Genomic DNA, 264,360 nt, shown 5'->3' on the forward strand with positions numbered 1-264,360 from the left:
GACCGCCCCCCCCCCCCCGCCCCCAGTTCCATCTCCTGCTCTCCCCTTTGCTCTCTGCTCCAGCAGCACCTGCCTTCTCACTGGTACTCGCGTGCACAGAGAGTGTTCCCACGCCTTAGCGGGCCTTAGCCTTCCTGTTCTGGCTGCCTGTGTGCCCTCTCTCCACACCTCCCCACGGACTCCATTCCCTGCTCAAACACCTCCTTCAAAGACGCCCTCCCCAACCAGAGGGCTCTCCTGCCATACTGTGACCTTCACCAGAGCAAGGGTTGTGTGCCCTGTGCCAGACAGTGCTCAACACACAGTAGGTGTGTTGTTGAAGGCGAGCAGGCACCTTTTAGCAACACTGCCCCATCTTCCAAAATTCCGGTCACAAGGGGCATCAGAAGCAGAGCCAAGCCTGCAGATGCCCCATGGACTCAGGGGGTGGCCCCCAGTGGTCCAGCCATGAGAGGCCCTGCCAGGTGCGTGGGCTTCTAAACCCGGCACCTGTGTTCATTTGCCTCTTTCCCCATTCGTCTATCAATGATTCTTCCAGAGGCGCTGCCGTAGACTGAATGTGTCCACCGCAGGTTCATATGTTAGATCGTAACTCCCAATGTGATATAGGAGATAGGGCCTTTGAGATGTGATTAGCTCACGGAGGAGGAGCACTCATGAATAGGATTAGTGCCCTTATAAAAGAGACACTAGGGGCACCTGGGTGGCTAGGTTGGTTAAGCATCCAACTCTTGATTTCGGCTCAGGTCACGATCTGTTTTTCTCTGTCCCTCCCTGGCTTGTGCGTGCTCTTTCAGAATAAATAAATAAACTTAAAAAAAGAGAAAGATAGAGACACCAGAAAATGTCCTTGTCCCTTCTGCTCTGTGAAGGCACATTGAGAAGGCAGCCATGTATGAACTAGGAAGTAGGCTTTCACCAGACACCAAATCTTCCCAGCTTCCAGAACTAATGTCTGTTGTTCATAAGGCACATAGTCCATGGTATCCTGTTATAGCAGCCTGAGTGGACCAAGACAGGCTCTTTATTTGAAAGGGAGGCTGAATGGCCAAACAGGTAGGACTCAGGTTGAACCCCAGTCCCCTCTCTCTTGACCTGGGGTACCAGCTCCTTCCCCTGTGGGCTGGCAGTCTGGGAATGACTGGAACACAGGAAGGTTCAAGGACTGAGGGGACAGCCATCAGTCCACTAAGGTGTGCATGTGGGCTGACTCTGGCCCCAGGGCCCATACCTGTACCTAAACAGTACTTGGAAGGCTGGGAAACCATTGGGACTTCCTTTCATTGGGACATACTAAAGGTGAGGGGTGCTCTGGGTGTTTGCTCTTTTGTTTAGTCAATAAACACTCTCTTGAGGGGTGCCTGGGTAGCTCAGTTGGTTAAGCATCTGCCTCTTGATTTTGGCTCAGGTCATGATCTCATGGTTTGTGAGTTCAAGCCCACTTCTGGCTCTAAGCTGACATCATGGAGCCTGCTTGAGATTGTCTCTCACCCCCTTTCTCTGCCCCTCCCCCATCAAAATAAATAACTTTTAAAAATTAAAAAACATGATTAAGATGATTCCACACCCACTGGAATGGCTGAAATTTACGACTGACACCAAGAGATGACAAGGGCTGGGGCAATGGGAACTCTCCTACACGGCTGGAAGTCTATGTGTGTGTGAAATGGTGTGGCCCCTCTAAAAACCCACTCAGTAGTTTCTTAAAAAGTCAAAGTAGAACTTATGCAACCTAACACACATCCATACAAAAACCTGTACACAGGGGCGCCTGGGTGGCTCAGTCAGTTAAGCCTCTGACTTCAGCTCAGGTCATGATCTCATGGTTCACGAGTTTGATCTCTGTGCCGACGGCTCAGAGCCTGGAACCTGCCTCAGATTCTGTGTGTGCCTCTCTCTGTCCCTCCCCCACTCACACTGCCTCTCTCTCACACACCAAAATAAACATTTAAAAAAACCCAAAACCTGTACACAAATGTTTATAACAGCTCTATTAATAATTGCCCTCAACTGGAAGCCATCCAGATGCCCTGCAACTGGTGAACAGACAAACCAATGGAAGTATAAGCCCTACAATGGAATAAAAAGAAACACACTACTGATGGACGCAATAACATGGGGTGAATCTCAAACCCTGTTTCAAGTCTCCACGCTGTGTGATTCCAATTATATGACATTCTAGAGAAAGCAAAGCTGTAGGGACCGAAAAAAAAAAAGTATCAGTGGCTGCCAGGGTCTGGGGTTGGGGTCAGGGATTGACTGGGAAGGGGCACCAGGGAATTTTCTGGGAAGCTGGGAATGTTCTATCTTGTTCTGGGAGTTGGTTACAGGATATATACGTGTAAAAACTCATCAAACTTCACCTTTGAGATCTATTTCCCTCTGTATAAATTGTATCTTCATTTTAAAACAAAAGGGGTGGGTGAAAACCAGGCCTCCAGGCGGGCACCGCTGGGGGCGGAGTCGGGTCGCGGGTAGACCCCAGGACAACGCTGTGGGAGGGACCAAGGGCTCGTCCCAGGGGAGGGCACGGGCACCAGGCTCTCCGCTCCACACCAGAGCTCTGGCTCTCAGCCGGTCCGAGCCCGGGTAAGGGGAGGCCTGAAGCAGCGCCACCTCCGCGCCCCCCGCGCCCCGTCTGCGTCCCGCCCGCCCAGGCCGAGAAAGGCCGGACGCTGGCCGGCCAGGGTGGGCGGGGGTCCATTGTCCGCACGTCCGCTCCAGCTCGCCCTCTGCCATTGTCCCCGAGGTGGGACCGTCTGCACGAGCCGGGGTCTGGCCTGTGGACGCGGAAAGGAAGCGGGCTGGGGGTGGGGTGCTTAGGCTGCGCGCGAAGACTTCTCCAGCCCGCACGGACCTTCCTAGCTTGGAAGGGGACCCAGGCCAGGTTCTGCGGCCCGCCAGCCAGGGGTCGTCGCGAGCCCCGCCGCGCCCCTCGCTCCGCTCTTCCGGCTGCGCGCGATTAGTGCAGCACGCTCCCTAGAGGGCGGGGCCACCATTAGCTGCCCCCCCCCCACCTTGCCTACCCCCATTTCCCCGTTCGGGGGCCTTGAGCTCCTCAGAAACCACAGCTTCGGGAAAGGACACTCCCTCGCGGACGGTCACCTGGGAGCAAAGCTGGGACGAGGGATAAAGGAACCAGACCCAAACATTCCTGCCCTCGCCAAAGGCCCCGCTCTGTGCCAGGCACAGTGGACACATTGGGAAACCAGACAGACAGGTCCTGTCCACAGGAGCCCCCATTCCAGTGGGGGAGTGGGGTGCGCAGCCACAAGGCAACGACAAATAGATGAATGCAAACCTGGGGAGACTCGTGCGGGAGGACTCATGTTCTGGGGGTCTGGGCGGAGGGCCGCGTGGGCGAAAGACCCAAGATGAGAGAAGGCGCGCAGTGGGTTTGAGGCCAGCGGGCCGAGGCACGTGGGGAGTAGGAGGTGAGGTCAGCGCCTTGCGGGAACCCAGACTTTAGGGGCGTGGCCAGATTTGAGGGTCCAATCTAATGAGTGGACGGTGGGGCTTGAACCAGCCGCTTGCTGAGAAAAGCACCTTTTTTTCTAGTCGTGCTCTATCTCTTGCCCTCTCCGGGCTCAGTTTCTCTAGTTGTAGAAAGCATCTGATCTGGGTTGGAAGCTCTGAAATTCCGACTTCTTTCAAACCTCAAAGATTAATGTGACTTCACATTGTTTCTCACAAGAAATATGCATGCAGCTGTTCACAGAGGCAGACGGACTTAAACATGCTGAGAAATCAAACCGGCACAGCCAGGGACGCCCTAGGTGGGAGGCTGTCGCTGGCGTGTGGCTGGACCCAGGGACATTAGGAGCCACTGCCCGAGGCGGGGAGTTTAAAGGACTCGGACACGAAGGGTGCGTTCCCCGAAAAAACAACCAGGCGGCGACAGAGACCAGGCTTGCTGCATCAGTTTGTTTTGAAATCCTTTCAGTTACAGAGAAGTTGTGAGAATAGTATGGAGGACTCTTGGACTCCCTTCGTAACCCTGATTCACCAAATTTTAGCATTCTTACCCACTCTCTGAATATTCAAGTCCCGCTCCAAGCACCGGAGAGTAAGTTCCAGACGTGACGCCCTTGAACCCTATAACCTTCAGTGACTTCTTCCCAAGAACAAGGGCATTCGGTTACACAACAGTTTTCAAGATCAGGTGATTTAATCATGGTGCAATTCCATTACTTAACCTGCAAAACCTTATTCAAATCTTGCCAATTGTCTCAAAGGGGTCTTTTATAGCATGCTCCCTCTCCTTGCCCCAACCATGATCAGGATCCATTCTAGGACCACATTTAGTTGTTTGCTTTTATTTTAATTGAAATTTATCCACTAAGCTTTCCTGGGCTGAAGTAATTTGAGAAGATGAATATAGAGAGTTCCAGCCTCACCATTCTTAAGTGAATGACCCTAGGCATTGGAAGTGCCAGGTTCCAGGCAAAGCTCATGGGAGAGGCTGGAGGGGAGCAAAGAATGCATTCTGAGACGGAATCTTTCTTTTGTCCTTCTTGGCCTGACCCATTTTCCCAGGCCCTTGGCCATAGGGATCATCATCGTCACCCCAACACAGTCTTCAAATGGACCACTGACTCTTTGAGAATGCAGTTTGTTGCTTTGGGAAGGAAAGGCAAATGCCCCCAACCGAGGCCAACAAAAGGCCAGTTGGAAGTCCTGTTCTCTGTCTGGAGAGGACGAATGGCTCTAAGGGCTCCAAAGACTGGGAGAGAAAGGCTCTTGCCAGTCAAGTAGCCCCCATGTTTTGCTTGCAACAAAATTGCAGGAGGGCCCAATCCTCTAGTCGACAAATAGAGATTAAGCATAATTTCTTTTAGCTTTTACTATGGGAAAAGGGAAACACACACAAAAACAGAGGAACCAGTATAATGAATGCGTATTTACCTATCACCTGGTTGCAACAAAAAATAAGGCCTGATGATGGATTACTATTAATGTTGGCATAAAACGCAAAAGGAAGTTAAAATAATTTTAGAGTTACGTTACTCCAATACTACTCCTTCTTTTCTGTCGCCTATTTATGTGACAAGACCTCTGAGTGTTTATACCTGTAAAAATGAGAACACGAAGAGATGAAGCTGAACACTGTCTCATCATAGATACAAGGAATATTTATCCACTGGTACACAAAACCAGGGTGATCTAATCAGCTCATTAAAAATACATTCAAGTAACATTTTGCTTAATAAATATTTATCAACACATAGTGTTTTGATCAGCTGCATAGTAATAATATTTGTAATGTTAACTTTCTGAAATAACATGAAAAAAAATTTTTAATTTTATTTTAGAGAGGGAGAGAGAGGGTGAGTGGGGAAGAGGGGCAGAGGGAGGGAGGGAGAGAGAGAGAGAGAGAGAGAGAGAGAGAGAGAGAATCTTAAGCAGGTGTCACACTTAGCACAGAGCCCGATGCTGGTCTCAATCCCATGACTCTGGGATTATGACCTGAGCTGAAATCAAGAGTTGGACGCTCAACCAACTGATCCACCCTGGCACTCCCAAAATAACATTTGTTAAACACTTATGGCCACAGAACATTTTATTTAAAAATTTTTTAAAATATTTATTTATTTTTGAGAGAGAGAGACAGAACATGAGCAGGGGAGGGGCAGAGAGAGGGAGACAGAATCCGAAGCAGACTCTACGTTCTGAGCTGTTAGCCTAGAGCCTGACGCGAACCACGAGATCATGACCTGAGCCAAAGTTGGACGCTTAACCCACTGAGCCACCCAGGCACCCCCACAGAACATTTAAAATTTTTGAAACTTCACTTTACTTTACAAACTTTTGAAACTACTTTATTTTGTAGTTTTGGTACAGAGAAGTAGGATCATGTGATCAGGTATAAGACTATGTTACCCGAGGCTGAAACTTTGTGGGGACTGTGGAACTGAATTCAAGTTTCAAAATATTCATTATTTTGAATAGTCAACATATTCAAAAATAATGAGGTAAGGGACACCTGGCTGGCTCAGTGGGAAGAGCACACAACTCTTGATCTCAATGTCATGAGTTGGAGGCCCATGTTGGATGTAGAGATTACTAAAAAAAAAAAAAGGATAAGAAATTTAAAAAATGTTTAAAGAACAATGAAGTAAATAAAACTTCATAAATAAAGAAGAGCTTATTCATGTACTTTTTATGTGGGTGATTTTGGGTATCCAATCAGTATGCTCTTTAGATTCACTGGAAATATTACCAATAGTGATGAAACTATTTAATGCCAATATTTAATATATCCTGGGGCACCTGTGTATCTCAGTCGGTTGAGCATCCAACACTTGATTTGGGCTGAGGTCATGATCCCAGAGTCGTGGGATCGAGCCCCATGTCCAGCTCTGCACTGAGCGTGGAGCCTGCTTAAGATTCTCTCTCTCTCCCTCTGTCCCTCTCCCCTGCTCACACTCTCTAAAAATAAAATACATACATACATACTTAAAAATTAAATATCCTGGAAAGCACATTCTTTACATCTGATTAAACTTTAAAACATTGTAGATGTCAACTTTAAATTGTGTGAGAGGGTGCACAATGTTTCCAAATTCCTTTGGGGAGGCCACTGTAAGTCAGTTTGCAGTTCTCCGATGGATGGCACCAGGGAGCTGGGTCTGAAGTGTGGGAACCCATTGCATACTGGCCTCCCTCCAGACTCAATTTCCTCTCGTATTTGTGCCGTAACTGGGAGATTTCTAGTTCAATCACTGACCATTTCACCCTAGATACCTCCTTTTCCGGAGCTGGCAGCATCCTGAAGTGCCCTCATGGGTATGTGTTGTAGGATCCTGGGGCCCCAGCCATCATCTATCCATCGAAGGGCTGTGGGATCCCTGAGGAGAGGAACACAGCCCCTCCCTGTTCCCCTCATAGACTTGGGAGTGCTGACAGATGTGTAAATGCACCACCAAACTCACTGTGTAGCTGTTACAGAGGCCCAGCCTAGCTGGTGCTAGAATGGATACTTAGAAAAGGGACTGAAGACCACTTTGCTGGTCTGTATGGGGGAGGTGGTAAGAGGAGAAGCGTTGGTCAAGGAGGACTTCTGAGAAGAGGCACTCTTGAAGGAAGGCTAGAAATTTCCTAAGCGGACAGAGGGACAGAGAACCAGTGGGAACAACATGTGCAAAGGTGTGGAGGTGACAGCAGGTGGCTGTAGCAAGTGGGAGCAGGGCTTCCAAATAATAGCAACACTAGTTTACATGAATCGAGCCTGTACTATGTGTCAGATTCTGTTCTGTTTACTTTGATGCATTAACTCATGAACCCCTCATCACCTCATGAGCCTGGTGTATTATTATCTCCATTTTCCAGCTGCGTCAAAGAGGCAGTGAGAAATGAAGTGATTTGCCTGAGGTCACAGGGAGTCGGACTTGGGCCGAAGGCAGGCTGTGGGCTCTGCCCACACCAAGTGACTTCACAGAGACTTTTCCCCGGAGACCCTGCTTCTGTTCTCTGTGCTGACCACCAGGCTTTGCAGGATGAACCAGGCCTTGAGTGTGACCTGCTGCACACTCCCAGAGTGGCAGAGATGCTGTCACCAGTCTGGGCTGAACCTTGTGGAAAGCAGTGAGATGGCCCCGTGGTGCACCTGTGGCAATTCCTTGTGGCCCTGGTGTGTCTGTTGCACCTCAGGGCCCTTGGCCACCTCTGCTGTCAGCTGCCCACTGAGCAGAAGGCAGACAGGCAGGGACTGTGGCCCTGTTATGTGGCTCTCCTCTCCTGTTTCTCTTCTCCTCACTCCCTCCTGCTATCTAAAAATCAAGGCCTCACTTTGCCCATTGATTCCACCGTTTTCTACCTGGCTTATGTTGGGCAAGACTCCAAAATCTCCCTTGCTTCATTAGCAAGATACCTTATATATTAGATTGGGCCACATGAAATTGCTGAGTTTGTTGGGCAAAACTCAGTTGAGTATTGGAAATTTCACATAGTTCTGTCTACTTGCATCTAATAGGAATACTGGGAGGATTAAACAAGATGATACAAATAATAACTTAGCTCCTAGAATGGGATAGCACTGGACAAAGTCAGCTGTGTGTCCATGCAGGTGTCCTAGCAAAATGCTGTGCTGGTGTTAAGGGCACAGAAGGAAATGAGACGTGGTGTGTGTGTATGTGTGTAAGCTTATTTATTTTGAGAGAGAGAGCGTGAGTTGGAGGTGGGGTGGGCAGAGAGAGAGGGAAAGAGAGAAATCCTAAGCAGGTTCCACACTGTCAGCACAGAGCCCGATGCAGGGCTCAAACTCACGAAACTGAGATCATGACCTGAGCCAAAACCAAGAGTCAGACGTTTAACTGACTGACCCATTCAGATGCCCCAGAAGTGGTTTGTGTTTTAAGGGGCTTGTGGGAGACACATGAATAGACAGGTTAGATCAGGCCAAAAGGGGGGATTAGTTGGAATTATATTGGCACATCTGACATGTCAGACCATGGCGAGGATAGCGTGTGTTGACCACAGGAACAGCTGGGGCCCACACCCTCGGTGCGGTGGTGTGTGTTGTCTCCCCTGTCCTTGCTGGCCTGGGGTCTCCCTGCCAACAGCTCTCCCTTATGAACTTCACACTTACCTTCTTCTATGACACCAAAGCTAGGACTAACCCTCTCTCAGGTCCCAAGCCTGACAGTCCCAGACTCAGAATAATGGTGATTCTCATGCAGACTGCATGGCTGAATCAGGGAGGTGTGGTTCTGTAAAGGTATCAGCAGGCAATCCCTTCTGGGTCAACCATCACGTCTGTCTCCTGGCTGCAAGTAAGAAAACCCAACTCAAACAGCCTTAGCAATAAAGGAAATTTAGCGGCTCATGCCATTGTGAGGTTCAAGAGATGAAATGGCTTTAAGCATGGCTGCATCCAGGAGTCAAACTGGTTTCATAAGGAACTTATCTCCTGTCTTCATGTCTTGGCTTTGCCTTCCTCCCTCTTGACCTCATGTTTGTTAGACAGGCTGTGCTGGGGCAACTCTGGGCACACAGAACTTGTGTGGGTAGCAAAGCTGGGGGAAGAGTCCTTCTTTCCCAACACAGCCAGCAAGAGCCTCAGGGCCGACTCTGAACAGCCTGACTAGATCACTTGTCCATCTCTTGGGCCAGGGGTCATGTGGGGTTAGTCTACTCTAACTATGGGGAGCGAGAATGGGGTGAGTGTTTCATGAAAGCAGATTCAGTCACCAGGAGAAGGGGAGTGGTATGGTAAAACCACACATAAACCAAGAGAAGCCATTCAGTGACGCAGGTGCTGCAACAGAGACAGCCACAAAGGCAGGGACATCTGAATGTACGAGGGGGAGTCAGGACAGGCTTCACAGAGGAGTGGTGGCTTAAGACTTGGAAAAGTTACACACAGAATTACCATATGACCCAGGAATTCTACTCGTAGGTGTAGACACCAAAAGAACTGAAAACAGATACCCAAATAAGTACATGTACATACACGTTTATAGCAGGATTCTGAACAGCCAAAAGATGGAAAAAACCCAAGTGGTCATTGGCTGATGAATGGATAAACAAATTGTGGTCTATTCATACAGCAGAATGTTATTCAGGCATAAAAAGGAATGAAGTGATGACACATTCTACAACATGAACTTAAAAAAATTTTTTTTTTTTTTTTAATTTTAGAGGGAGAGTGAGCAGGGGAGGGACAGAGAGAGAGAGAGAGAGAGAGAGAGAGAGAGAGGAGAGGATACCAAGCAGGTTAGCAAGGAGCCCGACATGGAGCTCGACCCCATGACCCTGGGATCATGACCTGAGCCTAAATCAAAAGTTGGGATGCTCAACCAACTGAGCCACCCAAGTGCCTAGTGAATGAACTTTTTAAACATTATGCTAACTGAAAGTAGCCAGGCACAAAAAGTCACCTATTGGATGATTCTATTTCACCCCCACCCCACTCTGGTGGTTTATTCATTGTCCTGATGATTCCAGTTTATTTTTTTTGTTTTTTGTTTTTTTTTATTTATTTTTGGGACAGAGAGAGACAGAGCATGAACGGGGGAGGGGCAGAGAGAGAGGGAGACACAGAATTGGAAACAGGCTCCAGGCTCCGAGCCATCAGCCCAGAGCCTGACGCGGGGCTCGAACTCACGGACCGCGAGATCGTGACCTGGCTGAAGTCGGACGCTTAACCGACTGCGCCACCCAGGCGCCCCGTGATGATTCCAGTTTAAATGAAACATCCAGCATAGGTAAATCCATAGAGACAGAGCCCAGAATGTGATTAGCAGAGGGTGGAAGGGGAATGGAGAGCTAGTGCTGAATGGCTCTGGGCTTTCTTTTTGGGGTGGTGAAACTTTTCAAACCGGACAGAGACAGTGGTTCCACAATACTGCAAATGTACCAAATGACATTGAGTTGTTCCCTTTAAAACTCTGGTTAATTTTACTATGTGAATGTAATCTTAATAAAAAAGGAGCATTTGATCAGGAAAAAAAAGTCAAAATGGACAAATAACGCCTGCTCTCTTGTATTTACCTCAAATGGATCCAGTTTGAGGGCTTGGGGAGTGGAGGGCAAGTACAGGTGAGCAAGACTGACCGCAAGTCGGTGATTGTTGACTTGGGTTCATTGTACTATTCATTGTTTGCCTGTCTTTGAAAGTTGTCTTAATAAAGTTAAATAAAAGAATAAGAACTTGCTAGGTGACAAACAAGGACGGGGATGGTCACTCCAAGAAGAGGGAAAAGTGCATGCAAAGGTGCAGATGAGTGAAGAGGCACCAGGCATGGCCTGACGGGTGGGGCACCTGTGTGAGGACCTGGGACAACCAAGTCCCAGGTCACACAGCCAGTGAAAAGCCAAGCTGCCTGCCTGCTTCCTTTTTTCCTTTCTCTTTATCTCTCTCCCTTCCTTCCTTTCTCCTTTTTCCTTTTTAAGAATAAAGTCTTGGGGCACCTGGGTGGTTCAGTCAGTTGGGCATCCAATTTCAGCTCAGGTCATGACCTCACAGCTTGTGGGTTCAAGCCCAGTGTTGGGCTCTGTGCCAACAGCTCAGAGCCTGGAACCTGCTTCGGATTCTGTGTCTTCCCCTCTCTCTGCCCCTCCCCTGTTTATGCTTTGTCTCTCTCTTTTCAAAACTAAATAAAAACATAAAAAAAAAAAAGTCTTAGGGCGCCTGGGTGGCTTAGTCGGTTAAGTGTCCGACTTCGGCTCAGGTCACGATCTCACGGTTGGTGGGATTGAGCTCCACCCCACCAACCTCCCCTTCCGTAGTCTGCCTGGGATTCTCTTTTGCCCTTTCTCTCTGCCCCTCCCCTGCCAAATAAATAAATAAACATTAAAAAATAAAATAAAATCTTGGTTTTAAGCAGAAAGAGTCTCAAAGTTGCTAGGTCAGCAGTTGCAAAGCTCAAGCACATATCTTCTCTTATGGGTGGGGCCTCATTCAGAACCCATTTAATCATACTTTGGACATAATTTTGAGTTGGGATATATGGAATCCCACCCCATGGTAGATGAAAAGCAATTTTTCAGAGGGGAAATGGAAGTCTTTTCAGTAATGCAAGCACGTGGGAAATAATGAAATGTGATGGCGGCAGCCTGGGTTGGGAGGTTATAGATAGGAAAGCTAATGAAAAAAGGTTATTAGAATAAAAATAGTCATCAAGGAAATGTAAATCAAAACCACAATGAGATACCACTTTACACACAGAGGAGGGGTATAATTAAGAAGTCAGATAATAACAAGGGCTGGTGAGCATGTGGAGACTGCTCCTAGGGATGTAAAATGATTCAGCCACTTTGGAAACAATCTGATAGCTTCTCAAAAGGTTAAACATAGTTACTATATGACCCAGCAATTCCACTCCTAGGGAAATGAAAACATATGTTCATTCAAAAACTTAGGTCTGAATGTTCATAGAAGCACTACTGTCCACCAACTGATGAATAAGAATGTCGCATATTCATACAATGCAATATTTTTCAGCAATAAAAGGAATAAGGTAAAGAAGCATCTCAAAGGACAACACATTGTAGAATTCCATTTATATGAAATGTCCCGAGTAGGCAGATCTGTAGATAGAAAGTAGATTAGTGGTTGCTTTGTGCTGGGAAGAATGTGAGAAGAGGGTGACAGCTAAGGGGGGGCAGGGTTCCTTCTGGAGGTGATGAAACTGTTCTGGAATCAGTGATGCTGGCATGCAACTCTGTGAATATACTAAACACTATTGAATGGGTGTTTAAAACATGTTAAATGAGTGAATTGTATGGTGGTGTGAGTTCTATCTCAGTACATTAAAAGAAACTATTAAAAAAAGGTATAAAGGTAGTCTAGGATGTTTTAAGGCAGGAGCAAGAGTGTCACAAGTGTGCTCCTCTGGGCTGACAACCTGGTCATGGCGATAAAATGAATTTCAGCAAGAAGTGTGTCATATGTTTTGGAAGATACCTACTGAAAATGAGTAAGAGGAAAAAAAAAATTCCAGTGTTTAAAGCAGTGTGAGTCAGGGTCTCTATTAAAAGGAGGCTGTCAGGGACCGCCTGGGAGGCAGAATGATGCTTCAGGGAGTTATAACACTTGTGGGTTAAGTTTTAATATGCACAGATTACACATACTCTTTAATTGACTGAGAAAAAGATTCATTGGCAAATTCAAATTTTATGTAGAAATATTTTGGGAAGCAAATAAAGCAGTCTTGAAATGAAAAACTGGACTATATTATGATAGGGCATTTATTTATTTTAGGGTGTGTGAAATGGATTAAAACTTTGTTGATGTTTGAAATGCTTACATTTTGTGCTTGAAACATCAACTATTAGAAACACATGTTTTTTTTTTTTTTTAATTTTTTTTTTCAACGTTTATTTATTTTTGGGACAGAGAGAGACAGAGCATGAACGGGGGAGGGGCAGAGAGAGAGGGAGACACAGAATCGGAAACAGGCTCCAGGCTCCGAGCCATCAGCCCAGAGCCTGACGCGGGGCTCGAACTCACGGACCGCAAGATCGTGACCTGGCTGAAGTCGGACGCTTAACCGACTGCGCCACCCAGGCGCCCCTAGAAACACATGTTTTTTAGGGATGCCTGGGTGGCTCAGTCGGTTAAGCATCCGACATTTGATTTCGGTTCAGGTCGTGTTCTCATGGTTGTGATATTGGGCCCCATGTTGGGCTCTGCAATGAACATGGAGCCTGTTTAAGATTCTCTCTCTCTGCCCTTCTCCCCTGCTTGCTCTCTCTCCCTAAAATAAAAAAATACATTTTTTACAGGACATGAGAAAATTTTAAGCTGCCTGCAACGATTTCTCTCATAGCCCATTGTAGGTATGAACCTTTAATCATTACAATAAATGAAAAACTAAACGTGATAGAACAGATGTTCCTTCTGTTGAACGCTGGTTCTTGAGATGTCCTGATGCACTAAGAATTCTGACCAGTTGAACACAACTTGCAAATCTCATAAAGAGCAGCACGCTTTGAGCATTGGCCCAATTATCATTTTAACGCTCCCATCAGTGTGCTATAGGTCAACACCATGATACTTTACATTTAATGTTTCTTTTAGATCACAAAATGTTTCAAACAGTAAAAGAGAACAGAACACCCATGTACCCACTGTCATGCAGACATTTTGTTACATTTGCTTCAAACCCGTCCCCTGGCTTCCTGCTCCTACCCCTCCTCCCCTATGCACAATCCTATTAAGGTCATACCCAGATCTCAGCTACAAATCCGCACTTCATCCTGTCCCAATATTTAACCCTTTGAGTGATTACGGCCAATGCTCTCTAAGGAGATCGTGAGCTGGGCAAAAAGTGCTAAGAGTATCATTTTATTGACGAAAAGTAGGGTGACTTTATAGTAAGGACATGAGGGTCCAAAAAAAGTAAGTTATTTGCCTTCTCAAGGTTATACAAAGTCTGAAATCCACAAATCTTGACTCCTTGTCCAGTAAAATTGAATAGTAGAACTAGCATAGGCTTTTTTTTTTTAAATGCTTATTTTTGAGAGAGCGAGCACGAGTAGGGGAGGGGCAGAGAGGGAGACACAGAACCCCAAGCTGGCTCCAGGCTCCGAGCTGTCAGCACAGAGCCCAACAAGGGGCTCAAACTCCCAAACTGTGAGATCATGACCTGAACGAAGTTGGATGCTTAACTGATTGAGCCACCCAGGCGCCCTGAAATAGCATAGGCTTTAGAGAGGCAGAATCAGCTGAGTTCAAATCGTGACTTTGCCATCGATGAAATGACCTATTATTGAGGAAAAATCCAAGCTTCTTTGTCGGCAGCATGGAAATTATATCAGCTCCTCTTCAGAGCAGGTCTAAGAATTGAAAGTAAAACAAGCAGCACTGGGCCCGGCACGGGATAGGGATTCAATAGTGATTTTTGAATTCCTACTATTAGGGTGCTGGGTGGCTCAGTCAGTTAAGCATCTGACTCTTGATTTCAACTCCGGTCCTGATCTCATAGTTTGTGGGTTTGAGCCCTGCATTGAGCTCCGCACTGACAGTGTGGAGACTACTTGGGATTCTCTCTCCCTCTCTTTGCCCTGCTTGCACGCTCTCTCTGAAAATAAAAAAACTTAAAAAAAAAATTCCACCTTTTAATGAGCACCTGTTAAGTGTCAGGCATCATTCCTGGCATTGAGGATATAGCCATGAACATTACAATGTCCCTGCCACTGTACTGAATAAGAAATCACCAGTAAAATCATTAGCCAACTGTATGTGCATCCATTTGCAAGTTTTTGTTCCCTATGGCCATGTTCTCTTTTTTGTTTGGGTTTTCTTGACACATACGGACTTTTCTGTTTCCCAAACCAACTTCAGAGCAAGGGCTGGCCAGGGACAGCCCACCTTCTGGCTACTGGGCCCATCAGGTGAGGATGGGAGACAGGCTGTAAATATGATTATAAACATAAGTAAAATCTTAAGTAGGCTTCATGCCCAGTGCAGAGCCCAACGTGGGGCTTGAACTCATAACCCTGAGATCAAGACCTGAGCTGAGGATCAAGAGTTGGATGCTTAACTGACTGAGCCACCCAGGTACTCCATACTGAAGAGAGCCAGATGAAAGAGGTCCCTCTCTTCAAGGACTTCTTGGTCTATTAATGATATTAATAACTGAGACCATTTGTGGAGCACTGATTTTGAGGTCAGGTGCTGGGTGAGACATTTTAGTCTCACCCATCTAAGGAATAGTGTTTTTGTTTTTTTTAAAAAGTAATCTCTAAGCCCAATGTGGGGCTTGAACTCATGACCCCGAGATTGAGTCACATGTTCTACCAACCAAGCCAGCCAGGTGCTCCTGCTGTACCTTTTAATAGAGTCTCAATACCTGCTCAGATGTCATCTTCTAAAGGAAAATTCGACTGGACAGCTTAAACTCAAATTCATAAAGGCAGAAGGACTAGATTTTGCCAAGTCATCTTGCTCTAGGATGGAAGCATTCTAATTCCAAAGGTAACAAGGATTTTTTAAAAAATAATAATTGAGCTTCTCATACCCCCAATTCTCATACATCAACTAAAGTTTTAAAGCTCCTCCTATTAGAGGATCAAAAGGCAAACAACCAAACACCTCAGGCAGCATTTCTCAATCACTGACAGACTGGGACTGGTGTTATGAAAAGGAGCCACTTGTTCCCTTTGAAAGGACAAGGCTGGGTCCCATTTCTCAGGACCTTTGACGGCTTCTCTTGAAACTTTAGCAGGCAAGGCAGTCTGGATTTCTTACAACCAGGCCACTGCCCCAGCCCAGCCCCTGCTGTTTTTAACTTTGTTGCTGATTCACATTGTTCTAGGGAGCCTATACGTCCTGCAAGGCTCGCATTCATTGCTTGAACCACTCGCCTTGGCCTTTTTCACCTCCATGGTTTTAATGATGTTTCTTCAACTTGGAACACCCTTCTCACTCATCTCTACTCATCCAGAATCATCATCTGTCAGCCCAGATACCACTGCCTCTTCCACTGAACTTTTCCCAACTGCCCTGTCAGAACTGCTTCTTCCTCTCCACTCCCACACATGGCTTCTGACTCTATTACAACATGTATTTCATTCTACCATGTTCCTTTTCTCTTGATTTAGCACATCTCCTTAGTCCAGGCTTGCACACAGTGGCTCTCAAATGCTGTTGGATGAACGAAGGGCTGAGCTGAACAGGCTGTATCAGCTACTGAGGTCACATCCCCTCTGGCAGTGGGACATCCTTTTGACCACCAGACCTGGAAATCTAGGCTTCAGGAAAGCCCAGTAGGTGGTCCAAACTGGGTCCAGAGCTCCTTCTAGGACAATGCTAAAGCAGAAAATGATCTATTATAACCTGGTATCAGAAACATTATCAACTCTTCATTTCTCCACAATGGACCTATTATTTTCACTTTAAAAAGTTTTGATATTTTTAACTTAAAAATAGACAAATACATTTCACATTTAAGAGATTCACATTTTACAGAAGTCAAGCGTGAAAGCACCCCGTTCCCTCTCCCAGAAGGGACTATCTGGGGACAGCTTAGTGTTCAGTTTCTTCTGTACACTTACATACATACATTTACACAAACACGAATATTTTCACATAAACAGGAGACAGTATACTATCCCACAACTGGTTTTTTAATTTTTTTTTTTTCTTTGAGAGAGAGAGAGAGAGAGAGAGAGAGAGAGAAAGAAAATCTTAAGCAGGCTCCACGCTCAGTGTGGACCCTGGGATCACGACCTGAGCCAAAATCAAGAGTCGGATGCTCAACCAACTGAGCCACTGAGGCGGTCCTAAATTTTTCATTTTCATTTAATGCACTGATTTACATACTTAATTCTGAATGCTTACTGGCCATTCATTTTTCTGTGAACTACTTCATAACCTTTGCCTATTTTTCTACTGAGCTGTTTTCTTCTTGGTTCATATTAACTCTTATACTCACACGCTGTAAACATTCATCTTTTGTTAAATATGTTGCAGACTATTTTCCAACACAATCCTTTACCATTTCCTAACACTAGCTTTGGGCAAGCCATTTAACCCAGGTTTCAGTTTCCTTACCTAGACAATGAGGACACTGCCTGTGTAAGACTGTAGGGAGAAGTGAGAGCTGCATGCCCAGTGCTAAGCATTATGCCCGGCATTCAGTAAGTACTCCAACATGTGAGCTACTCTTCACTACCTAGACTTGAGGTCACAAGCTGATTAGGTGTTTAGCTTAGCCCATAGAGTTTAAAAATAGTACATTTGAATCCTTTAGGTGAGACATACATTTTCTAGTTGGCCACACCCTCACCTGTCTCCCCAGTTTGTTTTCACAACAGCTTCTCAGATTTGTTACCAGGCTTCCACTCTCCTAAGTTTTTAATGAAAATAAAACAGGCTTTGAAATTATGCATTGTACATTATATAATTATTATAATCAGGCTTGCTCTGTGTACCAGTTATGCACTGCACAACACTGATATGTTGTTCACAGTGTAACCCACAGTGGGCAATGTACAACGTGCACTTCTGTACATGGCAGCCCAGTCCACATTTCAAGAAGTTTAAGGCATTCTTGCAGCAATTTAAAAAGCTTTCACAAGAGGCACTCTTTACTTTTACAACACACACTAGGTAGGATCAAGGTGGGAATGATACCTCTAGCATTTAGATAGGATAGGCACAGAGCTAGTAAGCCGGAAACATGGGCCCAAATATCTTGACATTCAGATTGTGGCTATAAAGAACCAAGTCATCAGGTCCCTGCTTGATACCCTGTCAGAGGTAAGATGAGAGCTTCTCGATTTCCAGAGGCTTTTCAGTGATCAACAAGAAACCATATTAAAAATTACTACCTCCAGGGGCACCTGGCTGGCTTAGTTGGTAGAGCATGTGTCTATTGATCTCAGGGTGGTGAGTTCAAGCCCCATGCTGGGCACAGAAATTACTTAAAAAAAAAAAAAAATGCTACCCGTATAACAAAACCATAGATGGGATTTGGCTAGGTTATAACCCCTTACATATATATAAAACTTCAAATGTTACATGTTTCACAAAGTGTGTTTATACACCCATCACAACACTAACAGAGCCTACTGAAGAATGCACAGGGATTAGGGAAGACATTCAATGGTATTATAATAGTATTGTAGGGTGACAGTTGGTAGCTATACTTGTGAGCATAGCATAATGTATACAGGTGTCAAATCACAATGCACCTAAAGCTAATGTAACACTGTGTGTCAGCTATACACACAACTTTTTTTCAATTAAAAAAAAAATGGACAGGAATTATTATACCTATTTGGTCATCACATGAATTTGAGGGAGGGCATACTGCCTCTAAAAAACTACCTCCAAATAACTAAAAGGCAGTCTTACCTACCAGTTGAAAGGAACTGTGTCAAAGTGACAGTCTAAAATGTATGTAAAGTCCTGGGAGACAGTGACAGCCACCCAGCTATCAGTTATGGTCTCATAACGCATGCGTGCGTACACATAGCTTCTAACCCACAAACTGGTGGAAAGTTTTCAAACTGACAAACTTGTCAATGGAAACTGTAATAAATATGCAAAAATAAAGACCAAAATAAACCCGAGTCCAACCACCTCGTTAATAGCTGAGGTCTTTATTTCAATTTGTATGTACAGTAAAAGTGCTGCTGAGAATATGCAGCAACCAGACAAAACATAAATGTAATTCTCTCTCAACAATTAGCAGCTTAAGATCTATCAACTACAGTGTTAACGTTCACGCGTTCACAAGTGTCATTTCTGTACTTTTCAAATCGTGCAAGTGAGTTTTTATTCTTACACACTTTGATAAAACACACAGTCTAGTAGTCAATCCTACTGAGGGTATCACCTAGCATACACAACACACAGACAGAAATGTTAACTCTTAGAGCCACATTCAAAATCCCCAGTTTCATTTGGGGGTGGGAACCATAATTTTGCCTGTGTCAATTTGCTGATTATAATATTTGGTTTTGTTTTGGATGCATATTTTCCAAAGCTGAAAGGCAACTCCTTGCTGGAGCTCACTTGGAATTCAGCATTTCATCTGACTGTATCTCAAAGGAATAGGAAGTCAGAAACAAAACCAAATGCAGTGAAGACCACATAAAAATATGCTCATTATTAGGGCATGGCTAGCAAGGAAGGCTTGATCGCAGTGTTCTTCTTGGTTATCAGATTTTCAACTCAACTGGGTGAAGGGGGTACAGGGAAGAAAGAAGACCCGGTCAATGAAGTGTAAAATTTAACCTACTTTTGCTTCTTAAGGAGCCTGTGGAGTAGAAAGCCTTCCTTGCTAGGATGCACGGAGTATATACCAAGGAACTGAAATTGGAGCAGACAGAAGTGCCCTTCAATTGAACCATAAAAAAGGAAAAATGTTAGTTATTCTACAGCCTGAACAGAGTCACCCAGGCTACCACAGCCAGCCTCAAGCACCAGCACTAACAAGTAATCCAGGAATGCTTCATTTCAAAGGGAATGCGTGTAGTCTTTAAAAGAGAAGAAGTGTTAAAGCAAGGGGAAATTTCCACTCACAGAACAATTGTTAAACAACCATTGGAGTGAGGTTATAGAAGGGCTCGGAATAGATGAGAATCCGGGAACAGCCACAGTGCAAAGAAACACAAAGGCAACAGGTGTGGGCAGCGGGAAGTGGGGGAAGGCATAAAAACAGATGCATGGTTACAAATAGCATTAAATGCAGCTAACTGTTGGGCCTGGTGAAGAAATCAAGGGACAACACAGCTAGAAAGCTGTTACTGTGCCTGACCTAGCCTGTAGCTCCTTCCTAAGACAGTTTGAGAGGATCGTGGGCAGTTAGCACAGGCCTGCTTGGCTGGGAGCTCAGGAGTCTGTCCACAGGCAAAAACCTTCCTTTGATAGAAACTGTCCCAACACAAATGGGAGCAATATCAATCCATCTATCACAGTGTCTTCCAGTGCCCACAAAAAACTTAGTAGCCTCTACACAGTTTAGGGGACTCAAAGGTTCTTACAAAAACTGGAGGATTGTGGCTAAAGCCTCTTTTCGATAGCTTTGTGGGGCTCTCTTCCCTACTCTGAGTGATAAGCTAAAGCAGAAAGTTAGCAGAAACTATGCTAGTTCGACAAGGTCATGGTGTCCTTTGGCACTCCTGCCTGAAGTCACTGCAATATTTTTAGGCAAAGTTAACATTTAAAATACATAGGCATGGGAACAATTTGTTTTTGGCCTGAACATGAATTGGTTCCAATTATTTTTTAATAGAAAAATCATCCCTGTGGTCCCTGCTCTGGGCACTAATTTTGAGAGGTCAACAGAGCTAACAGGTTGTACTACAATCATCTGGGGATGGAGTGAAGATTGGGGTACCTGAGTTAAAATATCAAAATGGTTATGGAAACAACATGCTGACTCTGAGAAGGCCAGCCTGCCAAAGCCACAGGAGGCTGGAGCTGTCATGTAAACCATCCTCTCAGACAGAGAAGGCAATGCTAATCTAGTTCCAAAAGAATTTCCTCGTATGGGAAGAATAGGCAAAGCATGCTTTGCTACTCCTTTCAGGGCATATTATGTGCCCCTTGCTCATCACTTGGTTGCACAGAACTGAGGCCAAGAGGGAACAGCATTTGCGATTCAATACTATGAAGAGATTAACCAAGCTTTCCAGATATGTTCTAAAGGCCCAGTCCCATCCTGGTGGAACTGGTTATAGCATGGGGAAGAAGGCTCAGTTCTTTCTTCTAAATTGTCTATAAAAGTCCACTGAGCACAAGTACGTTAGTAAGTCAGTCTAGAGGACTAGGAAGCTGACAACATTTTACACCACAAACTTGGGTCCTTCAAACCTGACAGATCCTTTTCTGTTCTTTAGGGAGAATCACCTTCAGTTGATTCTCTCAGGCAGACAGAATAAAGCTTTGAAATTAAGGATGCTGGGGCCAAAATGCAGACAGAAGGTTCCACATCACTTTGGTTTCAGTAATTAGGGGGTGTTAAGAATAAATTAAGGAAACACGAGGAATTACGTATGACTCTCATAATACAGTCTCGATTTTTCCTAAAGATAACCCCAGCCCAAAGTCACTGGGTGAACATTTTCTTGGGGCAAAAAAATCTCTACCCTATCATGCTGGTTTGTGGAAACAGCCTCCTCCTCTCCCTGCACACCCTTTTCCTCTCCAACCAAGCCAAACCCATGAAGTGGTGGGGTGGGGGTGGCAGGACACCAAAAAGCAGCAGCCAGAGGAGGAAGTCTAAGCTGCATCTCAAATCAAGGGCATCAGAGGGGAGCATTTATAGCAAGTCTTCCTTTACTCAAACTGTTTCAAGACAAGAGGGAGCAGCACACTTAAATATCCACACATTTCTTCATTTAAAAACATCACTTCTTTATTTCAAAGGAAAAATAAAAGACCCTCCCAACCCTTTCCAAAAAAACCCAATAATAATAATAACAATAATAAAAAATCCTATTAGAAACCATAAGGAAGCACTGAGAGTTTGAGTATTACATTCTTCAAGTATGCTGTTCGGATTTTTTTTTAAAGTTGGTGACTATACACATATTTAAAAAAACCTTAAAAGTGCGGCCAAGGGATTTTGCTTAAAATTAAGTATTTAGAGGGCTACTTCAAAATACTGTAGTAGGGCTTTGCAGTGATCCTTTGGGGCATGATGCTCTCACTTTTGTATCCTAGTAAAGGTTAAGGGACCAGGTTCAAAAGTGATCATACTTCCAGGGTTAGCATGAGTGGCCAACTTGGGTGAGAAAGCCAGGGAGAGATCCATGTGTTCATCCACGGACAAGGACAATCCACCCTGAATCCAAAAATTCAGACATGGAATGTGGTAGGATTTCACAGTAAAGTTAGTCTGGGAGGGGGAGAGGTGATGAGCCCAGACGAGGCAGGGTGTTAGGTTTAACTGGTTTCCCTAATCAGGTTTTTGCATCTTTTTAGTGGGTTTTAGTGCAGTCCTTCAAGCCACAATTTAGAATGCCCTTCAGTGTGCTCCAGATTGTTGGTTCATATTAAAGGACTGTTTAAGATTTGCATCCCAAGGAAAATCATGCTACATAAAAATGATCCAAGATTTTTGCCCAAAAAACTTCTTGGATAAAATCTAAAAAATACTATTGCAATTGCGTCTCTTGAAGAAAAAAACATTATTCTAAATGTAAACAGATTCACTCAACTCTTTTGTTGTTGTAGAAAACTTCAGAGTAGGTAAGTTGCTGTCTAATTCTTCGCTGCATGCACTCGCCAGAGGGTAGGGGAGCACTGCCTTCTTGTGCCAGCATCATCTGGGGGAAGAAAAGAACCGTTCCACATAGCTGAAGAGGGCATCCCAGTGCTTCCAGAGAAAGGCAATGAAAACCACAAGGAATAAAGTGCTGAACGTCCTGTTGCGAGTCTTCATGAGAGGAACCACGCAGTTGGCTACCGTGGAGACAAAGACCAAAAGGACCGCCATGACTGCCAGAAGGATATTGATGAGTTTACCCAGAAGGTTCCGGGCAGTGGCATTCTCCAGCCCTTCCAGCTGTACCACCTGCTGCTGCTGCTGCTGCAGCTCCATCTTGGAGATGCGGGTCTGGCATGCCTCCAGGGCCTCCTGTGGGCCAGAACAGGGAATAGTTAAGCCTTCTGCTCATACGTACTCCGAGTAGCTGACATGCCCTTTGAGCAAGCCAGATGCTTCTTGAGCTATGCCGGTGATTTTAAATATGTAAGTCATTATTCAAGCAACTCTTATTCACCTGAACTGCTCTCCATTGCATTCTTTGTGGGATGGCTCACAGGAAGTAGTAGCGACACTTAGATTTGGTTTTAAACATTAAAAAAAATTTTTTTTAATATTTATTTTTGAGACACACACACACACACACACACACACACACACACACACACACAGAGTGCTAGTGGGGGAGGATCAGAGAGAGAGGGAGACACAGAATCTGAAGCAGGTTCCAGGCTCTGAGCTGTCAAGAGAGCCCGACGTGGGGTTCGAATTCACAAACCATGAGATCATGACCAAAGCCGAAGTTGGATGCTTAACTGACTGAGCCACCTGGGTGTCCCTGGTCTTAAACATTAAAAAAAAAAATTTTTTTTTAATGTCTATTTACTTTTGAGAGAGACAGAGACAGAATGCGAGTGGGTTAGGGGCAGAGAGAGAGGGAGACACAAATCTGAAGCAGGATCCAGGCTCTGAGCTGTCAGCACAGAGCCCAAATGCGGGGCTCGAACTCACGAGCTGTGAGATCATGACCTGAGCTAAAGTCGGCTGCTCAACTAGCTGAGCCACCCAGGCGCCCTAGTCTTAAACATTTTAATGACAAGACTTCAAATATACAATTGGCTTTTTTTTTTTCCATTTAAAAATCACAAATTTAAGTTGCATAGTTGTGCCACATAAAACATTTCAAATAGGATACATAGTTCCTCTTGATACTTTCCTCAAATCCAGGTCCTAGTCTTAAAGTAACACTGTCAATTTAATGTGTTCATCCTTTCACTTATATTTAAATGCATACGTATTTAAGCCTAGGGAAACGTATGGAATTATTTTTTGACTTTCTATCTTAATATAAATAGTATCACAGTATGGCAACTAATTCATAACTTGTTCTTTTACTCAACAGTGTGGGTCCTGGTGATCCTTTCCCTGTCAATGTGTAGAGATGTACCTCATTCTTTTTAACTGCTATGTAGCATTTTATAGTAGGGTAGGTATTTCATAGTTTATTCAGCCAGTTCCCAACTGGAGAGATTTAGGTTATTTCCAACTTTTCTACCGTAACAACTATAATGTGAACATCCTCTGAACATCCTTGTACACACTATCTGGTGTTTTCCAAGTTAAGCAAACCACAGACATCAGTGTAAAGGGCACTCTGATCCATCTCCCTAAAAAGAGTACACTTCCCCCCTTTTACGTTGATCTCTTTAAGAGAGGGCACTATGCTCAAGCAGTAGACCAAATATCTTAAGTAAAAGGTTCCTTTCAAGCATGAGTTTATATGAAATTTACCCACAACGTTCAGAGGACAGAACCTATCTCCTTAGCTAAGGTCAGGTATCCTGTAAAGTTCAGTAATGGTGGGAGCCCGAGGTTTTTCTGGTCTTGGTTTCAGTGCGTCCTGGTTTCCCAGGACTTGAGGTGAAGGCTAGGCAACTTCAGGCTGAAGCAAGCTAGTGAATGGACAGTCAATGAATACTACCCAGCCCAGAATGATCACGGGAAAAAAACTAAAACATGAACAGAATTCTGAAGTCTGGAGAAGTGGCAGCTGGGCAAATGATCTAGACATTCTCTTGATTCGTTTGGGCTGTAAAAAAGATTCCTGGACCACTTCCCTTCTCTAAGACGAGCTTATTTCAAGATGCTTTCATATGAAATCAGCAACTGTTCCCCTAGAAATACCTCCCAAGATAAGAAAAAGTTACATATTCTATTTCTTCACAGCATACACTAGAGGGCTAGTAACCTTAAACATTACTGCCTCATGTGTTATTCTCACAAACTGCTTGGCAATGTGCCTGTAAAAGGCTTGGGTTTGGCAACTAGGACAAAAGCCCTTTTTATAGAAGAAGACAGACAAGATGGCCATGAATCTTGTCAGAGCAGCTCCTGAAGCAGGAGCCAACAGATGTAATAATGCATGTAATCTTCTATATACTGAGACCTCAGAACATTTCCTAAGAACTCAAGCAAGCATACCACCCCTAAATGGTATAGACTTTTGAGAAATGTACCTCATTTCAAGAATAGGTAAATTACAGTTAATATAACCTCCTCCTGATATTCTATGTTCTGCATCTTTTTTCCTGAACTTTTCAAATACTATGGTAAAATACACCTAACATTAAATTTATCATTTAATTTTAATCATTTTAAAGTGTACAATTCAGGGTCATTTAGTAAATTGATAATGTTGTACAACCATCACTACTATCAAATTCTAGAACATTTTCATCACCCCCAAAAGAAATCCCCTATCCCTGTTACTCCCTTTCCCCACTCCCTGTAGCCCCTGTCAACCACTGATCTACTTTCTGTCTCCATAGCCTATTCTGGACATTTCATGTAAATGGAATCACGTAATATGTGGCCTTTTGTGACTGGCTTTTTTTCCCACTGAACTTAATGTTTTCTACATTTATCCATCAGTATTTCATTCCTTTTTCTTCTTTTTTTTTTTATTGTGGTAAAAGACATAGAACATAAAATCTACCACCTTAACCATTTTTAAGGGTACAGCTGAATGGTAGTAAATCCATTCATAATGTCATGCTGCCATCACCACCATCCACCTCCATAGCTCTTTTCATCTATACTCATTACACAAGCACCCCTCATTTCCTTCAATCCCAGCCCCTGCCAACCACCATTCTACTTTTTGTTAGTCTTATGCTTTTACATGTGATCCTTCATGCTAACCTGGATGTCCCGGGCCCGTTCATAGGACTGATATGCGATTTTCTCTTCCATGCTGGCCAATTCCTGCTTCAAGTTTAAGATTTCATTCTGGTGGAGCTCTGTTAGGTCATTTAGTTGTTCTTCTAATCGTTCACATCTAAGAATGGGGGAAAAGTTAGAATTTTATGCATTCTGTATTTTTCCTGGTATTACTCTCACATCCCATCCCCCAAATCCTTTCTGCAAAGGAAGAAAACAAAAGCACAGAAAAATTAAGTCAGTGGCCTGGGCTAACAAGGCATGCTAGTGGGTTCAGTTCTCAGTCCCTGGAATGGACAGCTTGTCACAAGGCCGTATCATAGCAGCAACATGGTTTTTCCACAATCTTCTCAACACACAGTATTTGCAGCGATGCCAGCAGCCCTGGTTAGCTTTGAGCATATTCATAATAAATGAGGCAGTTCTTACTCTGCTCTGAGCAGCAGAGGGGAGAGGCAAAAAATAGAGGACAATTAAGCAGGTCTCATCACAAGATAAACAGCACATAAATGGAAAATGACCTTCTAGCAGTCACCAGTAGCTTATTCTATACTGGGTAAGTCACTCACCTGGATATTCATGATTCAGGACCTATCATCCCCATGGCCAAGCACAGCGTCTAGGTCATCTTAGTCAACAAATACTTACTGAGAGTCTGATGTGTACCAGGTATACTGTGGTAAGCAACACAGAATGCCTACCTTCAGTAATTTACATGCTAAGGTGTGTGGTGGGGGAGGGAGGTGAGGCAGAAAAAACAAGACAATTGCAGGTATGGGTAAGTAAAACGTAGTCAGTAAGGGTATACGACAGAGTGCCTGATGGTAGGTTAAGCTGGAATGTCAGAGAAGAACTCTTTCCTGCTCGGCACTCTCCAGCAATGAGAGGTGAAACTTGAATGATGATATGAATGGACTTATAAAGATGTGGGGGGAGGAGTATCTCAAAGCAGAAGGAATAGTAGGTATCAAGTTCTCAAGATGGGAACTAGCTTGGCAGGTTTGGGGGACACAAAGCAGGCCTGTGTGGCTACAGCTGAGAAAAAAACAGAATGGAGGGAGATGAGGTTCCTTGGGAACAGGTCCTTTTCTTCATCTTGTATCTCTAGCACTTAGGACTACCTATGAGAAGGTTATTTATATAAAGATGGAACCTGGGCTGGGCACCTAAGGACCAGTAGGATTGAAACATGTTTAAAGGACAAGATCAAAGATTTTAGGTGGAAAAAGAACATGGGTAAAGGGCAGGAGGTAGAAATGTACAGGATAATTGGAATGATGGATCTATGTTGGAGAGAAAAGGGAAATCTGGCCGTAAAAGGTAGGCATGGGAGTTGGAATTCTGGAACAGATAGTAAATGGGCCCAAAGCAGATTGCTGATTGGGGAAGGGTGACATGAACACAGTGTTTTAGGAAAATGGGTTATGTAGAGGTGAACAGGACAGACTGGGGTAGGTTGTGTCTGAAAATCCCAGGAACCAAACAAAGAGCTACGTAGGTAGAAGGACAGTTGAAAACTAACCATTAAAAAAGACTTGAAAGGTAACAAGAAATACATTCTAGGTTATGGTGAATAAAATGTAAGCTTCTCTGATAGGCAGAGGGCTCAGCCCAACAGAATACACTACCCCTGAATGCTACTTGGGCAAGCACACACCCAACATTAGCATAGAAGCCTCAGAGGGCTTTGTATTAAAAAAATAAAAATGCCCGAACTCAGACGCTTAAAACTACCTTGCCCTTTCCTTATTTTTAACCCCATATATAGTACACAAACTTTTAAGGAATACACAGAAGTTTTCAGTTTAAGGTAACTCATGTTGCAGCATCACTGATATTCTCCCTTCCAATAATCTGTATCATACATAATTACATCCTAAACTCCATTCTTTCTCTAAGAAATGAGGATTTTTTTAAAAAAGGCACAGCCAACACTTTTTATTACTTATATTTTAATTTATTAGTTTTTCCCCTTTTTTACTTTTTTTTCACCCTTTATTACTTATTATTTTATTACCCTTTTTATTCAGTATTACTGAATCCTACTGAGTTCTCCTTTACCTTGGATAGGCATTTGTATTGCCTGCTTTCACACCAAAATTCTGTTACTAATGTGATGGGACAGATCAGAAAGTGTTTCCAACCTTTACCTGTAACTAGGGCCAACATTCTCTGTGACTGCCTTTTCACTTCATCTGCTGCCCAAGGCATGTTTTCAGAAACAGGCACCACCTCCAGAACTGATTTTCTACCATATTTTAAGTCCACCAAGGGCCATAAGATTACGTTGATATACTATTGCCTTTACAGGCTCATCTTATCTTAGCTCACTGCTCTGTAGTGTTTTTAGTGTTTGATTATTTCATCGTTCTCTTTCCTCACCAGAGATGGGAAAGAGACTTTATAAAAGGAGTGCTCCAGGGGCGTCTGGGTGGCTCAATCAGTTAAGCGTCCGACTTTGGCTCAGGTCATGATCTCACAGTTCATGGGTTCAAGCCCTGCCATTAGGCTCTGTGCTGACAGCTCAGAACCTAGAGCCTGCTTTGGAATCTGTGTCTCTCTCTCTCTGCCCCTCCCCTGCTTGCACTCTCTCTCTGTCTCTCAAAAATGAATGTAAATAAACAAAAAAAGGATTGCTGCAAAGTTACCAGTCCTTTGAGATTTAAGGGAAGGGCTGGGCCTAGCAGCAAATAACCCTCCTAAGCCAAAGAATGATGTTGGGCGGCAGGGAGGGGAGCATGGCCGTGGTGGCAACAAGTCTGCTGATAAAAACAGACCCATGTGACATCTTTTGGCATGTGTTTCGTAATTGTATAGTTCTTTAGGCCTTTCAGGAATGTTGGAGAATCTTATTTGATATTAAACATGGCTCACACATACCATTAGAACAGAATAAAAAGTAACAGCAGCAGCTGCCATTTATTCAGTGCCTACTATATATCCAAATTCATTTGTAAAACCCAAGAAGGCAGTAGGTATTATCTTCACTTTACAGATAAGGAAACAAAGCTCAGAGAGGTAAAGTGACTTGCCTAAGGGAATACAGAAATTAAGTAGGGAGCAAAGATTCGAATCCATGTTCTTTGATTTTAAACCCAAGTTCTTAACCTTTTACACTGTGATGCCACTTCGAAATGACTCAAGAAGCCCAGATGAGCTAAACTCCCTTTGTAGGTAAGAAATCTGAGTCAGGTCTATAGCTGATCCAAATTACATTGCCATACAGGAGCTAGACTCAGCTACAATGACATGATTGTTTGGAGCCTGATGTCAAGGTGGAGTCAATGGAAGGAGGAGTGTAATAAAAACGCTATAAACCCAGAGTCAAAAAGAGAATAACAACAAATGCTGGGGAGGATGTAGAGAAATCTGAACTCTCACAGAGCTGGTGGGAATGTAAATGGTGCATCAGCTTTGGAAAACAGTTTGGCAGTTCCTTAAAAAGTTAAACACAGAATTACCATAAGACCCAGCAATTCCACTCCAGGTATACACTGAAGAGAGATGAAAACCTATTTCTACCTTCTTAGGTATACACAAACATTCACAACAACATTATTCTTCATGGCCAAAAAGTAGAAAGAACAAAATGTCCATCAACTGAATGGATAAAATGTGGTGTAACCACACAATGGAGTATTATTTGGAAATAAAAATTAAGTAATGACACATGCTACAATATGGATGAGTCTTGAAAACATTATACTAAGTCAAAGATGCCAGTTATAATAAACACTGGGGAAAAGTGATTACAGGTATGACAGCCAGGAAAACTTGGGTTTGAGTCTTAGGTCTGCATCTCATAAGCTATATGGTCCTAGTTAGGTTAGCTCACTTTTCTGAGCAAGTTCCTTCACCTATAAAATGATGGTAATAATCTTAATCTTTTATACTCATTTGAGCATGGAGAGGTCATTAAAAAATGTCCAGTTTTCTCCTTTCTGTCTTCACAGTTTTACCAAGGAATATAATGGCCTTTTTGAAAATGTTTCTACTTATTTTTTTAATGTTTATTTACTTATTTTGGGAGAGAGAGAGAGAGTAGGCAAGCAGGGCAGGGGCACAGAGAGAGGAAGAGAGAGACAATCCCAAGCAGGCTCTGCGCAGTCAGTGTGGAGCTCAATGCGGGGCTTGAATCCATGAACCATGAGATTATGACCTGAGCTGAAATCAAAAGTCTGATGCCTAACCGACTGAGCCACCCAGGCATCCCTGAAAATGTTTCTACTTATTAAAGAAGGCATCACTTGAAAACATGCTCCCTGAAAGGAATTCATGCATAATTTGAAAACCTTTTTAGCCAGCCAAATATTTCCTGTGGTGACTGATTCATGGCCTTAATCTCATTTTAGGCTCATTGCAGTCCACATCAATAAATATCTCACACTCAATTTTACATGTCTCTAAGATTATCACTATTTCATGTACCTCCCTACCCCTCTAGAGTTGTTGAAAGATAAAAATAGGTTACCTTACTAGAAAGAATCTTAAACTCTGGGGGTTAGAAAAGATCTTAGAAATCTAGTTAAATCTCTTTCAATTGAGGAATTATTTCTATAACATCCCTGACAAGCAATCTCTCCTTGAATACCTCCAGTAGCAGGGTTTCATTAATCTTAAGGCATTTTTTCCCCATTAGAGAAGTTCTTTTTAAAACTGAGCCAAAACCCCTAGCTACTTGTAATTCTCACCCCACAGTCTTTAGAGTCGCAAAAAGCAAGCTACTCCCATACCTGTATTACCCCTGATACCTCCATTCAGCAAGAGGAAATAGTTCCCGATATACTTGTATAAAACAAATCCCTGGTAAAGTCTTGACTGCTCTTGTATCTGTCAGTATTATTTGGTGGTGGGGTGGCGGGGGGGGGGGGGGGAGGCGGTGTAAAAAAGGGCTAGTTTAATTAAATACAAGGAAGAGGCTAAACAGGGCAAGGAAAGTAGGGGCATCACACGGAAAGCACAAGTCACTCGTCAGTACTGTTTTTTTTTTTTAATTTTTTTAATGTTTATTTATTTTTGAGACAGAGAGAGACAGAGTGTGAAGGGGGAAAGGTCAGAGAGAGAGGGAGACACAGAATTTGAAGCAGGCTCCAGACTCTGAGCTGTCAGCACAGAGCCTGACGTGGGGCTCAAACTCATAAATGGTAAGATCAAACCTGAGCTGAAGTCAGATGCCTAACCGAATGAGCCACTCAGGCGCCCCAAGTATCATTTTTAATTCATTCCGCTGACAGTGGTTTCTGTCAGTGCTCTTTCTTTCCACATGCCATTTGTAAAGATATGCTTGTCTTCTACTATCTTAATTCTGGGTGAAGATACAGTGGCCAAGACAGGGCAAGGCCAAGCCAGAGCTCACAGACTGCTGCTAGAGAATATCCCAGCCCCAAACCTGGGAACTGTCCTTGCTAGGGCAACATACACTTTTTTGTACAATATAAAAGGTCAGGTGAGAAGATGAGGTAAGAATCATGAGAGCCTTCTGGCTCCTGTGAACAGTCGGCGGTAGGAAGGCCACGGTGGTGGATGAAGGTTTAAGTTAGCCTATTCAGTCATTTCATCTACTGTTTAGGAGCCCCATATCTACACACCTAGTTGAAAAGTAAAATGCATTCACATTTATGTTTTATTTATCCTAATGTTTCTGGGAGCACCCATCATTTTTTTTTCAATATATGAAATTTACTGTCAAATTGGTTTCCATACAACACCCAGTGCTCATCCCAAAAGGTGCCCTCCTCAATACCCATCACCCACCCTCCCCTCCCTCCCACCCCCCCATCAACCCTCAGTTTGTTCTCAGTTTTTAAGAGTCTCTTATGCTTTGGCTCTCTCCCACTCTAACCTCTTTTTTTTTTTTTTCCCTCCCCCTCCCCCATGGGTTTCTGTTAAGTTTCTCAGGATCCACATAAGAGTGAAAACATATGGTATCTGTCTTTCTCTGTATGGCTTATTTCACTTAGCATAACACTCTCCAGTTCCATCCACGTTGCTACAAAGGGCCATATTTCATTCTTTCTCATTGCCACGTAGTACTCCATTGTGTATATAAACCACAATTTCTTTATCTATTCATCAGTTGATGGACATTTAGGCTCTTTCCGTAATTTGGCTATTGTTGAGAGTGCTACTATAAACATTGGGGTACAAGTGCCCCTATGCATCAGTACTCCTGTATCCCTTGGGTAAATTCCTAGGAGTGGGAGCACCCATCATTGATTGAAGGGGACAAAGATAAAGTAAACAGAAATTTGCCAAGTGGCAAGTGACAGGCAGATTAGGGTACAAAATGTTTCTTCCTTCAAAGTTTTAATACTTTTTTTTAGCTTTTAAGTAATTTCTATACCCAATGTGGGGCTTGAACTCAACTCTGAGATCAAGAGTCGTGTGCTCCACAAACTGAGCCAGCCAGGCGCTCCAACACTCTTTAATATTCCTTTGAAATGCAACCCTTGCATCCCACATTCTTTTCCAGAATTTTAGATCCAAATTGATGTAAGAAATTTAGATTTTTTAGTGTATGTATGTATGTATGTATATACATATATATATATATATATATATAAATATAAATATATATATATATATTTTTAAAGTCTGTACTTAAATTAGTACATGCTTTACTGACGTCTTTCACCCATTGAGGTCCTTCCGCCCTTGAAGCATATCCTTTAGTATTTCTTTCAGCAAAGGTTTCTGTGAATGGTAATCTTTGTCTACACATGTCTGAAAGTGTCTTAATTTCACTTTCTTAAAAAATAAATTAGGTGGACAGCATTCTAAGATCACAGTTATTCTTCCCTAGCACTTTGAAGGTATTGTTGCATTGTTTTCTGCCAGTATAAGTCTCTTATTTGTTTGGTCCATTTCACACTGAGTTTCTTTCATAAACTGGATTTCCTTGTGCCATAAGCAACTTTCGTTTCAAAGTATTTTATGGAGTTCCCTCCTGCATGTATCTCTTTCAGGTTCCTCTTTGGGCTGTATGATTGATGGCTTGGGTTGTGATAAAATAGGTTTTGGATACTTTCACTTGTGAATTGCTAAGATGATTTATTAATAACACCTTAGGCTGCCCCTCACATTTTTATCTGTATGTAAGATAGAAATTCTGTAATTATATAACACTATATATAAATATGTAATACTGTATGTGAATCATAGAGTATATGCAAAAGTCCTTAGCACTTGTTCCCGACACTCTTTTTTTAAAAACATTTATTTCTTTATTTTGTGAGAGAGAGCCAGTGAGACAGCACCAGTGGGAAAGGGGCAGAGAGAGACGGAGGTAGAAAGAGAATCCTAAGCAGGCTCTGTGTTGTCAGCACAGAACCTGAGGCGGGATTCAATCCCACAAACTGTGAGATGATGACCTGAGCCGAAATCAGTAGTTGGATGCCAAACCAACTGAACTACCCAGGCGCCCCTACCAACACTCTTGAACATTATTATAAGCCAATGTTTATCATACAATGGTCACCAACATGTCAAAGGTTCTGGAAGCCATTTTCTGACTGGATTTGGTTCATCTCATATTATATCTGAAGGCTCTCTGTCTTCACTCCTCCCACTTTGTGCCCTCTTTGTACTTCTGTTTATATGCAATCTGTATGCAATTTGTACCAGCTGATGGATCTGCTCAGACTGGGTTTTGGATTCAAACCCCGGCTCTGCAACTCACCAGTGTGGAAGAGGCAACCTACCTACTCCAAAGGGCAACTGTGAAGACTGAACAAGAGTTAGAGGTCAAATGCCCTACACAAAAAAGGAGCTCTGTGGGAAAGATCACAGATATACATTTGGTTTCATTTTTGTCTTATAATCCTCCCAGCTCCCTCCAACAATTCCTAGTGAGGAAGTTCAACAGGACTGCTTGTTGATTGCCATGCAGTCTCTCTCAAGTGCTCTGTGGCTCTACTGTTCAAGGCTTCCTATTTCTGATTTTTTTCTCTCCTCTAACCCTCCATTTCTTCATCTATCAACACATTCTCAATTTACATTTTTAGAAGTTTTCACTGTTCCAGGATATTCAGAGTTTTTCCTATGACATCACACAAAAGGGTTTCTGGGTACACATTCTGTCCTTTTCAAGAAGAAGAAGAGAGGCACACGCCTCTCTTATTTCATCATCAGGAGGGCCAGCACAAACATACAAATGGGTTCCTGCTATCTCCCTGACTCAAGTTTGCCAGATAACCAAGTCCATTCACTGGACTATTCCAAGCTTTCCTTTAAATTGATGAAACTGTCCTACCTATCTTTCTTTCAAGACATCTGTTTTGTACGTGTGAGAGGGAAAGTATCTCAAGTAAGTTTCAACTGATCTTTGCAAATCCCTAAAAAGAGTCGAGTAGAAATGGTTAATCCTCACCATAACCTTGTAAAAAATAAAGTCCTTCAGAGATGGAACAATTTACTCATGGTTACATGAGAAATTAATAGCAAGATCTCCTCAAGCTGAGAGTCTTCCCAAGTATGAAAATATACTACTGTTCCCACAGACAGTACTTTATTAACAATTAGTTAAATAGCAAAGTAGCATTTGGGTAAGTAGAATGAGCTCCATGTCCCCACAGATGAAAACAGAACAACCAACAGGTTAGGAGACTTGCCAAGGTGACACAAAGCTGCAGAATTCAAGGGTGAAGCAAGACCCACAATGAGTCCACTTGAAACAGCTGCATTAATTCACCAACTAATAACTACTAGCAGTTGCTTCCCTCTTCAAGTCATAATAATTACCTGGAGAATGAGGACTTTCTGAAAGAACAGAAAAGTCACAGCTGTTAATATGTGGCTGAAATCCTATTTACACTTACAGTTTTTTCTAATTAAAATTTTTTCATGTTATTTATTTTTAATAAGAAACCTTTATTTATTTATTTACTTACTTATTTTTGAGAGAGAGAGCATGTGTGAGGAGTAGAGAGAGAGAATCCCACAAAATGCAGAAAGAGAGGGAGACAGAGTGTGGAGCCAGGAGTGGGACTCGAGCTCACCCGAAGGAGGTTCAAGCTCACCTGATGCAGGGCTGAAACTCACAAACTGTGAGATCATGACCTGAGCCAAAGTCAGATGCTTAACCGACAGGGCCACCCAGGCCCCCCTCATGTTTGTTTATTTTTTGAGGGAGAGAGAGAACACATGAGCAGGGGAGGGGCAGGGAGAGAGAGAGGGAAAGAGAGAATCCCAAGCAGGCTCTTCACTGTTAGTGCAGAGCCCATGATGGGGTTTGATCCCACAAACCATGAGATCATGACCTGAGCGGAAATCAAGAGTTGGATGCTTAACTGACTAAGCCACCCAGGCACCCTGCACAATTTTTTTTTTAAAGTAGGCTCTATCCTCAACGTGGGGCTCAAACTCATGACCCTGAGATCATGAGTCACATGCTCTATTAAGCCAGCCAGGTGCCTTTACACTCACACAGTTGTGTTTGGGTTACCATAGTTAAGCACCTCCGATCTGCAGGAAACATCAGGGAGGAAACCAAGAAAGCCATAAACTCTGGGGCTTTTGTAAAATGCTATGAACAAAGAGGTTGGCAAGATGCCCTGGGTGTCTTGGAATGCAGGTCTCCTAGGTTGCTTCAGCACCTTGAAAGAACTTTAATGGGCCTGTCACTGCTAAAACACTTTTGCTGATTTGTTCACCCAGGTCATGGAAGTTTGTTCCTCAGCTTTTTTCACAACCTCACAACCCACAATTTGAAAGCACAAACTTGATCAGGCATAGTAATTTGCAGTCAAACATTTTTCAGTGCCATCAGTCATTTTTATGTGGCTTACATAACCTATATGTGAAATTATGGTCTGAAATCAGGCTAACACAAAGAGCCCAGTAAAGATGATGTGGTGTCATTTTGGGTGGAGGAGTGCAAGCAGGGGAGGAATTTAGGGTTCAGTCTACATCTAGTTAATCACTGTAAGCATCAAAACATCAAAACACTAGCACCAGTAATAACAATAACTACACACCTCCACCTCCCCATGCCTTTTTATGTGTGGCATCTGCCTCTGATTCATGAAGACATTTCTACCTTAATCCTTACCTCCTTTGTCCCTAGGAGGTACTTTAATTTGTAATTAAGGAATGGGAGACTAAGATGCAGTAACTTCCCCTTGTTAGGTTAGTGAGTTGTACTGAGAATCTGAACCACTCAGTTCATGCTTCCTCTTTTTAGAGTTTACTGTTGCCTTTTAAAAAACTTATTGTTCCTATACGACTAATCAAATGCAAAATCTAAACAACAACAAAAGGAAGAAAACATCTATTACTACAGTTCCCACTACTCTCATTATTAATATTATAATCTCTTTTGCTTTACTTGCTAGTGTTTACTTCCTACCAAAATCCTAAAACAAGGAACTTGGATCTCTAGGGAATTCATAGAAAGAACACCTCTGTCCTTTAATTAAATATTAATATCAAAGACTGAGGTGGAGAGGGGAAGGGAAGGTAAACTGTGTACAGCCTTTTATAAATGTGATTTTTTAAAATCAAGAACTCTCTGTAAGGGATTTTAACCTCTTGATATGACACCAGTTAGAGCTCTCTGGACATGAAAGGAGAGGCAATTCTTGATCCAAGTGTATGATTTTGACTGGCCTGTGTTTTCCATGAGACTTCAGTTTAAACACAAAGAATGAGATTAATAATCTCATTTTGAGACTTTTTACTCAAAAGTTCTTCTGAAATCATGACTACAACTCAAAGAAAATTTCAATACGGTTTGAGTTCAACTATTAGCAAACAGAAAGCCTTAAGACTGTAAGATCTTTTTAAAATGTAGGTTATGTCATATTTTGGCAGATGAAATCCACCTCCCCCTGAAGTAAAATCTGCTCTATTTACAAAATATAAAAAACACATGTAGATTTTGTTGTAAACAATAAATAATATATAAATTGATAAAGTATTTCAGCCATTGGATTAGTACACACAGTAGTCATCTTCTTAGATCAAAGATAACCTGGTGCTCTTTTGGGTCAAATTCCTGATGAATGAGGAACTGGATGAGTGTCAGGCTGGGAATGCTTCACCTAGTGCATCACTCTTTGGGTGTGGCTCAAAAGTTCAGAGCCATCTCTGAGAGCTACTGGTGCTTCTCTAGTTGGGCAACAGGTCACTAGGACAGGATGGCTGAAAATCTTGTAGAGCAGGTATTAAGAGAAACAGGAAGAACGAGGTGCCGGTGCTAACACCAACAGGGATCTGAGGTAGCTGCTGCCAGTGTTTGACCAGAAAAAAGACACATAGGTAGGGTAAGGGTATGACCTGTAGTGGCAACTTGAATACATTCGTGGCTGAATTAGGGAAAGTAGATGTCTTGTCCTCACTTTTTGTTACCTCATTTGTGTTGAAGCCTGAAAAGAGGCTAGGGAACACTGAACTAGTCTTTAGTTGGAAAGTAAAAAGCATAGAATTAGTCCCCCAAACTTTCAGGGTAGGCAGTGCATTATCTTAAAGACAAGAAACAGCAGATGCCTAAGCATATAGGGAATAAATATAAAAGCTGGTGGGGCGGGGGCGGAGGTGGGTTTCTAGGCAATTTGGAAACTTGGTAATGACAGCTTTCCAACATCCTGGCACACCACAGACTATACTAGGTGCTTCCATATACATTATCTCCTTTAATAATCTCAACAACCATGTACAATAGATATCATTACCTTGTTTTTATAGAGAAAACTAAGTCTCAGATGAGTTACATACTGTCACACAGCTAACTAGTGTCAGAACTGGCAAGTGAATTCAGGCTTGTCCAACCTCAATTAATTACTGAAGTAAAATAATTTTTCCCTCCCTCTCTTCCTCTCTCCTTCCCTCCTATTCTTCCTCTATGACCTCTTCAGTGGCTAAACTGGGAAGAGCAGCACATCTGTAAATCTCTTTTATGGAAGGTCTTATTCTTCATAAGGACATATTTTAATTGGGCTTTTTTTCTTTATAATAGCTAATTTGATCCAATATTCTCAGTTTCAATTTCAACTTACTGTTCAAACCTAGTCTACATATACTCTGGAGACTCTCAGATCAATTTACAGTTGATATTGAGCTAACACTTGGAATACTGGAGCTAAAATCGGTGTCTCTGGTCATATCTTTCTCATGTCTAGTGATGGTAAAATGAAATTATATTTAACTGACCACTTGTTTAGTTAAAACTCCAATAGCCTGTGCTAATTGGGTTAGCCTAGCTACCCATGGTTCCACTGCATGTGATGACTGCTCACGGCGACTGCCTTCTTCTGTATTTTTGCTCTTATGATTCAGGGCAATTTAAAATGTCCCTGGGCTTAATACAAAGAGTCTGAGAAGCCAGTTTCCAAAGGACAGTAATCCTCTTAAAATAGAAGCTTTCAAAATGGTATTACTGCTTGTGAACACGAGAAGGGTTTTTAGCCTGCCCTACATGACACTGCCATATACTGGCAGTAGCTGAGTAGGGTTGCAGGCCAGATCTCCTAAGGAAAAAACTACAAAAGGAACCTGTAAAACTGTCAATGAATGGTTTCCTGGTTCTCCCCTATTTTCAATGCATTTTGCCACGGATCAACTTTTTCCTATGGTGGCTTATTAATATATTACATCCACCAGGGGAAGAGAGCTAGTCTTCCAGTTTTTAGCAGAGTAAAATATACGTTAAGCCATTTTAATGTGTGACCCGGCAAAAGTCACTTTATCTTTCTGGGTCTCAGTGTAGTCATGTGTAAAATGAGATTAAACTAGATATCTAAGGGTCCCTTCTGTTTCTGAAGTACTACATGAACCCAGGTTCCACTAACAAACCTGTGATAATACTTTAATGGGATGCACAGGCTATGTGGACAAGAAGAATCTGAAGTTAGTGTAATTCCATCACCAAAAAAAATGTCTAAACCTTGTATCCTACTTTCCCAAAATATATGCTCTCACTCATATCTGAGAGCCCAATGCAAAACTCAAAGACTAAACACCTAATTCCTGATCAAAGGTTGATGCGGAGTTCATATCTAAGCTTTGTTACAGTAGCTTCCTGGGCTGAGTGCATGTGGGTGCTGAAGACATACTCAGCATGGCATAGTTATGTGGGTGAAGAGAGAGAGACTGTACTCCACAGGCGTTTGAATGTTTTTGATTATTTCACAGTAAGTAGATGGCCTTGGGTAAAAATCTTAACTTGGCGCTATTCACAGGTAGAGAGCAATGGGAAGCAATTAAGTGAGTGACAATATTGAGAAGGGACTCTGCAAAGGAGGAAATAAGGATGGAAGTGAAAGTTTCCTTAGGCAGGTTTCCCCTATTACCTACACTGCTGTAGAAAACTTTGAAGAGCTTTTGTATTCACAGAATTTTATAAAATGTGTTAGAAACAGTGACTCAGCTTTTAGTGAAACACACACTTTGACCTGGAAAAGGCCCCCCATACCTGATGCAGTCAATGCTTCCAAGAGCTAGACTATAGGCTAGTCTTTTAATCATATAGGATTCAGGGTGAGCTTGGGGAAAAAAAGAAATTGTCCTGGAATGAAAACAAGCACTGGCTTTGGAGTCAAGTAAAACTGGGCATGATTCCTGGCTTTACCACTTAGTGAGTAACCTTTTGGCAAAATTTAAAACTCCACTGGGCCTCACTTTCCTCATCTATAAAATGAGGATAATACAACGCACCTGAAGGGCTATTGTGAAGATTAGCAAATATATATAAACCATCTGGCATTATGTACACCATAGGAATTCAGTAAATGCCGTCAGTGACAGTGTATTCCTCCTCATTTAAGTAACAAGCAACAACTGTACATGGCCTCCCTCCTGTCAACTCATATATGAATAAAATAAAATATAGAAAATAAACAGAAATGCATCTAGTGCAGCCATGTACACTTTAATTGGTCACAGAAGAGTCCCTTGGGGGGCAGGGAGGAAGAGTCCCTTACGTCCATCCCTAGATAGCCTACTTCCTTCCTAGATAAAAAGCCAAACCTACATACAACAGAGCTGAAGTAGAAATTAGTAAAGACAGGCTGTTGCAGGCAGCTCAGTAATAATGTAGAGATACGGAAAGGAAAAAAAAATTTTTTTTTATAAGAAGTAGACGAAAGAACTTTAAAGAGCAAGCTGTCTAGGACTACTTACTGCAGAGGCACATAACCCTACCACTCTCACTGACCTGAGAGTATCACAGAGCTAGAACACTACTGTTCTAGCTATTTCCAATCAAGTTAAGGTTCGGTGTGTTATTCTGTTAAAAGAAGGTAGAAAAATTCTCCCCAAATGCTTAAAACATGAAAAGTTTTGATGCTTAAGAATAAGCTTCAATGTGTGGGGAAAATTGACCTACCAGAAATAGTTCAAAGATCAACAAAATTAAGTGTACTTACTGGTTAAAAACATGTAACAGAGGAGAAAATTTTAACTGCTCTATACATGGAAATAGTGGTGCAACAAAATAGTTGAGTGAAACAGTTGTGACATTTCTGCTGCCTTTCCCTGGGGAAAAAAACAGGCTTTCTTTCTTCAAGATTCTGTTCTAAGGGATGCCTGGATGGCTCAGTTGGGTAAGCATCTGACTCTTGGTTTCAGCTCAGGTCATGATCTCACAGTTCATGAGTTCAAGCCCCACATCAGGCTCTGTGCTGACAGTGAGGAACCTGCTTTAGATTATCTCTCTCTCCCTCCTTCTCTGCCCCCCCTTCTGCTCATGATCTCTCAAAATAAATAAACTTTAAATTAAAAAAATTAATGAAACATACCATTCATTTGTTTATATTCATTTAATCTTCCCTTTATATATATATATACACACATATGTATATATATATACATACATACATATGCATATGTACATACATACATATGCATATATATACATACATACAGTATTTATGTATGTATATATATACATTGTGTGTGTGTGTGTGTGTGTATGGATTCTGTTTTAAGGAAAGACCATTCTAAAGCTGAAGTGATATGACAAAAGTCAGATTATACATTATACTATGTCTTCCCCTGGCCCTCCAAGTTTTACCTCTGGTTTTGAAAATTCTTAAGTTTTCTTTATGCTCTCTTTATTCCATAAAACTAATCACTTACTAACTACAGAGAACCCAAAGTGCAATGAAAGAAATGCACTTCTCATTACCTCACAAGTGGTTTGGACTTGATTCTTACAATGAGGTGATAATGACCAGGTAAAGTTTTGTCCTGTCTGAATTATTTATTTACTTTTTTAAAACATTTTTTTAAAAGTTTATTTATTTATTTTGAGAAAGATAGAGAACAAGCAGGGGAGGGGCAGAGAGAGAGGGAGACAGAGGATCTGAAGCAAGCTCTATGCTGACTGCAGAGAGCCTGATGTTGGGCTTGAAACCAAGAACTGTGAGATCATGACCTGAGCCACCCAGGTGCCCTTGAATTATTTTAAATGGATACAAAACTGGGCCTTGGGAGACCTGTTTTTCCTCTCTGATTTTCTCAAATTGGCCTACATCTGACTTGAAGACATAACAAGCTCTGTATGACTTTTAAGCTCTGAAAGAATTTAAAACCAGGAATGTTTAACCATCTGTTCAAAATAAAGGGATCAAAGCAGGCAACTGTGTTTTTGAGCAACTGACTGTGGGATGCCCAGGTCTCAATGTTCAGAGGGGTCTATTTTATTTTATTTAAAGTTTATTTATTTTGAGAGACAGAGACAGTGTGAGTGGGGGAGGGGCAGAGAGCAAGGGAGAGAGAGAGAGAGAGAGAGAGAGAGAGAGAGAGAGAGAGAGAGAGAGAGAGGGAGAGAATCCCAAGCAGGTTCTGCGCTGTCACAGCAGAGTCCAACTCGGGGCTCAGACTCACAAAACTATGAGATCATGACCTGAGCAGAAACCTAGATTTGGGGAGCCACCCAGGCGCCCCAGAGGGATCTATTTCAATAGCAGCAGTAGCAACTGCCACCTAACATCAATCAAGCACTCAGGGGACCAGGCACTGAGTTATGTGCTTTACAGAAATTTTTCCATTTAAATGTCACAATAAGCATATGAAAGGCTGTTATTATTCCTATGTTACAGATGAGGAAACCAAGACTGAGAACTTTAGAAACTTGCCCAGTTTTCAAGGTTAGCAAGTGGCAGACCTAGAATTTGAACTTGGAAGTTAGGTTTCACACTGTATAGGAGATCAGGTGTTTTATTTTTAGAGTATATTTGATTGTTAGACTGCTCACTTTAGATATTGTCTTTTAAGTATACAAAAGAATATATAAAACACAAATAATAGTAATATACTTGCTTTTAGAACTTTATTTCTCTCTCCCACACTCACCTTTCTTCTCCCTTAAAGTCTCAAGTTAGAAGTCAAGGACAGAAGAGCAAAGATAAGAGGCAGGACTGAATTACTGAATAGTATTTTTACCACCTGAAACCACCCTCAGCTGTAACTCCTCTCAGAGCTAAGTGATGCACATGAACAATTTATTACAAGCCTTAAAATTTTCTCATAAAAGCAAACTTAAAAAAGACAAAAAAAAAAACAACTTTTTTTTTTTTTTTTTTTTAAGAGGTGAAATGGACCTTAAGAGATCGTCTGTTCAACCCTTGGTATTAGAGTGGAAGAAATGAGGATTCTCTTGAGTTAGTATCTGGGATAGAACCAAAACTCAGGTCTTTCAAGACCTCCCCTGACCTGTGGCTTCTGTAAGACTGGCCCTTAATCTGTATCAATGAGGTGGCCTGTCTCTGCCTGAAAGACTTTGGATCTGAATGAGTACTCCATGGGGGATATTTCTCTTTGCATGTGATGGAAACAAGGGGGAAAAACACGTATTTAGAGAACTGAGAGTGGTCTAATATGAATATGGATTGCAATATGGAACAGAAGACCAGCTTTTACCTTTAGCACAGATTATGACTCGAAGCAGTTAGCCCTTTGAGAATTCGCTAACTACTGTAGAACCGTTTCATGTTTAAGTCCACACCCATTCAAACACTTGCCAATTCATAACAAAGGTAATGGACGTTGTTTATCTGGATATATTTTCAGTCTACTCTCTCCACACCAAATGCTTACATAAGTGCATTTAAGGCCAAATATCTACAATGTTCATTACATTTTAGGCAGGCTATATCTTAGATTTTTCTTAGATTTCTTAGAGTTCAGAGGGTTGTAGATCTTTTGAATTCAATGTAGTACAATTGTAGGTTGCAATGATTTGTGGTTCTGTGATTATAAATAGGTGAAATGTCTTAGAAAGTGCAGGCTTCATGTGAAAGTCCTAAACTGGAACAGAATACTAGAGAGCTACAGTAATTGTCATGCTCTGACCAAAATGCTTCATTGGTGTATGATCTTAGGAGTCATTTAACTTTGCTGTGTCTCTATTTTGCTCTCATAGGAACTATGTGGATGCCATAGGACATATCTAAAGTGCTCTGGACACTACAAAAAAAAAAAAAAAAAAAAGGACACCCTTCTCAGACCTTTTAAAGCCACTTCCCCATATCCAAAGGGAGGGGAACTGCAAACAGAAATAATTTAGGATTTTAATGCCATATAACTTACCTATATCGCTCCTCCTGTAAGGCCTGCATTATTAATGAATAGTCTCTCTGATAATGTTCCTTGAGGGTCTCAAAGGATTCCTCCAGTCTGGCCTGGGTTTCCCGGATCTCCTGGATCTCATGTAGTAGTGCATCAAATCCTGAGCTCTGCATGTCCAGAGTGTTTGTTTTGGAGCTGGATGCTCCTACAGCAATGCCTCCAGTGGTGCTATTGGCTCCCACTGAGCCTGAAGTGGCACTAGAACAATCTTCCTCACTACCATATTTTGGGCTTGATTGAAAGTTTGAAATCACCCCCAAAGCCTTCCCCCCATCATCCACTTGCCCTTCCTCTAAAGAGTCCTTCAGGTTAGGGATGTTGTCTGCACTGCCAAATTTATTCCGGATTAGTGAAGCAATCTCTCTGGGTTTTGAGACTACGGCCCCCGCTGCTGAATGGGTTGCCTGGGAGAAGCTAGAAAGTCCACCTTTGACACTGTCCACCACACCTTCACTGAAGCCAGTCACCTTTGCTCCCACATCCTTCAGACCTTGGTGCATGTCCCTGAAGACATCCTTCGGCTGCCGGGGAATCCCATTCTGCTCCACCTCTCGGAGCTTCCTGTGGTAGTGCTCAAGCTTCTTTTGTAGCTGGAGGATGGTTTGGGCAGATTTCTGGTTCTTCTTCTCAAAGACCTGCTTGATGCGGGCAGCCTGCTGCTTGTCTGCACTGTTGGCAAGCTTCAAGTACTCAGCAACGTTGTCATCCCGGGCTGTTTGTGCAATCTTGATCTGTTCTGTGAGCTTCAGGATCTTCTGCTGCAGATGAGCAATAGCAGCCTTTGTGCGCTGAGGGTCCGGTGTTCCATCCACAGAGTCTGTGTGGATACTGCCATCAGTGCTGGAGGCCACTGCACTGGAAGTCTGGGCGAGGCTGCTTACTTCCAAACGCTCAATCTAGTGTAAAAATAAGAAGTGGATGTTAGAAGGAGCCCAAGAGGACTACCTCTCCGGAATCAATGGGCCAAATGTATTGAAAATTTACATACTCCCAGATCTCAGCACAGATAGTTGACCAAAGTCCTCCTGTCCTATACAAGCCCCATCTCCCTCTTGGGTACTGTCCTTATACAAGTATACTTTGCTTTACACAAAACGGACATATGAAAAAAGATATGCACAAGATGTAAACTGGGGGTGTCTTCCTTTGTTAGAGAATTTATCACAATATTCAAAGCTCCCCTAGTGGATTTAAAGCATGATTTAATTTACATTCTCCACACATACTTTTGTGAAACAAGGTACATCTGCATTTCAATTTAATTATATGAAAAGTATTTTAGTATTCAGACATCACTAATTCCAATCCACGCTCTCAGATTATGGTCATCCAAAATGCTGGTGACAACAGGTATTTTACTGGCTAGATATAAAAGTCCTATTTATCACAGTGTCTTTTTATCCAAAGTATGTCAAGGTGATGGAATTATTCTCTCTATTCTGATAGGGACCCTCAATTGGTAGCTGGAAACAGGTGGTGGTAAGAAAGAGAAGTTACTACCGAAAGTGCCAAGGATAAATGTGGTATCCTGTTAGAGTTAATATCCCAGATCACAAGTAACTGTGATAAACTTGGGCAAGAGAAAGTGAATACTCAGGGAGAGGGACAGTGAGAGGTAAGAAATTAATCAAGTCAACAACTAAGTTCAGGTCTTCTGGAGTTCAAACTTTGTGAATTCTATCCAGTAAAAGGTTTTTTATTAGACAAGGGATTCCAAAACACACACAAAAACTATCCTTCATATGGGTGAGCAACCACTCAAAGGAGATAAAGAAGAAGGCAAGCTGCTCAGATTTGAGAACTGAAACTATCCAATTTCAAAGCTGTTAGCCAAAGCTGGGAGAGGTCAGGTTTCCCTAACTCAGGACATAAAAACAAAAACAAAACAAAACAAAAAACCTTGGGTGTGGCTTGTGGTACAGTAAAGTAGGGCTCATGCAAAAAGTCCTTAGAAATTGCTCTCTACTGAGCAGGAACAGAAATAAATAATAAAAGAACCATTTCAGGGTAATAAAATTCCCAGTATGAGTGTCAAATTACAAATTACCATCTTGGAGGTTAACATCATAACTCTTTACTTGGTCCCCAGCCCTAATCTGTAACCAGCCAACAATTTGATAGAAAGAACTGTAGGCTACCCTCTTATACCAAATGTTAAATATTCGTGAAATGCTGATAATTAGCTTGTCAGTCTTTGTTTTATCTTGGTTATTTCTCCTCAGTTTGCCATCTGAGCAGGAATTATGGTGCTCTAGAACTCTAAAAATATTAGTTCATTACTGGAAAGTTCATTACTGGAATTAATTTTTACTACTGATATGAATAAAAACTATTTCCTTTTTAGATGAACAAATGAGAAATAATGTGCATTTAAATAGAATCAAAAGATAATTTAAGGGGCGCCTGGGTGGCGCAGTCGGTTAAGCGTCCGACTTCAGCCAGGTCACGATCTTGCGGTCTGTGAGTTCGAGCCCCGCGTCGGGCTCTGGGCTGATGGCTCAGAGCCTGGAGCCTGTTTCCGATTCTGTGTCTCCCTCTCTCTCTGCCCCTCGCCCGTTCATGCTCTGTCTCTCTCTGTCCCAAAAATAAATAAACGTTGGAAAAAAAAATTAAAAAAAAAAAAAAAAAAAAAGATAATTTAAAACTGAAATGAATAGCAAAATGACATTATGTTCCCCTAATAACAAAAATGTCCAGAATAGTTAGGGACTAGCAAATAATTATTTTGTGTAACTTCCTCCATCGGCCCCATTCATTTTTAGGTGCAAGCTAACGAGCAGTGAAAGGGCCAGAGGGAAGCAGCAGAAAGGAGAATGAGCCAGAGTCCCAGATAACCACGTTGAAAAAAGTTGAAAATGGAGCTTAGAAACTCTCTCTTCAGTTGCACAGGGTTTCCAATGCATGATTTTCTTTCTGAATGGGATTTCAGATCCCATAACTATAGTACGTAATAGACTCTGATTGTGTACTTATGTTTAATAGCTTAAATCTACCACAGGAAAAGGAAAGCAAATATGAAATACCACTGACCCAAGACTACAAGCTTATGCATTGTCTAGTTTTCTTAGGTTCTTTGTTATCGGAATATCACCTCACATGTAGTCTCTTGTGTAAAGAAGTGCAGGTACAGAAAACAAGTTTAACTATTACTCAGGGAGGATAAATATTGATCATACTGGTGAAAATATGGCTTTGGGAATAAAATCAAGGTTTTATTATATCTCTAAATTTGAAAAAAAAACACAGTAACATTTCAATATAATTATTTATAAAATAGATCACAGTTTGGTTGTGATTTTATTTCCCTACACAATAACTAAAGAGGTAGACCAGACTCTTTAATCTGACTTCTGTCCTGAGCTGTCTGGGGCCACACTGTATCTTTCCAGTATATGACTCCCACTCAGAATCATCAATATGCCTGTAAGAGTGTATCTGACAGAACCTACTGTCCTCAGCCTTCAAAGAAAACTAACCCCACAGCTTCTGCAGGAGGGAAGCATAACAGTTGAAAGTATGAATCACTCAATTACTCAGTAACTCTTCCCAATATTGGCAGGCACTATCCTTAAAAAGGAAGGAGAGAGAAGAGGAAGAAATTGTGACAGGTGGAGAGGGGAAAAAAGAGGGGAGAAGAGAAGAGGAATGGAGAAGGAAAGAAAAAGATAAACTATAGATTTACAGGACAGGGGGTGTGAGTACTCTCTTAGTATCTTTTGAGCTATGAACAAAAGCCCTCAGAGGTAAGAGTACTTAGCTGGGAGTCACAAAGGCACCAACTGAAAAAGTGGTTCTCTTTTTCAAAAGCCTTTGCTGGCGTATCAGGTATCCATATATAACAACATAAAATTAGATTCCACCTCATTCCAGACAGACAATTAAAATGCAAATGTGAAAAGCAAATTCTATTTTTTAATTTTTATTTTTTTAATGTTTATTTATTTTGAGAGAGAGTGCATGTGGGAGCATGAGTGGGGGAGGGGCAGAGAGAGAGGGAGAGAAAGAAAATCCCAAGCAGGCTCCGCGCTGTCAGCACAGAGCCCAACATGGGCTCAATCTCACAAACTCTGAGATAATGACCTGAGCTGAAATCAAGAGTCAGATGCTTAACCAACTGAGCCACCCAGGTGTCTCTAAAAGCAAATTTTAAACCTTTGAGAAGGCGGTATTGGAAAATAGGGAAGGACTTTCTTAAACATACATGAAAAGACACAAATCAGAAAAACAAAGTTATTTAATTTGGCTACGTTTAGTATAGTAGTGAAGCATGGTTTCTGGCATAAAACTGCTTGGGTTCAAATCCAGCTTTGCTACTTACTACTCATGTGACCTGGGGCAAGTTGCTTAAACTCTGCATCCATTTCATCAACTGTAAAATGGGAATAATACTAAGGCCCACTTCAGAAGACTGTTTTGAGAATGAAATGGGTAAATAAACATAAAAGCGCTCAAAAACAGTCCTGGACACAGAGTAAACAGTTACTACTGGCTATTATTTTTTCTATCATTCTAAGTAGTTCTTTTAAAAAAATCAAGTATTAAAAGATTCTAGAATATACTTCCTTTTAAGATCTTTCACATTTCAGGCATGATCATGGAATATACAGAGTCTGAACCAAAGGAATAATGTAATTCAAGGTACTACAGTACAAGTAATAGTCATCTTTCTTGACTGTTGGTCTTGTGGCTAGGCAGCTGGCTACCTAATCTTGCAAAGCTCACAACAGGCCTATAAAGTAGACAACGTTATTACTAATTTACAAATGAAGTGACTGTGAGGTACTTCTTACTACCTTATCAAGTGGCAAGATTATTTATTCAATAGGGCTTCATGTGACCATAGGCTGAAGGGCTTTCATGAGTGATCATACCTACCAGTGTAGCAAGTCCTGGACACTTATGGCTGGGGACAGTATTAACCTGTACAGAGAAAATCTAGGAGCAAAAACCAGTCTGTTAAATTTATTTTGACTACTTATTGGAAGCTGGGCAAAGTGCTACACAGCTAGAGGTATGGTCAAAGGCTACAATTCATGATCTTACTGTTGCTATAACAAATAGATATGCTGCTTTGTTTGCACTTTGTTTCTTACTATTAATGCATTTGCCAGGGCGCCTGGGTTGGTTAAGCATCGGACTTAATTTTAGCTTAGGTCACAATCTAGCAATTCGTGGGATTGAGCCCTGCATTGGGATCTGTGCTGACAGTATGGAGCCTGCTTGAAATTCTCTCTTTCCCTCTCTCTCTGCCCCTGCCCTGCTCATGCTGTCTCTCTCTTAAAAATAAACATTAAAAAAAAAAAAAAAAAGAATTCATTTGCTAGGGGGTGCCTGGCTGGCCCAGTCAGTAAGCCATGTGACTCTTGATCCCAGGGCTGTGGGTGTGAGCCCATGCTGCGTGTAGAGATTACTTAAAAATAAAATCTTAAAAAAATTAATTTGCCACACTTAAATGATCTTTTAACAGATTTTAGTTAATTGATCCGAAAACAGTTCAAGAGAAAATTTAAACAGTGATGCCTCAAAAGACCAATTAGTCAGGGGCAGAGTAGAGCTATCTCGGGGAGAATATTTGATAAAAGTTTTATAATGGCTTGCAATATTCATTTGCAAATACATTACAGATCTATCTACTTTCTCTGAGTATATGGAAGTGTCAGAATATGGGAGCACCCAGCTTTGAGAACAATCATGTATAAAGGGACATGGTGGAAAGAGCAAGGAGTAGAAAGACCTAGGTTCACACCTGGCTTTGCCACCTTACTAGCTAGGTGTCTTTGGGCTACCTACTTGTTCTCTTTGAGTCTAAGTTTTCTTATCTATTCAATGGGGTTATCATTCTCTTGTGAGATTATCTGAAAAAATGTTAAATATATGTGAAATCAGATTATGCCTGCCAAACATCGTGAGCATTCAAAAAGTTACCTTTTTCTATTCCTTACCTGGTTCATTACTCAAAGGTACATATTTGTAACTAGAAAAGATTCAGAAATCCCTGACTTGACATCACTGCCTTCAATAAAAGCCAACAGCCCCATCCTGTCTACTTAGCGGAATGAAGTCTTTATAGACTTCATAGACTTTATATATCTGTGCTTTATAGAATACTGGCTCTCTTTCAGGAAATTTCTGCACACTACATAATCGACATCATTTCTGAGAAAATTAAGCAGGCATTTTAGAGTAAAAGAAGAAGGGTGGGAAGTGGAGAAGTCTTTGTAATTAATCTGAAAACAAATAGAATCTGGACTATTTTGGTTTTTCTGAAAGTGGATCTTTTCCAAGGCCGATTTCATCGAATGGGTTGTGCAGTGTAGCCTTTGCAAATTGAATACTTAGGCACCTGCAGATGCAGCTCCATTATTCTTCCAAAATTTTTCTCACAGGTATTGGGGCCACGGCTCTGACCCAAAACTGGAGTGTGTGGCTCAATTCAAGTGCACTTATATTTAGTGGGGGCAACAGGATAGAATATTGGATTGTTGAGAGACTACCCCGCACCCCAAATCCAATATAAACTGTAATCCCTAGAGATTCATAATCTTGGTCTTAAGAACCAGACAGAAATCGATCTTCTAATCAATGATAAACACAAAGATACTCTGGTTCATCATATAAATTTTTCTTTTTCTGCCAGGCAGGTTGTGTTGAGAAGGTACAACAGAGGAAAGAGTCCTGCCTTAGGAGCTATTGAATTCTGTATCATTATCTCCTGGAGGCTTGCCTTTGCCAACACCCCCAACACCTTATCCTTAACAAAAAGAAAAGAAACCTCAAGTCAATTAGCACTTTGTGCAGCAAGTATATATTTATTACGGGAAGACTTTTCACCTATCTCCAGTGTCTCACTGTAGAAATGACATGCCCTTCCCTTCTCACAGTAAGCACAACTCTGTTCAGCAATTCTGACTGACATTTAGTCTGCTATGCAATGAAGAGGAAATCTCAAGTGGGAGTAGTAGAAAATAAAAATGAACTAAAGTTCCACCAAACCCATAGCCAGCAAGCTTTTTCTCTAAGCGTTCCATTTTTACTTTGGAGCTAAAATCAAGATTCAACTTATAGCCTTAAAAACAGGCCTTTTTACCTGTCACAAAGTTTTTTTTCTCACTTGATAAATAATCCTTGTACACAATGGAGTTTTTCCTGTAAGTTCTAGGGATCACTTTTTCATATTTTTATACAGAACTTTGGTTATATGGAATAGTCCTAGGTTCTACAGAGATGTGTCTAGACTACCACAGAGGGGAATAGTGAAAGCAAGTGAGTAGGGTTCCTGGAACCCTGATTACCACTGCTTTCATCTATGTTATATGGGTATTCTGGGAAAAGTTTGCTTAGAAAAATAAAATAATGTTTTATTGCTTAATACTCATGATAATAATCCTGGCCACTTCTAAAGTTGGTACTGTAGTTTAGTTTGTCCCAAACTTCCTTTTTGTGCATTAAGAACCACTTAAGGCCCTATGTGCTTTTTTACAACCAGCACTTCTTAGATCCTTTTTCTATAAATAACGAAGTTTTAAAGTAACTTCATGGGGAATACCGTGTATGTGACAATGAGTAGAGGACATGCTCACTGAAATGTGAATTCTGGTGGAGTTTGCACACTAGTTTTGTGGCTAAGGATCCTACTACGTGCCTCAGCAAATGACAAAAAAAAAATGTATCATGGATCACTTGAAAACAATGGAAACCTTAAATTTAAATCCACATAGGCTTAGGATCACACCTGTATAATCTGGTTCTTCTGACATGGCATGCTGTTTCACACCTCTGGGCTTCTGGCCATATAGTCGAGGGCATGTTCTTTCCTTTTCTGGCTAACTTCTATTCATCCTTCAAGAACCACTTCAGATGTAACCTCTTCCAGGACATCTTTCCCAACAAACTCCCTCTCCCAGCTGGATTAATGGCTTTCTTCATATTCCCATGTACCTATACATATACTTCTCTCAATGTCCTTATCACATTATGTTGAAATGATCGGGTGGCTTGCTTCTACTGACCTAAGTTCCTGAGGCCAGGAAACAAGTTATATTCATCTTTGTACCCCAAGAAGCTAACACAATTTTTTGTGCAAAAAATCTAGGAAATGTTTAATATAAATGCTCACCAGCACTGCCTTAACGTGCTTCTATCTCTCATATGTCATACAGTGACTAAGCTTATGTTACTACAAATGGAACAAATGCCAGGATTTTTGTAAGAAAAATAGTTTCCAATAGATGATACTCATCCCTCCAAGGCTGCTGAGGAAAAATCAACTGTGTTGAATATCAATTTAGATTATTAACATCCTATCTGGTCTACCCTGCTCTAACCCAACTGCAAAATATCCATTACAGGATCTAGGATTGCTGCTCAGAATTGCTATGTCACAGGAGCACTGGTTTCCTGGCTTACGTGAAAGGCATCATTGAGGATTAGCACTGCCAGGCCTGATGTTTGGACTTAATAGATTCATGTAAGTCTGGTCAGATGATTTATTGTCATTTTAACAAAGCTTTGCAGAATGTTTCCTATGCACAGGGCCTATGTTAGGCAGTGGAAGTACCAAAAAAACAAAGAAAACACACTTAAGGAGCCTGCAATCCTAGTAGTCAATAGTATGCTCCTTTGTGATGGTTAAATGTTATTTTTGTAAGTACAGGTGCTTTGAGCTCAGAAGGAACCTGAGAGGTCAAACAGTTAAGAAAATTTATTTTACAGGTGAGTAACAGATTGTGAGAGAAAGCTCTCTCCCCGATAACTAAAAGAAAAAATAACATACACTGAAAGTGAGAGGTTCAACTTAACCAGGGGGTTTCAAGTTTCAGTTCATGTATGCCACTGGAAGTACCCAAACAGAGACTTCATGCCTGAATGTTAAAAATGTCACATGAGGATATACTGATTGACATTTGCTATAGATGATCCAAGTTTCCTTCTGAGATTATGATTTATTAAAAAGAAATAGTGACTTGGGCTATGGATTATTCAAAAACTATTGTCACAAGACTTCAGAATGATTAGTCTGAAGCACACAACTCGGCTAAGGCTAAAATTAGTTTCTATTTTCTGAGCATTCACTAGCCAGCGAAAGAAGAAGGTGACACAGAAATGTTTTCACTGCTGAGGATTTAAAAATACATGTAAAATCCATGTGTGGATTAGCCAATTTGTAAAACTTGCCACCAATGAGTTCCCCATTACAAGGTAATTCCCTACAAATACTTTTATAACACAAGTTTCCTTAAAACAAAAGATTTCTAAGTCTCAGCTTAATCCTATTTATTTCACTCAATTTTGATAAAATGCTAAAGCAATGGAAGAATGTGGAAAACCCCATAGGGTGTGTGATAACTGGGCTATCACTGAACTTTTCAGGCTTGTTCAGTAGCTTAAAGAATGGAGGCTCTAAGGAGGGGATGTCCAAACCACACATCCCCAATCCCATTTCAGGGCTTAAATACTCTTCTTTCTCTTAAAATGGTCTTAAATACCATTTATTTGTTGACGAGTTCCAAATGTATGCCTTCAGCCCATACTGTGCTTAACTCTAGATCCAACTACCTACTTAATATCTCTTCTTGGATGTCTAATGGTCATTTCAAATTTACTATGTACAAAACTGAATTCCTGATATCCCCAAAACCTGCTCTTCCTGCAGTCTTTCCCATCTCAGCCAATGGCTACTTCATTGATCCATATGCTCAGATCCAAAGCCTTGGAGTCAACTTTAAGTCCTCTTTCTCTCACATACTCTATCCAGTTAACAGCAACATTAATAATCATAGTTGCTAATACATAAAGTATTTACTATATGCCAGGCAAGGTTCTAAATCCTTTGTATGTTCAGTAAATTGTATAGTTCTTACAATGACACCACTATAGTTTAAAGCTAAGAAAACTAAAGCATAAAGCATAAATAATTTAAGTTGTTCAAGATCACAAAGTAAAGAAGGGGAAAAGCCAAATGTTTAAACCCAGACAGTCTGGTTCCAGAGTCTAAGTTGTTACCCCCTATGTATATTACATTTCTCCAGCAAATGTTTTGGGCTCTACTTGCTAAAGAGACATAAAATCTCACCACATCTCACTGAATCTCCACTGCCACCACTCTGGTATAAGCCACAATTAACTCTCACCTGGACTATTGCAGTAAGTCTCTTAACTATCACTAGATTAGTATTTTTATAATCAATAATCTGTACAGCAACTAGAGTGATCCTTTAAAAACATATCAGGTCATGGGACGCCTGGGTGGTTCAGTTGGGTACATGTCTGACTCTTGATTTCAGCTCAGGTCATGATCTCATGGTTCATGGAATTGAGCCCCGCATCAGGCTCTGCACTGAAAGATAGTATGGAGCTTGCTTGGGATTTTCTCCCTCTCTCTCTGTCTGCCCCTCTTCTGCTTACACACGTGCACACATACTCTCTCTAAAACAAACAAACAAAAAAACCACACATAAAAAAATATGAGGTCACAACAGTCTTTTACACCTAAAACTTTCCAGTGTTCCCTATGTGAGTCAGAGTTAAGGCCAAAGTCTTTACAATGGCCTGGACAACCATGACCTGGCACCTGCAGCACATCCATTACCTCCCTATCTGTATCTCCTACTATTCATCCCTTACTCCACTGCCACCAGCTACAATGGCCTCCTTGCTGTTTCTGGAATGTATCAGGCATGTACCTATTTCAAGGCTTTTCCATTTAGTGTTCCTCCTGCCTGTAATACTTTTCCCCACAAACCTGCACAGCTTATTCCATCATCTCCTTTAAGTCTTTCCTCCACTGTCACCTTAGTAACATCCCTTAGGTGTCTCTGACATCCTGTATGGATGCTGGTCCTTCCTACCTTGGCCAATTTTTTCACAGGTGATAAGCAATAGCAAGATTTCAGTTTTTCTGATAAAGTACAAATAAAGTAAAATTACATAATGAAAATGACTAGTTCAGGGACTTTGCATATGAATGGAAGACTAGTTCTCCGATGTATCTAGGTATCTGTAGGGTAAAATGTAGGGACAGCCTAGAGAAAATCAGGAGTACATAGATGGAGAAAGGATATCATGGTGCTATGATATTAAGGAAGCAAATTATACAAAAGATTGAGGTTTCCTACCATTTAATTCATTTTGCAACTATTCTTTGTTTTCCTTATGTAAAGCACTGAATAAAGGTGAATCCCTGCTCTCAAGAAACATATAATCCAGTCAGTGAGACATGAAAATGATCAACTAAAATACAGGTCCAATTAAGTAAATGATGTAGCAGATATGAAGGCAAAGTACTTCTTGAGCATAGGAAGGAGTCACGTATTCAGAAGGAAAAGGGAACAGAGGAGGATTCTTGGAGGAGGTAAAAAAAAAAAAAAATGAACCTTGAAGGAAGAAGTTAGAAGCTTTTGATATAAAGAGAAGTGATAAAGAAAGGCATTTCAAGATGACAATGCAGTATGAACAAAGGCCCAGAAGAAGGAAATATAGTAGCTTCTTTAAGATAATTGAGTAGTTTGTGAGGTTATATAAATAGGGCTCTGGCAGGAGATGAGATCCCAAGGTAGGTCTAAATCACTGTTTTGCACTTTATTCCAAAGGTACTTCCAAAGGCTTCTCAATGCTAATAGTAGCAAAATCTCCTTTGGAATCTAGACTTATAGATCCAAAAACCTACTTGACTATATTAAAATATGCATGTCCAAAACCAAACACCACAATTCCTCCTACAAACCTGGTTTTCTTATAGTGTTCTCTATCTCTATCTCTCACCTGGTTATAAAACAAGGCCAAGCTTGGGGCGCCTGGGTGGCGCAGTCGGTTAAGCATCCGACTTCAGCCAGGTCACGATCTCGCGGTCCGGGAGTTCGAGCCCCGCGTCGGGCTCTGGGCTGATGGCTCAGAGCCTGGAGCCTGTTTCCGATTCTGTGTCTCCCTCTCTCTCTGTCCCTCCCCCGTTCATGCTCTATCTCTCTCTGTCCCAAAAATAAATAAACGTTGAAAAAAAAAAATTAAACAAAAAAACAAAAAAAAAACAAGGCCAAGCCAAGGCCAAACTAAACCAAACCAAAGTCCAGGAACCATTCCTGACATCTTCTGCCTTCTACCTATATCCAATTCAACACCAAGTCCTATCTATTTTACTTTCCAAATTTCCATCAAATTATAATACTCTCCCATCTATCTCTACCACCACCACCTTAGGACAAACTCTTGTTATCTCTTTCCTGGATCACTGACTAATTTACCTGAATTCAATCAGGCTTTTCAGTTAAGCTGGAGAATTTTTTTTTTTTTTTTAAATGCTGAGGCGCCTGGCTGATTTAGTCTGTAGAACATGTGACTCTTAATCTCGGGGAAGTGAGTTTGAGCACCACATGACACAGATTTTTTTTTAAATAAGTTCTAAATCACCAAATGCTTAAATTCTTTTACGTAGCTTACCACAACTTTTTTGGGGGGAGGGGCAGAAAGAGAGGGAGAGAGAGAATCCTAAGCAGGCTCTGCACTATTAGCAGATAGTGGGGCTTGACGCTGGCTTGATCTCTTGAACCAGGAGATCATGACCTCATGAACCAGAAGATCATGACCTGAGCTGAAACCAAGATTCAAATGCTTAACTGACTGAGCCAGGCAACCCCCACCTGCAGCTGCCAACTCTTAAAAGAACAAGTATCTGAATGTGGTCTATCAAGTCAGTCCTACATGATTTAAGCCCTGGATCTATTTCTCTAGCTTCATCTTACAGCATGCTTCCCCCACTCTAGTCAAACTGGTCTTTTTCAACCCCTGCAACTCATCCTTTCTTCTCACCACAGGGCCTTTACATATAGAATACTGCTTACTTGTCCTTTCTTCAACTCTCAGCCAGGAAGTTTGCTAGATGTTTGGGTATGTACTAACGAACAAAACAAAGCATCTCTGTTTTCTATGAGGCTTAATGTCTGAGTGGATAAGAATGGTAGAGATGAAATAACCAGTAATCAAATAATATAAATTATTGAGAAGTACTACGAAGAAGAAAAAAAAAGGGTGCTATGAAAAAAGGAATAATGTAAGGGAGGGAAAACTACTTTAGATTGGGAAGTTATAGAAGAATTCTTTGAACAAGGGCATTTGATCTGAGGTCTCAAAGACAAAAAAGGAAGTTATTACTTTAACCAGGTCATAAATGAGGAAAGATATTATTACCGTTTCATGTGCCAAGAGAAAACAGAATTTGGAATTTTATCATAATCAAGGTAAAGAAACAGTTAAGAAAGCAATTCCAAAAAAGAGAGAGAGAGAAAAAAAAAGGATTTGTCCTTCACTTCTTAGAATTCACTTGGTTAATAGTTGAGACTATGTTACCAAAAAGTCTTAAGGAAGAAGAGGATGCTGAAGGAAGAAAAGATCAGTAAACAGGAAGGGGGCCACCTGCCCAGTAACCTAATGAAGTATATGGATAATTGTATTTACAAGGCTTATATAACCAATGAGTCAGCAAAAAGTCAGATGTCAATGGATCTCTTCTGTGCCCACTCTAAGCAGCTAGGAAACTTGGCTCTCTCTGCTGGAAAGAAGAGGGGCCCAAGAACAAGATCTCAGGTTAGGCTAATAAAACAATCAACATATCTTCCAGCAATACTTACCTAAGTTAGGATGAGGAAAAGTAAACCTTCAGACTTAGAAAAACCTAAGACATAGGATCCAACTTAAAGTAGATTAGAGCAAAGTGATTCTGGTAGGATTTCATAGATCTAATGCAACTCATTTCTTTAACTTGTCATGAAATGCTTGTTAAAGATTCCAAAATCAAGACCCCCAAATCTGTTTTAAAAAAAAACCTCGATTTTAAAAAGCAAATGTCTTTATCATTCTTGGGGTCCATAAATATTTAAGAGTTACTTTCTACAACTATCTTTTCTCTAACAAAGGCTAATATGTATGAATGATAACAGAAAAAGTTTTCATAATGACAGAATTGAGTCTGGCAAAGAAAAACATACAAAATAGAACATAAAGGGATTAAATTATAGTACAGAAGAGATACAGCACTAACCACCACTTGATATTGAACAGCAACGATAATGAACCAAGACAAACACCCACCAACGCACTGCTATGAAAATAGCAGACTCCTCATCCTGCCTTCCTCCACCTCCATACTTATGTTCTCAGGCTATTACTGTTCCAGAGGCAACAACTCAGTAAGACCAGGGAGCTTTTATTTTTTCTTTTCTACTTTAGGCCATAGGGAAAGCGGGGGGAAACAAAGGGGGGGGGTTAATTATAACTGTTCAAAGAAAAGAAAGGATATCTGTTAGTCAGCATTCTTTGCTCTGGAAGTTCCTGGCTTCTGCCTGTTCATAGACATCTGAGAAAACTTGATGATTATCTCTGAAGGTCACAAATGAATGATCAAAAATAATATTTTCCCTTCTGGCTTCTTGGATCACCCCTTTCCATCACATATGATTCTGCAAAATGCGTTAGTTATTGCTAAGAGGCAATTCTATGTAGTTGATATAGAAAAATAAAAATAATAATTAAAAAACCCCAAGAAACCCTCCCCCCCAAAACACAAGCAATACATTTATCTTACCAAAACCCCCCGTCAGGCAGTCTGCTGATTTTGCTTGCCACAAAGCTCATCCTTCATTTGGGTACTGCGAGAGCAAGCTTGGATAGTGAAAACAAATCACAACCTCTCTTGACTATGTGCTCTTTCCATTTGTCCCAGCTTCCAAACTGCAGAGGAGCTGTGGCATAGTCTGTCACGGCTGCACATACTTCGCTTCCGAGAATAACGCTGTAAATGAGGACAGCTACCACTGGGAATGCATTCCCCCACCAAAGAGCCAGCCGAAATGAAGCTTCTAGTGCATCCCTGGGCTTCTCACCTTCACAGCCTCAGAGAAGTGCCTTTCACAGAACAGGCAGGTAGAGCCGCACCACATCAACATCCTTGCATAGCCAATCCTCTGCAGTGCCCACCTCAGCCTATGTACAGTTCCGGTTCTGTCTTGTACATCAACTCTTGGAGCTTTCTACATCTGGGAGCCTGGGAGGGCTCTGTGCTGAATAAACAGAAAGCTTCTGCCAAACAAGCATCGTGTGTGTGTGTGTGTGTGTGTGTGTGTGTGTGTGTGTGTGTTTGTGAGTGTGTGTGTGTGTGCGCTTTGCTAGAGCTGCTAATGCAAATGAATAGTTTTACTCTGAGAATGGAGATCACACAGTATCTGCCTCTTTTCTGGAGCTGTGAGCATCTTTTATAAAAAACAAAAGCATCAAACTGGTTGAATTTAAAGCTACAGAGCAGTAATTCACCATTCACATTTGTCTTCTAGTTTAAAACCAGATTAAGGTTTAGAGAATAGCTTAAAGAAGGTTAAAAACATTCTAAATAAATGTTTAGGGAGCCTGGTTCAATAATCATAATCATCATCATCATCATCATCAAAACAAATCTACCCATGTTTAGATAAAGGACTAGAAGATTGCCAAAACAATTTCTATGCTTTCCTGAAGTTTCTTCTCTTATTTTTCATTTTAGGTTCACAAAATAATTAAAATGAAAATTGACCAATTATTCACTATGGAGGAAAGGAAAAAAACGCTTCTGAATGAAAAGCGCTGGAGTTGTCTGAAGTCTATGCAACAGATTAAAACACCACAATCTTAAGCCCTGCATCACATACCATTTACTGAATACCCATGATACTGCATGAAAGAACTGAACAACTGAAAGAGATTGTTCCTGCACTGAATAAGTCACTTTGGGAGTTAGACCATCAGATCTGAGCTTTTATTTTTTCATTTGTAAAACCAGTTCTGGGGAACGTGCACAGGAAGAATTTTAATGATTATGAAGTACAGTGTAGCATGTACAATGTATAATATGTGGAAACATTTCTCTGAGGTTACTACACAGAAAGGCATCATAAGAAGACAATTTGAGAGTTCGGTGCCTAAAGCTGTGATAATTTCTGTACTTGCATGTAAGTATGGGGCTGGAAGCTCAGGCCAGCACAGTACTAAGAGGTCAAAGAAGGGCTTTCCATCAGCATTCACCAGCTTCATGTAACATTAGACATAGAACTCTGACCCTGACTCTCCAGAACAAAGTAATAAAGAATTTAATGGCTTAATACAAGTTTTGTCTTTGCTTAAAAATTAGGTTGTAAGGTTTCAACAGAGTAAATTTTTGTTTCTACAAAAACAAAAGAAAAACCAATCCTGCACAGCTAGCATCAACACTAGCTAGTGTCTGCTTAATTCTGTTTATTACCATTCTTAATATATCTTCTTTTGAGACAATCAGGTTCATTATAGAAAACTTTGAAAACACAAGTGGGCATTAAAGAAAGCAAAAATTATCTGTAATCTCACCATTCAGAGAAAATCCAAACCAAACACTGACGTAAGGCCCTTCTAGTCTCTTTCCCTAACACTGAGATTTTTGAAACATATGTTGAAAACAAAGTGCTATAAGATGAAAGCTGTCTTGTTGGATGAGCCACCGCATGGAAGACAGTAGCCCTGAAGTTGCCCGTTGTATATTTGTAGGAGTCATGATTTTACCACCCCCCCCCAAAAAAAATCCCTAAACAGTTTTTGAGGACCCATGAAGACGCCAATAGATTCACCAGAGTTGCCAGAGAAGTATACCTCATTGGCTATGTTAGCCTGGGTACATCTCTTCTTGGCTCTCAAAGTAAATCCCAAGGGGCAACAGAACTTCAATTTTGCTGACTTTCTGGTTTTCTCAATTTTTTTTTCCCTCTTGCTGATTTTGTTTTTGTTTCTGGCTAATGCACAGTTGATAAGTTATTCATCATTGATGGATATACCTACTGAGAATTGGATTTTTATGGTCCCACCATTTGGTGGTCTATGTAGTAGAATGACAGAGATCTATTTTCTGTTGAGTGAAAAACCAAAAGAGAATTCAGTTTGTTAGACTTTTCTTTTTGTCCACTTGTCTATTTTGAGCTCAATTAAGAATGTTGCACATAATATTAAAGGAGAATAGCTCTTAGAGATCTGAACTGATGAGGTTTTATGTTTACTTTTGACCCATGACTAAAGCTGTAAAACTGAAGCCACAGCTCTGTATGTAATTCAGAAAGAACTTGACCTCTTAAGTATGAAATGTTTTCCAATTTTTAGAGGATATTGATTAATTTGATTATAATATCTCTTAAATTAAGAAGTTCTGTTCTCATTGGTTTTGTAGAGCTCAATAAGCACTTATTTATCAAATTTTTAGAATTTCCAAGAAAATAAAGTGAACCTATAATGCTCCAAATATGTTAGACAAAGAAAAAGAAATCCTATCTACAGAAACTACTAGTTCAGAAACATTTTAGGAGTCCAATTTCATATAATTAAGATAACTATTGTACAAATCAAGATGAGTTTTGTCAGTTAAGTGTAACACTGCATACATCTTAATTTACTTGGGTTTGTTTTCTCAGATAGAAGGTAATCTGAATTTCCTATAACAGACTTACTGATCAAATAAGCTAGTATTACTCTTCCTATATATTTGATATTTAAAAAATTGAAAATCTGTATTCATCTAAATTGAATAATAATGTTAACAAACTTTTTATATCAATGACAATGATGTGTTAGCTTAAATATCTCCAAGATCTACTGGGTATCTACCCAAAGAAAACAAAACCAGTAATGTGAAAAGGTAAGCACACTGCTATGTTCACTGTAGCATTATTTACAATAGCCAAAATACGGAAGCAACCTAAGTGTCTATCCATAGATGAATAGGATAAAGAAAATGTCGTGTGTGTATATACACACATATATGTGTGGGGGGAGGGGGAGAATACACACACACACACACACACACACACACACACACACACGGGGAGGGGGAGAATCCCAAGCAGGTTCCGTGATGCCAGTGTAGACACACACACACACATATACATAAAAAAGAATGAGATCTTGCCATCTGTGACCACATGGATACTCCCAGAAGATATATGCTAAGTGAAATAAGTCAGAAAGACAAGTATCCTATGATTTCACTAATATGTGAAATTCAATAATACAAAAAGCAGAAAAAGATCCATAAATACAGACAACAAACTGATAGCGGACAGAGGGGAGGGTGTGGGAGGGGGATGGGAAAAATGGGTGAAGGGAAGTGGGAGGTGGAGGCTTCCAATTATGGAATGAGTAAGCACAAGGAAGAAAGAGATAGCATAGGGAATATAGTCAATGGTACTGTAATAGCACTGTATGGGGACAGATGGTAGCTATACTGTGGTGAGCACAGCATAATACAGAGCTGTCAACTACTATGTTGTACACCTGAAACTAATGTAATATTGTATGTAAACAATATTTCAATAATAAATTTCTCCAAGATCTATGGTAATTTAAAATCTTGGACTAATGTTAAATCAAGCTAATTAATAAGTAATTCTTGGTGCCCAAATAATTTCCAAATAAAACAGAATACTAAATGTTATTAAGCATAATTCTAAGTTGATACATGTTTACTTCTTATTTGTATATGCTATTAGAATAGCTCTATCTTTGGGTCATGTTAATAAGCTGTTCATCTTGCCACTATAAGATAGTGTAAAAGAGAGGAGTGCAGCTATATAAAGTCTGCTATGTGTATTCATGAGTTTTACTACTCTACTAACATGCTTGTGTTTGACAGACAGTTCTAATTATCCCCCCCTTCTATCCAGTTTTCTCTCTGAAATGCAAGTTGTGTTGATATAGGTGGTTGGAACTAAATTAGCAACAATAGTGATAGAGAAATACAAGTCCTTTTGCTTTTCAAGGAAAAAGAGCATTTTTGTCCCAAAGTAAAGTGGCTGTCTGTTCCAGAATTTGAAAAAAGGATAAATCTTAGTGAATTTGACTTGCCATGGTTTATACTACTGGGATCTGAAAAAAAAGCCAGGAAATACGTTCAAATTTTGGCAAAATCTGATCACTTTTGATGAGCTCACTTCCTTGGCTTGGAGATTAAAGGCTTTATCTACAACATGAAAGATTATTTTTTATCTTCTATGTTATTTGCATTGATAGCAGAATAACTTTCTGGCTTTACATTTGATTATTATTTTTTTTAAAGTTATTTATTTATTTTGAGAGAAACAGAGACAGAGTGGGGGAGAGGGAGGAGGGAGAGGGAGGAGGGAGAGGGAGGAGGGAGGAGGGAGAGGGAGGAGGGAGGAGGGAGAGGGAGGAGGGAGGAGGGAGGAGGGAGGAGGGAGGAGGAGGAGGGAGGAGGGAGAGGGAGGGAGAGAATCCCAAGCAGGTTCTGTGATGCCAGTGCAGAGCCTGATGTGGGACTCCAACTCACAAACCATGAGATCATGACCTAAGCCGAAGTTGGAAGCTTAACAGACTAAGCCACCCAGGTGCCCCAACTGGCATAGATATTCAATACGAGTGACTAACTAGACAAGACAAAAGAGACTAAGGATTAAATCATCATTTTACCAGCAAAGTTATGTTCGGACCCTGACTGAGAAAACAGGCTCCTTAATTCAAATACTACCCAGAGATGTATCATGCATACTGTATATGAAGAAATTGTTTAATACTATTTTTTCATTGTTTTTCAGATTTCTCAATACTAATTAACGTTTACTTGAATATGCCCTTGATGAAAAGCAAAACTGAACACAACTTCATTAGAATGCAATATATGAAATAAATTTACATATTGCTGAATAAATAACAACATAATTTGGACAATAATAGACACAAAATAACATACTGAAGTTTAGAATTTACTGACAAGAAAGCATTTTTCCTTCAATAATACAAACCTATGATAGTACTTTTATTGTGTTCAACACTGTTGAGTATTGGGGGGATGCTGTAAATTTCATAGGGAAATAGATTTTATCCATCCAAAATTCCTGGGGAAAAGATGTCTTGTAAAAAGTTCTTTATTATTTCAAATAGTATTTCAACATTTCAAACATATATAAAAGTGAGGAAAATGAATCTTTTGCACTCTTCATCCAGCTTCAATTATTAACTCATGGCCCGCACTTTCCCTCCCCTGCAATTATTTGGAAGCAAATTCCAGACAAAAGATGTTCTTTATAAAAACCAAGGCTACTCATAAAAATGGAGAACAAACTGAGGGTTGCTGAAGGGGTTGTGGGAGGGGGGATGGGCTAAATAGGTAAGGGGCATTAAGGAATCTATTGACATCATTGCTTCACTATACTAATTTGGATGTAAATTTTAAAAAATAAAAAATAAAGTTAAATAAATTGCTTAACTGCAAAAACAAAAAACCAAACCAAAACAAAAACACCAAGGCTAATTCCAGAGGCTTTCCTATATTATTAAAGCTGTCAGATCTATAAATATTACTTTATTTTTTGGATAAAATGCCTAATGCTCTCTTTCTCTTTTACTCTTCACTATATTTTATTCATGAAGGATCTACTGGGGAATAACGTCCAAAGACCATGAAACTTGTTCTGCTCCTAGACTGATCTTGATGTTGACGCTTAATGACTGATTGGGTAAGTTTTTCCCTAAGTGGCAAAAGATGGGGAAAAGTAAAGTTGAGTCAAAGAAGAAAAATCATAAATCTAAGAAATCAATTATTAATTGTAGTCATAGATGGCAGAGAAGAGATTTGCAAGCAAGGCTCTGAAGTTAAAATGTGTTGCATCAAGGAGTCTCTTCTGCCCTCTTCCACCAGGCAACCAGTTCAGCTAGCATAAACTTCCTACTGGGATTCAATAAGAGGTAGATTTTTCTTAAACTCCAGCAGCTCTCCTTGTATAAAAGTAAACCTCTACAAACAGCAGTAGGTGGGGGAGCAATAAATGACAAAGCAAGAAACCGGAAAGGTGTTTAAAATCTCCTGAGATTAGTATGGTCATATGAACTTCTAAATAAGGCAGGTTACTTTCTTTTACTGCTTAGAATGAATTAGTTCAGAAAGGAAAGCAAGAGAGGCTTTTGCTGAATGTCCAAGCCAATATCAGAATTATGAGATTTTAGGAAGAATATAAGCACTGACCTTTAGAAACTAGCTAAATTACCTGTTTACTTGGGCTCTTCCTACCTCAAAGGAATCATGTACCATAATGTGATCTACCACATAAGGGGTTCAAAGTTGCTATGCTGTTTCACAACTGCAAAACATCATAAAGCCCTGATAGAGGTCAAGAAGGGCCAGGTAACCCCCAAGTACTGCTTGCAAAGAAACTGCAGAATCATACAGAAATTTATTTCGTAAAATGAAATAGTATAATGAAATAATATTTTTATGTCATGAGACACAGTATAGAATACTCCAACCTGAGGTCCACAAAAAGGTCAAGTTGTTTTCAGGATTTCCAAAGGACAAATGGAAAGTGTACATACACCCATGACAAAGTTATATGAGCAGATTACAATGAGAAACATTTAATTTTGTCTGGAATTATAACTACTTCAGGTAGTATCACTGCACTAGTGCTGTTCAGAAATGCTAACTGGCTCTACTTTTTTTTTTTTTAAGGGAAATAATATATGCTGTTTGTAAACAAATGTTTTAAAAATAGCAAGCTCACAAGGAGAACAAATATAAAGAGTCTTTGGTGGGACCAGGTTGATTTAAGTTTTAGTTCTAACCTGCAATGTTGAAAAACAAAACAAATCATTTAAATTAAAATTCATTCATTCATTTAAAATATAAAGTAAATCATTAGAATATACCCAAGCATATTCTATGTCTGGAAAACTACCATCTGGAGGCAATACATAGGTAATGTGTTGTTTTAGAAAATGCTTTACACCACAATGAATTTTCTTGCTATACTCCATGAATGTCAGAGGTGCCATAAGCCATCTCTTGAAAATCCTTACTTGATCTATTTTATACCTTCTAAATCCCAGGTGAACAACACATCATACTGAAGTCACAGGAATAAAAAAATTAAGCACATTTTACATATTCTCAAAAAATATGAAAATTGCTTGTAATGTAGAAAAATGGCATTCTACGGGCAATTTCAAGTCCATATAAGGAGAATCAATTGATTCTTTGTAAAATATTACTAGCCACAGATGGCAGAGTGGGGGTGGGGTGCGATGGGTGGGGAGGCAAATATGAAGCTATTACATTTTAAAGTAACCTGGTTCATTATTCTTTGCTATTTAATTTTCCACTACACTGCACAAAGCTCTAGTGGTTCCAAATATTCTTTAAGAATAGCCACATGATTCTAAATAAAGAGATATAACTGGGGCACCTGGGTGGCTCAGCTGGTTGAGCATCCAACTTAGGCTCAAGGTCATGATCTCACTGTTCATGAGTTCAAGCCCTGCATGGGGCTTTGTGCTGACAGCTCAGAGCCTGGAGCCTGCTTCAGATTTTGTGTCTCCCCCTCTCTCTGCCCTTCCCCTGCTCATGCTCACTTGCTCTCTCTCTCAAAAATAAATAAAAACATAAAAAAAAAAAAAAGGGAGAGGTAACCAAGAAAGAGTAAGAAGCAAGATGAAGACAGATACTATAAATATTAAATGACTACTTATGAAAACATAACTCTTTCCAAACTTCTTCAAGTTTTATTACCAAAAAACAGTCAAATGGCCAATTTCTCATTCCTTTACCCTTTCTCTTAATAAACCATTAGCCTATAGTATTCTATGGTTAACATCATGAAGCTTAGACAACAGACCTTATTATATTAGTAAGATGGTGTTGGAAGGTTGCTGGTCTGCAGAGGAGATGGAATTGAGTCCCTGCACTGCCACCCATCAGTTGTGGACTCGTGTGATTTATGGAGCTTAAATGATTCAAGGCCTACTACCTATGAAACAGGACTGGCACTTGCAGGGTTGAGGGATGGAGATGAAAAACTAGAGAAAGCATAAATAGGATAGTTGAAGAGAACAGATGAACTGTCAAGGGGGAATGAAAAGACTATAAGCATAATATTCAGCAGTTAACAGCTGAACCGAGCATATACTTGATACTGTTAAATGAAGGAATAAATAAGTAAATCTTTGAGATTAGTTGAAATTTAGGACAAAACAGAAAAATTTTACTCTGTTGTAGATTAGATGATCTCAGAGTTAATATTCACTTGCTTTCCATTTCTCTCTGAGATATTAAGTTGTAAAGCATTCTGCTGTCTTTTTCAGTAGTTTTAAATTGAGTGGTCACAAGCTTAAAGAAGAGAGGTGAGAGACCAGAAGGAAGAACACTGAAGCATGGTAAAGACTGGAGTAAAGTGGAGGCAGAGGTAATGCAAAAGAAAAGGCCTGGTGACTCTTCTGAAGAAGGAACCAATAGGATCTGTTGACTGTATATTAGAGATTAAAGAGAAGAATGAATCAAAGATGAGGCCCAAATTTCCAGCCTAAGAGAATGATGATGCATTTCCAACAGGGAAGATTAAAAGAATAGTTCTGGGGAAAGAAAATTATGAATCAAATTCAGATATTTTGAATTGCAATAAGGAAAAAACAGTCACTTATGTTTCCAAATGGTTGGAAAGAACGTAAAGCTGAAATTTTGATCCAAAAAAAGGAAAAAAAGATCTCCTAGAGATATTTCCATGACTGTCAATATTTAATAGAAGCCAAATATGAAACCAAATATTTATATGCTCTTCTATTCAAACGTATTTACATTAAATGTGAACAGCATGTTCAAGTGAACAAGTCTGCCGAGGTGAAAGCAAACAGACTTTTCTGAATTCCAAATTCATATCAGGCTTAGAGCAATCAAAATGGCTAAATGAGAATCTGTACCGTTTCTGAAAAATAGCACAAGCACAGGTTCACTACCAAAGTTAAAGCTAAGAAACAACTCACTCCTAGAGTTTCACTGAACTGGATCAATGTACACATAACAGATGTATACACAGTAGTAATAATGATTCTAATTATAAAGGAGAAAACGGAAGATAAGGAAGGTAACACAGCTTCTTCTACTGGGGTCAATAAATACGTCCTAATATAGAGTGTATAGAGAATTAATGTCCCTTCGTATCCTAATTTACATACTAATGTTTCCTCAAAAGAAATTCCTAGCTGTTAAAAAAAAAAAAAACAAAAACGGAATGGCACCAAATGAGAGCTGTGCAAACGGCATCAGTGTACTAAGGGCATATTACTACCCCTAATGTCTGTACAGCTGGGGTTCTCACTTTCTAATGAGGAAGGAAAAGGAGAAGAGGGAAGAGCAGAGGGAAATATGCCTGGGGACTGTGCTCCCAAGCAAGGTTACTCCTGACATTTTGGCCATCATGGCCTCCATGGGCTCTATGCACTAAACGCCAGCATCACTCATCCCCCCAAGTCTTTGTGTCAACGAAAATACCCTCTCATATTTCCAAAAGCTGGTGGGGAAGTGAGGGCTGGGGGGGGGGGGGGTGCGGTTGATAGGTTACTGGACATCTGAAATCTGACTATATTTTATAATTCAAGAGTTTTCACAAAAGATGGCTTATTTTTTAATTATCTGTAAGCCTTCAATCTTGATTTTACTTGTCAGAATCCAACAACAGATGCCATCATGTTCACTGGCCTGATTTCCTTGACTCAACCTATCTGCAATACTTTTTAAAAAATCTAATATAAAGATAAAATAAGTTGTTCCAAAGAAGAAAGAGGGAGCCCTGTTCTGAGGTTTCTGTATTCAGAATAATTAAGAGCACACAGACTTGTATAGTATTTGAATGGGTAAATTAACACAGGAGACCACTAAATTCTCAACAGTAAAATAAAGACCTATGGACACAGGTCAATAATCTTTAGTCCTAGTGAAACTACTCATAAAATAAAGCTCCCTAAAGACTATATAAGACCAATTCATTTATGATCATTTAAAAACAATAAGGGGGGGGCGCCTGGGTGGCGCAGTCGGTTAAGCGTCTGACTTCAGCCAGGTCACGATCTCACGGTCCGGGAGTTCGAGCCCCGCGTCAGGCTCTGGGCTGATGGCTCAGAGCCTGGAGCCTGTTTCCGATTCTGTGTTTCCCTCTCTCTCTGCCCCTCCCCCGTTCATGCTCTGTCTCTCTCTGTCCCAAAAATAAATAAACGTTGAAAAAAAAAAATAAAATAAAAACAATAAGGGGGGATTACATATGGAAGGCCCAATATTCACTTCTGGTTCTCCAGGGCAAGGCAGACAGTGTAGGCTCAATAAATGTCTGTTGAATGTACCACTAAAAACTAAAACCATAAATCATATCACCTCAAACACATGCTTATATTATTTAAGTCTATGGCTAGTTGTGGCTGATTTCTGAAATGGACTCTTCCATTTTTTGTATTCAATGTTTTTACAGAATTACTTGATTGCTAAGCAGTATTTGTTTACAAATTGATTTTAATTGTCTAAGGGTGAGTTAGTTTGAGATTCTACAACCACATAAAAAATAGATACAAAAAAAATAATAAAAAGCTCACAGAATCCTAAATTAGAGTTGCAAGAAACCTTAAAAGATAGTCTATCCCAGGATTAAGTGAATTTGTTAGAAATGTCTGAGGGACAAATTTCTCATATAAGACTAAAGCAGTAAAAATGGAAGACTTTTGTTTTCAAGCCATTATTTAGAAAATTAACATGGAACTGTCTCTAGTTTGTTCCTGACTTCAGTAGCCACTCAGGAAATAAATATTTTCTATCTTTCCACGATGTGTTCTGACAAAATTAGTTTTATCTCCTTATGGTTTAATGAAAATTAACTTGTATAATATTTAAAATTAAAAATGAGAAAAGGCTAAAGCTTTGTAAGGTATTATAAAATTTGCAGACCGCTAATCTAGGGGGTTGAAAAGTCCTACTAAATTCCAATTCCTAATAACTAGTGTTGTCTTAATAACCTTAAGGGGAAAACTTTAATAAGACAAATTTGCCCAGAGTCAATCGACCACAATGTTCTTTTAGTGTCTCTTTGTAAAAAAAAATTGAGATGGGGATATTGTTAGGCATTTCATTTATTCTTCTCAACTATTAGGAACTCTGTTTTCTCTCAGGGTGTTTCATGTTGTAATTATATTAACAATAATCTGAAACAATATCCTAATATTTAGATAATATTAATAATTTTTGCGTTCTAGAATTTTAATTTCAAAGAATGACTAAGACATCCTGATTCTTCCAAGGTATTGCAATGTAACAGGAACGTTGTATGATTTAGGTTAATTAAGATCCCATCAGGCAGACTCTTTTTGGTGCGGTGTCTAAATCACTTTAAGTGTTAACGAGATTTGCTAGAGAACCTAGTCATAGCATTTAATTTAGTTCCTGTTTGCTTTCTCTTTAACTGAAAATGGTGTTAAGAACAGTTGCCCTTTCCATAAATTACACAAATGTGGTACAGCTCATCACATAAAGTGATGACTTCTGCTTTTCATTTGAGAATACCAAAGGTTCCAATTCTATGGTTCAAAGTTTTAATTATTCTTTTCAGCTGCTTGACATCTTCAACTCTGATTAACCATAGCAATCTCTTTAAGCCAAGGATTTAATGAAGAGGTTGAACAGGACAGGAAGTATCCTGCAGCAAACCATCAGAGACCATGTTCCAGGCTGATATTTATCAGTGTTAGTACTCTTTTCATTCTTTCATTAACTTACTCAGTTATGAATAATCAGTTATAATTTCTCCCCAAAGATATCAAGAAAAACTCCGTTAAAGGCACTGCTGAAATCTACATATGCTGTCTTCAGAGTATCTCTGATCTACTAGTATAGTAATCCTATTAAAAAAGGAAATAAACTTACCCAGGGATAACATAAATTTTGAAAATCTGTTGAATACCATAGTAATTAGGGCTTCTTTTATAAGGTACTTATTTATGCACTTCTGGTCTTTAATGGTAACAATCTAGTGCTAAGTAGACTGAAAATTTGTTTTTAAAAGAATTTACACTACCTAGAAAATATCTTTTTACACCTAATTTTACCTTAAGACTCTTAATGGTTTAAAAATTTTTGATCATCAAGTAAATGTTAAAAGTATACATACACACCTATTTCACTATATTTTTTTTACAAATTTGAAATTCCAATTTATTAATTGGTTGATCACAGAGATTAATCTCATATAATAAAAAGATATGCTGCTCTCACTTAAGGCAGATTTTGTTTCTTCAAAACAATATGCAAATTAAAGATTTACATATAGGGTAATATTTATTACATTTACTATTACACTGGACTTAAAAATGGTTATTAAAAAAAATGGTTAAGGAAATTATAAAATGAATGCTTTTCAAAGCAAACAATCACCCTACCCAAAGTAATAAGGCTTAGTCTAAATCTAGATTTTCCTATATACTATTAGTTCCAGTTTAAGTAAGGTAAAATCCCTCATTTACTGTCTATAAGCAGCTTGTAATTAAAGAATCAGGGGCACCTGGGTGGTTAAATTGGTTAAGAGTCGGACTTCAGCTCAGGTCATGCTCTCATTGGTGAGTTCGAGCCCTACATGGGGCTCTGTGCTGACAGCTCAGACAGAGCCAGGAGCTTACTTCGGATTTTGTCTCTATCTGCCCCTCCCCCACTTGCAAGCGCGCGCGCGCGCGCGCGCGCGCGCGCGCGCTCTCTCTCTCTCTCTCTCTCTCTCTCTCTCAAAAGTAAATAAACATAAAAAAAAAAAAGAATAATCAGTTAAGAAATTGCTTTTTAGGGGCTCCTGGCTGGCTCTGTTGGCAGAGCTCATGACTCCTGATCTCAGGGTTGTGTGTTTGAGCCCTACATTGGGTGTAGAGACTACTTAAAAAAACAAACAAACAAAAAAAAAAAACCCCACCCCAACACCCCTGCTTTTTAAATCTAGTAACTGCCTATAACACAGAATCTATGCAAAATTTGAGGCCTAAGTCTGTATTTCTGAGAGCCAAAGGAAAATTTTATTTTTTAAAACAAATCTATACATGTGTATTCATGTACAAGACATTCATCTGAGCCTCCTAAAATCTAAAGATCTTGAGAGGTTATCTTGTGAAACAGGTTTATATTATAGATGAGAAATAAAAGCTTTGGCATGTTAACTGAATCCCCCAGTTCCTACTTAGATGTGGTAGGGCTGGGACTATAAACCAGGTCTCTTGAGCCTCAGTCTCTCGATAACATCATTCTCCATTTTAGAAACAACAATGCAGTCTAGTGCCCTTGCCTCCAAGGTGAAAATTTTCACACTGATCAAAACTACAACTACGTGGTCAGTGAGAACCAATAAGATTTTTGCCTTACTCTAATCCTGCTTTCATGCTCCAAAAGAAGATACTGGGTATAGTTCTTCAGAACTTGTTCATTGTATGGGGTATGAACAGTTGCCACCTGGATGTCCTGCACTTGGCTTTTCTCTCTTTATCCAGCTCCAAAACTCAGAGGTAAAGTGGCACATAATTAATTCAGTGGAGAATAACAGTGAGTCAAGAGGCAAGCAATTTACCACAGCTCATACAAGGGAAAACATAAACAGGCAAAACTTGGATTGTTTCATAAAATGACCTATATTTGATGAAATATGTATGATAAAATGTATGCATCATGAATGTAAACGTAATGATGTAGAATCTAAAAGCAGCTTTAGTTTAAGAAGAAGGATGTAATAAAAGTTCTCTCTTCCACTGCTGCTCTCTTAAATTTTGTAACCTCACTGGCAGTTTTGTTCTTCAAAATGAAAATGGAACGCTCAGAAATTAAAAGAATTATCTGAAGATGCAGAGTTGTGGTAAACTTCCTCTGGATTACCCACTCCCCCATTTCATTCTCACATTCTTATCTGTGTAGTCTGTCTTTCTTCCTCCCTTCATTTATATTCAAGTTAGTTAACATACAGTGTAGTATTGGTTTTAGGAGTAGAACCCAGTGATTCATCATTTACATATAACACCCAGTGCTCGTCCCTGTGATCTTTACTTCTTAAAGATTTGTTTTCTAGTTAACAGCTTCCTACTGTTGCCAGTTCTGTTCCTAATAGCTCTTTTATGAGAATCATCTTGGAGTATTTGATCTTTCATTTGAACACACCTCATCTACAGAATGATGGACATTAACAGAATAAATGAAAAGACTTTATTTCTAGAAAACTTAAAATTCCCTTGAATTCACCTGATAACTGTCAAATAGGGCAATATGGGATCCAGTTCCTTGATAAGAAAGAAGGCTGCACCATATTTGGGGGGAGGTGAGACATCAAAGATATTTAATGTTACTGAACTTCATGTGGGCATCAAAATGATTCCTTCCCATTTTAAAATGACAATACTGTAACACATTTACGTATATCTTGGTAATCTTCTCTGGGTATACTAATAACATAAATTCCATCAGTGTATCAGAGAGTGTATATATTTTACACTTTGGGAGAAATTACCAAATTACCCTTCAGAAAGATTGCAACCATTTGCACTACTACCAACAATATAGTTCTAGGTATCAAACTTTGGTATTTTGATTACTCTGGTAAGTGAAGATCTCATTTTAATTATCAATTGCATTCTTTGTATTAAGGATAAGCTTGACCGTTGTTTGATATGTAATTTGACCATACGTATTCCTTTTTCTATGAGTTCTTTTGAATCTCCAAGAGAATCTTTCCCTGCTTGCAATCAGGACATAATATGCCTAGATTTTTGAAAAATAGACTACAGAGGAACCACTGGAAATAAAAAGTCAACTTGAGTTAGGCTTTTGCACTCTACAGAAATGATTGTCTATAAACTTACCCTCACAAGTTTCCACTGAACATAAAATACTTTCTTTCAGCCAAGTATCAATCTAAATAGTTGGTATTCTTTACTTATTCTCAGACTTCCAACAACCACTACACTTTTCATTAAGGGCAAATGAGAATTAAAGGACATAGTCTAATTATATTTCCTGGGTTTATACATCTCAAACTTTCCTACTTGTCTGAAAAGTAATCTGGATTGTTTCCCCCAAACTATTTTAAAATCAAAAATAGGCTCCTAAATATATCTAACAGAGTCAAATAGAGGATTAACAGAGGATTCCTTGTACTTTAGGTACTGAAGATGCACGTGCATGCAGTTCATACATACACACTCCCACCCCCTTCCTCCTACATATGGGGATTAGAACTATAAATGTGAAGCTGACAATTATAGTGATAGAGAAGGGAGTATCTCTGAGGTTGGCTTTTCTGTTTTTTTGACCTCAAGACTATATACTGAAGAGAAAATGTTTTCCCTCCTACCTTGAACCCTGTCCCCAGTCCACCTTACAACACACACACTCCTATCTATGTTCAAGGTAAAATTATATGAATTTAAGCCCAATTGAGCCTACTTTTAAAGGCCCACTGTTATTTAACTGCAATCAAATTACTGACATTACTTATTCCCAGGCTAAACATAATTTCCCTTCTCTAAACTTGTAAGCTGTATAATTTTTCTACTTTATATTACCTTCCTATTTTTAGTTATTTTTGCAAGTTTTTATATTTTCTAATAGAGACCATGAGTCCTTAAGTCAGAGATTGTGTCCTACACTTTGCTGAACTCTTTAGAGCACCCACCACAGTACTTTATACTAAATGGCCAGTCACTGTTTCATTCTTTTATTAAAAGTGAGTTCATATTTATAAAGTGCTTTGAATACTGCCTGCACATGTAAGTTTACTAAATAAAATGAAAGAAATGAACCAATTTTCCCCCTCTACTGAATTTTTTCCGTCAACACGATTTTTCCCATCTCCTACCTTAAAGAAACTTTTGACCGCATTTCCTCTACCAGTTACTGCCCACTGCTCCCTATAGAAGTAAAACTATTAAAAAGGTCTAAAACTCAGTCTCCAAATTCCTCTCTTCCCATTCTCAAACTCACTTAATTGGTTTTATCTCATCATTCAACTAAAAACTTTTTGGCAAGATGACCAATCATCCCTACATTACTATATCCAAAGAGGATTTCTTAGTCCTCACCTTACTTCACCTATCAGCATCATTTGACAGAGCTGATGTTTCTCTTGTCCTGTGAAGAGTTTCTAAACTTGGATTCTAGGACACCATACTCTCTTGATTTTCCCCATCTATCATGAGCCAGTTTTCCTCCTCTGCCTCTTCTCTCCTTTATTTATATTCAATCTCTCTCTTAATAGCTTCATCTAGTCTCTTGACTTTAAATACCATCTATTGTGATACTTCCTTCAATTTTATTTTCAGCGCAGACCTCCTAAATTCTGGACTCATACAGTCGTTTATCTATTCAACATTCGCACTTGGATGTCTAACAGACATCTCAAACTGAACTCTTGCTCTTCCCACAAAACCTGTCCCACCAGCAGACTTTCATCTGTTAATGTATTCTTCTAGCTGTTCAAGTTAAATCCTCGTAGTCATCAATTTCTCTCTTACATACCTTATATCCAATCCATCAGAAAATCCTGTTTGATCATACATTCAAAATCTAACCAATTCACATTATCTTCTGCTATTTTATTTTAGTCTGACCCATGATCATATCTTGTCTGGATTACTACAATGGCCTCCTCCCTGGCCTTCCTTGGCACCATATAATCTATTCTCAGTACTAAGTCAGAATGATCCTTTAAAAATATAGGGCACCTAAGTGACTCAGTCGGTCAGGCATCTGACTCTTGGTCTTAGCTCAGGTCACGATCTCAGGGTCTGTGAGTTTGAGCCCTGCATCAGGCTCTGTGCTGTCAGTGTGGACAGTGCTTGGGATTCTTTCTCTCTCCCTCTTTCTCTGGTCCTCCCCTGCTTGTACTTTCTCTCTCTCAAAATAAATAAACTTAAAAAAAAAAAAGTCAAATCATGTCACTTCTCTGCTTAAAATTCTTCAATGTATTCTCTTTACATTCAAAGAGAAAGCCAGTCTTTAAAAATGGCTTCAAGGGCATTTCTGATCTGATCTCTGTGTGGGAGATTAATAGCCACAAATTCATCCAATCTAGTATGCCATTCTTTTACAATTTGACTTCCTCATTCCTTCCATCAAAAAGTGGAATCTAGGGGCGCCTGGGTGGCGCAGTCGGTTAAGCGTCCGACTTCAGCCAGGTCACGATCTCGCGCTCCGCGAGTTCGAGCCCCGCGTCAGGCTCTGGGCTGATGGCTCGGAGCCTGGAGCCTGTTTCCGATTCTGTGTCTCCCTCTCTCTCTGCCCCTCCCCCGTTCATGCTCTGTCTCTCTCTGTCTCAAAAATAGAAATAAACGTTGAAAAAAAAAATTTATAAAAAAAAAAAAAAAGTGGAATCTATTTCTCCATCCTGTGAAACTCAGTTTGGTCATGGACCTGCTTTGGCTAAATGAAACAACAAATGTGACAGAGCAGAGACTTGAAATGTGTTTGTACATTGGGACCTGCTCTCTCTTGCTGCACTGAGATCTCCAGTAGGCTTTACATTTCAGTTAATGACAATTCCATCCTCACAGCTGTTCAGGCTAAAATCTTTGTACCACATGAAGGCAGGCTCAACTGACATCCAGCACCAACTACAAGACATGTAAAGGAGGCCATCTTAGACCACCCAACCGTACTTGAGCTACCTAGTAACTTCCCAGCCAGATCCCACAAGAACGACCCAACTAATCCCAGCTGAAAGAGCTGACTCACAGAACTGTGAGCAAATAAAAAAGTTGTTTTAGGTCACTAAATTTTGGAATCATTTGTTATACAGCAATAGACAACTGAGAAGCTCTATTGCATCATTGACACCCCAATTCCTACCACTGCCCTCCCTTCTTGCTCTAGACATACCAACCTGTTTTCTATTCCTGATATATATCAGGAACACTCCTGCTTTTGTTTTGGCTGTACGCTGTACTGGGAATGCTCATTTCTCAGACAGATGTATGGCTAACCCGCTTACTTCTATGAAGTCTTTCCTCAAATATCTTTTTAAACGAGGCTTACAATTACTATCCTATTAAAAATAACAGTCTACCCCCAGCACTTTCGAGCTCACTTACCTTTATTGTCTTTATAGTCCATCCTCCTTCTCTCAGGTTTATTATTTGTTGTTATCTTCCCCAACTAGATTGTAAGGTTTAGATGTGAGGGGAGTTTTATTTTATCTTTTAAAAATTCACTGTTTAACATAGTGACAGCCCAATGTAAATAACACTTATTTAAAAGGTAAAGCATCTATATATGGCCAAGTGATTACACATGTATGTTCTGAATTGCCACTGTAAATTATGGGCATTTGCATAGAAAACTCAGGCAATGTCAACATTGCCAAGGAGTTGTCTGGAATGTTTGTATTACATATATGACTTAAACATACAGATGTGTGGTGTTGCAGGGTTATTAGGAAAGGAAAAAGGGAATTATTCATCTTTAGAACTGGTCAACGTCTTGAGATATTTTTATCTCATTAAAAAAACAGATGTAAGTTCAATACTGTCCAGCTTTCTAAAATTCTCCATTTATTTCCTAGAGTCAGATATATTAATCCCTCTTGAGTCTTCCTTCAAAATATTCATTCTGTAGTTTAGAATGAACTCTTCACAAAGCATGTTGCAGTCTCATGCAAGGAGAATATATATACGAACCTCAATCCATAGCAGTTTGATATATCCAGACAGTCAGAATTACAGAAACGAAGCAAATACCTCATTTCTGAATATTTTAATCATTGTTTCAATGAGACTACTTAGTTCCCATAGTCGACAAATAGTTTGGTAAGTGAGAGGGAGACATGGGTAGAGAAGATAAGAAAACAATTGCATCTACAATCATTTACTCAGGTACTCAATATATATATATATTTTTTTAGCAAGTTTTCTCTACTCATGAATTAATATAATAATGTAGAAAATTAACTAAAAATGTTTAAATTATGTTTTCTGTTCCCCTCCTCCCTTTTGATTATCAGTAAGTGGGGAAAGGAGTTAATTTCTGTTTTTACTATCAGTCTCTACCTCCTACCCTTTTAGGGCTCTAGTACGAATTCTATCTCACCACCCCATTCAACCTAGGCTAACATTCTTAATAACATAGATAAGTAAACTGACCTTTTATAACCCTAGAACAAACAGAGATGTGCCAGGGTTTTAAAACCCAAGATACAAAACAAACAGAAAAAAAGGGTAGAGAACAGAGCCACAAATCTCTTAATGAAGTCAGTATTTAAATTATTAACCATAAAGTGTAAGACAGTAATTTAATATCAAACCTCAGAGTGAAAAATCTGGATCTTAAATCCAATGGCTCAGGGCAAACAATATTAATGTACATTAACAACATTAACTATAAAAAATCTGTTTTGCTTTAGCATGAGCTCTTAGAAAATATCTATGTATCACTTATAAAACCAACTCAAATAATCATGGTAAAATCAAGCCATGGGCCAAGTTTTCTACTCAAGATTACAGATCAAATGTGAAAATGGTAGTTGTGTTGTATAAAGCTGGATAATCTTCCTATCCAGCTGTATCTCAGGGACCTGTTCTTCTGACCTGGAGACATAAACTTTAGCACTGAGATATGTGCACACTGCCTTACAATTCAGAAAACTGCCAAGTCTTTGGGAAAAAAATACACTGAAAACAAGTAGCTGAGGGATAAGAACCTTTGTTTCTAATGTTATATTTCAAATGGCTCTAATCCAAATTCTTATTTTTTATGCATGCCTAGCATCTTCAAATTTAACCCAAGTTTTTCCCAAGCTAAAACCCTGCCAAAGGCAAACAAAATTCTTTTGTTCATTGAAGGAAACACTTATTTTCTGATAACTATTTTGCCTGAGAGAGTGAGGATGACATTTACTCTGCACTGAACCAGCCCAGCACACGGGAGAGTCGGAATACTCCAGTACGATCTGAGCATGCCCACACAGCCAAAGAGTGCTCTGTGCATTCTGCCCAAATAGCTATGGGCAAAATGCACAACTAGGAAACACATAACATGCTTCTTGATTATTGCCATCTCACACAAGTCAGTCCAAAAATAGCAAATGCCCATGGCTGAGACCTACTGCTGAAAAATGCTGAGTTTTCAGCAGCTCAAAGCATTTCCTGTGTCTATTTAACCAGCCCCCACTTAAAGCTGTAGAATATAGGATTAAGGAAGAGGTTTAAAAAAAGAGACAGATACACACACATATACAACATACGGTTTCCGAGGAGACTGAGGGTTCCATGCTTGTAAGGGAGAAAGAGGAGGAATATGCCGAATAACCCTCGGGTTTCTCCCAGATTTGAACATGCTGTACTGTGGCATGAGGTCAGCAGAGACTGACTCCAGCCCTGTGAGGCTGAATTCTACCCTGACAAAGCAGTATCACTGTAATATGAAGCAAAAGGATCCAGGGCATGTTGGCAGCTGTACAGACTGGCTGTTCTAGAAAGTAATGGCAATTCCAAAACAAGAGATCTATGCTGTCACATGAGATAATCTTCAGCCCAGTTAAGCAATAAGCACCAAAAATACTTGAATCGCAAACACAGGCAGCTCAAAATATAAAAGGTAGGAAAGAACTTTTCTCCTTGAGCCTATTTTGCATCTGGAGGAAATGAACAGGAAGTGGGAAATTTGAAAAGCTACTGGTTAACTAGATTTGTATCACTAATAATACATTGATTTTGATCTGAGCTGAGGCACAGTCTTCTGGACACTGTGACCTAGCTGAGGAGCCCCAAAACTTCTCTGTGATTTTACAACAGAGCAGGGAAAATATCCTGAAAATATATTTTTGGTAATGGATAGATGCCAGAACTGAAGATATGGTAAATAACCTCATTTTTCACACATATCCAGAAGTCAAAGGTTGCTACAAACCTAATGCACATTTATTGTTTCTTTTTAGGTCACTAAGAATCTATACAAGTGTACTGTTAGAAATTCTTGCCTGAAGTAAGAGGAACACTAAAGAGTCTTACCAGGCAAAGGAGCCAGAACACGGAATTTCCGTCAAGAGAAAATATAAGGCAATGCACATGTAATCCTTTAAATTTTGTGGACTCCCTTACGTTATGAAAATTCTACTCTAGATCAGAAGTGACCCAATATTTTTAATAAATAAAATTTAGCCAGGAAACAGCAGTAAACACAGGACACAGAGATGAAAAAAATGGTATGAAAGAACTAACAGTAAAGTAAATTAAGTTCTTGAACAGTTCAGCATTAGAATAGAGTAAATGAAGTTAGAAGAATTTTTTTTTAAGTAGAGATCAAGAGTGAGATCAAGAATCACATGCCATACTGACTGAGCTAGCCAGGTGCCCCATCAAGTTAAAATTTTAAGTAAGTTGAAATTCACCTTATGCCATACTACTGCCTAAAAAAAAGTCTTTCAAAGCTCTCTGTTACTTATACGAAAAAGTCCAAACAACCAAGTATGTTACACAATGATCCTGATGATCATCAGATCCCTGCCTCCTTTTCCCGTTCTGTATCTTCTGTGTTCCATTCATAGAACCGCCCATTACTGCCATTTTTTGGGCATAGAAACGGAAAAGTAGGGAGGTTAATAACTTGCTCAGAGTCAAATGGCTAAATGGTAGGGCTGGGATTAAACTAGACTGTACAATTCTGACTCCACACTCTTACGTACTAAGTAGTGACGTTTACAGTAAGAACTCTATCTTTAAGGAATCAGTAGAGACAGAACATGAGCACCTACAAAGATGTTCAGAAAAAGAGAGAAAAGTGAATCACTACAGGATGGAGAAAAGCTTCAAAGGAAGGGGTAGAACTTGAGCTGGGCTGTTCATTCAATTATCTGAGGCACTGTTCTGGAGAAACATCAAAGAACAAACCGATTATGCCTACACCCTAGCTGAGGAAAACAGCTAATAAACAAATGTAATAAAATATATAATATGTCCGTTGGCAATAAGTGCTATGAAGAAAAATAAAGCAGAATAAAGAGGACAGAGGATGAGGGACCTTCTCTAATAATATCTGACCAGAGATCTGAATGAAATCACGTGAATACCTGGGGAAAGGTGTTCCAGGGAGATACCAAGTTCAAGGGCCTTCAGACAGGAATGGTTTTGGTGTGCACGATGAGTGAACAAGGGAGAAAAGACAGAAAATAAGGACAGAGAGGCCTGGTGGATAAAAGCAGGGTGAGACTGTGTTATGTATGACATTGTAAGGAAGTCAATGGGAGTCTTGAGCAGAGTAAGGAAAGGTTTCAGGTTTAACAGGATCACTCTAAGAACAGACAACGCTGGAGTGAGTGAGGGCCAGAGGACATGTACGAAGAGTGCTTAGGAAGCTATTACAATAGTCCATGCAAGACGACTGAAGTCAAGTGCCTATGACATGTTATCTGACATCCATTGAGGGAGCAAGAAACAGGTATTAACAAATACATAATGGAAGTGGGATGGGGAGGAATAAGGAAGAAAAAAGAAAGGAAAGGCTTTTCACTTACAAGATATATTAGCTTTAATTTTATAATTATTAGCTTACCAATATTAGATTTTAAAAGGACATATACATAATTTAATTATTTATAGATTTCCCAATTTTTGATCAAGTTTTTTTCTCTATATTTGTACCCAAATACATAATAGGTAATTTTACCATTTCTAATAGAGTTTTCTCATTCATTAAACATTTTACTTGGGGCACCTGGGTGGCTCAGTCAGTTAAACATCCAACTTCAGCTGAGGTCATGATCTCATGATTCATGAGTTTGAGCCCCATGTTGGGCTCTGTGCTGGCAGTGCGGGGCCTGCTTCAGATTCTCTGTCTTCCTCTCTCTATGCCCCTGCCCTGCTTGCACTCTCTGCCTCAAAAATAAATAAACATTAAAAAATATTAAAAACATTTTTTTACTTAAAGATGTAATCCAGTATCTTATTAAGTCTGGGAAACAAAAATATCATCAAATAGGGGAAAAACTGCTACTGGGTAGTTTCAAAATGGGTAGTTTTAAAATACTGGATATGTAGTTTCCCATACTAATAAGTTTTGCTTTAGGTCACTTTATAGAGACCTCTGAAAGAATAATTTACTTTGAACATGAGTTTTTGTTTTGGTGTCCAGACTGTCAAAGGAAATTTTGATTCCTATTGCAGGATATACAGGGAACAGTGCCCAGAGAGGTCATTATCAACTGAATAGGAATAATGGCATTTCTGAGTTCTGAGCTTCTTTATGATTTTAACACAAGGCCAACAGAAAATAAGTTTGTGAGGGCAATAAAACACTCCTTTGATCCATAGGTTTTAGTCTACTGCCGAAGCCAGGAGACATGAACTAATGTTTTTTATTTCCTCCTATGAACCAGAATAAGAATAGAAGGGGGCATCTGATAAATTATATAAACCTGTACAGATAAATACAGCACTATATAGCCACAGACTTTAGGCCAAAAGTGAATAGGCATTAGCAGGGGGACAAAAAGAGATCACCATTCATACCTCATCTACAGAGGAAATAGTGTGACTAACAAAGGGATGAAACTGTTACACCCCTTAATTACTCTCTCCAAAGTTCAAGACAAAATTTTCTAAGAGGAGGGATCCTGTATTAATTTATTCAGTAAGTATTACCATGTGCCAGGCCCTGTGTTTGGCATTTAGGGATGAAAAAAAATGAGTAAGATGAATAGGTCTTGCTTGCTACTGACTTTAGAGATCATTTATGTTTGTATTTTCTATTTCTCAACATTTTATAAAAACTCACACCCTGTTTAGTACCTTCTCATTCTATACTCAGTGTACTCTCCCCAGTCTGGAATCTTTCATTGTTTTGTTTCTATAATTTTATTTTGGACCTAAGAATCAATGCTGCTGTCCTCCTACCATCTTTTTTCCAGCTTATGCATTCATTTCATAACCATCTCATTTCTTGTGTTTACCACTGCTTAAAAACAAAAGAATAAAGAAATTAGCAAAAACCAAAAACACCCTCAATTTCTGTAGGATATTTCTGAGTTAGTATTCCTACCTTATATCTTCATTATATAAAAACTTCATTGGAGGCTTTTTTTTTTTTTTTTTGGACAAATTACTTCTTTGGATGCTGTCTGAATATATGTTCCAAAAGTTTCCTTTCTAGACCCCAAATTAATCCCACAGTTATCTGCAGTGCTACATGAGCTCTTTTGTATGTTTTTCAAAATTGAGATATAGTCAAAACATATAACATTGTATTAGTTTTAGGCATACAACACAATGATTTGATACATGTATACATGTATTGCACAATGATTACCACAATAAATTTAGTTAACATCCATAACCACACATGGTTACAAAAATTTTTTCCTTGTGATGAAAACTTTTGAGATCCACTCTTTCAGCATCTTTCATATGTGAGTGCTTTTGGATGGAAACCCATTCCATGCTGAGGGTCAATTAATGATAGAGTTATGGGGAAAAGTAATTGGGTACACAAAGAATGAATTCAAATCTCTGTCAAGATGTGGGTCTATAATTATCGATACTTATAGAAAAAGAACACATTTTCAACATGAGTGAAATAATCACAGTTTACGTTTTTTAAAAAAATGACAGGCAACTTGGGCGCACGTGGGTGGCTCAGTCAGTTAAGCATCTGACTTTGACTCAGGTCATAATCTTAGGGTTCATGAGTTCCAGACCTGTGTCAGGCTTTGTGCAGACTCGCACTCTCTTTCTCAAAAATAAACATTAAAATAATAATAATAATAATAACAGGCAATCTTCAATTACTCCAAGCACTCACCATCTGTGAGAGACAATAATTTGGAGGTTCCTAATGAGTCAACACTCCCGGTATTTATGCCCTGTGCAGTCCTCTTTCCACACGGACTCTGGGCTTGTCATGGGACGAAATGTAGCAAACGGTGCTTTAGCAAGCATGATGCAGAGACCTGCTTAGTGCTTGGAAATCGGAGACTATTATTCTGAACACTCCAAAGAACCCACTGGCCATGCTGCAAAAAAGCCCAATCAGCCACATACAGAGTAGTAAGAGTAGAAGAATCAAGGTCACTGGCCAAGAGCCACAGCTAAACTCTTGAGTCAGTGGCTAATACAGACTGCTAGCCACATGAGTGAAGCCATTTGGACGCTCTGGGCATCCCCAATATCCCAGCCAACACATGGAAAGCAGAACCACCTGGCTAGACCACAGAATCATGACATATAATAGTTACCACTATAACATGGACTTTTTAAACATGTGTACAGTTGTATGGATTTTAAAACATGCATAGATTTATGTAACTACCAGCACAATCAGGATAAAGAGCAGTTCCATCGTTGTAAAAGACTCCATTGTGAAAAATCCTCAACATCACTAGTCACTGGGGAAATGCAAATCAAAACTACAATGAGATACCACCTCACACCAGTCAGAAGGGCTAGTATGAAAAAGACAAGGAACAAGCGCTGGTGAGGATGTGGAGAAAAGGGAACCTTTGTGCACTATTGGGGGTGAAGGGGAAGGGATGTAAATTGATACAACCACTGTGGAAAATAGTATGGAGGTTCCTCAAAAAATGAAAAATAGAATTACCATATGATCTAGTAATTCCACTACTGGGTATTTACCCAAAGAAAACAAAAACACTAATTCAAACAGATATATGCAACCCTATGTTTACTGCAGCACTATTGACAACATTCAAGGTAGGGAAGCAACCCAAGTGTTCACTGATCAATAAACGAGTAAAGAAGATATGTATATATATATATATACATACATACACATACACACACAATGGAATATTACTCAGCCATAAAAAGAACAAAATCTTGCCATCTGTGACAACATGGATGGACCTAGAGGGTATTACGCTAAGTGAAATAAGTCAGACAAGGACAAATATCGTATGATTTCACTTACGTGTGGAATGTAAAAAACAAAATGAATAAACAAAAAAAAAAATGAACGGCCCCTTAAAATACTCTTAGAGAACAACGTGGTGGTTGCCAGAGGGGAGGTGGTAGTGGGGAATGGGTGAAATAAAGAGTATTAAGACGTACAAACTTCCAGCTATAAAATAAATCACGGAGATGAAAAGTATAGCATAAGAAATATAACGTCGTATGTCAATTATACTTCAAAACTAAATACATACGTAAATAAATGACTCCTTTGTGTAGTCACACCTAACCCCACCACTAATGCATAATCCATTCTTTTCACCACGGTTTGTCTTTTTGAGAAAGTGATATAAACAGAATCATATAGTATATAACCTTTAAGATGATTTCTTTTACTCAGCATAATGCCTTTGACACTCATGCATCCAGAATGTTGTATGTATCAATGGTTCATTTCTTTTTACTGCTGAGCAAGAGTCCACTGTATGGATGTACCACCATTTGTTTATCCATTCACTTGCTGAACTACATCTGGATGGTTTTCACTTCTTTGTAATTATGAATAGAGCTGCTCTAAAACCCCGGTGTGAAGGATTTTGCTGAGACAGAAGTTTATGTTACTACAGGTTAAAAACCTGGAATGAATTTGCTGGGTCACATGGTAAGTGTATATTTAACTTAAAAAGAAAACAAACTGTTTTCCAGAGTAGTAGTACCATTTTCCTTTCCTAAAACAAAGTATGAGGGTAATTGTCAGCATTCCTGTCAGTATCTGAAATTGTTAGTTTTTATTTTAGCCATTAGACTAATGGTATCTCATCATGGTTTAAATTTCCCTAATAGTTAATAATACTAAACATTTTTTTCATGTATTTATTTACCATTGTACATTCTCTTTGGTTTAAAAAAAAACAAACTAAGATATTCAACCATTTTTCAAATGGGTTGTTTGTTCTTTCCTGGTCATTTCTGGCAATTTTAAAAATATATTCTGAATATGTGGCCTGTGTCAGAAACGTGATTTACAAAATTTTCTCCTGGGCTGTAGCATGCCTTTTCATTCTCTTAATAGTGTTTTTCAACAATAAAAACAAAAAACAAAAACTTTTAATGTTGATGAATTCCTGTTTATCATTTTTTAATGTTATGAATTGGGCTTATGGTGTCATACCTAAGAACTTTTTGCCTCATCCCAGGTCAAAGATTTTATATGTATTCTAAAAGTTTTATGTTTTACATACAGATTTATGATCTATTTTGTGTTAATTTTTGCATAAGGCATGAGATCTAAGTACAGCTTCATATTTTTGTAGATGGATGCTGAATTTGTCCGTCTTTATTTAAAAAACACTATCCATTTTCCATTGAATTATCTTTGTATTTTAATGAAAAATGAATTGGAAGTATTTATGTGGTTTGATTTCTGGACTTTCTATTCTAATAATCTATGTATCTATCCTTTAGCCAATATGATACCATCTTGACTACTGTACCTTTATGAGAAGTTTTAAAAATGGGTAGGATAATTCACTCAACTTTATCCTTCTTTTCCAAAATTGGTTTGGCTATTTTAGTTTCTCTGCCTTTCCACATAAATTTGAGAATAAGTTTGTCTATAATTACAAAAAAAAACTTGCTGAGAGTTTTTACTGGAATTGTATTAAATCTATGGAACTAGAGAGAAATGACATTTTTAGGATGCTGAGTCTTCTAGTCCCTGAATATATCTATGTATTCTTTCATCAATGTTTTACAATTTCAGCAAATAGATCCTACTTGTAATATGATTTTTATATTTATACTTAAGTATTTTTCTCTTGCTGCTTTTATAATTAGTAAATCCTTCCCAATTGTTCATTGCAAATACATAAAAGCTCAGTTGGTTTGTGTGGGTTGGCACTGTATCTTTGGATCATACTGAACTCATTTATTAGTAATTCTAGGAGATTTTTTGTTTGTTTGTTTGTTTGTTTTTTGGTGTGTGTGGATTCCTTGGGATTGTCTATATAAGTAGTCATGCAGCTGTGAGTGGGGGCAGTTTTATTTCTCCCTTTTCTATCCATATGCCTTTTATTTCTTTTTCTTGTCTTATTGTACTGGCACCCACTTCAAGTACAATGTTAAACAGGGAGTGATCAGAGAGGACAACCTTGCCTTCTTCCCAATCTTAAAATTACAAGATTCAGGCTTATACCATAAAGTATAAAGTTAGCTGCAGTTTAAAAATTTTTTTGTTAGATGTCCTTTATCAGTTGAAGAAATTTCCTTCTACACCTAGTTTGCTGAGAGTGTTAAATAATGAATGCAGCGGGGCACCTAGGTGGCTCAGTCTGTTAAGTTTCCAACCCTTGGTTTCAGCTCAAATCATGATCTCATGGCTCATGAGGTTGAGCCCTACATCAGGCTCCATGCAGACAGCACAGAGCCTGCTTGGGATTCTCTCTTTCCCCCTCTGCCCCCCTCAAAATAAACAAATTTTAAAAAATAACGAACATTATTAAATTTTGTCAAATGCTTTTCTTGTATCAAGTGATAAAAGGTTTTGATTCTTTGGGTTGTCAACATTATGAATTACATTGTTTTGATTTTCAAATACTGAACTAGTATTGCATACCTGATATAAACCACACTTAGACATGGCATATTATTTTTTACGTACATTGCTATGTTCAATTTGTTAGTGCTTTATGGAGTATTTTCTCATCTATGTTCATGAGGGATACTGGTCTGCTATTTTGTTTTCTTGTATAGCTGTTTCTCTAGTTTTGACATCAGGGTAATGCTGGCCTCATAAAATAAGAGTCCCTTTCTCTTCCATTTCCTGTAAGAGATCACACAGAGGTGGTATATTTCTTAAGTTTGTGGTAGAATTTGCCAGTGAAACTATGTGATTTCTTTCTCAGAATGTTTTTGTTTTTGTTTTATTTGAGAGAGTGAGTGAGCAGGGGAGAGGGACAACGGGAGAGACAGAGAATCTTAAGCTGGCTCCACACTCCACACAGAGCCCAATGCAGGGGCTCTGAATCCTTGACCTTGGGATCATGACCTGAGTCAAAATCAAGAGTGGGACGCTCAACAGACTGTGTCATCCAGAAATGAAATTTGTAGCTTAACTACAAGGAGCACCTGGGTGGCTCAGTCAGTTGGGCATCCCACTCTTGATTTTTGGCTCAGGTAATGATGTTGCAGTTTGTGAGTTCAAGCCCCGCATCGGGCTATTATGCACTGACAGCTCAGAGCCTGCTTGGGATTCTCTCTCCCTCCCTCCCTCCCTCCCTCCCTCTCTCTCTCTCTCTCTCTCTCTCTCTCTCTCACACACACACACACACACACACACACACAAATAAACTATAAATTCCATTCTTTAATAGTCATACAACTATTCAGGCTATCTTTTCAACTTAGGTGACTTTTGGTAGCCCATTGTTTTCAGAATTTGGTCTCCTTCGTTAAGTTGTTGATTTATGTGTTCAGAGTTGTTTATAGTTCCTTATAATCATCTCTTTTTTTTTAATGTTTATTTTTGAGGGGGAGAGGGAGGAAACGGGGAGGGAGAGAGAGAGGGCAAGGGAGAAAGAGAGAGAAAGAGAGAGAGAGACTGTGCAAGTAGTGAAGGGGCAGAGGGGGGGTGGACAGAGGATCCTAAGTGGGCTCTGTGGTGATAGCAGAGAACCCATTGCAGGGCTTTAACTCCTGAACCCTGAGATTGTGACCTGAGCCGAAGTCACTTAACCAACTGAGCCACCCAGGCACCATAGACAATGTCTTTATTTTAACCCTCATTCCTGAAGGACACTTTTGCTTTTGCTAGATATAAAACCTTAAGCAGATAACCACCACAACCACCCCCGCCCCCGGCACTTTGAAAATATAATTCCACTTCTTTCTGTCATCCAAGATTTCTGATGAGAAATCTGTAGTCCTTTGGAGAGTTGTTACCCTATAAGGACTGCATCATTTTTCTCTGGTTGCTTTCAAAATCTTTTCTTGTCTTCTGTTTTGGTGTCATGATAGTTTTAGTTATGATGTGTCCGGGTGTGAGTTTGTCTTTATTCTTTTTAGGATTTCCTGAACCTAAAGGTTTGAACTTGAATCTACAGGATTAGGTTATTTGCCAAATTTGGAAAGTTTCTAGTCATTAGTTCTTCAAATATATTTTCTGTACCACTCCTTTACCTCTCCTGCTGGACTGTCAGACCTCTGTCATTGTCCCACAAGTCCCTAAGTTTCTCTTCCAGTTTTTCCTCAACACTCCCCCCCACCCCAATGGATAATTTCTACTTATCTATCTTCATGTTCATTGACTCTCTTCTCTATCATTTTCATTCTGCTATTGATCCCATCCAGTGAATTCTTTTTCATTTATTGTATTTTTCAGTTCTAAAATGTCCATTTGGTTCTTTACCTCCTTTATTTCTTTGTTGAGACTATCTTTCTGTTCATTCCAAGAATGTTTGCTCTTACTTGCTGGAACATTTTTATCATTGCTGCTTTAAAGTTTTTGTCATTGCTTAAGTCTGTGTTCTTGGTATGGCATCTTTTGACTGATTTTTTCCATGTGAACTGTTTTCCTATTTTTTTCAAATGCCAAGTATCCTGGACTTTTGGACATTATTATAAGATTCTAGGTCATCTTAAAATCCTATGGAGAATACGGATATTTTTCATTTAGTAGGCAATCAACCCAGTTTTCTTCAGGCGATAGTATCTGACCAGCCTTCTGTGTAGTTTCAATTCAGTTAAGTTTTCAGTCTTTGCAGGGCTATTTGGATCTGTCCCATATGTGTACTACCCTGTTCCCAATCTGGTACCTGAGCTGTGGTCTAACCCGCATTTCATTTATTAGAGAGCAGATATGCTGCTTGAGGTTGAATTTCTACATGTATAGCATATGTGTAAGGCCAGGAGTTCATAACAAAATTTAAAGAGTTTATTTCCCAAGCTTCTCCCTTTTACAATCTCCCCAGTAATTTTTGGTTCACTAGGGTTCCCCTTCCTGTCATATAGCCAGAAAGCTTGGGCTTTATTTACTTCACTGTCACACAATTTCCAGAGTGCCTATGTCTGGAGCCAAGCAACTGAAGGAAAAAAAAAAAAAAAAAAAAAAAAAGCAAATGGGGTCATTCTAACCTTCTTGGGACCAAAGCTCCACTGATCATAAGGGAAGATTCCCTACCCTCAGAGCTTTAGGCTCCTGCCAGACCCCAATCTGCTGCCACCACAGAACTGCTTGAGGCTCATGGCACAAGAGAACAGAGAAAAGAAAAAAGAAAAACAGAAGGCGTCTATACTTTCTCTGAGCATTAGAATATGCCTTTCTTATTCTCTGCACCAGAACTGATGGTTTCTCCTGGAGTTCTCTCTATTCACATTGATGCCCACTTCTGGGTTTTAGGCTGTGTTGGATTCAGGCATGGGAGAAATGATAAATTCACTCATACTTCCACAGTACTTCGGGATCTGCTTTTCTTTCCTAATCTGCCTGTTACAATCTACCTTTCAGTATCCTCAAACAGCAGCCCTATCCCAGGTTTTTAAAACTGCAGTCAGTGGGACAGACCAGGCAAAGTGTACTTGCTCCATCTTACCCAGTCCCTGGATCTTAAGCTACTAAGTTTGGAGGTCATTTGTTACATAGCAGTAGATCACTGGAACACAATCCAACTCAAGAAGAAATCATTTAAGTGCAATGCACATGAAATAACACATTCTTTACATTTTTCTTTAGAAAAGTCACCAGATCATTATCAGGTAGCTGCTACCAATTCAGTAGTGGAATATTCTAGGCTTTCTTAATTTGGTTCCTAAGAAACAGATTCAGTTTCATTACTGGAGTAATCAAAAATGATAGCAATGACAAGAGTGGAAGCTTGTTACTTAGTAGAAGTGGGTTTATTCTGCTGTCAGATGTACTTTGTCAATAAAGGTCCTGACATCTTTCTTTCATGCACTGGCTGATCAGCGGTCACAAGAGCTGAGAGAATCATGGGAGGAAACTGGAATGACAAGGATAAATCTGGAAAGTGAAAATGCCTTATGAGAAATTTTTTCCCTCAAAGTTATTCTTGTACAGAATTCCTAAAAGGTTTTTTTATGGTCTTAAAAACAAAAGTAGTTCACCAGCAAGCAGCATTTCATTTAGAACAGCCTAATAAACTGCATAATCAAGCAATGATATTTCCTGAGGGAAAAATCTAGGTTGTCAATCAGCTCCACTGCCTTTTCATAAGCTTTGCCCAACATAAGCAAATCACTATGAAGAAACCAAAACTAGCTGTATCAAATACCACTTCATATCCATAGACAGGCAAAAATTTCAAGTGTCTATAAAGATGAGGGATAATGGGAACTTCTGGACACTGTTGATTGGAGTTTAAATTGGTACAGTCACTCAGGGATGCCTGGGTGTCTCAGTCAGTTAAGCGTCTAACTTCAGCTCAGGTATGATCTCACAGTTTGTGAGTTCAAGCCTCTCATTGGGCTCTGCACTGACAGCTCAGAGCCTGGAGCCTACTTCAGATTCTGTGTCTCCCTCTCTCTCTCTCTCTCTCTGCCCCTTCCCCACTTGTGCTCATTTTCTCTCCCCGCCCCCCCCCACCAAATAAATAAACATTAAAAAAATTGGTACACTCTATATAGCAATTTGGCAATGTCTAGTTATATAAACATGAATACACCACACAACCCAGTAATTCCATTTCTAGGCATATATATACTAGAGAGATTCTCTTGTATGTGTGTGCAAGGAGACATTTTGAAGAACATTTATTGCAGCACTTATTTATGAAGCAATGAAATATTGGAAATTCCCAACAGAATACTGTGCAACAATTAAACAGAACAGAACTGTATTTACCCATGTGAGTAAATTTCAAAAGGATGACACTGAGTGAAAAAAGAAGTTACAGAATACTATATAGTATTTATGAATACATGCATATGTATGAAAAGTACATAAACATATGTTCATGAAAAATACTGAATTCAGAATAGTAGTTATGTTCAAAGAAGGGGCAATGGGGTGAAGAGTGGTATGCGCAAAATTAAACTTTATTTAATACAGCCAAACAGCAAGTTTGAAAAAGCCTAGTAATGGTCCTTGAGTGTTTATTACATTATTCTCTTTATTTTTCTGCTTGTTTGAGATATTTATAATACAACAAGCAAAAAAGAAAAAAATATGAGAACATATATACCAGTTACAATGTAACCAGTTACATGAACACTCATGTTTAGTGAAAAAATATTCTGATAATACATTAGCCAAATACATATACATACAATAAAAACTGTGTTTAACAAGGCTAAGAGAACTAGAGGCTATGAAGTACATTTCAAACTATGCAAATCACAGAGACCAAATGTGAACATGTTTAAGAAAACTGATGATCAGGCTAACTTCTGTTATATCCTAAGTAAGGATCTCATGAGTCAAGGTTCTAACAAAAGCTGAGCTGTTGCTGTCTGTGATCTCTCTGCTTTCCCTAGCATCATCTGTTACAATACTGCAAAGCAGGTTATTTGGCACATGTAGTAGCTTGGTACTGATTCTACCCAAAGCTGGGAACTAGTAGAAGCTGGTCTACTACCTGGGGGTGCTTTTGGAACCTCTGGGAAGGGGAAGACTAGACTGAGTAGGGGCAAAAGACTTGGCTCTTCCCAACAGAATTCAAGTGGTATATTACAGCCAGAGCAGAAATGGGAGTTTCTGCTAGCTTTAATAGGACTTGGTAGAGAAGGGAACAGGGAATCTGTCTTTCTAACCCCGTAAATGACCCAGAAGTCTGCCAGGTCACCTAGACTGAGAATGCAGATCTCTTACAACACAGAGTGGGCAGGTAACATGCTCCAGAATCACTGTGTTCACTTGGTACCTATGAGCACAAATGCCAAACTATTCTACAGACTCCTCTGCATCTATAACTGGCAAGATATGTCTATAATTCCTAGGAAGACTGCCAGGATGCTACATTGTAGTCATTCAGGATAGAAAAGACTGTAGCAGTAATTTTAGTTATCACACTTTAGTTAGTTATTCCCTTATGCTAGTAGTATAATGTTGGGCAAAAAATAAGTCTAGGCAGTTGAAACACTGTGATAAAATTTCTCCTCCTTTAAAAAAAATGAAGGTTGGATCAAGTACCAATAACCATTCTTTTGTGTGTTTTTTTGTTTTGTTTTGTTTCTAGCTGTGAAACACATGGCTTTTGCCATATGCTTTTATTTTTTTCTTCCAAGTTTTTATTTAAATTCTAGCTAGTTAACATACAGTGCAATATTAGTTTCAAATGTAGACTTCAGTGATTGATCACTTACCTACAACACCCAGGGCGCATCACAAGTGCCCTCCTTAGTACCCATCACCTGATTAACCCATTCCAACACCTGCAACTCCACCCCTCCTAGCTCCCCCCACCCTGCTCACCTCCCCTCCAGTAATGTTCTCTGTATGATAACCATCCTTTTGAAGTCCTAGCAGCCTTTCTCTTTTTTACTTTCAGTTGCAAAAAATTTCAAATATATAGAAAAAATAGAATGCTATAATGAACAGCCATATATCCACCACCTAGATCCAACAACTGTTAACTTTCTACCATATTTGCTTTGCCTTTACACACACATACACTGCTAAACTACTTAAATTGCATATGGTACTCCACATCAAAATACTTCAGCATTTCTATACAAAATTTAAGGTCATTTGCCCAAATACCTACAATATCTTTATCATGTCTACTAAATTTACCTTACCTAATATCATCTAATATCCAATGATATTACAAGGTTAAAAACTGTACAAACTTCCTAAGTGAAATAAGTCAGAGAAAGACAAATAAGACATGATTTCACTCGTATATATTTAAGAAACGAAACAAATGAACAAAGAAAAAGACAACAACAACAAAAAAACCAGACTCAACTATAGAAAACAAACTGGTGGTTACCAGAGGGGAGGCTGCTGGGGGCGGGGATGAGTGAAAGAAATCAAGGGGATTAAGAGTACACTTATTGTGATGAGCACTGAGTATTGTATAGAACTGCTGAACTGCTATACTGTACATCTGAAACTATTACAGATTACTACTAATCTGTACTAATTATTACTAATTGTACATTAATTATACTGGAGTTAAAAAATATCATTTCTAAGAATTAAAAAATGTACAAGCTTCCACATGATAGAAACTATAGTTTTAATGACACTTTTTGAAAAATACACATGGGACATTTGGACTACTCACAACAGTTCCACTGTCATGAAGGATCTAAGCCCATAGGCTGGAAACCATTGGTCTATGATTCCAAAGTCTTAGGGAAGGAAAAAAATAAATAAATCAACTTCACAACTGTACTTCTTTTTCAAAAGAAATAATTTTTAATTTTCACATTTGGCTCCTCATTTCTAATACTGTATGTTTCAAAACACATGTCCCTGCTTAGGTGCTACATTAATTAAGAATACTGAGGCCTTGGGGCACCTTGGTAGCTCAGCTAGCTAAGCGTCTGACTCTTGATTTCAGCTCAGGTCATGATAACATTCACAATGTGGGTTTGAGCCTCAGGTCAGAGCCTGCTTAGGATTCTCTTTTCCTCTCTCTCTGCCCCTACCCCCCCCCCCCCCCCCCCCCGCTTGGGCTCTCTTTCATAATAAAGGAACTTTAAACATTTTTTTTTAACTTTGTTTACTTTGAGAGAGAGAGAGAGAGAGAGAGAGAGAGAGAATATGAATGAATGAGAATGAATGAATCCCAAGCAGGCTCCAAAGCCCAATGGGAGGCTCGAGCTCACAAACTGTGAGATCATGACCTGAGCCAAAATCAAGAGTCAGACATTCAAGCGAGTGAGCCACCCAGGTACCCCAAAATAAATAAACATTAAAAAAAAAAAAGAATATTGAGGCCTGGAATGGATCTCTGTATTATTATTACATTCTGTTGCAGTACCAATTAGTAATTCAAAATCTACCTTCAAAAAAAATCTGAAATGACTTGTAAAATCTATGTATTTTTTTATAAACTCAATAAAAATTGTAATTAAAGAACAAAAAATACATTAGAAGACAGGGAGACAGATAAATGAATTAGATACACAAAAACTAAGGCTAGGGGTACCTGCGTGGCTCAGCTGTTTAAGTGTCAGACTCTTGATTTTGGCTCAGGTCATGATCCTAGGTTGTGGGATCAGGCTGAGTGGGGCTCCGACTATGCACTAGGCATGAAGCCTGCTTAAGATTCTCTCTCTGTCTCTCCCTGCTCTCCCTTCTGGTGTTCTCTCAAAAAAAAAAAAAAAAAAAAAAAAAAAGAAAAAGAAAAAAAAGGAAAAAGGCTAGTTACTGCAATTGAATACTTCTGAATTTTCAGGCAACCACAGCAAAAATGAAAATACATTGTACCTTTTTCATTTGCTGTTATAAAAGCACTTAAGAATTTATCAGTATATTTAATTGGAGGCGAAATATGTATGTGAATTTTTTTTAACGCTTATTTTTGAGAGAGAGAGAGCACAAGTGAGAGAGGGGCAGAAAGAGAGGGAGAGAGAATCATAAGCAGGTTCCAGGGCCTGAGCTGTCAGCACACAGCCTGATGCGGGGTTTGAACCCATGAACTATGAGGTCATGATCTGAGCCGAATATGGACGCTTAACCAACTGAGCCACCCAGGCACCCCGCATGTGAATTTGTATATAAGAAAACTGATTAACAAAATCTTTAACAATGATTTCTACAAAAAATGGAAAGGCATTCTTTGTATATGATTCTTATATCCACCTGTAACAAAAATCAAGGGCTTATTATAAAATCATAGTTCAGTGAGTGAGTTTCTATAAATTCAGGCCTGCAGCTTCCTAGTAATCTGACTCGATATTGGAAGAGGGCTGGGATAGTCTAAGGGACAGATGTGTGGCATTTCCCTTAGCATACTGTTGCCAAATATCAAGGATCTAATCTGGGTTTTTGACAGAAGTTGGTCAGCATACATTACGAGGTTGAGCTCACTGGTGAGTGGTCAGGCAATACACTTTATAACCTTCACGTATTAACAGCCTAAAAAAATTTTCCCCCTGATTCTGTTTCCTTCCACACCAAACAGGTTTAATGCCCTGTGTTCACAAGGTGTGAGAAGTCTGGCATCACCTTACTGCATAAATTAATGAATGGAGGAAAGAAGCCGGAAACCTAGGCAGTATAAGTTCAGATTCCATGCTCCTAAACACTACATAAGACCGGCAAGCTAGATTTTACAATCATATATTTACTTTCCTCTTCTACTCTCCATCATTTATTAAATGCACATGTGGTGACAAAATTAGCACACAGCATCAGCTTTTGCTAAAATAATGTTTCTCAACTCAACTGTCTTTTCTTCAGAATCCTAGCTTTGTCATTTCTGAGAAGCAAAGCAGTATAAATGAAAACTCAGGCCTTTGTGAACTCTGATACTCTTATTTCATCTTCAAGTGCTTCAGACTGTCTCACAGAGAGCATGGGCTCTGTATGTATTAGTTTTCTTCCCTATCCATACTTTCATCTCAAATCTATTCCCATAGACATCAATCACAATGAATTTCTACATAGAAATAAAAAGTTTGCAAATCAGAATTAGAGGTCAAAGTCCTTTGCTCCTTCCTGTGCTAGCTGATGATATCTCCAACAGCTCAACTCCATCAAAGAGAAGCATGTCTACTGCTCGCTAATTTAGTAGCAGCAGGATAACAACTAGAGCCTGAACTTTGTACTTGTTGTCAAGAAGATAATGGCACAGGATAAATCAAGGAACAAAAACTGTTCTGTTTTCTTGTACTCTTTTTATGGTCTATCTTATATTCGCAAATAATGTTTCTCATCTCAACCATGGGGAAAATAAGAAGTATGCAATGAGCTGAGAGATTAAAGCCACAAAGCACTTAAGAGTGCTTAGTTCCACAACATTTGGAGATTGGCCACAGACACTTTATTGGTAGGTGAGAAAAGTCTTCAAAGGGTATAAATAGGAGAATTAATTCTAAGAAGTAACCCCCTCATGGTTCAAAGCAGTCTATGCATCTCTATAAGCTGCAGTAGTATTGTAGCCTCTTGTACTTACCTCTTCCATCTTGATTTCATGACTTCACTAGTTGGTGTTCTGTCTTCCCTTTGTCTCCAGTTATATGTTATATAACTGTGCTTCACAATATCTAGCTCTCCTGGGATTTATATATTAGTCAAATGGAATACAGTATACCTTTGACCTTATTAACATATGGTGCTATTCCATCTTGCTTCTGAGATCACCTATCTGAGGACTCAACACCCCTTTGGAATTTTATCTTAACCTTCCGTATGCCTAATAATTTAAATCTCACTGGTCCTACTCTACTCCCTTCCCTTCCTCTACCCACCAGGACCTATAATCTTTCAAACTAAAATCAAGGTGGTATAAAGAAATCATGGATTAAATTAACTGTTCTGATTACTGACTGTACAACTTTCATAATCACTAAACATTAGTTTCTTCCTCATCAAGATAGGAATGTAGCACACCTTGAAGAACTATTTTGAGTACATACACACATACTATCAGCTACTACTTCTACTACGACATTGGATAATTTTCAAATTTCAAGCATAATCATCCCTTCTATGTATATGGCTCTTTACAAAAATTTACAAGGTAATTAATTTGACACAATCTCCATGTTACAAAAAAAAAGGCTGAGGCTTACACAAACTCCTGAACCTGGTAGGACCTCAGTACATATCAGCTACTATTCCGAAGGTTAAGTGACTTATTTAAGGTTACATACTTAATATAGGTTAGGATTATCTCCAAGAAATTCTGACTCTTCACTAACATTCTTTTCCCTACTTTGCCATTTAGTTAATTATCTCTACTTCTGTGCTTCTGTATTCATGTGGACGAAATAAAATTATAAATTGTATATCTCATGTTCTCTGTTTTAATGACTTTTATTATTTGTTCCATATTGGCTATCTTTATGATATAAATTTATAGCTGTTTTTAAACTTCTTTTAAAGTTTCTCTATACATTTATTCTAATAACTGAAAGTTTCATGACTTATTTCAACAGAAAAGGTTGAGACCATAAGCTCATTTCTTAATCTACCACTACAACTTCACCCTCTAAATTCCATATTCAAACTTCTTGAAAGATATCTATTACTTAGGATTTCTGTCAGCCACAGGCAACTGACTCTGTGATCTAAATCACCTGACCAAACACTCTTCACATAATTTACCTAGAAGCCAAATCAGAATGCTTTCATTTGTGCCATTTACATCTGTCCTTTGAAAGCAATGCTTAAGAATTATTTCCTTTGCCAAGACAACTCAATGGAGAAAAGAATAGTCTTTTTTAAGAAATGGTACCAGGATGAGTGACTATCAACAGGCAAAAGAATGAAGCTGGACCCTTCCTGACACCATATATAAAAATGAAATCAAAATGAATCAAAGATCTAAATAAAAGAACTAAAACTACAGAACTCTTAGAAGAAAATAGGAATATGAAGAAAATAAATCTTAGTGACCGTGGATTTAATCAATGATATCTTAGGACACCAAAATCATAAGGAACAAAAGAAAAAATACATAAAGTAGACATAGTCATAATTAGAAACTGCTGTGCTTCAAAGAACTCCACTAAGAAAGTGAAAAGACAACCCAGAGAATGAGAAAGAGACTTGTACACATATATCAGAGACTTGTACACATAATATATAAAGAACTATTACAACTCAATGTTAAAAAGCAAACCTAATTAAAAATAGACAAAGGACCTAAACAGACATTTCTCAAAAGAAGATACACAAATGGCCAATAAGCATCATTAGCCTTTAGGGAAATGTAAATCAAACCCAAAATAAGACATTATTACATACCCACTTAGCATGCCTATAATAAAGAAGATAATAACAAGAGTTGGTGAGAATGTGGAGAAATTAAAACTCACACATACTGTAAATGAATGAAAAATGATGCAGTACCTTTGGTAAACAGTCTGGCAGCTCCTCAAATGATTAAACATAAAGTTACCATATGATCTAGCAATTCTACTCCTAAGTATATTATTCCAAGAGAAATGAAGACATATGTCTACACAAAAACTTATATACAAATATTTATACCATTAGATATTCAGTATTATTCATAAAATCAAGAAAAACTCAAATGTCCATCAACTGATGAATGGATAAAATGTAATATGTCATATTACTTGATCTATACTACAACATAGATCAATCTTGAAAATAGTGTGTTAAATGAAAGAAGCTAGTCACAAAGGACCACATACTAAATTAACCCATTTAAAATCAAATGCCTTTTGGGGCACCTGGGGGCTCAGCTGGTTGGGCATCCAGCTTTGGCTCAGGTCATGATCCCATAGTTCGTGGATTCGAGCCCCATGTTGGGCTCTTGTGCTGACAGCTCAGAGCCTGAAGCATGCTTCGGATTCTGTCTCCCTCTCTCTCTGCCCCTACCCCACTTGCGCGTGCGCACGCGCTCTCAAAAATAAACATTCTAAAAAATAAAATGAAATAAAATAAGTCTATGCTTCTCCTTGACCAGCTCATGAGAGTAAAAATAAAATAATGTCTGTGTAAATCTATAGAGGCAGAAGCTAGATTAGTGGTTGCTTAGGGCTGGGGTAAATGGAGAAATTAGGCAGTGATGGCTAAGATAGGTATGTATGGTTTCTTTTGGGAGTAATAAAAATGTTCTAAAATTGATTATGGCAATAGTTGCAAAATTTTGTAACTATAGTAAAAGTCATGCAATTGTGCAGTTTCAATGGGTGAATTGTATGGTATGTGAATTATATTTTAAGAAGTTGTTAAAACCTGTTAAACTTATTTAAAAGCTGTTAAACCTTTAAAAATCACTCCTCCATGAAATATTTCTAACAGGACTTGTTCTCTCATCAACCACACCAACTCTTAAGATCCATACAAGTTTACTACATAGGTGTACTTGATTAGAGACAGAATGATATATACTAAAGAAAGTCGTAGCCAAGGAGAGAAGAAAATATAGATTGAATCCTGGTTTGGGCACCAATTACCCATGGAGAAAAGTTTCACTATGGCCCAGTGTCCTCACCTCTGAGGCCTCTTAGAAAAATTCTTGGCTGAATCAACTGAGAAAGATCTTCTTGTAATTTGTACAAATTTGAACTTAGGGAGCATTTAGGAATTCTAGGGGGCACCAGAATAAGGGATAAGGAATTATCTCCACTAAAAGACTCCAATAAAAGACTTCTGGAGACAAGTGTCACCTGTACTCTATGGTATTTGCTATAGTAAATCTGTGGAATAGACAGCTACTTCCCTATACATTTATATGAAGTATTCAGACAAAAAATTAAATCATAAAACGAGAAGCAAAACTGTAGTCACGTTACACAAATGAGCAGTATATGTGTGACTGATACCAGAATTAGAAATATTTATAAAGCTCAATTATTCTGCAATGCACCATGGATTCTTTTGGATAAAGAAACATCTCTTCACCATAAACAATGTATTACTATTTTCATTACAACTGCTACTATCAAAGCCACCAAAAGAATAGTGACCTTTTTTATGTATCAGGCTATTCATATACATTACTTCATTTAATCACTAAAATAACCTGCATTTTAGTTATTTATTGGCTTAATTTTTAAAGCTGAGGAAATTAAGGCTCAGAGAAGGTAAACCACTTGCTTATTACCTTTGCTATTCATCTGATCTTTGATGTTCTCATAGCCTGATCTACCTCAAATGACAAACCAAATCCCAAGGAAGATGCCTTTTTTTTTTTTTTTTTTAAATTCTACTTATCCTAAAGGAAAGCAAATACCTTGCTAGCTTCATTTTGGTTCCCATGTCTTTAGAGCCATATTGTGACAGTAGCTCAACAGAACTGGATGGCTTGTAAACTACATATAATACATGGTACCATCTCTGGGTACTGGGTCCTGCAGCTCTCTCACCTAGAATGCCCTCCTATGTTTCTCTATCCAAGATGACTGTTATCTTAAAGGCTCAAATGCCATTGCCCCCATGAAACTTTGAGTTCCCTTTGTGGAAATTCTCTTCCTCTTCCCAACTCTCACAGTATTTCATGAATGAATAATAAAGCACCTGCTCTGAGCCACATCCTTTGTTGGGCACTGAGTTAGTTAGAGAGACTTACTGTATTTTTCAGACCAAGGAAATTAATTATATGTATGTTTTGGTCAGTGTACAAACACTGGCAAACAGGTTAATCTGTCTGCAAAATGCCCTGTCCTGCTAAAGAAAAAATCCTGACTCATAGCTTCAAAAATAAAGATAACTGAAGGTGTGAGAAGCATTCTCGAGTTCAGCTTCTAAACTGTAAGAAAAATTTTAAAGGCACAATCTGGTTGTTATTTATTAACTTATTTTCCAATTCAAGTTTTAAAAATCACTGTTTCTTTTGTAAAACCCAAATCCAAGCTTTTGTGTTTTGATAGGTTTCAACTGCCAAGTTTCATTTGCTTAAAAAACAAAAACAATTACAGTCATAACAGCATGTAATGAAACCGATCACAGTATAACTTACTTCAGCTCAGGTCATGATCTCATGGTTCATGAGTTCAAGCCCCATGTTGGGGAGCTGGGAGCCTGGAGCCTGCTTCGGATTCTGTGTCTCCCTCTCTCTGCCCCTCTCCCACTTGTGCTCTGTTTCTCTGTCTCTCTCTCTCTCTCAAAAAAAAAAAGTAAATAAATAAACCTTAACAAATTTTTGTTAAATAAAAGAAAAGCGTTTCTTGCAAATTATCCAAGTTTCTAGATTAGTTAATTTGACTAATACTGTGTTCCATGTACCAAGTTAAATGCAGAATGGGTGATTACACTGCTGATATTTAAATCTTACAATTTCGGGGCGCCTGGGTGGCGCAGTCGGTTAAGCGTCCGACTTCAGCCAGGTCACGATCTCGCGGTCCGTGAGTTCGAGCCCCGCGTCAGGCTCTGGGCTGATGGCTCGGAGCCTGGAGCCTGTTTCCGATTCTGTGTCTCCCTCTCTCTCTGCCCCTCCCCCGTTCATGCTCTGTCTCTCTCTGTCCCAAAAATAAATAAAAAACGTTGAAAAAAAAAAAAAATTTAAATCTTACAATTTCACTTTGTAACTTTAACACTGGTAACAAGTAGGTGTCTGGTGGTCAGGGAAGATGTAGGAGGATGAAGAGCCTGGTTTATTGCAGGGAGTTTTTAGAAAATGAAGTACTCTTTTTATTTAATTTTTTTTTTAACACTTATTTATTTATTTATTTATTTATTTATTTATTTTTTTCAACGTTTATTTATTTTTGGGACAGAGAGAGACAGAGCATGAACGGGGGAGGGGCAGAGAGAGAGGGAGACACAGAATTGGAAACAGGCTCCAGGCTCTGAGCCATCAGCCCAGAGCCTGATGCGGGGCTCGAACTCACGGACCGCGAGATCGTGACCTGGCTGAAGTCGGACGCTTAACCGACTGCGCCACCCAGGCGCCCCACATTTATTTATTTTTGAGACACAGAGAGACAGAGCATGAACGGGGGAGGGTCCGAGAGAGGGAGACACAGAATCTGAAACAGGCTCCAGGCTCCGAGCTGCCAGCACAGAGCCCGACGCGGGGCTCGAACTCACGGACCGCGAGATCGTGACCTGAGCCGAAGTCCAACCGACTGAGCCACCCAGGCGCCCCGTGAAAATGAAGTACTCTTAAGTTGAGAGACAACTCAGTTATCTTTAATACTTTCTGAAGAAAGTTGAGGCGCATGGGTGGTTCAGTTGGTTGGGCGTCTGACTCTTGGTTTCAGCTCAGGTCATAATCTCACAGTTTGTGGGTTTGGGCCCCACATGGGGCTCCACGCTGATGGCTCAGAGCCTGCCTGGGATTCTCTCTCTCCCTCTCTGCTCTCTCAAAATAAACTAAAAAACAAACAAACAAACAAACAAACTTTCTAAAGAAAATAAAAATAGCATGTATATATCTCCTTCCTTATATCATTACCCAGATTTCCGTTTATCAAATATTTAATATATAATCTTAATATATTACCACATATAGAGTTTTACATATATTCAGTATAATCCTAGTAATAGCCCTAGGAGGAAGTTATTACTACTACTACCTCCAACTCAAAGATAAGCTGAGAGGATAAGAAACTTGTTCCAGGTAACAAATAGGTAATGAAGAAGGACTTTGAACCCAGCTTTTTAGCATATAATATCTGTGAACTACTTTCATGATAATTTTTGTTAATTATTTAGAGTGCAGCAAGAATCTTCAAGAGACTTCTCCACTATCACACAAAAATGAAGAAAACAAAACTTCTTAGAAAATATGCACTTCACTATCATGTGCTAAATCAAATTAAACTAGATTTCAAGGTACCAGCTACCGTTGTCAGAAGCACTATGCAATCTAGAAGGAAAATTCTTTTCTTGGAGTACCAAACAGCAAAGAGAAAAAAATTTCCCAACAGTTTTAAATATGCATTTAAGTTTTCTGAAACTCACTCTTCTCTTTGGCTTGTATGATGAAATTACAAAACATTTTGTTGTCATGTCCTGCACAAACTCCACACCTTCTCTTGTGGGCTCATATCAGAATAACACCAACAGAGTCCCAGCCATAGTGCTAAAGCAGAGAGCTTTACTCCGCAGCTCAACTTCTGCCAAGAGCAGTTTCACACTTCTCTAAGCCTAGTTGTTTCCACAAGAATCTTCCCCTTCAGAGCAAATGCCCCGATGGGAAACCTTGTATGTCTACCCCTGTGGTGTGTAGCCTCTAGGGCAGCGTTGCCAGACATTCTGGATCCTAAGGGTTTTAGGCTCTTTCTCTTTCTCCATTTCAGCAGCACAAAGCATGTCCTTGCTACCAAAGGAGAGAGAGACACTGCTGAATCTCTCTCCTTTTTGTCTATTTTTAAAGTCCCTGAAAAGGAGAAAAAGAAATTAAGTACTCTTAGAGAAGATTTTATAAATATACATGTAGCTTTAAAAACTTTTAATAATTTACAATATGCAGACTGATGATTACTGTGTGATATCAAGTACTAGACATCCTTGATCCTAAATTGATCCCACTAATAGACTCAATGATAAATAAGATAATCATATTTATATATATCCCAATAAAGATACTGGGAGGCTAAGGAAATTCAATGAAGTATTGCCAACCATCTTACAAGAGAAAATGGAAGAATATAGGGAATATATGAAATATATTCTCACTAGTTTTAAAATTAGAGGAAAGCACACCAGTTTTAATATTCTTACTTGTTTCCCTCACCTTCTTTTTGAGAATGAGGGAAGGAGAAGCAACAGTCTCTTGTGTTCAACATTACATCACCAGTACCCTGTGCAATGCCCGGTACAGAGCAGGCACTGGGTTGGAGATAATGGTAACGAAAGAGTAGAAAGAACACCTGCTTCTTTCTTACATGGTCTCTCACTTTGTAACCTAGGGCAAGCTTTTTAATCTGAGTCTCAATTTCCTCATCAGAATTATAAGAATAATCTTTACTTTGCATAAATGTAGTGAGAATGAAATGTATTAGTATTCCAGAGCTTTTTCTTGAAGGCACTCAATAAAATATTACTTCATATGTAAAACCTAATCTAAAACCTAAATTTAATTCTGTAATACATGCTCCATTAATGTTCCCTACAAAAGGATTCCTAAAATTGAATTTATAGAGGACCTTCAGATATCCATCCTTTTAAAAATATGATACAATGCTTCAACCTTTTTTGAATCACACAACCCCACTGAGGATGATGAAAACTATGCATTCTTTCTCCAGAAAAAAACATGCACACATACAGAGATTTACATATAACTCTAAGAAATTCATGAACCCAAGATAAAAATTCCCACATCTAACTTTTTGCTGTGGACACCAGGGAGCTCAGGACCTACAATGTAATCCAGCTTTATCAGGCAGACCATCTATGCTCTCCTTGTCCTTTCTTTAAAAACTTCTATTACATGCTCAAGGGAGTTTTTGTGTACATATCAGGTATATTTAAAAGATTTGATCTTAGACTTTGTAACATATAACATTCAATTTATAAAGCTGCAAATTCAGAAACTGAAGCTTTTCCTTAAGCTTTTAGGATTGGCTTATAAATCACATGGTTCTTTCTGAAGCTTAGCAAATTCTGTCAATCGCTTTTAAGAGGTACATAAATAATATCCAGTCCCATGTATAAGGTGAAGTATCTTTGTATTTAAGCTACAATCTAAGTTAGGTTTATAATTTATATTTCATTATTTTTAAATTAAAAATTTTTGAAATAACCACAATATTCCAATCCAACATCACAAGGTTCATAGTCTTCTTCCTTTCCAAATTTGGAGCTCTTTTCTCTTATAGTGAAAAACCTGGCTTCCATTATCCTCAATATATATTTACTTATTTAATAAAGTCCCTACCCTTCTGATCATACTGTTTTAAGTTTATTTATTTTTGAGACAGAGAGAGAGGGAGAGGGAGAGGGAGGGAGAGGGAGAGAGAGAGACAGAGAGGGAGGGAGGGGGAGGGGGAACGGGAGGGGGAGGGGGAGGGAGAAGAAGAATCCCAAGCAGGCTCCATGCTGTTAGTGAGGAGCCCAACACAGGCCTTGAACTCATAAACCATGAGATCATGACCTGAGCCAAATCAAGAGCCGGATGCTTAACCAACTGAGCAATCCAGGCCCCCCGAACCCCTACCCTTTTGTGTGTAACCCATCTCATATCTCTGCAATCACCTCCTCCCTGGGTGTGGGCACCCTCACCCCACTTGGGCTTGGACACCCTGTGCTAGGATACATCATTCCACCATGGATGCACTGTTCACCTTACTAGGACTCTGATATCTCCTGGGCTCTGAAGCACTGCAGTAACATCCTGATTCCCACCCAAACTCTGCAGTGGCTAGAACACTCTTTTCTCTTATAATAATAACTAGGAAGCAACCTTTAGACTGAATATTATCCTGGAAAGTCCTTGAAGGATCTGGGAAGAGGACTTGAAGAAAAATGAACTTTAAACAATTCTCACACGGCATGAGATTTGGAACTGTATTGTTTTGAATACTTAGGGAAATAGTCTTATGTGGCACTCCAAGCCAGTGAACAGGTCACATTAGATACACCTAAAGATATTCTGAGCATATTACCTAAAGAGACCCAGTACTTTGTGGTAAACCCAAAGCCAAATTCCTCTCGAATCTGTATTAAAATAAATGGCCACACCATTATGCCATTCCTCTGGTATTGTGATTCAGTTCTTGCCTCCTACACACAAATAAATGGATGAGATTTGTTTACAAAAACAAAAGTGCTGGGGTGCCTGGCTAGCTCAGTTGGAGGAGCTTTGCAACTCTTGATCTCATAGTCATGAGTTCAAGTCCCATGCTGGGTGTAGATATGACTTAAAAAATACATAAACTTAAAATTTTTTTTAAAAACAGAAGTGACAAACAGGAAGATATAATTTCATACAATGTTTTGTAAGTCACTATAACACCTAAGGTTTATTAAAATACCTACAATGGGGGCACATGGGCGGCTCAGTGGTTAAGCGTCTGACTTTGGCTCAGGTCATGATCTCACGGTCCGTGGATTTGAGACCCGCGTCAGGCTCTGTGCTGACAGCTCAGAGCCTGGAGCCTGTTTCAGATTCTGTGTCTCCCTCTCTCTCTGACCCTCCCCCGTTCATGCTGTCTCAAAAATAAATAAATGTTAAAAAAAAATTAAAAAAAATACTTACAATGTACCAAGACCTATATTCAAGGTGCTCTGTATGCCTAGCAAATTTGCATTTTTATAATAACCTAATTTGTTTCTTCTTGCCAATAAGGAAACTGACGTTTAGAGAAATCAAAAGTTGCACTAAAAAGAAAAAAGTTACTCTACTTGTTCAAAATATAATAGTAAGCAATTTGGGTAAAAATCAAGCAAATTTGTTCAAGAATAAAAGACCTCTGGGAAGAGGTTCTCAAATATCAAATATGAATAATTTAAGTGCTGGTGCTATATTAAAAAAATCCCAAAGAAGAGCCAGTCTACTACTTATAGTTAATGGTATTAATGAGAATAAACTATTGTAGTCATAGTATAGGCATTAAATACAAAATCGTTCTAGCCAAATATGAATACAGAAAGCAGAATGGGGAAAAAAAAAAGATTTGGGGCTCTGGGAACCTTAACACAGGTAGAACATGTTCAGTTTCATTTTGATCCTTCAAAAGAAAAAACAAGGTATCTTCACTGTCTGAGAGAAGAAAAACCATAAAATGCTTTAATATGAAGAGTTAGCTAATTTGGTTCTGGATCTCAGCTCATAACATAAAGCCATTTAGATTGATCCTGAATTTGGTTTGCCAAGGCTAAGTTTTAACTACCATTATAAAAGTTTTATTCTGGAGTAGTAAAACAAGATAATAGGGAGAAAGGAATATTTAATACGTAGCATGATCTATTTAATGTTTTTCTGCATAGATAGGACAAATACTTTATCTTAACGAGGCAAATTCATGTCCCAGAAACACACACACATACGCACACAGGGACAGATTGAATCCTGCTAAGACCATCTCAGCTTGCTTTTCTTCTTCTTTTTTTAAAGACCATCTCAACCCTCTAATATGACGATTCTGTGATTCAAATATTCTGAGAACCTGGGTACCTGGGTGGCTCAGTGGGTTGAGCATGCTACTTCAGCTCAGGTCATGATCTCGAAGTTAGTGAGTCTGAGCCATGAGTTGGGCTCTGTGCTGACGGCTCAGAGCCTGGACCCTGCTTCAGGTTCTGTGTCTTCCTCTCTCTCCACCTGCCCCCAACTCGTGCTCTGTCTCTCCCTCTCTCAAAAATAAACAAATATTAAAAAATTTAAAAAATATAATCTGAGTACCTACTGGGTGCCTGGTTTTGAATCTTGCAAATGTTAAGTGCCTCTCTGTGAAGTTACTTCTTCAGCAGGACACAAGTACTACATTATGATGAAGCTTTTGAAGAAAATAAACTCCCTGTTTCAACAGACAGCTTCACTGACCCGTAATAGGTGTAGTTTCTTGGACAAGTCGTCATTGACTTAGAGGACTGTTTTCTCTTGGATACATTTCACATGTCTCAAAATCTTTAAAAATATTCATATCCTTTGAATCAGGTGTCCATGTTTTTAGAAGCTATTTCTATGGATATAGACCTTTGTACCATACTTCAATTTTTTATGTAAGAAGTAGGAAAAGAAATCCCAAACATTGTAATATATTTTCCATTCTCAACATTCAAGCTGAATTCTAAGACTCAAGCTGCCTGTCCTCTATTTACCCTTTAGGAGGGTGAGGCCTTAGTACCCCTTGTTCTAAAACTGAACTGCATTTGCATGTATGGGAGGGGGCAGTAGAAGATATTTATTTAACATGCATAATTTAAAAGTTTGCACAAATGTAGACAGAAGTTACTACTGACACTGTAAGACTACCTGAATCTTGGTCTCACAACACAGCAACCCTCTATTACCCAGCTGTAAGCAATTAAACCATGCCAGTTCTCTAGGTAGCATTCTGAAAGGAGGAATGATTCTATCAGCAAGAATGCTTTTTCCATGCTCCTTTGAGCTGTGTGACCCTATCTCTTTCCTTCATACTTGGATTTGGGATGTTAAACCCATCAACCATTATATCAATATCCCCATATTCACTGGCACAGAACTGTCAGTGATTCATTACACATATCCCTGCAGAGGATTTAAAAAACAAAACAAAAACAAAAAAACAACCCAAAACAGTCATTCACCACCAGAGTCAATACCAGAACTATTATGTTCTCCTTGGGAGATTATTCTTTAAAGCTTTCATTCTGGATTGAATATATCCCAATTCTTCAGCCATTTTGAAATTATCAGTGAATGTTGACACGATAGATATGTTAATAAAGCTAATTTAATACACTACAACGATAAGCTCCAAATGTCAAAATGAGAAAAAAATCAATTTAAAAGAAAAAGTCACCTAAAACACACTATGAATTAGTAGCCAAAATTATCTCGTTAAAGAGGGAATGGTCTCACATTTTTTGTCAAATGATTACCTAAAAGTGTACAATTTTTCAAATAACTTAGATTTTTATCTAAAGTCCTAACGACATATAGCCAATCTTTCAAATTAGGACATGAAGAAAAAGTTATTTTAGGAAGGCAGGAACAAAGAAATCATGATCTCTGAGGCACTTGTTGTCTTTTATAATCCACATCAAAATGTGTATTCTAGAATTCAATTTTACTTTTAAAAAGCAACATACATTTGCAAAAGTGCTTAGCAAATTAAATCTAGCAATATATAAAAAAGATAATTAATACATTACAACTAAGTGGGATTCATTCCAGGAATGCTAGGCTGGCTCAACACATGAAAATCAGTAATTGTTGTAATTCACCATACTCGTAAGGCTATATAAGAAAAACCAGATGTCATATCAAGAGATGCAGAAAAAGCTTTCGTTAGAATTCAACATGTATTCATGGCCTCCCAGCACACTAAGAACACAAAGAAACTTCCTTAAACTAAGAGGGGTATCTATGAAAATCCTATAGGTGGCATCATACTTAATGGTGAGAGAATGAATGCTTCCCCCCTAAGACCTGGAACAAAGTAAGAACGTCTTTTTTCACAATTCTAATTCAGCACTGTACTAAAAAGCTAATACAATAAAGAAAAAAAAAAGAAAGAACAGGCATACAGATTGGAGGAAAAGTGACGTAAGTATCTAGAAAACCCCAAAGAATCTACCAAAAATCCCCCCCAAACCAACAAAAATATACAACTTCCTTGAACTAAAAAAAGTTAAGTTTAAGTTTAGCAAGGTCACAGGATATATAGAAAACAGAAAACATATAGAAAATATAGAAAAGTCAACTCACTATTACTATGTCCCAGCAAAGAACTACTGCAATCTCACATTTATAAAAACAGTAACATTTACGGTAACACCAAGAAAATAAATGGTGTCAGAAAAAAATTTTTTTTAAGAACGCTGATACATACTTTAGATCTTACACAAAAATTAATTCAAATGGCTCAGGGGCCTAAATATTAAATTCGATATAAAATATATATAGAAGGGGCGCCTGGGTGGCTCAGTCGGTTAAGTGTCCAACTTCGACTCAGATCATGATCTCGCAGTCTGTGAGTTTGAGCCCTGCATTGGGCTCTGTGCTGACAGCTCAGAGCCTAAGCCTGCCTTGGATTGTGTCTCCCTCTCTCTCTGCCTCTCCGCACTCATGCTCTGTCTCTCTCTCTCTCTCAAAAATACATAAACTTAAAAAAAATTAAAATACATATATACAGGAAAAAAATCTACAGGACCTAAGGTTTTACATGCAGCACCCAAAGCACAAACCATTAAACAAAAAAACTGATAAATTAGACTTCAAAGTTAAAACTTCTTGCTTTACAAAAAGCATCTTCCAGTTGACCCAGAATTCAAAAGAAAATAATGTCACAGTGTTAGAGAACCACAGGCCATGAGATCATCAGAATCCTAGGGGGTTTTGGGTTGCAGAGCTGAACTATCTTATTTGTGAATTTAGTCCACATCCAATGAATTATCCTAACCCAACTGTCTAAAAATAAGACTGAAAATGTTTGGGGGCCTCTTATTTCTACTCTGAAAGTGAAATATATACATGTAGGAATCATCACCTACGTACAAGATTTTTTAAAAAACAAGTTTTTAATGTTTTCTTTATTTATTTTTGAGACAGAGAGCATGAGCAGGGGAAGGGCAGAAAGAGAGGGAGACACAGAATCTGAAGCAGGCTCCAGGCTCTGAGCTGTCAGCACAGAGCCTGATGCAGGGCTCGAATTCACGAACTGCAAGACCATGACCTGAGCCAAGTCGGATGCTTAACCGACTGAGCCACCTGGGCGCCCCACCTATGTACAAGATTTTGAGAGGAATTTTCTTGGACTCTGATTCAGGCATATTCTAAACCAAATTTATTTGGAGTAATGTTCTCCTTAGATCTGCAGAAAGCTTAAACCTCTCCCACTAGAGTAAAGACTGAGAGCTAAAGATGGATTGCTGACTGCTTGAAATAAGGAGCAAAGGGAAAGACAGAAATGCAATAAATGTTCTCCTCATCCTTACTTACTTCTGTGTAAATGGCAAAACCAAGTCAAAATAAATCTTCTACTTGATAAAACCACTAATCCCTATGTAAGCTGGAACTGCTTGGTAGGTCTGAGAGTAGACTGATAGAAAGATAATGAGAAAGCAATGCTTTGATGTGTTGAGATTCCATGCCAGAGTGGTAACTAAATTCATTCATTCATTCATTCATTCATTCACATACACAGTCATCCATGCATACATTTTAACTTTATGGCATTCGCTAAGGCTCTGTGCTAGTATCCATGGAGTATATAAAGATGATTATGTTGCTGGAAAGCTTTATGTAAACTAAAGCCTCATATAAGAAAATGTACACTTTAAAATATTTAGCATAATACCTGGCATATAATAAGCAATCAACAAATGTTGGCCACTATTATAAAAAAAAAAAACCATGGTTACATGATATAACAACATTCACTAGACAATTCTTATGATAATTTTAAGTTTATTTGTCTTGAGAGAGAGAGAGAGAGAAAGTGAGAGAGGGGCAGAGAGAGAGGAGGGAGAGAAATCCCAAGCAGGCTCCATGCTAATGTGGTGCCTGACATGGGGCTTGTTCTCACAACTGTGAGATCATGACCTGAGCCAAAAGCAAAAGTTGGACGCTCAACCAACTGAGCCACCCAGGGGGCCCCATGATAAATGTTTTTTAACAACAACCTACAGAGATATAATTCACACATCATGCGGTTCATCTATTTAAAATGTACAATTCAACGGTTTTTAGCCGATTCACAGAAAAGTGCAACCATCACCACAATCAATTTTTGAACACTTTTATCACCTCAAAAATGAACCGTGCCTGAACCTTTAGCCATCACCTTCCTATTCTCCCAGACTTCCCCATCCTAAGTAATACACAGAAGTAGTACACAGTTCTGTAGTACACACAAGTATTTCAATTGGATGCTTTTTAAAAGTGAAGCCTTCTTTTGAAAAGCAAATAATCACTCCTTAGTTTTACAAATGCATAAATATTTTAATTTGCTTGAGGTATGTTATAATAGATGCCAGGACACAGCTCTCCTTCATAATCCAGTTTGAAGATACTTTGTAACAAAATGAAATTTTATTTATTTTTAATTTTTTTAACATTTATTTATTTTTGAGAGAGAGAGAGAGAACATGAAGAGGAGAGGGAGACACAGAATCCGAAGCAGGATCCAGGCTCTGAGCTGTCAGCATAGAGCCCGACGCGGGGCTTGAACTCACAAATTGCAAGATCATGACCTGAGCCAGTTGGTCACTTAACAGACTGAGCCACCCAGGCGTCCCCAAAATAAAATTTTAAAAGTCCAAAATCCAAACAACTTCAGAAAATGATTTTTAAATGCCTATATATTTAGACATATGGACCTTAATGTGTCCATGAGTTTATTATTAAAAAACAACAAAAACAAAAACCAAGCTTAGTGAGAAAAGTGCCTAATGAGAAATTACTTAAGCAACGAGATGTAGGTATTTTGTTATCATTTATTATAAATCCCACTGATTAAATGTTTCTTCCTCCCTCTTATTGTATCCTACCCTGAGAAACTTAACCACCCACATTTTTTCTAACTCAAGAATAAGATTTGAGGGCTAAATTGCAAAGAAAAACATGGATCTAATTTAAGACTATATACCATAGTTCTAAATGAAATTAATCTATCTCACATGAGAAGATCAGGATAAAATATAACACTGCTATTTATTTAGTTCAAAGTATTTCTATTGTCACATTTAGAAGAGTCAGGCAGGCAAGGTTTCTTCATCCGTACAATAAAGGAGTTGGATTATGTAATCTTTAAGGTCTCTTCCATATCGAAGAAACTATGATTTTCTCTTTCGTCCTTTTGAAAGAAGGCATAAAGAGCTGTACCATGACTTGCCTAAGGCTAAACAGAAGCTTGTCAGTATGGCTAGGGTTAGATCCCAGATTCATCCCTGTATTCACTAGTGATATACAGAGAAGTCAGACTCAGTTCTAACAGAGTTCACAGTCTAGTAGGGGAGGAAAGGCAAGTGAATGGTAATGGACGTGAAAGAGTTTTAGGTACAGAGCCAGGAGAAGGTAAAGGGGTAAAAGCTGGGAATTTTGTCTTTTCTTCTTTTAAAGCCTTCACATCTCTGCCAAATCTGATTATCTTATAAAGCAATGTAGGCTAGAACTCATGTACTTATGTTCTTAAGATTACACCTGGAAACGATGTAAAGTTTCACATTTACTCTTGACCAGAGATAAAAATGAACCAAAAATAATTAAACCACTTTTCTCTTTTTATAGCACATACATGATACTGATTTAAAGAGGGGGGAAATTGCAATTTTATTTATTTTTTTCAACTGTTTACTTGTTCTGAGAGAGGGAGACAGCACGTGTGAGCAGGAGAGGGGCAGAAAGAGAGGGAGAGAGAGAATCCCAAACAAGCTCTGCACTGCCAGCACAGAGATGTATGCAGGGTTCAATCTTAGCAACTGTGAGATCATGACCTGAGCCAAAATCAAGAGTCAGATGCTTTACCAGCAGAGCCACTCAGGCATCCCCCAATTTTTTTCAGTGCTCTTCATTATTGATCACAAACTTTCCCTGGATCAAAGCAATGAAGAATATCTTATCTACTTTTTCCCTTAGCAATTAAAGATCTTTTTATAAGGTGATGATTACCTAAGGATTATTTTAGCCAAAATACTCTTTCTCATTTTATTATGTTTGTCATGAACTCAAATGAGCCTATTCTACACTGCACTTCTGGTGCCAAATGGAACTTTATTTCCCTTATATTATTAAGGGGAACATTCTGTCCTTGGCAAGCAAATACTTTTGTCTGAGGTTGTTAACTATTTGGGGCTCCAAGGGATTCTGTAATTATCTCAGGCCCAACTAAATGAAAGAGCAAAAAGTTAAAACTGTGGATGTATTTTCTGACGCCTTAAGGATATCAGTTTTATACAATACTTTATTTTTGAGAGAGGGCAAGTGAGCAAGGGGGAGAGAGAGTGAGAGAGGAAAAGAGAGAGAGAATCCCACGCAGGCTCCACACTATCAGAGCAGAGCTGAACTCACAAACCATGAGATCATGACCTGAGCTGAAGTCGGATGCTTAACCGACCAAGCCACATTGATACAATACTTTAAACACTATCAAAACATTCCTTAGCTACAGATTTTAATTATAAAACTTCATCAATTTAGAAAATTTAGAGTGAAAATTTTCCCACACCCATAGGAATCACACTCTGAATTTGAGTTCAGTGATACCACACAGTAAAAGTGAATTTGCAAATGTAATTGTACACTTGAAGAAAAAAGTGGAGTATGGTTAGATTGAAACTAAAATTAAATTTTTGGTCCCCTAAGCAGTCATAATTATCACTCTAATAAAAATGAAGAGATGTGGACAACAGAAATATCACTGGCACCACCTTTAGGAGGTTATACGAATCAATTAAGAAAACATATGTACTATTAGTTTTCTGTCAATGTGATACAACCAGACTACCAGAATGTAATGTATCAAAATCTCTGGATATCTGACGATCTTCTCTTTAGTACCTCCTTAATTCTAATGGTTCCCAACTAGAATGCTCTCAGAAATCAACCTGATCATAGTGAGAATCGTGGGAATAGCAGAGGAGAGGTATTGTAAGGTAGTATCTGATCCTTGCTTAAAGAATAGGTAAGATTTGGCTAACACGATTAGGGTGGGCTGGGAAGGGAAAGGGAGGATAAAGTGATCCAGGCTGTAAGAAAAATCCAAGTGAAAAACAGAAGCCTGCAGAGTAAACAAAGAAAAATTCAATGAAGCTCAATATTAGACTCACTGGCTAATGAAGTTAAGCTAACTGGTGCTAACTCATGAAACGGCTTAAGCAATAAGCTGAGGAATATGAATTTCACTCTAAATACAAAGGGAGCAGTTAAAGGCCGTATAGCAAGAGAAAAATGGTAAGAGAGATAGTTTAGAAAGATTTATGTGATGTATGGGCAAAACATTTGGGAAAGGCAAAATTGGAGACAGAGGCAGGCAATTGTTAAAAAGCTATTATAATTGTCTTGCAAGTGATGTTAGCCTGAACTAGGTTACTGACAATGCAAACAGATAAGAAAGTACAGACATTAACAAGACGTTTTAATTACAGCAGTATAATAACTCAAGTGGAGAGACAAAGAACACAATATTAAGAATGCAAAAAATATTTACAATTTATTTAAAAGAAAAAAGGTTATTTTCTTTTCTATAAAAAGAGATCTACAAACATGTAGAAATTCACAGAAAAAAAATACAAACAGCCTATTAAACATATAAAAAGATACTCAACATTGTTCACAATAAAATAGATATAAATTAAAATGACACAAAGAAACCATTACTCACCTATCAGAGTAACACAAATTGGTAAGGTGAGGAAACAGGTATTCTCAGATAAAGCTGGTGAGAATGCAATATAATGCAATCTCTTTGGAAGGAAGTGTCATATAATTTAACAAAGTTAGGGGTGCCTGGGTGGCTCAGTTGGTTGAGCGTCCGACTTCGGCTCAGGTCATGATCTCACATCTTGTGAGTTCGAGCCCCGCATCAGGCTCTGTGCTGACAGCTCAGAGCCTGGAGCCTGCTTTGGATTCTGTGTCTCCCTCTCTGCCCCTAACCCACTCGCATTCTGTCTCTGTCTCTCTGAAAAATAAACATTAAAAAAAAATTTAATTTAGCAAAGTTATTCTCACTTCTAGCAACTAAACCCAAAGACACATTGGTAAAGAATATGAAAGATACATAAAAAAGTCTATTCACTGCAGCATTTGTTATAGCAAAGCCCAGAAATAACTCAAACGTCCAAAAAGACAAAGCTGGTTGAATAAACTATAGTCTAATTCTGTAAGAGAATACCATACAGCTTTACAAAGGAATGAGGATTATCTTCTTATCTTGTTACTATAACATCAAGTTAAAAAAAAGTGTGTAAGAATAGTATACTGACATTCTTCTAAGAAATGTGCATGTTTATGTGAGTATGTGTGTATGTGTGAATTTGGGGGTAAATATATATACACTCATGTTTATGCTTTTTTAAAAAGGAAGGCAAAACTTCCCCATCCCCCTGCAAAAGTTACCTGTTGAGGGAAGAAATGGATAAGTGGAAAGGACAAAGAAAAAAACTAAATTGCTCTGAGCGTATACTGTTTTGCAGATTTGAATTTGGAACCATGTATGTGCTTTATTTAAGTATAAAATCAAATTAAACTGCAACGAAAAAAAAAATCCCTAAATGTAAAAAGTGAATGAAACAAGCCCATGTCAAGTTGGTAAATTAATAACACAGAAAAGATAATTATTTCAAGTGACTTTAAAACATTTTTACCTTAAAGACAAAAAGAACTACAAAGAAATATTACATTTTCAGTTGTCATATTGGCATAACACAGAAGCAATGAGCATACTTAGTGCTCAAAATGGTACTATTTCCCACCAAAAGTAATGAGCTCATTGGAAGAGCATAACTGATTCTATGTCTGGAGAAGAAACATTTCTTGACTTTTTTTTTTTTTTTTGGTTACATGAGGACTACTGGGGTCATGTCAAAAAGTCGACACGCCACTTTCAAGAATAACATTAGGGCACTGATCAGTTTATTATTTAGCCAGAAATATCAGTTTATTATGATGTATATATATTGAATATTCTTTCCATAACAATGTCAGTAGGCTGAATAAATCCTCATACTAAAAATACCATGAATGTTCTATTAATACACTATCTTTCTTACCACAGATCACCTTCAACAAATGTACATTAAGGGGCACCCAGGTGGCTCAGTCGGTTAAGCATCAGACTTCAGCTCAGGTCATGATCTCGCAGTTAGTGGGTTTGAGCCCCCCATTGGGCTCTGTGCTGACAGCTCAGACCTTGGAGCCAGCTTCAGATTCTGTATCTCCCTCTCTTTCTGCCCCTCCCCACTCACTCTGTCTCTCAAAAATAAACATTTAAAAAAGTAAAAAAAAAAAACAAAAAACAAAAACAAAAACAAAAAACAACCATCTGAGGGCACGTGGGTAGTTCAGTCGGTTAAGTGCGTGGCTCTTGATTTCAGCTCAGGTCACGATCTCATGGTTCATGAGTTTGAGCCTTGTGTTGGGCTCTGTGCTGAAAGTGTGGAGCCTGCTTGGGATTCTCTCTCACCTTCTCTCTCTTACCCTGCCCTATTCTCTCTAAATAAATAAACTTAAGTTAAAAAAAAAACCAAACATTCTAGAGGGGCTCCTGGGTGGCTCACTCGGTTGAGCGTTGGGACTCTTGATTTCAACTCAGGTCATGATTTCACACTTGTGAGATGGAGCCCCATGTTGGGCTCCAGGCTCAGCATGGAGCCTACTTGGGATTCTCTCTCTGTCCCTCCCCTACTCACATGCACACACACTCTCTCAAAATATATAAATAAGCTTGAAAAAAAAGAACATAGAAGCTGTAAGCAAAATAAGTCAGAGAAAGACAAATACCAAATGATTCACTCATATGTGGAATTTAAGAAACAAAACAAACGAGCAAAGGTGGAAAGAAGAGAGAGAAAGAGGCAAACCAAGAAACAGACTCTTAACTATAGAGAACAAATGGATGGTTACAAGGGGGGAAGGTGGGTGGGGTAAAGTGTGAAATAGATGATGGGGATTAAAGAGTGCACTTGTGGAGCATCTGGGTGGCTCAGTTGGTTAAGCTTCTAACTCTTGATTTCAGCTCAGTTCATGATCTCATGGTCATGAAATCGAGCCCTGGGTCTGGCTCCTTGCCAAGCATGGAGCCTGCTTAATATCCTCTTCCACCCTCTCCCTCTACTGCTCCGTTTGTATTCTCTCTCTCAAAAAATATAAACAAACAAATAGTACACTTGTGATGAGCACCAGGTGATGTATAGAAATGCTGAATCACTATATTGCATACCTGAACTTATTTTTTTTAATTAAAAAAATTTTTTTTCTTTTATGTTTATTTATTTTTGAGAGAGAGAGAAACACAGAGAGTGAGTGGGGCAGGGGCAGAGAGAGGGAGACACAGAATCCAAAGCAGGCTCCAGGCTGTAAGCTGTCAGTACAGAGCCCGATGTGGGGCTTGAACTCACAAACCATGAGATCACGACCTGAGCCGAAGTAGGACGCTCAACTGACTGAGCCACCCAGGCACCCCAACCTGAACTTATATTACACCACATGTTAACTAAAATTTAAATAAAAACTAAAAAAAAAAAAAAAAAAGGGAATCTAGAACTGAAAATATAATGGTGAACATGGAAGATAGTGCCCCTACCTTTATGAAGCTTACCATCTAGTTAAACAATGGCAATTCAAAATATTGAGATTGTACCCTCGTAGTACTGACAGTACCCTGGAAGGTAGTAGAGGGTGCTAAGAGGATGTAAAACAGGGGAAACTAACTAAGAGCTGGTGGATCAGAAAGTCTCTCTGAAGAAATGACATCTAGGCTGATACCGAAAGGACATCCACAAGCTTTTGTATGTTGTTTGCTTGCTGTGGATGAATAATGGGGAGTGGGCAAAAAGAGGGTTAGGAAAAGAGAGTAAGCATAACAACCAGAGCATGACTCACTGAGGATCAAATAATAATTCAGTGTGGCTGGTGGATAGCAAGGGTGGGAAAGGTGAAAGATGAGGCTAAAGTGGCAAGGAGAGGACATGTCATAAGCAATCTCTCAACAGATCATGTTAAGAGAGTTTCAACCTTATCCTGAGGGAGCCAATGAAGAATTTTCAGGAAAGAAGTGCCTTAATTAAATCTGTCTGCAGCAAGAAATACAAATCAAAGCCACAATGAAATACTACCTCATACTTGTCAGAATGGCGAAAATCAACAACTGAGGAAAACAACAGATGTTGGGGAAGATGCAGAGAATGGGGAAACTTTTGCACTGTTGGTGGGAATGCAAACTGGTGCAACCACTCTGGAAAACAGTATGGTGGTTCCTCAAAAAATTAAAAAGATAACTATGCTATGACCCAGCAATTGTACTCCTAGGTATTTATCCAAAGGATACAAAAATGCTGATTTGAAGGGGCACATGAACCCCAATGTTTACAGCAGCATTATCAGCAATAGCCAAATTATGAAAAGAGCCCAAATGTCTATCAACTGATAACTGGATAAAGAAGATATGGTAGGGGCGCCTGGGTGGCGCAGTCGGTTAAGCGTCCGACTTCAGCCAGGTCACGATCTTGCGGTCCGTGAGTTCGAGCCCCGCGTCAGGCTCTGGGCTGATGGCTCGGAGCCTGGAGCCTGTTTCCGATTCTGTGTCTCCCTCTCTCTCTGCCCCTCCCCCGTTCATGCTCTGTCTCTCTCTGTCCCAAAAATAAATAAACGTTGAAAAAAAAAAATTAAAAAAAAAAAAAAAAGAAGATATGGTAGATATATAAAACACACACACACACACACACACACACACCACAATGGACTACTACTTGGTGATCAAAAAGAATGAAATCTGGCCATTTGCAACTACATGGATGGAACTAGAGTGTATTATGCTAAGTGAAATATCAGAGACAGACAAATATCGTATGATTTCACTTATATGTGGAATTTAAGAAACAAAACAGATGAACATAGAGGAAGGGAAGGGAAAATAAGATAAAAATAGAGAGGGAGGCAAACCGTAAGAGACTTTTGGCTATAATGAACAAAGTGAGGGTTGCTGGAGGGGAGGTGGATGGGGGGATGAGCTAAATCAGTGATGGGTATTAAGGAGGGCACTCAATGGGATGAGCACTAGGTGTTATATGTAAGTGATGAATTACTGGGTTCTACTCCTGAAACCAATATTATGCTGTATGTTAACTAACTTGAATTTAAACAAATAAATTAAATAAACAAAACAAAACACTGTCTGCAGCATCCAGAATGGATCAGATAAGCATAATGATACAGAAGGAGACCAGTGAAAAGACTGAGGTAGAAATCCAGGTGTGATACTATGGATAGAGACATGTACGTTCAAATACAGAATCAATGGCCTTTACTGGTTGAGGTGGGAGAGATATGCAGGGAAAAGGAATTACAAATGGAAGATAGTGACTAGGTTTCTGTCCTAAGCAAATGGGTTCATAGAGAACCACTTAAAAAGAAATACTGGAAAGGAAGTAGGTTTGGGAAAAGAAAGGGGAGGGGAAGAGGGGGATCAGTTTGGACCATGTTAAACACTGGGTGATTCTGAAACCAGAAGAGATGTCAAATAGGCAACTGGCTTTTTATCATTTCCCACATTCAATCCATTACCAAATCCTGTCAGGTCCACCTTCAAAAAATACAGCACAAATCTGTCCACCTCTCTTCAATACCACTGTTAACCACCCTACTGCAAAGCATCATTATCTCCTTCCATGGTCTCCATATATCCACTTCTATTTTCCAGTCTTCATATGGTAGCCAGAGTGGTGTTTTAAAAAATATAAATCAGGGGGCACCTAGGTGGCTCAGTTGGTTGGGCATCCAGCTGCAGCTCAGGTCATGATGATCTCACAGTTTGTGAGTTCGAGCCCTGCATGGATGGGGCTCTGTGGTGTCAGTTCAGAGCCTGGAACTTGCTTCAGATTCTGTGTCTCCCTCTCTCTCTGCCCCTCCCCCACTGATGCTCTGTCTCTCAAAAAATGAATAACCGTTAAAAAAAAATTTTTTTTAATATAAATCAGGGGCACCTAGGTGGCTCAGTCAGTTAAATGTCCGACTTTGGCTCAGGTCATGATCTCACGGCTCTTGAGTTCGAGTCCCGCGTCAGGCTCTGTGCTGATAGTTCAGAGCCTGGAGCCCACTTTGGATTCTGTGTCTCCCTCCCCCACTCTGTCTCTCTCCCTCCCCCCTGCTCATGCCCTGTCTGTCTCTCTCTCCTTCAAAATAAATAAACATTAAAAAAATTTGTTAAATATATAAATCAGATCATGTTAGTCTCTACTTTAACCCTTGAAGGGCTTCCTATGAATTTTAGAATAAAAACAAATGTACCACAGTCAAAAATTCTCTCCATGATATGTACCCTTTTTCATCTTTTATTAATTGCTCTCACTTAGCCTTACCTACACTGACCAAGTATTCCCCTGCTTTTAGGGGGGAAAAATTTTTTTATTTTTTTTTGGCATTAGGGAATTATCTCACTTTCCTTTATTCTCCTTTCCTCCTTTCAACAAACACACCAGTCTTGTTCCCTGCCTTAGGTCTCAAATATCACCTCCTCAGAGAATTCTTCCCTAACCATGCTCTATCACATTACCTTGATTTACTGTCTTCATTGCACTTACTAGAACTGTAATCTTGTTTACTCCCGATAACATAAGCTCCATGAGAATTGAAACCTGTTTAATCTTTTTCACTGCTATACTTTGTGTAGATGGAATACAGTTAATAACTGTTTGAATTAATTAACAAATATATGAATAAAATAAATGGAACTGAAGGTCAGCTCAGAAGAAAAATCTTAACTGGAGATACTGATTTGGGCATCTTCCACACATGAATAACAAATAATGCCAATGAAACAGATATTTTCCATGGGAAGTATAGAGAATATAAGAGGGCTTAAAACAGAGCCTGGAGGAACATCAACATTTAAAGGATGAGCAGAGGAACAGGGGCACCCCAAAAGAAGCAAAAAGCAAGGGCCAGAGAAAAAGGAGAAAAACCAGCTAATATTCCCAAAGTGCTGGAGGCTGTAGAACATTCTTTATTAGAAAGGGAACTTGGCTTTAAGATAAAGTACGTACGTATTCAATGGAGTCAGATACACAGTCAACAAACATTTCTTAAGCGCTTACCATGTGCCAGAACTATGCTAAGGAGTTAGGAAACAGATATAATAAAATTAAACAAGAGAGGTGCCTGGGTGGCTCAGTTGGTTAAGCGTCCGACTTCGGCTCAGGTCATGATCTCATGGTTTGTGAGCTGGAGCCCTGCATCAGGTTCTTTCACTGACAGCTCGGAGCCTAGAGCTTGCTTTGATTCTTTGCCTCTCTCTCTCTCTCTTCCTCTTCCCCCCCACCCCCCCACCCCCGCACTTGCACGCATGCAAGCACGCGTGCTTCTCTCTCAAAAATAGTAAATAAACATTTATAAATTAAATAAAATTAAACAAGAAAATAGATGTAACACTATTCAATGACTACTCAAGAACTGACACAATCTTCTCTAAGTGTGCTATGGACAAGTCTCAATCAAATCTTAATTATCACAACTGCTGAGAAGATTAAATAAGATCTTGTTCATAAAGTGCTGAGTATAATATTTGCAACACAACAGGCACCCAATAAATCACAGCTACCACTATTAAATGATCTTCCCTTCACTGATGAAAAAATGTACAAGAAAATGCCAGCACACTATAGCAATTTACAGTAATCTTCCTAGGGGAATAATCCAAATCTATTCTGAGAATACTAAATAAATAAGCAAAGGGATGGGAATTTTATGGGGAAACTACTGAGAGGAACCATCTCAAGGTTTTTTCCAAGGTTCCAGTTTGGTTTCAGCACAGACACAGAAGCATTTAAGTGACTTAAAAGTAGGTCAACAGACTCACAGACTTCAGTGAATAGCTATTTATTTAGCTTCTCACCCCCCACAGAAAGGACTCAGAGAAATACCACATACCTGCCTTCCCCCTCAAAACACAGGCTCCTTGGGCTTATCTTATTCTAGAACAAGACTTCTTGACTTTTCTAAAAGTCGACTGGTTAGAAGGAATAGTATCACAGTCCAATTGTATATCATTTTTTGTGATTTTATTTTGTCAGATTATATTCTTTAATTATCCCCATGAGAGTCAGAAGTTTGCCTGTTTTTAAATAAAGAATAAATGTACACTAAGCTGAAAGAACACAAATTCCTCTGAAACACTAAACAAGAAAATGCCAGAATACTTCTCACTTAAATTCCAATTGGGAACATGAGGCTGAAATACCACTGATCAATAGGAACCTTTATTTTGCGTACTATGCAATCCAACCCCCAACCCAAATGCCTCCTTCCTACCAGCACACACTACTTTCCATTGATTTCCCTCTACTTTAGTTGTTGCTTCAACTCTAGCAATCAAGGCTCCAGTGATATATTCTGGCCAAAGGAAAATTATTTTTGTTGTTTCTCTTTTGTTCTTCTCTAACAGACCACTAGTTATTTTGTCCAGACCATGTGGGCAGCAGGGCTACAAGGCCTTTTGCCAGTCATACATGCTTAGCAAGCAAAAAGTAAACAAGACACATTCTTCTAAGCTGAAATGTTCTAAAAGCAAACCACAGCCATTTAAGTTTCTTAATATTCTCAGGTAGTCTAGTTACTAGACAGAGTACATTAATAGACCTTGGTCTGGAATAAAAACTAACCAATTCAAAATTTAAACACAGATCTAAGTTTTCCTTTAATATTAAGGCCAAAAGAGCATGGAATTGTAAAGTAAGACACATCCTAATTATATCACTATACGTTTGTGCTTGGGCCTCTGTAATGCTAAAGATACTTTTCCATTTTTGGCCTTTGGTCTAGGTGGAATTTCATAATATCTGATCCCTTTGAAATACAGCATAATTGCTAGAGATATACTCCTTTCTCAAGATAATATATATGGTCCTTTAAAAAAAGAAAAAACACAACAGCCTAACTCCACCCTGGGGGTTATGTTGTTTGTGGGTATTTTTTTCTTCTGAGACTCCAGCATCAAACAACCGTTTTTTGATTTGGTAATTTATTCAGAATTCAATGACTTACAGTACATCGTTCATCGTAACATACAGAGACTACCCAGCAGCAATAAATCAACTAAGTGATTGGTCCTGTGCTCCCACAAATGAGTTGATAGTAGAAATTAAATGCCAAGATGTAGGGGCACCTGGGTGGCTCAGTCAGTTGAGCAACCAACTCTTGGTTTCGGCTCAGGTCATGATCTCCTAGTTTGTGAAATCTCGAGCCCTGTGTCGGGCTCTGCACTTACAACAGGAAGCCTGCTTGAGATTCTGTCTCTCTGCTCCTCCCCCATGCACTCAAGCTCCTGCATGCACTGGCACGTGTGCTTTCTCTCTCTCAAAATAAATAAACATTAAAAAAAAAAATTCCAAGATGTAATTTTCAGTTTTAAATTCCCTTGCTGACAAGGGAATTTTACTTTTAAGACATCACTGTGAAATTAAAAGATCTCATATTTTAACTTCATTTTCCACATAGTTGGCTAAAGCTAAGGAAGTCTCTTAAAATTATCTTTTCTATAAACAACCATCAAACAATCATTGGGTCCTTAACAATCTTAAATTCTTTCTCTTTCTCCAGGTTGCATTCTCATCACCTGTATTCACCATTTCACTAAAAATTCTCTTTCCAATACATTATCGTATTTTAAAGAGGTAAAAGGTGGGGTGCCTGGGTGGCGCAATCGGTTAAGCGTCCGACTTCAGCCAGGTCACGATCTCGCGGTCCGTGAGTTCGAGCCCCGCGTCGGGCTCTGGGCTGATGGCTCAGAGCCTGGAGCCTGTTTCCGATTCTGTGTCTCCCTCTCTCTCTGCCCCTCCCCCGTTCATGCTCTGTCTCTCTCTGTCCCAAAAATAAATAAACATTGAAAAAAAAAATTAAAAAAAAAAAAAAAGAGGTAAAAGGTATCATTTGTGGTACATTTTTGGTAGGGGGAGAAGGAATCAGGGAACCTTCTCCCCTCTAACCACCCCCTCCAGCTTTGAAATAGAATAAACATATTATGGTACATTTAACTTCCATAGTAGTTGGTTCTTTAATATCAAGGTAAATATCCTCAAATAGTGGTGGTTATGTAATTAAGTTATAAAACGAACATACTCAAAGTCTTCATGCTCAAAGATTTACCTCTCTGGGGGCGCCTGGGTGGCTCAGTCGGTTGAGCGTCCGACTTCAGCTCAGGTCACGATCTCACGGTCTGTGAGTTCGAGCCCCGCGTCAGGCTCCGGGCTGATGGCTCAGAGCCTGGAGCCTGCTTCAGATTCTGTGTCTCCCTGTCTCTCTGCCCCTCCCCCATTCATGCTCTGTCTCTGTCTCAAAAATAAATAAACATTAAAAAAAAAAAAAGATTTACCTCTCTGAATTCCTTTTAGACCTTAGAAGATCAAGCAGCCTCAAGAACAGGAAATATCATGAAGTCATATCTTTCCAAGTAAAATGCCAGTCATATCAACAATCTATATTTTCAACCAAAACAGAATAATGTGCAGTAAGGTAGGGCTCTTTCTGAAAAAAGAAGGTTTGATCACTTAATAGTTTCAGGAGATCTAAGGACTATTTCTGGCTCCAATGATGATATATCTTACAAGTCAATTACTTTATCTCCCCAACCAGCAATAAGAAGATAATACCACTTTGGTACTTTTATCCCTTGCCTGTCATGCCAGAATAGTTTATTCAATATTTCTAGAACCAAAAAAACTTTGGTCTGAGTTCACTGCCTCCTTCAATTGCATTTCATTTCAATCCCCTTTTTCACTGCCAGGTTTTTCAAAGAAGCTGCCCACACTCACTAATTCCATTTCTCCATCCCATATTCTACTTTCTTATCACTCTGTTATCTAGCTTCCATTATGTTCTAGTGAAATTTCTCAGTAAGATTCTGTTTTGCCAGCGTAATGGGAAAAGCACTGAAAGGGTCAGCAAAGAAGTTGGATTCAAGCCCTCAATTTGACATTTATAAGCTCTGTATATTTAAACATTTCATTTCACATCACTCACTGAGCATCACTTTCCTCATTTGTAAAATGAATGGATTGGATGAAAATCTCTAGAGTCTCTACCTCTACTATATCTACAGTTGTATGATTAAGTTCAGTCAATCTTCACTTTAATTTCTCTTTGGCATTTGACACTCAACATCACCTTCATTCCTTTAGTATCTATCTGCTCAAAAGCCTTCCACTTGTGACTTTGTTACCTGTAAACTAACATCATAATCATGACCACTATCTAACCCCCAATTCTCTATTTCCAAATGCAAAACTTCACTTAGCTATTCAGTCTTCACCAAAGACATAATATACACAAACTCAAACTTACACCCAAACCAACAAAGTAACATCAGCTTGACCCAAATCTTCTATTTTCTTAACAATTAAATTCCTCATTACCCAGGGTCTTGGCTTAAAATCTGTCTTCCTTCTTCCATCTCAGTTTCAATGAATTCTGTTGATCTTTCTTCTAAATAATGGACATTCTCCCTTTTTAAATTTCATCATTCATGCCTGATTAACAGGCTACTACTACCTGTTCTCTCAATCCTGGTCTGTTCACTCTCCATACTATCCAGTTTTCTTTTGCACTGTTCAACATGGTAACCACTTACTACAGGTGGTTATTTAAATCAAGAATTATATTAAATTTAAAATTCAGCTCCTCAGTCACAGTAGATGCAGTTACAGTGCTCAATAGCCACATGTGACTAGTGACTATTATACTGGACAGCACAGATATATTCTCATTCACACACAAAGTTCTATTGGAAGGAGCTATTATCTTAGACAAAATTTCTTAGCACACTATTTTACATCATAGGTTTCCTTCTACCTTAAGAACATGGGCTAGAGGGGCACCTGGGTAGCTCAGCTGGTTAAGCATCCGACACCTGATCTCAGGGTCATGAGTTCAAGCCCTTCATCAGGCTCTGTGCTGCATGTGAAGCCTACTTAAATTAAACAAACAAAAACAAACCTGGGCTAGATTTCTTTTTTTAAGCTTATTTATTTATTTTGAGAGAGAAAGAAAGAGTACAAGCAGGGGAGGGGCAGATAGAGAAGGAGAGAGAAAATCCCAAGCAGGCTCCAAGCTGTCAATGCAGAGCCTGACGCAGGACTCAATCCCATGAACCATAAGACCATGACCTAGGCTGAAATCAAGAATCAGAGGACTGGGGTGCCTGGGTGGCTCAGTCGGTTAAGCGGCCGACTTCAGCTCAGGTCACGATCTCACGGTCCGTGAGTTCGAGCCCCGCGTCGGGCTCTGGGCTGATGGCTCAGAGCCTGGAGCCTGCTTCCGATTCTGTGTCTCCCTCTCTCTCTGCCCCTCCCCCATTCATGCTCTGTCTCTCTCTGTCTCAAAAATAAATAAAACGTTAAAAAAAAAAATTAGAGGGGCGCCTGGGTGGCGCAGTCGGCTAAGCGTCCGACTTCAGCCAGGTCACGATCTCGCGGTCCGTGGGTTCGAGCCCCGCGTCAGGCTCTGGGCTGATGGCTCGGAGCCTGGAGCCTGTTTCCGATTCTGTGTCTCCCTCTCTCTCTGCCCCTCCCCCGTTCATGCTCTGTCTCTCTCTGTCCCAAAAATAAATAAACGTTGAAAAAAAAAAAATTTTTTTTAAAAAAATTAGAGAAAAAAAAAAGAATCAGAGGATTAACTGACTGAGCCACCCAGGTGTCCCCAAACTCTTTGATTTTAGTTGAATTCAAAAGACATTAACAAAGAAATATCTCTTGTTTTGGCAGTATAAGTGCCAAACTTGTTTGGGATTCTCTCTCTCCCGCTCTCTCTCTACCCCTCTCCTGCTCATGCCTGTGTGCGCGCTCTCTCTCCCTCCCTCAAAATAAACTTAAAAAAATAAAATCAAAGAATTTTAAGAAACACTGAAGTCTTAATATATCTACAAAGTGGGACAACAATATTTGTCCTATCTACTTTGTAGGATCAAACTGAGTAAGAGGTATGGATAACTTGGATATTTTAAAAAGATTTCATTTATTAAAAAAATTTTCTTAATGTTTATTTTTGAGAGAGAGAGAAAAGGGGACAGAAGAGAGTTAGGAGGTTAATGCAATAAATAGATGAGAAAGAGAATGGTAGGAGAGACCAGAAATATGCAAATTGTAGACATATTAAAAAGTGGAGCTAACAGGATCTGCTGATGCATTAGGAATGAGAATGAGGCATCAAATTAAAGATTTTAGACCTGAAGGATGGAGATGCCAATAAACAAGAAGGAGAAGACCAAGAAACCCAGGGAGGAGAGAGGAAACCAGGAGCTTAGTTTGGGACAGAGTAAGTTTGACATACCTATTAGATATCCTAATGGAGATCTGAATACAGAGTTCAAGGAAAAGATCAGGACCGGGAATGTACATTTGAGAACTGTCAACATTTAGATGGTATTCAGCACCATTAGACTAAATAAAATCCCCAAGAAAGCAGTAAATTGTACTGAACCTAGGGTACAGCAGTATTAATTAAAATCAGGAAAGGAGAAGCACCTCAGTGGCTCAATCAGTTAAGCATCTGACTTCAGCTCAGGTCATGATCTTGCCATTTTGAGTTCAAGCCTCTCCTTGGGCTTTGTGCTGACAGCTCAGAGCCTGGAACCTGCTTGGGATTCTGTGTCTCCCTGTCTCTCTGCCCCTCCCCGCTCCCACTCTGTCTCTCTGTCTCTTTCAAAATTAAATAAACATTAAAAAAAAAAATCTGAAATCAGGAAAGGGGACTAGGACTGAATGACTAGTGAGGTGGGGGAAAAACCCTGAGTGTGGTATCATGAAAGCCAACAGAAGAAAGTGTTTCACTGAGGATAGAGTCTCAAAGTGCCAAATATTGCTGAAAATCAAGATAATTAAGAATTGATCATTGGATTTAGTAACATAGGAGACCTTGACAAAGCACATGCACTGATGAAATTACAATGCCTATATTTTGAAGTCTTCAAAGCTGTAGAATTAGAGTGGTACTGATAGAGGTAACAGTCTCTCTCACTGCTTACTCCTCCTTTGACTCTTATGGGGAACTACTTTTACTGGTATAAAAGGAGTTGGAAAAAAAGGGAGAGGAACATCTCTAGGGAATGTGTGTCATTATCTTTTCTATACTCTTCTGGTGGTTGCTGAGTACCATTTGATTATCATATGAGTTGTGTATGTTATTTCTTTATTTGTTTTGAGGACAAAGGAAGCAGAAAACAACTCCCACTTATCAGCTAAAGCACTATTCCTAACAACTTTAATGATAAAAGCTAAAAAAATGTTTCAAAATCCCAACTTAGAAACCAGAATGGAAATTCCATTTACACTGTGTCCCTTAAACTATTTTACAGCAGCCTTTTTTGCCCTTGACTTGAGAAATAGGCAAGGTGGTCCTTGAAGCCACTATATTCACAACTGTACAAAGTCAGACACAAATATATTTTATTGTTAATGCAAACTAGGTTTGTCAAACCTAGTTATAGCTCAAATACTGTGTCACTAGTCTCTTCAGATGAATGAAGCATGAATCCTTTTTCTCAGCTTAAACTCTTAAAGGTGTCAGATACCTAACAGTCTCTATATTATCTAAATATCTAAATGTACTTGTTCACTTAATAACAGAGAAAGGGATTCTAAGTAGTGATGTTTATGCAGGAGTGTAAATGACAAAATCTGTAAGGGAAGAATTTTCTAAATCTCCAAGTCCAAGAAAAATGCAACCAGATCACAAAAAACTTTCCAAAAGTCAGTACAGCTCTAGCATTTATTTTGTGATAATTCTTTCACACAACATATAGCACTTATTAAAGGTGGTAGGTTATCACCCCTTGACACAGAGCTTTATTTATAAAGAGGAGGTGGGGAGAGAATCCTCTATTTTCCAATATGTGCCCAAACAGAAAAAAAGGAAAGCTACTTTCATGGCCCTATTTAAAAGTACCTACAGTTGTAAAATGTGGTCTGGAATATTACCTTATATTTAACAGTTTTAAGTACTATTCCAAACATATTCATATCCATTGTTCATTTGTTCCTATGAGGTAATAAGAGTAAACATAATGCCATTATAAGATTCAGGAACTAAAGCACAGAGAAATTAAGTGATTTGCCTGAAATCACAAAGTATGGAAGAACTTTGGGTTTCTACTTCTTGGCTCTTTCCATCACATCGAAAAGATGAATTCAGAAAAGTGGATACCTGTAATTAAAGAACCAGAGTAAGGTGCCAATTTATTGCCATTTCTGATTTTTTGACTTGTCTATCTGGGGAAGAAGATAATAGTCACAGATATTCAACAAATATTTATTTGGTATCTACTACACGGCAAGTCTTATCAGACATGAGATTACTTTGCAGCAGAGAGGAGGCTCGATTAGAAGTAGCCATGGGGTGCCTGGGTGGCTCAGTTGGTTAAGCATCTGACTCTTGATATTGGCTCAGGTTGTGATCTTGCAGTTGTGGGATCAAGCCCCATGATGGGCTCCAGGCAGGGCCTGCTTGGGATTCTTTCTCTTTCTCTGCCCCTCTCCAACTCACTCTCATGTTCTTGCTCTCAAAATAAATAAATAAACATTAAAAAAAAAAAAAAAAGAAGAAGAAGTAGCCTAGATGGTGATGGGTGGGGATGGTGGCAGTAAAATGGGAAGAGATGGAAGAAAATAGACAAGGAGACTAGTGACTTTTTTTTTTAACTGTTTTTCATAAATTTGCTCATGAAACAAATAATTATTTAGCACTTATCAGATATCAGATAGTATTCTATGTTTCTACACATAGAAGTGAACAAAATAGACAACCATCCTTATCATAAGGTTTATACCGGGGGTGGGGCACATAAAAGAAAAATATACAATGTATCATATGATACTAAATACAATGGAGGGAAAAAAGAAAAGAAACTGAAGAGATAAGGAGAGTTGGGGAAAAGGTGTGTGTTTGTAAGAAGCAGTTTCACTATTTTAAAGAGAACAGTAAAAACCTTGCTGAAAAGGTGACCTCTGAGCTGTGACCTCAAAGATGTACAAGAGAAATCTATACAGATACATATCTTCCTTGACCTATAATAGAGTTGCATCCCAATAAATCCCATCGTAAGTTGAAAATACTGTTAGGTGGAAAATGGATTTAATACACCTAAATTATCAAACTTCATAGCTTAGCTTAGCCTACCTTAACTGTGCTCTGAATGTTTACATTAGCCTACAGTTGGTCAAAATCATCTAACACCAAGCCTATTTGATAATGAAGTGTTGAAGAGCTCATGTAACTTACTGGATATTGTATTGAAAGTGAAAAACAGGGGTGCCTGGGTGGCGCAGTCGGTTAAGCGTCCGACTTCAGCCAGGTCACAATCTCGCGGTCCGTGAGTTCGAGCCCCGCGTCGGGCTCTGGGCTGATGGCTCAGAGCCTGGAGCCTGTTTCCGATTCTGTGTCTCCCTCTCTCTCTGCCCCTCCCCCGTTCATGCTCTGTCTCTCTCTGTCCCAAAAAATAAATAAATGTTGAAAAAAAAATTAAAAAAAAAAAAAAAGAAAGTGAAAAACAGAATGGCTTGTATGGGTACAGAATAGTTCTATCAGTTGTTTACCTTTGTGATTGTGTGACTGACTGGGAGCTACAACTGCTGCCACTACCTACCATCACAAGAGAGTGTCATAGTACGTATTGCTAACCTGGGAAAAGATCAAGATTAAAAATTCCAAGTATCACTCATACTGAATGCATATGGCTTTCATACATCATAAAGTTGAAAAATCATAAGCTGAACCACTGTAAGTCAGGGACCACCTGTATTTGGATGAACAGCTTTATAGGTACAAGGAAAAGCAAATGCAAAGGAATGGAGGCAGAACTGTGGTACATTTGAAAAATAGCAAAGGGGTGCCTGGGTGGTTCAGTCGGTTAAGCGTCCGACTTTGGCTCAGGTCACAATCTCACGGTTCGTGGGTTCGAGCCCCGCGTCGGGCTCTGTGCTGCCAGCTCAGAGCCTGGAGCCTGCTTTGGATTCTGTCTCTCTCTCCCTCTGCCCCTCCCCAGCGCACACACTGTCTCTCTCTCTCAAAAATAAATAAACATTAAAAAAAAAGTAGCAAAAAAGTAGCGGAGCTAGAGTGATATGTATACAGGAAATTAGTAGTAAGAAATGAAGTAGATGTTAATCTTTACATACAACCTACTATCTCCACTTACTAAGTTCCAAGGTCTAAGTTAGAATATACACAGAATGTACATTATATGCTCTAAAATTTCTTAAAGTCCTAATGGTTGGGGGTTATTGAATATGATGATCAATAACGTCATTTCATAAGACTCAAAATTCAAATAATCATTCACCACTAGCTACTGAGTAGAATGGATCAGATTTCCAACCATGTCCAAAGAGAATTTGTTGAGATCAAACTTTGTGGCTAGTTTCCTAAGTCTCAACACACATACATACTCTACATCAAAGAAAGAATGGGCAGTTATATTCAGGTGTTGTTTGTATCATTTCATTGTATATCTTCAAATGATTAAAAAACAGGGAAAAATATTAGACAAGTACATTAAGAGCTTGCAGTTAAAATTCCACACAATAAGCAATAATATTAAATGACCCACATATATCATCTCAAGGATAGTTTTCTAGATTTGCCTCTCTGTTCACTCCACAGAAGTTAAGCCATTTACGCTAGCAATCGCATTACCCTGGTTTAATTTCTCCAGAAGAAATATAAACTAAATCTTAGATTTTGAAAAGATGTTCATATTAGAATTCCCTTAAAGCTGATACTGTATTGAAGTTTCCAGTAAAGACAAAGTGATAAGCTTCTTTTGATAAAACAAATGGAAATTTAATGGAAATATCCTGTGTTACCACAAGGCAAGTTCCATTTGCACAGTCTTCTTTTTAACTGATGCATTTTGCAATGGGATTCTGTTACAGGTCTGTGTATAGAGCAAAAGTTAAGTTCTAACTAACCCCAGGGTGTCCAAAAGAGCAAATTTTCCTTTTAATTTTCTCATGTAAGCCAAAATGATTAAGAACAAATCTGAATATTTCATATTATTTTTACATGCATCTTGTAAATACATATAACAAAATGTGTTTCCTATCTTTATACAGCATTCCCAAAATATGCTTTCAGAATAGTATGATTAAATTAGCCCAAAGAGGTTCATTTAAAGAATTCTTAAAGGGTTAGGGATTCTATACTACAAACTTATGTGTTACACAGGGAGGTTATCTTCAATTTGCATGGATGGTTAGGAGAAAGCACCAAGCCTAGAAGAATACCATCTTTTAACCATTAACCTTTAAGTTAACTATTAGCAATTGTTTTCACTGAAAAATAATGAGCTTGAAATTCATGTCTACATTTTGAACTTTTAACATATTTAACTAGAGCTATTATCTAAGAAAGTTATGTATGTGACAAATAGTTTTAAAAAGCGAGTCTACCTCCTACTCCCAACCCAAGTGTTCCCAGGCAATCACTGTTATCTATCCAAAAGACATACAAAATTATGTACATACAAAAAGGGAGGTGGGTACATGTGTGTGTATTTTAAGTCACAGTTTTAAGGAACAGTCACTTCTTTTCAAAAATACTTATGGAATGGGGTGCTTGCCTGGCTCGGTCAGGGGAGCATGCAACTCTTGATCCCAGGCCCATGAGCTTGAGCACCATGGTGGATACAGAGATACCTTAAACATAAGTAATATAGCTTGAAATCTGGAATTGTGAAGTGTCTATTTTTACTTTTCTTTTTCAGGATCACTTTGGCTATTCAAGGACTTTTGTGGTTCCACACAAATTTTAGGACTGCGTGTTCTAGCTCTGGGAAAAATGCCGGTAGTATTTTCATAGGGATTGTATAAAATGTGTAGATTTGCTTTGGATACTATAGACATTTTAACAATGTTTGTTCTTCTAACCCACGAGCATGGAATTCTTTTTCCATTTCCTTGTGTACTCTTCAATGTCCTTCATAAGTGTTTTATAGTTTTCACAGGACAAATCATTTACCTCTTTAGTTACATGTCTCTTATTGCTCTTGGTGCAACTGCAAATGGGATCGATTCCTTGATTTCTTTTTCTGCTGCTCATTACTGGTGTAAAGAAATGCCAACAGCAATGTTTACAGCAACATTATCAACAATAGCCAAACTATGGAGAGAGCCCAAATGTCCATTGACTTATGAATGGATAAAGAAGATGTGGGGTGTGTGTGTGTGTGCGCCTGCGTGCGTGCTGGAATATTACTCAGCCATCAAAAAGAACGAGATCTTGGGGCGCCTGGGTGGCTCAGTCAGTTGAGCATCCGACTTCCGCTCAGGTCATGATCTCACAGCTTGTGAGTTCAAGCCCCGTGTTGGGCTCTGTGCTGATAGCTCAGAGCCTGGAGCCTGCTTCCTATTCTGCGTCTCCCTCTCTCTCTGCCCCTAACCCACTCACATTCTGTCTCTGTCTCTCAAAAATAAATAAACATTTAAAAAATTAAAAAAAAAAAAAAGAACGAGATCTTGACATTTACAATAACATGGATGGAGCTAGAATGTATTGTGCTAAACAAAGTAAGTCAATCAGAGAAAGACAAATACCATGATTTCACTCATATGTATAATTTAAGACACAAAACAGATGAACATATGGAGGAAGAGAGAAAAGAGGGAAACCAACCACAAGAGACTCTTAATGATAGAGAACAAACTATGAGCTGATGGAGGGAGGTGGTTGGGTGATGGGCTAGATGGGTGGTGAGTACTAAGGAGGGCACTTGTTGTGATGAGCTCTGGATGTTGTATGTAAGTGATCAATCACTGAATTCTACTCCTGAAAACAGTACTGTACTGTATGTTAACTAAAATTTAACTTAAAATAAATAATAAAACTTAAAAAATACTTATGGAATGACAGAATAATGAAAATACCATCACCTTAAATTCTTAAATTAATACAGTACTTTACAGTTTTCAAAGCACTTTCAAGTATATCAGCTCACTGATCTTCAAAACTAGGAACTCTTGGTAAACATTTCTACCTCAAAGAATCACTTAACTGAGTCATTTACTATATCCATCTTTCTCAGGAAAATAAAACTCAAATCAACACCAAATGATAGTTGTTGTATACTTAAAAAACAAAAAAAGTTGAGGCATCTGGGTGGCTCAGCCACCAAGCATACGACTCTTGGTTTCGGCTCAGGCCATGATTTTATGGTTTCATTGAGTTTGAGTCCCGCATCTGGCTCTGTCCTGACAGTGCAAAGCCTGCTTGGGATTCTCTCTCTCTCTCTCTCTCTCTCTCTCTCTCTCTCTCTGCCCCTCCCCTGCTCATGCTGCCTCTGTCTCTCTGAAAAACAAATAAACTTAACAAAATATATTTTTTAAAAAAAGCAACACACTTGCAAGGAGATTAACTCTCTTCTGTCAGTAGCATATTCCACTGTCCCACATCCACAGCCTATAATTTACCATAGTTTTTAAAATTTAAAGAGTTGCCATACATATATTTCTAAATTAGTTTCTCTGTTTTAGCTGATTATTGCCAATATATTTGAATAGGAGAGCCATTCTCTATACCTTACCTATTCCCACTGCAACCACAATATACAGAATTGATCTCACTAAAGATCTCACTTTACTAACAGAAAAGCAGTATCAGTCTTCCTAGTTTGGTTATGTAATGCATCAGAATGATCCTTCAATGCTGATGACACCACTACTTGATTTCAGTCTCCTAAAAGTGGGTTAATAATTCACAGGAAAATATAGCATTTAACTGCTGGCTAATAAAAAATACCAACATTGTATTTCCCAGTATGAAACCAGTTTGAAGTAACAGAGATAAAATTAAATAAAAATGGCCTAAAAAAAAAAAAAAGAGAGAGATGTTGTGCACATTTCCATGACTTAAAAACATCCATCCAGTACAGACTCCCCTGCCTATGTGTCTGGGGTTTCAAACTGCATATAGTACCACACTGTACTCATATAGTACTTAACATTAAAAGGGTTCTTTTAAAAGATAGTTTTTTAAAAAACTGGGTAAAATCTGTATAAAATTTACCACTTTAGCCTTCAAAATAGTTTTTAAATGTTTGAGAGAGAATGCACACAGGCACACAAGTGGGGAAAGGTCAGAGAAAGAGGGAGACACAGAATCTGAAGCAGGCTCCAAGCTGTCAGTGCAGAGCCTGACATGGGGCTCGAACCTGCAAACCATGAGATTATGAGCTAAACTGAAGTTGGACACTCAACCAACTGAGCCACCCAGGAGCCCCAGCCTTTAAAATACTTTTAAAAGACCCTAATTAATATGGAAATGGAAGATCGTTCTTCCTTTTGATAAGAATACATTCACAGAAAAATTATGTTGAGTCATATATAGTATCATCAAGTCCTAAACCCAAAAGAAATCAGATAGAAATTCAAAAGAAACTACTTTTGAAAAAAGAATGTTTTTATTAAGAATTCAAATTAGCATCAATACGTCCCGAAATCTTAGGTTTCTTATGTGGATACAAAACTGATATCAAGTAATAGAACACTACCAAATGTAGGAAAGAATAACAATTTTAGACAATAATATTTTCAAGTGCTCTGCAAGTCTGGATTAAATAATTTCAACAAATCTATGGGAGAACAGGAGGAAAAAACCCGTATTAATCTCTTCACAGGCCAAACCAAGATATAACGGTATGATTTTTTATCTTCTAAGTTTTTCACCATATAAGAAATTTTAATATAGAAAGAGAAAGCACTCAAACCAAGTAGGAAAATAAATGTGGTATGAATTGAAAAAAGAATCAAGTCATCATTAATTTGTTGTTATTTTAATTATCTTTGACATGGAAAGTACATCCTGTGTTGCTATACCTGTCCTAAAGAACTTAAGCCTCCCATAAAAATGTGAAAATAAATGTGAACCCCAAACTGAGATAACTATTTACATCCATATCTAGAAACGTAAAGCCCAAGTTATTATCTTAGAACAAAGTGTATAGCATTTATCTTTCATTTTAGAAGGGTCAGGAAACATATGTTCATATTTTCTTACGTATGCATAAACAAATAGGGGAAGGATAAATAAGAAACTGGTTGCCTAGGGTGGCAGGGATGTAAACCAGCCGAAAAGACACAGTTGGAAGCAGTATTTCACAGGTAAGTTTTAATTTTTGAACTTATGAAAATCATTACCATTCAAAAGTAAAATAAAAGGGGAGCCTGGATGACTCCGTCAGGTGAAGTATTCGACTACGGCTCAGGCCATGATCTTGTTCGTGAGTTCAAGCCCTGTGTCAGGCTTTGTGATGACAGCTCAGAGCCTGGAGCCTGCTTCAGGTTGTCTCCCTCTCTCTATGCCCCTCCCCCACTTGCACTCTGTCTCGCTCTCAAAAATAAGTGAACATTAAAAACTTTTTTTAAAAAAGTAAAATAAAAGGGTGTAAGATTTCACTAGAATAGTCTATCTTAAAACCATTTTTCAAAGCCTCCTCAGCTTTTATCATACCTTCTAAAAAACTGAAGCTTCTGGAAAAAAATAATTTTCTATTACCGATTTAGCACAGAGGCTGATACAGGGCTTGAACTCACTAGCTACGAGGTCATGATCTGAGCCAAGATCAAGAGTCTGATGCTTAACACACTGTGCCATCCAGCTGCCCATCTATTACTGATTTAAAAGATTGGAGAGCGGTGGTTAGAGCCAGAGTGACTTAAGACCTTCTGATTGTATAACTCATCGTATTTCATCTCTTAAACATTATTATAGAAACTCAGGAGTAACTTTTTCTTCTTAATAGAAGTTTTTTAAAAGGCAGTACAGTCTAAAGGTTCACATAAATGCATGCAGTTGAGCTACAAACTATATATAATTAATTATTAAATCAACTATCTTGTTCAAATCAATGTTTTTCTAGCCAAAGGAAAATACTTCAATTGCAGGAAACACTTACCAAGTTTGATAAATTTAAATCCCATCAGATACTAATTTCAACTGCAGGGGAAAGAGCTGCTCTAAGGAAGTTACCTAAGTTACTAACTATACTGTTTTCTATCACCATGTATAAACATATGGAGAAACATCAGTGACCATGACAGTAGACTGACTAAAACACCAGAAGTTTAGGGAGATAGTTGGTAGGTAGATACAGAATCGGTTTGGAATTAGACCTAAATTTGAACCTGACTCCACCTCCCGCTCATCTGGGCAAATGCTTTAGCTTCTCCAAACCGATTTCTTTAATGACAAAATGAAGTTGATACCACCTAACTTGAAGTTTCATTAGGAGAATTACATGGTTAAGTCCACATTGGCAGGTTCCAGACTATTTTGACTAGCTCATGTAGAGGACTTAGGGCAAAAAGAAAAAGCTTTCCTTAGTGAATATTTTTGAAGTCACATGTGAGAAAACTATGCAGAAAGAAAATAATCTAGGGTGCCTGGATGGCTCAGTTAAAGCATCCAAACTTCTGATTTCAGCTCAGGTCACGATCTCATGGTTTGTCAGTTTGAGCCCCGAGTAGGGCTCTGGGCTGACAGTGCTGATGGAGCCTGCTTGGGATTCTGTCTGTCTGTCTGTCTGTCTGTCTCTGTCTCTCCGCCCCTCCCCTAATCTTGTTCTCTCAAAATAAACTCAAAAAAATTATTAAAAAAAAAAAGAAAAGAGTCTAAAGGGTAAAGAAAAAACTTTTCTGGGAGTCAGGTAACTGGGATCTAGTCAAAAAGAGTAAGAGAGCATCCTTTTTAAAAATGAAGATTTTTACTTCATCTGTATCTTAGTTTACTTCCTCCTTTTACAAATTCAGATGTGAACATCCATTAGCCTAGAGGAATCATCTAGGGAAAATATCCAGTGTAAGTAAATATGGCTATCAAACTTAAGATAAAAAGAATCTAAATAGGTTTAAAATCACTGCAAATATTTATAAGTACTTTTTTTCAAAAATTTTCCAACAGAATTTATAGATGATCACATGAGTACTTCTTTTTGTTAAAATAGGAAATTGCTTTTTAAAATATGAGATCATCTTAAGACAACTGTATACCTGTGGAAGATTATTTCTTATTGGCAAAAATACTCATTACTAAAGTTGGAATCATATGAAATTGCCATTATTCAACTGTTTCTGACCTACAACAACCTAATTTCACTTTCAGTGTTCAATGTGCGCCAAAAATACCATACACTGGGTTAAGACAGGTCCTGTGATCGCAGGTAACATGGGTTTAACTGAAAAGACAGAACAGAGGTACAGTGCATTCACTGCAATTAAAAAAAAACACTATTGGGGCGCCTGGGTGGCTTGGTCGGTTAAGCGTCCGGCTTCGGCTCAGGTCATGATCTCATGCGTGAGTTCAAGCCCCGTGTCGGGCTCTGTGCTGACAGCTCAGAGCCTGGAGCCTGTTTCGGATTCTGTGTCTCCCTCTCTCTCTGCCCCTCCCCTGTTCATGCTCTGTCTCTCTCTGTCTCAAAAATAAATAAACGTTTAAAAAAAAAAAAAAGAACACTATTGACCTAAGTATTAATTTCTCTTTCGTATATCAGCACCCATGTAGACTGAAACGATTAAGAATATTTCTTCATATTCATTATTGAACATATACTATATATTAAAGGCATGTGATAGAAAACAAATTTCCTTAGATTTGATCTTAATCATTTAGTGTAGGGCCTAAAAACCACCTTAAAGTGGAGGAGCGGGGTGTTAAAAAAAAAAAAAAAAAGGAATTGAAAGAGGTAGTTACCTCTCTGAATGTTTTTTATATAATGTGCCTTTTATTTCTTCATGTTACAGAGAAGATGTGCTCCTAATTCTACCCAAAAAGTGTCTCTTCTATAAATCACAGCCAGGCATAAAGCGTATATTATATAGTATAGTGTGAGAAGAGTACGGTTCAAAAAGTAATTGGGAGAGAAATATTAGTAGCAAAATACCTAGAATGAATTTATTTTCTAATTAGAAAATTATCACCTGGCTCTGAACTATTTCAGACACTCTTGTGCAGAAAAATCACTGTCCTGAGAACCTACACATCTGTTTTTTATATGTAGTACAAAATTTGGAAATATACAAACTAAAGGTTGTTCAAAGAGAAACAAAAAGTGATTCTTTTTATTGTTTACAAGAAACCTGGAGGCTTTTTGGCCCACTACCCCCAACACACATACCTAGAAACCTAGAATTAGGGGAAGAGAAGCAAGGGAAATGTATTTTACTACTCATAAAAAGTCCCTTGTTAGGCTTGGCGATCCAAGAAAAGAGATGAAATTTGACATGCGGATGGACCCAAGAGCCTTGCTCATTTTTGCCTGAATGCACACATTCTACACTGAGGTCACCTGTGAGGAACTGAAAGGTTTTCCCTTAAGATAATAACACATCTCAGGATTTAACAATTCTAACAACCAAGAAAGTGAAGAATGTCTACTGATTTACTATTTGTTTAAGCTTCTGTCTGCAGGGAATGATCTGTGACACAATTCAACCACCAAGTGCTACATTTTAAAAACAGACTCAAGAACAGAATGATTTTTGAAATAAAGCTCAACTCTCAGCACACCTCTTTCCAAACTAGATTCTGCACTAGCTAAACAGAGAACTCCATGACTGACTGGTCCAGAGAGGGTTGACCACGGCCAGGGCTGATTCAGAAAATCGGCAGTCCCTCTTCCAAGAGAGCTTTGCCTGTTGTTGTTGTTGTTTTTTAAGTTTGTCTTCCTTAGGTTAATAGAACTTTTCCCTCAAAACGGCACAAATGAAACCTGCTTTTCAAGCAGAACTCTGTAAAAATTTGATTTGTGAGCCCACTGGTTACTGCTTTTCACACACTCCTTCATTAAGTATGTGGGTTTCTTAACTGCTCATTTTAGTATTTTCACACAGGTCTTGGCTTCCTGCACTGTTTTATGGAAGTTGTCCTCGTTTTACACTAAATTTCGTACAACCGGACGGATTCCACAGACCAATAAGGCTTTCTCATCTTGGTCAACAAGCTGCTAGATTAATTGCTAATTAAAGATGCATTTTTTTTTATCCACTATTCTCTTTCACGCACACCCTCTTGGAAACTGTACCTCAGAAGCAAACTGTAACTTCCTCCAAATTCAGGGAGGACAGCTCTGGTTTTAGGAGAACAAAATCTGGAGTTGCCAGCGCAGTCAGCCTGAAACCTTTGTGTCTGTCAGAGGAAAGAACAAAAGGCAGCGCTTCCTCCCCCTGCCCCTCCTTAGCTCTGGAGGAAGGCAGGCTTGACAGAACAGTTCTAGAGAAAAAGGAAACCACGCCGAACCTAGGGAGAGTTTCCCCTAAACAAACACACAAAGCTACCCAAGCTACCCACCTTGGATAGCTGCCTCCTGAGGCTAAAGCGTTGAACCATGGTCACCCTGAGTAATCTTCAGACAAAGCAATCCACGAAGGGAAGGGTTTGTTTTTTTTAAATAACAGCTTCCTGGAAAACTCGGTGGCGAAACATTCTGAAGACTGTCACAGAAGTCCAAAGATTTTCCCTGGGAGTCTTAGCAAACTTGGAACCACTTCATTGTTCCATCGGGAGATACCGCAAAGCCTACGTCGGAGAGGGCGGGCGGACGGCGGCAGGGAGGGGCGGAATCCTGGAGCTGCTTCGCCCAGTGCCAAGCTCGGCGAGCACACTTCCTGTGAGTCAGCCGTGAGGGGTCCAGACACAAGGACCACCCCTTCGCTTCCCACCAAACCCTTAGCCCGGGATGCCGCTGCGGTGCCACCTGAGACTCCGGCGGGGGCGGGGACGGCAAAGGTGGGGGGCGGGGGGGGGGGCGCGTGCGGACCTGATGTTCTGGTCTGTGTGGCGGGGAGGAGTGGCGCGCCGGGGTTAGGAAGCATCTGCCTCAAGCAGAAACCTGGCAACTGCGACAATTCCCCCCACCGTCCAGCCCTCCCGGCGGAGGAGGTACCCCGCAAAGAGCGACACCCCCTTCTCAACCTCCACCTCAGGTAACCTGCTGGGTGAACCAGTGGGATGAAAGGAGGTGGCAAAAAGCCCCGGACTGTAGCAGCGCTGCTCCGGAGACTCCTCCCAGCTGGGCTCGGCAGCTGTCCGGCTTTGTCTAAGGTAATTGGTCGAGCCTTTCCTCTTATTCACGGGGAGGAGTCCCGCCTCGGGAAGGAATGTCAGGTGCAGAAAGGCATACTTCGTGGGTGACTTCAACTTCATTACAGAGTGACTTCAACTTCCTTACGAGCAAAACAAACGAAGGCTGCCTCCTGAGGTAACTGCATTCTCCCATAAGAACAATGTAATTTTTTAAAATCTACACACATAACAAAACGAACAGCTCAGAGTGAATAAATGTAGGTAGAGGTATGAAAATGGCAATCCTGAGGGCAGATGCAAAGATAAAAAATATTTTGCTATCGTTCGCCAGTCTCTTCCTATTTGATTCTGCTTCCAGATAATCAACGTAAGGATAGATTCATTTTAGTGAAAATTTCTGCTCCTCTCTGAATTATTACTCTTGAATGATTTTAAAAATGGACCAGAACAGAACTTGTTGGCATATATTAATTTTCCCTGCTCCAGTGATTCTCAATTCCCTGTAAACGGCATAACACCTTATGCTACATGTAGCCTTTGTTGGAATGAACCTACTATGTGCAGTCCCTGGGTTAGGCATTTCAACTCTTCAGATAAGTAAAGCAGGAATATTCTAAAGCCTCAGTATTATCATGAGGAAACCATATAGTGTTACTACCTTTTTTTTCCCCTTTGGGCAAGAAAAGTAAAAAATGAATTTGAAAAGCCAGATCTTAATACAATGGTTATTCACAACTATGCCCTTGTCATAGACTACCAGTTTCCAAATATCACCAAATATAATGTACAATTTTTAAAACTTCACCTCAAATATCACATACATATTTCATAATACCTTAGGAAGAGTAGAAAAGATGTACCAGAGTCAAACAAGTAACAGGATGCCACAACTCCAAAAAAGTCACTGTAACCAAAATATATACATAAAAATTATATTCCAAAAACCTTAAATGGAAAAGGGTTGAACATATTTAAACTTTTTCTGAAATTCCAAAGCTAGGAAAACTTTGTGACTGAAAGCAAAGACTCCTTTATATGTAATGCTCAGAGTATGCAATGTAACCTAATATTTAAACTGACTGAAATTTAAGTACAAGTGGAAAGTAGGCTGATAGAAAACCTGAGTTCTGTGTCGTTTTTTGTGTGTTTTTAAATGGTGTGAGTACCAGTATCTCCATTTTTTTTCCCCCTATACAAAATGAAACTGAGTACTCAAAAAACTCCTGGGAACGCAGGAAGACCTAATGAGATACTGGGGTGGAAATAATGAAGTTCCTTACAGAAAGACATACTGTCTCAAAGATAAACATGAGGTGTTTCTGATATAATCAACTAGAATCCCAGATAATTGCTAGACTGCAAAGAATTGCAAGATTCTTTCTAACCCGCACCTCCAAGGGGAGGTGGAAAGGGGAAAAGTAATTACAGAAAACTGTCAAAAGTCTACGCATCCAGGTACACAAAAAATATCAATCATGAATTGAACAGGATATAAATCCTCAAAGGTCCCAGATACACCTAAAAAGACTTACAGACTAAAAGAATGGTGTCTTCATTCGACGAGGAACTTATTTTTTGCCTAATAAAATAAAGATAAACCTCTAATTAATTGTTCAAATGCAACAAGACCTGTTAAAAAACATTTGAGTGTATGAATGCAATCCAGTCCTTAATAAACAACAAAAAACTGAAAAGATCTTCAATAAACATAACTGTTCGGGGGAAAATCTCTGCATATGATCTATTTTGAGGTGTCTGGCAGCATTTTAGATGAAAATAGCAGACCAACATCAAAGATTATGAAAGAAGAGCTAGAAAGACAAAATGTATGACCTAGACAAAAACCAACAGCTCTGCAATAATTCTCTTATTACTCCAAGACCTGAATAAACAATGTAATTTTCAGTAAGCTGTGACTGAAAATCCCCATCTCCTATACTCTATGTGGAAACACACAGGAACTGTCCATGGGGTTCTTAATCAATCTTTTCTGGATCACACACTTTTTGTGGATCTCTTCAAAGCTATGAACTCAGTCACTGGAATGACATACATGAAATTCATGAATGAACAGACACAGTGTTTTTGACACAATTCCAAATGATCCATGGATTCCCCTAAAGCTTGTCCACACATCCATTTTAAGAACTCTTGTTTCCATCATAACTAAAAATGAGATGAACATCAATCACTAAGCAATCCTGTCTTCTACTTTCCACCATAGGGAAGAGTTCTAAGTAGGTTTCAGAAACAGAAAAAAAGTCTGCCTTTGACATGTTGGCCCCAGCTCTCATTCATTACATTTTCCATATGTGTTTGTCAAACAATAATAATCTACTTCCAAAGCCACAGTCTTTATGAAATGGTATTTTATTTTCGTTTTTAGCATCTTTATAGAAAAACCAAGAAAAATATTTTATTCTCCTTGTTTTATGTATCATATATAACCCCACAATTATCTTACTACTACACTTCAACCTGCTGTGTATGTATAAACCTACCTACACATGCTTGTTTTTACCAAACTAGGACTATACTGTTTTCTGATTTGCTTTATCACTAAAAAAAAAAAATCCAAAACAATCAGCAACCAAAAACATACAAAATACCTTGGATAAATACTTATAAAACTTAAATAATCATCCCAATTTAGTTGGTTTCCATATTCAAAACACTTGCCCCTCCTTTTGCAACTTCATTCTTAAAATTCTAAACCCATTTTTTAAATAAATTGATATTAAAGTTGTATACTACTGAATTCCATGTAATACAAACTACACTTTTGCAGAGAAGTAAACTAAAGTTCAAAGAGGTTTTCAAATTTGACCCTAAAATCAGAGTTGGTATTTGAGTCAGAACTAGAACCCCAATACAAATTTCATTGTGTTGCTTTTTTCCATTACATCATGCTTCCTCCTTTTTTTAATAAACTAAAACGCACTAAAAATGAACACTACTTAATATATTCATACGGTACACTTTTTTAAGAAACCGAATAATTATTCTATTTAAAAAATGTGAACCTTTATACTTTAAGTTAAATGAGTTTCCCTAAAGCCTGGCACAACTTAATATGCTTACAGTTTCTTTCCCTATCTCCTTAGTGTCCATTCTTATAATAGTGTTATATAAAATAAGTTATATTGTTCAAACATTGTGCGCTTTAACCAGCATCCTGTAATAACCCAGTAGAAGTAACAGTGCCAGCTACCAGTCAATAAAACTAAGCCTAAATTTAAGAGGCGAAATTTCAATATGCAACACCATGTCATTTCAGAAAGCCCCCTTTCATTCATGCACTAAACCAGTTATGACACCCTTTACTTTTATGGAGGTCTTAGCAAGCAAACAGAAAACCTAAACAATTGTCATAAACATGGCAAGTGCTATAATAGCAAGAACAGTAATGACACACGGAAGGAGTAATGAACCTGTATGGGACAAAAAAAGTCTTAAATCTGGAGTCTTTAAGGTTGGAGAGGAATTTTGCCAACAGACAAAAAAGGAGAAGGGCATCCCATGCAGAAAAACAAAACAAAACAAAAAACTCCACAAGTTAACACAGAGGTGTGATTCAAGTGGTTAGTAAAACTTAGTTTTTCGCATTAACAAGGCAACATGTTAGCCTACAGCATTCAGCATATTTTTTTTGTTTGCTTGGCCTAAAGTGTAGACTGTAACAAAATTAAGTTATTCCTCCTTTCTAAATTTCATGTTGGGGTTTACCATTTTTTCTATAAACTGCCCAAATGGGAATAGCCCATCATTAACAAATAATAATGTGATAGGTTCACTCTTTATGTAAAGTTATGACTCTTAGTTACTGTCTGCATTTAAGGCAAAGAGGAAGGAAATCTACTTCCAAAAAATTTAGTAAATCATGCTGCCAGTTTTGGACACACTGTGGTAATTCAACCCCCTTAAATGATACAAGATTTGTATCTTGCAAAAATTAATTTCACTTGGCAATCCCACACTAGATAACAATACAGATACCACATTTCATCTACACAGATTAAGTAACTTGTGTAGTTATTTATAAAAGCCCCAAGCCACTGTCATAACTCTGAAAGTGGTAATAAGTTAAAAGATGTTGATGATCAAAAAATTTGAATACCTCTTGTATTCAATTCCATTAACTACCTCATGGCGATGACTGAATTTAAAGAGCAGCCAACCACATCAAAAAGCATTTTTATTTTGATGAACTGAACATGGCTCTTTCAAATAGGCTAAATTAAGGTTGCCTCCTTTTCTATCAGCAATATTTTAGGGTTTGCATTTATTTCCTCCAAAAAAATTCATGCCATGCATCACCTGCAGTAAATATATACAAGGCAAAGGGAGAGAAGAAAAGGTAGAAGAGTGAGAAAGGAAAGAGTTTATTATGTGCCAAACAACTAACAACCAAGTGCCAAACAACTAACAGGGCTATTATTTACTATGTTGCAAAGAGCACTCAGTAAGATCATATGTACAGAATAATTAAACACTACAGAAACAAGTCCTTCAAACAGTTTACAAGGTGTTCCAACTGCTGGTCCCTGCTTTCCCTCTCCAGACATCTCACACTACTTTCAACTTGATAACTCCAAATCTCAACTTAGATGTCTTTCCTCTAGGAAAGCCTTCTCTTCAACCTTCACCAACCCTGTTATCCACCTCATCGGTTGATTCGTCCTTACTACACTGTAGAGTAATCCTCCCTTATCTGTGGAGGATACATCCAAGACCTTCAGTGGATGCCTAAAACCATGGATAAGTACTGAACCTTATACATGCTGTGTATTTTCCTAAACTACATACTTATGATAAAATTTAATGTATAAATTAGGCACAGCTAGAAATTAACAACAACAGGGGCACATGGATGGCTCAGTCAGTTAAGCATCTGCCTCGTGATTTCAGGTCAGGTCACAATCTTAAGATTCGTGAGATCAAGCCCTGTGTTGGGCTCTGCTCTGACAGTATGGAGCCTGCTTAGGATTCTCTCTCTCTCTCCCTCCCTGCCCCTACCCCACTGGTGCTTTTTCTCTCTCTCACACACACACAAAATAACAATAGCCAGTAATAAAATAGAATAATTATAACTATATACTGTAATAAAAATTATGTGAATGTGCTCTTTCAAAATATATTATTGTACCTTCCTTTTGTGATGATGTGAGATGATAAAATGTATACATGATGAGATGAAATGAAGTGAATGATGTAGACATTGCATTAAGCTACTACTGACCTTCTGACCATATGTCAGAAGGATCATCTGGTTCTGGGCTGCAGTAAAAAGCAAAGCCATGGATAAGGGGGACTGCTGTATTACAATCTGTTTGTCTGCATCTGCCTCATCAAAACAGAAGTTTCTTAGGGGCAAGGACCCTAATATGCTCATAGGGGTATTCTGGCAGCTATTAGGTCCTTAAATATTTATTGAATAAATGGCTTAAAAATATAAGGCAGTGTTCAATGGCTCTACACAACTTCAAAAGTTTCTAAGACATTCTGGGTCTCCCACTCTGTCCCTCAACCATCTCCCATACCCCCAAAGTCCCTGATATTTCCACCTAATTAAATTCTACTTACTCTTCTATTCCACTTTTGTAAGAATTTTATTAACCATTTGTCAATTGCTTATCTCCCATTTATGAAAGACTTTATAATTTAGTATTTTTGAATAAAATATTTCCTGTGAAAATTCAGAAAATAGAGTAAAATATAAAAAGTAGGAAAACTTTGTTCAAAATATCACCATACAGAAGTAACTACTACTAATGTTTTGATTGATTTTCATCTGGGATTTTTCTTGATCTTTAAATATGTAAGTAATTTATGAATGCTTAATTGTTGTAACCACTGTTATTCATTTATCCTTCCTTTACAATGAGGTTATATACTATTTACCTATAAAAAAAAAAGTATGCTCTATTGGGGTGCCTGGGTGGCTCAGTCAGTTAAACATCTGGTCATGATCTTATGGTTCATGAGATAAGAGCCCTGCATTGGGCTTTGTGCTGACAGTGCAGAGCCTGCTTGGATTCTTTCTCTCCTCTTCCCTCTACCTCTCTCCCCACCCTTGTGCTCATGCACGCACACTTGCTCTCTCTCAAAATAAATAAAAAACATTAAAAAAAATTATGCAGTATTATCTTCAGGTTAGCTTGGTTTCTTAACTAATATCATAGTACACATATTATTTAAAACTTCCTTTGCTATGGTCTGAATGTTTGCGTCCTCCCAGAATTTATAATGTTGAAATCCTAAAGCCCAATGTGATATTAAGAGGTGGTGCCTCTGGGAGGTACTACACTCATCGGATGGGGTTAATGTTCTTGTAAAAGAGATCCCATAGAGCCCCTAGCCCCTTCCAACATGTGAGGACACAACGAATAGTCTGCAACCTGGGAGAGGGTCCTCATGCTACACTAGCACCCTGATCTCAGACTTCCAGCTTCCAGAACAGTGAGAAATAAAATTTGATTGTTTATAAACTACCCAGGCTGGTATTTTGTCATAGTGGCCTAAACAAACTAAAATATCAGCTTTTAAAAGTTCAACAATTTACTCAGAAAATTTTGTTGGAATATATGGATCTCTACTATTGCTACATATTATTTCATAGTAGACACAGAATAGTTTAGTTTATTATTCTTTTTCTTGATGACCATTTAGATTATTTCTCATTTTTGCTAGTACAAACAATACTGCCTGTACATGCCCACTTCTGGACATGTGGTATGTTTTCTCCAAAACAGATACTAAGATATGATCCTACCCATTCAAGGTCCAGCCCAAACTCTATAGAAGCAAACCCTGTCCATTTTAGCTCACCGTCATTTCTGCTTCTGCAGAACTCATAGTGATAGTTCTTATACTTTTGTATTTGCTACTTAGGTCCTATACCGTTATTTAGTTTTTTAAGCATTAAGCATAGAATTATATCTTATATACATCTATATACATGTATTATATCTTATATACATTTTGTATGCCAACTACATAGTATCTTAGAGTAAACAATAAATATTTGTGGAGTGCCCTGAAAACCTTAAAAGAAACCTTAATCTTGTCTGGGAGGATAGATATGTAACTGTTCCATTACCTTATTTCTTTATTTCAATATAAAAGATCACATAAACTTTAATGTTTAAATATTACTGCTTTAGACCTCATTTTCTCCATCTGTAGACCTTACAAAGGAGAAAACCAAATGCCTTACCCAAGTCCAAAATACTGCAACTCCATTTTAATTTCATGTCTTATGAAGAGAACCATTATCTGGCAGAATTTATACTTCAAAAAGTGATACTAGGGAGAATGACAACAAATTGGCAGACTAGTAAATATAGGCCTTCCTTCTCCCGTAAAGGCACTGAGTTAACAATACATGGACCAAAATACTGGGATGAACTCTAGAGAATAGGTAAAAGCTATAGCACCCATACATGATAACATGATAAACAAGACATGATAATAGTAAAACGTGTAGGAAAACTTATAGTGTTTGGTGCACCCATTCATGCTACTTCCCCTGCACAGCATAGTGTGGAAGACCCAGGAAAAAACCCCCCATGCCAAGGTTTTTCCTTCAGGAACACAAACAGACTAAATGTCCTACATTCTGGCTTGCCTGAGGGCTGCCTGAAGGACTGGTTTCTGTTTTGCCTGACTCAAAGCACTGCAAAGACTGGAAACAGAGCTGGAAGATGCTGCAAATAACACGAAAGCAGCACCCTAGAGTTGCATTTCTGCAGGCAAATGCCAGGGTGGGCTAAAATCACAAAAGGTTTGGGAAGTCCTAGAACCTCCAGTCAGGCTAATTAGTGAAGATATTCCTATGCAGAAATCTGGTATACAAAGACTGGGATAGGCAGCTGTTTTTCAAATGCCTATATCCCAGCCAAAAACAAAACAAAGTACACACACACACACACACACACACACACACACACACACAGAAACAGATATACTTGGCCCAATTAAAGGAACGAAATAAAACTCCAGAAACAGACCTTACAGACCTACTTAAAGTACCACACATCTATAAGGTATCAGAGAAAAAATTTTAAATAAATCATAAAAATGCTCAAAGAACTAAAAGAGAACACAAACAACTAAAAGAAAACAGGAAAATGAGAATATCAGCAAAGAGACAGAAACTACAAAAAGACACATTCTGGAGCTGAAAAGTACAAAAAACTAAACGGGAAATTTCACTAGAAGGGCTCAACATCAGAACTGAACAGGCAGAAGAATCGGTGAACTTGAAGGCAGGTCATCTGAAATTGGAGTCAGAGGAGCAAAAAAAATATAGAAAAATGAAAAGAACCTAAGGAACTTATAAGAGGGAAACTACTAAGTTGACCAAGCTTTGCCATTATGGGAATGTCACAGATAGGAGAGAGAAGAAAGGGACAGAGAGCCTTATTTGAAAAAAAAGTAGCTGATAACTTCTTAAATCTGAGGAAAGAAATAGACTCACAGATTAAAGAAGCTCAAAATGCTCCAACTAGGATAACTCCAAAGAAAACTACACTGAGACACATTTTAATCAAACTTTATCTAAAGCCAAAGACAATCTTAAAAGCAGCAAAAGCAATTAAATTCATCACATACAAGGAAGTTTCCATAAGATTGTAAGATTACTCAGCAGACACTATACAGGCCAGAAGGAATGAGATGATATATTTAAAATGCTGAAAGAAAAAACCAAAACAAACAAAAAAAGCTTTCAACCAAGCATTCTGTATCAAGCAAAAAAAAAAGGGTGGGGCGGAGTTAAGACTTTCCCCAATAGGGGCGCAAGGGTGGCTCAGTCAGTTAAGGGACTGAGTCTTGATTTTGGCTCAGGTCATGATCTTGCAGCTCATGAGTTCAAGCCCGTGTCCTTTTCTTCTGTCCCTTTCTTCTCTCTGCACAGACAGTGCAAGAGTCTGCTTGGCTCTCTCTCTGCCCCTGCCCCACTCGTGCTTTCTCTCACTCAAAATAAATAAACTTAAAAAAAAAAAAAAAAAGACTTTCCCAAATAAATTATAGCTGAGAGACTAAACTAATAAACTAAAGCTGAGGAATTAAAATGATAAACTGAAGCTAGTGCATTGCAATTAGATCTGTTCTACAAGATATGCCAGAGAAAGTCCTTCAAGTTGAAATGAAAGGACAGTAGACAGCAACATAAAACCGCATAAAAATATAATGGTCTCTGGTAAAGGTAAATACATGAACAAATATAGTAACATGTACACTCTAAATCTGGTGCATAGAATTTTAATGACAAAAACATAAAATTGTGTAAGTCTATGTTAATGGGTATACAATATGTAAATATGTAATTTGTGACATTAATAACATGAAGCAGAGGGTGGAGTTGTAAAGTAGTTTCTGTATGTGATTTAAATAGTTTATGGGAATGTAAGCTGGTGCAGCCACTCTGGAAAACAGTATGGAGGTTCCTCAAAAAACTAAAAATAGAACTACCCTACGACCCAGCAAATGCACTACTAGGCATTTATCTAAGGGATACAGGTGTGCTGTTTCAAAGGGCACATGCACCCCCATGTTTATAGCACCACTATCAACAACAGCCAAAGTGTGGAAAGAGCCCAAATGTCCATCGATGGATGAATGGATAAAGAAGACGTATACACACACACACACACACACACACTGGACTATTACTTGGCAATCAAAAAGAATGAAATCTTGCCATTTGCAACTATGTGGATGGAACTAGAGGGTATTATGCTAAGTGAAATTAGTCAGAGGAAGACAAAAATCATATGACTTCACTCATATGAGGACTTTAAGAGATAAAACAGATGAACATGAGGGAAGGGAAACAAAAATAATATAAAAACAGGGAGGGGAACAAAACGTAAGAGACTCATAAATATGGAGAACAAACTGAGGGTTACAGCAGGGGTTGTGGGGGGGGGATGGGCTAAATGGGTAAGGGGCACTAAGGAATCTACTCCTGAAATCGCACTATATGCTAACTAATTTGGATGTAAATTTAAAATAATAAAAAATAAAATTAAAAAATAAAAAAAAATTAATAGTTAAAAAAACAGTGCTATCGGGGCACCTGGGTGGCTCAGTCAGTTGGGTGTCTGACTTTAGCTCAGGTCATGATCTCACAGCTCCTGAGTTTGAGCCCCACGTCAGGCTCTGTGCTGATGGCTCAGAGCCTGGAGACTGCTTTGGATTTTGTGTCTCCCTCTCTCTCTCTCCCCTCCTCCACTCATGCTCTGTCTCTGTCTCAAAAATAAATAATCATTAAAAAAATTTTTTAAATAAAAATAAAAAACAATGCTATCACTTTAAGATGTTTTTAATTAAGACGTAATTAAGATGTAATTGCAATGATCACTGCAAAGAAAGTACCTACAGATTATAAACTAAAGGAAATAAGAAAGATATCAAAGCATTCTGCTTTCTGTGGTTTCAGTTACCTGTGGTCAACTGCAGTATGGAAGCAAATGATCCTCCCTCATGTCAGAAGATCAACAGTAGCTTAATGCTATGTCTCAATGCCTATGTCATTCACCTCACTTCATTTCATGGCACAGGCATTTGATTATCTCACATTAGCATGAGAACAAGGGTGAGAGTACAATAACAATAAAGACTTTTTGAAAGACAGACCACATTCGCACAACTTTTATTATAGTATATTGTTATAATTGTTCTACTTTATTGTTGTTGTTAATCTCTTACTGTGCCTAATTTACAAATTAGTTTTTATCATAGGTATGTATGTATAGGAAAAAACATAGTATATACAGGGTTCAGTACTATGCACAGTATCAGGCATCCACCAGGGGTCTTGGAATGTATCCTCCACGGATAAGGATTGGGGGGAACAATATTTATAAAAAATAAAACACAAAGGAAAGCAGTGAGAAAGTAAGGGAGGGACAAAAAAAGCTGGAAGATATACAAAAAACAATTAACAAAACAATAATTTTAAGTCCTTCCCTATCGATAATTACTTTAAATGTAAATGGATCTACACAAAACCTGAACACAGATGTGCTTATATACCTGCATATGTGTATCGGTAAACAGATGTATACAGCAGCTTTATTCATAACTGCCAAAACTTGGAAGCAATCCAGATGTCCTTCATTAGGTAAATGGATAAACTGTGCTATATGCAAACAACAGAATATTATTCAGTGATAAAAAGAGATGAGCTACCAAGCCATGAAGACTCATGGAGAAATCTTAAAATGCATATTACTAAGTAAAAGAGGACAATCTGAAAAATTGCATACCATACAATTCCAACTATATTACATTCTGGCAAAGGCAAAATGATGAAGACAGTAAAAAAAAAAAAAATCAGTAGTTGCCAGAAGCTGGAGGTGGGGGGTGAGGGAAGGGATAAAGAGGCAGAATACAGGATTTTTAAGGCAGTGAAAATACTGATACTTTAATAGTGGATGCATGTCATTATACATTTGCCCAAACCTATAGAATATATAAGACCAAGAATGAGCCCTAATGCAAAAAATGGGCTTTGGGTGATTATGATATGTCTGTGTAAGTTCAACAATTGTAACAGATGTATGACTCCAGTGGGGGATGTTAATAATGGAGGCTATGCATGTGTAGGAGCTGGGGTCATCTGGGAAATCTCTGTAACTTCCTCTAAAATTTGCTGTGAACCTGAAACCGCTCTAAAAAAAATGAAATCTTTTTAAAAGATGCAAATGGATTAAGCTCCCCAATCAAAAGATCTGACTGAATTAAAACCACAGGATCTAACTATATGCTGTCTACAAGAGTCTCAATTTAGAGCTAAGAACAAACACAGGCTAAGAATGAAAGGTTGGAAAACAGCCCATAAAAATGGTAACCAAAAGACAGGAGAAATGGTTTTATGAATATCAGACAAAACAGACTTTAAATCAAAATCTGTTGCAAGAGACAAAAGAGGGCATGATAAACCAAAAACATCTAACAGTTATAAATATTTATGCACCAAACCTCAGAACTCCTAAATATATGAAGCAAATGGAAAGAATTGAAAGGAAAATAGCAACACAACAGACTTCGATACTCCATTTTCAAAAATGGATAAAATAATGAGACAGAAGATCAATAAGAAAATATGATTTCAATAACACTATAGACTAATTAAAACTAACAGACATATACAGAACACTCCACCCAACAACAGCAAAATATACATGCCTCTCAAGTGCACATGGAACATTCTTCAGGACAGACCACAGGTTAGGACACAAAACAAGTCTTAACAAATTAACAAAGTTATCTTTTCTGCTCACAATGGAATGAAATACAAGGAAAACCAGAAAGTCTACACTTGTGTGGAAATTAAACAACACACTCTTAAACAACCAATGGGTAAAAGAAGTCACAAAGTAAATTAGAAATACCTAAAGACAAATGGAAATGAAAATACAACATATCAAAACTTATGAAGTACTTATGAGCAAAGGCAATGCTAAGAAGGCACACTAGAGCAGTAAATGAGTACATTTAAAAAGAAGAAAGACCTCAAATCAATAATATAACCGTACACCTGAAGAAACTAGAAAAACTAAATGCAAAGCTATAAGAAAATAATAGATTTTAAATCAAAATCTGTTGTAAGAGACAAAGGAGGACATAATGATAAACCAAAAACATTAGAGCAGAAATAAAGAATAGAACAAAGGGAAAAAAATCAGTGAAACTAAGAGTTGCTTTTTTTGACAGGATCAACAAAGTTAACAAAGTTTTAAACTGGATTAACTACATGAGAGAGAGCAACAGCAAACGAGGGTGCACACACAAGCAAAAGAACTCAATGAAAATCAGAAACGAAATCAAGGACAGTATAACTAATGCCAGAGAAAAAAAAGGATTTTAAGAGAATACCATGAACAACTATTAGGCCAACAAAATGGTTAACTTAGGAAAATATGCATAAATTTCTACAAATACACAACATAACCAAGGCTGAATTATCTTGAAGAAATAGAAAATCTTAACAGATCAGTAACAGTAAAAGAGAATGAATCATTAATTTAAAAACTCTCAAGAAAGAAAAGCCCAGGACCAACCAGATGGCATCAATGGAGCATTCTACCAAATCTTAAAGAAAAATTACCACGAATCCTCCTGACACTCCTCAAAAAAAGTTTACAAAGAGGGAACACTTTCAAGTTCATTCTGTAAGTTCAGAATTACCCTTATCCAGGGGCTCCTGGGTGGCTTCAGTAGGTTAAGCTTACGACTTGGCTCATGTCACCATCTCACAATTCATGAGTGGTTTATGAGTTCCAGCCCCGCATCGGGCTCTGTGCTGGTAGTTCAGAGCCTAGAGCCTGCTTTGGATTCTGTGTTTCCCTCTCTCTCTGCTCTTCCCTCTCTCAGACTCTGTCTCTCTCTCTCTCTCTCTCTCAAAAACAAACATTAAAAAAAATTAAAAAAGAATTACCTTATCCCAAAGCTAGACAAAGACACTACACAAAAACTGCAACCCATACCAATATTCCTAATGAACATCAATGTAAAATTCCTCAGCAAAATACTAGCAAAGTGAATTCAACAGCACATTAAAAGGTATATACACTAAAACCAAGTGAGATTTAATCCTGGAAAGTCAAGATCAACATATGAAAAGTGATTAATGTAATATGCCACAGTAACAGAAAGAAGGAAAAAATCATGTATCATCTCAACTGATGCAGAAAAAGCATTTGACAAGACTCAATACACTTTCATGATAAAAATGCTCAAAAACTAGTATTAAAAGGAAACTACCTCAACATTTTAAAAAGCCATTAATGGAAAGCCCACAGCTGACATCATACCCAATGATGAAAGACTGAAAACTCTAAGATCAGAAATAAGGCAAGGATGCCTGCTCTTGCCACTTCTATTCAACATACTACTGGAAGTCCTAGCTGGAGAAATTAAGCAAGGAAAAGGAATGGAAATGAAGAATAGACACTCAAATTAGGAAGGTGAAAAGTAAAATTATGTCTGTTCACAGGTAACATGAACTTATATACAGAAAACCCTAATAAAAAGAAGTTGGGATTTTCACAGAGATGTTAACACTAATAAATGAATTCAGCAAAGTTGGAGAATACAAAAGCCACACACAAAAAATCAGTTGTGTTTCTATAACAATGAATAACCTGAAGAAATTAAGAAAATAATTCCATTTGAAATAGTATCAAAATATTTAGGAATAAGCCTAAACAAAAAGAAATGAGTATACACTGCAAAGTACAAAACACTGCAGAAGCAAACTTAAAAAGACACAAGTAAAAGGAAAGATATCCTATATTCATGAATTGGAACACTTAACACTGTCAAGGAGTACACACTACTCCAATCAGTATACAGACTCAACAAAATCACTACCAGTATCTCCATGGCATTTTTTTGCAGAAATAGAAAACTCCATCCTAAAATTCATATGTAATCTCAGAGGACATGAAATAGACAAAACAATTTTGAAAAAGAACAGAAAACTCATTCTTCCTGATTTCAAAACACTTTACAAAGCTACAGTAATCAGAACATGGTGAGACTGGAATAAAGACAAAGATCAATAGAAAAGAACAGAGAATACAGAAATAAACCTTTGCATATATGGTCAAATGATTTTTAATACAGGTGCTAAACCCACTCAATGGAATAAAGGATAGTCTCTTCAGCAAACTGTGCTGGGAAAACTAGATAATCACATGCAAGAGAGAAATTGTACCTTCATCTTATACCACATACAAAATTTAACTCAAAGGACACAAAAGGCAAAAATAGACTAATGAACTATATTAAACTTAAAAACCTTCATGTAAAGGAAACAATCAACAGAGCAAACAGGAAACCTCCAGAATGGGAGAAAATGTTTGCAAATCATGTATCTAATTAAGGAGTTAACTACCTAAAAAACTGCTACAACAACAAAAAGCAACTGATTAAGAAATAGACAAAGAAACATTTAGAGAAGAACTAATACCGATTCTTCTGAGACTGTTCCAAAAAAATAGAAATGGAAGGAAAACTTCCAAAATCATTCTGTGAGGCCATTGCCTTGATTCCAAAACAGACAAAGACCCCACTAAAAAGGAGAATTACAGACCAATATCCCTGATGAACATGGATGTAGAAATTCTCAACAAGATACTAACAAATCAAACCCAACACTATAGTAAAAGAATTATTCACCATGATCAAGAGGGATTTATTCCCGGGCTGCAGAAGTGGCTCAATATCCACAAATCAATCAATGTGATACACCATATTAATAAAAGAAAGGATAAGAACCATATGATCCTCTCAATAGATGCAGAAAAAGCATTTGATAAAAGACAGCATCCTTTCTTGATAAAAACCGACAAGAAAGTAGGGATAGAAGGATCATACCTCGAGATCATAAAGGACTTATAAGAAAGACCCACAGCTAATATAGTCCTCAATGGGGAAAAATAGAGAGCTTTTCCCCTAAGGTGAGGAACAGAACAGGGGTTGTCCACTCTCGCCACAGTTGTTCAACATAGTACTGGAAGTCCTAGCCTCAGCAAACAGACAACAAAAATAAATAAAGGGCATCCAAATCAGCAAATAAAAAGTAAAACTTTCACTCTTCACAGATGACATGATACTCTGTGGAAAACCGAAAGACTCTACCAAAAAACTGCTAAAACTGTACATGAATTCAGCAAAGTTACAGCATATAAAATCAATGTACAGAAATCGGTTGCATTTCTATTCAATGATGAAGCAGCAGAAAGAGAAATCAAGGAATTGATCCCATTTACAATGGCACCAAAAACCATAAAATACCTAAGAATAAACCTAACCAAAGAGGTAAAAGATGCGTATGCTGAAAACTATAGAAAGCTTATGAAAGAAATTGAAAAACATTCCACGCTCATGGATTGGAAGAAAAAATCGTTAAAATGTCTATACTACCCAAAGCAGTCTACACATTCAATGCAATCCCTATCAAAATAACACCAGCATTCTTCACAGAGCTAGAACAAATAATTCTAAAATTTGTATGGAACCAAAAAAGACCCTGAATAGTCAAAGTAATGTTGAAAAAGAAAAACAAAGTGGGAGGCATCACAATCCCGGACTTCAGGATGTATTGTAATACAGCTGTTGTAGTAATACAGCTGTAATACAGCTTTGTAAAGCTGTAATCATCAAGACAGGATGGTACTGGCACAAAAACAGACCCATAGATCAATGAAACAGAATATAGAATCCAAAATGGACCCACAACTATATGGTCAACAAATTTTCAACAGAGCAGGAAACAATATCCAATGGAAAAAAAGACAGTCTCTTCAACAAAGGGTGTTGGGAAAATTGGACAGCAACATACAGAAGAATGAAACTGGACCACTCTCTTACAGCATACACAAAAATAAACTCAAAATGTCAGACAGGAAACCACCAAAATCCTAGAGGAGAACACAGACAGCAACCTCTTTGACCTTGGCCAGAGCAAGTTCTCACTAGACACGTGGCCAGAGGCAAAGAAAACAAAAGCAAAAATGAAGTACTGGAACTTCATCAAGATAAAAAGATTCTGCACTGCAAAGGGGAAACAATCAACAATACTAAAAGGCAGCCTACAGAGTGGGAGAAGATATCTGCAAACGACATACTGGATAAAGGGCTAGTATTCAAAATCTATAAAGAACTTACCAAACTCAATACCCCCAAAAATAAATAATCCAGTTATGAAATGGGCAGAAGACATGAACAGACATTTCTCCAAAGAAGACCTACAAATGGCTAAAAGACACATGAAAAAAATGCTCCACATTACTCATCATCAGGGAAATACAAATCAAAACCACAATGAGACACACCTATCAGAAAGGCTAAAGTTAACAACTCAGGAAACAACAGACACTGGTGAGGATGCAGAGAAAGAGTAACCCTCTGACACTGTTGGTGTAAATGCAAACTGGTGCAGCCACTCAGGAAAACATGGAGGTTCCTCAAAAAGTTAAAAATAGAACTATCCTAGGATCCATCAATTGCACTACTAGATATTTATCCAAAGGATACAAAAATGCTGATTTGAAGGGGCACATGCACCCCAATATTTATAGTGGCACTATCAACAATAGCCAAATTATGCAAAGAGCCCAAATGTCCATCAATTGATGAATGGATAAAGATGTGGTATATATATACAATGGATTATTACCCCACAATCAAAAAGAATGAAATCTTGCCATTTGCAACAACGTGGATGGGACCACAGTGTATTATGCTAAACAAAATCAATCAGAGAAAGACAAATACCTTCTGATTTCATTCATACATACAATTTAAGAAACCAAACAGATGAACATAAGAGAAGGGAAAGAAAAATAAATTAAGATAAAAACAGAGGGAAGCAAACCAAAAGAGACTCTTAACTACAGAAAACAAACTAACAATTGCTGGAGTGGGTGTGGGGATTGGAAAAATGGATGATGGGCATTGAAGAGGGCACTTGTGATGAACACTGGGTGTTATATATAAGTAATGAATCATAAAATTCTACTCCTTAAACCAATATGACACTATATATTAACTAACTTAAATTTAAATTAAGTCTTCAATGGTGCACCTGGGTGGCTCAGTTGGTTAAGCATCTGATTTCAGCTCAGGTCATGATCTCATGGTTTGTGAGTTCCAGCCCCGGGTCCAGCTCTGTGCTGACAGCTCTCTTTCTCTCTCAAAAACAAATAAACATTAAAATAAAATTTTCTTAGGAGCATCTGGGTGGCCCATTCAGTTGAGTGTCCGATTTCGACTTGAGTCATGATTTCATGGTTCATGGGTTTGAGCCCCACATCAGGCTCTGTACTGACAGCTCAGAGCCTAGGGCCTGCTTCAGATTCTGTCTCCCTCTCTCTCTGCCCCTCCCCCACTCACACTCTGTCTCTGTGTCTCTTAAAAATGACTAAAACTGTTAAAAAATTAAAAAATTTTTTTTCTTAAATAAAATTTAAAAAAAAAGGGCAAAGGACTTAAATAATTATTTCTCCAAACATATAAATGGTCTGTAAGCATATGCAAAGATGATCAAAATCACTAATCAGAGAAATGCAAATCAAAACCACAATGAGGTATCACCTCCTACCCACTAGGATGATAACTTATAAAATAACAGAATATAAGTGTTACTAAGTATGTGGAGAAATTGGGACGTTTGTGTATTGTTGAGGGGATTATAAAATAGTAGAACTGCACCATTAGAATAATAGTGGAAAATGGTATGGCAGTTCCTCAAAAAATTAAAAATAGAAGTATCATAACCCAGCAATCCTACTTCTGATTATATGCCCAAAAGAACTGAAAGTCAGGTCTCTAAGAAATATTTGCACACCTGTGTTGATAACAGCATAATTCACGACAGCTAAGATGTGGAAGCAAACCAAATATCCATTAAAAAGATGAATGGAAAAACAAAAATGTGGTTATAAATCAAAAGAATATTACCGAGTATTTAAAAGGAAGGCTATCCTGTCACATGCTACAAGATAGAGAAACCTTGGGGACATTATGCTCAGTGAAATAAGCCAGTCAGAAAAAGAAAAAAATGCATGATTCTACTTATAGAGGCATCTAGAGTATTCAAATTCATAGAAAGAGAAAGTAAAATAGTGGTTACCAGTGGCTGGGGAAAGGAGGGAAAAAGGAGAGTTGTTTCATGGATACAGTTTCAGATTTGCAAGATGAAAGACTTCTGGAGATCTGTTTGGCAACAAGGCGAATATACTTAATACTACTAAATTATACACTTAGAGTTATGTGTTTTTTACAATTTTTTTTTTTAAAACACGAAGCTAATTGTATTTCTATTTCCAAATATGCCCCTTGATTCTGCACTTTTGTTTCCTTAAACTCCTCCTTCCTTTTCTTGCATTTAGTCATGGAGATCAACCAACAGATGTCTTTTTCCAGAAAAATGGGATCTTCTCTAAATAATAGGACATTCTCTCCAGATAGAAATGAAGAGTTTTGACAATAACACATCACTGCAGAGCTTTAAATACCCAGTACCAAAAAAAAAAAAAAAAACTTATTGTCAAGAATCCTTACAAATGAACAGCTCCTTTCTGGTTTGTTCTTTAGAATACCTTATTATTTATAATCACACAATATTAAAAAATTATTCTTTAAAAAATAATCAACTTCTTCAGTCCTCATTTAAATTTTATTGTTCATACTTGGCATTTTATAAAGAACAATTACATTAAAAATAACTGCAACATTAAATGAAATAATTCTGAGGTTTTTGTTCTCTCAAGTGGTACCCCACACAATTGTTTACAATGCCCAGAGCGTGTTGAATATGACAGTACCGCAGTCGGAGAGACAAAGGAACAACTCTTCCCTCAAGACTAAAGAAACCTCTCTAGCAGTGAAAAATGAGAACACAGGTTAAAAGAAAAGACCCAAGACCATAGATATGAATGGTGAGCAAACCAAGACACAAGAGAAGGTTGTTTAGGATTGTTATGTCTTTCCTTTTTCTTTTTCTTAAGTTTTATGTACGCAATCTCTACACACAATGTGGGCTCAAACTTACGACCCTGAGATTAAGTCACACGTTCTACCGACTGAGCCAGCCAAGCACCCCTTGTTATGTCTTTCTATTGAGAGGACCATTTTAGCATTATGAAATATCATTCTTTACCTTTAGTAATACTTCTTGCCTTAATATCTAACTTATTTGATATTAACATGGCTTAATCACCTTTCTTTCAGCTAGTGTTTGTATGGTATTATTAGTGTTTTCTGGCCTTTTTAGTTCCATCTTACTATTTATTTTGCATTATCTCCTATGTTCTTTATTCTTCTTTTCCTGCTTCTTTTCTATTAATCAACTATTTTTAATATTCCATTTTATTTCTTCTTTTAGTTTGTTTTACATCTTTGTGTTTTTCTTTTAGTGGTTACTGAGAAAATAATACACATTCTTGACTTGCTACAGTCTAGTTTAACCACATTCCAAACAATACAAGACCTTAACAACAATCTGACCCATTAACCCTCCTCCAACCTTTTTGCTATTGTTGTTGTAGATTTTATTTCTATAATCTTTTAAACCTTTCAACATCATATTATAATTTTTTTTATTTTTTTAATGTTTATTTACCTTTAAGAGAGAAGACAGAGTGCAAGCAGGCAAGGGGCAGAAAGAGAGGGAGACACAGAATCCAAAGTAGGGTCCAAGCTCTGAGCTGTCAGCACAGAATCCAACATGGAGCTCGAACCCATGAACCTGTGCTGAAGTTGGACATTTAACCAACTGAACCACCCAGGCGCCCCAACAGTAATTTTATAATTTTAAAGCTCAACTATTAACTAAGGAAATATAGATGCAAATTATATACAAGTAAACAAAATTAAGCAATACTATTCCAGCTATATTGATATTTGCTGAAATTCTCTACAGATATGTAGTTTGGCAGCCAGGTCTTCAGGGAATGTGTTAGTGTCCAAATTCATATGCACTGTGTATCAAATCAGCACACCATGGAATTTATAGCCTCTGGCCTCGGTAGTGTGAAATTTCTATAACACCAAAGGAACCCTGACGTAGCTCTTGAATCTAGAAGTTACACTAACTGGGGACCTCAAGTCTCCCTCTTACGTAATATTAGGCTGTCATTTTATTTCATCCTTTCCTCCTACCGGAATGTTTCCAAGAATGCTGTAAGATCAAATTCCTACACTGGACAGAAGGGGCTGTTAACCTGTTGAGATCCTTTAACGCTGTTACATTGAATTCCACAAAATTACAATTTTTGTAAGCCAAAACTTCTTTCTCAACTATTGGCAATATCATATGGTCCAAAGTAATATTTAAGTGTAAGACTTAATAAGACCCAGGGTTTAGTTTAACTTAATCAAGACTTCCTTCACCCAAATCAAGATTTGTAAGAATAGTTTTAATTTCTAAAATCAAATTTTAAGAAGATTATTCTGCCCATAACATTCTAGGCCAATGAAAAGAGAATAAAGTTCATATTTAGCTACTTAGTAAAGAGAATTTGAGGCAGAAGATAACTACAAAGGTGATTTTGCTATAGAAATGCTGTCCTTTTAGGGGCTACTAGGAAGAAACAGATGGATTCCAGTCTTTGTCTTTTCTATTTCACAATAGTGGCTCTCTATATTTTTCTTTTTTCTTTTGTAATTTAAAATATGTGTAAGCATGTCTATAGGATAAATTCCTAAAAGTGGAATTATTAGACAAAAGGAATTACACATTGTTAGTTTCAGGTGTATACCATGATTTGATATTTGCATGTATTACAAAATGATCATCACAGCAAGTCTAGTTAAACATGTTACCATAAATTTTTTTCTTTGTGATGACAGCTTTTAAAATCTACTCTTAGCAACTTTCAAATATGCAATACAGTATTTTTAATTATAGTAACCATGTTGTACATTACATCCCCATGATTTATTTGTATCTTTTGGTCCCCTTCACCAATCCCCAATCCCTTACCTCAGGGAACCATCAACTTGTTTGTTATCTATATTCATGAGCTTGGGGTGTTTTTTTGTTTGTTTTTTGCTGTTCCTGTTTTTTGAGTTTCTACATGTAAGTGAGATCATACAGTATTTGTCTTTCTCTGACTTATTTCACTTAGCATAATGCCCTCAAGGTCCATCCATGTTGGTGCAAATACCAAGATTTCATTATTTTTTATGGTTGAATAATATTCCATATATCATACATATTAAATACACAAGTACACATACCACATTTTCTTTATCCATTCAGTCACTGACGGACACTTAGACTGTTTCCGTATCTTGGCTTTTGTTAATTTCAAAAAAAAAAAAAAGATGAAACTTTTTGTGACTTGTAATTTGGGGACAAAGAAGACTTTAGAGGGCATATCTATATCAAAGTCCCTCAAATTTCTATCCTAATAAAAGTTTCTCCAGAGGGGAATTAATGGATTAAACATGAAAGAAACACTAACTCTGGCTTTATATTAAAATTAAATAATAAAAGGTAAACATTCACAAAGGCAGAGAGAACTAGAGAGGAGGCAGCAGTAGATAAGAGATGTCAATAAAAATTTGGAAGGTAAAAAAAAAACAGGTGGTCCGGTAATAAATGACTTAGCTTCCAGCTTTTTTCCAGTTAGGTAAAGGCTTGGCAGGGTAGTGGGTAGTATGGGGAAATCAACAAGAAGCAAGCCAATTTATGCTAAAACTACAGAAAGGTCAGAACTGAACAAAAGTATTAGGGGCTCCTTTAAAAGCCTGGGTGGCTCAGTTGGTTAAAAGTCCAACTTCGGCTCAGGTCATGATCTCACGGTTCATGGGTTTGAGCCCCACGTCGGGCTGTGTACTGACAGCTCAGAACCTGGAGCCTGCTTAGGATTCTGTGTCTCCCTCTGTCTGCACCCTCCCCTTCTCGCTCTCCCCCCCCCCAAAAAAAGGGCATAGAGTTGAACCTGGAAACAGAAGAATTGGTTAAAAGTATTTATAATGAGCAGTCAGATAAGCACATCACTCTTCTAACACACAGGTGATCAGCCCAGAGGTTTACTTTCTGGTGAAACTGAAACAAGGGACCAGAAGGATTCCAGAATGACAGACTCTAGACAGAACTGAGGACTGGGGTGAGGGACCATTCTGAGGACAGAAGGATTCAAACTGATAGATGACAATTTCAGTCCTCTTCCCTGTCTCCCAAAACACACGTAGCCAGGTATATTGCCACTGCCATCATCCACTCACCCTCAAAGGCAAGAGTTTGAACAATTCCTCTGGAAAAACCAACTGAAGACAAGACCCAAGACACTGACAACTAGAAGAGCTTACAATAAAGTGGGTCTCTGCCAAATTACTGTATAGTAAAAACCATCAACCCAAGAAAGCCTTCACAAAGGAGAGCTTCCCAGAGCATTTTATTGCCTCTCTCAAATAAGGAAAAACCATGAATGACTAGACTTTTAAGAAAAGCCTCTATTAAAGAAGACAGAGACTAAAACACCCAGAAAAAAAGAAAACTCCAAAGAGAGGCAATATAGGAAGCAAAAGAAATTATCCTCAGAGACAAAGAAATCTATAAAAGAAGAACAAGATGTAATGGGGGAAAAAGTATTCGGGGTGCCTGGGTGGCTCAGTTGGTTGAGCACCCAACATCAGCTCAGGTCATGATTTTACAGTTTGTGAGTTTGAGCCCCACATTGGGCTTGCTGTTGTCAGTGCAGAGCCCATTTCGGATCTCCTGTTCCCTTCTCTGTCTCTCCCCTGCTCCTGCTTACACTGGCTCTCTCAAAAATAAATGTTTAAAAATAAATAAATATTAAAAATGTTTTTAATAAAGAAAAAAGAAAAAGTATTCACAGAAGAGGAAAAAATACTTAGAAAATAAGATGGGGAAAAAAATACTTAATAGAAGGATTAGGAAATAAGTTTTAAGGAAATTTCCCAGAAATCAGAATGTGACAGAAAATAAAGAAAGAAAAATGCAAACAAAACCAAGGAATGTAACAGGAGATCCAATTTTCGACCAACAAAAAGAATACAAACTTAAGTTGGGAAAAAGATTAAACAGTGTAAGTGAACTACAGCTATATGCAATACATGGATCAACCGCAGACACATTATTTTTGCAAAAAAGCAAGTCATACAAGACTCTCTAAACTAATACCATTTTAAAAACCCCAACAAGTACCACTAAACAATAGTTTTGTTTAGTGTCACATACATACATAATTAACTACCTTTTAAAACGTAAAAGTGAATGAAATACAAGATTTTGGACAGTGGGAGAATCACATATAGTTTCAAGAGCATAGTGATGGTAACATTCCCATTTTTAAGTTGTGTAGTCAGTTCATAGGTCATTTGTTTATTATTAGTTTTTTTTTTTTATGTAAGAAAGCAGCACCTTTTTTTTTTAATTTATTTATTTATTTTGAGAAAGAGAGCAGGAAAGGCAGAGAGAGAGGAAAAAAGAGAGAATCCCAAGCAGGCTCTGCACTGTCAGCACAGAGTCTGAGACGGGGCTTGAACTCATGAACCATGAGATCATGACCTGAGCAGAAACCAAGAGTTGGCCACTTAACTGACTGAGCCACCCAGGCACCCCTTAAGTTTTTTTTAGGTATGAATAAAATATTACATAATAATTTTTTAATACAATAAAAATTTTTAAACAAAATCAAGTTTTCCAGTCAGATAAGTGTGTGGCAAGTTAGTGGGAGATATGGGGAAAATACATTTTTGGTTAAGATGGAACAAAAATTAATACAAGATAGTTTTCTAAAACAAGTACTTTCAGATCTTTTTTTGAGTTCTCCAGATCAAAAGGACCCACAACTATCTAGCCCAACAAAAACCAACAAAACTCACACCAAGAACATCTTTGTAAAACCCAGGACAATAAAGGCTTTTTAAAATTCTAGAGAAAAAAAAAAAAAGATGTTATGCAAAGGATCAAGAATCAGTATGGCATCAGATTTTTCAGAGCAATACTAACAACTAAGACACAATGCTTAAAAATTCTATGGGGAAATTATATACAACATAAAATCCCACACCAAGTCAATGAAGTATCATAGTAAATGAAGGATTAAATAAAGGAATTTTGAAATGGGCACAACTTCTAAAAAATGATCTCTTATGCATCCTTTTTCACAAGGTTCCTGGAGAATATGCTCCATGAAAAATAATAAGCCAATCAAGAAGACAACATTAAATCAGAGAAACAGGGAATCTGTTATTGATTAACAGATGAAGGAGTCCCAGGACAAAAGGTGTGCAACAGTCTTTGAAAGCAATCCATTCAAACTGGAGAAGTAAGGGCATCAAGAAAAAGATGAAAACTAGGAAGAATACACAACGTTTCTGAAAGTATCGAGAGGACTTGTAGTTCTTTCAGAATTTGGAAATGACCCAATTACAGCTAGAAAGAACAATCAAAATGGAAGCAATTAACTCCAGGGACAACAAAAAAATTATATAGAAAGGAAAAAAATGTAACCATGTTCTACTTATAAGGTTCAAGCTGTTGGAAGGGAGCAAAATGTGCCACCCTGCAATATGTCTCTTTGGCATGTGGATGATTCTAGGTTGATTATTTTTAAGAATAAGAAGGCTCACAAAGAAATTTTGACTTTCCACCTAAATGCCTGAAAGTATTTAGAGGGCCTGCTCCAGGAAGGAAGCTATCACCTTAGATAACTACAGTATAATCTGAACTTGGCATGGTAGACAGGGAGGAATTTAGCAAAGTCTGTTAATATTCCTCTCTATACCCCATTGTTTCTGTATGATCCAGCAAACATTTGTTTACCATTTAATGTTTTTCATTTTCCTGTGAACTGTCTTCTCCCTTGAAGTCTCAGCCCCTACCCACTTCTTAGCTCTACAGGACATACAAGCCTCAACTGCCTAACTGCCCATGAGTCTCATTCTTATGGAGCCCATATACATATGTAATTAAATATGATTTTCTGTTAATCTGACTCACGTCAATTTAATTATTTATTTATTTATTTATTTTTAAAGTTTATTTATTTTCAGAGAGACAGAGGAAGCTTGAGCAGAGGAGGAGGAGGAGGAGGAGGAGGAGGAGAGAGAGAGAGAGAGAGAGAGAGAGAGAGCGCGCGCGCGCAAATCCCAAGCAGGCTCTGCACTGTCAGGACAGACAGAGCCTGATGCGGGGCTCAAACCCACAAAACTGTGAGATCATCACCTGAGCCGAAATCAAGAGTCAGATGCTTAACTGACTGAGCCACCCAGGTGCCCCTCAATTTAATTCTTATTAACTCCAAAAGAACATTGAAAGAGAAAGGAAAAACGTCCCATCCCCTATAGTTTTGGTATAGTTGGCAGGATCTTCACTAGCTGGAAAACTTCTTCCTCCTGAGACTGCTGCAGATGAAGAATCCTGGGATCTCTGACAAAAGCCCGCAGAAGGTTAAGATTTCTTACCAGTCAGCCTCCTAGACCTCTGTCCGTGGGGTCTGGCAGAAGTGAAAACAGTGAAAGCCCTTTGTTTCTTTCCTTTCTAAATTTACATTAGGAGAAAATATTTCTGGAAAATACTTGGGCATAATAACTCTAGTACAGTTGGTAATGAATATTCTTGATTTCTTGAAGGATTCTTGAAGGATCCTTGACTGATCCTTCAACTCCCAGAGATGGTCACTGTTTTTGTCTCAGTGGTGCCATTTGTCATAAGGAGTAAAAACCATAGGATAGAACACAGGCATATATCCTATAGGGCTGTTCAAGCCGGCCTCAGAGACTGGTGAGTTGACAGTTCTCGCCAGACCATCATCTGTTTAAACAAACTTTGCTGTGGGTCCCCTAAGTAAAAACTAGATGAGGTTTTTCATTTCATCTTGTTATATAAATGTCCTGAGGAGCGCCTGGGTGGCACAGTCGGTTAAGCGTCCGACTTCAGCCAGGTCACGATCTCGCGGTCCGGGAGTTCGAGCCCCGCGTCGGGCTCTGGACTGATGGCTCAGAGCCTGGAGCCTGTTTCCGATTCTGTGTCTCCCTCTCTCTCTGCCCCTCCCCCGTTCATGCTCTGTCTCTCTCTGTCCCAAAAATAAATAAACGTTGAAAAAAAAATTTTTTTAAATAAAAATAAAAATAAATAAATGTCCTGAAAGTCTGGCTTTGTGACCAATGAGAATATTCTCTCTGGTCTCCTCCATCTGGAAGGTGTACTTGGTGGGGTACACCTTGGGGGCCAACTAGACCAGGGTTCCCAGACTTGAAGTCACAAACAGCACTTTGTCCGGCCATGACAGTTTTCAGGGAAGTTGATCATAAAGAGTCCCAGACCATAAGGAGCCTTTGTCATCTCAACCTTCATTGCTTCATTAGTGCTGGAAAAGTCCTATTCCAGTATTACCTGTCTGGTGTTACAGATTAGGGGGTTTTTGACTAGAAGCATCTCATGTTCCTGTGAGAGACGGGAGATACCGTTTTCACTACACCATCCTTACTGCCTGTGCAAAGAAGGCCTCTGCTCTCTTAGACTATCTTTGAGAGTGAACTTTCTGGACCTTGTGAGCGCTGCATATTTTAAACTCTCTTCAGAGATGCTTCTTGCATATTTGGTTGAGTCATAAGAAGGCTTACTGGTTTGAGTCACTAATAAAATTAATAGATCCTATTCAGCAATGGCCAGATGATCAATCTTTTGAATAGGAAAAAATTTATATTTAACAACTTTTAGAGAGCTCTCATCCTAAACAGCTGTCCTACTGGCACCTGTGGAAAGATCAAATTAAAAACTGCATACAAAGATATACAACAGCTTAGCGTTAGGGACTCCTTTTTATAAGATAAATGAATAGAAATTACACCAAAAACCAAAATCTACATCCAGGGGTGCCTGGGTGGCTCAGTTAGTTAAGCATCTGACTTCGGCCCAGGTCATGATCTCATGGTTCATGGGTTCTAGCCCTGCCCCCCACCTCCATGCCAGTCAGGCTTCTGTGCTGACAGACAGCTGGAGCCTGGAGCCTGCTTCCGATTCTGTGTCTCCCTCTCTCTCTGCCCCTTCCCTGCTTGTGCTCTGTCTCTCTCTCAAAAATAAACAAAGATTTAAAAAAAAATTTTTTTTAATTGACATCCAACATAAATTCCCCCCCTTAAAATCCAAAGAATTAAACGTGGCACCTTCTGGCACACTTGGTAATTTTATGTCTGAGAACTACAGACCCAGAAACTGTAGGTATGTTAAAAAAGGAAAAAAAAAAAAAGAAAAAAAGGCAGCAAAATCTTACTAAGATGGTTTTGAGTCCTAACAGCATGGCTTGGCTTTCTGCCTACCCAGGACAGGCCAGGCTATGGATTCTTTCTTTTGGCTATCTGTGGGAGTGACTAGATCTCAAGAAGGTAGTAACCTTTGCATGCTCTTTGAAGATGCCTGCCCCTTAAGTCCATGAAGTTGTTCAGTACTACCAGAAATATTTAGTTTGTCTCAGCTAAAAACTGACAAGATATTTAAAAAGATTTTAAGTAGCTCTATGGTTAAAGTTGCTCAGAAATTAGAAGCTTATATTCAAAGCCTGACAGGAACTTTTTTTTCATTCACCTCCACTAAGCTAAAATAAAACTATGCACCCAAAGGGAAAAGAGCAATTTGTAGATAATGTAATTGGATGTGCAGATCAGCCCCTTGATATCATTTAGGCTGCAACCCAATTCTTTGGGAAAAAAAAAAAAAATGAGAGCAGCTGTCCTAATCTTACAAATATTTCCAAACCTAAAAAAAGCTCTACAGGCGAACCAAAATCCATCAATTCCTTTTTACCAATTCTAAAACCTCCCTTCCCTACTTATCTCAAACTTGTAAATTACTAGCCTCAGTAAACCAAAGTCCTTCTAGGAGGAATTCACCACCTTTCTCCAACTCTTAAAGGTGTAACTCTTGCCCTGTCTTTGAAATGTAAACAATCCAGGAGATATCTAAAACAATGCCCATACTCTCCGAAGAATAAGGGGGGAGAAAACAAAGAGGTAAAGATGACTTTTAAAAAATACAAACTGCAAAAAGGGCTCTTTTGTCCAAACTTTAGACCACAGACTCCTTAAGATTACTTCCAGGGACAGGGGCGCCTGGGTGGCGCAGTCGGTTAAGCGTCCGACTTCAGCCAGGTCACGATCTCGCGGTCCGTGAGTTCGAGCCCCGCGTCGGGCTCTGGGCTGATGGCTCGGAGCCTGGAACCTGTTTCCGATTCTGTGTCTCCCTCTCTCTCTGCCCCTCCCCTGTTCATGCTCTGTCTCTCTCTGTCCCAAAAATAAATAAAAAACGTTGAAAAAAAAATTAAAAAAAAAAAAGATTACTTCCAGGGACAAATACAAATCTTAAACGTATTCTCCACAACTTCAGCTCAGGTCATGATTTCACAGTTCATGGGTTCAACCCCCGCCCCACCCACCCCACCCCGTCAGGCTCTGTGCTGACATCTCAGAGCCTGTGTCTCAGATTCTGTGTCTCCCTCTCCACCCCTCCCCACTCACATGCTTCTCTTTCTCTAAAATAAGTAAACATTTAAAATAAAAATTTTTAAGTCTTCTCCACAAACACTAAAAGACTTTACCCATCTGAGCAAGTAAACTTTATTCCAACTGTTACTTATAAACTAGTGAGTTTTATATAGTCTAAAATAAAATCTCTGTGTTTGTCCATATATATATCTATGTAAGTACATTATAGATAGGATATACAGATATTTCCCTACCTCTGGAAGGTATTCCCAAAATTAATTTGCAAAAGAGCTCCATGTAACTGACTTAAAAATAAGCGCTTATATAAATTCACTCTAAACTCTCAGAAGTATAGAAACTAACCCAAATGCTTTCTTTCTAAGTTCATATGATCTGAGAAAACTCTTTGGTTAAAAAAAAAAAAAAAAAAAAAGGTAGTTTAATTTTCTTGGTTTAATTAATGCAGACATGTCTTTAGGGTTATCAACATTAAGTGTAATATTTTTACTCTACCTAGGTTCACTAATCAAGTTCATGTTATATCTCTTGAAAAAATATGTCAATAAGAAAAATGCTTGGGATGATAGCTGCCTTTGTCTAATGTCTCAAGAAGTTTTTGTGAATAATGTAACCATCATTACTGGAGCCCCTTGGTGGCTCAGTCAGTCAAGCGTCTGACTTCTGTTCAGGTCATGATCTCACGGTTTGTGAGTCCAAGCCCTGAGCCCTGCGTCAGGCTCTGTGCTGACAGCTCAGAGACTGGAGCCTGCTTCAGATTCTGTGTCTCACTCTCTCTCTCTCTCTCTCTCTCTCTCTGCCCCTCCCCTACTTGTGCTCTGTCCCTGTCTCTCTCTCTCTCAAGAATAAACATTTAAAAAAATTTAACAAAACTTAAAATATATTTTAAAAACTCATTGTTGAAAGCAAATAATTTAGATAGATATATGTGAGATAGGAATTTTTAGGCAAGCTTCTTAGCAACAACTATATTTTATGGTATATGTACTTAAAAACAGTTTCCAAAATATTTTTGGTAACCTGAAACTTTAGAGTTTTGCTAAGTTAAATGATAGAAATTCACTGAATATCTAGATTATCTCCAAATAAAATTAAATAATGGAACATTAATTACTGAACATAGGTTTATCTTCTTTTACCTTCCTTATTACAGAGAAACTAAAAGATAAATTTGGGTCTGTTAGTATACATTTTGTGCTTTATTGACAATGCAGTATGAAGAAGCATTAAGTTCCTAGAAATTGTGAAATGTATTCATAAATTTGCCAATCTAAAGAATGCTGGTATAACAGTTCATAATTGCTCACTACAGGCATACCCAGAGATACTGTAATCTCAATTCCAGACCATGAATAAAGTGAACACCTCAATAAAGTGAATCAAAGGAATTTTCTGGTTTCCCAGATATAAAATTTATGTTTACACATATTGTAACTTATTGAGGCACCTGGGTGGCTCAGTTGATTAAGCGGCCAACTCTTGATCCCAGCTCAGGTTGTGATCTCGTGGTTTGTGGGATTAAGCCCTGCGTCAAGCTCTGCACTGACAGTGCAGAGTCTGCTTGGGATTCTTTTCCTCTCTCAAAAGTAAACAAGCAAGCTTAAAAAAAGGCTTTTTTGAGGGGAGGGTGCCAAGGTGGCTCAAAACGCGATCTTGCAGATCTTGAGTGTTAGCCCCACATTGGGCTCTGTGCTGGTGGTGCAGAGCTTGCTTCGGATTCTTTCTCTCTGCCCCTTCCCCACTTGCCCCCCCCCTCTCTGAGAATAAATACACTTAAAAAAAAAAAAGTTAAAAAAAATACTACAGCTTATTAAGTGTTCAAAAGCATTTTATCTTAAAAAAAACAATGTACATAACTTAATTTAAAAATACTTTATTGCTAAACTCTGCTAACCATCATCTGAACTTGCAGTGAGTTGTAATCTTTTTGCTGCTAGAGGCTCTTGTCTCAATGTTGATGGCTGCTGACTGATCTTGGTGGCTGTGGCAATTTCTTAAAAGTAGACAACAGTGAAGTTTGTCACAACTGACTCTTCCTTTCATGAACCATTTCTCTGTAGCATGTGACACTATTTGATAGCATTTTACCCACAGCAGAACTTCTGTCTTTGATTGTCATTTCAACAATCTTCACAGCATCTCCACCAAGAAACTACTTTCTTTGCTCATCCATAAGAAGCAATTCCTCATCTGTTCAAGTTTGATCATGAGATTCCAGCAATTCCGTCACATCTTCAGGCTCCACTTCTAATTCTGGTTCTCTTGCTACTTCCACCACAGCTGCAGTTACTTCCTCCCCTCAAGTCTTGAATCCCTCAGAGTCACCAATGAGGGTTGTATTCAATTTCTTCCAAACTCCTGTTCATGTTAATGTTTTGACCTCTTCCCATGAATCACGAATGTCCTTAATGGCATCTAGAATGGTGAATCTTTTCCAGAAGGCTTTCAATTTACTTTGCCTAGATCCATCAGAGGATGGATCTCTATGGCAGCTACAGCCTTATGAAATGTATTTCTTAAACAGTAAGTCTTGAAATCAAAATGACTGATCCGTGGACTGCAGAATGGATGGATGCCGTGTTACCAGGCAAAAAAAACAATATTAATCTTGCTGTACATCTCCATCAGAGTTCTTGAGTGACCAGGTACACTGTCAATGAGCAGTAATATTTTAAAAGAAATCTTCTTTTCTGAGCAGTAGGTCTCAACAGTGGGCTTAAAATATTCAGTAAACCATGTTATAAACAGATGTGCTGTCATCCAGGCTTTGTTGTTCCATTTCTAAAGCACAGGAAGGATAGACATAGTATTCTTAAGGGCCCTAGAATTTTCAAATAGGAAAGGAGCACTGGCTTCAACTTAAAAGTCACCAACTGCATTAGGTCCTACCAAGAAAGTCAGTCTTTGAAGCACTTTTGATGCTTTGAAGCCAGGCACTGACTTCTCTCTAGTTACGAGAGTCCTAGATGGCATCTTCTTCCAATATAAGGCTGTTTCATGTACACTGGAAATTTATAGTTTAGTGCAGCCATCTTCATTAACTATCTGAGCTAGAACTCCTGGATAACTTGTTGTAGCTTGGACTTGGTACTTAACACTTTAATATTATAGAGACAGCTTCTTTCTTTAACCCTCATGAACCAACCTTTGCTAGCTTCAAACTTTTCTTCTGCAGCTTCTTCATTTCTCACAGCCTTCACAGAATTGAAGAGAGACAGGGCCATGATCTGGACTAGGTCCTGCCTTACAGGAATGATCTTCTACCTAGACCACTAAAATTTTCTCCATATCAGCAATAAGACGGTTTCATTTTCTTACCATTTGTGTGTTTGCTGTAGTAGTACTTTTAATTTCCTTCAAGAACTCCTCCTTTGCATTCACAACTTGGCTAATTGGTGCAAGAGACCTAGCTTTCATTCTACCTTGACTCTTGACAAACCTTCCTCACTAAGCTGAGTCATTTCTAGCTTCGGATTTCAAGTGAGAGATGTGTGACTCCCTCTTTAGCTTCAACACTTAGAGGCCATTGAAGGGTCATTAATTGGCCTCATTTCATTAATGTTGTGTCTCAGAGAATAGGAAGGCCCGAGGAGAGGGAGAAAGACCAGGGATCTGCTGGTCAATGGAGGAATTAGAACACCCACATTACTCTGGCTTATATGAGCATGATTTATGGTGCTTCAAAACATCAAAGATCACTAATCACAGATCACCATAACAAATATAGTAATAATTAAAAAGTTTGAAATATTGTGAGAATTACCAAAACATGACACAGAGACATGAAGTGAGCAAATGTTGGAGAAATGGGGTTGATAGATTTGCTGAACACAATTCAATTCATTTAAAAAAAAAAAAAAGCAGTATCTGCAAAGTATAATAAAGCAAAGCACAAAAAAATGAGGTATGCCTATACTTATTTTACTGGAAATTAAAATTTCTAAGGGCTAAGAATTCTAACTAATGTATGTAGTTAAAGCTACTAAAAATAATAAAGGAAACAAGTCTATATACAAGGAAAGTAGCATGTGTTTTCAAGAAAAGGTATGAAATATGGAGGTACTTTTAAGGGAAAGAAAGAAAATTTGTCCTACAGTAAAACTAGTTATGAGACAGGAAATTATAAAATATGAATGTAAAAAACAAAGTTGTAGGTTTGTAGAAAAGGAATATTTGAAGAGAAATTTTAATGAGAGGTCAAGCTGGTTAAAATTAAAATGAATTTATTTAACAATGAGTTTTATATCAAAAGTATACTGGTGTGAAATCAGAATTTGATTTTTCTCTTATAAAAGGACAAAGTTGGGGTGCCAGGGTGGCTCAGTCGATTAAGTGTCCAACTCTTGATTTCAGCTCAGGTCATGATCTCATGGGCTCAAGCCCTGCATGGGGCCCTGCAATGACAGCATGGAACCTGCTTGGAATTCTCCCTCTCCCTCTCTCTCTGCCCCTCCCCCGACTTGCACACACACATGCACCTGTGCTCTCTCTCAAAAATAAATAAAAAAATTTTAAAAAGGGCGAAGTTTTCTTGGTCTGCTCTCAATAACAAGAAATTATAAAGGGATTTTCTTTACCCTTAAAGTAATCTGCCCACTAGAAAACAGAATTCCTGTGTTTTATCAAAATATTGCCCTATGCTTCATGTTGCTTAATCAGTTTTTGATTACTTAAGAAAACTGAATATTATACATTCTCAATATTAAAAGGGTTAAGTGTTTCCTTTATGCAGCCAGTGAACTTTCTATATTTGCCTGCTAAGTCTTAATTGCCACTTGGATAAATAGATAACTATGTACTGTTCCATAGTGACCCATTTTTAAAGTTTTTTGATATCTTTTGACAAAGTTCCCCCAAATCAAGGAACCTCAAAATAGCTTTGGAAGAGCTCAAAATAGCTTTGGAATTTTTCAAAAGGCCCCTGAAAAACAAATGCAAAAAAATAGCATCTTTTTTTATAAGGAGACAGAGAACAAATTAGGCTTATTTGAGGGTGCCTCTATAGCACAGTCAATTGAGCATCTGACTCTTCAGTTCAGTTCAGGTCATGATCTCACAGTCATGAGATCGAAACCCCACCCCTACCCCTACCCCACTCTGAGCATGGAGGCTGCTTGCGATTCTCTTCCTGCCCCTTCCTCCCCCACTTGAATGTGTGCAGGCGTGCACACTCTCTGTCAAAAAATAGAAATTAAAAAAATTTTAATTAAAAAAATTTTTTAATAAACTAGGCTTATTTGATGTTATTACATGGGAAGCAGTTGTCAAGTAAGTGATGATAAATCTTATATTGTATGGGTAAATATTATTAATAGAAGTGTTCTAAAAACTATGTAAAATTTCTAAAATCCTGATATGTCCTGGTATACTATTATCAATCATAATTCTAGTTATTATCTTAAAATGTTGTTTGTCACAGAAATAACCAATTTCCTTGTCAACTCCATTGTAATAAACTCTAATCAGGTCGTTAACCACTGACATTTTTAAGTCTTTTATCATTTACATAGTTATGTTTTTACTCAGATACTTTTACAAAAGTGTTCCTGAAAAATGCTTTATATTCAAGGAGATTCATGGAAAAGACTCTAGAACACAGGTTTCTGATAACTTGAAGATCATACAATTGGACTGAGTAAAAATTTCCAGAACTATCAGGAAAACTGGATTCAAGCAAAAGAATTAGTTATATGGGACTAAATAAACGGAGGAGAATAACTATAATTTTTATAACTTTTTGTTTGAATATTGTTGGCTCTTTATTCTTGTTTCCCAGATATAAGGAAACCTTTCCTCTGAAGCCAAATATAAACTTACAGCAATTAGGTAAATTATATCTTTATAAGCATGTTTGAGACATTTATATATTTCTCTGTACCTGATCCCTCCAGAATTTAGAAACTCTCAGTGAATATTCTTATTTTTATGGCAATATATTTATTTGCTTAATTTCAAGAAGAATCTGTTCTCCTTATAACAAAAGACAATTGTAAACACTGGTTATATTACCAAAACTTTGATTGGAATGTCGTATTTGAGAGAAAGATGCAGACTCAGATATGACCAGACAGCTTTAAGGAACCAAGGAGGACTATAGACACAATAAAGCCCCTTGGAAAAACTGGCCTGGTACCTTGCTTACAAGGTTCTTAGCAGCCTTCCCAGGTGAATAAAAAAAGGTCACTTCCTGGAAGGTACAGGAACCTCAACATGTTTTGGGGACATTGAAAAGCGAGGAATTATATTGTAGGCAAGGTCTAATGGCAAGTATTTGGCTTGGTTTCTTAGCCTTTGGACGCTGTTAAAAGTCCAATCTGAAGTTCCCTTTATACACAGTTTCACCAAAGCAGATTTAAAAGAGTCTATGGGGGGGGGGGTGGCAGGGAAGGGGGCGCAGCGCCTGGGTGGCTCAGTCGGTTGGACAGCCGACTTCAGCTTAGGTCATGATCTCGTGGTCCATGAGCTCAAGCCCCGTGTCAGGCTCTGTGCTGACAGCTGAGAGCCTGGAGCCTGCTTCGGATTCTGTGTACCCCGTCTCTATCTCTCCCCCACTCATGCTCTGTGTCACTCTGTCTCTCAAAAATAAATGTTAATTTTTTTTTTTTTTTAAAGAAAAAAAGAGTCTATATGGGGTACCTGGGTGGCTCAGTTGGTTAAGCATCCAACTTTTGATACTGGTTCAGGTCCTGATCTTGCAGTCATAAGATCCAGCCCTGTGTCAGGCTCCACACTCTGATTCCCTCTCCCTCTGCCCCTCCCCGCTCTCTCAAACATTTAAAAAATTAGTAATAAAATATAAGAGCCTATATGATCAATTGCTATTCTTGCTGCATTTATGCAAATAACCAGGCCAATTTACTAAAACTAGACTTATTTCGCAAACAAATTACTTTTAACTTGGCTATCTTTGGTAGAAATGAGAGTGGTTATAGAGAGAAAAAAAATGTTTCAATAGCACACCGTTGTGGATATTAGATTCTAATACTGTTCATTCTAAATTGACTAGATCTTGAATTCTTCTAGTTTCTCCAATGTCTGGCTACAACTCTCCAAACTAATGTTTTTAATTTTTCTCCGACCCTTCTGAGTTAGAATCATTGAAAACTAAAACTGCCCTTCCTAAAGTCTTCCAGACTGAACAACTTGATGTAAACCTCAGAGAATTCACCCTAATAATTCATGTTTAGACAATCTTTGTACATGTTGCTATACCAGCCACTGACAAAGTTTGCCTGAAGACACAATGACATAATTAGAGACATTTAAAAGATGCTTCAACCCTGACATCTAGAAATCTTCTCAACTGATTATCCTCAAAACTTACAAATTGGCTGATAATTGTTCCAATCATTAACTATTGTTCTTCTTTTCTTCCTATAGAAATGTCTTATTAAGTACCTGATTGCAGGTATAACACAAGCCTACCTCTGGAAGTCTACCTGCATTACTACCTCCTGAAATGAGTTTAACTGAACTTACCTATTGTCAAGACTGTGACTGATCCACTGAGATGAAACTATCTACCAAGTCAATTTCAGGACTGTAGGGGAGCACAATCTGCTACACCAAAATGTGTCTCTCTAGCATGTGAATGATTCTAGGCTGATTATTTTTAAGAATCAGAAGGCTCATGGGCTCAGTCAGTTAAGCATCCAACTCTTGGTGTTGGCTCAGGTCATGATCTCACAGTTCTTGAGATCAAGCCCCACAACGGGTTCTGTGCTACAGCGTGGAGCCTGCGTGGGATTTCTCTCTCCCTCTCTCTCTGCCCCTCACCAGGGCTTGCTCTCTCTTTCTTTAAAAAAATACACAAACAAAAAAAAAGGAATCAGAAGGGTTACAAAGAAACTTTGACCTTCCCCCTAAATGCCTAAAAGAATTTAGATAGAGAACCTGCTCCAAGAAGGGAGCTATCACCACAGCTAACTATAGTATAACCTGAACTTGGGAGTGGCAGACAGAAAAGAACTTCGCAAAGTCTGTTAAAATTCCTCTCTATGCAAAAAAAAAAAAAAAAAAAAAAAAAAAAAAGAAAAGGGGGCGCCTGGGTGGCTCAGTCAGTTAAGCGGCCGACTTCGGCTCAGGTCACGATCTCGCGGTCCGTGAGTTCGAGCCCCGCGTCAGGCTCTGTGCTGACTGCTCAGAGCCTGGAGCCTGTTTCAGATTCTGTGTCTCCCTCTCTCTCTGACCCTCCCCTGTTCATGCTCTGTCTCTGTCTCAAAAATAAATAAACGTTAAAAAAAAAAATTCCTCTCTATGCCCCACTGTTTCTGTATGATCCAGCAAACATTTGTTTACCAAACATTCACTCTTTTTCATCTTCCTAGGAAGATTCCTTTCATCTTTCCTTTGAAGTCTCAGCCCCTACCCAACTTCTCTTTAACTCTGGATAGCATATAAGCCTTAACTGCCTGACTTCCTGTGGGTCTCATATTCTTACGGAGCCCCATAGTTAGGTAATCAAATATGATTTTCTCCTGTTAATCTGCCTTATACCAAAAGGACCTCAAAGGACAGAGGAAAAATTTCCATCCCCCAACCTTGTAAAAATATTTACATTGGCATATGTAAACAGTATCAAAATTTAACTAAAATTTTAATAAAATGTGGGCAGAGAGAAAAGAACTTAATCATCATCTTCTTATAGGCAATCAACAGATACTATCTACAAGAGAAAAAAAAGACATAAGCATGCTATTTAGAAAATACTGAAATAAATTCCAGGATAAAAATGATTGCCTGAGGAAAAAAAAGAAATAGAATATAGAGTTCTGGTTATTAGAACCCTGTAGTGGTTTCTTTTTTTTTTTTAATGTTTTATGTGATAAACATAAAGGTTAAAATAAAGTTTCCCTGTGCTACATACGGTGAAGAAAACATTTGTTTTTGAGAACTCTGAAAATCTGAAAAATGGTAGTATATCAGTCTACGGAAACTCCTTCACAAAAAATTTAAGCAGATTTATAAGCAGGTAGAATGTTTTATAGTTCTAATTACATTGAAAAGCAAAGAGATGACTTTTAAATTCTTGGTTTCAACAATTCTCTGAAAGACTAAGGACAAAGAAACATATCTGAAATAATATTAATTTCTTAATTTCATTTGTTCCTGTAGCTTACTGTTGGTCTAAGGTCACAATTCAGTCTTCCTTTCTGAAAATGCTTTTCAGAGTTTCCAGCTGTAATTTCAAAAGCAGTACTAGGACAATACAGAATTGTAAAGCTACAGACAATGAATGATAAGAGAAATAAACTAATGGGAAGAAAAAAATCACAAGGGTTCCAATCTTTAAGGAGAGAGAAAGTCTCTCTTTTTCCTTAAGAAAAATAGACTTAAAACATTCAATCAAAAAGAATGGCTTTGACATTTTCACACTTAGCATATGATATTGTGATCTGTAATATTTTGTGGTCTTCTATCCACAGTTCTTGGCTAATAGATCCCAAAACTCTTGGAATTTCCTGCATATTAACAGCAAAGGGAGCATCTTTTGTTATAATATTCGGTCTTTTGTCCTTAGATCCTGAAATAGCTTCAGAGCATAAAGGTGAAATGAGTGTTGTATTACTCATAACAACCTCCTCACCCTGTTCAACCACACCTGATTTTTTTTTTAGGTTTATTTTTGAGAGAGAGAGAGAGAGAGAGAGAGAGAGAGAGAGAGAGAACGAACTCAGGAGGGGCAGAGAGAGAGGGGAGAGAGAATCCCAAGCAGGCTCTGCGCTGTCAGCGTGGAGCCCAACATGGGACTCGAACCCATAGCGAGATGATGACCTGAGCCGAAATCAAGAGTCAGATGCGTAACCAACTGAGCCAGCCAGGCGCCCATCAACCATACCTGATTTTATGTCAAGGAGGTGTCTTGTGGAATGCCTCCACTTAACTTAGGATGGGAGCTGGTTGCCAGAGGAACCAACCATGTGCTCAGACTTGGAACTTTCAGCCCCACACTCCCTCATCTGTAAGGAGGGCTTGGAGATTGTGATCTGATCAACCATATCTATATAATCAAGCTTCCACAAAAATCCCTAACCCATGGGGTTCTGAGAATTTCTAGGTTGGTGAACACATGGGAAGTCCTGGGAGAGTGACACACCCAGAAGGCACGGAAGCTCTGCCCCTCTTCACACATAACTGCCCTTTGCATCTCTTGGCCATTCTGGAGTTATACCCTTTTATAATAAACCTCTAATACAGTAAGTAAAATATTTTCATGAGTTCTCCGAGCCACTCTAGCAAATTTATGGAACCCAAGGAGCAGGTGGTGGGATCATTTGATCTGTAGTCAGCTGGTCAAAACCTGGACTTGCCAGTGGCAGCTAAACAGGGAGGGGAAGCAGTCTTGTGGGTCTATGCCCTTAAACTGTGGGATATGAAGCTATCTTCTCAGATAGGGTCATTATTGCATTAAACTGTAGGACACCCAGCAGATACTGCAGAGAAGTGCTTGGTGTGGGGGGAAAAAACCCACACATCTGTTAATCAGAAGTGAAGTGTACTGTGTACTATAGTAAAGAAGAGACATACAGGAGTGTCTTTTCTTTATATAAAACATCAATTGCTTTTGCAAAGATTTTTTTTCTTTTTGCCAGTTTCAATGGCAGCTATTTTTTTTAAACCTAATTATTAGGTAAATCCCACTAAAAAAGGAAAAAATAACTATTTGGTTAAACCGCATATTTGGTAAACTTAGTCTGTATGTGACAAAGTGTGACTCATCTAAATAAGAAAACTGTTTGTTCAATTGATTTTATTTAGTAAAATACTAGAACTACAAATCCTTATAATGATGAAAACAAGAAGCAAAAGTCAAGCTTGTCTTGGATTTCTGTACCAATCCAAAAATCTCTGCACCCAAATGCAACAAAAGATGACATAGAAGTAGGAGCAAAAAAAATTTTTAAAAAAAGGATATACATCCCAAACCAGTATGTAGACCGAAGGCAGGTAATTTATACTATGGCCTAAATTCTCCTGAGCTATAATCAGATCATAAAACCTTTATTCCCATTCTCACAAAGCTAAACTTCTAACAACAGAAAATAGCCTGGATTCCATCTTTCTACCAAGAAACTCAAGCAAGATCACCTTATTTGCAAAGGCCCTCTGGAGGAACATTCCTAAAAAGAATATATTAACCTCACGAGTATTTATCTGTTTAAACTTAATTTGATTCAATGTTTGGTATAACTCATCACAAATCTTCTAAAGACAATTTGTGACACCCAAGGAATATGGAAAATGGAAAGAAATTTATCAAAGAAATATTTCCACTAATAAACAATCAGTTGCAATAACAAAATGGGTAGATTGTTTTCTTCAGCTGTTCTGCATTTTTGTAGCAGACAACAGTTCCAAGCAGTATAAAACGTAGACACTGTTCTTTAACCCAGAAGAATGTATAGTTGTGTCCTTCACAATCTACAATCGTTTGAAAACAAGTTAAATGTTGTTGGAAAACCTCCAGTGAGCTAAAGCCAGAAAACAATGTTTAAGATATTCTACTTCTACACTAAAAGATGGTGGTTATTTGTGTATTTGCATAGCTGCTCAACATATGAGGCTTTTATTAATAAACCAAGTGTATGCTCCCTAAGATTGTATCATATTCTAATAAGCTTTTATTTCACTAAAATTGTAGAAAACATCTCCCAAAGAACATCCCACAGGCCATCCAATGGCCTTTCATTTTGTGTCTTTTATACTTTAAAAAAAAAAGTGCTACTAAGATGGAAATCTGCTCAACAAATGCAGGATTAGAAATTTAAAAAAAAAAATCTCAAGTTCTAATGATGCTAGACACTCTTAGATGCATTGAAGCACAAGGGCTTCTGCCTCTCTGTGAGCAATGACACAGAACAGGGTATTACATCAACCAGGAAAGAAGAAAATCACCACCACAACAAAGAAACTTAAGTAGGTGCTCTGTAGCACTATAGTCACATCCACAATACTCAAATCAAGTACAGTGAAAAAGCTGTAAGCTTATTGCTGGCTTATCTTTGCTAGCTGGATTTCACAAAACCATCCCCTCACCATAAAGAAAAAAGAAAAAGGGCAGATGGATGCTAAAGTTTTGTTTTGAAGGCAATACAATTTTGAGCTTAAAAAAGTGAAGCTACTCAATTACATCGCAGAATAAATTATTCTTTAAAAAAAATTTTTTTTTTAATGTTTACTTATTTTTGAGAGAGAGACAGAGCACAGTGGGGAAGGGTCAGAGGAAGAGGGAGACACAGAATCCAAAGCAGGCTCCAGGCTCCAAGCTGTCAGCCCAGAGCCAGACACAGGGCTCAAACTCACAAACTGTGAGATCATGACCTGAGCTGAATTTGGATGCCTAACCAACTGAGCCACCCAGGCGCCCCCAAATTACTTATTCTTAGTGAAACAGTACTTATAGATTTATTTTAGTAACCTACAGATTTTAGAGGGACTGTGATACTATACACTTTAAAATAATGGTTCATCCTTAACTTGCTTTCATGTTTTCTCCCTGCCTCTCTCCTTTTATTTGGTATACTAAAGCAGAGTAAAACTCTGTTGATAAAGTTCATTGTTGGAATTCCTTACTTACAGATTTATTCTCCTATATAGTCAGGATATTACAAAAACTTACAACTTTTTCCTATGTGGAGATAGCTTGTGAAGCAGAAACCATAAAAAAATTTTTTTTTAAGTTTATTTATTTCGAGAGAGAGAAAGAGAGAGAGAGAAATGGAGACAGCACGAGCGGGGTAGGGGCAGAGAGAGGGAGAAAGAGAATCTCAAGCAGGCTCCAGGCTCCAAGCTATCAGGACAGAGCTTGGCACTCATAAATCATGAGATCAAGACCTGAGCCAAAATCAAGAGTTGGAAGCTTAACTGAGTGAGCCACCCAAGCACCCCAGAAATCATCAAATTAAAAAAAAAATTTTAATGTTTATTTATTTTTGAGAGAGAGATAGAGCGTGAGCAGGGGAGGGACAGAGAGAGAGGGAGACACAGAATCCGAAGCAGGCTCCAGGCTCTGAGCTGTCAGCACAGAGCCCAACATGGGGCTCAAATCCACAAACTGTGAGATCAAGACCTGAGCCAAAGTCAGACACTCAACCGACTGAGTCACCCAGGCACCCCATCAAATTTCTAAAGACAGCAGAAGTTCTGAGCAGGTTTGGGTGAAGAAGTTGAACAATTTCCTGTTTAGTCCTGTTCCAGATTCACAGCCTAAGTTTCCTACAGTGTTTTAAATGTAAGTGCTCCACCTATGAATTCCTATCTATAGTCATAGAATTCAGGAGTATCAGAGGTTGTTTAGTCCAACTCTCAACTGGAGTCATGGATACGTCCTACAACATGCATGATGTGTGTGTGGTTCTCCAGCTTTTGCCTGATCTTCCCCAGGCAACCTACCTCAAAACTGACAGTTCTGTTGTAAAATCTGTTCTTATATTATGGTTAGCATCACATTCCTAAGGTATATATAAATGCTTTTCATATACATGCACCTGAGTATGTATGCAAGACAATCCAATGGACTGTGGTAAGAAAACATTGTAACTTCCGTTTGTACTTTTATCTCATCATTTTTTAAAAAAATTTTGTTAATATTTATTTATTTTTGACACAGAGAGAGACAGAGCATGAGTGGGGGAGGGGCAAAGAGAGAGGGAGACCCAGAATTCAAAGCAGGCGCCAGGCCCTGAGCTGTCAGCACAGAGCCTGACACAGGGCCCGAACTCACGGACTGCGAGATCATGACCTGAGCCAAAGTAGGACGCTCAACCGACTGAGCCACCCAGGCGCCCCTATCTCATCCTTTTAATTTAATTTTTATATTATATGATGTATGTAATTTATAGAAACAATTTTATTTGTACAATTTAAAACATAAAAATACTGGAGACATGCTAAAGGTGTGGGTGGGCAAAATAATTTGGAAGCCACTCACTACTCTTGACAGTTAATGGCCTTTCTTTTATTATTTTAACATTAGGTCGTGGAATTACCATTTGCACCAATACGAATAGACCCAGTGGATATTATGCTAAGTGAAATAAGACTGACAGAAAGACAAATACCATATGATTTTAATTCTATGTAGAATCTAAAAAACAAAACAAACAAAACAGCAACTGGTTCACAGATACAGAAAACAAACTATAGGCTACCAGAGGGGAAGGGGTTGAGGGTAGGCAAACCAGATGAAGGGGATTAAGAGGTACAATCCCCTCTATAGGGCTATAGGGAATATAGCCAATAATATTATATATATATATATATATATATATATATATAATAGTAACTCTGCATGATGACAGATGGTAACTAGACTTATTATAGGGATCATTTCATTATGTATGAAAATATCAAACCTCTATGATGTGCATCTAAAACTAATAGGATATCATATGTCAATTATACTTCAATAAAAACAAAAGAATTAGTCCCATAACCTGGCTGGTAATTAAAAATAAGACGGTGGAATTATATTAGGAATAACCAAGAAAACCGTGTTTAAAACACACTGCAGGCAGTAAGAAGCATTGGTGTAATGCAGAACAATTGGCATGTTATTTCAACTAACATACTTTCAGCAATACCAGAAGGTATCAGCAGAGGGCCTTTAGAAATCATAAATAAAGCTTTCTAGTGACATCTTTCTCAAGTAAGCCAGGAAATTAATTAATTCCCTGCTACTGATACTTGCTAAAAAGACTTATGTTCAAATTAAATTGTCAACATCTGATTAAGACTCTGGCTCAGAAATCAAATATGAGAATTTCTCTCCAACTAAAAAAATTCACATCCAAACCAGGAAAGCAATATCCAAATGTCAAATATTGCTTTCAAGATTGCAACTCTGCACTGTAGAATGAAATTTTTCTAACAGCCTCAATGAAAGTGCTAATACTACTTTTAAAAAATATAGGGGCACATGGGTGGCTCAGTCGGTTAAGTGCCTACTTCAGCTCAGGTCATGATCTTGCAGTCTGTGGGATCAAGCCCTGTGGCAAGCTCTGGAGCCTTCTGTGTTTCCCTCTCTCTCTGTCCCTCCCCTGCTCGCCTTGTCCCTCTCTCTCAAAAATAAATACAAAAAAAAAAATTTTTTTAGGGGCACCTCGGTGGCTCAGTCAGTTGAGCATCCGTCCAACTTCGGCTCAGGTCATGACCTCACAGTTAGTGGGTTTGAGCTCTGTGTCAGGCTCCGTGCTGACAGCTCAGAGCCTGGAGCCTGCTTCAGATTCTGTGTCTCCCTCTCTCTGTCTGCCCCTCCCCTGTTTGCACTCTCTCTCTCTCTCTAAAATAAACAAACATTGGGGCGCCTGGGTGGCGCAGTCGGTTAAGCGTCCGACTTCAGCCAGGTCACGATCTCGCGGTCCGTGAGTTCGAGCCCCGCGTCGGGCTCTGGGCTGATGGCTCAGAGCCTGGAGCCTGTTTCCGATTCTGTGTCTCCCTCTCTCTCTGCCCCTCCCCCGTTCATGCTCTGTCTCTCTCTGTCCCAAAAATAAATAAACGTTGAAAAAAAAAAATTAAAAAAAAAAAAAATAAACAAACATTAAAAAAAATTTTAATTTTTTTAATCTATGTGAAGTATAGAAACATCATAACACAAATATGCTAGAGAAACAACATTTTCTATCTTACCATCCTAAAAAGAAATAAATGGCTAACAACAACTACAATAACTTTTTTTTCTTAGGCCCCTACAGACCCAGACCACTCCTCTGTCATCACATCTGATTTCCTGGGAGATAATTTATTGCAATCCCAGAGACTTCTTTTACCTTAGTAAGCTGAATTTCGAGCTAGAAATTTTTTTTTTTTTTAAGACAAAACCTCTTTGGATTTCAAGTATCACCAGACATTAAAGAAAACACCTTATGAAAAAGAACTGAGCACTGATTAAAAAACAAATGTACCTGAAGATCTAAGTATAATAAATGACTGCATTTTTAAAAATGTCACAAAAATACAGCCATACATTAAATAATACTACAAATATAAAATAAGACAAATTAGGTGCTGAAGGTAGGAAATATTAAGTGACATTCTCCACCCTTAATACTGTATTAAAAGAAGATATAATTTGAAAGCATTTTACTCTTAAAAGCAAATATTTTAGAAACAGATAAGTTTTTCAAGAAAGTGTTCTTTTCTAACATTCTCAAAATTACTAAGCATCTGTATTTTTAAAGCACTATCTATAAAAATTTCAATTGTGCTGAATTAAATTCTACGAATTTCACCAAATGAAAATTAAAGTTATGAAAAAAAGTCACATTGTAAAAAGGAAAAACAATTTCAAAATGGAGTTGTGTACATTGAAAGAACAGAACAGCACCTTAGAATTAGGAAGTGATAGCTCAGCTCTAGTCCCTGCTAAATACATATCTGGATATTGTGTTCTGCACACCACCATTTAAGAAGAATACAGAAGAACTGGAATAATCAAGAGCTGATGGACCAATATGACTAAATATTCCAAATTATGATGTGCAAGAACAGCCCCATGCTTGCTTCAGCAGCATATATACAAAAGTGGAACAATACAAGTGATTAGCATGGCCCATGCACAAGGATGACATTGAAATTTGTGAAGCATTCCCTATTTGTCATGGACCTCTGAGGTCCTTAGTGAATTGCTGAAACCACAAATTTAGATCTGTGACTGTCAAGAATTTACTTGATGTGTAGTTTTCCAATGGAGCCCAGGAAGACTCCAAATTCATCTAGCATCCCAAGAATCCCCATAATCTCATACCTAGGAAGTACTTTTAAGCCATTCTTTTAGGCCAACCTTCTTCTTGAACTTATCTACTCTAGGCTTATATGTGATTATTCTTGGCAAGACCCACAACAACAGAGTAGTGGTCAAAGCATGACTTTTGGAGCTATGCATGGTTCTGACATCCAGTAAATTTCTAACCAATTGTGTGAACTTGGTAAGTCACTTCAACCTCAATCTTCTGTTTTCCTCACTTATAAAACAGAGACAGTAATATTTCACAGTACAGTGTTTATAGTAAACATTATTGCATTCTAGCATTTAGAATGCCTGGATCAATAAATATTTGTTGAATTAAGAAATAGAAAGAGAGCCTGCATGGCTCATTAGGTTAAGAGTCCGACTCTTGATTTCGGCTCAGGTCATGATCTCTGGGTTCATGAGTTTGAGTCCCATGTTGGGCTCTGCACTGACAGCATGGAGCCTGCTCAGGATTCTTGCCACCCCCCCCGCCCCCCCCCCCAAAATAAATAAGCATTTAAAAAAGAAAGAAAGAAAAAAAATATCCTAAAGACTAGAGATTATTAGCCTAGAGAAGGGATTATTCAGAAACACACATTATGAAAGAAATTCATGCCTGCAGAGGCATTACATACTGTGACTGGCCCTAACTGAAGCAATGCAATTTAATACAGATTCCAGTTTAATATGTTAGATTTGTCTAACAGAGGCATGCCTGGTAGAATGGGCTTCTTTGGGAGATTTTGAGAAGCCAGATAACCACTTGGGAAGAATGTTACAGAGACGAGTAAAATGACTATAGAAGTCCCTTCCAACCTAAGATATTGTGTTAATGAAAGGTTCAAAAAGATAAGTGGAACTTTCTTTCGTACAATGCTCCAGAATTCTTGTCTTACCCCTCAGATAGTTGTAGCAACTTGGCAGGAGAAGCAACACCAAAAACACAGAATTAAAAAGAATCATTGCTACTGTCACATTATCTGCCAATTAGATTACCTGAAGCAAAGATAAATAAATAACCTTGCAGTTCCTACTTTCAGGTACTGTTCAGAGGTTAGACTCTGGAGGTGGTGACTTCTGGAATTACAACAATTTCACTGTGGCCTTTTGATAGTGGATATGGAAAGTAATGGGAAACTTCTATTCTTCTATCTAAATTTCTACTTTATTCATTTCTACTATAAGAGTTAATTATCAAGCTTCAAATATTACTTTAGATTTCTAAGACCAATTGATTTTTTGTTTTTTTTTTTTTTTCCCTTAGGTGTTTTAGGAAAATTAGTCTCCTTAGATGGATCTTCCAAAGACTTGGAAGGTTAACCAACTTTTTGGCAGTCTAGGTCCTTCTAAGATCTTCTATACCCTCTGCCTTTATATTACACTGCTCACATTAAGTACATGATAAAAATGTACACTATTGAGCCATATGTGCTATAATCAAATGAACAAAAAAATTAGACTTAGCCATGTACTAGCTCTCTGGTCTTAGACAAGTTTGAAATTTTGCCTAGCCCTAATTACTTTATTTGTGAAAAAAACAAAACAAAACAAAACCAGGAGATCAGACCTACTTCAAAAAGCTGACATGCAATATAAATTACAGTATATACATGAAAAAGGTCTTGTACAGATACTTGATAAGCTGAGTACAATCCTAAATAATACTATTAAAACAAATTCATTTCCACAAAACATTCTTGCAAATATCATGGACAACCATGTGGAAAAGATTCTCAATCACTGAATGAGTCACTGAAATTCAGTATTCTCAGGGCAGGTTTCTTGGTATTTTAAAGCAATAAGAAAGATGATGGAGGGATGGTTCTTACCTTCATCCCCCTTTCTTAGCTATAATTCTCCAACATTATTTTGTGGTTAACGTGAGACTACAATCATGAGTTCTCTTTTCTACCCTACCCCCAACCTCACAATGCAGAAATAGCTCCATAGAGACTGTATGGTTAACTGGTTATCTCAGTAAATAGAAAAGGCCTTATTTTAGGGTCCTGTAAATAATTAATTACTCTACTTTCTTATTTTTTTTTAGATATATGAGAATCCAGAATGTCACTGCTCGTATTTTAACGATGAACAGTATTAAGATACTCTAAGGAATCATTATAATTTTATTTCTATTGCTACTCATCTGAAAAAGAAAACAAGAATTATTTAAAAGTGATAACATAAGAAATCCAACAGGTAGGGGGTGCTTGGGTGGTTCAGTTGGTTAAGCATCAGACTCTTAATTTCAGCTCAGGTAAACATCTCCCAGGTTCCTGAGATCGAGGCTGTGTGAGTCAGGCTCCGCAATGACAGAACGGAGCCTGCTTGGGAGTCTATCTCTCTTCTCTCTCTGCCCCTCCCCCTGTTCACACTCTCTTTCTCAAAATAAATAAATAAGCATTAAAAAAAAAAAAAAAAGAAACTGAAAAGGTAGTAATGAAATCAGTTTTTGTCACTGCTCTTAGATTTCTGCCCTCATTCAAACAAGCTGATCTAGTCACCAATATCTTGAAAAAGAAAAAACTTTCTTTTCACCTTTTCCTTTCTCCTGCTTGACAGAACTGTTATTCTTCAATTTTCTGACATGATCAACAGGATAAAAAGGCAAAAACCCTAAACACAGAATCAGAAGGAATCCAGGGATCTGGAGCTGGTATCACTCATTAGCTGTATAACCTCAAGCAAGTTTTAAGATCTTCAGACCTGTAAAAATGAACTGTAAAATGAGGAGTTTGATTAGGACTGTCCCTAAAGCTTAGCAGTCTATGAGTCTTGCTAATCACTTAGCAACAGAGAGAGGGATCTAATGGCTGGAAATTAATGTGTCACAAGTGGCTCATTTTGTAACCCAAAGTTTCTGAATTCTTAACTTCCTCAGTATTACAATTGTGCAATCTGAGTCAGGGCTCCTTACCCCAGTAAGATGTTACTATGACAAAATAAAATATATTTGTCAGATCTTAATAAATATTTTACTTGAAGAATGCCTGGCTGGCTCAGCTGGTTGAGTGTCCAACTCCTGATTTCAACTCCGGTCATGGTCCCAGGATTGTGAGATTGAGCCCTGTGTCAGGCTCTGTGCTGAGCTTGGAGCCTGCTTGGGATTCCCCCTCTCTCTCCCTCGGCTCCTCTCCCCCACTCATGCACATGTACTCTCTCCCTCCCCTCCTCCCTCTCTCAAATTAATTAAATATTTGACTTGATCTTTGGCAGCAGGTATAAATATTTTTATAATATCTAAACCAATAAATCCTTGCTAATTCTTTTTGCAAAGAGACTTGTCATAAGATTAATTTTTAAAATCAAATATCTTTTATATATCTAAAATGATTCTACTTAGGAAAAGGGTATTTTCAAAGTCCATCTATATATAAAATGAGAGACACAAATCAATGCAAATATAAAGTATGAAAACTCCAAAGTGAAATATAGTCTGCTCCCGCTGACTCACAAGATCACAGGTCAGAACAATGTAACATCAAAATAAGTCAATTGCTATGACTTCTGAAAAAAACCTCCCATCTGTTCTAGTGATTACCTTATATAATTCATGATCCTGGTCTGTCCTTCTATCTACTTACCTACCTATGAGTCTTTGAGAGCTAATAGTCACAAGGGAAGACAGTTCAACAATTCAAACAAAAAGAGTAGTGGATTTTAGATGCCAAATTTCTGTTCCCTCACAACTAACATTCAAGGCTATATTGCCTCGTGAATATAAAGGAAAAGCAGAAGTGAGGTCACATATTCCTTTAAAGGTCTAATTATTTTGTAATGTAAAGGCAAAAGAGGTTAGATTTAACTTAAAGAGTGAACACAACTTTGTATTATGTAGAGCCTTCATCACAAAAGCTGCTGTTCCAAACATAGGAATGTAACTCAGATTAAAACAAATGAACAAAAAAACTTTTAGAAGGGACCCTATGATGATAACTTTGCAAAATCAAATTTACTAAGTTCAAGAACACCTTACCTGTACCTTCATTCTTATGACAACCATATTAAATGTCAACCTAAGATCACTATGGATAATCAAAACATCTTTTGGGCCACTACATAAAATACTATAATAAAGGAAACATACACATTTTGAACCTCTAAATGAGGGTTAATAAATCTAAAAGTTCTTTATTTTGGCAACTAAGTTATGCTCTGTAAAGTACCTTTAACAGAAAACAACTCAAAAGCCAAATACATCTCCATCTCTGATTTAACCCCACTTTTCCAAGCTCATAGTATTCCCTTGACAGGAAATAAAATATTCCCTTTGCCTGATACTAAATACATAGAAAACAGCAATATCAATTGGTGTTCAGCAAAAACTGTAGTTTTCCGGAATCACTGAATTCTACCCCTGAAACCAATGCTAAACTATATGTTAACTAATAACTTGAATTTAAATAAAATCTTGGACAAAAAAAGATTAAGAAAGAAAAAAATTATAATTTTTCAGCTGCTTTGTGGGAAAATGGGCACTGTCTTACAACTTCTCCCAAACAAATCTTCAGGTTTTAAATTTTGTTTGCCATTAATTTTTTTCTAGCCGTCATTAAATCCTACCTACTCTTCTATTATCTATTTCATTTCCACAATTATCATTTCAGTTCAATATTTACAAAGAGCACCTACTACTATATCACAGTCACTGTACTCAATCTAGCTCATATTGTAATGATCTCCTGTTACTTCTCAAGTCATGCTGTATTTATTAACATCCTGTCAGTAGGACAGTTATCCCCTCATCTCCACCTACTGATCCTGGCCTAGGGGCACCACCTGGTGGTCAGTAACAAGAACTACTCCTCCCACCACCTCATTCCTTCCCCTCTGGGAGAATAATATTCCTTTCAGGTTTTACTCAACTAATTCAATCTTAGAAATCTCCCTTTCATATGAACACAGCTGGATGCTATCCTGCTGTGATTTACCAAGGAGGCAGAATCCCTTACTTATATACCCTGCTCTAAATCCACAAGCTCTAAATCTATATTAATATTTTAATAACTTTAAGAATGAGATTGGGAATGAGAAAGAATGGGTGAGCTAATTCAAAGATGAACTCCAGACAGTAGCAGGCACTGAGCTCTCTGTGCCTCTTCCAGAGATGGCCTTGGTTGGGAAGTCCTTTGGGCAGTCTCTGTCCCCATTCCACCTGTGGAAATATGGGCCAAGAGGGACAGCATTCTAAAGCTCTTTCTGCTCCTGAGGTGCCAGCCTGGAGACAAAGAAAGCAGCTGGGGCAGTGCTACATGGGGCCTCCAGTACAGAGGAAAGGTGGCAATGCCTTTCCCTTGTCCTTTGCCCACAGCGATCCAATTCTGTTGCATGGAAAATCCATACGTAAACCTGGAAACCATGATTCTATCAAGTTGGCTTAGCCTTTTCAGTGTGAAATCCTCCCAATACTTGGGCTCTTAGCCACCAAAGAGAGGGAATTACCAGGAAGAGTAACCCTACTTCCCCCTTCTATGCTGCCTGCTTGCCCAACCCTTTCCTCTTTTCTCTATTTCCCAGATCGAGCCAGGCATTACAAAAAAATTCTCCTCTCTGCCCATACAATACTGTAAATAACCCACAAAACTTCCCTAACAGCAGCCTAATAAAGGTATTTTTTTTTAAATTTTTTTTAACGTTTATTTTTGACGGAGAGAGAGAGAGAGAGAGAGAGAGAGAGCGAGCGAGCGAGCGCACGCGCGCTAGGGAGGGGCAGAGAGAGAGAGAGGGAGACACAGAATCTGGAGCAGGCTCCAGGCTCTGAGCTGTCAGCCCAGAGCCTGACGCGGGGCTGGAACTCACGAACCATGAGATCATGACCTGGGCCGAAGTCGGACACTTAACTGAGCCACCCAGGTGCCCTAGGTATACGCTTTTTCTAAATTCACCCATAAACAGGAAAATGATACAGTGAGCTCTGAAGTGATATTAACCTTAACAGAGTAACCTTAACAGAGAACTGGGATGCTAGCTTCAGACTTTCCCTTCATAAGCTTCCTAAGTTTGCATCTACCTTCTCATTCCTCTTTAATTAAGCTTACTCTTTTCTCATAATTATATATATAATTTATTATATATTTATTAATAATTTATATTATCATTTATTGTTACTGTTTTATAAAATAAAGTGTATTTAAATAGCACTGATTAGTATTTTTTCACTATTTAGTTACCACTGTAATTGTGAAATAGGGTATAATATTTCACCTAGATTTTGTAGGAATGGAATTTTGGGGCCAGTCTGGGAATCTACAAACCATTTCTAACAATGAAACTCAAAATGACTTTTCCCATAGAAATAAATCATTAAATGTTGTTGGTAAATGGTTACGCTACATGACAGTAGCTCAGCTCCACTGAGTTCTGATACCTTAGCTATTTTTTTTCCTCTTTTATTCCATCTTGAACATAACTATTAAAAAATATACATTTTCGGGGTGGCTGGGTGGCTCAGTCGGTTAAGCATCCTACTTCAGCTCAGGTCATGATCTCATGGTTCGTGGGTTCGAGCCCCGTGTTGGGTTCTGTGCTGACAGCTCGGAGCCTGAAGCTTACTTCGAATTCTGTGTCTCCCTCTCTCTCTGCCCCTCCCCTGCTTGCGCTGTCTCTGTCTCTCAAAAATAATAAATGTAAAAAAAAAAAAAAATTTTTTTTTAAATATACATTTTCAACATGCAAACCTCCTTTCAAAAATCTATAGTGAGGGCTTCCTGCTTCTAATCACATCATTAGAATTATTTAGTTTCACATTTATAATGCTAAATCAAAGCTCTCTCCCCCCCCAAACTGACATTTTAAAAATCAGCTACACATAATCGTGCACTCTTCCAATCTTATCTCTCATTACTTCCTCTAAATGTTTTACCAGTCCTCATACTGGTTAGGCCCTAGGGTTCTATGTGGGAAATAAAGATAACTAATACATGGTCCTAGCTCTCTAGAGACTCACAATTGGGGTTTGGTTTTATTCTTTTCCCCTTCTTCTTTAAAGCACATCTGAGCTATTTTGAAACTTGAAATCTGCATGTATCGTGTTGTCCTAGGATGAAGATTTACCCTTACTGTGCCTCATACTCCTAAGACATCCTCCAAGGAGCACACGCTCTATAAAGCCCCTGTCAATAACAGGACCCCATACTTAGCTCTCCCTTCTCTGAACTTCTACCGCCCTTAACTCAGTAACAACTGATTATATTTTGTTCTCTTATTAACGATTTTAGCCACAAAGATGAGTTGTAAGTATGCTGTAGATATTGATCACCCTCAGACCTCCAGGTGGGCAAGCAGAACCTAGAGTAACTAGATCAACTACCCTGGCTATGAACATGTCATCACTTTACCCCGGTGTGCTGGACAGATGTTTAAATTTTCTATGTGTGTCATGAAAAAGACTGGGAAGCCCAAGTTTAACTTGTGGCATTTTCAAATTAGAAGTAACAATAAATATTACTCAGTACAATGACCTCATGTGCAAAATGAAGAAAATGAAACCTATGGAGTTTAATTTGTTTAAGGTCACACTGATATTTAATAAGAGCAATAAGACATTCTTAGAATCTAAAACCACAGGCCTCTGACTTCTGGACTTGATTACACCACATCACCCTGCTTCTTTAATTGCCACTTATGTAAATCTTGCCACCCCAAGACTGTAAGGTCTTTGAGAATAAGGCTATAACACAATTTATAACTCGTTTCTCTCAAAGTGCTAATCTCCAAGTCAGGGGTACTTAAGAGATAGCTGTACTGGTGAAATAAAAAGGCTTTATTACAAAGAAATGGCCCACTTAATGAAAAATAACTTCAATTTTCATATTCAGAAATTTGTCTGAGTCATGTACGTACATAAGTTGAATTTGAGAAAGTGGACAAATACACTTGGGGAGAAAAGGTTACCTGAAACTATACCTTAGACTAGGCAATTGACAAGACTATTCTAAAAGCCACATACAAGCATCTAAGTTTATTAAAAACAAGATAACTGGCCCAAAAGGGAGTCACTTATGCTAAGCCCCACATTACCCAACTGAGAATCTAATTACAGTTTTACCTCTCCCAGAAAGGGACTCATAAACCAACCAATCAGGAATTACCTGATCAGTATTAGTCAGGTAATCTGCCTGATGACCCCCTGCCACCCCCTAAGGAAAAGTAATGTAGTCAATTTGCTTTTTTGCCTAGTATAACTTCCTTGTTTCTGTTCCTTTCTGTCTATAAATATAAAATCTTTCACTTTGTACAGCTCTTTAGAGCTCCTTTCTATTTGTCACACACTAGATGTTGCCCAAATCACTGAATTGTTGAATAAAGGCAGAAAGAACTTTAATTTTACTCTGTTGAATTTTTTAACAATGCAAAAAGTATTAACATTTAAATCATACAACATAAATTTAATCCACGTAAATCAAATTCTAGGAATTGTTCCAAGTATTGTTCCTCACCCATCTGGCACACACAGACAAGAGGTTATGACTTATGGCTTTGATGTGCATCGATCATCTCCCATTAAAATGCCAAGAAAGAAAACAATTTCAGTACAATTTCTTTAACTATAGGCTTTAGGGACCTTTTCTTTTGCTCTTCCCTCTGCCAGGCCTATTCTTTCCCCAGATATCTCTTGGCTTCCTCCTATCCTTCAGGTCTGTGCCCATGTATCAATGAGGTCTTCCTTGACCACTCTGCTTAAAATTTCCTGCCCTAGAATTCACTTCCTTTCACAACTGTCCTATTGTGTACAGATTTCTCACACTATCCAAAATACAGCATTCATATGAAAATTTCTGTAAGTTGAAATGGCATAAAGCAAAGAAGCAATTACCATTAATTTATATGAAAAAAGTTTTGATCATTCGCAGAAAAAAAATAACCTTAGGCTTTTCTGATACCCTAGGACACATCTTGCTAACAGATGCACAAAATAAATTGAGATAAAGCACAGTTGCTCACAGATCCAGTTCAAGGCTATGACAGCTTGATGCTGAGATGCTAAATGTAGTTCCCAAGAAAGGAGCTTGGCAGTGCTACTTTTGCTGCTAGAGTTGTGCCCTCTGTAACTGCTCACTCCAAAACAAATGCTGAGTGCCACTGTCACTTTTTGCCTTTTTTCATAAAAGCAAAAATCCTCTTCAAATTTTTTTCAGTTAGTCAAAATAAACACTAACACAAAAGCAAAAGCTTAATGTTAACTTTTGAGAAGTGGGAGATAACTGTATTTTATTTGCACATTTTATTTACCTCCTCTTACTATATAGTAAACTTGACAAGGGAAAATATTCTTTACTTGTTTTATTCACTCATATATTCTCAGCACCTAAATCTGGAGTGGGCAAAGTATGGGCCATGGCCTGATACTGTCCACTACAGCCAAACCCAGGTATGCAGATTGGTTTACATATTGTGGGAGGCTGCTTTCATGCTACAATGCATTGTTGAGTAGTGACAAAGACCAGATGGTCAAAAATATTTACTACCACTATTTACAGAAAAAGTTTGTAGAGCACTGGCCAAAAACAACATTAGGTCAAACACTCAATAAACATTTACTGAACACAAATGTATGAAAAACAAACAATGGCAAAAAATATTTCTGATCCCTCAGTATTTTAATAAGATATAAAAGAAGAGAAAATAAACTGAGACATCATCATGGAAGCTCTCAGTGCCCTCGCCAGCTCTGTACTTTCATCTGTACAATTTTTCATATTCTATATCATAGATTCAAAGAACAAAGTTGGCAAGAGCACTAAAAATCAGACAGTTGAGTAACTTGCCTAAAATACCTCAGCTAGTAAATGGCAAATCCAGGACAGAAGCCTTTTTCTTTTTAAACTGTTCTCCACTATAATCAAGCAAACTTTAAGGTGACAATTATTTTCCACTCTTCTATTTGAGGATGAGATATAAAATCTGACAATTAATATTACAAGTAATCTGAGTGTTTAAAAGTTTGACTCACCACAAAACAATGATTATAGTAGATAAAAACTTGAGGGAACCCAACTAAATGAGCCTATTCTGAATCTGAAGGCCTCCTTTCTCCCCCCTAATTCTACTATTTCCCCCCTTGATGTTATCACTCTATTTTTAAACATTAACAGTAACCTAATACCATGGCACATTTATATACTACATTGAAATTTCAAAGCATTTACTTAATGATAATCTCAATTTATACCATAAACTGTACACTTGACTTCTGGACCACTATGAATCTCACCATTGCTTTGAAACACAGCCTATCTCTAGCCTATAGTGAAAACACACATTCAATAGCCATCTTCTCAAGTCTCATTCTTTCACTGGGTCTTCTATTGCAATAACCTAATAGTTTTTCGAAGATATTTTATGCTGTTGTATAACATTTACCTCATGGCTCATTATTCCTTTCTTCATAGAGAAGCCCTTTCTTAATAATCAACTCCGTTTGCCTTCTAGGGAAACTCTACTTGGGACCTTCAAAGTGACCACTGTTATTTTCTTGCTTTGAGTTCTCTCACTGCTCTATTTAAGACTGCTAAGACCCTGGTTTCAGCCATCATCATTTCTTGCCTAGATTCTACAGCAGACTCCTAACTTGCACCCTAGATTCCCTGTAGTCTATTCACATGGCAGCCAAAGTGATTCTTTAAAAAATAAGATTATAACTCTTATGCTTGAAATACCAATGGCTCCCCATCTTGTTCAATCTTTACAATGTCTATGAAGCTCTACCTGATCTGACCATCTGTGACCTCTCTGACCTCATCTCTTACTACTGTCCTGCGCTCACTCACTGGCCTCTTTACTATTCCTTTAACATTCAGGCAGACTCTCACCCTGAGGTTACTTCATCTGCCTTGAATATTTATCACCCCCCAGGTAGCCCACCACATGAGTAACTCCTTCATCTCAAATCTTCACTCAAATGTCACCTCCTCAATGAGGCTTACTCTTATCATCCCACTTTACACCTCCCCTTCATACAGTCTTGATCTCTGTTATCTCATTTTAATTTTTTTGCACAATACTTCCTCATCTCACAACATAACATGTAATTCATTTGTTGTATTTATTGTATTCAATCTCTTTCAATCAAAGTAAACTCCAAAATGGTAGAAATCTCTGACTGTTTTGTTTTCTGATGTATCCAAACTACCTAGGACACTGTCTGGTACATAGTAGGTATTTAATAAATACCGATGAATGACTGAATAAAAGCTTACTCTGTTTCAAAGATTTAGCCATGTGCATTTTCTTTTTTTTTATTATTATTTTTTTTTTAACGTTTATTTATTTCTGAGACAAAGAGAAACAGCATGAATGGGGGAGGGTCAGAGAGAAAGAGGGAGACACAGAATCCAAAACAGGATCCAGGCTCTGAGCGGTCAGCACAGAGCCCGACGCAGGGCTCGAACTCACGACCGTGAGATCATGACCCGAGCTGAAGTCGGATGCTCAACCGACTGAGCCACCCAGGCTCCCCAACCATGTGCATTTTCAAACTCACTAATTAGACTTCCTTTCTTGCTCCCCATGTCTATTTACTACTCACTAATTCACTGAACACATAAACCAAGGACAGAAGTATTGGGCACAGGGAATTCAAATGTGAATAAGATACCTTGTCCTCAGGGCACCTGGGTGGCTCAGTCAGTTAAGCGTCTGACTTCTGCTCTGGTCATGATCTCATAGTTCATGGGTTTGAGCCTGTTTGGGATTCTCTCCCTCTATCTCTCTCTCTGCCCCTCCCCCACTTGTGCCCACACACACACACACACACACACACACACACACACTCTCTCTCTCTCTCTCTCTCTCTCTCTCTAAATAAAATAAATAAACTTAAGGAAAAAAAAAAAAAAGATACCCTTCCCTCAGGTAACTCTTGTCTTCACTTCTACCATCAATTCCTTGATCTAAACTACTGTCCTCTCTCACTTGGACTGCTATGATAGCCCTCTGGCTCACCTACCTGTATTCAGTCTGAACCTACTCCAATCCATTCTATAAGCACAGTCGTATTCTCTAATCACAAAGTTGATATAGTGCTCCCCCCCCACACACACCTTGTTTAAATGCTTTGATGCTACTCATCCCTCTTAAGTGGGAGAAAAACACCTTAATATTATCTGCAAACATTTGTATGAACTGCACCTATCCATCTCTCCAGCCTTATCCAGTATGCACTTGCATATGTACATACACAAGTATATATACCTGCCATTCTATCATTCATACTCAGCAAACCTCCCCGCCTTCTTAGGGCCTTTGTACCTGCACTTCAGCTATCTCAAATAAACCTCAGCTTATCCTTACAAGCTCTGTTACCTCCTCAGGAAAGCCATACCCTGACTTCCTTGACTAGGTCAAATTTCTCTATGATAGACTCTAGTAGCACATGTCACAGTTGAAAACTTAATTTGTTTGAATGACTGTTTAATATGCGTCCCCATCTGATTATAAACTCCATGAGAGTAAGAATCACATCTGCTTTTGCTCATCATAATATCTGCAGTGCCTAGCACATATTAGATAATATATATTTGCTGAATAAATGATTAAAACATAAACCAAAATTTGGAAATATGAAAACTTTAAAGGAAGAATAAAAAGGGTGGGAAACAAATGCTAGGTTCTGTATGTGACAGGGAATGGCATGAGGTAAAGAAGTCCACATGGGCTAGAAGGCCTTGCATGCAATTTTAAGGAAATTTCTTTACTCCTCATGTAATCGTGGAGCCAGTGAAGGACTTTTAAGCAGTGGAAATGGCACCATTTGCTTTGTTTTAGATAGCCCTCACAAGCTACATGCAGCATGAAAAAAGAATTTGAAAGAGCAATGAGACAGTTGAAGGCCCAAACCAGGGCACTGACTTAGGAATGGACAATAGGGACAAACTTGAGGATCATGTGATTGAGGAGTAAAAGAGATCAGAATAACGCTAAGGTTGACAACATGGGTGACTGGTGGCTCCAGAAAGTCAGATCTAGTGATTCTCAAACTCATGGGACTTACTGCACTAGAATCATCTGAGGCCTTGATTAAAAACAGGGTTTTGGAGGGGCACCTGGGTGGCTTGGTCGGTTAAGCGTCCGACTTCAGGACTTCGGCTCAGGTCATGATCTCACGGCCCGTGAGTTCGAGCCCTGCGTTGGGCTCCGTGCTGACCGCTCAGAGCCTGCAGCCTGTTTCAGATTCTGTGTCTCCCTCTGTCTCTGCCTCTCCCCTGTTCATGCTCTGTTTCTCTCTGTCTCAAAAATAAATAAACGTTGAAAAAAAAAATTAAAAAAAACAAAACAAAACACAGGGTTTTGGGGGCACCTGGGTGGCTCAGTCAGTTCAACATCCGACTTTTGGTCTCGGCTTAGGTCATGGTCTCAAAGTTTATGAGTTCAAGCCCCACATCAGGCTCTGCACTAACATGTGGAGCCTGCTTGGGATTCTCTCTCCCCTCCACCTCTCTACCCTCCCCTGCTTTCTCTCTCTCTGAAAATACATAAAAACATTAAAAAAACAAACAAAAACAAAAACACGGTTTTCTAAGCTCCATATCAGACCTTCTAAATCAGAAATTCTGAGAATAGGGCATAAAAATTGTATTTTCAACTAGTGTCCTAAATGATTTCTTTTGCATTCATACAAGTTTGGAAACAACAGAGACAGGAAACATACTAGAAGATAAAAAGGTTTATGAGAGATTATGATGAATTTAATTTTGGAAATGATGAGTTTGAATTACCTATGCAGATAACCAACAGAGAGTGAGATAACTAATTCCGAAGATCACAGGACTGGCCCAGTTGGAGACCAATATTTGGTAGAAACTGAAAGTATGACAGCATTTAAGTTCACAGAAGAGTGAAAAGAGTGGTATGGCTATGGTTAAAACTCCAAAGGACACAACATTTAAGATGCAGAGAAAAGGATTTGCTCATTATTCAAAAAATACCTTAAAATGCTATTTCTGCAGGAGATATTTGTATGCAAAATGTTGTCCTACTAGGTGTTGGGAGGGATATCAAAACTAAGATGTGGCACCTCTTGCAAGCCCTGTGGACAGTTCTAGGCCTTCTCTCAATACATCAGCCAAAATGTCAGAGGTCTTATTCAAGTCCATAAGATTCCTTGTAAGAGTGTATGTTTACTAGAAAACACTAATTTGTTTCATTCCCAAAAGTCTTTAACTTAGAGGAGATCCTCAGTCTTCATTACCCACATCAACAACCTAATGTCCTTCTTCCTTCAAAGCTTTCCCAGATCCTCTGGACAGAATTAATTACTCCTTCCCTAAATACACATTTTTATATTGCTTGTGGCACTTATCACATTGTATCCTGTATTACATGTGGAGGCGGCAGAGTATTACAGAAAGGGGACCAGCCTACAGAAATCAAAAGCTTCACTCCTTATTTACAAGTTGTGTGACCCTGAAATCATTTATGTTTCCTACTTTGTGAATTAATGACAATAAGGACCTTCATTACCATCTCATAGAATTACTAAGAAGATCAAGTGAGATACTTCATGTCAAAGTGCTTTATTAAAATTCCTAAGTTACTTTTTTCTTCTATGGGTACATATTCTCTTTCCTGCTAGTTCTAAAAATCTTAAGAGCTGGGATCAAGTGTTATGTACCTATATATCCACTACAGCATTTTTCAGAACATCTTACATGTAACAGACACTCAGAAGTTTGGTCAAATATGTTGAACAGATGATATGAAAGAAAAAAAGAGAGACAAGTTATACCCTACCTCATTCCAAAAAAGACCTGAGGCAGCTGACACGATGTTTCTTTGACCACTCTCCTAACTATCCTGCCAGTAAATGCATTTGTCTTGTTTGTATCATTCCGCTTTCTGAAATAATCCTTTCTCCTACACCCACACACACACACATCTAAATCTTATTTCTCTTACAAGACCCAAATCAAAGCGCCCACCTCCACTTCCTCCGCTAAGCTTTGTATTCACTCCAAACTAGAAGGATCTTTCATCTTCTCAACTTATCCATACCATTTATCATACAGATAACTTTTATACTGTTTGCTGTATCTCCAACTAGACTGTAAGTTCACTGAGTCTAGGATCTGAAAGTTTTCAAATCCTCGGGAGAACTTTAAAGGTGAATAGTAGGTGTAATAGAAAAAGTCTTTAGTAGCCATTTTTAAAAATCTAAAGGATTTCAGAAAGATCTAAAATAAGACCATCTTATGTATGAAATGCTACCCTGACTTTTCATAAATTGAGTGCCAATTACTGATTGTTTCTGTATTATACATACAAATGAAGCTAATATTTTAAAGTACAGAAGGAAAAAGTACATCATTTGTATCTCCCAAATACTCAGACCAATGTCCAGCACATTAAAATGGAGAGACCATCTGGTATGGTAGGTAAAAGCAGTTTTTGAATGAAATAATGCCTAGAATACAGATGTTATTAAAACATATCTAATCAAAATGTAAATGCCTGCATTTAGTATTTAAGTTCTGAAACACTCTAGTTGTGCAACATGCTGGCAGTGAAACCATGGGCCTACTTAACTTCTCTATGCCTCTGCTGCTTCATGCAGAAAAAAATAGGGCTGTTTTAGAATTAATGAGAAAACTATATAATGTGTTTAAATATATTGCCTGCTACATAATAAGCACACAATGAATGTAGCTATCATTATCACCACTCCCAAATATTTCTTGATTAATAAATATTTCAGGGGTGCCTGGGTGACTTAGTTGAGTGTTTAACTCTTGATTTCGGCTCAGGTCACAATCTCACAGTTGTGGGATTGAGCCCTGCGCTGGGACACATGGAGCCTGCTTAAGATTCTCTCTCTCTCTCCCTCTGCACCTCTCTCCCACACTCATATGTATGCACTCTCTCTCTCAAATTAAAATTTAAAAAATAAAAATAAATATTTCATATATTCTACATAAAGGAAATTTAAATATTTTGATTTCTCTATCTCCAACTCAATATAAAAAAGTTACCATAAATTATGGTATTACAACAAAATATGTTGTAATATTACTCAATCAGTAAAAATCTAAAAAAGAATATTTATGGATATCTAAAAATGCTCAAGGCAGAATTTTAATAAAAAAGGATACAAAATTGTCCATTTAGTAAGATTCTAGTTTTATTTTTAAATGTTAATCTTAAAAGAACTAAATTTAAATGTTCTATGTATTTTGCATATTTAAGTAAGTAGTATATAGAGAAAACATGCCAAAATATTCACAATACTTATTTTTGTTTTTTCCTTCTTTTACTCTGTATGTTCAATGTTTTCTACATTAAGCATGCTTCTTTCAAATTCAAAACATTTAACTTTATGACTTTCAAATCACAAAGCACTTACAGAAAAAAACTGCTTTTGTGGATTTGAAGATGACCCTTTAAATGATGTAACTGCAGGACACTGGATATGTCAACAAAATTTTTATGTGGGAAAAAGACAGACACTGGTAAATCCAAAAAGGAAGGGAACAAGAACCTTTGTGTTCAACATGTCATGATTGTTCCAACCAGGTCTCATTTCCATCATTAGGTCAAAGCCATGCTTTGTACATATTAGGCACAAATAAATACCTGCCAAATCTGAATTTAAAAAAGGAATCTAGCTTAAAGGCCAAGAACCTACTTTTAAAACTAGACTTGTTAAGTGGCAGATGGCTAAGGCAGAAGCAGCTGGCTTTCAAAACACAATGGCTACATTGGAAAATCAACTCAACATTTGTCTTAGGGTTATGTTTGTACATGCATACATGTACATGCAAGTCTGTAATAATGCTGTTAACTTAAATGGGACACAGATATCAATGTACTCAAACAATTACCACCAGTATTAAAACATTTCATCCTCAACACAAAAATAGAGGCACCCATATTTGGAATTTGAAACAATCTCTCATACTAAGATAAAATAAAATAGAAGCTCTCCAAACTAATTTCCACTTAATTAACCAACCTGCCATATCATTCTCAAACTTCATTTTCTCTGAAAGCCACGCAGATTTTATCCTCACAGGATAATCAGTGTTCATGGCTGGTACACTATGGTACACTCCCATATACACTTAAGCTGCTACATCAGTTTGTTAAGTTATATTCATTTATAACTAAATAATTTAATTAAATACTACATAAACCAATCAGATGAGCATAAAAGGGTTTGTTATTTCTATGAAAACACAGGTGCTTTGGAAAGACTCAAGAAAAGCACATTGCTTTTTTAAAAACGAATTTAAGGGGCGCCTGGGTGGCTCAGTCGGTTGGGCGGCCGACTTCGGCTCAGGTCATGATCTCACGGTCCGTGAGTTCGAGCCCCGCATCGGGCTCTGTGCTGACAGCTCAGAGCCTGGAGCCTGTTTCGGATTCTGTGTCTCCCTCTCTCTGACCCTCCCCCGTTCATGCTCTGTCTCTCTCTGCCTCAAAAATAAATAAACGTTAAAAAAAAAAAAAAAACGAATTTAAAGTGGGCAAAGCCTTTCAAGAGATTAAAATCTAAGAGGCTGTCCCACACTGCTTCACAAGTGTCACCAGGTTATCACTCCACTTTATAAAAACTTAAAAACTAGAAATTATAATCCATGCAATGAGTGCAAGAAAGGTACAAAACTCCAATCAGTAGGTTTATATTTTAAAATTTTAAGGCCTTGGTTTTAAGTTAAAGTAAAATACTCAAAATACATACATACCATGTTTTGATAATAAAAACTTCAACTGACTTTTGATTAAGTGACAAACTATTATATTGGCTAATATAATATAAACCCAATTATATTGGCTAAGAAGGTAAGTAGAGTACTTTAGGTTCCACCAATTTGTTGTTCACAAAGAGAATGTAGCCTAAACTTCTAAGAAGCAAATAAAAAATCTAGTCAAATTTTATAAATCACAACTAATTTTACTGCATTCTGATTTTACACATGAATAACATGAGCTTTATCTCCCAGACTGGTGATTATAAATAAAATTATTAAAACTATAAGAAGTCCATTCTTCAGCAAGTGTTAACTAAGCAAATAGCAAACTGTCTGAATGAATGACTATTCTGCTAATTCTGAACAATTGTCAGATCACTTAAATGTCTAGAAATAATTAACATCAATTTTTAGAAATAATCTTCTTTTTAAAATCACCAGCCAGGGGAGCCTGGGTGGCGCAGTCGGTTAAGCGTCCGACTTCAGCCAGGTCACGATCTCGCGGTCCGTGAGTTCGAGCCCCGCGTCAGGCTCTGGGCTGATGGCTCAGAGCCTGGAGCCTGTTTCCGATTCTGTGTCTCCCTCTCTCTCTGCCCCTCCCCCGTTCATGCTCTGTCTCTCTCTGTCCCAAAAATAAATAAACGTTGAAAAAAAAAAAAAATTTTAAAATCACCAGCCAATCTTTACCAACTGCATAAAAAATAAATATTACCAATCTTTTCATGCCATTAGAGAAATACAAATTAAAAACCCCAATGCAATACCACTCACAAACTAGAATGGCTAAATTTAAAAATGATGACAATACCAAATATTGATGAGGATGTGAAGAAACTAAAATTTTCATACACTGCTGACAGAAATGCAAAATGGCACAGTCACTTTGTAAGTTAAACATGCATCGTGATAAATATATACGTGGTCTTCATTTCAGGTTCCTGGCACAGAGCTCCTGAAACCCTTGGATTTCTGGAGTGTGTGCTAATTGGATGACTTGTAGCCCCAGGATAGCTTTAGGATAGATGCAGAGTGCCAGAAAGACCAAGGCTCAATTAGAGGAGTGGAACTTTCATCCCCACCTCTCAACCTCCTGGAAAGGGAGAGGTTTTGGAAATGAGGTAATCACCAATGGCCAGTGATTTAACCAACTGTACATGCATAATGAAGCTGCCACAAAACTCCCTAAATGACATGGTTCAGAGAGCTTCCACGTTGGTGGACGCTATGTGTTGGGAGGGTGGTGTACCTAGAGAGACACAAAAGCTGTGCATCACCAAACCTCCCCATCTACCTTGCCCTAGGCAGCTGTTGTACTTTGGTGGTCCTGAATTGTATCCTTTATAATAAACCAATAAATGTAAGTAAAGTGCCTTTCTGGGTTCTGTGAGCCATTCTAGTAAATAACCAAACCTGAACAGGGAGTTGTAGAATAAATAGTTGGTTGGTCAGAAGCACAGGTGGGAACCTGAGACTTCCAACTGACATCTGAAGTGGAACCAAGTCCTTTAACAGTGAGATCTACATTAACTCTAACGAGTTACTGTCAGAATTTAATTGAATTGTAGGACACCCAGTTGGTGTCAGAACTGGTTGTCAGCATGGGGAAAAAAAAAACATACATTGGGCGTCAAAAGTGTTTTTGAGTTAAAACAAGGCAGACACATTTACCATATGAATCAGAGAAATGAAAACATTAAGTCCTACATACAAAAGTTTATAGCAGTTTTATTAATAGCGAGAAAATGGAAATAATCCAAATGTCCATCAACCAGGGAACAAATAAACAAATAGATACACATCAGAATACTACTCAGCAAGGAAAAGGAATGATGCAACAACTGATTCTCCAAAGCACTATGCTAAATGAAAGAAGCCAAACACAAAAGACTACATACTGTATAATACCACTTATAATAAATTCTAGAAAAGGCAAAACAATAGTAATAGAAAGTAGATCAGTGGTAGCCAGAGGCCAAGGATTAGAGAAAATAGGACAGACTACAGCAAAGGGGCATAAGAAATCAGTGCAGGGTGATGGAAATGTTCCACATCATGACTACTGTTTTATGACCACACCTTTTTAAAACTAATCAACTGTATATTTAAAATTGGTGGGTTTGCATGGACACCTCACTGGCTCAGTCAGAAGAGTGTGCAACTCTTCATCTCAGGGTCGTGAGTTCGAGCCCCACATTGGGTATAGAGAATACTTAAATAAGTAAAAACAAAACAAAACTTAAAAAAAATAATTGGTGGGTTTTCATAAAAATCCTAGAAGGTAGTAATTTCTCTGACATCAGTGGGAGTAACATTTTTTTAGGTATGTCTCCTGAGGCAAGGGAAACAAAAGCAAAAACAAACTATTGGGACACTTCATCAAAACAAAAAACTTCTGCATAGCAAAGGAAACAATCAACAAAAAACTAAAAGACAATCTACTGAATGGGAAATGACATATCCAGTAAAGGGTTAGTATCCAAAATATCTGTAAAGAACTTATATAACCAAAAATACAAATAATCCAATTAACAATGCAAAGACATGAACAGACATTTCTCTAAAGAAGACATATAGATGGCCAATAAACACAGGGAAAGATGCTCAACATCATTCATCATCAGGGAAATGCAAATCAAAGCCACAATGAGATATCACCTCACACCTGTCAGAATGTCTAAAATCAAAAACACTAAAGAATTGGTGAGAATGTGGAGAAAAAGGAACTCTTGTTTACTGTTGGTAGAAATACAAACTGGTGCAGCCACTGTGGAAAACAGTAGAGGTTCCTCAAGAAATTAATAATAGAACCACAACGGCATCCAGTAATTGCACTACTGGGTATTTACCCAAAGAATACAAAAAACACTAATTTGAATACATATATGCACCTGTATATTTACTGCATTATTTACAATAGCCACATTATGAAAGCAATCCAAGTAACCAATGACAGATGAATGGACAAAGAAAATATGGTACATATACACAATGGAATACTATTCAGTCATTAAAAAGAATGAAATCTTGCCATTTGCAACAACATGGATTGATCTAGAGAATACAATGCTAAGTGAAATAAGTCAGAGAAAGACAAATATTGTATCATTTCATTCACATGTGGAATTTAAGAAACAAGATGAATGATTAAAGGAAAAAAAAAGGACAAACCAAAAGAACACTCGTAACCATAGACAACAAACAGATGGTTACCAGAGGGGAGGTGGGTAGGGGGGGTTGAATGAAACAGATGAAGGGGATTAAGAGTACATTTATCTTGATGAGTAGTATTAATATATGGAATTGTTGAAATGACTATATTGTACACCTGAAACTAACACTATACTGTTAACTACACAGGGATTAAAATAAAACAATGAAGTAAAATCGGTGGATTTTTCTGTAAATACATGTATTAAAGAAACAATTATTAAAAATGTTCCCCCCCTGGCTCTCTATGAAGTTTTCTAAAGCAATATAAACACACACAATATGCTTTACTTACAATTTTTTTCTTTTTTTTTTTGAGAGTGGGGGGAGGGTGCACATGAAAGGGCAGAGGGGCATGGCGGGGTAGAGAGAGAGATCCACACCCAATGCAGGTCTCAATCTTGACCCTGAGCTAAGATCATGACCTGAGCCAAAATCAAGAGTCAGATGCTTAAGTGACTGAGCCACCCAGGCGCCCCTAATTTTTAACATAAAAGTCTATAATCACAGAATCACGAGTAAAAAAAAAAAATTCTTAGTGTTCTCTGGTACAGATTAAGACAAATTATATAGTTGCACTGTTAGTTATTGTCAACTAGATTGTATAATCAATGACCAAATGTCCTTTTTATTTCAAAGATAACTATTATGGGGGCGCCTGGGTGGCTAAGTAGGTTAAGTGTCTGACTTGGGCTAAGGCCATGATCTCATGGTTCAGTTCATGAATTCGAGCCCCGCTTCAGATTCTATGTCTCCCTCACTCTCTGACCCTCCCCCGCTCACACTCTCTCTCAAAAATAAACATTTAAAAAAAAAAAAAGGTAACTTTATGCACATAAATTTATATTATTTTCCTCATTTATACCTTTAATTTTAATGATGTGAATCATTATTCTGATGATTGCTATTCTGGTGAATATGTTATTCAGACAGGCTTAACTTCTTAAAATGATCTACTGTCTATTTACTCATTTGTTTCTAATGTCACATTTAGATGGAGAGGTTTAAAGGTTCTAGATTCAATATTTATATTTCCAGGCTAAATATTCAGTAAAATAAATTTGCCTGTGCCAGAAGCAGACACAGTATAAAAGTGAGACTGATTAATCATTAAAACTTAGGGAATACATAAAAATAAATCCAAAACACAACAAGATGGTGACTTATAGGGCAGACCTGGCCCACAAATATGTTCAGTTTGGCTTCTATACTAACAGGTTAAAAATCAGGAAATGACTAAACTCATTTTCAAATTTCTCAAATCAGAAGACCTGGCAAGACTGGGCTCACAGTCCCAAATCACAACCATCAGCTAAAGCTAAGAAGACATTGCCCCTTTAGACAGGACTTGTACTCTCCACTTTGTCCTAGCCCCATAACATGACTTCACTCATTGTTACTACCTGCCTGGCTACATGTACCTAAGTTTTCAAACCTTACCAGAACTATTTCTACTATGTGCCTTAACTAAGTTATTTTCATAAAACTAAGTTTTATGAAAAGAGCTCCCCTTAAATTTGTTAAGCCTAGTTCTCCCATCCAGGCAAACCTAAAAAACCTGTTTATTAAGAGTAAATTATAAGAATGCATGCACTTTATGACAGAATGCAAAATGTATACTGAATGCTGATGATGTGGCACAGTATATGAAAATTATAACCAATTTGGTATATTCCCATGCTAAGCAGACAAACCCAGATTCTAGAACTTTCTTGCCTTCATTAATGTAAGAAAGTCAATTCATGTGCAAAACCAAAACAAGAATCATCTTTGCTCCTCTACCATAAAACTGAGCCCTTAACACACAAAAGGCACATGAAAGATACTGAAGGTTTTAGCAAAAGGGTAAAATAAACAGAACATAGCAATATGTTAGGAAGCAAATAGGAATATAATTATAGGGATCCATTCATTAGCTAGAATGAGTATTATTCATCCCATGTATTTAATGGGAAAAAAACCTATTTTTTGCCACAACTTTGAGGTCCTTGCTATCTCTTTTTAGCTACCAAAAAGAAGTTTGGAGAGTCTTAGATATAAAGAACAGTAAGTTAACAGAAAAAGGAAATCTGGCAGACTTACCCGCTCTATAGTTGCCTCATCCCCTGGCAGACATGCAGCAGCAGCAGCACAAGCTATTTCCATCATAGCAGAGCTGGTTGGAGCATCAGTTGTAGATGAAGACCTGGGTCGGCCCGACTGCATAACAGTTGCCATCTCCTGGCCAGATTTCCTGTTGATTTGGGGGCTTCCCTTTGGGGCCTCTGGCTTGCCCCGCCTACTATGTAAGCTTGTCCCTCTCTTCATCTTGGGTGGCACTCGAATCTGCTGCAGGACACGATTCAGAGCTGTGGGGTGGGTGGGGACACCATCAATCTCAGCACATGCGTTCTGGCTTTCCAGATCCATTTCAGGTTCTGGATCTGCCTGAATTTGTTGCACATCGTGTGGAGACACTGATGACCTCCTGCGCTGGTGCTGGAAGAGATGCTTCAAGCCTTGGCCAATCACATTAATGTTCTCCAAAGCATTGTGGGTCATTTTAGACAGCTTCTGTTCTGATTCTGTCTGCTTTCTGGCCTCGGCATCTTGGGATTTGCCTCCAGGATCAGGGTCCTCATATAACTGTTCACTGCCCGAAGGCTCCATCAGTAGATTTAATATGCTTATTTGCAAACTCAAAAAATTTTAAACACACCAAGACTGTCAAATTAGGTAGGCATTTGCTTCAACAGTAACTACACATGCAGCTGTGAGACGGAGGCTTCATGCCTATCTAATGCTTAAAAAAAAAAGAAGAAAAGCAAAGAAAGAAAGAAAAGAGCATCTTATTATAAGTCCATGCAGAATTTTCAGTGTTAAAGAAAAAAACATGCCACTAGCCAAACAAACAGGCAATATCATTAAGCAATCTTTAATCAGAAGATTAAAAGACAGTTTTCTAGATAATGGGTAATGATTATTTTCTAGAATAGGAAAAAAGCTAAAAATAAGTACACAGCAAATGAAAATAGCAATGTTAAAAAAAAAAATCCCTACAGGTTTCAACATATGAAGAACTGAATACCAGAGGAGTCATCTTGGAATGGAAACCATAATAATAGTTTACAGAACAGCCATTACTTGGGAAATCAAGAAGGAACAGACCATTCATACGTACAGTCTAGATAAGGCAATTTAATTCCTTTCAGTCACAACCACAGTTAATTGTCCATATGCTGAAACTCAGCAAAGTAAATTCAAAGAATAATAGTGAGAAGTGGACATCCCAATCTAACTGTGGATTTTAATGGAAAAGAGAAATTTCTTGTTACCAATCATATTCATCAGTCACTGGTAAACAGGGGTGTTTATTGAGAAGAAAATGGAAACAAAAATCTTGCAAGTTGAATTCTCCGCTGAACACAAAGGACCATCTGGCACCATATGAGCAAATGATCCAGGCAGAATCTGTCTCTACAGAAACTAGAGCCTTGCCCTGTACCAACTATCAAGAAGAGAGCTTCAGAGTCACTCCAGAGGTGGGGAACAAGAAGCAAGACAGTTTACATTTCAAATGGACAAGTGTTGAACAGCTGGGAGTTGGTCCCCACCCCCACCCTACCCTATGAAAAAGAGATTCAAAGAAATCCCTTTCTTTGAATAGTGTCATCTCTGACAGAAGCTTCTCACATATCCACACAAATTAAAAGCAACGAAGTAACACAGTAACTGGGTAGACGGAAGAGTAGAGAAAAAGAAAGGTTAAAATGCAATCACACACCAATATTAAATGCAGGAAATTAAAAGGAAGCTGAAACTAAGAGATGTAAAGTCAGCAAAACTGCCATGGTTATGGAAATCACATGCAAAAAAAAAAAAGGAAAGGAGATGGTAGGGATGAGATTTAATGGAAAGAAACAGTACTTTTGTATTGAGGTTCTGCAAATATATAAGTTTGTATTAATGCACAGAACCTGAGGACAAAATATGATATAGGATGTTCTTTATTTCCCTATTTTCCCTCAATTTTTTGTTCAATGAGCTTTGAAACTCCCTACACTACCAAGTACTTTGAACAGCCTAAGTCACTACTAGTAAGGCCCTATGGGGGTCATGTTCTGGGGATATGGAGACTCCTTGCCACCAAGTAGCAATCTAGAAGGCATAAACTAGTTGGAATGTAAGAGTGAACTGTGAACTAAAGGATACTAGAGTTCAGAGGGGTAGGAATGCAAACCCTCTAGTTTTCTTCTTGGTAACTACTCTCAGAAGGAAGACCTTCTTACCGTGTATATGGCACTGTCATTGTGGCTCTGCTGTCCATATTCTTTCATACTTATTTACTCATCTCCTGACCTCTTCATGACTCAGAGGCATAAACATCACGACAGACTTAAAGACATTTATCTCTCACCAGTACCTTCCCACTTTCTAAATACCACAAAATTCTTTGCTCCTAAATTAGGCAAATGAGTAGCAGTCATGAGAACAGGAAATTTCACTGCTTTTTGCTTAAACTCTTTGTGGTCATGCTGAAATCCTGCCATACCACCGGGGCCTCTTGCCCTTTTCCTGATTGCACATTGCTTTTGTTTTTCCTCTTCCCATTGAGGGAGCTCAGAATGAAACCCTTAATCCTTATTAGTTAATGACAGTCTTGGCCTTTACTGGAGTTTTCTGGGGCTCCTTGAGGACAAAAATATTGCCAATATTGCCAGTAGTACATATATTTAATTATACTCACCTTCACTCATGAGTTTGTGGAGCACACTAATAGTTATTGAATTATTTCCACCCTACAAAGCATTGAGCCCCTCAGAGAAGAAGGGCTATGTAACCAAGATACTCCAGTAACTAATCTGGGCAATTGAGACCCTGAGAAGATGGGAAGATGTGAAAGCAACAGACTAATAAGGTAGTAATTTACCTTTCTCCTTATTTGTATTCCATTAGCTAAATAATACAACTGATTTTTTTGTTGTATCTGGAAGCAAAAGATAGAAGTTTCTCCCATGAGAGTAAAAGATACCACAATAAAGGAATGGTGTCAAAGTTAGCTGGAAAACCAAATAAATAACGTACTTTACTTGTCCTATATATAAAGATGTTACCTGTAAACCTGTTTCTTTGGGCAGTGTTATAAGCTAATCAAATGGCCATCTGATAATTAAAAAAAAAAGGGGGGGAAACATAATACATTTTTAACATAACTTCATTTGAGATTTCACTAGCATCTGTACATCATCTTTATTTTCAAACAACTGGAAATGATGACTGATTACAAATAAAAAAAATAACAGCATTCCTAAGAAAACCTAGAAACAGAGTGTCAATTTCCAAGCCAAAGCTTGCACAGGCTATCTATACAGCTGCAAAGGTTATATACTACAACAGTAATAAGTTCTGGGATTTCTAAAGGCAAGACATACCTTAATCATACTAAGCAGAGGCCTATTTAGCATGGAACCCTAAAAAACCAAAATTAAGCTTTAAACATCAAGTTCTAATATAAGAATTTTTAAAAACAACCTGTTGCACTGACTCTAAAATGTACTAGTATTTATACTTGTATCTATTATCTGCATTACTGCTGTGATAACAATACAAACAAAAAATATGGTCAAAATTTTGAAGCTTGTTAAAATTTTCTGTAGGTCAACAGACAATCTTTAAGGCTACCTTTTGATATACACCAAATATGATGGAAGGTCAAATACTGTGTCCAAAATACCAAAGACAGTGATGGTATACTGCTGACAGTAAGAATGCAAGCACTAAACAAATTCAATAATGTCAAAATTTTTTAGGACTCCCTTATTTTCTCCTTTAAGACAGCAAATTCAAATGAGTAACCCTGCTCAGTTTATAAAACTCTCCAAACAATATATTGAGATGCCTGGTTTAACACAAGTTCAATCATAAAGTATCATAAGATAGAAATGTTGGCTTCACTTTTATTCACTCAGCTTCTCTGAAAAGTAAAGTTTTTATAAGTAAACCAGAAGAAGTAAAGAAAGAGAAAAAGGAGTAGAAGGATGTAAGGAAAAAGAGGGGAAAGAATACAAAGTAAGGAAAAGAGAAGGAAAAGGTAGCTATCTACAGACCAGGTATTTCAGAGAACTTTGTTAAATTCTCCGAAATTTTAACAATTTTTCTAGAAAGACATAATACACCATTACTTCACATTCAAGAAACAATCTACTCTGAATTAAAATCAGAAATAAGTTTAAAAGTTATGTTTTAAAACTCTGGCAAATGTTTAGGAGGGTGCTCTGGAAAACCATTCAAATTATATATAAATTATCTTTATTTCTTTTTTTCTTTACTTTTTTTTTCTTTTCTGATAGATATGGTGACCAAAGCCTTTTGGCTTGGCTATCAACCAAGTTATTTCACTAACCATAAAGAGTTGTATACTTGCCTTTATCACTCTTCTTCAAGCACTTCTAAGGTGTACAGGAATCCTTTCAGGAAAAGCTGAAAGTGAACATTAAGAATTACAAAGTGAAAAACTTAGATGGGTAGCTTATCTATTACATACACACAGAAAAAAACTGAGTTTATATGTTTATGTTAATATTTATCTTTCACTGGTAGGAGTAGGGTAATTTTTTCTAATATTTTTCAGTGTCTTCTAATTTTTCACAAATGTTATGAAGAAAAATTATAATCAACAAAGAAGATATTTTTGAAAAAAGTGCTAACTTGTTAGTACTTAAGGAAGTGCACATGTAATAAATAGCAATGAATATTTTTACACTCTCATACTGAATTAGGAATGGCTATTAATTTTAAACTTAAAATGAAATGCAAAGCAAGCACATAAAGACAATATTATAAGCAAATATTTTTTCAAGTAGTTCGCAATTCTAGATCTGTAATATTGCATTCAAAGCTAACTCTTAAAAACTGTATCTACCATGTACAATTGAGAATCAAGATGCACGAAAATCGAAATTTTTGTCGAAAACGACCTTCTGACAGCCATTACCAGAGAAACTATTTAATTAAACAAGTACTGGGGGAGCATTTGTTTTATGCTCAGCATTATACAGACCAAGTGAAAGCATATTACCCTGCCCTTGAGGAACTCACAATCTGGGACGGAAAGTCAGATTCATGTACTTAAAACGAAAGGAAACTAGCACAAAACCATATTATTAAGCTAAAATGTGTGAAGAAAACTGCAATTAATATTAGAAGATCAGTTAAGAACAGATTTGTTCAGAAAAGCTTCATGAAACTTTTAACTGAGCTTTGAAGGATGAGAAAATGGATGAATAAGCAGGAAGATATGGACCAAGATTTCCATCTAGAAGAGCAGTAAACACAATATGTTTGGGGGCCAGTAAAGATGCTAGATGACTCTACTGGTCTATATACATTCCTAAGGCAACTGAAGAATGGGGTGGCTCGTGGGTAGATGTGAGAGAGGACTTCCTATCACATAGTCTTTTGTACCTTTTGAATTGTGCCTTACGACTATTATTACATATTGAAAAATAAACATATTTTTAAAAAGGAAGGAATCACATGTTTTAATCTCTGGGGTAAACATTTAAAAAGTAGTAAAACAATACATAATTACTATGATAATAGAAAGGAAATACAAATTAAAATGCCCAAATGAATGCAAAAAGGAGGGTAGATCACAGAACAAGTAGAACTTAATATAAAAGCAAAACATAAGGTGTCAAATAGAAGCTCAAATATTCCAGTAACTACACTAATATAATCAGACCAAAAGACAAAAATTATTGCACTAATAAAGAACAAAACTCAACTATTATGGTGTTCACAAAAATCACTCCTAAAATAAAAAGAAAACAGTTAAAAATAGGGGCGCCTGGGTGGCTCAGTCAATTGAGCATCAGACTTCGGCTCAGGTCATAATTTCACGGCTCGTGAGTTCAAGCCCTGCACTGGGCTCTGTGCTAACAGCTCAGAGGCTGGAGCCTGTTTTGGATTCTGTGCCTCCCCCTCTCTCTGCCCCTCCTCCGCTCCCACTCCGTCTCTGTCTCTCTCAAAAATAAACAAACATTAAAAAAAAAGGCGGGGAGGCACCTGGTTGGCTCAGTTGGTTAAGCGCCTGACTCTTGGTTTCAGCTCAAGTCACAATCTCACAGTTTCATGAGTTTGAGTCCCACTTCGGTCTTGGGATTCTTTCTCCCTCCCTCCCTCCCTCTCTCTTTCTCTCTCTGCCCCTCCCCTGCTCACACTGTCTTGGTCTCTCTCAAAAATAAATAAACTTAAAAAAAAAAAAAAAGAAAAAACAGTTAAAAAGTATAGGACGGTCATACAGACATAAACTAAAAGAAAGCCTCTCTAGCCATATTAATAGTACTCAAAGTAGACTTTAATGCAAAAAGCATTTATAGGTGTATAATTCATAGAATTCAAGTATAACTCATGAGTAAGATATAACACTTTAAGATTCGTACACACGTAATAACATAGCCTTCAAATATATAAAGTTAAAGTTGGAAAAATTACAAATAGTGAAAAATATCCATAATCATAATGGGGAAACTTTTAACAACTCTGAGTAGCTGACCAATGACTCAGAAAGAGATTAGAAAAGGATAAAAATATAGATTTAAATAGCATGATTAACCAGACCTACACTACCCAATAACTGAAGAATAAATATCAAGCACAGAGATCTTTTACCAAAATTGATCATATGCTGAGCCCTAAGGTAAGTCTCACAAGTTACTCTGTGACCACAGTGTGGATTCCTAATGTTCAGAGAGTGAAAAGAATCACACTCTTCCTACCCGAACCCCATTTTCTCTTGATCTAACCTCTAGCAATACAGCAGAGACGGGAAGTTGGGCCACACGGGTGAAGGCGGGAAGGAAATACAGGCTTCCAGTTATGGAATAAGTCATGGAAATAAAAGGCACAGCATAAGGATACAGTCAATGTAACAAAGGAACATCGATGTAAAGACACAGATCGTAGTTATACTTGAGGTGAATGGACATAGCATAATACATAAGCTTGTCATATCACTAAGCTGTATACCTGAAACTAATGTAACACTGTTATGTCAACTATACTCAAAAAAACATACATACATAAATTTTTAACATACAGCAGGGATAGAGCAACACAGTGGCTGGACAAATACCCAAAACCCGGAAAAAGGGAAAGCTTTCTCTCCAACTAAAGGAAATATAGTCCCAAGAGCATGGGAGAATTCCATTGCAGTTAGGAGGATTTAAAATATAATTTTGACAAACTGCTTAAGACTGAATGTGGGCTAACATGAGGCTGGAAAGCCCCTGGGGGCTACAATCATAAGAGTTCTCACCCTGATGTACGCTTTTTTCCAGGAACTTCAAAACAATCTCTAATGCAGGGGCGTGGATCTGAGAATATGCAGAAAAAGCTCCTCATCCTTGCCCTCACCCATACCTATGAAGCTTGAAGAGTAGAATAGCCAATGCCAATCAGCCGAGATCTATTTCCCCCATCTCCCTATGGAACAAAAGGCTTAATCTGCAAAGAAAAATTCATCAAATACCCAGAGGACACTGGTAGAATCCCACTAGAGCTGAAGGAAAGAAAAAGAGACTGAGGATACTGACACACAATTTTCACTCTCTGTAAAGTAACAATAACCTTAATGCAGGGTGAGAGAGGTTTGAAAAACCTTAACTTTAAAAACCTTATGTTTTAGGGGTAACTGGGTGGCTCAATCAGTTAAGCAAATGACTTTGGCTCAGGTCATGATCTCCTGGTTGGTGACTTAAAGCCCCAAGTCAGGATCTGTGCTGATAGCTCAGAGCCTGGAGACTGCTTCAGATTCTGTGTCTCCCTCTCTCTCGCCCTCCCCCACTCACACTCTCTTTCTCTCAAAAATAAACATGAAAAAATTTTTTTAATTAAAAAAATTTTAATAAAAAAATAAGTAAAATCCTTAGGTTTTAAAAATTAATCTAGACACTGCAGGTGGGTAAAAAGAAAGAAGAGGAGAAACTCTACCCAAGGAAGTGGAATGTAAAGTTTTGTGAAGCCCACATCTACAAGACCCAGATTCTAACATCTGCCTAAATCTGAGGCTTAACAGACCATCAAGAATTCCTCTTATCCTCCATTACCACACTAACAAGCTCCAAATAAAAATAACAGTGGAATATAGCTGCAAGAGACAGACTCTGAGAAACAGTATAGAGGGAAAATCCAAAGCTAAGCATGGAGATAAGGGATGCTAGGAGACAAAGGACACTAGAAAAACTTGGAAGTCTCTGGGTTCCCATGGCAAGAACAAATATCAACTCTGGTAACCATGGCAATAATAAACTTCAAATATAGCCCAACCCCTAACAAATTAACACAAATTCCACCTTAAATGAGAGCAGAAAAAGGGATGCCTGGGTGGCTTAAGTGAGCATCTGGACTCTTGATTTTGGCTCAGGCCATGATGCCAGGGTCTAGCAGAAATTTGCAGTCTTCTTCAAGCATATAAAATATTTACTTCAGTATCTCCTATCCTATACAATATGTTCAGCTTTCAACAAAAAAATTATGAAGTATGCCAAAAACACAGCTTGAAGAAACAACGCAATCATCAGAACTAGATTCAGATATGACAGATTTTGGACTTAGAAGGGAATTTATAGGGGCGCCTGGGTGGCACAGTCGGTTAAGCGTCCGACTTCAGCCAGGTCACGATCTTGCGGTCCGTGAGTTCGAGCCCCGCGTCGGGCTCTGGGCTGATGGCTCGGAGCCTGGAGCCTGTTTCCGATTCTGTGTCTCCCTCTCTCTCTGCCCCTCCCCCGTTCATGCTCTGTCTCTCTCTGTCCCAAAAATAAATAAACGTTGAAAAAAAATTTAAAAAAATTAAAAAAAAAAAAGAAGGGAATTTATAAATTCAGAGACATGGAAATTATAAGAAAGGATCAAGTGGAAATTCTAGAAATAAAAACAGTAACAAAGAACAAAAGTTTATTAGTAGACTTGAAACAGCTGAAAAAAGAATCAGTGAACTTGAAAATAAGCTAACAGAAATTACCCAAACTGAAAAGTAAAGAAGAAAAAACAGTAGGAAAATAAAACAGGAGAGAACATCTGAGAACTGTGGGAAAATCAAACAATGTAACATACACATACTTAGAATGGCAGGAGACAGAAAGAATGGAGAAGAAGTATTAGAATGCCCAAGAACTAAGCAAAATTAGTGACAAGGCACCAAACTACAGACTTAAGAAGCTCCAAAAACAAATAAGATAAATATATCCTCCCCCACCAAAATACACATGCCTGGGCCTATCATATTTAAATTGCTGAAAGGCAAAGAGAAAATCTTGAAGATAGCAAGAGAGGGGAAAACATATTGCATACAGAGGAACAAAAATAAGGATTATAATAAACTTTGTCAGAAACGTTGCCAAGTAAGACAATGGAGTGACAACTTAAAAATGCTGAAAGAAAAAAACTGCCCAGCCAGTACTCTATATCAAGTAAAAATATTCTTCATAAGGAGAAATAAAGACTCTCTCAGACAAACAAAAACAAAGAATTCATTGCCAGCAGACCCACCATACAAGAAATATTAAAGGAAATTCTTCAGGCAGAATGGATACAGGTGAAAAGCTTGGATCTACCCAAAAAAATGAATAAACGAAAGTACAATAAAGTCTTTCCTCTTTCAGATTTTTAAAAAAAATTTTTTAACGTTTATTCATTTTTGAGAGATGGAGAGAGAGCATGAGTGGTGGAGGGGCAGAGAGAGAGGGAGACACAGAATCGGTAGCAGGCTCCAGGCTCTGAGCTGTCAGCAAAGAGCCTGATGTGAGGCTTGAACCCACAGGCCACGAGATCATGATCTGAGCTGAAGTCAGACGCTTAACTGACTGAGCCACCCTGGCACCCCTCTCTTTCAGATTTTTAATTACTCTAAAATACAATTGTTTGAAGCAGTGAACAACGTACTGGTTATTTATAGCATATGTAATAAAATATATTAACAACAGTGACAGTGAAAGGAAGAATTAGGAACATAAAATATTAAGATACATGCACTACATGTGAAGTGGTATAATTTGAAGGTATACTAAAATTATTTTAAAACATATACTGTAAATCCAAAGACAACAACTAAAAACCATTTTAGGTGAGTACAAATAAGTCAACAGGGAGGATATAATACTAATAAAAAGCTCAATTCACACTACAGAAGGCAAAGGAAAAAAGAAATGCAACAAATATAAACAGCTAGCAAGATGGTAAGTTTTAATCTAACTAATTATTACTAAATAGTTATTAATAATAACTAATTAATAATTAAATAATTACCTTAATAATATGGTCTAAAAAAACACCAGTTAAAAGACAAATTGTTAGACTGGATAAAAAAGCATGATCAAGCTAAAAGCCATCTACAAAAAGTCCACTAAATATAAAGATTAAGGAGCACCTGGGTGGCCAGTCGGTTAAGCATCCAACTTTGGATCTCATGGTTCATGAGTTCGAGCCCCATGTCAGGCTCTGTGCTGACAGCTCAGAACCTGGAGCCTGCTTCAGATTCTGTGTCTCCTTCTCTCTCTGCCCTCCCCCACTCACACTCTGTCTCTCTCTCTCTCTCAAAAATAGACATTAAAAAAAACCTTTTTTTTAATATATAAAGATTTAGATAGGAAAAGGTAAAACAATAGAAAGATACCATACACTCACCAAAAGAAAGTACAGCCAAATCAATTTCAAAGCAGACTTCAGAATCAGAAAGACTGTCTAGGATAAGAAGGCCACTACATAATGATAAATGGGTCAATTCTCCAAGAAGAATGTAACAATCATAAATACACATGCACTCTAAAATAAGAGCTTTAGGGGCGCCTTGGTGACTCAGTCAGTTGAGCATCCATCCGACTCTTGATTTCAGCTCAGGTCATGGTCCTGGGGTGGTGGGATTGTGCGCCAAATTGAATTCCATGCTAAGCATGGAGCCTGTTTGCATTGGTCTCTCTCTCTCTCTCTCCCCCCCCCCCTCCTGCCTTCTGCCCATTTCCCTCACTTGTGCTCTCTCTCTGGAATTTAAAAAAAAAAAAAAAAAACTATTAAAATAAGAACTTTAAAATACATGAGGCAAAAACTGATGGATCTAACAAGAGAAACAGACAAATCTACAATTATAGTTAAAGAGTTTTGGGGTGCCTGATGGCTCAGTCAGGTGAACGTCTGACTCCTGATTTTGTCTCAGGGTCATGAGGTCATAAAGTCAAGCCCTGCATTGGGCTCCACACTAAGCTTGAAGCCTACTTGGGATTCTTTCTCTCTTCTCCTCTCCCCTCTCTCTCTAAATAAAATTAAATAAATAAATAAATAAATAAATAAATAAATAAATAAATAAATAAATAAAAAGACTTTCAACTCAGTAACTGTTAAAACAAGTAGGCAGAAAATCAGGAAGGAGACCTCAATAGTACTACCACCTAACTTACAAGACATTTGCAAAACACTTTACCCAATAACTGGTAAATATACATTCTTTTCAAGTGCACTTGGAACACTCACAAAGACATATTATATTCTGGGCCATAAAATAAATCTCAACACTATTTTTTTGTGCTCGCTTCAGAAGCACATATACTAAAATTGGAACAATACAGAGATTATCATGGCCCCTGTGCGAGGGTGACACGCAAATTCGTAAAGCATTCAGTATTTTTACAAAACAGAAGAGACTCATAAATATGGAGAACAAACTGAGGGTTACTGGAGGGGTTGCGGGAGGGGGGATGGGCTAAATGGGTAAGGGGTACTAAGGAATCTACTCCAGAAGTCATGGTTGCACTATATGCTAACTAATTTGGATGTAAATTTTAAAAAATAAAAAATAAAATTTAAAAAAATAAATAAAATATTGTTTTTTATGATGTAAAGTACATTCTCAGATCCCAATGAAATTACATTAAAATCAATTAGCAAAAGATCTGGGAAAGTTGCCCCAAATACTTGGATATTAAACAATATACTCCTAAATAACCCATGGGTAAAAGAGGAAGCCTAGAAAAAAACAGAAATATTTTCAAATAAGTGAAAATGGAACATCAAAACTTGTGGGATGTTAAAACAGTGCCCAGAGAAAAATTTATAGTTTTAAATGCATATACAGTAAAACCTTGGATTGCGAGTAACTTGCTCTGTGAGTGTTCTGCAAGACGAGCAAACATTTCTAATAAATTTTAACTTAATGAGTGATGTCTTGTAATACAAGTAGTATGTGACACCGAACATCACATGATTACATGATCACAACTGAGCCAATGGTTCTTCTCTCTCCCGCTGTCTCTCTCTGCAGGATTGTGGATGATTGTCTCCCATGCTCAGATGCTCCGTCTCAGGCCACAGCGTTTGGCAGAAATCAGGGTTTTTCAGAAGGTTGGAAGGTACCCACAACTGGCACTAGTGTATTTTTTTGTCACTTCAAAGCACCTATGGACAGTCCTTTGCTTTTCCATACAAGAGTAAGCTTAGGAATGCTTTGCTTCATTCTAGGTCAGGCTGCCTGCAGACATAGACCCTTTCCTCTGCTGCCTTGTTGCCAGTTACATTAAATACAGCATCTGACAGCAGTTTATTAATACTGTACTGTAGTCAACATCTTTGTGAGTGTATACAATGGCCCCCATGCAGAAAAAGATTCCAGTGGGCCAAAAGATAGCAGTGATTCCATTAGTGATAATGAACCCTCCTCCTCTCACACCAGTCAGGAAGGTTTTCAAAGGTAAGTGCAGGCTAATTTATTTTTCTTTATATTTTGTATTTTCCCTACTATTTTATATTATATTACAGTATTGTAATCATTTTTATATGAATATTTTTGGGTTGTAGAATGAATCATCTGAGTTTCCATTATTTCTTATGGGGAAATTCACTTTGATACACAAGAGCTCTGGATTACAAGCATGTCTCCGTGATGAATTATGTTCACAAACCAAGGTTTTACTGTATTAAAAAAGACCTAAAATCAATAATTTAAGCTTCTACTTTAAGAAACTTAGAAGATCAAATTAAATCTAAATCAAAGTGAAAGTGAAAGAAAAAAATAATAAAAATTAGGGCAGAAATCAATGAAACTGAGAAGAGAAACACAGTGGAGAAAAATAAATGAAAGCAAAAGCTGGTTCTTTGAAAAGATCAATAAAATTAATGAACTAGTTGTAGCCAGGCTAACCAAGAAATGGGAAAGACACAAATTACCACTAACTGGAATAAAAGAGAGGGGACATTAACACTGACACAACAGATATTAAAAGGGTAATAAATACAACAAACCCCTCTATGCCCATAATTTTGATAGCTTAGATGAAATGAACCAATTCCTTCAAAGGTGACACAAACTACAAAACCTATACAAGGAGAAATAGATAACCTGGATAACTCTGTATCTAAATAAAGTGAATTTGTAGTAGTAACCCCTCAAAAAAAGGGAAACTCCAGACCCAGATGGTTTTACTGATTAATTCTACCAACTATTTCAGGAAGAAATAATGATTCTGCAAAATCTCATAGAAGAGGGAACATTTCATTTCATGAGGCCAACATTACTCTAATACTAAAATAAAACAAAGACATTACCAAAAAAAAAAAAAATTACAGATCAATACTCTTAAGTGAACATATATATACGAAAACCAAAAAAAAATATTAGCCCCAGGGATGCAAAGCTGACTCAACAGTAAAAAAAGCAATCAATGTTAATTCACAGTATCAGACTAAGTAAGAAAGCCGTATGATCATAACAGATACAGAAAAGGCATTCAAGTAAATTCAACATTTATGACAAATACTCTCAAAAAAATTAAGAGAAGGGAAATCCCTTAGCCTAATACAGACTATCTATGAAAAATCTACAAAAATTTAGAAAAATAACATAGGTGGGAATAACATTGCCATGAATTTTAGGAGTGAATGAAGATACAGGAATATACATGCAGAATGTGGACTACTTGTCATTTAGCATCCACACAGAGCTTATATTAGGCATGAATATATATACAGAAAATGTTTGAAACCTACAAATCCTATAATGCAGATGGAGGAATAAATTCACTAGGTTTTGGGTTTATTTTTTAAACTTCATTTTCAGGAACGTACAAATCAAATCCAGGGTTTGCATTGGTAGTTTTTACCTTGTCTTTCTGCCTCTCCCCTCTTCTCTTACCATTCCTGAAAGGTATCCACAAGAACACCCTTGGTTCATTCTGCCTTAGTTCTAATACAACTTGTGAACTTATAACCACCTGCATCTTTTGATCTGCATCCCAAAATCTGGTCTAAGAAGGAAACTGATGAAGAAGTGAATCCTCTACTTTAGCATTCTGACTTAACGCATGAACTAATAAAAATGAAAGCTCTTAACCATCAAAATACTCCCTCTTTGATGACACCTATGATCTGAAAATTAGACCCCTTTTTATTCTGAAGACATAGCCTGGTCCCGGCAGAAAAGAAAAATGGAGAGAGGGGAGGATATATATGAGGCTAGTTATTCAGCATACGTAAAGGATAGCTGTTTTAAAAACAAGCCTAGGGGCGCCTGGGTGGCGCAGTCGGTTAAGCGTCCGACATCAGCCAGGTCACGATCTCGCGGTCTGTGAGTTCGAGCCCCGCGTCGGGCTCTGGGCTGATGGCTCGGAGCCTGGAGCCTGTTTCCGATTCTGTGTCTCCCTCTCTCTCTGCCCCTCCCCCGTTCATGCTCTGTCTCTCTCTGTCCCAAAAATAAATAAAAAACGTTGAAAAAAAAATTAAAAAAAAAAAAAAAAAACAAGCCTAGATTATGAATCACAGTGCATTAAGAATGCTCTAGAACTCCTATATGGGTCAGGTCTTAAATCCCATTTTGTGTTGTGTGTGGGTTAAAGATGTACAAATAAGCAAGTACGAAACATAGAAAAACCATATTAATAGAAGAAAAAAGGGAGAGAGAATATCTTGATGAAAAAGTATAGATAATCTATAATTAACCTGTCTACAGATATTCCCACCAACTCCCAAAAAGATTACTCTTTACTCCCATGGGTAATTACAATCTCAAGAAGAAGGGGAGGAAAGGAAAGCTATCTGGGTTTTCTAAGAAGCCTATAATCCTCAAATACTTTTTGAAATAAAGATGCACAAGTAAATACTATAAACTATAAACCAGGTATCTATTATCAAAAGTGAATAGTTAATAACCAATAAAGGGAATGAGGCAAATCCTTCCAAATGAAGCTGAAAGAGGGAGCATTTAATCACCTAGTTAAGCAGTTTTGACAAGAGTTCTCAGAAGAGGCCAGAGAAATGTCCCCGAAGAGTCTAAGAATGTACAATGGCAAGAGTCCTGAAATAGCAGGGAAAATATCTTGAAAAACCTTCAAAAGAAAAACATCATGTGACCTGTGAGGAAAGGTGGGGGCGGGAAGGTCGGTGTCTCCCAAATACTTCAGTGTAAGGGCAGGCAAAAAGGGGGAAAAAGTTTTCTCATGTATGTTCTTTTCAAACTAAGAATAAAATTCTTTAAGTTTCCTCCTATGGCAACTCTTTCTCTCTCCAAACATATTCAAAAGAAACTTAAATATCATATACTTCAAGCTATTTTTCATTTTTCATCACATACAACAACTAATGCTTTGAATGCTGTCAGCTACATCATACTTGGTTTTACAAGGGACTTCCTTCTGAGACCCAAGCATAGAAAGGACTATCAAAATAAAATTCCAGACTTTGAACAGCAGAGGAATAAGTAACAGAATAAATGAACCAACTGAAGACAATTCCTATTAAGATCATTGAAAATCAAGAAAGAGCCAAAATAGATTCTACAAACCTTCTGGTATAATACATTTATACATTAAATCTTGAAAAAGTTTATCTTTTTTAAAAAAATCCTAATTTCAAATTTCTTACATCAAGTATTCATAATTTGTCATTTGAAAGAAACAGGAAAAAACACGATAATCATATAACATGTTACATTTCAATACACCCTGAGTATGTCAAATTTTGTTCACCTGCCCCAAAGCTAATCCTAAATCTCTCCAGAATAAATAAATGAACACAAAGTTTAGAAATAAAATCTAATCATGTTTTTCAGATTTTAAAAACGTCTCCAATTTATGCTCTTTCTCCTTCACTGTAGGTCATTTGAGATGGTTTCAATGGTAACACATACCTTATGCATTGCTACACTGAAAATTTATTCAACCGTTCTATTCTTGAAGTCATTATTTCTTCCCATGCTTCTATTTTGTAAGGGGCAACATTTTTCAGCCACCTCCTAAGGGAATTCGTGATTCAGCAACATCTTTTCCCAACCCAGTCATTCACACTCAAAACAAAATTTTCTGTTGACCTCCACGTTTCATACAGCATTACTGACCAAATGAATAGGTAAGAAACTCAAGAGTTAATAAAGAAATGAGAAAGACACATTAAGTTCAATAGACATTTATCACTTTGAATAATGCCTTCTCCTCAGTCATAAATACAGTTTTATCAAACTTGCTTGTGTATACTCTGTAAATATGGCCAAAGAAAGAGGACCTTACTAAAAGCATGGTGACTACAAAGAACAGGTAGGTACAGTGACTTCTTAAGCTGTTTAGTCAATGAATGAACATACAAACATGAAAACGTAAAATACTAAGAAACAGTGTCACATTAAAGCAAGAAGCAGGGTCAATGAAAGAATGTCTGGTGATTCAGGGATTCCTTTCAGAGACTGTATTTTATCTCAGCTTTCTTCTTACTGCCTGACTTTAAAAAACTATTATACGCTTACAAAAATGTTTACAAATCTCTAGCACTTTCAATTCTAAGAAACTGTTTCTCCTAATGAAGAATACTTCCAAAAGAATGATTTTCCTAAAAGGGGTCACATGTGTTTATGTATCTGTATGTTATTAAACAGATTCTCCAGGGCTAATGGACATTCAAAGGGATGTTTCTTTTTTAAATCCTGGACAAGACTGTCTTATTAACAATGAGAGAAATTCAGCAGTGTTAAGACGCTGATCTTTGGAGTGAGCCAGTTATTTAAAGACACTTACTAGCTGTTTATCTTTCTGTAAAATTTTAGATGTTAAGTCTCAGTTCCCTCATTGGTAAAATGGCAATGAGACCTACTTCCTAGAGTTGTGAGAATTACATAAAATAATGCACAGAACATATTTTTCACAGTCCCTGGAATTAATTGTTCCCTAATGATATCTACCAATAACAATAGAAAGAATAAAAGAAAAAAAATAAAAACACAGAGCTCTCTCCTTTTCCTGTAATAATTACATTACCCTCACTCCCTCCCCAGCATTTCTCCTTGCCCTCAACCCAACAATAAGAAACTACACAAGTAAATTAGAAATACCTAAATATGATAACCAAAAAGTTACAAATTAAGAATTATAAGTTTCTGATTCACCACATACCAATTATATTTCCATAATCTTTATTCTATTTCACATCTCACTAATACCTTAACCAGATAAAATTCAACTCTGGCAATTCAATTCTCTTTTTAATCTAAAAAGTATTTATATATTCAGTGAACTACAGAAGTCAGTCTTCAAGAATGTTCAGGAAAACAGGAATAGTATTTTCAGTAGTGAGTGTAGAACATTCTAAATGCTCAAAACATTAGTTAAGTTTATTTAGTTATTTTGGAGAGAGAGAGAGAGAGATTGATTGATTGAGCGAGCAGGTGAGGGGCAGACAGAGAGGGAGAGAATCCCAAGCAGGCTCCGCACTGTCAGTGAGGAGCCCGACTCGGGGTTCAAATTCACAAAACATGAGATCATGACCTGAGCCGAAATCAAGAGTTGGACACTTAACAGACTGAGCCACCCATGCGCCCCTAGGCGCTTCTATTCCGTTAGGTTTTAGCAACATCATCAAAAAGTACCAAGTTCTTAAAAAAAAAAAAAAAAAAAAAAAAAAAAAAAGGGCGCCTGGGTGGCGCAGTCGGTTAAGCGTCCGACTTCAGCCAGGTCACGATCTCGCGGTCCGTGAGTTCGAGCCCCGCGTCAGGCTCTGGGCTGATGGCTCGGAGCCTGGAGCCTGTTTCCGATTCTGTGTCTCCCTCTCTCTCTGCCCCTCCCCCGTTCATGCTCTGTCTCTCTCTGTCCCAAAAATAAATAAAAAACGTTGAAAAAAAAAATTAAAAAAAAAAAAAAAAGTACCAAGTTCTTACCAAGTGTGCCAGGACTCGTAAAGTCCAGTAAAACACAGCACAGAAACTAAAAAAACCTAACATGAAAAGAACAATGTTATAATAAGAACAAAAATAATTGACAGGCCTCAAATGATTTATCTGCTAAGCATTATATTTGAAAGCATGGAAGAAATGAATATCATGTTACTAACTCCACCATTCTGCTAGTCCATTACAGCTTTAGGGTATAACAGATATAAAATAAACTGCACCTATTTAACATGTACAATTTGATAAATTAACAAAACATTTATATCCATAAAACCGTCAACATAATCAAGATAACAGACATTTCCATCAGTCCCAAAAGTTTGTTCATGCCCACTGTGTAATCTTGTCACTCCTACCCTCCTCTCCTGTCAACTATCTTCTGTGATTACAGAGTAGTTTTCTAGAACTTAAATATAGTATATCTGCTTTATTTTATTTATAAGTCTGACTTCTTTCATTTAGCCTAATTATTTGAAGAGCCATCCACGTTGTTAAGTATCAGTAATTCTTTCCTTTTAACTGCTCAGCAGTTAAAAGAGAGGGAGACATACAACCCAAAGCAGGCTCCAGGCTCTGAGATGTCAGCACAGAGCCCAACAAGGGGCTTGAACTCATGAACCACGAGGTCATGACCTTAGCCAAAGTCAGACACTTAACCAACTGAGTCAACCAGTGCCCCTATATTTTTTTATTTGAGAGAGAGAGAGCATATATGAGAGCAGAGGGAGGCACAGAGAGAGAGACAGAAAACCTCAAGCAGGCTCCACATTCAGCACAGAGCCCAACATGGGGCTTGATCCCACAACCCTGGGATCATGACCTGAGCCAAAACCAAGAGTTGGATGCTCAACTGCTTGAGCCACCCAGGTGCCACCATATTGCTTTCATTTCTCTTGGATAAATACTTAAGAAGTGAAATGGGTGGGTCATATGGCAAGTTTACACTTAAATTTTAGAGTAACTGCCCAGCTGTTCCAGTTCACATTCCCAACAGCATATGAGAATTCTACTTGGTCTGCATTCTTACTAACACCGGACCAATCTTTATAATTATAGCCATTCTAGTATAACAGTACATTATTATGGTTTTAGTTAACACTTTTCTAATGATTTATGAAGTTAAGCACCTTTGCACATGCATATTAGGCATCCATTTATCTTCTTTGATGAACTTTCTATTCAAGTTTTTGTGAGGTTTTTTGCCCTTTTTTTTACAAGGCTGTTTGTCTTACTGGGTTGCAAGAGTTCTTTATATACTCTGGATACATATCCTCTGTCAAATACGTTTTGCAAATATTTTCTCCCAGTCTGAGGGCATGCCTTTTCATTTTGTTTTTTATTTATTTTTTAGTGAGCTATATCCGACAAACAACATTATATTAGGTTCAGGTATACAACATAATGATTTGATGTAAGTATATTTTGCAAAATGATAACCATATCACCTCACACAGTTACAAATGTCTTTTTCATTTCCTTAACAGTGAATTTCAAAGACAAAAAGATTAGGGGCGCCTGGGTGGCTCAGTTGGTTGAGGGGCCAACTCTTGGTTTCTGCTCAGGCAATGATCTCACAGTTTGTGGGTTTGAGCCCTGCATCAGGCTCTGCGCTAGCAGAGCAAAGCCTGCTTGGGATTCTGTCTCCCTCTCTCTCTCTCAAAATAAATAAATATTTTTTTTATTTTTTTTTCAACGTTTATTTATTTTTTTTGGGACAGAGAGAGACAGAGCATGAACGGGGGAGGGGCAGAGAGAGAGGGAGACACAGAATCGGAAACAGGCTCCAGGCTCTGAGCCATCAGCCCAGAGCCCGACGCGGGGCTCGAACTCGCGGACCGCGAGATCGTGACCTGGCTGAAGTCGGACGCTTAACCGACTGCGCCACCCAGGCGCCCCATAAATAAATATTTTTTTAAAAAATACTCAAAAAGATTTTAAATTTGAGGACATCCAATTTAGTAATTTTCCCCCTTCATGCTTTTTGTGTCTTAAAAAACCCTTGCTAGCCCAAGTTCATTAAGATTTTCTCTGGTACTGAAAGACAAATACCATATGTTTTCACTCTTATGTGGATCTGGAGAAACTTAACAGAAGACCATGGGGGAGGGGAAGGGAAAAAAAAAAAAAAGAGAGGGAGAGAGCCAAACCATAAGAGACTCTTAAAAACTGAGAATAAACTGAGGGTTGATGGGGGGTGGGTGATGGGCACTGAGGAGGGCACCTGTTGGGATGAGCCCTGGGTGTTGTATGGAAACCAATTTGACAATAAATTTCATTTAAAAAAAAAAAAAGATTTTCTCTGGTACTTCTAGAAGTTTTATGATTTCAGGTCATACATTTAGGTCTACAGTCCATTTGAAGTTAATTTTTACATGAGTGAATATTCACAGAATTAAAATGACTCCACTTCCATTCTATACAACCCTTTCCCCTAAAACAAGTCCCTGGCTTAGATTCCATAGTCCATCATTATTAACATTCCCTTATACACATATTCAATTTCTTAGGCCTTCTTCTCCTTCCCTCAACCAGCAACACCCCAATCTTGGATAATTTACCTATTTCACATACAAAGTGACAAGAAAAGTCATGTTTCCATGCTGACCCAATGACACTGTAAATTCATGTCCACTAATCTCAAATGGGCATTTGATTCTGTAATTCTCTAGTATATTCACTCCCGCATTCTTACAGAGGACTGTTTCACACTTCTTAACTCTCTTCAAATCTAACATCCCTTCTTCTATCCTTAGTCCCTTAATGGCCTACCTTCCTGTGTCATTGAAAAAAATAAGCACTTAGACAAACCTAAACCACATCTACTTCTCCACCAGCGTCTGAATCCATACCATCAGCACTCCCTACTGCTAGTAAGGATTAAATGGTGGTATTCCCACCATGGTCAACTTCTCTACTTATATGCGTATTCAAACATAAACTATAAGCAACTCTTTCTTCACTCTAATCAATTTCTCCCTATCTATACTGGATTATTCCCATCAGCATACAAACGTTATACAATTTTTCCCACTTTAAGAAAACATCTCTTGACCCTATATCCACCTTCCAGCTAAAGCCCCATTTCTCCCCAAACTAATCCCCTCCAAAACCCCTGCCCCCTGCCCCTCCCCAAAAAACAATATAGTGACTTGGATTATCTGATGCTGCACTAGGATATGATGAGTAGGAGTCAGTAAACCGGGATTAAGTCTCATCTCGGCCATTAGTTTGCAACATATCCTTAAGCAAAGCAATTAATCTGAGCTTCAATTTCCTCTTGTATAAAACGGAGATACTGGACAAAAATTCATCTCTAAATATCCCTAGAAAACCAATTTGACAATAAACTTCATATATAAAAAAAAAATAAAAAAATAAAAACATTTTTAATAATTAAAAAAAAATAAATAAATATCCCTAGAATATTCTGTATATATCAGCATCTGAAACATCTTTAATGAAAAGGAAAATACATCAGTTGTGCAGCTGAAAAGCTATGAAAAAGATACTCCCTAGCCTAAAGAGGAAGAAACCATGAAAAAGTTAACCAAATAACTCAAAGTACAAACTTTACCATAAGAAAGAATACAAATCATTATTGATCACAGGAAAGTGAAACAACTGACCTCCCAAATTATCATCTGCTAGTTCTTCAAAGTATTTTACTTCTTCCAAGGGAACCAAAAGAATTGATGTGGATAAGAACATCCAGCAAAGCAAGTAACTACAGGAACTTTTTCAGAACGACATTAGAAAAATGCAGTTATCCTACCTGTTGTAAAAAAAATTTCTGTTCAAAACAAGGAATAAAAGTCCTAACAGATCTCACCATCAAACTTACCAACAATTAGAACAGCCATGTGTTTTCCTAAAAAGTCAAACCTACAGTTTTCTTAGGCACTCCAAAGAGGAACATCAAACTGGAGAAAAGAAGAAGCTCCAAAAAAAATAAATTGCACATACAATTTAAATATTCTGGGTAGGGGCGCCTGGGTGGCGCAGTCGGTTAAGCGTCCGACTTCAGCCAGGTCACGATCTCGCGGTCCGCGAGTTCGAGCCCCGCGTCGGGCTCTGGGCTGATGGCTCAGAGCCTGGAGCCTGTTTCCGATTCTGTGTCTCCCTCTCTCTCTGCCCCTCCCCCATTCATGCTCTGTCTCTCTCTGTCCCAAAAATAAATAAACGTTGAAAAAAAAAATTTTATAAATATTCTGGGTAAACAGAAATGTTCAAACATTGAGAAGTTTTTTGCCCTTTTTTTACAGGGCAAAACGTGAACTAAAAGAACTAAAAAATGAACTCCAAAATTGAAGAAAATTACATGCATAATTTTACAAAATCATGTATTTTAGGGTAAGAGAGTCTTAATAATTACCAGTTTAAATGCTTTCCCTACAAGCTCATACTTCCCTAAAGCCCAAAGAACTTAAGTGATTTGCCTGAGGTCATACTACTAAGTGTCTCCTGCCACATCAAAAACCCAGGTCTCGGGACACGTGGGTGGCTCAGTCGGTTAAGTGTCCGTCCGACTTTGGCTCAGGTCATGATCTCACAGTTCATGGGTTCAAGCCCTGCATTGGGCTCTGTGCTGATGGCTCAGAGCCTGGAGCCTGCTTCAGATTCTGTCTCTCCCTCTCTCTCTGTCCCTCCCACACTTGCACTCTGTCTCCCTCTCTCAAAAAAAAAATATACATTAACAACAACAACAACCCCGGTCTCAAGAGAGGATTCTGGGAAGATGGCAGAGTAGGAAGCACCAGGAATGGCTACCCACCTAGATGACAACTGCAAGAGCAGAATCTGTCTGATGTAACTATTTTGGAATTCTGGAGTCTATTTACGGCTTGCAAATCCAGGGGAAGGCTTACACGATAAATCCAATCAGTTTCAACTCAGCACAGTAGTAGTAGCTACCCAGCCCCTACCCAGCCACATGAAGGGCAGCTGTGCAAAGTTCCTACAGCAGCCTGCACAAACCTTGTGGGAGCTAGGGTGGGAGGCGGAAATAAACAAACAAACAAACTCTGTCCTCCAAATATCAGAGGTCTGTGCCCTGGTCACTGACTATTGTTTCTGATCACAGAGGTGGCAAAGAAGCAGGTGCCATTGTTGTTGCACTTCCCCCACCCCCAAGCTATCACAAGGCCCTCCCCTCTTCAGCAATAGTGACTTCCAGGGCATTTAAAAAGCTAGCATCCTCTTCCCTCCTCTTTCATTTTTCTATTTTTCCTCTACTGGGAAACAGACTCTAAAACCTAAGACATTCAAAATCAACTGCATACACAGGTAAAATCAGAAAGTGACTGCACATTCCTAGGGAAAAGCACAGGATCAGAAAAGACCTGAGAAGACCTTAAGTTTACACCTCAGACTGACCCTCGGCATGGAGGCAGCCTGCAAAGAGAAAAAAATAATAACAAAAACAGCAAACTCTAGGGAGGCAGGAGAACTTGATATCCAGAATTACCACACTATTTGATTCAAATGTCCAGTCTTCAGGGCACCACTCAGGGCACCGAGTAACCGGTTAACTTTTGATTTCGGCTCAGGTCATGATCTCAAAGTTCATGGGATCAAGCCCCAAGTTAGGCTCTGCACGAGAGTGCAGACTCTGTTTGGGATTCTCTTTCTCCCTCGCTCAGGCTATCAAAATGAATACATTTTTTAAAAAATAATAAAAATAAAAATAAAATAAAATGATTAACACTTAAAGAATTAAAATCTCTAGACAAATGCTCAGTGAGAAATGTGAAATCAGGGCGTTTGGATGAAAAACCCTTTTCCACCACACAAAACAAGAAGACAGACATCTTCCCCATGAATTCTGGCAAGGTCAATTCCCACCCTTATTCACAAAATTCTTGGAGAGCTTCCTTGGCCTAAAAGAAACCCACGCTATTTCACAGTGACTGAGTAAAGCCTGGGTATGGATACGGTTACTTAGGGGACTTGCCTATTTTGATGGTAAGCAAACAGTTCCTTATGGTGTTTCAACAATTCTTAGTCATAAAAAACAGTGGGTATTATAATTCATGACAAAACAAAAGAAGCAAGTAAAGACATCTTGTTATAAACAGAGGCTAAAGTATCAGAAATTATTAACAATTTAGGAAAAGATAAATATTTATAAAGAAATTATGAGAGCTAAAGAGGAAGAAACTCATTATTCAGTTTCCAAAATGGCCAAGTGACTTAGCATGAAAATTTAGTAACAAACCTAATTCATTTTTCAAAATTATTAATCTTTTCAACCAAGTTCAACAAAAGACTGCCAAAGCAAAGAATCTAGAACTAAAATTTTATTCTCCTGAGAAACTGTATATTCTGCTAAAACAACTACATCAATCAACCTTTCACTTTATGATTTTTCTCACATAATTTTTTCTTAAATTTTGGCATCTATGACCGAAAAAGGCTCAACAAGCAATAAAAAACGATTAGTAGTCTCATTACATTGCGGGTACAACCATTACGGATAAGTTTGGCAGTTTCTCATAAATGTAAATATTCAGGGGCACTTGGGTGGCTCAAATGGGTTAAGCAGACAACTCTTGATTTCAGCTCAAGTCATGATCTCACAGTTCATGAGATAGAGCCCTGTGTCTGGCTCCACGATGACAGCACAAAGCCTGCTTGGGGTTCTCTCTCTCCTCTCTCTCTCTGCCCCTCCCCCCACTCACATGCACTTTCTCTCAAAAATAAACATTAAAAAAATTTTTTTAATTAAACATGCAGTTTTCGTATCTTCCAGCAGTCTCACTCCCTGGCATTTATCCCAGAGAATGAAAACATATGTTCACATAAAAACTTATGCATGAAATGTTCATGGCAATATTATTGATAATACACCAAACTGGTAACATGAATGCCCCTCTCCATAGACAAATGTTTAAACAAACTGTGGTACATCCATACTACGGAATAGTCATCAGTAATAAAAAGGGAGGAGCAATTGATATTGATACATGTAACAACTTAGATAGATCTCAAGGTCATTATATGTTTAGTAAATAAAAAAAGCCAATCTCAAAAAGTTATATACCAAATGACTCCATTTATACAATATCCTCAAAATAACAAAACTACAGAGATGGAGAACTGATTACTGGTTGTCAGAGGACAGGGACAAGGACCAGATGGAGGTAGTTTCTCAAAATAATGTTCTGAATTTATGCAATAAACATTAACTGCCCTTGGACTTTCAAGTTTTTAACTCCAGCCCTGTCTCCAGTGAAATTATCTGCTAACTTTCCCCCCTCAACTAGCTGATTCACTAAATTAGCAACAGCTAGTAAGGCAAAACATGCCAATAAGGTACTTCCATCTCTCAGTCATTAAGACATCCTTGCAGAAAGTTTAAGAAGAGTAAGAAACGAAGTTAAGATTCAGAACCCACAGCAACTCCAATGTTAGCTGGTTAACAGAAAATCTAGCTATCAGTACTGAACATGCAAAGGCTATGTACAGGAGCCCAAGAATGGCACAGTGATAATGTGTGTTAGCTAAAAAATAAAGTCAAATGGACTAAACATTACTGCATTTTGATTCTAAACCTTGTTAACTGATTAAAAGGCACAACTTACTTGAATAACTTTTGAAGGAGAAATACTACCATATTAAATGCACACAATTTCAAAAACTTAAAATGCAAAAAAGCATTCCTTTTAAAACTGAGAAACCAGGGGATTTAGAAAACACCACCAGTGTGCCTAACCAATGCCTTTCATTTGTTCCAATTTTTCTAAATCCAATTTGTTCTGATTTTTCTAAATCAGAATTGGGACTAAAATAGTACTCCTGGACCTTTACTTATCCCAAAATTTATCAGGTGTTTCTAGAGGTAATTAAAGATAAAGTATAGTAATCTATTGCTGAAAGCTTACAGAAGTAATTATTTTTTGCAAAAATGTGGTAAGAATATAAGCCTGAGCTCTACCCAAAAGGAAAAGTTTCAAAGTACTGCAGCACCAACCATCATTAAGTAATTTTCTAACCTTCAATTTCCTCATGTATTACCATAGTACTTATCCTCAAAGAATCATTGTGAAGATTAAATGTAAAATACTTAGGGGTGCCTGGGTGGCTCAGCCAGTTAAGCGTCCAACTTCTCAGGTCATCATCTCATGGCTCGTGAGTTTGAGCCCTGTACCAGGGTCAGTGCTGACAGCTCAGAGACTGCTTCAGATTCTCTCTGCCCATTCCCCACTCATGCTTGCGGGCATGCACGCACCCTCTCTCAAAAATAAACATTTTTTAATAAAAAAAATAAGTGTAAAACTTAGAACAGGGTCTGATATGTATGAACACACTAAAATGGAGTCAGGAGACCAGCAGGAGAAGCTCTCATCCCCAAACACTGCTAGTCAATTGCAGACCCAATAGGAAGAAAGTTACTATGCAAATCCATACTATTTTAGCCACTGCTTTACTTTCCCAGCAGAATGAAGAAAGGTTTTCCTCCTCCCATCAATAGCCCAGCCAATGAGACTCAGCCAATGAAAAGCCACTACACTCTGAACTCCCAATGGACTTTTTTTTTTTTCCTGAGACCGGGGGGGGGGGGGGGGGGGGGGGGGGGGTGCCTGAAGTGGAGGGGCAGGGGCAGGGGGAGAGGGAGAGAATCCTAAGCAGGTTCTACCCTCATCTCACCACCAAGAGATCATGGCCTGAGCTGTAATCAAGAGTTGAACGCTTAACAGACTCAACCACCCAGGTGCTCCAGAACTTTGTTTATAACAGCCCTCCCAATTTCCCCCTTTCCTCTAAAAGGGCAGTTGCAATTCTCTATTCTCAAATAAACCTATTTTTGCTGGTAAAGTAACTGAATTTTCTTTTTAAGGTTAACATACAGAATAAGCATAACTAAGTATTAGATTCAATTTTTTTTTTTTTATTTTAGGAAATGCCAGGCACCTATATAGGCAGTGAGAGCAGCAACCTGGCTCCTGCTAGGAATGCTACAGCAGGTGTTGCTCATTTCCCTTGGCACAACAACCTTAACTTCTTTCTTGCTACCCACATTTTTTTTTCTTAATCTGAGAAGAAAAGGAAATCACCAGTCTAACCTAATCAGAAACTAATAGGAAGCTGGAAGAATCAGTAAATTGAAGACAAAAGACAATAGGAAACTACTGTTTTTTATAGATTTAGAGATCTCTTTTTATGACATCACCTCATATTTGTATATCACATTGTAGTTTCAAACTCCTTCTTAACACTATCTCATTTGATCCTCACAACAATCCTGTGAGGCACTTGCTGTTACTTCACATTTTACAGATAAGGAAAATGAGGCTTAAGTGACATGCTGAAGGTCACAGAGCCAGCAAGTGGAAGAGCTGGAAATCGAACCTCTCAACTGCTTTACCACAGCTCTCTCTCTAAATGGGGATAAGTTCTACAATGCTAACATTACAGCTTTTTGAACAGTATCCTCCATGATAATCTCAGCAAATCATAATGAAAATTTAGAATAAATCAAAGAATCATAGGACCTTAAGGATTATTTTAATGTAATCTCTCATTCTACACATGCTTTTACAAAAAGAAAATGTTTTTTAGTACTCAAGATCAAAAAAAAATTTTGTTTAATGTTCTCATGTTTCAAAACCTGCAACATTTGTGGAGATTAAGGGGCTGAGAAAAAGAATAAAAGGATTAAAACATACAAATCCCAAGTTACCCTCCGTTTCCCTGACTACCTCTTGGTTTCCAACATATTTGTTGGGGGGGGGGACTCTTCTTGACAGGCACAGTTCAAATTTAAGATTTCTTTCTGAGAGTCCACATAAAAACTTGTATACAAATGCTTACAGCAGCATTATTCATAACAGCAAAAAAGAGAATCAATCAAAATGTCCACTATTAAACAAATGTCCATGCATCAAATGGACTATTATTTGGTAATGAAAAAGAACTGAAACATGCTACAGAATGGATAAACTATGAAAACACTCTAAGTGAAAGAAGCTAGTCAGAAAAGACATTTTGTAGAAGTTCATTTATATGAAATGTTCAGAATAGGCAAATCCATAGAGACAGAGCTGCCTAGGACAGGCAGAGAAAATGCAAATACCCTGGAATTAGTTGTACAATTCTATGAATATACTAAAAATCACTGAGGTGTACACTTTAAATGGGTGAATTCTAAAGTATGTGAAATATACCTCAATGAAGCTAATAAAACAAAATGTTATGAAAGGAAAAATGGGTCAGGCTATGTGCTGACAGCTCAGAGCCTGGAGCCTGCTACAGACTCTGTGTCTCCCTCTCTCTCTGCCCCTCCCCAGCTCATGCTCTGTCTCTGTCTCTCAAAAATAAAAATAAGCGTTCAAAGAAAAATTAAAGAAAAAAAAGCCATCTGACTGGGTGGCTCAGTCATTTATTAAGTGTCCAACTTTGGTCAGGTCATGATCTTACTGTTCATGGATTCGAGCCCCACTTCAGGCTATGTGCTGACAGCTCAGAGCCTGGAGCCTGCTTTGGATTCTGTGTCTCCCTCTCTCTGTGCCTCTCCCTAGCTAATGCTCTGTATCTCTCAAAAATAAAAATAAACGTTAAAAAATTTTTTTTAATTTAAAAAAAAAAAAGGAAAAATGGGTACCTGGTATACAGAAACTCTCTATTATCTTTGCTTAACTTTTCCACAAATCTAAAACTTCTAAAATAAAATATAGATATATAAATTAATAAACAAGATTACATAATAAATAGCTACAGTACCAGGTGCAGGCTAAGGTAGCACCACAAAACTTCAGAAAGATTCACACACAGTGCCTCAGATAAAAAAGTACTGAATAAATATTAGATGTAAAAAATGAGGCTAGGCCTTGTTCACAGAGTTACACAATAGCACAGGTAGAAGAAGAACAGAGCAGACCTAGAACAAGCTCATCACTCATCTGGCCAAACACATTCCTTTTCCCACCTACACAGAACTTTCCAAATAAATTTCCTTTCAGACAACCCAAAAACTTACAGGAAAAAATCTACACAGAAAAGAAAATGCCGGTAAACAACACTGTCACCTTATCAATGTGAAACTACTCCCTCTTCACCCTGGATTAGGTTTTTTTAGAAAAACATTTTAACATAATCATGCCTTATCTATTTCTAAAGGTTAAAGACCTTATCCTCTACAGATCAGACCTTACTATAGAGTTCAAGACTCAAATTACTGATGAAACATAAAGTATGTCAAGATTTGTTCTTACTGGCTTCTTAAAATCAATAATAAAGCAAAGTGTTCAAAAAAAGGATACTGACTGGAAAGGGGCATAAAGAAACTTTCTAAAGGGAGGAAAATATTCTACAACTTAATCAGATTGGTATTTATAATTATATGTATATATAATTAATGTAAAGATATATATTTATATATATTATATATAAAACATACATTATATGATGTAAAATTCACTGAGCTATGTATACCTCTTAGATTTGTGCATTAACTAGAAATTATGCATTTTTAAAAATGGAATTAAAAAAATAGTATTCCAAAGAATTATCTCATTATCCCAAAGCATATGATATAGTAAGAGTCAAATTTTTGTCTTCTTTTAGTAAAAATAATCAAGCACACAGAAGTAAAACAATCTTCCTTGGTATCTCAAAATCAAGAAGAAAAACAGGTCTTCCAACTCTGTTATATCATCAATCTAACCTTTGTGCCTCAAAGACAATGAGATTGAATCTTGAGATTCTTCTGAGAGTGAGAAAAGAGAAGAGGGTAGATAGAACCAATTCTAATTACATCAACATACTCACCATCCCCAAATGCCATATCCTTATTCTTCAATGAGAAAATTATTTTAATTTTTTTAAACGTTTATTTATTTTTGAAAGAGACAGACAGAGAGTGGGAGAGGGGCAGACGGAATCTGAAGCAGGCTCTAGGCTCTGAGCTCTCAGCACAGAGCCTGATGCAAGGAGCAAACCCATGAACAATGAGATCATGATCTGAGCCGAAGTCAGATGCTTAACTGACTGAGCCACCCAAGAGCCCCAGAAAATTATTTGTAATTGTTTTTTAAGTTTATTTATTCATTTTGAGAGAGACAGGGTGAGTGGGGGAGGGGCAGAGAGAGACAAAGACAATCCCAAGCAAGCTTCACACTGCCAGCATGGAGCCCAATGCAGGGTGTGAACACACAAAACATGAGATCATGACCAGAGCCAAAACCAAGAGTCAGACACTCAACCAACTGAGCCACCCAGGAGCCCTGAAAAAAAATTTTTTTAAGTAAATTCTACATCCAAGGTGGGGCTCGAACTCATGACCCTGAGATCAAGTATCACAAGTTCTACCAAGTGAGCTAGCCAGGCACTCCAAGATAAAATTATTTTTATCCAGAATTGGTTGTGAAATAATGCAAAGAACGCAAAAGAAGTTCTCAGGTTCACACTCCCTCTAAAAACTATCACAATGCTACCTCATGCTTCATTCTATAGTTTTTCCAAGGAAGTTATAAGGCAACCATACTCTCTTGCCTTAAGTTTTGTCCATTTACGTGTCTACTGTAAGAAAGTGAAGAGTATACAGATAGGCCTCAATGGACTGAGATAAAGTATGGCTCTTATTTCACAGTCACAAAATTTTAGCGTTGGACCACATCTGAGCTGCCAATTAGCCATTTAATGAATAAACTAAATCCTAAAACAGTTACGGGACTTGCCTAAGATTTCACAGCTGGTAAGAGGCAGAGTCAAAGCTGAATCCAGCCTTCTATTCACCATACTACACCTCTATCTCTGCCCAGTTAAAAGCTGCATACTATCTTACCTAAAGTGGTAATTACACTCTGGGTAAAAATGGTTCATATTATCCAAATTCTCATACCCATCTGCCTCACCACACTAATATTTTAATTAATTTATAATCAGAATTGTAACTGCCAACCAGTTATACAGTACCTTCTTTTATCAGCAGTAAAATCCCCTTAGTAAACCGATTTAATACCAAAAGGTTATTTGGCACATAAGTAATCATGGCATACACAGAAGGATAGTTTTAAAGAATACATGCAGCAAATTCTTCATGGCAAACCACCTTATTTCGCCAAAGACATTCATATAGTCATTTATCCAATCAGCAAACACTGAATTGCCGACTAGATGGCAGGTACTATATTAGGCCTAAGGAAAACAAAGACATAGATACAAGGGACTCTGGTTTAGGTAGGCAGACAACAACAACAGATTGTGGTAAGAGCTATGGTGGAACAGCCAAGGTCCCAGAGGAGGAACATCTACTCCAATCTGGAGGGTCAGGGAAGTCAGACCAGCTTCTTACTTTCCCAAGCATTAAATTAACATTTGCTCTAGAAGCTCAGGCTTCTCATTCTTGAAATCCATGATTTTAAACCCAGGCCTCTTACTGACATAAAAGTCTTCAAAATCTATGTCTGAGTCAAAAGAAAAACAGCATTACAATATTATCCTATTTATTTAAAACTGTTGTAGTCAGTTATAGTCACTGTTACATAACTGCATTTGTATATATTTTCAAAGAGACATGTATGGAAGGATATTTATAAAAACTTTTATGGTAATCATTCCTGTAGGATAGGATCTCAGATTGTTTCAATGTTTTGACACTTTATCTGAATTAATTTTAAGAATTCTCCTACAGGGGTGCCTGGATGGCTCAGTCAGTTAAGCGTCCGACTTTGGCTCAGGTCATGATCTCGCAGTCCATCAGTTCGAGCCCCATGCCAGGTTCTATACTGACAGCCCAGAGCCTGGAGCCTGCTTCAGATTCTGTGCCTCCCTCTTGCTCTGCCTTTCTCCCTCTCGCTCTGCTCCTACAGGAGTGCCTGGCTGGCTCAGTTAGCAGAGCATGCAACTCTTCATCTCAGAGTCGTGGGTTTGAGCCCCACACTGGGTGGAGAGATTACTTAAAATAATTAATTTTTAAAAATACTCCTATAATTTTTTATTCTACCATAACCAAAGTAGGTGGGACAGAGCAAGCACACAGATAAAAGCTGAATAAACTATTACTGTACTTATATCAACCTGTCTCCCCTATTCAGAGTATTATTTGTCACATGAGGGACACTAATACCACATACTTGAGATCTTTTATTTACACTTGTAAGAAGGGCCACTTCTGGGAAAGTTTCTGGAAAAACAAGAAAGGTAGATGGGGACCAAAAATAAATGGGCTATAATCACAATGCTAAAGGTGTTTAGACTTCATTCTGTGGGTGACAGAAAAACACTGAGGGGGTTTTGACCTAAAGATTAACAATCAACTTTTTTTTTCAACTCCATTCTTTTTTTAAAAAAAAATTTTTTTTTCAACGTTTATTCATTTTTGGGACAGAGAGAGACAGAGCATGAACGGGGGAGGGGCAGAGAGAGAGGGAGACACAGAATCGGAAACAGGCTCCAGGCTCCGAGCCATCAGCCCAGAGCCTGATGCGGGGCTCGAACTCCCGGACTGTGAGATCGTGACCTGGCTGAAGTCGGACGCTCAACCGACTGCGCCACCCAGGCGCCCCTCAACTCCATTCTTTAACCAGGTATCTCTGGTAGCAACTGTGATACATAAACAGGAAACGACATAAAGACAAAGAGATGTGTTAAAACGTTGTGACTATGTTTAAAAAAAAAAAAAGACAAATGCAAATTTTTAGCAGCAGTATCTCTGATGGATAAGACTATAGGCAATCTCCTACTTTCAGTGTTATACATTCCTATAATACCTGCACTTCTTAAAATAAGCATGTATTAGATTTATAACCAGAAAAAAAATAAGAATGGCTATCACAATAGCTCAAAGGGGATGCAGGGAAAATGATGAAAGTTTGGATTACAGGTTCTATAAGAGCAAGAAACTGATCTTACTTACCACTCCCTAGTACCTTGTACTGTGCCTAGCACATATTAGGTGCTCAATAAATGTGACAGAAGAGTGAATGAGTGAACAAATGAACATCCTAAAGGCTCAACGAAGAAGAAACATTTCAGAAGTAAAATACACATTTGTTTATCAACATAAAAGCCAGAACAGGAAAAAATTAAAGATATCCTCAAGTTTTATGGACTAGTTGGCTAAGTGAATAATGAACCATTAATCAAGATAAGAAAAACTAGAGGAAGTATAGGTATACAGGAATGCAAAGAGATCATGGCAAAATGCCAATGAATTTGGTAGAAGGCATTAAGTTTCAGGAACCAGTAGGGAGTATAGGCTGAAGATGGAGATTTGGGAATCACCCATACAAACTTACATCAGAGATCAGAGCTACCACATACTCGTTATGGATTCTCATGTTCGTAATCAACAGGAGAATAGGATAGGCAGATCAAAATAAAATACGTGCACTATTCTGGGGGCCCTGGTACCCTGATTTTTTGCCCCACTGATATGTATGTATGTAGGTATGTATATATGTATTTTGAGAGAGAGAGAGTGCAAAAGGGGAAGGGGTAGACAGAGGGGAAGGGGAGACAGAGGGGTAGACAGTGGGGCTCAAACTCAGGAACCATGAGATCATGACCTGAGCCAAGATCAAGAATCAGACACTTAACCGACTGAGCCATCCAGGCTCCCCTGCCTCACTGATTTTTAAACTTAGATTATTAAATAAATACACCTTAGGTGTTATCGAGTCTTAATCTCTCATTTGCTTCCCAATAGGATACAAAGACCCACAGCTATACTTTATATTGTTATCATTTGCTACAAACAGAATTCTGGGCTCACAAATCCAGGACAGATCAGAAATTCAATACACATGGCATTATTCACTATAAACATATAAAATTTATATACTGGTTTTATTAAATATTATCTACTGATAAACTATTGTAAAGTAATAGTTTGTCACTGACTTTATTTTTGAATACTTTTTCATCTTATTTCCAGGATTACAACATGACACTTTCAACTATCCTTACCTATGCAAATCTCTTCCCCCTCCAGTTCATTCTACCTATGAAATAGGGACTTCCCCATTTCCTTTGTTTCAGCTCTACCTCTAGAAATCCACTCTTCCCATCTCAAACTGACCATACTCAAAACTAAGTTCAAAAGGTCAACAAATGGGTTAGACTAGTCTCATAAATGCAGAAACATACAATATAAGACTAATTTGTCCCCATGCTTTTACATGTTATCTTTCATGCCTGTAGTGTTATTTCCTTTTTCCAACATTTATCTAAATAGAGGCCATAGGTCATATCTTAACCATTTCAGCATTCACCTATTCTCTTCTTTCTTTTGAATTTCCATAATACAAATTGAGTGGCCTTCAAAAGTTAGTTATGTTTTCCTCTATCTACATTGAAAAATAAGCCTTTTAGGGTGCCTGGATGGCTCAGTTGGTTAGGCATCTGACTTTGGCTCAGGTCTTGACCTCATTGTTTGTGAGTTCAAGCCCCACATGGGGCTCTGTGCTGACAGCTCAGAGCCCGGAGCCTGCTTCAGATTCTGTGTCTCCCTCCCTCTCTGCCTCTCCCTCCCTCTCTGCCTCTCCCCACTCACGCTCTGTGTCTGTTTCTCTCTCAAAAAATAAACATTAAAAAATTTTTTTGCTTTAAAAAGCAAGCTTCTTGAAGAGAGATTCCCTATCAATAGTGAGGATACAGTTGGCATTCAATGAATACTTACTAACAAAATGGAAGCTCTGAATTTGTATCTTACATTTTTGCCTTCCTAATCCTCCTGTGCCTCCACATTGTCATATACCAGAAATAAAATGTATTCTTTTTTTCATTTTACTAACAGATATTAGGCTAACTTAAATCTAGATTTATTTCACTTTTAAGTTTTTTTATTTATTTTGAGAGCAAGAGAGAGAAAGAGAACAAGAGAGGGGCAGATAGAGAGGGAGAGAGAATACCAAGCAGGCTCCGTGCTGTCAGCACAGAGCCCGACTCAGGGCTCAAACTCACAGACCTCGAGATCATGACCTGAGCCAAAACCAAAAGTCAGATGCTTAACCGACTGAGCCGCCCAGGCACCCTAAATTTATTTTACTTTTTAAATATTTTCTTAAATGTTTACTTATTTTTGAGAGGGAGGGAGGGAGGGAGGGAGGGAGAGAGAGAGAGAATGAGAATGAATTGGGGAAAGGCAGAGAGAGAGGGAGACACAGAATCCAAAGCAGGCTCCAGGCTCTGAGCCAGCAGCAGGGAGCCTGATGCGGGGCTCGAACCCATGAACCGTGAGATTGTGACCTGAGCCGAAAATGAAGGCTTAAACAACTGAGCCACCCTGGAGACCCAGATTCTAACAATTTTAAAGATGAGGAATGAGACTCTAATTAGGTCATACAGGTAGTTGGAAGCAAAGGCTAGAACCAAGGCTTCTAACTTCTAGAAAAGGTATTTATTGAGTGACTGATACACATGGAGAATTCTGTGAGGCACTGTATTAGATCAGTGCCCACTCTTGTGTACCAAGACACTTCCCAATGATGTTCAAAAATATTTAAAACATTAATTAAAGCTTACATTCTAAGGAAATTTCTGTATTAGGAGAAGACACTGTCCACATTTCTAAAAAAATATGTTAAAAATAAGCAGGCAGAGGGGGGAAAAATCTTTAAAGTAGGAAAGAATTTAGAATTTCAAACAATTTACTCTTCCTGTCCTGGCTGTTGTTTACTGTTAAAAAGAGTAAGACCATCAAAAGACATCTCTACCCAAATTTCATGACCTAATAGTTTAAGAAAAATAAGCCTTATTCCTGTTAGCAAATGATCTGCTTTTGTCACATCACACTAAAGCATTAGCTCTGTCACAGGATTAGAGTACAGCCATCTGAGGACAAAAGTCTAGGCAGAAAAAGAAACCATAATGCAATTTGATAAAGACCCTTCAGGAATATGGCAGTCAGCTGTTTCAATAGCACCTTTCATCTAAGGATCTCAAAACAAATATTATTTACATTATCAAGAATCAAAACAGTGGCACCATGGCTCAATAAACTAACATATCAATGACCTATAGGGAATTCAATACTGATGTTCTGAAACTCAGCCCTCGGTTCTAAAAAACAAGACCTAGTTACAACTCGGGGGTTAGGGGCACCAACATCCCATGCAGTCAAAAATCTGCATTTAACTTTTGACTCCCTAAGAACTTAACCACTAACAGCCTACTATTGACTGGAAGGCTTACCAATAACATGAACTGTGATTAACACATATTTTGTCTGTTATATGCATTATATACTGTATTCTTACAGTAAGCTAGAGAAATGGAAATATTATTAAGAAAATCATAAGAAAAAATACATTTATAATACTGTCATGTTTTTATCAAAAAAATCCGTGTATCAGTGGACCTGCATAAGTTCACACCCATGCTGTCCCAGGCTCAAGTGTATTTGGATTTTGTCCCTAATTCCTGGCACAGAACTCCTAAAACCCTTGGAATTTCAAGAGTGATAGGAGCACTCTTGTTATTCATAACAAGTCTCTTTTTTTTTTTTTTAATTTTTTTTCAACGTTTATTTATTTTTGGGACAGAGGGAGACAGAGCATGAACGGGGGAGGGGCAGAGAGAGAGGGAGACACAGAATGGAAAACAGGCTCCAGGCTCTGAGCCATCAGCCCAGAGCCTGACGCGGGGCTCGAACTCACGGACCGCGAGATCGTGACCTGGCTGAAGTCGGACGCTTAACCGACTGCGCCACCCAGGCGCCCCATAACAAGTCTCTTTTAACCACAAAGCAATTTGTGCTAACAAGGTGACTCTTGGTGGACCCTTACATAGCTAAAGATGGGAACCGGTTGTGAGAGGGACCAATCCACATGATTAGAGGGTTGAAACTTTCAGGCCCTGCCCCCATTATGGGGAAAGGGAGAGTAAACCACCAAGGCCAATGATTTAACCAATCATTCCTAGATAATAGAAACTTCTAAAAAAAACCCTGAACAACAGGGTTTAGAGAGCTTCTGGATAAGTGAACACATGTAGGTACTGGGAGGATGGTGTGCCCAGAGACAGCAGGGAAGTTCCCCATACCTTGCCCAATGCATCCTCTCCACTGTTTCTGAGTTGCCCTCTTTATAATAAGCCTATAAGCGTGGTAAAGTGCTCTTCCTGAGTTCTGTGAGTCATCTCAGCAAATTATTGAATCTAAGGAGAGGTCATGGAAACCCCAGAATTTTTTGCAAAGTTGGAAAGGAGTACAGGTGGCCCCGGACTTGCAACTGGTGACTAAAGTGGGGACAGTCTTAGGAACGGAGCCCTCTAACTTGAAGGATCTGACACTAACTCCAGGTAGACAGTGTTAGAACTGAATTCAATTGTTGGACTGGTATCACAAAATTGGACAATTGGTGGTGGTATGGAAAAACCTACACTACACAAGTAGTTAATTCCACTCTATAAAGTTAAAAAAAAAAAAAAAAGATAAGTGGATTTGTTGATACCATCTCCCAGCTTACTTTGCTGCACATGTATAAATAAAAGACCCCAAAATTTAAGCAATATTGTCAGAACAGTTTCTACTGATATAGTTAGTAATAATTTTATGCCATCTGGGGTGCCTGGCTGGTTCAGTGGGTGGAGCACGCAACTCTTGATCTTGGGGTTGTGATTTCGAGCCCCATGTTAGATGCAGAGATTACTTAAAAAAATAAAATCTTTAAAAAATAATAATTTTTTGCCATCTTTGTGCCAGGCATTAACCTTAGGTCAAATTATTTCCAATGTATGCAATTCTGAAAGGTAGATATTGCCCCTGATAACATATGAGAAAATTGAATCTCATCATTAAATTTCCCACTGCACGCAGCAAGTAGCAGAGTACTAAATCTAGTTATAAAACACAAACCCCTGCCTTCTTCTATGGCAACCCTTACTTTTTATAATGTAGTATAAAATTATAAACTCTCTAACAATCCTTAAGAACATTATGCTAGTCTTAAGGGTGTGTGCCAGGCTTGAGGGTTTTGAGTAACAGCACAGGCCCCATACCTGTTGGTGTTCACATGAAGCAGTATCCTAGGCACCTAGGCATCCTAGTAAAGAAAAGCCAAAGAGCAAAATAATGCTGTGACTCTTTGTGGAGCCAAACCTTCCCCCAGCTTTATCAGTCTTCAAGCAAGTTCTCCACCAGCCACTTTGCTGAACATCCTCACAACAAAGCTGCCCTCAGGAACTGATCATAAGTCCAAGCAATTCCTAGGACTCCTAGAATGTATGTATGCCAATCTCCAGTTTCAGACCTAGCTTGCCCAAAAGAAGACTATTATGGAAAATTTATTATAAGTATCCATAACACAACTGTGAGTCCTGAGAGGGAATGCAAAGAAGTCTTCTCCCCAGCATTATCTCACAGTCTGTTGTTAAATCACCTGCCCCAATTCAGTAAATGAAATGTGGAAGGAAGAGGAGAAGAGAGGGAGGGAGGGAGGGAGGGGAGAGAGACAAGCAGACAGACTAGCCTTAAGAATTGCTATCAAAAACATAATACTGACAGTCCATATACAGATCTAGTATTCTAGTTTTCTACTTTATACACTTTTTAAGAACTGCCTTTTTTGGCATTGTATTCTCTTGCTGGTTGGAAAATATTTTATTTTTTTCTTCCCCAATTATCAAGGAACTAAAGTCAATAAGACTTTTCACTACCTTCTGTTACCAATATGAGCACAAAAAAGAGAGTCTAGAGATTAGCAAATCTTAAGAGCTGGGAGGGACAAGAAAGAGATCATGTAGTTTAAACTCTTACAGGAACACTTATATCTCCAAAACACAATCATCCAAGCTATACTTGAATATCTCTAATGACAGAGACCTCATAATTTTGTCTATTCCACTATGGGACATACCTTATTGTGCAAAAGGTCTTTTCGAAATTCACCTCCAAATTACCTTCTACCCATGGTCTGTCCTCTGGAGCAAGAGAGATGATCAGTCAGCTCCCTTTTGCTTAAAACAACTCTTAAATTTATTTAGATAGTTAAGTTTCCAAGTATTATCTTCTGTGGCAAAACAGCTCCTGATTCTTCAACCGCTCTTCATTAGGATACAGTATCTAGGGAACTCATTATTCTTGGTCATAATCATATGGACAATTTAGATTATCACTGTCTCACTGAAGTGTAAAATCCGTAAGTGGACACAATACATATAATCAGATGGTACAAGAACAAAGGGACTATTACTTCCCTTAATTTACCACTGTACATCTATAAATGTTCATCAATGTTAGCCTCTTTTCACAACCACATTATACAATTAACTACCTTAGAGGATGGTGGCTTTCAAATGAAAAATCTATTTTAGGCAGATCATTTCTGTTAAAGAGTAAACTTTACATTTCTATCACACCTATCTTATCACTTTCATACTTGATCCTGCTTAGATTGCCTTAGTTTTCTTTGATGCAACACATCAGATAACACTCCCAGTTTTAGCGTCATTTACAAAATTTTTGGTAAGCATGCATATTGTACCATTATTTAAGATCTAGATCTATAATGCTTAGCAAAAGAAGAACTTACAAGCCTGTATAATCACACTGTGCTGTTTTGAGAGACAGCAAGCAAGCACAAGGAGAGAATCTTAAGCAGCGTGGAGCCCAACATGGGGCTCAATCTCATGACTCATGAAAGATGAGATCATGACCTGAGCCAAAACCAAGAATCGGACACTTAACAGATTGAGCCACACAGGCAGCCCCACACTGTGCTTTATAACAAACAAATAAGCAAACCAGATTTAAAAGACCAACAAACTGGGAAGAGACATTTGCAACACATACAGTAATACACTGATTTCATTACACATTTCCTACAAATTCATAAAGGGAAAAAAGCAATCAATTAATCAATGAAAAAAGAACCAACGTCTAACATTAACAACCAGATCACAGAAAAACAAAGATAAAATTCAACTTCACTCATAAAGAGCAACGTAAATTTGTGTGATTAAAATTTTTAATTTTAAATTGAATTCCAGTTAACATTCACTTTATTAGTACACTTTATTAGTTTCAAGTGTACAATACAGTGATTCAACATTTCCATACATCACCCAGTGCTCATCCCAAGTGCCCTCCTTAATTCCCATTATCTATTTCACTCATCCCTCCACCCACCTCTCCTCTGGTAACCATCAATTTATTCTTGATAGTTAAGAGTTTATTTCTTGGTTTGTCTCTTTTTTGTTCCTTTGCTCATTTGTTTCTTAAATTTCACATGAGTGAAATCATATGGTATTTGTCTTTCTCTGACTTATTTCACTTAGCATAATACTCTCTAGCTCCATCCATGTTGTTGCAAATGACAAGATTTTGTTCTTTTTTATGGTTGAATAATATTCCATTGTATATACATACACCATTTTTTATCCATTCATCTACTGATGGACACTTGGGTTGCTTCCATAATTTAACTACTGTAATAATTCTGCTATAAACATAGGGGTACAGGTATTCCTCTGAATAAATGTTTTTATATTTTTTGGATAAAAACCCAGTAGTGTGATTACTGGATCATAAGGTAGTTTCTACTTCCTTTTTTTTTTTCTTTGTAAGTAATCTCTCTACCCAACACATGGCTCAAACTCTCGGTCAAGAGTTTCATCCTCTACTAACAGAACCAGCCAGTCACCCCTCTATTTTTAACTTTTTTAAGGAGCCTCCATACTGTTTTCCACAGTGGCTGCACCAGTTTGCATTCCCACCAACAGTGCATTAGGATTCCTTTTTCTCCACATCCTTGCCAATACCTGTTGTTTCCTGTGTTTTTGATTTGAGCCATTATGACAGGTGTGAGGTAAAGAGCAATGTAAATTCAATCTGTAATGTAATAACATTTTTTACCTATCAGAGTGACAAAGATCAAAGTGTTGATAACATATCTAATTTGTAAGACGTGGAAACAAGTACCCCACAGATTGCTGATGGGAATACATATTAACTCCAACTCTTTAGAGCCCAATTTGGAATTATCTATAAAAATTTTAAATACACCTACCTTTTCTTTGGAGCATGGATATTCACTGCAACATTTGTAATAGCAAAAGTAGTAGACACTTAGCTGTCAACCTACAGCCATTTCTCCCTTCTTTCAGAACCCCTATCTGTTCAGGGTGGTAGTGTACCCAACCCCAAGAGATGAGCCATGATTAGTTGAAACCCACTATGCTATCATATTCTCTTTACCAGATAATCACTTCCTCAGACACTCCAGGGGTCCGGGGCAGCAAGCAATATGACCTTCACTGAAATGTAAGGAGACACTGCATATGGCGTTGCTACTCAAAACCACAGCATCTGCATCACGTGGGAGCACATCACTGATACAAATTCTCAGACCCCACTCTAAACCTATGGATCAGAATCTCTGTCAGTGGATTCCAGGAATTTGTATTTTAACACATTGCCTAGGTCAGTCTTACCCACACTCTTAAAGTTCATGAAGCACTGTTTAAGACTTCTGGGAATTATTTTCTCCCATTTTTTTTTTAACATTTATTTATTTTTGAGTCAGAGAGAGACAGAGCATGAACGGGGGAGGGGCAGAGAGAGAGGGAGACACAGAAACGGAAGCAGGCTCCAGGCTCTGAGCCATCAGCCCAGAGCCTGACGCGGGGCCCAAACTCACGGACCACGAGATCATGACCTGAGCTGAAGTCGGACGCTTAACTGACTGAGCCACCCAGGCGCCCCTATTTTCTCCCCATTTAAAATGACTAAGCCTTCCCATTAGAAAAATATTTTGAGGGCACCTAGGTGGCTCAGTCAGTTGAGGGTCTGACCCTTGATCTCAGGTGAGGTCATGATCTCACAATTTGTGAGATCAAGTCCTGCATGGGGCTCTGCACTGACAGCACGGTGCCTGCTTGTGGTTCTCTCTCTCCCTCTCTCTCTGCCCCTCCCCCACTCACTCGCTCTCATTTTCTCTCTCTCAAAATAAATAAACAGACATTAAAAAAAAAAAAAATTTGCCTTCCATTACCCGTCTTTGAATGCAGTTAGTAGTGCTGCTTGGAGCTAAGGCAGCCATCCTACAACCATAAGGCTACAGCAGAGAAACTGAAAAAACAATATACTAAAAGTAATAGAGTTAAGATAGGGGAAAACCTGGGTTTAATAAATATTACCAAGCAACCACACTAGCCCTGAACCACCTATTTCTTTGTTTCTATTTATATGAGACAACTTAAGAGTCTTTACTGTTTAGTTACTTTTAGATACTGTTACTATTATTTACAGTTGAATATATCCTAAGTGATACACTTTATATCTATCAATGGAAACCAATGGAGCTTAAATTCTACTGGAAATAGAGTAATTTGTGTCATTGTTTAATAGCAGCATAGTATTCCATGTTATGTATTTACCATCATTTTATTTCTTTGTGGTTCCCATGTGCATGCACAGCATTAAGACAATCAGTACTAGTCTGAGACAACTAACAAGTTTTGGCCCCAATCTGCTACTTCATTCCAACTAGGACATAAGCTCCACTCAGGCAGTAACCTTAACGCACTGCATCTTAAGCACTTACAACAGAACCAAACATATATGAAAATATTTGATAAATATTTTTAAATAAACAAATGTAGAAAAAGAGGTCTTCCATAAATGCTAAAACTAAGTTTTATCTAAGCTTAACTTGTCTACTTTGGTTGTTTGCACAGATCTTCAGGTTGAGGATGCTACAAAGATTGAAAACTTCTACTATGAAATAGATAGCAGTGTGAAGAGGTTCTCACAGTCCCTTTCAATAGTCCAATTAGTATTTAAGGTGTCTTTCAGCTCTGTAACCTAGGAAATAAGAATAGCTAAGAGCAAATTGTTTCCTAACCAATCCTCATATTTCTTCTTTTCTATCGTAACTGCTAAGAACGATTTAAAACCTTGACGGCATGAAACAAAAATCCAGGAACTAAGTTGTTTAGGACACCCTAAAGATTTCAAGGTACATTTTTCAGTATCACTTTGAATGAGCAATTAATCAAGCCAGTTGCTAATAGTACTTAAACATCTTATATCTTCTCCTATCCCAGACATTTATCTAGAGTTGCAGATTTTTACCTAAATACAACCTCATCAGGGTTTAGGACTGTTTTGCTATTGGAAAGGCAACATTTCCAATCAGATTTTTATCTCCCACTGCCTCACTGAAACTATTCTTACCAAGGTTACCAATAACTTTCACACCGCTAAATCAAATGGTTATTTCTCAACCATCATCTTAATTGTTTAGTATTTAACACAGTTAATAACAACTCCCTACTCCTTGAAACACTTTCCTTGTTTGGCTTCCAGATACCCTCTCACCTGGTTTCTTCCTATTTCTCTGGCTGGTGCTAAGTCTCCTTTGACTGTTCCTTTTCACCTTCCTCCAAAGATCTCTAAACTCTGGTCCACTCCAGAGTTAATTAAGTTCTTCAACCTCTTCTTACTTCTATCTCTTCTCACTCCCTTGGACCTCATCCAGCTCCCTGGCTTAAATACAATCTTTTTGACAGTAACCTCCGGTGGTACACCTCTAGCAGATCCTCTCTCTTGAATTCCAGACTCATAAACCAGCTACCTACTCAACATCTCTACCAAGTCTAGTAAGCATCTATAATATATGTCCAAAACTGAGCTCCTGTACTTTCCTTCCAAACGTGTTACTCCTTCAGTCTTCCCCATCTGAATAAATGGTGTCCTTAAGGAACTTAGAGCAAAAACCCTGGAATTGTTCTTAACTCCTTCCTTTCTTTCTATCAGTAAAACATCCAATCTATCAGTAAAACTAGTTGACTCTACTTGAAAATCAGACCATGTGTCATCACATACACTGCCACCCCACAATGCAAACTGGCATCTTCTCTCATTTGAATTATAGCAGTAGCCTCCTAACTGGTGTTCCTTCCTTTACCCTTGCCCAATCATTCACCACCAGCCTATTACCAATACAGCAGCCAGAGGCATGATGTTAAAATAGAAATTGGATCATGTCGAACCACTACCCAAAACCCTCCAAAGATTTCCAATTTCACTTAGCATGAAAGCTAAAGACCTACAAAGGACCAACAGCACCAGCAGTAGCTGGGAGCTTGTTAGAAATGATCCCCACCATGGGTAGCCTGGGTAGGTCAGTCAGTTAAGCATCCAACCTCAGCTCAGGTCATGATCTCACAGCTGGTGAGTTCAAGCCTTGCATGGGGCTCTGTGTTGATAGCTCAGAGACTGGGGCCTGTTTTAGATTCTGTGTCTCCCTCTCTCTCTGCCCCTCCCCCCACTTGAGCATGCTCTCTCTCTCTCTCAAAAATAAACATAAAAAAAAAGAAATGAACCCCACTTCAAACCTACAAAATAGAAACCGAATTTTAACAAAAACAACCTACATAAGCCATATGCACAGTAAAGTCTGAAACGTATTTCTCTAAGGCACCACAAGATAAGCATCTACCCTCCCCAATTCTTACCATTTCCCAGGCAAGCTTCAGTCTCAGGACCTATCACTTGTCATCTGCTATGTCTAGAATGCTCTTCTCTCATTTATCTGCATGACTTGCTGTTTCACATCTTTCAAGCCTTTACTCAAACGTTCCCATCTCTGTGAGCCATTTGCGACCACTCAATCCTTCCCCTTGATATGCCCTATTCCTCTCTCTTGCTTGTACTTTTCTCATTAGAACTTGTCATTAGAAGTTATCTTGTTTACTCTATCTCCCCATATAAAACGCAAAAGAAGCTCTATGAAAGCAGACATTGTTTTTCTTCCCCAGTACCCAGAATCCAGTAAGCCCTCAACAAATATTTTAAATGCATAAAACAATAAAACAAATGAGATTTCTCTTCAAAACACTATCCAACAGATTTTGTAAAGTAGTTTCTTACTATACAAACTGACATTTTCTTAGCATCACATTCAACAAATCCACTTTTTAAAATACACTTAGCACCAGGGAGCCTTGGGTGGCTCAGTCGGTTAAGCATCCAACTTCAACTCAGGTCATAATCTCATGGTACATGAGCTCAAGCCCCTCATCGGGTTCTGCGCTGCCAGTGGAGAGCCTGCTTGGGATTTTCTCTCTATCTGCCCCTGTCCCACTCACGTGCTCTAAATAAATAAATAAATAAATAAATAAATAAATAAATAAATAAATCTTTTAGAAAAATAAAAAATAAATAAAATCTACTTAGCACCTACCATGTAATTAGGCACTATAAACACTACTGTTCATACATTAAGTATGGAGATTTAAAATATCCAATTCATGACAGAGCTATACCATCAAAAAAGTCTGCAGAAATAAAAACTGCATCTTTGAGTGAAGAGAACAAGTATGTCTACAGCTCTCTGCAACACAGTAACAAGACTTTACACTGGTAAAATAGTCTTCCACACAAATTTTCTCACCTGTCCCTCAACAATCCCATGAGGCTTGTGTAAAGCAAGTAATGATAAGCTCACTTTAGAGATAAGAAAACAAATATACTCTCACTCAAAGCATGGCAGTAACAATGCCAAAACTGGGACTGAAGTCTCTCAATTTTCTGATATCACACCTCCCCTTGCAACTGATATTGAAGCAGACTACAAAACCATACAGCCATATATTATGCTGAAGATACTAAGCTTTCCCAGTGTCTTTGCAGAATGAGAACAAACTCAGTTCATCAGAATCACAATCTCAACTTGAGGAATAAGAATTCGAATGGATTCCTATTACTTATAAGTCTAACCCAGAGTCCAATGACATTCAGGAAGAATGTAAGAAATGAGCTGCTATATCACACATCAAGGAAGTTCTTATTAAGTTATGACAATTGCTTTAAAAAAAGAGAATGGGAGAAAGGAAGATGCAACAAGTGAATGAATGAGAACAAAGTTCTATAGAGGAAAGAGTCAAAGTTAAGTCATTATTGTCTGAGTGCCTAAGTGATGCAGTTTTGCAATAAAAGGAAAAACACATAACTCCTCAAAATCCCAGCACAATAGCTTTCCTTTCTTTGCATAGATGAGGATGAAAGTGTTTCCCAAAAAGCTATTTTTGAAAAAGATACAGAAACAGAAAATCCACATGAATAGAGATCCAACCTGGAAGAATGGAGACTGTGTCTTCTATATCTTGTGATTAAGAGTAGCTGCTCACCAAGTGTCAGCATCTGAAGACTGTGCTAACTGTGGGTGTGTCCTCGAGAGAATAATACCTGCTGGGACAGAGGAGCAAGAGAAGGAGAAATACTACTAAATGCAAATGACTGGCTGGCAAACAGTTACCAGTTGTCAGTCTGAAAAATTTTTTAAGTTGGTATTAGTAACATTAAAAGATCACACGGTGGTAATACAAGTGGCCAAGCCCAGGTGGCACTGGGATTACCAATGACAGCTGCAATCAAAGGTACACTTCAGCAGGTAATCCAGCTCTCTGATTAATATTAAATAAGCAGTATAGTAAAACAAGATATAAAAATCTATTTCATGCTTTTTATAGCAAGATGACGATCATATAATACAACCAAACCAACACAGAAAACTATTAGGTAGTTTGGCAAACATACCAGGCACTCTGGTGCCTTATAAAACAAATATTATAGAGATGTCTATGTCAGAAAGAAATACAAAAAAAAATAAATAAATAAGATGCAAAAAATACATAGGTAGGTCTGGCAGAAAAACAAAGTTAATGTGGAAAACAAGAGACAAAGTTAATTTAACACATAGTGTGGCTTTATGTACCCTTTAGACAGCTTACAGAATTAGGAATCTTTTATTTTGGCAGCAAATTAAGACAGTATTTCTTGATACCTGCCACGTCACTGCATTTCTATCAAGCTACAAATTATAGTATAGTAGGCTGAAACGAAATACACTTTATCGGATTAACAGGAGATAACCCAATGCAGAAGAAAAGATTTGGGAATGTAAAGACATAATAACAGAAATTATCCAAAATGAAACCCAGAATATAAGGAAACTGGGGAAAAAAAGGACACAGCATCGATGAGCTATGGGACAAACTCAAGGAATCAAATAATCTAATAATAATATATGTGTAATTAGAATCTCGGTGGGGGAAGATTTGAAAAAATAATACCTAAAATTTTCTAAATTTGACGAAAATTATAAACCTACAGATCCAAAAGCTCAAGAAACATGAAGAAATGTAAAACTCTGCCAAATCTATTTCCTTAAAACCAGAGATAAGGGAAAAAAATCTTAAAAGCAGCCAGGGGAATACAGAATGGAGAAAAATATCTGCAAATCATATACTTAATAAGTAATCAATATCAAGATTATACAAAGGATGCCCACAACTCAACAAGCGCGCACACACACACACACACACACACACACACACAAAATTCAGGGGCGCCTGGGTGGCTTAGTCAGTTGAGTGACCAACTTCGGCTCAGGTCATGATCTCGCGGTTTGTGGGTTCGAGCCCCACGTCGGGCTCTGTGCTGAGAGCTCAGAGCCTGGAGCCTGTTTCAGATTCTGTGTCTCCTTCTCTCTCTGCCCCTCCCCCACTCATGCTCTGTCTGTCTCAGAAATAAACGTAAAAAAATTTAAAAAATATATTGTAATTTAAAAAAAAAAACAATTCAAAAATAGACAAAGGACCTGAATAGACATTTTTACAAAGAAGATATATAAATGGACAATCAGCACATGAAAATGTTCAACATAACTTATTAAGGAAATGCAAATCAAAACCACAATGAGATACCACCTCATGCTCATTAGGATGGCCACTATAAAAACCACACACACATATACACACACACACACACAACTTGAGACACCTGGGTGGCTCAGCTGGTTAAGCATCCAACTCTTGATCTCGGCTTAGCTCTTGATTTCAAGGACCTGAATTCAGACCTGTGTTGGGCTTCATGCTGGGCATCGAGCCTACTTTAAAATTAATTCATTTATTCATTATTAAAAATGCTAGCAAGAATGTGGAAAAACTGGGACACCTGATGCACTGTTGGTGGGAATGTAAAACAATACACTGTGATGGCAGTTCCTCAAAATTTAAACATATAATTATAATATGATCCAGCAATTCCACTTCTGGGTACATACCCAAAAGAACTAAAAGCAAGATCGCAAACAGATATTTGTACACTCATGTTCACAGCAGCTCTATTCATAATAGCTAATGTGGAAACAACCCAAATTTCTACTGACAGAAAAAGGGATGGTGAAATGTCATCTATTCATACAATGGAATATTCAGCCTTAAAAAGGAAAGAAATTCTGACACATATTACAACATGGATGAACCCTCATAACATTATGCTAAATGAAATAACCCAGTCACAAAAAGATAAACACTGTATGATTCCACTTCTATGAAGTACCCAAAGCAGTCAAAATCACAGACAGAAAATAGAATGGTGGTTACCAGGGACCTGGAATGGAGAGTTATTTTTTATATATTTTTTTTATTTTTAATGTTTGCTTATTCTTGAGACAGAGAGAGACAGACAGAACGTGAGCGGGGAAAGGGCAGAGAGAGAGGAAGTCACAGAATCCGAAGCAGGCTCCAGGCTCTGAGCTGTTAGCACAGAGCCCGATGTGGGACTCGAACTCACAAACTGAGATCATGACCTGAGTTGAAGTCAGATGCTTAACCGACTGAGCCACCCAGGCGCCCGAGAGTTATTTTTTAATAGGTACGGTTTCAGTTCTGCAACATGAAGACTCCTGGAGAAAGACGGTTTGGATGGTTGCACAAATGATATGAATGTACTTAATACCACTGAACAGTACCCTCAAAAATGGTTAACATGGTAAATTTTATGTTACCTGTATTACACCAGAAATTTTAAAAACTGAAAGAAAAATAAACTGTAGCCAAAAGAAGACAACCACATATTATGCACAGAGGCATGAAGAATGATAGCTAACTTCTCACTGCAAACAATGTGGGCCAGATGACAGTAAGACATCTTTAAAATAGTTAAAGAAAAATATTGTCAACCCAGAATTCTATATGTAGTGAAAATAGCTTCTGTAAATCAAGGCAAATTAAAGACTTCTTCAGACATACAAAAGCTAAAAAATTCATCACCAGCAAAGCTGCACTACAAGAAATGCTAAAGAAGTCCTTCAGAGGGAAGTGTACACTAGAAATCTGGAACTACACAAAAAAATAAAGAACATTAGAAATAGTAAACAGAATATAGATACAGTACTTATAAAGTACTTGATTAATAGAACTAATTTCCTAACACAACATCCCTGTAGAGAAAGTCAATATTATCTTTTCTACAACAAATTGTCCCAAGACACAAGTTATTTGTCCAGTATTAGTGAGTTTTTAGACAAGGGAAATTAAAATATTCTTGGTTCCAGCCCAGTGTTCTATTACACAAACTTTTGAAGGGCTTGCCTATAAAGACACTCTTGGGATAAAGTATGAAAATGGTTAATATATAATTTATCTATATTCCATTGTCTTCACGGAACCTCAAAGTCACTTAGAAGCTTACAAAGCCAATGTTCCTTGCTTTCAGGAAGTATGAAAAACATTAGACTTCAATGAATTGGTCAGGCTACCCTAAACTGGCAAAAGAACACTTCTGCCAAGTCTTCCTGAGGAAAATGAATTTATCAAAGCAAAGGTGTTGAAGCAATAACTGCAAAACAAAGCATCAGGGTTGGGTGCTAAAATAGGAAAAAGAAAACACTAATATTTAATGCCACTCTAATATAGTCTAAACCTCAGAGGGAGTGTGGTTAATAAAAATAAAACCTCTATAATACCACTGATGCCAAATAGATTACAGAATGGGAATCCTGCCTACTATCCTTCTGAATATAGAATGTTAAAAACAATTCATATACTCAAGAGATTCCTTTAGACCACAAGCAGATCTTATTATCCAGCTTCACAATGAGGGACTACTTGGTACTCAGAAATATAACTAAATGGTACACAACATAAATCAGGATGTTCCTCTAACAGAATTCTAGGGAAGGCTACCCACTGTTGCCCCAATGGGACCAAAATTCTTTATTCTGTAAAGACAACAGGAAAATTATGTGATTTCACTATTCACTGATGAATACCATGCCAAGAGAAAGTAGCACTGTAAGCACTTTACACCAAATGAGCCATTGGGTAACTTTCCCTTTAATATGAAAATAAAATTTATCAAAAGAAATGCATTAGTTAAAACATGTTCAAACAAAAACTTACACATGAATGTTCAGAGCAACATTATTCATAACAGCCAAAAAGTGAAAACAAGTCAAATGTCCATCAACTGATAAATGAAAATGTGTTATGTCCATAAAATGGATTATTCATCCACAAAAAAGGAATTAAGTACTGAAATATGCTATAACATGGATAAATATTAAAAACATTATTAAATAAGAGAAACCAAAAACAAAAGACCATACATTATATAATTCCACTTAAATTAAATATACAAAACAGGCAAACCTGTAGGGACAAAAATCAGTCTAGGGATTGCCAGGGGATGGGAAGAGGAACTGCTTAATGAATATGAGGTTTCTTTTTGGGTTAATGAAACTGTTCTGGAATTAGATAGTAGTGGTGGTTGTACAACATAGTGAATGTACTTAAAAGCCTCTGAACTGTACATTTTAAATGGTTAAAATGATGAATTCTGTGTTATATGACTTTTACCTCAATAGGAAAAAAAAGTTTGAGTGTTGGTTGTCTAGTACTTGTATCTCCCACTACTTAACAAAATGCTGCGTTCATAAAAATCATTCAAAAATACTTCTTTAAATTTAAAATATTGACATTCTAGAAAAGGCAAAACTGTAGAGACAATAAACAGATCAATGGTTGCCCAGGGGCTGGTATCAGAGGAGTTGAATAGGTGATGGATAAATTTTTTAGAGCACTGAAACTATTCTATAGGATACTGTAATGGTTAACATAAGAGATTAAAAATTTGTCAAAACCCATTCTGTGTCACAGCACAGAGAATAAGCCTTAATGTGTGCAAATTTTAAAATAATCCCTTAAGAAGTAAAGGGATCTCAGCATAGAATGCAGAATGTGACAAAACAATTGAAATCTATTATAGGGGTGCCTGGGTGGTTCAGTGAGTTAAGCGTCTAACTTTGTTTTGGCTCAGATCATGATCTAGCGGTTGGGAAGTTCAAGCCCCACATCAGGCTGAGCTGTTAGCACTGACAGCCTGCAGCACTGAGATTGTGTCTCCCTCTCTCTCTGCCTCTCTCTCTCTCAACAATAAACATTAAAAAAAATTCAAATCTATTATAAACATGAAACAACCTCCCAAAGTAGGTGGAGAAATAAGGTGCTGACCAAGTAATGCTGGAAATGAGTGGAGTCTATAAGACTAAAGGCAAAAGGAACTATCCATAAGCACTGTGCTCTAGTTAATAAAGTTATTTCCCACAGGTATACATATTAAAAAAATTCTGAAACCAAATGTATACTGGAATTGAAGAATTAAGTAAATGGATAGTGGAGGTTAGAATGATCCATGTGGTAAGGAATTAGAATTGGAAACACCTGTATGAATTCATGTTCAGCTTAATATAGAGACAAATGGTTACATATAGAAATACTTATAGATGTGTATATTAACAGCTTAATTTATACACATGAATCTCCTTTCTCTGTCATTCAGATGGCCTAGAAGCAACAATACTCAAGTAGCTACTAGCACATCTCGCACTCAAAATCTTAGTTTCTAATACCATTTCCCCATAAAAGGAACTAGGGCTCCTTGGAAAATTGGCTGACTATAGGAACTAGAACATGATATATAAAAGAGGAGTCTGAAGCATTTTTTGTTGCCAGAAAGAATGTGCTCCTTCACACATAATCATGTGAGTACATCAAAGGGAAGGGATATAGAAATCAAGTGAAAGAGTTCCCAATGCCCAAAGTTCAAACAACAGAAGCAACAAAATTTATGTAGATACTCCACCCTTGAGGTAGAGTGTAACTCATAACTCATTAAGTATAGGCTACACATAGTAACTTTCTTCCAGAATATGGACAGAAAGAGAAGAACAAAAAGGTTAACTTTATAGTTTAGAAAACAAACACTACCTCAAGCTGGGTGATCAAAGTTAACATCAACACCAGCAAGTGATATCACTAGTATGTACTTCTGGTTTGTGATGAGAATGACACTTTACCTCTGTGGTCTTTCCAAAATCACAGTACATTAGTCTAACCATTAGAAAAGCATCACACAAATTCCAACTGAAGGAGAGTCTACAAAAATACCTAATCCGTTATCTTCAAAATTGCCAAGGTCATTAAAAACAAGGAAAGTCTGAGAAATCATCAGAATCAAGAGGAGCTAAAGAGACAAGACTATTAAATGTAACATGGCATCCTGAATGGGATCCTAGAACAAAAAAAAGGAATATTAAAAGAAAAACTGTAGAACTTAGTAATAATGGATCAATAATGGTTCATTACTTGTGACAAATGTACCACACTAATATGTTAATAATAAGGGAAACTAGATAGACAGGAACTCTCTGTACTATCTTCATAATAATGAAGTAAATATAACACTTCTAAAAAAAAGTTTATTTTAAAAGGTTTTTTTGCGTTTTTTTTTTTTTTTTTGAGAGAAAGTGCAAGCGGGGGAAGGGCAAAGAGAGAGGGAGACACAGAATATGAAGCAGGCTCCAGGCTCTGAAATGACAGCACAGAGCACAACATGGGGCTCAAACTCACAAACCGTGAGATCCTGACCTGAGCTGACGTCAGACATTTATGATCTACTGCATGCCTGAAATTTTCCTCAGTGCATCAGGACACAAAAGATACATGAAACAAGGTGCTGGCCTTGAAGAAGCTTATTGTCTCACTGTGAAGTAAGAAAAATGCTTGTGAACAAGTATAAATTTTAAAAAATATTAAATTGAGAAGTGTAGCTAAAAGTATATATATTAGGAATATAGAGAAGGTCTGGAATTATGAAGGTAGACTTCATCAAGGAGACGAAAGATGAGTTTGTACCTTAAAATGTAATTCAGGGTACCAAAGTAAAAATAAACAATAATAAACTGGTGTACTCATAAGAACAAGAGGGTAAAGAAATTAAAAAAATATTAAAAGAAATGAAAGACATGAAGTTTAGCCCTGAAAAGTAAAGACCTGAGTGGGAGACAACAGCAGTGTTCAAATACTTTGAGTCATGTGGCAGAACAGAGTTACAACATACAGCCATTTAACTTACTAGCTGACCTCTGGTAAAATGTGACCAACACTCAAGGACATAGAGAATGACAGCTGTTTGGTAAAGCCACAACAGGAAATGCCAATTTGGAAAGACAGGAAGCAGGTGGCCAAGTTCTTCTCTGCAACTTTTCAAAGGACAGTGTGCATGTGAGCCCACTGAAGCAAAAACTTTAAATCTGCCAAACATTTACTGACCACTTACCATGTGCCAGGTGCTTCTATATATATATTATCTCATTTAATATTCACAACATATTTATAAACATTAATATAATAGAGGCTTAATGTAAAAATACAATAAAATAAACTCTGCAAGGAAGCAGAAACACATTAAAATTTGCCACCATCTACCACTCTCTGATACGGATTTGACAGCTGTTTTAAAAAGCAAAACTATTTGAAGGCCTGGATATCTACATAATAATTTCCTCTTGCACCTTCCTTCAGTAATGCACAGTGGCTCTCAGTTTGCAAAGTGCCCAAGAATTATATATTGCTATATACACAAAAACATGTATACAATACTTTTTAAGCAATTTACGGGATTTTCAAATATAGTTTTCATTTTATGTGATTTTTGTTTCAAGTCCTGGCTTTAGAACTGATCCCTGGGAATGAGGTGCAACCCACTGTAGGCTTACGCCATAGTCACTGTAAGGCGGCATCAGGGAAAAAAGGTAGAAAGGGTGAATCCTATTACAACATGAAGAACATTCTAACAATTAGAACTATCCAAAAATGGCATAGGCTATCTCAAAGTAATGAATTTACAATCATCAAAGGTTTCAAACAGAAGCTGAAAAACCACTGAGAACATTTTAGAAGAGAGCAACTGGGTAGGAAGTTAAGATCTCTTCCAAGTCTTAGATTCTATTATGGGTAGACTTTTAAAACCTGACAGAATAGGGCAACCTACTTAAAAACAAAATGAGCAGAGTCACGAAGGCAAGAATGACATGATATGTAAAGTTCAATGCTGGGGAACATAGGACCAGTTCATTTCCACTTGCAGATCTTTGTACTTGCTGTTTCATTTGCCAGTAAAATTCTTCCATCTTTTAGGCCACAAATGAAATATCTACTTAGTGAGGCCTCCCCACCAACCCCACCAGTCACTCACTTGTCACATCTTATCTTCTTCATAGCTGATATCAGGAATCAGCAAACTTTTTCTATAAAGGGCCACACTAGAGCCTACAGGCCAATATCCAGCTTGTCCTATGTTTTAATATGACCCCCCCCCCAAAAATGAAAAAGAATATTTTGTGACATGGGAAAATTACATGAAATTCAAATTTCAATGTACAAAGTTGTTTGGGTTTTTTTGTTTATTTGAGAGAGAGAGAGAATGTGCATGCATGGGTGAGGGAGGGGCAGAAAAGAGAGGGAGAGAAAGAGAATCCCAAGCAGGTTCCACATTGTCAGCTCAGAATCCTACTCAGGGCTCAATCCCAGGAACCATGAGATCATGACCTGAGCCAAAATCACTAGTGGAAAGCTTAACCGACTGAGCCACCAAGGCACTCCTACCAAGTTTAATTAGAACACAGAAACACTTGTTTATGTACTGTCTGTGGCTACTTTGCACTACAACAACAGAGTTGAGTAGTTGCAACAAAAAGTGTATGGCCCATAAAGCCTAAAATACTTTCCGGTCTTTAACAGAAAAAGTTTGCTAATTGCTGATTTACAGCATTACCCAAAATTATCCTGTCTACTTGTTTGTTATCCTCATTCTCACACAAACCGAAAAAAGCCCAATAACAAGGACCTTGTCTATTTTGTTCCCCACCACTGCCCAGTATTTAGAAAAACTTCTGGACCAAAATAAGGACTCAATAAATATTCTATGAAGAAATAAATCATAAATGTGATTTTG

General features: G+C 38.2%; 1 protein-coding gene and 2 non-coding genes across 3 annotated transcripts; 2 read left to right on the forward strand and 1 right to left on the reverse strand.

Annotated features, from left to right (window-relative positions):
• Positions 1-18,536: 18,536 nt before the first annotated feature.
• On the reverse strand, positions 18,537-209,948 carry TMCC1 (transmembrane and coiled-coil domain family 1). The gene is made up of 4 exons (XM_047095890.1): positions 209,249-209,948; positions 42,912-43,846; positions 25,368-25,503; positions 18,537-22,538 (listed from the first exon to the last, which is right to left on the reverse strand). The coding sequence occupies exons 1-4, from the start codon at positions 209,813-209,815 to the stop codon at positions 22,224-22,226; spliced, it is 1,953 nt and encodes a 650-aa protein (XP_046951846.1). The 5' UTR covers positions 209,816-209,948; the 3' UTR covers positions 18,537-22,223.
• On the forward strand, positions 186,042-186,145 carry LOC124525204 (U6 spliceosomal RNA). The gene has a single exon (XR_006965427.1). It is a non-coding gene; the product is annotated as a U6 spliceosomal RNA (small nuclear RNA).
• Positions 209,949-220,720: 10,772 nt separating the features above from the next.
• On the forward strand, positions 220,721-220,824 carry LOC124525194 (U6 spliceosomal RNA). The gene has a single exon (XR_006965417.1). It is a non-coding gene; the product is annotated as a U6 spliceosomal RNA (small nuclear RNA).
• The last annotated feature ends 43,536 nt before the right edge of the window (positions 220,825-264,360 follow it).

The sequence above is a fragment of the Lynx rufus genome, unplaced genomic scaffold, assembly GCF_022079265.1.
Source record: "Lynx rufus isolate CCGP_SWC_20201006 ecotype Redwood Valley unplaced genomic scaffold, mLynRuf1.p SCAF_4, whole genome shotgun sequence".
NCBI classification, from domain to species: Eukaryota; Metazoa; Chordata; class Mammalia; order Carnivora; family Felidae; genus Lynx; species Lynx rufus.

Coding starts and splice junctions, on each gene's coding strand:
- TMCC1 (XM_047095890.1), bottom strand. CDS start 209,815: ATGGAGCCTTCGGGCAGTGAACAGTTATATGAGGACCCTGATCCTGGA. Junction 43,847..209,248: donor ATGAGGCAACTATAGAGCGG/GTAAGTCTGCCA, acceptor TTTTTACACTAG/ATTGAGCGTTTGGAAGTAAG. Junction 22,539..25,367: donor AACGGGCCCGGGACATCCAG/GTTAGCATGAAG, acceptor TCTGGCCCACAG/GAGGCCCTGGAGGCATGCCA.